Source organism: Pogoniulus pusillus, chromosome 16 (assembly GCF_015220805.1).
Source record: "Pogoniulus pusillus isolate bPogPus1 chromosome 16, bPogPus1.pri, whole genome shotgun sequence".
Lineage (NCBI taxonomy): Eukaryota > Metazoa > Chordata > Aves > Piciformes > Lybiidae > Pogoniulus > Pogoniulus pusillus.
Genome location: NC_087279.1, coordinates 16,927,669 through 17,212,609, shown reverse-complemented (window position 1 = coordinate 17,212,609; position 284,941 = coordinate 16,927,669). Strand labels below are relative to the sequence as shown.

At 45.5% G+C, this 284,941-nt stretch overlaps 6 protein-coding genes and 1 long non-coding RNA gene across 12 annotated transcripts; 5 read left to right on the top strand and 2 right to left on the bottom strand.

Annotated features, from left to right (window-relative positions):
• The first annotated feature begins 7,226 nt into the window (after positions 1-7,226).
• Positions 7,227-40,561, top strand: PODXL2 (podocalyxin like 2). Its single transcript, XM_064156808.1, has 8 exons — positions 7,227-7,365; positions 17,423-17,716; positions 26,756-27,648; positions 28,684-28,758; positions 32,380-32,536; positions 33,999-34,060; positions 35,724-35,903; positions 36,247-40,561. Exons 1-8 carry the CDS (start codon positions 7,311-7,313, stop codon positions 36,454-36,456), a joined length of 1,926 nt encoding a protein of 641 aa, XP_064012878.1. The 5' UTR covers positions 7,227-7,310; the 3' UTR covers positions 36,457-40,561.
• A 677-nt stretch (positions 40,562-41,238) lies between these two features.
• ABTB1 (ankyrin repeat and BTB domain containing 1) lies at positions 41,239-70,988 on the top strand. Its single transcript, XM_064156809.1, has 12 exons — positions 41,239-41,415; positions 43,078-43,140; positions 44,285-44,340; positions 45,312-45,456; positions 47,288-47,447; positions 48,377-48,422; positions 49,403-49,519; positions 56,438-56,553; positions 62,976-63,074; positions 63,627-63,794; positions 66,526-66,726; positions 68,448-70,988. Exons 1-12 carry the CDS (start codon positions 41,360-41,362, stop codon positions 68,652-68,654), a joined length of 1,434 nt encoding a protein of 477 aa, XP_064012879.1. The 5' UTR covers positions 41,239-41,359; the 3' UTR covers positions 68,655-70,988.
• A 5,722-nt stretch (positions 70,989-76,710) lies between these two features.
• On the bottom strand, positions 76,711-144,317 carry MGLL (monoglyceride lipase). Of its 4 annotated transcripts, none has more exons than XM_064156805.1 (8): positions 144,011-144,317; positions 142,755-142,893; positions 120,132-120,238; positions 94,588-94,724; positions 93,015-93,125; positions 88,243-88,332; positions 81,652-81,867; positions 76,711-80,480 (listed from the first exon to the last, which is right to left on the bottom strand). In XM_064156805.1, exons 2-8 carry the CDS (start codon positions 142,877-142,879, stop codon positions 80,355-80,357), a joined length of 912 nt encoding a protein of 303 aa, XP_064012875.1. In that variant the 5' UTR covers positions 142,880-142,893; positions 144,011-144,317; the 3' UTR covers positions 76,711-80,354. The 4 variants fall into 4 exon arrangements, with proteins under 4 accessions (XP_064012875.1, XP_064012874.1, XP_064012876.1 ...); XM_064156804.1 differs by lacking the exon at positions 144,011-144,317 and adding an exon at positions 143,486-143,943; XM_064156806.1 differs by lacking the exon at positions 144,011-144,317 and adding an exon at positions 143,183-143,376.
• Positions 144,318-150,269: 5,952 nt separating this feature from the next.
• Positions 150,270-213,285, top strand: KBTBD12 (kelch repeat and BTB domain containing 12). Its single transcript, XM_064156803.1, has 6 exons — positions 150,270-150,358; positions 172,081-173,215; positions 174,135-174,405; positions 178,388-178,538; positions 193,636-193,833; positions 208,751-213,285. Exons 2-6 carry the CDS (start codon positions 172,146-172,148, stop codon positions 208,918-208,920), a joined length of 1,860 nt encoding a protein of 619 aa, XP_064012873.1. The 5' UTR covers positions 150,270-150,358; positions 172,081-172,145; the 3' UTR covers positions 208,921-213,285.
• Positions 213,286-229,985: 16,700 nt separating this feature from the next.
• On the top strand, positions 229,986-241,976 carry SEC61A1 (SEC61 translocon subunit alpha 1). Of its 2 annotated transcripts, none has more exons than XM_064156800.1 (12): positions 229,986-230,028; positions 231,454-231,521; positions 232,014-232,079; positions 232,170-232,248; positions 233,263-233,394; positions 234,154-234,263; positions 234,469-234,622; positions 235,698-235,858; positions 236,605-236,802; positions 237,119-237,310; positions 238,752-238,828; positions 239,643-241,976. In XM_064156800.1, the coding sequence occupies exons 1-12, from the start codon at positions 230,022-230,024 to the stop codon at positions 239,827-239,829; spliced, it is 1,431 nt and encodes a 476-aa protein (XP_064012870.1). In that variant the 5' UTR covers positions 229,986-230,021; the 3' UTR covers positions 239,830-241,976. The 2 variants fall into 2 exon arrangements, with proteins under 2 accessions (XP_064012870.1, XP_064012872.1); XM_064156802.1 differs by lacking the exon at positions 229,986-230,028 and adding an exon at positions 230,659-230,705.
• A 3,240-nt stretch (positions 241,977-245,216) lies between these two features.
• On the top strand, positions 245,217-284,323 carry LOC135182562 (uncharacterized). 2 transcript variants are annotated; one of them, XR_010305244.1, is made up of 4 exons: positions 245,217-245,386; positions 276,383-276,511; positions 278,720-278,917; positions 284,140-284,323. It is a non-coding gene; the product is annotated as an uncharacterized LOC135182562 (long non-coding RNA). The 2 variants fall into 2 exon arrangements; XR_010305245.1 differs by lacking the exons at positions 278,720-278,917; positions 284,140-284,323 and adding an exon at positions 278,236-278,641.
• Positions 263,897-280,690, bottom strand: RUVBL1 (RuvB like AAA ATPase 1). The gene is made up of 11 exons (XM_064156799.1): positions 280,471-280,690; positions 279,699-279,785; positions 278,996-279,128; positions 274,915-275,066; positions 273,594-273,683; positions 272,616-272,765; positions 271,492-271,555; positions 270,133-270,331; positions 268,058-268,160; positions 265,134-265,225; positions 263,897-264,815 (listed from the first exon to the last, which is right to left on the bottom strand). Exons 1-11 carry the CDS (start codon positions 280,609-280,611, stop codon positions 264,656-264,658), a joined length of 1,371 nt encoding a protein of 456 aa, XP_064012869.1. The 5' UTR covers positions 280,612-280,690; the 3' UTR covers positions 263,897-264,655.
• Positions 284,324-284,941: the final 618 nt, after the last annotated feature.

Here is a 284,941-nt window from a genome sequence, read left to right as displayed (position 1 = left end):
AAGTTTCTTCTCTAGGTTATCTAGTGCTCGTGGAGACCTGAAAGGAACTGTCCTTTGTGAAAGATGCAATGAACTTCAGTCTCATGTGGAAACAAATGTAGCAATGCCACTAGTCCCTTGGAGCCAGTGCACGGCTCTCCTTAGAGCCAGCAGACACCACCTGTCTTCAGTCCAGGCTGCTCCCTCTGCTCTGAAGATATCCATGCCCCAGCTTTAGCCAGCTCTTGGAGAGCCAGCACTTTCTGTGAAGATAGCATTAGGCTTTTCAGCCTAGCAAGGAAAGGTATCAACCACTTCAAGGTTATTCTCAGTGAAGATCCTTTGCTCTGGTTCCCCTCCCATTTCTCAAGTCACTCTGCAAGCAGAGACACTTGCATTGTCAGGGTCCTGAGGGTAGCAATAGGCCTTATTTGCCCCAGCTAGGCTCTCCTGAGGTCTTCACCCACACCCATGGCCCAGGTGCTCTACTTAAGTTCAGCCTAGGCCTTTCAGTGCTTGCCTCAGCTGTGAGGTGTGGATATTAGTTTCTGGGTCACTGTGTCTGGTCACAGTCCCTATAGCTTTGGGCTGTGATCTGTGGATTATTGTCTCATCCTGACCTTGGTCTTCTACTGCTTTGGTGCTGCAAAGTGATCACTAGGTGATGTTTGACCATGGCTGCCATCAGTAGACCTTGATTCTAACTTCCTGGTTTGATGTTGGACTAGCTTCATCACCATGAGCTTCTCTGAGCAAATGGGCTTCAAGCTGAATCTGGCTGCCACCTCTGAGCTGCTTTGTTCCTTTGCCTTGGGTTCTGGGAAGGCCCTGTCCTGCTAGCTGTTGGATTACAGCTGTTGTGTGCTCCTCAAACCAGGGTTTGGCAGCTACTTATTTGGCTTAAGTCACACCTCTAAAATAGGCAGAGCTAAGACCAAATCTCCTGCACCTTGCCACCAACCTCTTGCTTCTGCTTGGCTTTAGCCTGCTTATGCTGCAGCCTCAGTACAAAGCTTCAGAAGGTCTGAGGTTTGCCTATCCTCATGACATCTCACTTTGCTGCACTTCTGAAGATTTTCTCATCCCTTCCAGGAGGGCACTTGGTCTCTGCTTAGGATCTGAGCTGATGAGCTCAACACAGAGATAGGAGAGTTCTCCAAGCCCTGCTGAACAGAAGACCATCTTAAATGATATGAATAATCCATGAGAGCTGTAGTCCTTCCTCTTTCCTGGCCAGGAGCTTGACAGTCTCCCCTCAGGCAAATGGGAGGCTGTGAACATCCCTTTAGATGCTAGCTCCAACTAAACAATGTGTCTGGGCTGCTGTTCCTCTGGAGTGAGGAGCCCTGGCCTCTGGGCTGCGAGGAAACCTGCGTGGTCTTTCAGCCTGAGAGCTGTCTGCTTCCTTGCTATGGGTGGCTCTGTTAGAGGTTATTCTGGCTCCTTAATCAAATTCAACATAGCTTTGTTTTTCTCTGCCCTCTAAGAGTCCACTGAGGCTTGCTGTCAGAGCCTCCTGCAAAGGAATGGCATGGCTACTAATGCAGCAATCAACTCCACTTTAGTGAGGAGAGAAATGTAAATCTTCTGGGAAGGGAGGCAGCAGGGTCATGTGAAAACTGGAAAAGTAAAGCGTGACTAGTGCTTGCTCCTGCACTGCACCTGACAGCAGGGGCTGGGAAACAGGCAGGGCTGGCAACAGCACTGTGCCCCAGGTAGGCTGCGTGCCCTCCCCTAAAGTGAGCAAGGTGATGCAGAAATGAAGAAAGGCTCAAAGTGACACAGGAAATCTTAGTCCCGGGCTCTAAAATAGAGCAGATTCCATTCCCTTCTGATTACAGAGAATGCATGAATTGCTTTAGGTCACTCCTCTAAAGTGTTTATTATATGTCTTCCCCAGCAGGACTTCGGATGAGAGGAGAAACAGCACTTTGCCCTGAGAATGGCTGCATGCCTGGGCTATGCAGAAGTTGAGTGGGTACTCAGCCCTGCTTGGTACAGTCAAAATGTTACATCGTGTCCCAGCATTGTAAAGGCTAATTCAGCAAATGAGCTTATATAAAGCTTGTCGGAAGCTCTGAAGTAAATTCACATATGCTGAGACATGAGAGAGGTAAAATCTTTCCTTGTGTCTAAGGAGGAGCTGGGCAAGGGAATTCTCAAGCTTTCATCTTAACCAGCAATAGAACAAGGGGACACAGTCTCAGGTTGTGCCAGGGAAAGTATAGGCTGGATGTTAGGAGGAAGTTCTTCACAGAGAGAGTGATTGGCATTGGAATGGGTTGCCCAGGGAGGTGGTGGAGGCACCATCCCTGGAGGTGTTCAAGAAAAGCCTGGATGAGGCACTTAGTGCCATGGTCTAGTTGACTGGCTAGGGCTGGGGGATGGGTTGGACTGGATGATCTTGGAGGTCTCTTCCAACCTGGTTGATTCTATGATTCTATGTCAGAAGGCGGCATAGCTTCACAGAAGATGGAGTTAAATTGCATGGTGTGCCACTGGCCTGCTGTGTCACCCAATCTGTCCCAAAGAGCCAACCCTCCAGGTAATGGGACAGAGCCTGAGAGCAGCCTTTTCCCTCTGATCTAACAATGAGCAGAGATCACCTTCTGTTGCCTGAACAGTTGTCAGCGTGCAAAGGAAGAAGGGTTCCAGTGACATCTTGCATTTTCTAGCACTGCAAAAAACTGAGCATCTGACTGCCTGTTCGTTTTGATTATTGTTTACTTTCTGCTCTGCTGAGCAAGGGCAATAGATCAGCTTCACCTTTGTAGGCAAGTTCAGTTTTGCTGTCTTTAGATGAATAAAACCCCTCACCAGCATATTTCAGGTTAATGCATTCCTTCTTTTCTTTTTTTAACTGGAGTTTCAAAATAATTTACATTTCTGTTGAGATTAGACATTGTGGTTATTTTTAATTAAGTCCTAGGCACCAAATTCTTTCCCTTAGCTATCACCTCATTCCTCTACCTCAGTAGTATTTGTTTGCAAGTATCTTGGAACAAAATGTGGCCCTTAAATTGAAATCAGAAAGCTGGCTGAATTTCCTGAAGGCAAAAGCTGTTACAGTACCTTACAGGGGAAGCCAGCAGGAGGATTTTCAGCATGGCCAGCCTAAAATGCACGATCAGTTTCTGATTCTGCCTAACGGAGCTAACTGTGAAATGGAACAATTCTGGGGAAGAACAGGAGCGCACAGATAATAGTAATACCCAGAACATTTTCTGAGCAGCTTTGAAGCAGCTAGAAAAAAGCATTTAGTGCAGTTGTAAAGCCCCTCTTACCAGTGCTCTGAGCATCAGTGGAGAGTATACACCAGGTAGGGAAGCTGGAGGAGATTGAATGAGAAATGCCAAGCCTTTGACTATAAAGCTGTCAATACCAGAGGTGGGAGCCAAGCCAGCCATACCTATTCCAAGGAGCATAAAATGAAGAGACAAGGGCAGTGCTAGGTTGGAGTTCATGCTGTTTCTAAAGAGAACTGGTGTTACCCATCTCTGCTGGCTATTTTCTGCTCCACTGGCAGCCCCGACCTGCCTGATCCGTGTTACCACTACTTTTACTTAATCGCCTCACCTAAATGTAGCTTCTCCTTTCATATCCCTTACTTTGTTACTCAGTCTTAGGTTGATGCTTAACGTCAAAATAAATACAGGGAGCACCACAAGCCTCACAGAAAGTGTGCTTACTGCCATGGCCACATGGTTTCCTTCCCTCTGATTCAAGACTGTGTAATACACGACAGTGTTTTTGTGCTTTCTTTGATGTGATTAGGCTGCTTCAGACACTGGATTCGGTTTCTAAGATTTTTGGGAGCTGGATGTGGCAGGGTCAGGAGATCTGAAAGGCTTTTAGTTACCCACTTATAGTAAGCCACCTGCATGCTAAGACAGCCAAATTACCAGCAACAAAGTGAAAAATGACAAGAGCATTCATTAAATGCCATGCTTGGACTAGAATCTGAGCGCACTGAAGTGTTTTTATCTCATCTAATGGGTAAGCGACAGCTCAGTAGTTCCTGCTGCATTTCCTGCTCAGTGGGGGCTGGGGGCTGCATTGATTCTGGGATAAAAAGGACTTTCAAAGCACTGGAAGGATGTGGTTCAAAAGAAGCCAAAAGCGAGTACTTTGGTTCAAGCCTGCCTTGCTGCTTTGGGTGCAGCCAGTCTGTTACCTGCCCTTGTCGTGCTCAGGGTAGCTGCTGCATGGGAAAGAAAGAGCTGGCAAAACCAGGCAGGCAGTTGCACAAAGGAGTGACGTATGCCAGCGCTGGGTTGGAAGGAGCTGTAGAGGCCAGTATTGATAACAGTGGGTACCCTCAGCTGGCTCTTTGGGCCACCAGAAGGTTCAGTGGGCTTTGGCACATGACACCTTTCTTTAATCATTGAAAACCATCAGGTTCGTGTCAGGAAAAAATCATCACTGATAGGTTTTTTTTGTTTTCTGGAGATTCAGTCTTCAACCAACAACCAGATTAAATTCATACAGAAACAAAAACTCAAACAAAACCCCTCCACCCTGGAATGTTTTTTAATGAACACTTATTTGAGGAGTAAGAGTGAATCTAAAATCCTGATCACCTTCAGAGCTACATCCTGTCATCTCAGCAGCGTGCCCTAATGGGAGACTTAGAGCACCGAGCACACAGTGCAAGCATTGCAAGCATGAAGACACTTGGTAAGGCCATGACAGTGTGGCTGTTGCCTCACTCAGAGCTCATGATGCTGGATTTCAGCACCTCCTGCCCTCCTAGAGTTGTGTGACAAGAGAGAACTGTTTTGGAAAACAAAGTAAAAAGCTCCTACCCACTGCCTTTTGAGGAAGCTCGGAGACGTGAGCTGAATGCCTGATGGGAAGGGACTGACATGTTTCGGGGTCCTTTGGCTTGGAGTCATGCCATTATTTCAGCCTTGTGATGCTTGAGGCCTGCCCCCAGGTCCCTTGGGTATTTGGCTGAGGCAGGACCAGGAGTTTCACAGCTCTTTGGATGTGGCACCTGCTGGAGGCCTGCAAGAGCTGGATAAGCTGAGGTGCAGGGAGCTGGCAGGGATCCCCTCTCAACTGCTGTGTTATTACAGGACCTGTTGAGCCTTTTTTCTTGGGCATCTGTCTGACAAAGACCTTGTTCAAATAATTTACTGTAACATTGTGCCCTGAGGTCACTAAAAATGTGTTTAATTTGAAATTGAATGTAATTGGAGCAGGTGGCCTTGCTGCTGTAATAATGATTTTCAACATGATATTCAGTATGTTTCTGTGCCTTGCTACCCACTCCAGCAGGAACCACTCCTAGACAAACTCAGGAGCTGCCATGCTAGAAAATCTGGGGGGGGGGGGGGGGGGGGGGGGGGAGGGGGTGTTTGTTGGGTTTTTTTGTTTGTTTTCATAGATGCAGCAGCTTTCACAGAAGCACAAAGGAAAGAGCATCAGTTGAGTTAGTATCACTGCGCATCTCAGATATCCTGGTGACTACTGAATGGTTTCCCCAGCAAGTCTTGGAGCTGCTGCCTCCAACAGGCACCAATACAGTCCCAGTTTCAGGTAATGCAAGACTGCAACCCTCCAAACTCTAAGCTGCAGCAAGTTTGTGGGACTTGTTTGAGGTGCCAGGAGAAACAGTGCTCTGTCCTTAGGAGTTGTGCACTCTTGGATGAGCTGTGCCACCAAGTGGAGGAGTTACAAGAGGAAATGAGCAGACTGCACAGCATCAGAGAAGATGAAAGAGAACAGGCAGGATCTTCTCTGAGACAAAACAACGTGAAGACCTCTCAACCATGGATGAAGCAGAGAAGCAGGAAGTGTCCGTCCCTAATAGTAAGGTAAGATCATGGTGCACACCAGATGAAATGTGAGCCAGACATGTCTTTGCCACAAAGGTGGCCAGTGGTATCCTAGGCTGCATGTGGAGGGCTGCTGCCAGCAGACTAAGGGAGGTGATCCTGCCCCTGAGCTCAGTGCTGGTCAGGCCACACTTGAAGTATTGTGTTTAATGCCAGGCTCCCCAGTAAATAGGAGACGTGGGTATATCAGAGGGCCACAAAGATGACTGAAGGACTGAAGGATCTCACATACAAGGAAAGCCTGAGAGAGCTGGGGTGTTTTTTCAGCCTGAAGAAGACTTGGGGGATCTTATGGGCACATATGAATACACGGAGGGAGAGTGCAAAGAAGATGGAGCCAGGCTCATCTGGTGCGCAGCAACAGGACCAGAGGCAATGGTCACAGGCTGAAAGTTATGGGCGCAAGTTGCAGCACAAGAGGCTCCGCTTCAACACAAGTCACAGAGCACTGGCACAGGCTCCCCAGGGAGGTTGTGGGGTCTCCTTCTCTGGAGCTTTTCAAGGCTTGTCTGGATGTGTTCCTCTGTGATCTGTGTCAGATAGGATTGTCCTCTGGCAGGGGGGTTGGACTCGATGATCTCTTTGGGTTCTTTCCAGCCCCTGACATCCTCTGATCCTATGAAACACAGGAGGTTTCCTCTGAACATCTGGAAACACTTTTGTGCTCTGAGAGTAACAGAGCACCGGCACAGGTTGCCCAGAGAGGTTGTGGAATCTCTGTCCTTGCAGATGCTCAAAAGCCCTCTGGTCATGGCTCTGGGCAACTGACTACATATAAACTGCTGGAGTAGGGAGGTTGAACCAGATGACTTTGAGAGGTGAGGAAATGAAGTTCCCCTGGGAGAGAATTTGTTCCGGGCAGTATTCCATACAGTATTCCAGGCAGATACAGTGGTCCTGTGTGCCATAGGCAGGTGAAGAAAGCTCAGAGGATAGATGCTAACACTCTGGCCTGGTCGCCATTCCTGCCAGGGCCTCGAAGACACAGAGCTGCCTTCCCTCCCTGGCTTTTACCCCTGTCCCTATCTAACCCTGCGGAGGGGGGCGCGCCGGAGGCGTTCGGCTGTGTCGCCTTCCCGCCGCGGGGGCTGATCACCCACCGCCGGCGCATGCAGCCGCGCCGCCGGCACTCGTTGTGCGAGCGCGGGGCCCTGCAGCCGCGGGCGGCCGGGCCGGGCAGTGCCGGGCCAGGGGCGGCGGCGGCTCGCCCCCCAGAAACTAGGTGTAATTACCGACTGCGCCCCGCCTCTGCTCCGGCCGGTCCGCCTGCACACCCGGCGGGCAGTTAAGAGACACCCCCCCTCTAACCCGTCGCTTCCCCCGCCCCTGGAGCGGCGGGCAGCAGCGGCGGGAGGAGGCGGCGCCGGGCGCCGGGATGCAGTGCGGGGCCGGGCGGCGGGCGGGCGCGGCGGCGAGGGGCAGAGCCCGGCGGGCGGCGGGGCGGCCCCGCTCCCCGTGAAGAGGCGGCGCGGCAGGACAGCGGCCGCCGCCATGCAGCCGTTGCACCGGGCCCCAGCGTTCCTGCTGCTGCTGCTTCTGGCCGCCGGTGAGTGGAGGCTTGGTAGCGCGGGGGTCGCCACCATCCCGGTGGGCTGGAGCGGGACGACCTCTGGAAGCCCCAGTGGCGGTGCTTGGCAGTGCTGGGTAGCGGATGAGTGTCGGTCCCCTCCTTGGGTACCGGAGCGCCACGAGCGTAGGGACCCTCGGCACGGGGTGGGTTTGCGCCCCAGGCCCGGGGAACTGCACTTGCCGTGGGTGCGGTGCGCTGACATACATGAACCTCTGTGGGAGACCGGTCTCCATCACTCCCCGCCTTTAAAGTAGTGGTGGGTACCGAGGCTGTGTCGGGTCCCCGTCCCCCACCCCGAATCTCTCTCCGTGGCACTGCCCTTCCTCTGGGCTTTGGAGCCCTCTGGAGTCGATGACTGCTGCCCTAGGACCTTTGAGGGTTGGCGGGGAACCGCCGAGCTCCTGGCACATGGGTTTTACCCCACGGGAATGGGGGCTCACCCGGGGTGCTGAGAGCCGGTACAGGCAGCGCTGTCTCCGCGGGGAGCCCGCACCCCGTGGGCAGCACCGTCGGGGCTGGCGGTGCGGGGGAGGATGGACGGGGCGCGCTGCCCCAGAGCCGCCTTCTCCTGTATCGATGGCTTCGTCTGGCGTCGTGGCGACTCTTGCTAACTACCGCGAAACTGGCACAAAGAAAGGGCGAACCACAAATTGCTCCGCGTTTCCCCAAGAGCCTCCTCTTGAATTTTGGAAGAGAGGTAGGGTGCCAGGGAAAGGCAGTTAAGTGCAAGAATAATTATGCTTGGAATAGTTATGAATGCTGTGCTTCTATTTTTAAATAGTCTGGGGAAATTTACCAACAAAGGGATGCCCCCAAAGACTGCGAGGCTGAGGTTGTCCTCTGCCTCCCTACCCCCATGCCTTTTCTACAGAAATCTGGTTAGTGTGGAACAGGAGTTTTCAACGGGGACATTTAAAGAGTGGGGGAGTCTTTGTCTTGAGTCATTCTGGCAGGGAGGGAAGGGCTGATCTCCCAACCAGTCGTTGTCTTCCAGCACAACTGAGCTGTAAACCAGTGACATCCAGCCCCTGGCACATCTCTTATTATCCCCGTTTCCCAAAAACGTTCACGGGGAAGTGTGTCATCTACGGAGCTGTTCTGTTCAGGAGCTGTATGTACCGTGCCTCACCCCTGTTGTTTGGGACTCCCTAAGGAGAAGGGATAAAGCCTTTTAGGTTTGCAAACAATAGTGAGTTTAAAAAGCAAAATGGATCAGAAAACCTGTTGGGGTTTTGTGCCAATACTCACTGGCACAGAAGCATTAAGCTTTTCCAGGGCTGAGCAGGGAGCCAGTTTTGTGGCTTTCTCCAGGCACATTGTGCACATTAGGGAAAACCTCAGGCACAGTAGGTAAGGGTCCTTTAGCTGGATCTCAGGAAGAGACCCGTGTACCCAAATTCAGCCAGAGGGCAAGGTGCATGGATGGGCAACTGTAGTATTCTGCTGACAAAGGTTGGCCCCATCCCTTGAAAGCTGCATTTGCTCTGCAGAGACAGACTTTGTTTTAAAACCTGGCATGCAAAAGGACCACAGCCAATGCTGCTGTGCTGAGGAGAGGTTGTGTTTCTTGTTCTGCTGAGACTGCTGGAAACTTTCTAGCGTTGCTGTCCAACCGGTGATGGTATGGGTGACTTGGGTCCTGGGCTTTCCTTGTGATCCTCTGCCGTCCTAGCAGGGAGAAGTGTAGGTGTGGGAGACAAGTGGCAGGTCTGAAAGACAGCTCAGTTCCTAATCTAGTGAAATTGGTAATCCTGGTGGGTTGTGGTATCTCTGGAGAGGCTGGACTCAGCTGGGGGGCATCTCTGGACACCTGGACTCCTACCTAGATGGGAGGTTGGAAGTGGAGATGTAGACTGCTGGGAATTTGTAAATCAAGTCCTGTTTTGGTTGGTAGCTTTGCTCAGCAATTTAGGATCTGTTCATTCAGCATGCTCTGGCCTTGGTCCTCTATTACTGCAGGATGGGAATAGTTAAACCTGAGAGACTGAATGCTTCCCAGGATCAGAAGCCTCTGCAGTCCTGCAGGATAGGCTGAAAGGGGACATGTGTCTCATCAAACTGCTGGGCAGCACAGATCTGCTGACAGAGCGTGGAAATGTCTCTCCAGGCTCCAGGGTATCTGAGCCCCTTTGCTTTTGCAAGTAGGAAAATGACGTGGTTAAAAGCAGGAGGAGAAGGAAGGGAATTTGTCTCTTCCCTCTTGTTTTATCCCCAGGTGCTTGTCTGCATGTGGGCTATTTGAGGATTACGTTTTTTTTTCCCTTCTGCCTGCTTAGAAGGTTCTTTGTTAGCATTGTGTGAACGAGCCCGAGATGAGTGCGTGTAAATCAGGATGGATGAAAATTCCCTGTAGACAGTTTTTCCTTGGCCTCTTCAGTGCCATAAAGAAATGTTCGTTTAATTATAGGCATCAGAGGTAGAAATAACTACATTAAGCCCTCAAGGGGAAGCTGCCAGCGATGAGCTGTAGATCAGAGAGCACGAAAGTTTTTCTACTCGATCGGTGTGGGAAGAAGCTCCAGCGTTTTGTGGGTACCTGAGTGAGTAGCAGCAGCAGGAGCAGCCCTGCTGCAGGGCCAGGGGAAGGGGGGCTGTGGGGAAGGTGCATCGCAGCCCTTAGCTGGCAGTCGGGTGAGCTTGCTTCCCGTCCTCGCTGGCTATTGAAACACGTAATCCCAAAAGAATGAAGAGAGGCTGTTTGTCAGCCGCACGGGCGCAGCCCGCACAGAGGCAGAGCACACACGTGTGCTGGTTTGTTCAGAGGGCAAGGGATGCTGGCAAGGAAGATGTGTCTTGCCGGGGCTCGGGTCAGCACCCTGCTGTCCCTCTGCCTAGTTAAGCCCCAGTGTGATTACCAAGGTTTGGATATACATTCTTATTTGGGGGATAGTTTTGTGCTGTTGGGAAGGCAGCTTTGCTGCCCTTCCTCTGTTTGACAACCCCAGCATCTTGGCTGTTGCTATCCTGCCTGATTATGTTGTGAAGATAGTTGGGACCCATTCATGTGTCTTGGGACCACTATACCTTTGCATGAGCTTTTTTTGTCAAGGATGCATAAAGTTGTTTGAAGACTGGAGCCTCTTGGGGCTGCTGCATGTGTGGCAGTGTGGTCATCACTGCTTTGCTACAAGGGCTAGAGCAGAGTGTGACCATTTTGTGTTCAGTGTTGTGCCCAGTCAGTTTTAAAAACTTTTTGGGGTGTAAAAGACTTCTATTACATTTTGATGGGTAACCATGCCAAACCTCCTGCGTCTGTGCTAGTGCTTGCTCTGTCCAGGCAGGGAGGCTTTTGAAGATGAAGCAGCCACAAGCCTTTATTTGTTGGGCTGGAAATAAAACTGTGCACTGTGGAGTATGTGGTCCAGGTGTGACACACTGAGAAAATGAAGCACAGGCCTGGAAAGGTGAATTTTAGCAGGCAGATGAAATGCTTTAGGCCTGTGAGAGGACGGAGGAATCGGTAGACTCTGTTTCTAGCCTTAGATCAGTGGCTTTCATCCTGTGGTCTGTTAACCCCTGGGTGTCTGTAAGCTGCTTTGAGGAGGCCTATGAAAGGTAACTGAGCTAAATACATTCACTTCTGCTGTACACTGCTGTCTACCCTGTGCCATTTCCTCAGAGACTATGTCTCCACTCACCACCTTCCCCCCCACCCCAAGCTGGGAACTGGGAGAGCATGCATTGCAGCAGCAGAGGAGGGAGGTGTGAAGGCTATGAGACGATCTGGGGAAGGAGCAAAGGCAAACAGTCTGGGAGGCTGAAACCAAGCAAGATTGTAACTCCTGGCATGAATGGCTGAGCAAAGTGGGAAGGATAAATAGACCTGTTTGAGTTGTCTTGGCCTGCTTGCATAGTCTTCTGTGGAGATGGGTGGTGATGCTTAGAGCAGTCCTGATATTACTGATCGTAGGGACAGGAGAACTGACTCTTCTCAGTGCTGGGCTGAGGAGGTTAGGTACACGTGCTGACAAAGGGCACATCTGCAATTATCTGCTAAAGCAGGCACACCTTCTGGCAGTTTCTTGTGGATATATCTGGGTCTGCATGCTGTACATGTTCTCTGCTGAAATGTCAAGAGAGCAAACGTTGGCAGTCCTTCGCAAGGTAGCTCCCACTCAGTACATGCAGTCGTGCACAGGCTGTAGCCTAGTGTTTGAGCTCTCTGATGATGGTAGCTGTAAAGACCTGTACAAGCTGAAAGATATTGGCATAGCTACCGTGTGCTGTAGCATCTCCCTCTGAAGAGCTGTCCCACTGCAAGGGCTTCTTCGGTTGTGCTTTGTTCCTTTCGTTGGTGCAGGTTAGTTAGCGTATGTGCTTGCCACAGACTCAGCTGCTTTTCCTATCCCTGTAAAATATACTAGGGTGAGGGGAAGGTGAGTGGCTTTAGAAGGGTGCTCAGCAAGGGACATGGTTGCTGACAGTACCAAAGGAGGATGGCAGTCTGATCTTGTTTCCTGAAGCCCTAAATGGAAATCGCCTCAGAGGTTAGGGACCTTGCTGGATTTGTAAGTGGTCTGGTGCAGTGTGAGAGAGCAGCAATAAGGCCACGTAGGAGTGCGAACTGGACTGGAAGAAGGTTTCTTAGGTGGAATGTTGCAGCAAAGATATGGTCCATAACTAAATTAACACCAAAAGTATGCTATCTGGATAACGTGGTCAGCACAGACTGCAGGTGAGCATGGGGGAATCAGCATGGACACCCCTCAGGGAACAACATTTTCTTCTCTTCCTCTACTCTCTGTAGTTACGATCTTTTTTTGTTATTTAAATTGCTCTGTGTTTTGTTATGTTCTGGAAGTGTTTGTGAGGTTGGCTGTTCTGCCCTGGGGCCTCTATCCTCTCTGCCCTTGGGCCTTGCTCCCTAGCTTTTCCAGGCATGGTGGTCTGGGGGAGGGAATATCCCTGGCAGATGCTTCCCTCATCTGGTCATTGTGTTTCTGTCCTAACTGATTATCAGCAAATGACCCATTCGTGACCTAGCTCTGCTAGGAAATAACATTGGTGAGTTACTTCTGTGTTTGGGGTGGGCTTGAAAGGAAGGTCAACTGTAGCAGGGCCAGATGGACATTGTTGTGGCTGCTGCATTGGCAGCACTGGGATTCTCTGACCTCCTTCCCTGGTACCAATTGTGTAACTGCATTTGAATGGTGCTGCACAGCCTCTGCTAGCTGGTTGTGAGACAGGTAAGTCATAGCATGTGCTCCAGGCAAATGCTCTTCAGTAGGCTGATCCTGCCTCTGTGGTGCAGTGGAGTAGCCACAGCACCCAGGAAGGACCTGTTGCATAAACCAAAGGGCACGCTAGCCTAGGTCAAGCTGATGTAACAACATCTTATGGGGTGCTTGTGTGTTTCCTTGGAGAGAAAGTTGATATTTGCTTGTTAATTAAAAAACAAGAAAGTGCTAAAAGGCTGTTTGACACAGTCAGAGCCAGATTCCATTTCATGTCCCCAAATCCCTCCTCTCATTTTAGCTGGATACAGAAATGGCTTATTTTCTCTTTCCCTTCTAGCTCTGTTCATTGCATCAGTTGGGAGCTTTTAAACAGCTGCCCTGTTCCATGGAGAGGTGGATTGCCTTGTGGGATAAAGTGTTTCTTGGTGGACTAATGCAGAAAATACTTTAAACAATGCTAGAAGAGCCCCAGATATGTAAAACTGCTTATTCACAGCACTTTGGAAGAGAGAGATGGCAGATGTTATTTCCTTAGATTTGGTTGGGTTTTTTTTCTGCTGTTGAGTGACACTCCCCCATCTGCCTTGTCTTATGCTGTTGCATCGAATCCTTTGCTGAACTGAACAGAGGAAGCTTTACCACTTTGACTTAGAACCGTTTTCCGAGGGGCCAGTGGCTTCAGCAACTAGCAAGTTCATTTCATCTGTGTGTCCTCCTGGCTGGCTCTCTTCCAATGGCCTTGGAAAGGTAACACTGCAGTATTATTCCCTGTCGTCGTGATCAGCCCATTCTGCTCCTTTCAGAGGTGAAGCATCTTTTGCGAGGTCAGCGTTGCCTCCACGTGTCACGTTTGTGGATGCTAGCAGCTGGAGAGCTTGCAGCCAGCATGGGAGCTCCCGTGCTTTTTTCGGTTCTCTCTCTCTGTCTTTGTTCCCTATTCCCTCTCCACCTACCTCTCCCACTTTCTTTCCTTTCTCACCCCTTCTCAGTCTGATCTGGGGAGGGGTTTTGCTCCATTTCCCCGAAGGCTGGCAGCCCTCTTTAGCATGCAGAGCCTCATCTCCTCCAGGTTACGCAGAGGTGCCGCAAAAATAGAAATGAGAGACAAACACCCCATTGAAGCAGCTGGCGAGCCCTGGCTCCCTTCCCTGCTCCCTCCCATCGACAGTCACAGGGCTTTATTCGTTTGGGTTTCTTTTTTCCTATTGCTTCATCTGCCTTTTAGAATACAGAATTGGGAGATTGATGGCTAATAGAAGTCATCCAATCCCCATTGCCTATCCTAGGAGGAAAATGGCTAGCCACTGATGTCTTCAGCATTGAATTTCCTCTCTCAGCTGTACTCCCCTGCCTCCCAGCTCAGCTCGTGCTTTGATTCTTTCTTTGCCTTGGCGCTGACAGCTGCGTTGGGCTCCTTTATGAGATGCTTGCAAGAAAGGGGGAAGGTGGCAAATCTTGGGTCTGCTTTTTGGCACCCCAAGCCACTGAGTTTTTGTTGCTGGTGCAAAAGATACAGCGTGGTGTCAGGATGCTGTCTGGAGAGGTATTGATTTGTATACTGGTGCCTGGTGTTAGCACAGAGGGCTCCCCCAGGCCATTCTCTGCATCCCATGCCTGTGGGTCAGGCCTCAAGGTGTTGTTTATGCCAGATCCACCCCAGGAGAAACCTGGCCTGCTCAGGCTATGTCTGTTAATGACTCATTCTTAGGGGTGAGGTGATGGAGTTTATCTTGGGCTGATGAGAGCAGAGCATCCCAGTAAACCAGATAATGCAGCTTAGGGGATTTTAACTGAGTAAACACTTCAGAGTTAAATGAGGGTAAACAAACTCCCAGGATATGAGCTTCCTGCATGGATGGGATTAGCTCTCCAGGTGCCCAGGTTCACCTGCTGCAAGATGTCAGTTATAGAGGAGGAGTGATGGGCTGTGGCTGAGGAGCCCAAATGGGCTGCAGCTGATGGAAACAGAGGCTTGAGCCAGTGTTTGGAGCTGGTGCAAAATTAAGCTTTTGAGGCTTTGCTTGGCTCACTGGGAGACCTGGAATGTGTATTGTGGCACTGCTGGAGAGCAAAGGTTCGTCACCAACCACATCTCTGCTAATAAGAGTCAGGAGAAACTGAGGCTTTGGGGTGGATAAAGAGCTGGTGGCAGATGATTGCAGTTTCAGCTACACCAAATTTTCCATGTGACCATGGACCTGACGTGGCCTCTCCCCATCTGTCTGCTCCCCCTTTTCAGGATAGGTTTGAGAATAATGTTCCTGTTCTCCCCCTTGCTGGTCTCTGTCATGTTTGCTTAAGCAGTAAGCTACTCAAGTCAAGTGCTCTCTCCGCTGGCTGTGCAGGGCTCAGCAGTGCTCTCCATAAGCAATGCAGGTTTCTTGTCAGCCTGGGCCAGTCTAGGCACCATCATGCTGGAACCTGGTGATCACCAGTAAGTGGACATGGAGGCTGGCCTGGCTGGGTCTCTCCAGATTCGTGCTTGTGCACTAGAGACTTGTGTCCAGCTGTGGATGTAGTGTGTACAGCTCCCAGAGAGAGAGCCCAGGGACACCCAGAGTGGCTCTGGTTGGCTCCATGATGCTGCAGTAGCCTCTTTACCCTTTGATACTCTGCCTCTCTCATAGTTCCCTTTTTGGTACTGCACAGGCCTCAGCCGAATTTTCATGGGATCAATAGAACAAAGTAAATGAGATTGAGAAATGCTGGCCCAAGTGTATATGGGAAAGAATAACCAATATTGAATTTTGCTCAGCTCAGAGAACAGTGGAGAAAGGTGGAGAAGGCCAGAGCAGGCAGAAGGCTTGAGCGTTTCTGGCTTCCAGTGCTCCCAGGACAGGTTTTGCAACCAGCCTGCCAGGGTGAGCAGCAGCTCCCCAACTTTATAGCTAACAAGCCCCTGTTCAGTGAAAGCACCGAGGCCCACCCACCTGCCATTGCTCTGTAGCTCATCTTAGCACTTGCCCTGATTTGAATTTGTCCTTCTGGGATGTGGAGTCCTAGGACACAGTGGTGGGAACGAACCTTGGGAGGTTTCCTAGCCTGTGCCCTTGCCTGAAGGCAGTTCAGCTCTGCTCAAACAATTTCGGGCCATGTGTATCCATCTCTGTGTGCAGCATCCAGGTGATGCCTCGGCAGCGCTTTGTAAAATCTCTCCATGCTTCAGGACTGTGCAAGCATTTTCACATCTGCATTCCAGTGGTATCTCAGAGCTGCTTCTTACACAGAAGCGGATGGCTTCCTATCTTGTATCAGAAATGCTCTGTGCTAGTTCTCAAGGTCGTGATTTACCACCTTTTACTATTTCTTTTGATAATACTTGTAATTTCAATACTCAAGATTACCTAGCTGTACCTACAGTCTTTGTCCAGTGAGAGTGTCTCCTTGCTTTGTGTCCCTGGGTAATTTCATTAGCATATTCCTAATTTTTGTTCCAAGGTCACTCAGGAAAATGTTAAAGAACAGCAGATCCAAGGACAGACCTTGAGGAATTCCACTAATAGCCTCCCTCTAATACAAGCTTCTGTCGTTTTTCTTACAGCCAGTGCCTTGCAGTTTTCCTGCCAGCTGCTTTACTCTCTTGCCCCTTCTGTAATTCTGCTTGAGACACTGTATCATGTTCTACTGAAGTCCAATTGGATTAGATCTGCTGCATTTTGGTGTCCAGAAAATCGGTTATCAAAGGAAAAATACCTAAGTAGTCTCCATTTTAGCTTATTCAATTAGTTCAGTTCAGTGACTAGTTCATTAAGAACTCAGAAACTGAGTATGGGCTGAGAAAGCAGCAAAACTTGTCCTTTTTTTATCCAATCTATGAATAAAAATCAGCTGTGAGAGGATGAGATCTATTTTTTTTTCCATGTGCTGCAGAACAGAGGGCTAGGAAGCAATTGGTTCAGTTCACTCAAATTAGTTACTTTGCTTGCTTGACAAAACTATTTTAAATGTAAAACATGTTGTGGTAATCTCATTTTCCCCCTTATGTCTCCGTATTTATCATGGCATTTATTGGTTGAATAAAGCTAAGTTCCAGGTGCTGTTTCCTTGCATTTTGATTGAAGTTCAATATGCATGTGAATGTACCTTGACACAAATCACAATTAAAGTCTCATCTAGGAATCAAGAAGTGTCAGTCAAACCTTCTAATAGATAAAATGGAAATTACAAGGGTGCAGTTGTTGAAAGGGAAGTGTAAAATGCAGCCTGCCTCCCTGCTTAGCATTAGGTAGGTGTTTGGTGTTGGTGCCTTTTAATTCTTACCTGTGACAATCTGCCCCAGCTTAAGAAAAGAGAGCATATGAATGCAAAATGAAGTTAAAAAAACCCCTTCAGAATAGATTTCCAGTGTACTGTTTTAAAACATGATTAATATTGGCATGGTAAATGATTTTGGCTTAAATCAGTCCCCCCTGTGTATAATATAGCTACAGATCAGGAGCACGGGGTGATAGCCTGATAGGAAACTGGCATGGACTTCACAGAGCCAGAAGTTCGTGGCTTAAATTCTTTTCTCCAGGATGGGCCATTAACAAGGCACCTTGTTCTTTCAAAGAGGCAAAGAAAACCCCATGGAGGGAGTGAGTCATCACTGCCCTGTTGGAGAGAAGTGCCCCAGGCTGGGTGGCTGCTTGGCATCAACAGCTCCTGGATGTGGATGCTCCTTTGCATAGCTGTGGATATTTTCTAAAATGCCTTGCTTGACCTCAGCAGCTGAGAGCACAGCCCACCTGAGGGGCAGGTCATCCCGAAGGCAGGTGTAAGCATCAGATTAATTTGGTGGGAGCAGGCAAGAGGGAGAAGACAAGCCCAGTGGGTGTCAGCCCTATCTCTGATACGGGTTTACTGTCGTTATACAGGGACCTTGTGGCTCTGCCTTGCCTCTTCGGAGGAACCAACCACTGATGGCCTCACGTCAACTTCCCTTCTGGAGTTTGCCATGATGCCCCACCTGGAGGCCATGAATTCCCACGAGCAGACCAGCCCAGAAGCTGCGGAGCCAGATCTTGCCCCTGTCTCTCTGCACGCTGCCCCGGGATCGGGCTTTGCTAGCGAGGAGAATGAGGAGTCCAAGATCTTACAGCCCCCACAGTACTTCTGGGAAGATGGGGGAGAGCTCAATGACTCCAGCCTGGACTTGGGACCAGCAACAGGTAGGTTATTTTTACCCCGTTCTTCCTCTCCACTCTGCAGAGACTCTGGGGAGGTTGAAGGATGCAGGGATCTTGCCTCCTGCTTTGACACAACTCTTGCTAAAGAGGGCCTGAGATTAAACGTCAGCTCTATTTTCTCACCTCAGTGCCTGATGTGTCCCCAGTGAACCCTGAGCAAGCACAGGCTTTAGAAACCAAGTTACAGCTGAGCCTTTATTCCTGAGCTGCTATGAGCTGGGAAAAGTATTGCTTCCACCTAGTTTCCCATTGCCTTATGCCCTTCTTTCTCTCCCCTTCCCCCTTCTTTGCTCTCTTCCCTCTCCCTCCTTTCTATTTCTGTCAGTTGCGCACAACCTGAAGATCTCAAGACCCTGGCTCGGATCAAGACCAGCTTGGGCATTGAGTTAGAGCTGGTTTCTCTTGGCCAAATTTTGTATGTGACTTCAGTGGGGATTTGTCCTGAGAGAAGACAGCAGGTTTTCTCTCTTGGGCAGCTGTCCTGCTGCTCACCCTGCCCTGCCTACTTCCTGGGGAGTCGAGGCCAAAAGGAGTTTTGTTAAATTTGAGCTTGCTTTCCTCTGTGGAGTGCTTTTTGAGACTACTGATTGGTTTCTACTCTAGCCCCTCACTGGCTTTGAGATGCTCTCAGGGAGAGGGGTGGGAGGAAGGAGGAGTGTTGCAGGGTTTCCAGTAGCTTAGGAGATTATTTCACATGCTCCTGCTCTTAAGTGTTATGTGGGACATGTATTAGCGTTACCCAGGAGCCACATTTCAGCCTGATCCCTCCACCCTTATCCGGTATCGTCTCCTCCCTCCCAGTAGGTCTGGCTGAGGTCTGCAGTTAGAAAGCACAGATCTTGGTTTATCTTCACTGATGTTTCTGTGACCTCAAGGACCTGTGCTGGCACAGGTCTGAGGGCTGCCACAGTGCTGCAGCTCAGGCTGCCCACTGGAGCACAGTGCATGCTCTGCAGGGCAAGGGCCATCCCATCCTAGGTTGCCAAAGCCCTTTGCTCGATAATGCTGCCGCTAAGCTCATCTGGCCATGCCCTTGCTGTCTGTGGCTCCTGTGCCCCCCTGGAGCACTTGCAGACCTGGCTGTGGGGAGGCTGGTGCGGGTGGTGCATCTTCTGCTAGAGCATCCCTGGGACATGCTCTGGCTTAGCCGCTCTCACGCACTGGCAGCGCACTCAGCGGCGCTTTTATTTGTGTGCCAGCAGGCACCTGCATGTGCTCGCAGATCTGGACGTGACTTGGAGAACAGCATGTGCTTGTGCATTGAGAGCAGGATGCGCCGGGTACCGAACCCAGCCTCGCCTCCTGCATGTGCCTCGCCCCATTTGTATGCAGAACACGCTCCTCTCTCCTTCCGTTCTTGCCTGCAGTGCTTTCCTCCGTGAACAGATGTGCTCTTTCAGTTGTCCTTTACACATACCCTACCCTGTCCACTGCCCAGCTAACCACTTCGGTGCTTCCCAAGCACTCTTTTTTTTCCCCCTGGCCAGTGCTGTGTCCAGAGCTCATGCCTCGGTGGCATTTCAGAACCTTGGTTAATAGAACAGTTTGAATTATTCAAGAGCTGGGAGCCCATTTCTACTTAAAAATTAATTAGAAGCCTGCTGTGTGTCGTTTTACAATAAAGGATGTTGTAATAGCATCCCTAAATTGGACAGCCTTCTCCTGTCGTGCAAAGCCTGCGCGTGAGATGCGCACAGCCAACGGATCTTGCATGTCCTACGTGTGACAGGTGCTGTGTGGTACCTCGTGGAGCTGTGTGATGACATCTGTTCCAATGTGTAAATCCATTAAACAGATTCAAACAGCTGCTGTTTGAAAAAAAAAGATGTTTGTGGTATAAGTTTTCCTTATGTGGAATTTCTGTCTGAATGACAGTTAAGTGTGGCCCAACGTAGTTGGTAGCTCTCTCCCAGGCATGGATTTGAGCCTCTGTATCAATCAGGGCATAAACCAGGATTTATGTTACTGGACAGAGAAAAGTCCCTGCTATAAAAAGAGACCTGTTCTGGCTTCTGTGTTTGGTGTAAAGATACTGAGTCTGGAATTGGTGGTCTTCTTGCAGAAAGGCCAGGTCTTCCAGGCTGTGTTAGTCCATCTTTCCTTTCTTTTTGTGCTATTTTGTCCCTTTGAGGTCTGTATAGGGAGTCTCCTCTGCCTTCATGTGTCTTTGAGGCTGCAAGAGATTAAAAAGTAATAACAATCTGCAGCTGCTGCTCTCCTTTTAATTGCACTTGAACACCCTTTAAAAATATTTCTGGAAAACATGTGGCATCTAGGGCCACCTGTTAGTCTTGCCAGAAAGTGACAGCTATCTCCCTCTGGCAGAGCACAGCTCAGCACAGGGCTCTGGTTCTCCTGAGCTACGTGGTTTTGATGATTTTGTGCTACAGAACAGTCTAAATTGACATCAGTGAGTGTCAGCCTGTGGAAGGACCCTGAGCTTTGTCTCATTCTGTTGGGTGTGCACAGAAGTGCAGGCTTGCATGTGTGCTAACATGTGTGCAGCTGCTACCCGGCAGAGCCGCATCTGGGAGGTGTGGATTAGTTGTGGTGGGAATGTGGACGCCATGCCCTTAGGAAAGAAGCAGCATGTGACTCGTAGCCAAGAGGCAAGTCAGTGGAGCTGTGAACCTGTTACTTTTGCATCCTACAGTCTTCAGGCTTCCAGGGAACCCAGAAGCTTCTCAAGTTGTAGTTTGTGTTTGGCTGCTTTGTTTCCCCTTTGGTATTAAATTGGCCTGAGCCACAGACCAACCCTGAAGATAGACCTGCCCTGCAGAGACTAGGATCTGGGATCTGGCCTTGTCCTCCTTTTCCTTCTTCCTAGCTTCCCCATCTTGTTCTGCTGGGAGGCTTCCAATTCCTACTGACAGGTTGGATTTCCTAGGCAATGGGTGCAACATCTCTTCTGGGATTAGGGCTTGAAGAGGTGATCGTTAGGGCTGCAGATCCCTTTGAGTCTCCAGGTTTTAGTGGGCTATGTGGTGGTGTATGCATCCTGGAATGCTCTCTAGTTTGCATCTCTCAGTGTTCTCCTTTGGCTCCATCACAACACCATACCCCATGGGTTCCCCATGCAGTAAAGGCTCTGGGTTGAGACAGCCTAATCATTAACTGCTGTGAAGAGAGGGCTCCTGAAAACCGGTGCAAGACTTGTGAACATCTGCCGAAGGCACTTAAGTCTCTCTCCTTTGCCCATAGACTGAGCCTCCAAGGACTGGAGTGCATTATCACATCCTCTGGTGTGATGATGGGCTGACAGGAAGCTTGCTTTTTACAGCCAGAATCTGCTCTTTTTGGCTCCAAGGTTTGAAGGCCAAGGTATGACTGTGCTAGGAGCTATCCAATCTAGTCTTGTTGGATGGTGATTCCCTAGGATGACATGTGGCTCTTGGAGGGGGGCGGGGAGGTGGAAATTGTAATCTTTTAATTGTTCATAGTAATTAGCAGAAGGGATTCACAGGAGAGTCAGGATGAGGGATAGCAGGACAGACATTTTTATTTGAATACACCTCTTCTAAGTTTTTTTGACCAGCTGATGGAATAAAATATATTTCATCCCAAAATATTCTCTGATAGTGAGATTCACTTCCTTCCATAATGAATCACTTGCCTCTGGCCAGAGAGATCCCAGTCTCTCTCAGCCTTGCTGAAATCTGCTTCTTCATCCAGACTGGTGGCAAATCTGCAGTTCTTAATACCATCTTCAACCCAGGCATTAATGAAATGAAGCACCTGGTAAAGACTGTCTGCATAAGAAGCTTAGTGCTGAGCAGCCCCCTGCCTGAGCTCAGCTCCTGGGATGCCTTTTGTTTATGCCCTGGTTTAGTGCACGCTGACACACTGGTGAACTGTCTCAGGACAAGCCATCTCGACCAAGACGTGGCTGGCAAAGGCTGACCTGTGACAAAGAGGATTTCTCTGAGCAGAACGTTATTTTGGTGCAGCTATCCCTGACCCACTGGGTTTGGGTGAGGGTGGCTTATTCTGGCCTTTTTGCAGTTCATGCATGGAGCAGTTTGGAGCAGCTGTAGCGTGTGGTGCCCAGTCTCTACCTGACGCACGCAAATGCCACACATAGTAAGACCTAACCACATTACTACCCTGGACCTTTCTTTTAACTGTGATCTCTTTTGTCTGTGTGGACCTGTCTTGGAGTCATAGACAGTAACTTCTAGCTCTTCTGGAAGATTAGGATATTAGCCCCAACTGGCTCAGTTCCAGCCCCAGTAATTGCATTTTGCCTCTTTCAAATCCCCCTGCAGTTTTAATCAGATGATGCATGCCTTTTTTTGCAGTAAGCCTCACTGCTCTATGCTGCAAAATGGTGAGAACATGTCACCTCAGTCCTGGCTGCTTTTTAAGCAGTGGGTAGAGTGCACCTTGCATTTCCCAAAGTTGGCAGGTGCTTTAGTATGAATGCTGCTGTCAGGATGCATTGTTATGGTGGGGGCCTGATGTTCTCCTCTTTATATTACAGTGCCTTCTAGCTATCAGTAATTCAATCACTAGTTAACATGATCTTCCAATTTAATCCAATAAAGACCTTATGGTCAGGTTATGTGTACTAAAAACAATGAGAGTCACCCTTTTCCTGAGCTGTCACAGTTGCTTTAAACAGCTAACAGTGGCAAATAGAGGGTAGGGAGCCTTACAGGGGAGTAACCGAGACCAGCGCTTCTGAATGAAGCAGCAGCAGAAATGTAATGAATTAAATGTCTGGCTGGTGAACCGTGCCTTGGCATAGTGCCAGCTCTTGGCCCAGCTGGTGTCAGGGAAGTTTTGGTATTGATTTCAGGGGAAGCAGAGCATCGCCTAAATGGCGACTCTTGCAGAGCTTTGGAGCTCATGTTCACCTCTCCCAGAGCAAATCATCTCCCCAGGCAATGGAAATGAATCTGTGCAGCTCAGACCTAGGTCTGCTGGGAGATGCAAGGGGCAATCCTTGGAGTCACAGGAGGGCTGTGCAAGATAGTTTATTTAGAAAATAGTGCCCTGAGGGTCTTTGCAAGAGAGCTTAGAAGGGAAAAACTGAGGGCAGGGTGGTGGGAGGTGAAGACAACCGAATGCTGCAGTGTGAGTAATACCACTACTGATGGAAAGCATTAAGGGATGTAGCTAAGGATGTGGTGGCAAAGAGGTGAGGTGGAGGTGTGGAATTTCATATCGGTGAGCCAGACTCCCAAGAGGATCGTGTGGCTGATGTCAGAGATTACAGAATGTGGAGCTGTGACTGCCTGCTGTGCTCATCTGGTCCATCCCTGCTAGACTGTTTCACCAAAGATGCTGGGACAGCTCTGTGGCTTCAGCAGGTGGTTCTCTTGAGCTGTCCCACTCTGATCAAGCTGGCTTCATTGTGGCTTAACTGTTTGCTTGAGGGTGGAAGGAGTACTTGGCACACACCACCTCTGTGTGTCTTTAAGTTCTTCTTGTACTCCAGCCTACTGCTGATCTTGGTGGAAGACAAAGAGCAGACTCTTATAGGGAAGGAGCTGATGGTGTGTATGGTTACCACCTCCTCCTCCCTTCTCAGACACTCTTCAGCAGTGCAATGCTTCCTTACTGAAATTGTTTCTCAGCTCATCTAATCTGCTGAGTCTGGCATTGCAGCCACCTGCATGATACCTGCCTCTAACAGAACACTCTGCCCTATGTCTGCAGCAGGAGCACACATCACCTCTGGCTGGCTGGCTCCGGTGTTCCATGGTGGCTTGTTTTCTCTCTGCAAAACCTGGTGGGATTGGGACCGAATAGCACTGGTGTCAGTGTATGGGGAGGTCTTCCATGCACCCAGAGCACAAGAGGTGAATGTTAAGGATCTGCAGAAGTTAGAGGATAGCCAGGTGGGACAGTGGGTTGTGAGGTCTAGAAAACCACTTGCTGAGGCAAGTTGCTAACTGAATGTTAGGAGGACCTGCTAAAAATGTGAGATGGCCTTTGAGTTCCTTTAGGGCTGGGAGGAAGGGAAATTGAATCAGATGCTGAGATAACATTCCAAATAGGGAAGCTCTTACCTCTGCATTGCACAGATGAGAGACAGAAACCAGCTTGTCTGGAAAGAAGCTTTGAAAGATGCTGAGACAAACGTAAGTGACTAAGATCATACCAGGGAGATGCACAGGGTGCAAAAATTCCTTCAAATTGTGGAAGAGGAATGTAAAGTAGAAGAAATGATGAATGCCCTAAAGAGACCAGATCTTGAGAAGTGGACAGACACTCCTGGTAGTGAGACAGTAGGAGGTGAATCCAGACAGGAATTAAGTGTCTAGTTGGAATGTCTGGAAGGAAGGATTGACTCACCATCCGTGAACCTCTGAACCTGGAAAATGATTGAACTCCTTTGGGAGCTGGGTTGTATGAAGAGCTGCTTGTTTTAAGGAACACAAACCAGCACAACTCTGACCAAGATGCCTCGAGTTTCACTGTTCCTGCATGCATCTGAGTAACAAGCCTCACAATGTTTGTGGAGAGTCTTATAAACCAGATGGGAGATGAATGCTCCCAGCTTAGCATGCAGAATAGTGAAGGTCTGGTGGCAGGTGGGGATGTTAACTCATTTAGTAGTGAGTGTGAGGATTCCTGTGTCTGCTTCTACCATGTTGATTTGTTGGCCCAGTTTCAGTCTTTGGCTGCCTTGTAAGACAGAAGCTTGCTGGAAGAGAACAGGACAGGTACTCCCGGAGCTTCCATTGCCTGGGACACATAGCAGAGGCAGCAGTCTATGTCCTTAGATCTTGGTGGAAAAGCAGCATGGCTGCACCCCCATGCACGTTAGCTAATCTGTCCAAGTGTGTTACTTGAGAGGTGAGCTGACAGGCCAGGAGCATTTCTTGTTCCTGTGGGACAAACCTTGTGCATTTTTTCCCCCTATTTTTTCTGCTGTGCCCATCTGTTCTCTTCCATGTGGGAAGAGGGGCAGGGAAGAGAAGGGATGCAGAGGAGTTGAGAGTAGCTGTTGAGTGTCTTTAGGCAAAGGAGATAGCAGATTGGATCACTGAACCTTGAAAATACACCTTACAGGGCTTTGTTTTAAGGGTTGAAACCTCGCTTTTCACCCACAGTGTTTCTGGGCAGGCAAGGTTCCTGCAAAGATTAGTGGGTTTGGTGCGAACCCTGAGTTTCCCTGCATCAGGAGGAGCAACAGTGCCCCAGAGATACACTAAACCTTCCACCATCTGTCTGAAGAGGGAGGGTCCCGACCTAGTGTCCTCAATCCCGTGGTCTGTTCCTGCTGTTGACTACTGTCTGTCCAGCAAGGCAGTGATGGCGTCTGCAGACTCTGGGATGTGTAGCCTTTAGGAAGACCAGTGCCAGGCAGTGGAGGGGATATGGATTTTGTTTGTCTGTGCTACTGCTGGTTGGCCTTTCCAGCCTCGTTGGCCACTGAGGGAGCATCACCAGGTAGGCTGTTGGGTTGCAAAAATCTTTCAATCCTGAGAATCTTTGGGTAGAGTCTTAGTCAGGATGGGTGCTCTCTGTTGAAATGCAGTGGCAAAGCAGATGTTGCTGTTGCCTGCAGTGGTCAGTAGACCTCGGAGGCTTTTTTGCAGCCAGAACTAAGAGACAGATGTGTCACAAACCCGAAGGTTGGTAGCTGGATCATATTCATCTTTGGGCAGCATCTGGAAGGAGCTGCTGACAGTATGAAGGGAGTAAGCTCTGAGTTAAAGGAAATCACTTGCCAGCTGAACAGGAGCATCTTTGCACCTCCTGCCCTGAGTTAAGGGACCAGCACAGTTCTCTGATCAGGAGGGATAGGGAGGAGAGCATGGGCAGTCCTCCTTGCTAGAGAGTATCCAAGGCAATGGATGTGTTCACTGTCATGGCTGTCTGCCTGGGAGGTCACACCCACTCTGACAGCAGCAAGCAATGGACTGGAGTCAGGGACACTGTGCAGATCTCCTCTATAAGGCATCCAGACAGCTGCTGTCCACTGCGCTCAGTGGAGCATCCTCTGTGGCAGGCAGGAGAAGAAATGGCAGCCTTGGGGGTTTCAGGCAGTCACTTCATAACAATAACTACAGACGGGTGCTCGTTTCTGGCTGCAGAGGGATCATCTTCCTTCCCTTTCTCAGTCAGAACACGTGCTGTGCTCATCTGGGGGAGAAAGCCAGTTAATTGGGATGCTGACTCCTGAAACGGAGCTCCTCGCCTGCTGGATTTACACCTACCACACTGAGCTTAACGTATCTGATCTTACAGCTACCCTCCTTAGCCTGGCCTCCTAGCTCCTTGCTGGGCTTCCAGAAGAAATGACTTCCTGCTCTGACTTTGCATCTGTAAGGTGCATCTTTTCCTTCAGGATCTAGATTTGTCTAGCAACATGGTATGCAGTTGTGGTCAGAGTCACACAACAGCCAGGAGCTGAAGTTGGAGGTAGAGGCTCCTGTTTCTGGCTTCTGTTTCCCTGCAGCAAAACTATTCCTTAATGACATAGGAGTCTTAAAATGCATATGTTTGTGAGATGACTTCTGCTGAGAAGTGCTGTACAAACCTAAGTTCTCCATTTCAAAGATGCCAGGGTTGATTCATGTTTTGGTGCTACTGCTGGAGTGTGTAGGATTTAGTTTGCTGTGCTTTTGTTTCTCTTCCCTAGTATTTTCTGTTTAGCTTGTGGCTGATTGCTGCTAAGCACTCCTTATCTTTCTGAATTCCATCTGAAACAAATCTCTGGGTCTCTACTTGATTCCTAACTCTCACAACATCACCACAGAGACACACAGTGTCAAAGTGGTTTATTATTGTTGATTCTATGAAAATGCCTCAGGGCAGAAAGGAGTGGAGAAAATCTAACGTGTGAGTTCTCTCTAGGGAGAGTGACTTTAGTGGGATGGGATGGAGGGAAAAAGCAGAGGTTGCACTGTAGGATTGCTCTTTTTGGTGGCAGGGTACCAGTTCTTAGAGGATGTCTGCCTTTTGATTGCATCTGTGGCTAGACAAATGCAATGGGGTTAGTTCTCTGCCTTTTGGAGTTTGTGGTTGCTTGGGTTGTGACATGAAGTCTTTTGGATCTCTTTTTAGATTACAGCTTTCCTGCTGTGTCTCAGAAGGCCCTGCTGAAAGGGAATGGGACACAAGTGAAAGACACCTGGGAAACAGCCACAGCCCAGCCACCAGCAGAATTTGTTGAACCTGACTTGCACACACCTTTCTCCAGCACACTGGAGGAGGAGGAGGGGCTGCTCCCTATAGACCACTCAAGAGGAGGAGCAGAAAACTTCCAGACCTCTGGGCCAGAGATTGCATCTTCTGAACCAGCGGACCAAGAGGACTCCTTCTCCCTTCTGTTTTCCACAGCCTCTGCCAGGCCAGGTTTTGTGACCGAGGCAGCCACAGGAGGGCAAGAAGAGGACTCTGTTCCTCCAGGCTTAGACCTTGGGAGTAGCATGGGTCCAGGTCTTCTGCCTTCGTCCTCTGTTTTTTCTTCTACTGTTGCTGCAAGGTCTCCCAGTGTTTCGGAAGAACCTTTTGAGGTGACAGCTGGGGACACGTGGGCTGTTGAGGGAGCAGATTCGGAGCCAACTGTGACTACAACAAGAACAGAGCTTGCAGAACCCACAGTGGAGACTGGTGAGGAAGAGCATTCAGCCAGAGAGGAGGTCTCAGAGGCCACGGTGGGGTGGGAGATGCTGGAGCCCACATCGCTAAGTGAAATGGAGCAGACAGTAGAAATGCCTGTGGGGACACCCTCTTCTGGAGGCAGCTCCCCAGACACCCAGATTCTTTCTGGGAGTGAGCAGCACACCACCTCTGCATCTCCATGGGACAGGGCTGATGATTCTGCACTGGATCCCATTTGGAATGACACGGAGTCAGCCACTGAGACTGTGGCAGCAGAGAGGAGCTTCTCGCCACAGGCTGGGGGTGCCCGCATGGCTGTGCTACCGACAGAGCTGCCCTGGGACTCAGCACAGGTAGCACTGGGAGCAGGGACTGTGGGGGAGGTTTCAGTGATGATATTTGGGCACTTCTATCCCCTTAACCTCACCTAAATCCCAAAGTCGTACTGGAAATAGCTTTTTTTGTTCACCCAGCCAAAACTGAATTTTGGGGAGAGCATTTCACAGTGCTTCTTAATGGAATCCATCATCCTTGGTGAAAGTCCTGCCCCCTCACATCTTCTCCAGTGAACTTCTGTACAGAATCCTGCTTCTAATAAACACCTGCCCTCTGGGGCATGCACAGCAGCAAAAGCTCCTTGTTACCTCAGCCTGCATTATTGGAAATGTCAGGACAAAAACGGCCCCAAGGATTTCTGGAAAGGGAGTGAGAAGAAAGTGCTATTTTTGTTGCTGCCTGCAGAGACCAGATGCAGAGCAGGTGGAGTGGGGTACAGCAATCTCCGTGAGGATGTTGGTCTAGGAGAGCCTGTGGGAGAGGAGGTGTGAGGTGAACTGCAGTTCCCGAATCCAGCAAACTGGCATCTAGTTAAGGGAAGATAGGTAGCAGGAACTGCCTGGTGAGAAAGAAGCATTCCCTGATACTAATTTTGCTTTCTACTCCATGGTGCTTCAGCCTCAGCAAGTGCTTTAATCCCTCTGTGCATCCAATTTCTGCCTGCAAAAGTGCTGCCCTGCCTCACCAGTTTAAGAGCCACAGAGGCTCCTCATTAGCTTTTGTGTTAAGTGCTGATCGTGTACAGAACAAGCCTGCAAGGCTAGAGAGCTTTCCACTGAGTGCCTGAGTCATCCTGGAGTCTAGGGAGAGGTGAAAGGTAAGCTGGACTGTGGCAGACTGGCACAGTAACCTTGTCCCTGCTTCATGTGCTAGCACTGAAGTGGGTGATTCCTCCTTAGTATGGAGAGTTAGAGGACAGTTACATCCTTTGAGAAGTCTTCTCAGGGGTATGGCACAGCCCCTTGCTCCTGTCCCTTGTGTCCCCTGTGCTTTCAGCAGGAGAGCTACATTCATGGCCTGAACTCAGCTGTCTTTTTGTTCTTTCTCTTCAGGTAATCTGCAAAGACTGGAGCAACCTTGCGGGGAAAAACTACATCATCCTGAATATGTCAGATAACATCGACTGCGTAAGTCTGCCCACAGAGATCTGAGGGCATGGGGGAATAGTGCTTAGAGAAGTGGAGGCAGGCATAGCTCTTGCTGTCTGCTACAAAACGTGTTAAAAGCACTACATCTCGACTTCTTCATCGAGGCTGTGGGGAGGATGGGAGGAGGACAGAAATACTCTTTCTCTCCAAAAGGAAAAGAGAGTGGGTGGAGAGAGATCATTTGCTGCAAGTCTAGCACATGCCAGTGCCATACTGGAGTTTGGCTGACTTCTGGCTGCCGGTCTGTGCCAGTCGGTACCTGGATTGTCAGACATGAGAGCTTTTAACACTGCACCTCTTACTGCAGGAAACGTGGCAAGACTGAAGTGTGATTCTCCTCTGCTCTCTCCCTTTTCCTCCTCTCCTTCCAGGTTATAGATGGCTCAGAGGAATAGGAACTCCCCATTTGCAGTGCAAATGGTTCATCGTCAAGCAGCTGTCACTAAATCTTCCTTAAGTGCCTGTTCTCCCAACCCTGTTACTTTGTGTGTTATCTGGATCTGTTAACCAGCCATGCTCTGCTAATCCAGTGCCTGTCTATCCATCCCTATAAAGCTGCAGTTAATTCATGAGCCCGGAGCCCCTGGTGGATCCCTGGTAGAAGGGCTCATTCCCTTCTGCTAAGCCTTTTATCAGGCACTTTAAAACCAGTTGCGAAAGGCCTGGGGTCAAGGTGCCTTTCATAATTCTAAGAAATGGTTATGAGCTTGACAGCCCAAGACCAAAATGTTTCATCAGGGAAGTGTGTTCTGGCCTCATGTGTCTGCACTCCTGCTTTCTGCGACTCCTGCTCTGGGCAGAGCTAGCTGATTTGTTACTGCGGAGTAGCTCTGGGGCACTGATCTCTTTCCACTACTGGTGGGTTGTTGGATCAGATTTTTTGTGGGTTTCTTATTAAGGCAAACCTTTTGTGGACAGGGAAAAGAGGAGAGTTCCCATACACAGTAAGGCCTGTTGATTGCTTAAAGGACAGAAGAAAAGTCAGTCTCTTTCCTCCTGAATGAGGCAAACCAGTTTGCTCTTTGGAGGGTTTTAAGGCTTTCTGCTGACCCTTTTCCTCCATATCCAGTTCTCCATTGCTCCCATCTCTGTGGAGCTTTAATGCTGGCTTATTTTGTAGCACGTAATAGCTTGCTTCCTGTGGTCACCTGCACTTGTGTTGTTTAAACCACGGGGAGGGAGAGAACTGAAAGGCAGATGTGCAGCTGTCTCTTGAACAAATGGTGTCTTCACTGCTGAATACTCATTTCTGCCTCGCTGAGAGAAGACAGGGCCCTGGGATAGGCAGGACTGAACTGTTTTTCTACTTCATTTCATGTTTCAAAGCATATTTCCTAGTGAATGATTTGTGCTGCCCTCCCCCTTATTCAAAGGGACACTTGTCAACATACATATTTAACGTGCACATCGCTTCATTGCCTGCTTCCCCTTACCACTTTGCATGACTGAAGCTGGAATAAAGCTCTTCTCCTTTCCACTGATGTTAATGCAGTTTGTTTCTCACTCATGGTAATTTGTTCACTTTGGGCAATTCACTGACCCTCTGCCTGCCCCTTTTGTTTTCTGGTTGCTGTATCTGAGCCCTGTGGTGTTTGGATTTCCAGGGTTGCAAGGGTGAACCTGCATTGCAGTTGCTGTAGTTGAAATTAATGTGAGTGAGGATTCCTCATTATTTCCTATGTTCCAAAGCCCTGATCTCCTGTAGCACCAAGCTCTGCTAAGAAGCTGAGGGACAAGAAGGATGCTTAGCTCCTTCCAGAGAGTGACATCGGAGCTTTAATATTCCTCATAGTGCCAGGGGTTTACCTGCTGGAGAAATGATGTCTGTGTTGCTGGGTTAAGCTGGCAGCCCATTTATCTTTCTGATGGAGTCAGGGCAAGGGAGTCACTTCAGCCTCTCTCTGGGCACATCTCCCACTCAGTATACCTGGGAATTCTGCCCAAGTGACGACTGCAGGGTCTGACCCAACAGTGCTACCGAGAGGTGGCCTTCACCTCGGCGTATGTGTGTTCAGGCTCTTTCACAGCTCTCTTCTCCACTACAGAGAATTTATCACTGCTCTGCAACCTCTGTTTCCCCCCATCACTGGAGACATCTCACCTCTCTCTCTCTCTCTCTCTCTCCTCCTCCTGCTCTTCTCTTAGCTGCTCCCCCTTCCTCTACATCCCCCAAAGCAGAGCCCCAGGGCTATGAGCTGGATGGCAGCTGAGCAGCATGGCACTGCATCCTCACACTGCTCCTCATGTCTCCTCGTGCCCAAACCCGTGCCCTGATGAGACAAGGCACTGGCAGGCCCTTGTGATTCAGGCCCCAGTCATCGGTGTCTTTTCCAATTAGGCCATTTTCAGCACAGGCCTGTGCTTGCCCTGAGCGCTTCAAATTGCCATGGCAACAAGAACTCTCCATTTTATTAATCATCTGTGTGGCCTTCAGGTTGGCATGGCAACCAGAGATAAGAATAGAAACACAAGAGTGAGAAAGCAGCAGAGGAGCCCGACAAGGGATGGCTGGAGCATGTCATGCTGAGCAGCACCTGCTGACCCAGCGCTGGCTGCAGGGAAGAGCCTGGCTGCTTCCTTCTTGCTTTACCTGATAGTGTCACTCCAGGATCCTTGTGTGCTGGGGTAACTGGACTTATCATAGAATCAACCAGGTTGGAAGAGACCTCCAAGATCATCCAGTCCAACCTAGCACCCAGCCCTGTCCAATCAACTAGACCATGGCACTAAGTGCCTCATCCAGGCTTTGCTTGAACACTTCCAGGGATGGTGACTCCACCACCTCCCTGGGCAGCCCATTCCAATGCCAGTCACTCTCTCTGTGAAGAACTTCCTCCTAACATCCAGCCTAGACCTGCCCCAGCACAACTTGAGACTGTGTCCCCTTGTTCTGTTGCTGCTTGCCTGGCAGAAGAGCCCAACCCCACCTGGCTACAGCCTCCCTTCAGGTAGTTGTAGACAGCAATGAAGTCACCTCTGAGCCTCTTCTCCAGGCTAAACAACCCCAGCTCCCTCAGCCCCTCCTTACAGGGCTGTGTTCCAGGCCTCTCATCAGCTTTGTCACCCTTCTCTGGACATATTCCAGTAACCTCCACGTCTCTCTTGGATTGAGGAGCCCAGAACTGGGCACAGTACTCAGGGTGTGACCTGACCAGTGCTGAGTACAGGGGCACAATAACCTCCCTTGTCCTGCTGGCCACACTGTTCCTGATGCAGGCCAGGATGCCATTGGCTCTCCTGGCCACCTGGGCACGCTGCTGGCTCATCTTCAGCTACTATCTACCAGTACCCTCAGGTCCCTTTCTGCCTGTCTACTCTCCAGCCACTCTTTCCCCAGCCTGTAGTGCTGCTTGGGGTTAGTGTGGCTTGGCATGGTGTGGGGCATATGGCAGCAGCAGGAGCCCAGATGAAGTGTTGGTGTGTTAGAAGTATGTGGGTCCAGCCTGGGGCACTGGGGATGTGTAGAGGAATGTTGCACCAGGTTTGTCATTGCTGGATTTTAGACGTGTCTGGTTCAGGGGTTGCAGCTTTGCCATCTGGGCAGGTCTACACCTACTCTGCTCCTACCATGCACTCACCAAGGTCCCTTTCCTGTGGCAGGAGGAGTTTCGTCTGGAGAGGGGTCCCCAGCTGCTGGCACTGGTGGAGGATGCTTTCTCCAGGCAGGCGGATGGGCTGCAGGACCGCTGGCTGATCTCTCTGAGCAAACCCAATGAGAATGACAAGCACTTGCTAATGACACTGGCAGGGGAACAGGGTAAGTGCTGGGAGAAGGAGCCTCACTGTCATAAGGGGGGGGTTTACCTAAGGAGTACTCTCCAGCTCATTTCAATCCCACTAGTTCCCAGTGTTGACTAGACCTGAGAACTTGGGAGGGGGACTGAGGACGTAAGACTCTTCTCTCCGCACCCACTTCCTGGCTTGTCCCCTGTCACTTGCACAAAGCTCTGTCTTAGGTGCTTTGCCTTCTGCTTTGCTCTCTCCCTTCACTCAAGCATCCACTGGCTTTCTCACAATGCTTATGCTCTCCTCCATGGACAGGCCACTGCAGTGGCAGGACAACCTGCTCCTGCTTCGCTTCGTAACAATTCTGAAGTCTTGTCTAAGCTGGGCCAGTCCTGACAGTGCCTCCACTGCATCCCCAAAGAAAAGCTGACAGTGGAAGGTGGGCTGGAACATTTTAACATCTTTTTAATCCCCTTCTGGTGATTTTCCTGTACTGCTTTTGGTGCCTGCTTAGTCATGGAGGTCTCATCAGTATCCTGAAGTGGCCCATAATGATAGGAAAATGAAGCAAATGCTTAAGTGGTGTTTGCTATATTGATGCCTTAAGTCATTGCCTCTCTTCCAAGCCCTTGAGCTGGGCCATGTGCCAATGAAAAGGCTTTGGTGACCATTTAGTCTTCCAAACTAAAACCATCATGCACAGGGACATCCAGGAGAAGGAAAAAGATCTGAACTCCAGCAGCACAGTCAGGCTCAGAGAGTTTTGAAAGCTCAGGACCAGAAGTATTTTCTGCTCTGAAGAACTGTGCTTACTTTTAATTACTCTTACTTTTAATTACTCTTTTTGCTGCTGTGAAAGTGAAGGGAGAAATGGACCTCAGCCTCTAAATGCTCTCTTGACTACTCCTGCTCTCCTGTCTGGGAGAGCATCCTGGGAGCTGTTAGTGAAGGAGAGCTCCAGGAGGAGGTGGCTCAGTGTGGACTGGTGGCTCCTTGGCTGAAACTGTCAGTGCTGGGAATGGAGCTGCTGTGCCAGGCACACCACCTTGCGAGGCTGCTCTGCAGAGCAACGCACACCTGCTAATGGTTGTGATAGGTGAGCATGAAGCTCTGTGGGAACATCTTGAGTGCTGCAGCTCACAGTCATGTTGTGCTGAATGAGGAGGCTGGATCAGGCAGCATAGGTACCTGGCTCTGAATTTTTGTACATTGCTGCTTGCTACCAGAGTAGACACAGATCTTGAAGCTGAGAGAAGGGCACCTAGGGGCCTCTGGTATCCGTTTGTCCCTGGATTTCCCCCCCACTTTAACAACACTTAGAGGAACCCCTAGTTTTGGTCCTTGCATTCTTTCAGCCTCCTAACATAAAGTACCAACAAGCAAAAATTCCATTTCTTTGCATCCATTCTGTTGGGGATTTCACAGGGCTGAGTACATCTGACTGAGCTAACCTGAGCTGAGAGCTGCACTGATCTCTCTCTTCTTCTTTGCAGGCATCATCCCTACAAATGATGTACTCATGGCACTAGGGGATGTTAAGAGGAGCTTAGCTGAGGTAAGAGCCTGTCTGCCTTCATCCATTTGTTAAGACTAGCTACGCAATTAAAATAAGCATCTTGAAAACTGGGACCAGATCTTGGTCAACCTGAGTGCTGAACCCTCAGCAACAAACAGATGAGTCAGACATTTGGCAAACTCCCTTCTCTTCACTCTGGTAGTTGCCAGACCATCAAATGTCTGCTCCCATTAAGAGTGTAAGTGTGGGTTATTCCTTCTCTGTTTTTCTTGCTTGGTTGTGAAGCTGCTCTTTGCACATTCATTGCGCTGAGATCCTTGATCCCTTCCCTTCTGCAGTACTGACTGCAGCGATGTGGGTGCAGCAGAGACCCAGATTTTGCCTGGCTCACCCTACAGCTCATTTGTGTAAACTGACTGCTCTCAGTAGCTCAGGCTTTGCTGAAGGAGGTAGGAGAGATGCCTGTGCTAGATGGGACATGTTCACACATCAACTTCCTGCAATCCCAGGGTCTGGTTTTCATTCCTTTAGACAACTGCCTGCACAAGGGCAGACAGAAGTCCACAGGCGAGATGCCAGACTCCTCTGCCAGCTGCCCTCACTTGTTCTCTTCTAACCCTGGGCAGCTTGGAAGAGGATAGAGACGAGGAGAAATTAGTGCCAGGATCATGACTTTGCCCCTTGAGCCTACAGGATATGTAGGCATAGAGGCCTGATTCTGCTTGATTTTTTTGTTACACTGACAGAGTAACTCTGCCTTGCCAGCTGTCTGCTGTCAGGTTTTTCTCTGACCTAACAACAAAGTGGTGCAGTTAGACAAAGCAAATTAAGTTCTCAGTGCTGTATTGATTGGCTTACACCAGGGAAAGTGCGAAAAGCTAACCCTGTAGAAACCGTGTGACTGACATGTCAGCAGCTAGAACTGTCCAGAAAAAAGGATTTGTGTTGCTGAAAGGTTTGACTTTGCAACCATGACCCTGTGTTAAGGTGCACCCTATCAGAGCAGCCCTGCCACATGCTTCTGACTGTCCAGCTCTATCAACAATGAAACACTGCTCATTCAACTGACCTTGTGCTAGCATGAGATTGGAAGGAGGAGGAAGGATATTCTCTTACACCCATCATACATACTACTGAATTGATACATAACCTGTTTGGAACTTGCAAAGTCACTGGGACTGATGTTAGGCTTTGTTTGCTAACAACCACAAGCAGACCATTTCTAGGGCAGTTATTCCTAAACTTTTTGGATCAGCAGGTAGCTGTCCACTTTCAAGACCTTGGAAAGACCAATTTTCCTTTTTAGGACCAGAGCTTTAATGCAGACCTAATTATCATGGTTAAATTCTCTGTCAAACAGTCGCCTCAGCACCCATCAGCAGCCCATATTTTGTCTTGGGAACTCTTAATCTTGGGCAGTTTCTCCCATGAAAGCCTCCTTGTCTTGCACATAGGTGTGATCTTGGTGCTTGTGAGCAAGAAAAGATTGTGCCTACTGTCATTTGGTGCCATGTCAGCTTCCATGGAAGATGATGTAATAGTTATGTGCCATCTAGTCTGGTGTCCATCCTGACTCCTTAAAGCCTGGCTTTTAGTTCCTCCACCCACAGCAATGGTCCTGTGCTTGGACCCTGGAAAGTCTGAATGAGATCCCACCTGACTGCAGGCCAGGGGATTCAGTGTATCCCATTCCTCCTTCCAGATTGGCATCCAGAACTACTCAACCACCACAAGCTGCCAGTCACACCCCAACCAGACACGCAGTGATTACGGGAAGCTCTTTGTGGTACTGGTGATCATCGGCTCCATCTGTGCCATCATCATTGTACTGGGGCTCATCTACAACTGCTGGCAGAGACGCCTGCCCAAGATGAAGAACATGGTGAGCACTGGACAGGTGGAGAATGCGGCTGTAGCCTTAGCCCTTGGGATGGAAGGGAAATTGGAATGTTAAGAGGGAGGTGGTTTTCCCCTGTCCACTTACTGGACATAGCTGGCTACACTGCTGCAGCAGTGTTCAGGTGTAAGAGAGATGCAAACCTGTCTGCTGCTTTGCACACAACAGCTCATATCCACTGCGAGCACCGGGGCTAGGAATAAATGTGTCTTTTCCTGCTGACCCTGCAGAGTCCTCGATGACCCTCACAGACTGGCCTGATTGTGCTTCTCAGCAACATCAAAACCTGTCCTCCTTTCTCTCTATTTGTTTCTCTTGTCCTTTGCAGTCGCATGGTGAGGAGCTGCGCTTTGTTGAGAACGGCTGCCATGACAACCCCACCTTGGATGTGGCCAGTGACAGCCAGTCAGAAATGCAGGAGAAGAAGCCAAGCGTGAACGGTGGAAACACTATCAATGGTCCTGACAGCTGGGATGTTCTGATCAATAAGCAGGCGAGCGAGGATGTGGATGTGTTTGAGGAAGACACACATCTTTAGAAAAGAAAGGAGGGAACCACCCCCTTAAATACACTTTCTCTCCTGTCTTGACTGTTGGACCATGGGATCAGGTGGCTTCTCAGGTCAAGTCTTTGGGCAAGCTTTCCCAATAGAAGTCCTGAGTCTGCATCTGAGGTTTGGAGCCAGGATGATCACTGAACAGAAGGAAGCAGGGAGGGTTGGGTTTGTAGGTCTCTGTGTGTGTGTTCCTATCAGTAGCACCGATGCTTTCATTACCTTTAAATGCACTTAACTGTAGCTCTCTGGTAGTGGCTGGGCTTGAGAAGCAAGGCAGTGAGGCTAAGTCTGCCACCAAGAATCCAGCTTTAGGGAGTAAATTCACTTTGGGAGTCCAGCTGGAGTTGTGGCAGCCAGAATCCTGGCTGTGAGATCACATTCAGTCCCTGCAGGTGCGGTAAAAACTGCATTCTTGATAGAGAGGCATCAAGATTCAGTTTATGTCCTGGACAGCGTTTGCATTCCACATGTGAAAAGAGGTTTTCTAGTGCTCTAGCATTCAGCTGTTCGTTAGATGGGCTGATGTTTACATTTTGGGAAAACATCCCTCTCTAATCCTATTTTCCTCCTCCCACCACAAACAGTCCCACTGTTTTTCAGCTCCACAGCTCCAAACTGTTTGCAAAGTTTTGAGCACTTTACCCTTGCTTGACTGACTGCAGACAATTCAGTGCCATAGTGCAGCATCTTAGCTAGGAGTTTGCTTTAGGTTGGAGAGTTGCTTAGAGACATTTATGTGCCTCTCTCATGCAACAGCCTGTGAAATCGGCAGTGAAGTATCTCTGGTCTCAATCTCAAGTTTTAGACTGGCAAGCCTCCCCACTTCTATTTTTCCAGGCTAGTTTGGTTTCAGTTGGTCTTCCTGAGGTAAGTGTAAAGACTCTTTAAGCAGGGAGAAAAGTGAAAGCTTGGAAAATTTTCTAGTCCCATTGCTTCCTTTTCAGCATCCTGCCCTAAGGAGAGGAAGTGTTTAATGTCCACAGATGTAAATCAGGGTAACATCTTTAAAATCACGGCATTTTAGCAAGTGTGTAAAAGGCAGTCAGATGAGATGAGAATCAGATCTAAGAGCTCCCCAATGAATGTTTCTTCGGGCATGCCTCAGGCAATTTGGAAGCTCCAGCTCCCTGAAGACATGTGATAAAAGGCACGTGAATATGCATAATTTTTCTCTGAGCCCTGCCTAAACCAAGATTCAGAACTACTGTCAAGCCTGAAATCCCAGAACATTTGTTTCTTGTCACCAAGGGGTTGAGGGACTTGGTTGGCTTGGAGGCAACAGTACTCCTCCGTTATGGTGATCTGCATGCTTGCTTACTGCAAGATGCAGCTTCACATTTGGTCTTGAAGTGAACCTTTGTACAGAAAGACCCCAGATATGCAGTCTGATGCTGAGCCTGTAAATCTATCCCTGTATGTATAGAAATTTTTAGCATGTTCACCCCTGATGTGAGTGCCTGAAATCAAGGTACAAGAGTCTAGTGTTTCATTTTGCATAGCGTTTTGCGTACAAACTGAACCACGGATCGCCTCGATCTAGGACCACATTGCTATCGGTCTATTAAGGATTCCAGAAAGGAGATAGCCTTTGGTTTCCTATCCAGATTCCAGTTTTCAGTGTTTTTATTCTGCTTCCATACCTTTCCTTGTGTTACATAGGAGGCAGTGATCATCAGCACCTTTTGTATCTTGTTGGTAGGGTTGCAGAGGTGCTCAGCGGAGTTCCTCCTTCTTCCCCAGCAGTTGATAATGGGGGACAGTCCATGTACTTTGCCAGCCCCACGTGGCTCTTCTCTGGCTACCCCTCACTGATGGCTCCTGCTGAGTTTGATGGGTCTGTGTGAAACTGCACAAATTAGGTGGCTGTGGTGATGGCACTCTGGGGCTCACAGGATGAAATGCAAGTTGTTGTGACAGTATGGTGAGTAAATTAAAGCACGAAGGTAACAGTTAAGTTTGTATAGCACTTAGCACAATGAGGCTTGGCATGGCTGTGGCCGTCAGGCAGTTTCACCATAGAAATACTTCCAAGTCAAATAATCCTCATTAGGTTTTTAATGCCCAGTGGCTATTAACCATAATGCCGCCCATGAGATGGGAATTTGTTTACCCACAAAACAGTTCCTTGGTGTACATGATTGCAGGGAGCTGCTTTGCTGCCCTGTGTTCTCTTCACTACTAATACAGAGAAACAAGGTGCTGATAAAGTAGTGCTTCTGGCTAGGCTCAGCTCCTCTTGATCTTGTGTTAAGCGTTAAAGAAACCAAGGGGGCTACGTGGGCTTAGTAGTAAGCTGGCAAGTTCTCCTGATTTGCTCTTCTGGCTTCTTATGGCCTGAAGGTTTTCCACAGACTGTAGAGCTTTTTTGTGCCTGGAGCATCCAGGTGAGCTTGAGAGTGTCTAAGAGTGGCTGTACGGAGGCCGAGAACAATTTTCTGCTGTCTCTGGCAGGATGCACCTGTCTGTGTGATCAAAGTTTAGCTCCATAAATCTACTGGTTAATAGCATTTCACTTTAGTCTGGTGATACTTTTTATACCTTTACCATTTGTTTTACTCTGTATCAGTTTTTTGCACTAGGCTGATCTTGTTAAGTCGATTGCACTGTTGTCCCTCTCCCACCAGCCTTGCAGAGACAGGCCATTTCTGGGCACCTGTGGGCTGGGGAGCCCTGTAAAGAGGCTGTTGATAGACCACTTAACTCTGCTGTTCATTGCTTGGGTTTCCAGCTCTGCACAGGGAGGACTTAAAGAGGAAGAAGAACTTTGTCTTAGCGTTTGTAACAAGAAGCTTTTCTATCACCTTACTGTAGTTAAACTTATTTTTAACAAAAACTGTCAAAGTTGGACTACTTGGAGTGGTGTGCCCAGTGGCAGAGCAGATGAAGGAGGGAAACTGATCCCTGGAAAACTCTTTTCCACCTACTGGAACTTCACTGTAGTCTCATCTGCCAAACGTTTGATCTCGCTGACATCTGGTGGCTGCGGGGAGCTGGAGAGGAAAAATGATGCAAAGCTGAGGACTTTCCCCCCTTCTTAGCACTGAGTATTCATTTCCTGCGACTTGCCTAGGACGGTCACCTGCTGTATCCACGAGGGTCTGCTGGACTTGCCTGTGAGCAGAGGAGCTTGCACCAGGCACGTAAGAGATGATTTGTGTGAGTACATCCCGTTTGCAAAGCGATGAGATTGGACATTCCCTGGAGTCACCGGTCTAGAGGTCCTGGGTAGCAATACAGGGTCGCAGCTCCATCTCCTCACTTTCTCCTCCACTTGCCCCCTCTCCTCCCAAGAAGCACAGCAGGAAAACAGAGGCTCTGCCTTGAAATGGAGATTCTTCAGAGAGAGCATGAGGTGCTGGTGTAAGGAGTTCTGTGCCTAGGGGAACACCTGCAATGTCATCAGCTGGATAAACAGATGGAGTGGCTCTCCATCTCTGTGCAGCAGTGTGGTCTGGCATGGCCAAGCTGCAATTTACTCCAAGATGTCTAGAACAGTGTCTATGATGTGGAGTCTAACATGTACTAGGACTTTGCATGCTGCAGACTGCCTCATGGTATGTAGGGTGTAAAGAAACTAAGTGACCTGGAAACTGTGGTGTGGAGTATAATGCAAGTTGAGAATACAGTTCAAGATACCACTTTAAGGATTGCCCCAGGCAAAGGATGCCGTGAGATGGAGGTAGCAACTGTATGGATTATTGCAGTGTGACCTTAGGGCATTGCAGCAGGATCCCACTGCAGCCACTGCTCTCGGCAGCTCATCTGTTCCCATCCACCTTTGCAGCCCTGCAGGAACACCTCTCTCCTTCACTGGCGGTTTGGGGCAGGTTGAACAATCAACAACCAACTTAATCTGTGCTGGTTTGAGAGAGCCTCGTGGGCTTGCTGTGGCTGACAGCCAAGCTCCTAGCCGTCCATCTCAATACCTTTGTTCCTGCTGGACCTAGACTGCCTGCAAGACCTGGCCACTGCTCGGGCTTGCTGTGGGAGAACACTTAGAAACACTTGCGTCTGGCCCTGGAAGCAACAGGGTTGTGGTTTTGTTTTCTTTGCAATAAAATGCACCTCCTGGGTGTCTGAACACTGACCTGAGTGGAGGAGTCCTTTACATGACTGCATCTGCCTGAGTTCACGTCTGTGGGTGTGTGGATGAGTTTTTGGCCAGGGTCCCTCTGCTGGGAGGCAAGGCCGTGAGTCTCCCTCTCATGTTCCCCTAGCACCCTGACTCTCCCATCAGAGGTTGCTGCTGAAGCTGAGTCGAGGCAGGGGCCCGGGGGAACTGAATTCTCTCGTGGGGTGATAGTCTCGGCCCTGTGCAGGGCTTACAGGACCAGCCCAGGACCTCTGTTCTCTGCTAGGGCAGGTTACCACAAGCCTTTGTTCCGGAGTAGAGCCCCTGCATGCTTGCGCACCCTGCGCCACGTCTGTCCCAGAGCGGATGCCCGCAGCCACCTTGCCGCCTGTCCCACCTCTGCTCCAGTGCTGGGCTCCCTGCAGCTGCACGTGTCCAGAGTCACTCCATGTGCTCCAGGCGCCCTCTTCCACTCCCGTTTCGGACCAGGACAATATCAGGTGTGTCCCTCCTCTTTTTTACCCCTCTCGAGTGTCTCCCGGAGCCGCAGCATCCCCAGTCCCACTCGTGTCCCAGCTCCAGCCCCGCTCCGCTCAGCTCTCCCTCCAGCTCCAGGCGGAGTTCCTCCAGTCCACAGGGGGGCGCTGCGCTGGGCAACGGGGCTGCTCCTGTGCCGCTGCCCCGCCCGCCGCCCTGTTTACATCCGCCGGCGCTTCCGTCCCGCCGGCGGTGCTCCTGCCCCTCCGGCCCGCTGCGGCTGCTCCTCGCTGTCCGTGTCAATGCGCCGCCGCCGCGCAGCGGCCTGCCCCGGCCATGGACACCAGCGACCTGTTCACCAGCTGCAAGAAGGGGGATGTCAGCCGCGTGCGGTGAGCCGAGCGGGGGCCGAGCTGGCGGGGGGCGGGGAGCGGAGCGCAGCGCTGCGGTGTCCCCACGCACTGAGCCCTTGCTTTTAACAGTGTTAGTCCCTCGAGGGGAAGCTGGGCTGGGCCTGTCCGGGCCAGCTTGGGTCACCGTGCTGCATTCTAGTGTTGGGGCCGCCCTGGCGCCGGGACGCGCCACGGCTCGTGTTTACCAGCAGCCCGGCCCGGCCCTCCCCTTCCCTGGCCGCGGAAACTGCGGCTCTGGCTGCCCTGGGCAGCCGCCGAGCCAGGAGACACCTGCCGTGCGGAAAGGAGAGCCTGTGGCTTTATAAACGAACGCGCTCTGCTCCTCCCCAAGGGTTTGGGGGTTTTGCAGGAGTCTTGTCTCTGCAGCAGCGTCTTTGACACCGGCGGCTGCGTTTGCGTCGGTAGGAAGCTTAGAGCTCTGGGAAGCCCTCGTCAGGGGTCGCGCAGGACACCCTGGGCTGCAGGCTGTGGTAGTAGCTCCGAACACCTCCAGGCTGCTAAACTTTAAGCCAAGTCTCCTTGCTCACGCTGAAGCAGTGTGGCTTAGCCGCAGTGACTGCAGGTCAGGAGTCAGGTGGGCTGCGTGTCTGCAGGAAGGTGACTCTTCACCTTTTGGTCCTACTCGATTCTTCCATCTCCCAGGGTGTAGATTTTGTGTTTCAAAGTGCCTGCTAAGGAGGGACAAATAGGCACACAGGTGAGATCTGGAGAGCGCTGTTATCTGTTTCGTACTCAGATTAATTCATTACAAGTAGCAAATTGCAACTTTACTGTAGTAGGAGGAGTTCTGCAGGTGGTCTTACAGAGGTTTGAGATGACTGGCAGAGAAGTGATCAGTCTGAGAATGCTGTCAAAGTAGAGGGGACAAACCAGGCTGAGTAGAAAGGAGGTGAGCTGTTTGGGACTTTGCATGAGGTCAAAAGGACCTAAAGTGTGGCACAGGAAGTATGGAGGGAGTGAAAGGAGAGGTTGATGAGAAAAAAAGTCCTAGTCTTGAGAATCTTTATGGAGGCTGAGAGGGACTTCTGGAGAGATGGTTGTGCAGTAGCTGGAGACAGGCTGGATATAACAAGAGCCAGGCTATGTAGCAGATTTGTGTGCAAGGCAAAGTCTGTCTTCTGTAGGTCCTAAAGCAGGAGGAGTGTTGCCAACAGTTGATACAGCATGAATATGCAGGACAAAGAAGTAGCAAGAGTTACAGGACAGCCTGATGTTGTTGTTTGTGGCTGACACAGTCACAGGCAGGATAAGCATCCAGCTTTAGACTTGTGAGCTTGACCACTTATTTGTAAGCATCCAGTCTGTGAGCACTGCTGGAGAACGCAAAGGTACTGCTTAAGTGCTCAGGCTTCTTTTGTGATTGCTACCGCGTTAGGGGTCAGCAGCAGCAGGTGGGGTTGATTCTCTTCTTTTACCACTAAAGATTGAAAGGAGCTGCCAAGCCATGCTGCGGAATGCCATTCTTTAGGCTGAGGATTTGGCTGATGCCCCTCCAGCCATAGCTGGCACCTCTCCAAGTGCAAAAACTCCTGTCATACCTTTGGAAGTTACTGTACAAACTCCAAGTTCCCTCTTCTGTGAGAGGAGAATGTTACTGAGTAGCTGCATGAAGTTACAACTTTGCTCTCCCTTTTCTTCCAGATACCTTCTTGAGCAGCGAGATGTGGAAATTAATGTCCGTGATAAGTGGGACAGTACACCTCTGTGAGTCCTGCTGCCTACGGTGCTGGGTGGGAGGGGAGGGCCTTCAGAGCTCTTCTGCTCTCTCCGCCTCAACAGCTAGAAACACTGCTACAAAATGTCTCAAGTTCTGCTTTTTTGGAGATTTGACTGCATATTTCTACTTCTCTGGTTTGTGGGTGCTGTGCTACGTGTGTCTTTGTTTCCTATCTGACTGATGCTTGCTGAAGTAGTGCTCAGAAGGGTGGCTAATTTTATGACCAGAGTACATGGATTAAGTGGTCTGTTCTTGGTTTGATTAGTTTTTTTCCTGCTCAAAGTGTATGTCATTCTAGCATCTCTTTTCAGATGAAGGCTTGGCTGGGTGAAATACAAAGTGAATGCTTGATCACAGTCTCTCTGGCGAGGCTGTAAAAGTATAGTAGGTAGTGGGGAATTTCTCTGGTGAGGCTGTAAAAGTGTAGTACATAGTGAGGAATCCCATGCTGGTGCTGAGGAGGGTGGTGTGACCTTTTTTGCCTCCCCAGGTACTAATTCCAAAGTTAATTCCTCATAGACTTCTGCAGTATATTCAGAGTATGGAATAACTTTCCAAAGTACACGTAGGCTTAACATTTGCTTCCTGAAATTCACATGTAGGGTTCTCCAAGTTTGTGGGGCAATTTGAGGTCCTTGTGAAAGAGAGTCATGAAAGATTGTGAAGAATAAAACAAAGCTCATTGCAAGTAGGACTTTGAGGGGTGGATTTGCTGTACATCAGTGTGGGTGCAGTTCCCTTGTTACAGTGTGCAGTACTCACAGCAGAAGGAGCAAAGAATGTTTTTGAGAATGCAGTGGAATTGCTGAGTGCACATGAAACAAACTCCATTAAAATGAGGATAGATTTGGCAGCCGGTGAGGCAACAGAAGATGCTGAACTGAGACTGGGACCTTGAGATCTCCTTGTGGGACAGCAGGGCTGAGAAATGCTGGGCACAGATCCTGCTTAGTCCTTTGCTGGGGTTAGGCTTCTATGCTATTCAGTAGCAATTCCTCACTCCTTTGAGGAGTCATCCTCTAAGCTTATCAGGGATGGCTCGATGCTGAGGTCTTCATGCTGTGATGTGACCAAACACTGAGCTTTGCTTCATACTGTATCTCTGAATTTTATTTATCTTCTTATTGTCAGGTATTATGCTTGCCTCTGTGGACATGAGGAGCTTGTGCGTTATCTTCTAGCCAACGGTGAGTGAAAACCTCTTGAGTGCTATGTCTTTCTCCATACTGGTCCATAGGGATTGTATATCCTTCTAGCCATCCCTTGTGGAAACTTCTGTTACAATCAACCATCTGATCAGTGATCTTAGGCTGCAGTGGATATACTTTCATGGTTCTTTTTCCTACCATTTGCTGCTTGAATTTGCTGTAGAGAATCTCTCTGCGATGACTCAGGGCAGCATGACTTTCTGGAATCACAGCTGATGTTCTCTGAGGGCGCATTGCTGTGGAGGCTATGCTGCTCTAAGAACTGTACTTCATCTCAAGAGCTGTCTGTTTAAAACGTTCTTGTATTCTTCTGATAGCCTTGCTTTCTAACCAGGACTTACAGGTGAAATGCAAGGGCTATTACTCGGGACAAACTCTCCAGACAAAGTATCTGGCCAGTTGGTTCCTCACACCTAAACTCCCTCAGGTAGTTGTGATGTTTGTCTCCTGGCAGAGGAATTGGAGTGCAGTTGGATCTCAAAAGGCCTGTCTCGTTTGCTGCATTCAAAGCATCTTAATCAGCTGCTTCATTCTAAAATAGCAAAATGCAAATACCCTCCAGCTTTCTAGCAGAGTCTCTAACCTAGAGAAGTACCTCATGCCTTGTGCAAAGCAGAAATGCTTTTTTGAGGAAGAGCTGTTAAAAGTCCAGTAAATGGTCTCAGTCTTTGTACAATGAGATTCCTCTTCCCAGAACACTGCTGGAGCCACGCTGAGAGGCATATCACCAGAATCAGTGTGAATGAGTTGTGACTTGTTCAGAGAGGGATTTTGCTGTGGGAGAACAGCTTTAGGTTATGCACATATAAGTGGAGTTTAGTTTTTGCAACTGTAAGGGATCACAGGGAAGTGCTGCCAGCCAGAAGTCAGCCTCATTTAGCAACCATCTGAGGACACTTGAGAAAGATGTAACTCTGCCTTGCTGCCATGTACCTGTGATCATTTTGCAGGAGCAAAATGTGAGGCAAACACTTTTGATGGGGAACGTTGTTTGTATGGAGCTTTGAGTGATGCCATCCGACGTCTGCTGAAGGAGTACAAACAGATCACAGCACAGTGCATGAAGAGAGATTACTACGATGTCTTCCTGCAGCGGTAAGCTGATGAGACAGCTCCATGTGCAGTGCATTCTGTCATCCTTCTTTCTTAGCTGTTAACCTGGATATCCAAGCTCTCTGTTAAGGCCAGATTTGAAAGGCAACTGCTGAGTACCCTGTCTTATTCCTGGGCGTGTAGAGCTTCCTCTAAGGGATGTTCTTCACGCCTTAAGGGAGAACTTCCAGGTGTGTATGCATTTAAAGTACAGCTTCCAGTGACCTAGGTACGGACTACAGAGCCAAGAGAAAGGTGATCATTGCAATGCAGAAGCATTGGACTGCTATTCTTGATTGCCAAAACTAGATCATGAAAACCACATGAGTAATTTAGGATAATTTGTCAACTGAAATTGAATTTCAGACCTAGAGTGCTGTAGCCCACAAGCTGAGGTTTCCAATAAATAGAGTTGAGGTTTCCCGCAGTGATAATAGCTATCTCATTTCTGAGACAGAGCACCTTAAGAAGTCTCAAACTGACTCACAGAGACAGTGCTCAGTTCTCTATATTTTTGTTGAATAAAACCTGTTAATTTAAAGATATTTCTGAAAGTTGCCTGTCAAACCTTGTAGTCTTAACCTAGAGCTTAACATGCTCCAAGAGCAGAGGAATCTTTTCTTCTTACTATTTCTCTAGTGTTAAGTACATAGGCTTGATTTTGTTTTGTGTTATTTTTATCTTCCTATTGGTTTGATTTAAACAAAGCCAGTAAGGTTTCAGCATCTGTACCTTCTAAGTTGGAGAGCAAGTAAGCCCTGGAAAGATCTGACAATCTTACCATTACTACAGAGTCCTAATTTCTGAAGGTGTGGGGAAAGAGGGGAGAAAGAAAATTAATTTATCTGAGTAAAATCAGATTCTGCCTTTCAGGGAGGTAAAATTTTGCCAAGTAGTTTATTGCTCCCTCATTGAGTTTGTGGCTCAGACGATGCAGGATTTGAGTGGACATGAAAAATATCCTCTAAGAGCAACATTAAAAGGCAAAAAAATAAACACCTCACTGCTGCTATTTTGTTTTGGGCAAGACACTAGTATGAAGGAGATCAAGATCAGAATTCAAGACCCTGCTCTGACATTTTCTCCTTGTGTGGCCCCATACTCTTCTACATACCAGTCCAGCTCTCCAGAAGGAATATGATGTCTGCTGTCTGCCCGATTTGACCTCCTGGGGGTGTTTGTAAGGTTATGTAAGGGCTGATAGGCATTAGGAAACACTGGTGACGGTTCCCATAAACTCTAGAAGTAGCAATCCTATTTTTTTTCCCTTTTAAAGAATGAGGGTATGGGCATGTAATCATAAACAAATCTCTGATGTGGTAATTGCCTCCATTTCCTGCCTGTAACATCCTTCCTCCTCCTGAGAGTGGGTGACATCAAGTCCTCTTGTATTTGCTGCGTGGTGAAAGTGTGCATGCTGACAGCGTCCAGAAAGCAGGAAAGCTGCACCTACGCAGTGGAGTAATTCTCTTTGGAAGTGTATACTTCTGTAGGGCTTCTTGTCATCTGACAATTGAAAACCTTTGGAGAGGTGTCTGGGGCCACTAATTTCTCTTTACAATCTATTCCCTGAGTTCAACGGTTTGCCTGAGGCCAGAGGGTTTCATTCTCTATCCTCCCTTATACACTAATGGAACTCTGAGTCATTGGAGGCAGTAAGGAATCCCAGTCTTGTGAAGTAGCAAGCCCCACTGCTGGCTGCCTAACAGGGGGAGGGAGAGACTGCAACGTTCAGAGGTATTTGTTCACTTAGACCTAAGTGCAGGTTTACTAGCTTTACTGCCTTCTGTCCTTCCTCATTGTGCTGACTTCCTCCCCTCTTTGCTCCTTACAGATTGCTGGAGCAGGGCTACCAAAGCGACATGGTTTTCATCGTTCACGGCAAGTCCTTCTGTGCCCACCGCTGCATTCTCAGTGCTCGCAGCGCCTACTTTGCAGAAATGTTTGAGACCAAATGGAAGGGGAAGAACATGATAGTCTTGAAACATCCACTGGTGAGCAAGGCTGTGCTTCCAGCTCTCTCCTTTTTTTTTTCCTCTTTGTGACCAAAGCAGGCAGGAAGGACAGTCTGAGGGTTAGCTTCCACAGTGAATGGCTCTTGAAGCTCAGAATGACCATAATCAAGGAGAGTGGCTCATAGAGGCACTTTATGCTGTAAAATAGCAACTTACTAAGATAGCAAAAGGCTGTAGACTGTGTACTTTTCCCCTTTGTTCCCTTGTCGTGGGCTCCAACATGTTTTAATTAATTGCAGCAGTAGGTAGCTGTTACCATCTGCCAGCTGCGTCATGACTCCTCTATGGAATGAGTTGAGTCCATCTAATTCCTGGTGGACAGGTGGTCTGTAGTGAAGACATCACCTCCATAATTGGCTCTAATTGAGTCCCTTTTGTAGCTTTTGCATGAAGAACTAAATAGGCCATAAGTGCATTCCATCCTGCAATCACCATGCTCTGGCATATGTTCCTATAGCTTGTCTGTGGCTGTGCAAAACCTCTCATGACAAACATAACTTCCATTTTCTCAGGACTTTGCTTAATGTCTCTCCTTTTTCTTTGTACAAGAATGTGTCTTTCCTCTCAAATTGTGAAGAGCTGGGAAAGTTTACAACCAGTGTAAGACTGGGTTTTACAGAGCCTGTATTACAACTGTGTCTTCGGAGCTACTTCCCTCCATTAGTCAGCTCCTGCCTCCCCAGGCACAAGGATTAGTATCAGCTGGTATATGTAGAAGCTGTGTAAGCCAGGTGGAGTGGAAGGCTTAGTTACATGAGGGACAAGGAAAAAAAGTGTGCAGTGTGTGAGTTACCATTTAAGTGGTTGTTTTTTTTTTTGATTTGTTTAGGGTCATGTTTCTATCCAAGCAAGTTTCATGCTTAAGTTCCTGGTAATTCTATAGGTAACATTCTCATGTTTTATTTTAGATTAATCCAGCAGCCTTTGGCTCTCTTCTTCAGTATCTATACACAGGTGAGTGACTTAGTGTCTGCTGTACGTATACATGGTTGGGGTTCAGCTGTCTGTGTTTCTGCCGTGTCACTGTTTGAGTGGCACATGCTTGCAGACAGCCAAGTTTGGGTGCATGAGCTGCCAACACATCCTCTGTGCTGACAGGAGGGGAGAATGTGAGCAATCCCCAGCTCTTCCGAGTTGTTTGTACCTTTTACCAGTTGTTGTCCTGCCAATAACTACACAGTCAATTATATATTAAAAAAATATCTTGTTTGGTTGGATGGCTGTGGAGAATGTTTTTAGCTTAAGGAAGGAAAATCTGTCATCTGGGGTAACAATCACCTAAAATGGTGAAAAGCCAGGTGCCTATGTACCACACTTTCAGTCTGTCAGACCTGAGCAGTGTGTGCTTGGAAGCTTAACTAATTTCTATTTTTTTTTTCTGAAGAGAAGTTGATCCCAAAGCTTCTATGAAAATGCCAAATGCTGTAGAGTAGGCATGCGAAGTGCTGAACTCTTTCAGGCCAGGAGGTGGCGCCAGATCTTCAAGGTTGTCCTTGTCAGGCCAGCGTTCCTAGACACGTTCTTTGCCACGCTTTCAGTAGTGCTTAAAGATTCTGGGATGACAGTTTGTCAGCCTAAAGTCTTTCCTTACCCAGAGCCAGATAGCCAGCCATGACAGTCATGCGTAACGCTGTCGTGCTGCTATTCTTTTGTTCTGAGGGAATTACACATCTGTTGTATAAGCCTGTTTGGTTGTTGGCATCTTGAATGGAGTTAATGGGGAAGACACTAGAAAGTGGGAACGTGAATTCGATGTCAAATTGAGATTCAGTGAAGCAGTGGGTAGGTCTTAGCTTCTTGGACTGCATTGTAACTGGATGCTGAGAAGTGAGGCAATATGTCTGTGCCATGAGGTCTTCAGTCCTTAATTTTTGCCATTAGAACACCTGTGGGTGGTAAGGGTTAAAGTACCTGGCTGCATTTCTTCTCTGCAGGTCGTCTTGATATCGATGTAGAATATGTACATGATTGCAAGAGGTTAGCCAAGCAGTGTCGGCTGCAGGACCTCATAGATGATTTGGAGACCAAATGTAAAAAAGTGTATGAATTTGGTGAGTATTTTGTTTGCTGGTGAGTATTTTGTTTGCTGTTTGCTGTGCCTGTGTGCCCTTTCAGGAGGGAGAGGGAAATGTGGTGGTAGATGTTTCATGCTGCACTTGGGACTTAGAGAAAACGCTGTGGAATTCCCATGTCTGTGTGATAGTTTTTAGCCATGGGCTCTCTGCAGGGCAGCTCTGGTGGTATCTGACACATAGATGGTTATCATTTCTGTTGAATGTTTTTATTACAGTAGAGCAACTGTGGCAGCAGGACTTTGCTGTGGTTGCCAAACATTCCATGGAGCACTGGGATATACTGGGAAGTGCCTTTCAGCAGGGAGCTTGTTTAAATGCCTGAGGGAGATAAAATATGTACAATGAAGCATCCTTTTTTGCATTTATCTACCCCCTAACCAAATTCACTCACAATGGATGCAGGGAGATTGTTGGTTTTAAAAGCAGGCTATTTCTGAAAGGATGTGTGTTTTTGTGACAGATGTATGTGCCAAACCTTCAGTGACACAATCTTCTTTTTAAGGGTTTTTGGTTATCCAATCATGACATCAGCTTATTGTACAAAACCCAGCAGCTGGAGTTTATCATTCACCTCCTTAGTTCAAGCTGAAGGGCACATAAAGAATAATTAAAACATCACAAGTAGGAAGAATAATTAAAACATCACAAGCAGGACAAGGCAATGTTAGTCATTAAGTTAAAAATCACCTGGTAGCAAAACCCTCAGGCTGAAAAACATCTGATTCTCATTTCATGCTCTGTGTTAACTCCTTTGCTTCAGTCAAGTTAATTCTAGTTTGAGAAGAGAATCTATTCTGTAAGTTTTAAGTCAATAGCATCTTCCTTGATCTAAGAGGTAAAGGTGTAGTTATTCAACCTTTCCCTTTGGAATTATGAGTTCTGATTTTTCATCCTTCTGAACCTGCAGGGCTTAGCAGGTAAGAGACAATGCTTCTGGCTCAAGAAATTCCTCATGTGCAAATCACATGGAAGAAATAATGTCATGGAGCATATTACCATGAGTATGCTTCCCCTTAGGCATGCCCACTTGTTTGGTGGTCATGGACTATAAGACTACCATGATACAACTGCTGTAGGTTGGGGTGCAAGTGCTTATGGAAAGTGTTTTACCTCAGCCATGTAAACATGCATCTGAAGAGAATATTGATGTATTTCTTGCCACAAGTAGTGTAAAGTATCAGTTTGTGTATTAAATAAGTGGTGAAAAAGGGGAGTGGTGGCAAATAGCATGGACAGAAGTTAAAAACCACTCAGACAATCAGGTAACAAAATTACCTTCTGGCACCTTTTGATTTCAGAGTAATCCTGTGATACTGGAGATCATTTACTGATTTGAACCTTTAGGTTTTTTTCTTTATGTTTTATTCACAGGGTCTAGCAGAGACCCTGGGGGGAACCATTCTGCCTTAAATACATCAGGTTAAAATCTCACATTAGTTTGTGGGGAGAGAATAGGCTGAGCAGCTTGATAGCTGTCTGAAGTCATTGTACAGTATGTCACTGGCAACTTAATGTGGTTAAATTTGAGAACTTGTGGTGGGTTAGGATCTCCTCCCCCACCTCCCCACTATTGAAATTTACCAGACCAGCTCAGATGCCTTGGAAGTAAGATGAAGCTATATTTACAGCAAAGCTATATTTACAAGCATATATACACAATATATTTACAAGTAGCTACAATTACATACAAATTAGAAATAATACAGAAATCCAAACTCCCTTCTGAACCAAGAAACTACCCAGAAGGGGCTCAAAGCCTCTTTCTCTCCCTCTTCCTTCCCGGACAGACAAACAAAACAACCAGCCAAGCTTACGCTGCCTTCTGTTAGCCAAGGTCAGTGGAAGATATTAGAGCAGAGTGAAGGTGATGTGAAAGGGAGAAGCATCCCAGAGCAAAGTGGGACAAACTGTTTACATTTTGGGGTTTTATCCCTTTTAGCAAGCCAATGAGTGACACAGACTTCATCAGTACTTTTCTTTTTACAACCAATGATCTAATTTCTCTCATGAGAATATTCCAATTACAGGCTGCCCAGAGAGGTTGTGGAGTCTCCTTCTCTGGAGACTTTCAACACCTACCTGGATGAATTCCTGTGCAAACTACCCTAGGGGATCCTGCCTTGGCAGGGAGATTGGACTTGATCTCTGGAAGTCTCTTCCAACCTCTAAAGTTCTGTCATTCTGTGAGTTAGCCTCAAACCAGCACAGAACTGCAAAAAAGCTGACTACTTCTTGAGGTTTAAAAATAGATGGTGAAGCAACGTGTCAGGTTGGTTGGGAGTTTCAGAAACAAGCTCTCCTTGGAGCTTATAAGGGAAACTTCCTGGGAGGCACCAGACAAATCATTCAATTTCTGTATTCTTTGAAGAGAAGGGTTGTTCTTGAAGGCCTCAGAAAGACCTTGTCTATGGGTGGTGTAGAGCACTAATGCAAATACTGGGTTTGATATTTATTTATGTCAGGTTGGATTTCAATGAATAGACAGGACTGCTGATAGATCTGTTAAAAGTTTGTTTCTCATATCAGATCCCATGTGGAAACCAGGAAAACTTCACTCCCCAGAAAGTAATACATACCAGAATAACAGAAGTTTAAAATTGAGAAAGAATTTAGATTGCATCATGCCTGGCACTTGAAAAGAGCATTACTGTTTCTTCTAGTATGTTAAGAATCTCTGCTTGTTCAAACACTTTCTGTGGAGTAGACATCTGATTCAGGTCTGCGGAGCAGGGTCATGTCTTGCATCTGTGTTCTAATGTTGAACTGCACCTAACAAAACAACATAAACTCAGGCTTGTGCAGCTCCAGAGGGTCACAGGATCACAGGATATTGGGGCTTGGAAAGGACCCAAAGAGATCATCGAGTCCAACTGCCCTGCCAGAGTAGGACCACACAATCTAGCACAGATTACAGAGGAACACATCCAGACAGGCCTTGAAGGAGACCCCACAACCTCTCTGGGGAACCTGTTCCAGTGCTCTGTGACCCTTACAGTAAAGAAGTTCCCCTTGTGTTGAAATGGAACATCCTGTGCTGCAACTTACACCCATTGCTCCTTGTCCTATCCCAGGGAGCAAGTGAGCAGAGCCTGTCCCCATGCTCCTGACCCCCAGCCCGCAGATGTTTATAAACATTTATTGAATCTCCTCTCAGTCTTCTCTTTTCCAGACTAAAAAGCCTCAGGTCCCTCAGCCTGTCCTCATAAGCCATGCCCTACAGTCCCCTAATCATCCTCGGAGCCCTCCGTTTGACTCTCTCCAGCAGATCCCTGTCCCTCTTAAACTGGGGAGTCCAAAACTGAAGGCATTATTCAAGATGAGGTCTCACCAGGGCAGAATAGAGGGGAAGGAGAACCTCCCTTGATCTGCTGGACACACTCTTCTTAATACAAATAATGACAGTCTCTGCTATCTCATTATCTAGAGTTAAGCAGCATTTCAGAAGCACTTAGTATCTTGGCATACACAGACAGTAGTTTTGGAAAACCCTCAAGAAGATGACCCACTGCCTTCTCTTGCACCTGAGATAGAATCATTGTCAGTGCTTGTGTATTTTCCCCCTCCTTTGTGTTTTTTGTGGCTGTAAGAGCAAAACAACTGTTGCAGTGTTTGGAAGAGCTCAGGCAGAGGTGGTTCAGATTAAGCCATCATGCTTCCTTTAGAAGGGGAAGTATTTGAAAGTAAATACTCTGCAGTTAGTCCTGCAAGATTTAGAGCAAAAAGGCTGAGAGGGAGGTTTATGATGCTTGTCTTTATATTGGTGACAGTGGATGTACAGAATGTGTGGTTATAGCTGCTTGTGGCTTTGGGAAGGGGATGTGTAAGGCAAATGTCCAAGCGTGGCATAGTTTTGGAAAGGTTTGGGAGTTTGAAGGGCTTTTGTCTGGTGCCTTGGCTCAGTTGAAACAAAAGACTACAATGAAATACTGAGCAGGAAAACAAAAGCAGCTGATGGATTGGTAGGTGGCATTCAGTGCTATGCAGCTGGGCTAAACTGGGAAGACAAAATCCTCCATTCTCAGCTGTGGTGAGGTTTTTCCCTTCCAGCTCCTTGCATTGTTTATGTTACTCCTTCAGAAAACCTTCCTTCCTACCTCTTGCAAGAAAGCAGTGGCCAAAAGCCTGTAGCCAAAAGCTTACTCCTGTTCTGTCACTTTGATTTTTGTTTCTGTCAGGAGAGAGCTGCTTGTGATAGCAAATGCTGTTCTCTTGGATTTGAGAGGTAGTGTCTGAGATATCTTGTGATGGATTCACTTCTCAGACAAATGTTGCTGGGCAAGTGTGCAAGTGCTTCATAGATCCCAAGAGAAGAACTCTTCCATTTGACTACTGCTTAAAACTTTCTAGGTCCATTAGTGCTTGCAGAGCCTGACTTGGTTGCTGTTAAATAGGCATTACACAAATACAAATGATTCTCTCTGCCATGAAGAATTTCTAATTGCACACTGAGAAATTTCCTTCTCTCACACTGATTTGTAAGTGGCAGGGTTTTTTGACAAAATGCATTCGTTCTTGTTTGTGCTAGTGCCAGGTGTCCTCTGGGCTTATTTACCCTTATCATCTGTGTGAAGGTAGCATTTAATTCTAATGGAGTAGCCTTTCTTCTTGCTGGTGTAACTCTGTGTGTGGCAGTGATGGTACCTGGCTGTCTTGTATTGGTAGATCACAGGAAGTTAGGGACCCAAAGAGATCATTGAGTCCAACTCCCCTGCCAGAGTAGGACCATGCAATCTAGCTCAGGTCACAGAGCAATGTATCCAGACAGGCCTTGAAAGTCTCCAGAGAAGGAGACTCCACAACCTCTCTGGGGAACCTGTTCCAGTGCTCTGTGACCCTTAGAGTAAAGAAGTTTCCCCATGTGTCCTGTGCTGCAGCTTACATCCATTGCTCCTCATCCTGTCACAGGGAGCAAATGAGATGAGCCTGCCTCCCCCGCTCCTGACACCCCTGATTATCTTTCCCTTTCCAGGATCTTTCTGAGGTATTCAGCCTATTTGAGGTACAGTGGTGACATTTCTGGAGGGTGCACAGTACTGTGGAGGAGGGGGTGGAGAACTTGTTTTGTGGCACATCGTGGTCTTGTTTCGCCCACGACTCGGTGGAGTCATCTGATGAAGCTCGTGTAATGCCGTGTAAAATGTCAGCAAAGATGAGGTCTCAAGGTGGTGTGATTCACCTGAGAGGGGTTTTCATGTGGTGAATCAGCCTGTCAGAAATTCTTCTGAATCCCTCAGCTTGGGGCCACAGAACTCTTTTGTCCTTGAGAGTTAACTGTTTCTCTCCAGCTCCCAACAGCATGGCAAGCCTTCCTTACCACGACTTGGCTTTTTCCAGTGGTGCCTCACCTTTTCTCTGTGTACTTCCCTGTATGCCAGGGACTCTTGAATGTCTTACGTGCTCCAGTTCTCATCCCGGGGCATGCAGAGCTGAAAACAAACCTGAGTTAGTGAACTGTGGCCAGCAGGTCAAGGGAGCCGATTCTCCCCCTCTATTCTGCTCTGGCAAGACCCCACCTGGAGTACTGCATCCAGTTCTGGAGCCCCTATTACAAGAGGGATGTGGACTTGCTGGAGCGTATCCGGAGAAGGGCCTTGAGGATGCTCAGAGGGCTGGAGCAGCTCTGCTATGAGAACAGACTGAAAGAGTTGGGGCTGTTCAGCTGGGAGAAGAGGAGCCTCCCAGGTGACCTTCTTGTGGCCTTCCAGTATCTGAAGGGGGCCTGCAAAAAAGCTGGGGAGGGACTTTTCAGGCTCTCAGGGAGTGACAGGACTAGGGGGAATGAAGCAGAGCTGGAGGTGAGGAGATTCAGACTGATGGTGAGGAGGAAGTTCTTTAACATGAGAATAGTGAGACCCTGGAGTGGGTTGCCCAGGGAGGTGGTTGAGGCACCATGCCTAGAGGTGTTTAAGGCCAGGCTGGATGAGGCTGTGGCCAGCCTGATCTAGGGTAGGGTATCCCTGCCCATGGCAGGGGGGTTGGAACTGGCTGATCCTTGTGGTCCCTTCCAACCCTGACTGATTCTATGAAATCTATAAAGTGTAGGAGCGAGGTGGCTAGAAGAGGAGAGGCTGTGCCAGCAGCAGTGTTGTAACACATCAGCTGGGCCTATTTTGGGCTGCCACTCACCTGAAGTTAGAGGATTTGGCCTTTATTAGGCTCTTAGGGCAAGACACAAAGGTTTGAAAAGGGCAAATGAGGTTGCCATTTCTGTATGGTTTATTTGTTCTCTTTGATGGTAGTGAAGCTTATTTAGTGTTTGTGTAGAATATAGTCCAGATGTTCTGGGGGTATGTGTGCTTTGGAGAGCTGCAGGTAGAAAGTAGAGAACAGGCTCTTGCTACCTAAACTAGAATAGATGCCTTTGTTCCCTGGAGTGAAGTTAGGATGGTAAAGCTGAAAGGAGACCCATGAGAGCAGATGACAGAGCAGAGAGGCATGAAAGCAGCTTTATTTCACCTCGATATTCCCTGGTATGGACTTCACCTTAAGTGACACTGTCAATGGTAGGGGTGGTAGGCTGGGGGAGGCATCATATAAATGACTTCTACAGGCATCAAGGGCAGCCTGGTTAATGGTCCTCAACTGTAATTGATGACATGGATTGCAGAGAGCAAGCTGGCTTGAATATGGCTGTGACAACTTCTTTGCCACAGCTGATATTCCAGTACAAGGAACTAAGTGGGGATTTCAGGAGAGACAGCAGTATCCTCATCCCCTTCCAGCCCTGCTCCTCAGCTGTGCTGGGGGTGCTGTGTGGATGTTTAGATGGAACCATGGTGTGTGCTTGGCAGTAAAAGCTCAACAGCAGTAATTCTGGCTTTTCTCTTTTCTCCAAATGGGAACGCTTGTAGAGGAATTCAGGCATCTCTGCTCTTTTGTTTTTGCTTCTTCCAGTCTCTTCCAAGCCAGGGACCTGTGTGAAAGTGCTGACGATTGAGCCCTCGGGTAACTGCCGGCTGCAGGAGGATTTGGCTCTGCTAGCAGACTGCGCCCTGCCGGCCGAACTGCGGGTAGGGAGCTTCATACAACTTCTGGTCTCGGTGGGGCTGGGATGTGTGTTCCCATGTGTTCAGTCTCATTCTCTCCATTTGAGTTAGTGCTTGGTGGGTGCTCCAAATGCTGAAAGCCTTTTATTGCTTGAAAGTGCCATAAAGTTGTTTAATAAGGCTCTCAGTGCTGGTCCTTCCCTCTGGATTTTTCTTCCAGTGAGGATCTTGGTAAACAAAACTCTTGCCTTGTGGTTGGTAGGGATTTCCCCACTGACTACAATGGAACAAGAGCTGACCCCTGGCTGTTTTCCCTTCTCTCTGCCATCCTGCTTAAGTATCAGAAATGTTTTATTGGCAGGCATTGGTGCCCAAAGGGACATGTAGATGAAGATGGCTTGCTGAACTTGTTTGCTAGGAGCTGACACCCTGCAGTAGCGAGGTGCTTTCAAACCCTGAAAATATTTCCAGCAGAAATGTGAGTCTCTCTGAAGCTAATTTAACTTGACTGATAACAGATTTGCTTTTCATAACTACGTCTTACTCTGTGGGCTCTTAGAAACAGCCCACAGGCTACAGGTGGTTGACTGCTATGTTAAAATACCATCAATATTATTACTTAAGTCTCTGCTCTCAGTTACAGGAGATCAGGATAAATATTTATGGACTTTTCTGCCTGCATCTCTTGTTTTGTGTGGTATCAGCAGATTCACTTTGCTCTTGTCTGTCTTTTTCTTCCTTTATTGGTCGTACCAACCACTGAATTTAATAACATGAACTCTATTTCCATGGCTGCTGTGCCTAGAGATTGTATGGCTGACTGATGTAGTAAAGCTTACTGCCATTTATCTTTTTGTCCTGTGTCAAACAGACCTGCCTGGTGCAGAGTGTGTGTGTGTGTTTATAGCATGGATAAGGCTTTTTACCTGTACTGTGTCAGCATGGTTTATGCTGCCTTTTGGCAGATACATTTCTGAGTACTGAGCACTTTATAGAGTTTTTTCTCCATCAAATTCCCATCTACCAGTGCAGAAATCTTTCTTACATTACCTGCCTCCCCCAGATAACTCTGCATTTATTTGTGGCTTTCAGTGTACTTTTCTGTATGTTTCCAGGCTTTAGAGGGAGAGGTTGCTGTAAGTAAGCTTCAGATTTAGCTCCCCAAGAAGGAAAAAAATAAGGATTGTGGATCCCAAAACCATAGAATGGTTTAAGTTGGAAGGGGCCTCAAAGCTCATCCAGTTCCAACCCCTTGCCATAGGCAGGGATACCTCCCACTAGAACAGGTTGCTCAAAGCCTCATCCAACCTGGCCTTGAACACCTCCAGGGAGGGAGCAGCCACAACCTCCCTGGGCAACCTGTGCCAGTGTTTCACCACCCTCACTGGGAAGAATTTCCTCCTAACATCTAGTTTAAATCTCCCCTCTGCCAGTTTAAACCCATTAGTCCCTGTCCTGTCATTACAAGACCTTGTCAATAGTCCCTCCCCAGCCTTACTGTAGGTCCCCTTCAGATACTGGAAGGCCACTAAAAGGTCTTTTCAAAGCCTTCTTGTAAGGCTGAAAAGCCCCAACTCCTGTAGCCTGTCCTCACAGCAGAGCTGCTCCAGCCTCCTCTGGACTGGCTCCAGCAGTTCCTTGTCCTTCTTGTGTTGGGGGCTCCAGAGCTGTACACAGTACTCCAGGAGGTGTCTCAGGAGAGCAGAGTAAAGGGGCAAAATCCCCTCAAAACTGAAATTTACACACATTTTAAATCACTTCACAAATAAAAAGAATACTTTCTCTTTGATTCCTTGTTCCTAGACTTGGATGGCATGCTCCTGTCAGGTTAAGCTTTTCTTCACAAGATTTGGAACCACTTTGCTTTTAATTCTTTCATGCAGAATAGGAGCTGGAAACCTGGAATAATTTAATCATCTGACAGCACTGTGAATGCCTCTGTGAGCTGTGATTCTTCTCACTGAGCTCATAGATGAGGACCAAGGCAGTTACAATAGTATTAGACTAGTTATGCTTGTGAAAGTGAGGAGGGCATGGACACACACCTCTTCACTACAGAGCTTCTATGCCATGCACGAATGTGGGCACCTTGGTTTAGCCTAATCTAAAAGATTGCTGAATTTATCTCTGGGGGGCTTTGTTTTTTTTTACTTAATTTACAAAGAATATATGAAGGAAGCTCTTTATCTTATTGTCATTTATATCTCATCCTAATGTTTACAAATAGTTACATTCTTTGTTTTGGGACAGAGGAATTGCACATCCTTGTTCTTGCGCAATGTGGTGCCATACAAGGAACAGTATATAAGCTGTGTGACCTAAAATGTCAGAAACAACTGAGCAGTCATGTACAAACATCCATATTCTCAAGAGAAACATAGATTGATGTGACTTGTTTTTCAGCCTGTGCAAAACAAAATAGATATTTGGCTTCTGAACTAAAGGCAGCATTCACAGAATTCAGCAAGAGGCATTCTGAGCTGCTGCGTATCATGTCATGGCATATTGCATCAAGTGGGCATGCACACAGCTTTCTGTTTCACTATAAACAAGTCATTTGCATGTAGTGTCTTTAATCCTGATCTAGGGTAGGGTGTCCCTGCCTATGGCAGGGGGGTTGGAACTGCATGATCCTTGTGGTCCCTTCCAACTCTGACTGATTCTATGAGTCTGTGCTTCAATGATGCAGAAAACTCTATGCATCCCAGTTCCATCATTCAGAAGTAGGTTTTATGATTAAATAACATTTGATATCCAATTGTAATTCTTTTTTTTTTGAGAGTGAGAACTATGTATCCTTTGAGCTCTTAAACATGTTTATAATCTTCTTGTCTTGTTTCACATCCTTGTTTATGCTTGAAAGTCCTTTTCTCTCTTAGTGTTTGGCTTTAGAAGTATGATTGTTGTATCTGTTTTGTTTTAAACTAGTCATGACCAGAGTTTTAAACAAGTCATGACCATGACAGCTGCTCCTTTGATTTGTTGCAGTAGAGTTTAGCAGTGACAGATTTAAGGAAAATACCATCACAACTGTCAGGAACCATGTGGCTTTCCCTGCCTAGCTCTTCATTTCATGTCTGCCAGGTGAACTCTGAGTTAGAGACTGTAGGGCTGCCAGTACATGGGGCCACAGGCACATCGTTTCCTTGTAAATCTTATTTTCCAAGCCAAAATTAAATCAGACTTAAAGAGATCAGAATTTGCTGTGAAATAAATACTTTGCTCTCCACCTGTATTGGCATTTGGTGTGGCTGCAAAAAAAGAGGCCATGTGTCACTTCTGAGGTAAAGCTAAATCTTGTAATACATAGAAAGAGCAGTTTGAAACATGTAGATAGATTCATAGAATCAATCAGGGTTGGAAGGGGCCACAAAGATCAGCCAGTTCCAACCCCCCTGCCATGGGCAGGGACATCCTACCCTAGATCAAGCTGGCCACAGCCTCAGCCAGCCTGGCCTTAAACACCTCTAGGCATGGTGCCTTAACCACCTCCCTGGGCTACCCACTCCAGGCTCTCACCACTCTCATGTTGAAGAACTTCCTCCTCACCACCAATCTGAATTTCCCCACCTCCAGCTTTGCTCCATTCGCCCTGGTCCTGTCACTCCCTGATATCCCAAAAAGTCCCTCCCCAGCTTTTTTATAGGCCCCCTTCAGATACTGGAAGGCCACAAGAAGGTCACCTGGGAGGCTCCTCTTCTCCCATCTGAACAGCCCCAACTCTTTCAGTCTGTCCTCATAGCAGAGCTGCTGCAGCCCTCTGCTCATCCTCAAGGCCCTTCTCTAGACACACTCCAGCAAGTCCACATCCCTCTTGTAATAGCGGCTCCAGAACTGGATGCAGTGAGATTCCTTTTGTCTGCCTCTGCGCTGGTGTAGTGCGGCTGTCCATGGCAGTCATCCCTGGGCTTTGCTTTGCCCACTTGGCAGAGAGAGGTTAATGGAACAATTTCCAGCATGTTCCCATGGATTTTTTTGTGGGTTGGTTTTGTTTTGTTTTGTTTTTTTAATCCAATCCACTTATATCTGTTTATGGGCTGGTAATCTTCTCTTGGATCACTAACCCTTTTATGTTGTGTTGTAATTTATTTGCAGTTTTCTTGTTGAGATTCTCTGGCCAAGGTACAAATTGCTGCTGGTGATTTCTTTTGCATGTTTTTGCCTCCAGCAACAGTTCTGTGTAAGGGCTAATTCAAATTTGTAGCACCAAGGAATTAATCCTCCACGTATGATGGCTGGGAGATCCTGTCAACTTTCAGGAATCTTGCTGCTATAATGATGTTGAGAACATTTCTGTATGGTGAAGGAGTTTATTTGGAATGTGTTTGCAGCCTGTAGGGTGAAATGTTTTGTGTTTCCTGTGCAGCATACTTAACTTTGGCCTGCGCAGAGATATTCTAAGGAGGTTGCCTGAATAGGGTGGTGGGAGGAATAAGTCAGTTTTGTGCAAGGAGACTCTGAAAGAGAGATTAAAATCCTGAAGAATGACAAGGGAGGAGTGTAGAAGTAGTAGTCTCAAAAAGGTCTCAAAGAGAAAATTCTGTATAGCCACTTCAATGCTGAATAGGAGAGACAAAGACATGAACCTGCTTTTGTAGCAGGGTTGTAAATGACCTTGTAAACCTGAGCATTAGAGGTGGGGGCAGGCAAAGCTAGAAGCAGGAAATTGAGGCCAGAGGAGTTTGTAATGCAGGAGCCCATCTCTGAGACAAAATTCCATGTCCTTTCCAGAGGGATGGCTTGCTTTTAAAAATGAACTTATGCCTCAATTACAGTTCCTGTGCTACAATGAAAGACATCTTAAGAAAACATGGTTCTAAATTTGTCTTACCTATAATGTGCCTGCAAAGTTGTAGCTTTTGAAGTCACATGAGAATTTGTAGGAGAGGACACAGAAGCTGTGGGCATAGAGTGGGGATAGCAGCAATGCAAACAGAGCAGGTAGTTGTATCGTGGCTACTCGTGTTTGTAATGTGATGCCACAGAGAGTATGGCTGCAGGCAGCCAGACCACAGCTCGTTTGTTGCCTTGAAACGTAAGACATAGATAACAGCAAAATAGCAGCCTGAGGAACCCACAAATAGGACAGTCTGATCTCGTACTCAGTGCTGGAGGTGCCTTTTGTGCTACACCTGTATTAAAAGCAGGCAGTAAGTTAGGTGGGGACTGTAGCTTGAATAGCTGCGTCTCTTCTCACAGAGGAGTTCCCCGGTGGAGGGGCAGCGTTACTGCAACAGTTTGGGCTTACTGCTCCGTGATTAAGAATGAGAAACTGCCAAGTGCTGCTGCGGACAGTCATAGAGCTTGGCAAGTGGGTCCAGACTGCCGTGTTTAGTGGTGGCATGACCTTTTGCCAGCCTGGTGCCTTGCCACATCCTGGGACCTGTTTAGTGAGAGAAACCTCACTACACACAAACCAAGCTTGGCTGAGAGTACCAATGTAGGGTGTTGCAGGTTGTGTCTTTGTTCAGTTTGGGAGGGAGAAGTCCTCTGGCTCCTCGGTAAAGCTGCAAGCCAGTTGCTTTCAGTCAGGATGGAAGCAGACTTGTTAGCTAGTCTGTAGTGAGCGAACCAATCTTTGTGGTCCCACCAAGATTTTCCTAGATGCAACTTGGGATGTGGCTTTCCTGGAGGAGAGACACCAGTAATCAACTCCTCAGTCCAGGCTATGTTTGGAAAGCATAAATGGGGGAAATGTGTTCCCAGAGATTGCCTTGGTTACATTACTGTGAGTATAAACCTCCTCTTAGGATTGAATTACCCTGTATATAGGGTAAGGTGAAAGTAAAACTATCTGGAAATGTCACTTTAAAATAACACTAAGAAAATAAGTGATTATTTGTGTGTGCTGTCTTTTGTTGGGCTGTAGGACTGGAAGGAAGTATGTTGGTATTAAAATAATTGACTAGAGTGTTAATACTGCAGCAGCTCTCTTTGGCTACAAACAAATCAGAAATTTAAAATGTGCTTCAGAAATACTGGCTTATTCAAGTGAGGGAATAATTGTAGCCAAATAGATACATACCCCAGTTTGAAATTATGTAATCTATGTTACTGCATCTCCCTGTACATCTCCACACAAAAGGGCTAGTCCTAAGCTCTAGTGTGCTTATGATACCTGCTACATGCAGTAAACTTTGCCTCCACTTGGTTATCTGTCTTTTTTGGAGGCACAGAAATACTTTGCAGAGGCATATGGAGAGTCAGGGAGTTTACATGGATAAGGAGGGCCCCCATAGCTAGGAAATATCACCATCAGGAGTGCAAGGACTTAAGTTCCTCACTCTGGCATCTGTGTCTAGAGCATCTCTGGTACTCCACACTGTACTCAGTTCCGGAACAGATGGATGGTTGCTTCTGGGAAGACCAAGAAGTCCAATCTTGGGACCCTGAGAGTATTTAAAGCATGGATGTTACAAGCAGTGTTTCCTGGTTTCTCTTTTTAGGTTGGTTTTGGGGAGCTGCCATTTGACAGCACTGACAACTTTGACAGTTGTCCTGATGTGTGTTTCCGGGTGGCGGATTACAACTTTTTGTGCCATAAGGTACGTGCTTGTGCTGTGCTTCGTTCTTCTCCCTTTTTCCTCTGGGTCTAGTCTGCTTGTCTCACCCACTCATCCAGTGTTAGATATGTTCTGCAGAAGCAGCATTGCCTCATCAGCTGAAAGCCAAAAGTCTTATTACAGCTGGCAACTATATTTCAAACATTTAACAAAACAGGAAACCCTTCCTTTCTTGCAGAGGTGAGGAGATAAATTAATGTATCCAGCCACAGCATTCACAGCTGCAAAATATCCTACTGCTGGCTTGTGATTTTATTAACTAGAGAAGGGAGTGTTTGATTTGCAAGTAAACAGCAGTTTTTGGAGAAGCAACTTCAGCTTAAACTCTTGCCCTATGGCTGTGCTACTTTTGAATTTCTTGAGTTCACAAAATGTTGTTTTGGTTTTAAGGGCAGCCATGGATAGAAGTATAAGGTAGGGAAATATGTCAGGATGCACCTTCAAAATAAAGGGAAGATCAGAGTTAGAGGACTTCCAGAAGAGTTTGGTGCAGTGAGAAAGATGCTAGTGTTTTGGCCTTTCTTCCCTCTCCAGGCATTTTTCTGTGGTCGCAGTGATTATTTCAAAGCCCTTCTTGAAGACCATTTCAGTGAGAGCGAGGAGCTGCAGACGCAGCCCAGCATCCCTGTGGTGACTCTCCACAACATCTCGGAAGACATCTTCATCCGGGTCCTCTACTACATCTACAGTGATGACACAGAGGTGAGGCCAGCCATGGAGCCTTTCCTCCTGACCAAGTTCATTCTGCAGGTGTTCACAGGGCTGCTTTCCTACAGCATCTGGAGTGCGAGTCTGTGTATGTGACTTCTTAAATCCCACTGCTCTTCTCTGCTACCTCACTTCTATGTCGGCAACCCACATACTGGGATTTGCTCTTAGCCAGGCAGGGATCTAGTTCAAGTGCATGGCATTTGAGAAGCAATTCCCCAGTCTTTCATCCCATAATAAAAAACTGGAAATCAGATTGCATGTTGTACCTTGGCGTGATGAATGCAGGGCTTCCTAGAGTTCCCTCTTGGGCTCCATGGGAGGCTAAGGTGAGCAGCCGCCAGTAGATGGCAGATTGAGCACGTTTGGAGATTTGGAAAGGTTGAGGGATTGTGCTTGTTTGCTCTTGGCATCGTAGCCCACTTTTCCTTTTTTAGCAAGTCATTATTTCCACTGTTCTTTATTGCTGGGGTAGGCAAAGGTTGCACTGGGAGACCAATGCCTTGCTGTGCTCGGTATCACAAGCAGTAACAAAATGGCTCTAATCCACCTAGTTTTCAGCCTAATGGAAGGTGCAGCAACTCTTGGCATTAAAGGAGCTTTGTTTTTGTGGCAACTGCTTTCAGCAGATCTAGCTGCAAGATGCCAGAACGTGTTTTGGCATTAGGGCAGTGATCAGAGATGCTGCTGCACCTGCCAGTGTCACTTCTCCCAAGCAATATTCATGCTCTGGGTTAGGTGCCACATACAGAGAGCACACAGCTGTGACCTTGTTTCTGCTGATCTGTTCACCTCTGGGTAGCAGCAGGGAACGTGTGGTAGGGAGAGATGTATTTAGCAGGCAGCAAGGGCAGTGTTGCCATTGGTATGCCAGAGAGCAGATGTTTCACTTGTCTGCACTCTTCCATCAGCCACGTGTTGAAAGGGTGGGCAGGGAGGGAAAGGAGCACGTTAGGGTTTTGAGAAACCTCCTGACCTTGTGACTGCACTGCAGTGTGACTGTTTCCCTGCACCTCTCCTCTCTGCCTGCCCTCCTCATGCTGATGCTCAGGAAGGATGTTTCTCAGACACCAAGGGGTACCTCAGCTGCGTTATGTTGACTTGGAGCAGCTGGACAGATCAGCAGCAACATGTAGGATTTGAAAGGATCTTGCTCATGAATGGTGCCATTGCAGCAACTTGCTTGGATTTCAGACTGAGCAGCCAAGATGTGAGCTCTTGCAGAGGGAGTTCATCTCTCATGAGGAACTACCAGGAAAAATAGTCAGGAAAACAGGGACATAGCTCTAGTTCCACGCTTTAACATGGAGTATTCTCCTTGCCCTTGTGAGGTTCCTGGAGCTTATGAAAGGACAAAGCAGTACTTGATTAATAACCCCAAGAGCTTTGTTACACCACTGTGGCACTACAGCACTCATGGTGTGTCTCTAGTACATCTTGCATCCTTCTGCACAGCTGTTGCAGCGTGTTATACAGCTGAGACTTTTACTGTGAGTAATCTCTCCAAACATCAGTCTGGACAGCTGCAGTGGAAGAAATAATCAGCCTTTTGCAGTTGTCAGAGTAAGCAACTGCATGTGTGGATGTGGACAGCAGTGGGTTTGCTACTGACTGATTATTGGGGCAGTGAAGTACTTTGCACCAAGAGTTACAGTTCTTTAGTCTACATCAGTGTGGCTGGATCTCTAAATGCAAGAGATCTTGCCTCCTCCACAGCCAGAGTGTGCTGCATCCTGTAGATTCTCTGCTGAATTGGATGTGGGTAACTGCTCTTTGCACCTCACAGTAGCAGGAACAGAACTGTGCAGAGAGAGGCTCTGGCTCCAGGTTAGTGACGCAGATGGCTGACTAAAATAGGACTTGCCCAGCTAAGGGGAAAAGACTGAGTATAGCTGGAGGTGGTGTCTCCAACATTATCTACAGCATTTTATCCTCCTGTCGCTTGCAAGGAACAAAAGTATCCAAGATGGAAATGAGAGGATGATTCTCTAGCTCAAGACCCTGAAAATGGTAAAGGCCATTCACAACGGTGTGAACTTGAGCTTCTGGTGCATGAATTTAGTTCACTTTGAATGCTTGTTAAAACTTCAGTAGTGTTTGATGTTCAGTCTGTTCTTTACCTACTTGGGTCTCACCTGCAGTTTATTTGGAGTGCATTTTTCTGTCTTTGGATGTATCCCTGTGCTAGGGAAGTTGTGCTGGTTGAGTTGTTAGAGGCAGGTTGAAGAAGGAATTTGGGAGAATCTTGCACATTTTTCACAAGATGTGAGTCAAGCAGTACAACTTGAGAGGAAAAGTCTTGCTGAGGACAAGGTGCTCTGTTCTGCCAGCCTGCTCTCTGTCTCCTTGAAGTGCCTCTGGTGAAAGCTACCTCCTTCCACTGCAACGCTGAACGTTCCTTAGCAGCTACCTCTCAGGTGTGCTTCAGTGTTTCAGCATCACTTTGTGCTTAGCTAGAAAGGTTAGCTGCAGCATGGCAATCTTCTTGCGTTGTGCTGAGCAAGCTGCCTCTGCAGTAGCTTAAACTCCTCTGCAGTAACTGAGTGAGGAAGACCTATCCCTGAAAGATGGAGCTCCTGAGTCTCCATAGTACTGTTTACACTTGGCTGTTAACGGATAAAACAACTCTTTAATCTCTGCTAAAAACACACGAAAAGAAGGCAGTTTGCCAGGGACAGGTGAAATGGGTAGGGCTGGACACTAATTCTCCTTCTTCCATTACCAGCTGTCCCCAGAGAATGCCTATGACGTACTGTGTGTGGCAGACATGTACCTGCTGCCCGGGCTGAAGCGCCTTTGTGGCAGGACCTTGGCTCAGATCCTTGATGAGGACAACATTGTCAGCATCTGGAGGATTGCAAAGCTGTTCCAGCTGACCCGTTTGGAGGACCAGTGCACGGAATACATGGCAAAGATCATTGAGAAGGTAGCAGAAACACCCCTCACGTGTGCCCATAAATCTAACTGCACAGTGAGCCATGGATACAACAGATATAATGGTCAGACTTTTGTCTGTTATAAATGGTTGCCTTCTGTGGTTCAGTGAGCTTTCTCAAAATGGGCAGTGGTTAAATAACTCAGTGACATGCTGAGTTAGGACAGAGGATGAGGAGTGTGGCAGTACCTGATACCAATGAAATAAGCCAGATGCTGGTGATTGTCAGCACGGCCTTGTGGGCTGAAAAACGTAGCCCAGAAGTGCCATGGGTAGGTGACTTTCACCAGCCTTTCAGCCACCGTGTCCAAAGCAGCAACTGTGTTGCCTGCATCCACCAGGTGCAGCCTCGAAAACCCAGTGGGGTATGCAAGGGAGTTCTTCCTGACATGATGCTACAGGAGAAATCACTGTGATCTTTAATCTCCTCCGGGATGACAGACCTAACAGTAGGGTTTCCCAGGGGAAATTTGGCTGTTTAACAGCCAGAAGTAGTGAATTTGACACTGAAGTTTTCTTTATAGGGCTCATTTTAAGTGCTGTCCTGGGTGATAATAGCTTAAAGTTTCAGGACTCTTGGAGAAAGCTGCCATGCAAAAGGATGATGTGTTTTTATCCTGGGGCTTGTGCAGTTCACGTGGCAATGTAACATTTTCACCTGCACTTTAAAAGGTCTGAAATTTCTTCTTGACATGTGAAAATAGTGAAGGAAATTATTCTGGGGCTGTTATTTTGCTCAGTGTATATAGGGGGATGATGGAGATAACAGCAGGCACCCAGATTCTGGCTTCTGAAAAGGGGGGATTGGTTTGAAAGTTGATGAATATCCCAGGTAGTAATCAGGTAAGGTAAGCCTTTACTTGCATGTTCCCCTTGTGGTGTTCTAGACTGAGAGTCCTCAGACCCAGCACTGGCAGTCCTAAGGTTGCCTTCCTGAGAGTGTTGGTACAAATGGAGCCACCCCAGCTGTTCAAACGTCAGCAGCTGCCAGCATCTCGTGGAGATGCACTGATGATGGCAACAGGGAGAGATTTTGGCAGTGTGTGTAGCACAGAGCAAAGCTCAGCAGCCTGCCACGCTCAAGCACAGTTTAGCAGTATAGACAGAAGCTGTCTCTCACCCTTTCACACACCACATGTTCCTGGGGAATTTGCTGCAAAATCATTGATGGGTGACCTGATTCTGTCAGGTTGGGCACAGAACAGAGCAGCTGCCTTGCTGCAGTCTGCTGGTCGACTGGTGGTGGTGGGGCTCAGAGCTGTGATGGAGGTGGAGTCATCTGTGGCTCCTGGTTGTGAACTGGGCACAAGCACCTGCTGGCTGTCTTGCCTGTTGCAAGACATTTTCCAACAGTGTCTGGCAGGATCTCTTGGTTCCTGCTTGGAGGCTTTTCTGGAGGCAGTGCTGTGTGTATCTGTGTGCCCCAATACTAGAGCTATGGATAGTGGGTATTGCAGGGCACTGTTTGAGGTGCAGATTGCTTGCTATTCTGACCATTTATTGGTGTGTTGCTGCCTCACTTGGATGAACGGCAAGATGCATCTTCAAGCAGTGTCTGTAAGAGACATAGGAAGATTTGGGTCTCCATGTACCCTTAATGTTGCCTTTTCTGCCATAGGATCCCTCAACAGTGGTTGAGCCTATTGTCCCAACCTTTCACATCCCTTTACCTGTCTTACCTTCCTAATGGTTCTCTTGTGCATCCCATCCAGCTGGTGGAGTTGGAGGAGTTTGTGGCTGCTGTGAAGGAGAACGCAGACGCTGTGGAGGAACGGCAGGAGACTGACTCCATTCCTCTGGTGGATGACATCCGCTTCCACATCACCAGCAACGTGCAGACTTACAGTGCCATCGAGGAAGCCAATCAGAAACTTGAAGCTCTGGAAAACCTCTTGGCCAGTATAGGGCTTGAGTGCTGATGCGTGCAAACCCTGCCTGTCCTATGCAGCCTGCGTAGCCCCCCTGGTTTGGCTTGGAGTGCAAGAACTTCTGAGTCTCTGAGTGTCTCTCTTCCCCTTCTTTGTCTTCTTTCCCATCCACTTTCAGGCATGGTGTATTTTTAATTTATTTGTCTAGACATTTGCATGTCTGGTTTGCATTTGGTTTTATTTCTCCTTTTGGAAGCAGCTTCCAAAGCTGAATCTGAATCAGTAGCTGCTCCTTTGCATAATGCAACGTGGATAGGAGACTGGTAGCTGTTGGGGGTGGTAAGAGGTAGACATGCTACTGCCTGGTATTAGTTTTGTTGCCCAACATCATGCTTCTGAAACTAGCTTGTGCCAGGATGTTTGTTTAATTGCCACCAGCAGGGGAAGAAAACGACATTAATTTCTCAACTATATTGGAGAGGAGGTGGCCTTTCTTTCACTGTCAGGATTAGAAGATGGGCAGTGCTTCCCAAATAGGGACATAGGAACCATACTTGGCTATGTGACATAGGGGTACTTGGCTGCGTGGAAGGCACTCTTTGCTGTTCTAGTGCTTAGATGAAAAAAATAAGTGATTCCCAGATCTTCCCTAGCTTTTCTTTGCTCAGATTTTAAAAGCTTTGCTTTCTGAACAAACATCTTTGGCGATGCAGTAGAAACTAGAATCTTTCTGTTCATAGAAAGCAGTGGCTTTCAGTGAAGTAAAAGAAAAAGTACCACTCCTTTTTCTCCTAGCCAGGGAATGAAATACTTTCTTCTTGGAAACAGCACTTCTCCCTTTCTTTTTGTCTATTGTGGTAGAGTAAAACTGACTCAGATAAGAGGGGTCACAGGAAAATTTTCTTTTTAGAAGGAAAAAGGGCCTTTTGGGTCTCTTGCAGGGCAGCTGTCCCACTCATCAACCTTCTGATTTTGCTCAGCCTTGAGCCTCGTAGCGTCATTGTTCTCCAGGAAATTCACTGTTTGTACTATCACATGTTTTTGAATGTGTGTTCTGCAGTAGGTCCCGTTATCTGCTGTTGTATCCCTAGACTCCTAATGAGGGTAATGATGTTTTCTCCTTGGCACTAAGCAGCAGCTGATAACCCTGCATAAAGCTTGCCTTGCTAAACAGGCTGTCCTCGGAGCTATTCACCTCTGCAGTGGAACGAGACCCTCGGGTCTCCAAGGTGTAGACCAGGCACTCTCTGTCATGCTGTGAGCTGGGAGGCACAAGAGGCATTGTGTGAATCACTTAGGAGATCTTGCACTGGCAGTGGGCTGGGTATTGTCATTTTGGTCACGTTGAGGCCAGAACTGACATAATCCATGTCCGGTGTGCTCTTACTGCTCGAGATGTGAACTGCAGCAAAATGCCTCCAACGGCCTGGTGCACTGGGTATACGTACACTGGGCTGGAGCAGAGGGAAGGTGGGAAGCCAAAGCAGTGGTTAACGTATGTATCACATAGAAGAGATACCAGTGCTTCCCTGGCTTGCAAGCGTGGGATCGGCGCAGGAGCAGTTCCAGGGTGCCTGGCGCAGGAGCACTCCCTGCGCGGAGCAGCGGCGGGAGGGCACGGCCGCGCCATGGGGTCGGCTGCGGCCGCAGGCGGCGCCAAGCGGGGGCGCGGGGCAGGCGGCGCGGGGCGCAGCGCGGGCAGGGAGCGGCGCAGCAGCCCCTGGTGCCCCCGCGCTGCGCGCAGTGCCGTGTGCACACCTGCCCCTCAGTGGCGCAGCTTGAGGCGGGCGGGAGCGGGAACGGCATCCCCAGGCCGTGTGCGAGTGCTTTTCTCGGCGGCACCTCACCTGCTAGAGCAAAGGGGCAGTGGGCAAAGCAGGAGCAAGGCAGAGAAGGAGCTGCAGTGCTGGGAAGTGTTTTTCGTGTGGCTGCCCTTGAGAAATTCCGTTTCGGTGTCCTCACGTGTGGAGCAGCCGAGGCTGCGGTTATGTACGTGGAAGGAAAGGTCACTGCAGCCTTTTGGGCTCAATGGATGTGACCAGTGTCAGATTGTCCAGCTCCTTGGGTTCCTTTAACCACCACCTCTTGACAAAATAGGGCTATCCAAAAGCATGCATAAGCTGATGGTCAGCATGCAGGCAAGCTCTCCAGATTGAAACTTAGGTTTGAAATCACTTTGTTCTTGCTGCAAATCGTTTTATTGCAAAATAAAGAAGAGTTTGATTTTTCCTCTGTTGCCAGTGTCCTTTTTGTGTTCTGTTGCCCCTGTCCTCTTTCAGTACTACTTGCTGAATTGAGAAGACTGTAAAATTTCCCAGAACAACATTTATTTAAGAAGAACTGTGTAAGCATGTATGCAGCAATAAAATAGTCTATTTCACTAGATCTGTTCTTGCTGTGGCCTCTTTGTTACCAGCTGACATCAGTGTGGCTTTATTCCTGAAAGGACTCTTTCAGCTGAATTGTGCTGCACCTGGGCCAGGGGCTGGCTGGGCACCACCTAGTTTCCAGGCAGCGAATGCTCTGCGCTCTTGCCAGAGCACAGGTGTAAACCATCAACTTGTTTTCACCGACTGCTGTCTCCCGGGATTATTTCAGCAGTAGCAGCAGCACTGTGGCACAGGCTTGGTCAGTTGGTGGTGTGTCAGGGAGGTGATCTTGAAGAATTTGCTCTGGACGACCTCTCAGGTAAGTTGTTTTTTGTGCCTCTGGTACTGCTGTCTCTGTGGCTGGAGATTTCTGAGCCTGTGTGCTTAACCACTCTGACTTGTTCGGTGTACTCACAGAGCCTCTGAAGCACCTTGAGTCTGCTGAAATGCTTCTGCAGTCCTTCCTTTCTGTGGTCATAGCTGGCTTTCCTTCTGTTGCTTTGTATCCTGGCTAGGTGCAACAGTTTTAAGTGGCAATAACTTCCCTAAATGCCAGTCACACCCTGAATGAGCATCCAGGGGCATGCAAGTTTTTTTGGGCCCAGGGAGGTGGTGGAGGCACCGTCCCTGGGGGTCTTCAAGAAAAGCCTGGATGAGGCACTTAGTGCCATGGTCTAGTTGATTGGCTAGGGCTGGGTGCTAGGTTGGACTGGATGATCTTGGAGGTCTCTTCCAACCTGTTTGATTCTATGATACTAGTGGCATCTGAGTGGCTAATGCTGTTGGAGGGAGGGCCTGGGCTCAGGAAGGTTCAAGCACTATCAGGGTGTTGGGACGAGCAGTGCTTACAAGGAATATTGCTGCGCTGTGACAGTCTGGAGGAAATGGTGAACCTAAGATGTTTGAGCTGTTAATGTTGGAGCAGTCATGGTCAGTCTGTGGATAACACCTCCCCATGTAACGTCTCACAGCTGGTGTGAGCTGGCAGACCTTCTGCTCAGGGTGACACTGAGTTTTTCTCTCTTGTTAGGGTAGTATCATGAAGCCAGTCACAGCCTGGGGAGCTGGATTGTGTCTGCCTGTGCTCAGCTCCCAGGGCTGAACATACCTAGAGTTGCTGATGGGAAACAAAGGCTTGGTTCTCTGCTCAGAGGGAGCAGGTGTGCTGGCAGAACAGGTTTTCACTGTGCCTTCAAAGGCAAAAGAGATTTGGCGTAGCAAGTGCATGAAGAGAGGCTACACTGCAAAGCGGTTGTTGGAGTTGGGCCTGTTTTCACATTAAAGGTGCTGGCTCTGCTGCAGTTGCTGCGTGCCTTGAACAAGTGCTGAGAGAAGGGCAGAGAACTCCTTTTGTAGGGCTGCAAACGGTTCCTGGGGCTTTGGGTTGGTTATTGGCAATAACCTAAAGAAGGGCTGCAGGGAGGCTGGCTGTTGAGCGATGGCAGCCACACTGGGTGCAGCTATGGATGTGCAGGGCCTTGAGGCCAAGGGCAAGCTTTGAACTGTGTGTGGTCAGGATGTGGGGGAGGGGGCAAGCGTGCACATGCCCCTTCCTAGCTGTGGTTAACTTTGTAAGCTTGCAAGTTCAGGGAACGGTTTGAGGAACGTTTCAGGAAACTAAAGAAGGCCTTGGAAGTGCATCAGTACCATGCCAAGAGCTAGCTCTGCTCCCCAGGGTCTGGCTGCTCAGTTCCCAAAATAAGCCCTGAGAAATGACTGTGAGAGCTTTCCTCTCCCTCCTCTCGTTAGCAGCAGAGCAAGAGTGAGGGGAAAGAGAACAGGATTGGAAGGTGCGATCTGCATCCTCCTGACTGTGGCTCTCTGCCAGTGGATCTGCTCTGCTCTCTGCTCTGCTTGGTGGCATGCAAAACACAAGACCATTGCTTTGCCGTGGTGGCTTAGGAAAGAGGGAGGTGAAGGGACTGCTCTGATGTGGCCAGCTGGGTTGGTTCTTGGGCTCGGGGTAGGGTGGGGTTGGACTTTGTAAAGAAATGCAAAACACCTTGATGTAGCTTTCCTGTGGAGGAAGCTGATGTGCTCTGTGTTGTACTGGGATGCCGTTCAAACCCCAGCAGGGATACGTGCCTCCCCCTTTATTCTTTTATTGCTTCTTCACAAGCCAGGGCCATCCCAGTACTGTTCGTACAGGGCTGTGACAGTGATAAACTGTTCAGGCAAGGCTGTACTGAGACCTCCTCTGAAGGGAAAGCAACTGTTAGCTACTGCTCCTTGAGATGTGCTTAGGCTGATCCTTCATATCAAGGCTAAGATGACATTATATCTCTCCCTTCTGCTCAGAAGGTTTTATTCTAACACATACTTGCCAAAGCATAGCAGAACCACCAATATTTCTATGCATTTTATTAAGCTTGCTTCCATAATGGGAGCCAGCAATCTGCTCTTGAGAACTTCCAACCCCTCCTCCTTCCTGAAGCTAAAACCAAACCAGGAGTTTTAAACCAAGTTTTTTGGTGTCAAGTTCAGCCTCTTTCCAAAGACTCGTTGAGGAGCTGAAAATGCTTCAAGTAAAACGTCCAGGGAGCTGCATCTGCTGTGCTGCTTCTCCAGCCTGAGTGCTGCTTGAAAGCCGTGCAAGGTGCTGTCCCTAGTCACGCTGCTCCTGAGGTGGCTGCTCCTTCCTTTCCAAGGGCCAGCGCAGATGGTATTTCTTGTTTGCTGATTCCAGTCGTGTGCAGCTGAACAGTCTAACAGGTCTGAAAGTACACAAGGGGACAGTGCTGCTCTTGTTCTGAGGCTGCAGTGCTTGCAGCGCTGGCTGCGATAAGGGGTGGATCAGTCTTGTGTGTGAAGTTCAGCTTTCCAGTGCCCCCGGGCTGGGTTTTGGTGCTGAGCAGCCACAGCTGAGCATGAGAGGACTTAATGTTAAAAGTGCACAGGGTGAGAGTCCTGAAAGCTTAGTCCCTTGGGGCTTTCAGTGTGACAAACACAAGGGCTGCCCTGTACTGTGGGCAGGCAGCTTGTAGCTGTCCCTGCAGCACAAAACTGACCTGGCTGTCCAGCGTGAGGGAAAATGTGGGCTTTTATTGCTCTGAAATGGGGACCCAGAGTTGTTTGTTTCTAGCATGTAGATGTCTCCTGCTCCAGGATTCACCACGTTGGTCTGACAAAAGCTTTGCTGGTGTTGCCATTGCAAGGTTTTCCATCTAAGTAAAGGCATGACTTGCATACAAGAGCTACTGGCCTTGGGAAGGCAGCAAGCCTTGATTTGCCTGGAGCTCTACCTTTGTGGCAGGGTTTACTGTGACCCGGGCAGGGCCTCGCTTGGCGTTGTTCATGGACCCTTCCTGAATGATGCAGGGACAGGGCCACTTGTCCTTTGCCTGCGAACTGTCACTGTGTCCCCTCAGCTGTTCTCATCTCTGTGTGTTTTCTTACAAGACAAACATTTTCCATGCTGGACATCTTGCCCTGCCTTCAGCTGCCCCCTAGGCCAGCCAGCTTTCTCTGCCAAGTTTCCTCTGGTTAGTTATCAGTGCATATCTTGCGATCCACCTAAACTCTTAACTGATCTCTTAGGAATTGTTTTTCATCTGAACTCCTGGAATGTTTCCATACACTGAAGAGTTTCCTCCGGAGGGAAGGAGAATTAATCCTGTGTCCCTCCCTCCTGAGGAGTGGTGACCGCAGAAAGGATGGTTGTTTGGTTTGCTCCCGTTGGGAGGTGTGGGCTCTGCAGTGTTTACTCACAGAGGGGGCTGTTTGGTTTAAAAGCACAGCTATTTGGAGAGCAGCAAGAAAGTTCAGTGGTGGCTCCACATCAGCAGCTTCCCCATCATAGAGAAAGAGAGCATCACAGATCGATAAGCTGGAAGAGCATTGCCCTGCTTGTGTGTGCAGAGGAGACTCATGCTCGTATGTGGAGAGAAGAGTGAGCAGCTGCTCAAAGCTCCCCCCCTTTTGAGAGCCTGCCTTGAGCAGGAGCAGCAGTGGCAGGCAGGCAGGCTGCTGGCACAGCGTGGGTAGCAGTGTGGTCTCTGATGGTAAAATAGCACCTGGACGACCCCATCAGCTCCATTCCCTCTGGTGGAGATCTGCCCAAGGCTAGGCAGGGATAATAGCAGCTGGTGAAGTCCCCACTTGCCCTCCCCAGCAGCTCTGGTATGAACTGCAGCCCCTCTTCTCCCTTTTCTGGTGGGCTGTAGATGCCCTACTGGAGCCATTGCTAGCAGCACATGAAGCTGAAATGCTGCCTCTTTGTATGCTGAGCAGATCTGAAGTAAAATTCCCCCTTGCTGACTGCAGCTACACTACTCTTCCCTGTTGCCTAAGCCTGAGTGTGCTGTCCCAGGGGTCTGACAGAGGCATGGTCCCTGCAGCAACGTGATGAACAGTGACACCTCTCGTCCTGTCTCCCAGTGGTGTCTGTCCCTCCCCTCAGCCTTGTGCAGAACTCTCGTCTTCCTCCTGGGCTTGATCCCTGTCCCATCACTGTGTTGTTCACCCTCTGCCTGCTCTCAAAGCTGCAAGGGGCTGAATGAGGCACTAAAATATCATGAGAAAGATCCAGGCAGTTGCTGGCAGTAATGTACATCCTTTTACCCCTGATGCTCCTTCCTACCATGATGTGCCTGCTGCCTCAGCCAAAAGGCCTGTCTCTGCTCTCTGTATTGATGTGCATCAAAGTCCTTGGCTCCTGACCTGGTAAGATGAGGTGTGAGCAGACCTGCAGCCCGCATGGGGACACAGAAAGCTTGTATTGTTCTCTTGATTTAGTGACTCAAGAGGTTGAAATGAGTTACTGAAGGTTGCAGCTTGGGCACATAATCCAGCTTGTCCCTTGCCACAGCAGCTGTCACCTGTTTGGGAGTGCAAATGAGTGGCTGAGGAGCCCTCAAAACACAACAACTTGTCCTGAAGCCCACACAAGGATGCAGGTGTGAGGGAACCCTGTGGCTGGGCTGTCCCCCAGCCCTGCTCTCTGGGTGGGTGGAATGTTCCTGTAGCACAGGGCACCACGACAGCATCAGCCTTGTGTCTGGGTGAACTGGGGGTTCTTACAGCACCTGGGCACTGCCTGGGACCTGAGAGAGCAGCAAAAGCTACTCCCCAGACTCCTCTGTAGTTGCAGCTGGAGGCAAAAAGTAGGACTTAAATGGCTGCTGCTCCTAGCCTTGGTGCAGATGCTTCCTGTTTGGGTGGAGTACAGTTTAGCACCAACTCAATACTTGAATGGACTCATAAAAGTGTGGGAACCAGGTTTCAAAGTAGGCTGAGACTGCTGATTGCCCCAGGCTCCTCCACCAGCTCAGGACTGCTGTTTTGTCACTTGGGGCAGAGAATTTAGTGTTTTTCTAAAGCAGGCACGTTGGCTGCAATGTCCAATAAAGCAAACTCTGGCTCTGGGGAGGACCAAGCCAGCTTTCCTTGGGATTGCCCAGAGAGCCCTGCTGGGTCACGATGGTGTAAAGACATCTCGCACCTCGCACCTGCAGTGCCTCCAGCTCATCGTTTATTGTGCTGCTGTGGGCTACAGCGAATAGTGGTGTGAGGCTGTGGGATTCAGGGCTCTTTGAAAAGCTGTCCTTGAAGCAGAACGGGAATCTCAGGCCTCTGTGAGACTAGGCTGTTCTCAGGCTCCTGGTCTGCAGTGCTTGGGGAGCAGGTGCTGGCTGCAGCCCCCTCCTCCAGAAGCTGAATGGCAATTTAATCTCTCTCTGCCTTTCCTCTCGCCCTCCAGAGGAATGGCAGTCACCAATGATGCCCTCAGACACGCTCTGTTCAGAAAACATAACTTTATTATTAGTTGCAATATCCATTGCATTCCTTTAAGAATCCTAAACCTGTTTATGTTTGTTTTTTTTCTCCCACTGAAAATACATGTGTATGTATATATGCTTTTATATATGTATTTATATATATATAAATGTATTTTATTGAACTGGAACACAACAGAACAAGAGAGACAAGCTCAGAAATTACTTGGAAAAGTAAATGTGATCTCCATGGGCTTGTGCTGGCAGTGCACTAAGGTGAGCGGTGTAAAAAGAACAGGCTAACTTAGAAACTCTGATGGGTTAGGCAGTGGGGAGAGGGCCTGTCAGTGCTACAGGTGATGATCTGTACAGTAGTTACACATTGCTATTGCTCAGTCATGAGGGCCACCTGTTCTCAGAGGCAGAGCAGTCTCTGGCGTGGCTCTGCACAGCAACATTCGTAAGGCTGGCTGTGCTCTCTGCGAAGGGGATCTGCCAGCTGAAAATAGTTTAATTACATTTCCCTTGGCAGCAGCTCTGCTCTTTGCTAATCTGGTCAGGGAAGGAAGAATTCCTCTGGGGCACGGTGAAACCTAACTGGGTCAATATAAAGTAGCTTACAGGCAGAGTAAAGTATCAACAACAGCAGTGAGCGCTGAAGTGTGCAGCCTGACCCACGGCTGCCACAAACTGGTGCCTCAACGGACCCAGGCTGGTTTGCCCCTGGCCCCCTCCCACTGCACTCATGCACCCTTGCTGCTCCCTCTCTGCTATTCAGCCTGCCTGGAGGGGGTGTGCTGCCAGGGGCAGACAGCCTTCCAGGCTTTTTGGGGGAGAGTTTCCCTGTGTTAATGGCCTCAGAAGATGGTAACTCTTCAAAAAACTGGCTGAGTGTGGCAGTGAACCATGCTGTGCCCACACTTGGGGCTTATTTGGCTTTTGTGTTGCTCTTCATCTCTCAACTGTTTGCTAGCCTGAGTTTCAAACGTGGCTTCCCCAGGCCATGTGCCATGGCTGAGCTTAGCTAGACAGAGGAGCAAGTCTTCCCTAGACCACTGTAATTGGTTTCCTCTTATTTCTGCAGAGCTGCAGATGTTTCTTGAAAGGACACATTTTAGCAAAGGCACTGATCATAGACTTTCCTCTGCCTGAAGCCAGGTTGGAGGGAGCAGACGGGCTCTGACCTTCCTGATGCAGGGTCACTTCCCTCCACCCCCACAAAGTGCTTGTCAATTTGGGAAGGGATTTAAAGAATGTGGGTATTGATTTACTCCTCCTGACTTCCTCGGGAAAAGTGCTTTCAAAATCCCATCCTTAAGTCATCATCTTGCTACTACCCCAACAACGTCTGTCACCACTGGATCACACCTACTTGATTCTCCTTCCAGCTGAAGAAGCAGGTGAGATTTATCACTGCTCTAGTGTTTCACTTTTTGCTGTCTTTCCCTAGCAGCATCTGGCAAGGAGGGATTTTGTGAAGGGAAAAGAAATTGCAACAAGCCAGGCTGCTGGGATACGTAGAGCAGATGACCTGCGCATTGCCTCCTTCCCAGAGCAAGTGTCACCAGAGGTTTAGCAGGGGTTAGTGAGAACAGCTGATTGCACTGGAATACTATCTGAATCAAAAGCTGGCATTGCTGGGAGAACTACAGCTCATTCCTCTCTTTAAAGGCAAGAAAATACAAGTGTAAAAGTGGCTGGATCAACCTGGGTAACTTTCCAAGGACAAAACCTGCATCCACATACCTTTCATCCACTCCTGCTGCTGGAACTAAATAAGACCAAGTCCTAGTTCTCACTGTTATTGCAGAGGGGCTCCTTTCCTGAATCTGGCCAGGACTGGTTTCAAAGGGAGGAGAGGTGGATGGTTCCTTGTGACTGCTGCAGGAGGGATCCAGCCCTGGGCATGGTGGCTCAAGTCCCAGCAATGGTTTCTTGCTGGCAGGCAAGGCAAAAAGGGGCTGGTTTCTCACTGGGGAAGATGTCCCATTCTCCCATTACACAATGCTTGCAGGTATTTTCTTCTTGCAAAATTGGAGGGAGAAGCACAGGTTAAACTGCAGTGGCCAGTGCTGAGTGTATTCTTAGAGCCACTACCCTGCACAAACTGACCCAGAGAGCCATGCTGTGCTCATCAGACAGCTTTTAGTGTGGCACTATGGTACCTCTGCCTCATAACCACCTGTAAAAAGTCTCTCTTTTCACCTTGCTTCTATCAGAGATCCAGGCAGCTCTAGAATTTGGCTTGTCTGCACCACTGGACCAGCTCACAAGCTCCCCTGTGGCAGCTTGTACACCAGTGTCCCGGATGCCCCCCAGTGCAGCAAAGCAGACATTGGATGGATGATTGCACACTATACTCTGTGTTTGGCTCCCCCTGTTATCTAAAGGGGTGAGCTCAGCCCCTCTGCTTAGCCCCAGATTTGGCAGTGCTGACTTGGAGGAGACTGGGATGAGCTTGGACAGGATCTCTGTTCACACTGTGGGTCTCCTGTTAAACTGGTGGACCATAAGGACACCCACTGCTAATCCCCACCCACCAGATGCTCTGCACTTCTCTCTAGCGTTATTTTCAGGACATTTTCCAACTGATGAAGGAAAACAACAGATTATGACTGCAAAGTTACGTTCAGAGGACTGGATTCAGGCAGAAAAACATTATTCCTTGCCAAGAGAAGGAACTATCAACCCCTTCTTTAGACTCTCCTCCCATTTTTTTTTTCTCCAACTTCCAGCCACCTTTATATACATCATATATTATATTACTATATTCTCTTATAACTTTGACTTTGCATTTTCAGTTTCAGTAGCACAAGTGATTAATTCAAAAAAGAAACAAAAAATGAAAAAGAAAGGGAAAAAAAAAAGGGAAGGAAAAAAAGCAGCCCCTAGGAATATTTACAGAGTAGCTCATTTTGCAGAGGAGATGAGGTTTGGCATGGGGAAAAGCATGGTTTTTGAATGTGCTAAGTGGGTTTGATTCCACATTCTTCCTTTCCCTTCTGGGATTTGCTCTGATGATGAAAATGAAAGAGCTGTTCAGCATGCTTTCTTTGAGTGCAACCTCGCAGAGGACATGCAGAGCAGCAGGGGAGGCTGTCTTGATGCTCTCCCTTGGCCTGGCCTGCATATCAAGACAGTATCCAAAGGGGTCTGACCTTGGAAACCAGCCCTTCACCTTCAGGGAGGTGTCAGCTCCATCTTTAGCTTCTTCTCATTACCCAGCACCTTTGTTACTGCTCTCCTCTCAAGGACCAGAGCTTTTAAGGTACTGGCTGGTGGGGACAGGAAAGGTACTGTATGCCCCTGGAATCAAAACCATCAAGTGGAAGATACTGACTTCTTTACCATACTAAAAATTATTGCAGTATAAATGCACCCCTGTCACCCCAGCGAAAGCAGAGAAGGGGAAGCGGTGAGGGAAGGGTGGTGGGTGAGGGGCGTTTCAGTAAAGTCACCCGACCTAGAAAGCTGTCAATTAGGGCAACGGTGATTTACATCAGCAAACAATGCCCCACCCTGCGCCTCTCCCCCCCACCCTGCCTTAGGCTATGCCTGATAAAATATCCCAAGAGTCCCCCCACATTGCATCTTTTTCAGAGCAACTTCTATTAAGAAAAGCATCTGTTCCCATGAAACCCCAGGGAAAGCTGCAAAACCAATTGCTCTTAAATATGGCTGGATTCCTCAGCTGCTGAGACCTTCTGGCCAATCCACGTTAGTATTTCTGTGAAGACAGAGGTAGAGACCTCGGGCAGCTCTTTGTGCAGGGCATGATAGGCTTCCTCATACACCTGCAACCAGGGAGAGAGTGGAGATTAGCACAGGAAAAAATATCCACATGAGCAAAACAGCCTTCAGTCCCCTCTTGGCAACACCCACGGGTCCAACACTTCCTGCCCACACCTTGTCAGGTTTTTATCCTAGATGTGGCAGGTTATGAAATCAGAGAGATGCCACTGGTGATGCTGGCCCTCTGTGAGCAGGATGGCTTTGGCATCTACAACCTGACACCCTACTGCAAGGCAGTGCGTGTTCCAGCCCCATTCACCACTTGTATATCCCACTAAGGAGGAAATGCTGATCATGCCCTTGGAGTTTAGAGGACAATTGGAGATGCTCCTGCCATGCCTTGGTTTACTCCCTTTTATGCCCAGACTACCCAGTTATTTTTCCAACGACAAAAGCTTTCCCTTGGTTTCCCTGTCTCTCTTTCAGGCTCACTCATGTGCTAACAATTGGTTAATCAGCTGTGGCTCTCTTCAAATAAGCAGATGTGAAGTGGCTTTTGTTGTGCAGTGCTTTGGAAAGGCCCCGGGTACCTTTAGGCACTGGGGCATGGGGTAAGGTTGGTGCTTACACCGTTAGCATTGTTTAGAAAAGATTCTGGGGTCAGCATTTCACTGCTTATGAGTCTCACTCCTACACCAGGCTGCTTCATGTCCAAGACGCCCTCTATGTACACAGCCACTGCTGGGTCAGATCACAGAATCAACCAGGTTGGAAGAGACCTCTAAGCTCATCCAGTCCAACCTAGCACCCAGCCCTGTCCAATCAACCAGACCATGGCACTAAGTGCCTCATCAAGGCTTTGCTTCAACACCTCCAGGGACGGTGACTCCACCACCTCCCTGGGCAGCCCATTCCAATGCCAATCACTCTCTCTGTGAAGAACTTCCTCCTAACATCCAGCCTAGACCTTCCCCGGCACAACTTGAGACTGTGTCCCCTTGTTCTGTTGTGGGTTGCCTGACCTCACCCACCACCCCCTTGCCCACAGCCTGGTTGTGGCTGCTGAAAGGCCCAGGGAGGGCTGCACTTGGACTGCCTCCTGGTGACAAAAGGCCTGTAACCTGTGCTGTCTCAACAGTTCTCTGGAGCTCAGCAGGCTCCCTGCCCCTCACAGTCACTCATGGTTCTGTCAGTGCTTGGGGTGAGCATATCCTAACAATTTAGCAAGATGACCTTGAGCGTTTTGTCCTGGCTCTTCACTGTGTCCATCAGTAAATGGGACCCTCTGATGTCACAGAGCTTGTCAGAAGAGCCATGTAGCACCAGGATGGGCAAAGTCAACTTAGGCAGAGCTCGCTCAATTCTGGCAATGGCATTCATCAGCTGGATGACGAAGGACACCTTCATGCCGCCATGGTAGACCAAGGGATCAGATGTATAAGACTCCATCTGGCAGGGAGAAAGAAGTCATTTAAGGTCAGCAATATTTCATGCAGAAAAGACAAAGCAGATCAGCCTGGCAGTGAGGAGTCTCTTCCCTTGGCATGTGCTGTCATTTCCTACTGTATCAGAGCATCCTGCCATCAGAGTCAGGGTCAAGGTTTGTAGTGTGGTTACCCAGAGCTGCTCACACAACCTGGCTTGCTCCTTGCTGTGTGTTTCTATTTTACAGCACTAGAAAACACTCAAGCCAAAGCTCTTTCTGCAGGCAGACAGACAGTGCTGGACAAAGGCTGTCCTGTGGGAGCACCTGCCTACATTTTTTCCCCTCTGCCATGTCCTTCTGTCGCTCAAATATGACATCTCCTCTGCACAGGATTCTTAACACTGTATTACTTCTATGATGTTGTTCTCCAGTTCCTTATCCCTTCTGATGAGGGCTCAGTTGTTTTTCTCTTCCACCTTTCCTTTCTGGAGTGAAGACCTACACCTACAGACAACTGACACATGTGACTGCAAAGCACTCATCATAGAACCACAGAATGGTTTAGGTTGGAAGAGACCTTAAAGATCATCCAGTTCCAACCTCCCTGCCATAGGCAGGGACACCTCCCACTACAACAGGTCACTCAAGGCCTCATCCAACCTGGCCTTGAACACCTCCAGGGAGGGAGCATCCACAACATCTCTGGGCAACCTGTGCCAGTGTCTCACCACTGTCACTGTAAAGAACCCTTTCCTAACGTCTAGTTTGAATCTCCCCTCTGCCAGTTTAAACCCATTACCTCTTGTCTTATCGTTACAAGACCTTGTCAATAGTCCCTCCTCAGCCTTCCTGTAGGTCTCCTTCAGATACTGGAAGGCTACCATAAGGTCTCCTCAAAGCATTCTCCAGGCTGAAGAGCCCCAACTCTTGTAGCCTGTCCTCATAGCAGAGCTGCTGCAGCCCTCTGAGCATCTTCATTGCCTCCTCTAGACTCACTCTACAGTTCCATGTCCTTCTTGTGTTGGGGGCTCCAGACCTGCACATAGTGGGGTCTGAGGAGAGCAGAGCCAAGGGGCAGAATCCCCTCTCTTGCCCTGCTGCCCACACTGCTATTGCTGCAGGCCCAGCACAGGGTTGCTGTCTGGGCTGCACTCACACTGCAGGCTCTTGTGGAGCTTTTCATCAGGACCCCCCGCTCCTTTTTTTCAGGGCTGCTCTCAGCCATTTGCTACCCATATTGTATCTGTGCTTGGGTTTGTGCTGACCCAGGTGCAGGACCTTACAGTTGGCCTTGAATGTCATGAGATTGGCCTGGGCCCCCCTCTGCAGCCTGTCCAGGTCCCTCTAGCAAGTCAACTGTGCCCCACAGCTTGGTGTCATCTGCAAACTTGCTGAGGCTGCACTCAACTCCTCTGTCCATACCACTGACAAAGATGTTAAATGGCACTGGTGCCAGCACTGACCCCTGAGGGACACTGCTTGTCACTGGTCTCCAGGTGGACATTGTGCCCTTGATCACCACTCTCTGCATGCCACCATCCAGCCAGTTCCTTATCCAGCAACTGGTTCACCCATCAAGTCTGTGTTTGTCCAGTTTGGTGACCAGGATGTCATGTGGGACAGTCAAACACCTCACTCAGGTCCAGGTAGATGATGTCAGTTGCCCTTCCTTTGCCCTTCCCTTGCCCCTTATGCTGCAGGGTCCTCTCTGTGTACAAAGTGTGCACAGATGAGGCAGCAGATAATGGTATTAAGTGGCAGGCAAAAGAAAAAAAGTCAACAACTTGTTCTCCTAGCCTGTAAGAGGATGAGGATTTAGAAGAGCTGGTGCAGAAAGTTGCTAGGAATGAGTAGTTGCTGCAGCAGGCCAATCTACAGTAAATATTTGTATACTGTACATGGAGACGGCCCACACAGCCACTGCCATCTCACTATGTGCCAGAATGCTTTGATTATGGGTTGGGCTCTGGCACAGCCTCCAGTTTCTCCCATCCCTGGCAGATGTTTGTAGAAATGATGGTTATTAATAGGTTAGCTGAAAACAGTCTCCTCATCTCGCAGGCAGTGGAGTCTGTTCAATTTCTCCCTCGTTTTGCTGAAACTAGAGGCACTCATGGTGCAAATGCCTGACCCTGAGGGGGCCATGGCTGGAGGTGACCCTCAAGGCCACAGCAGGGACATGTAGCTAGGTGTAGGTACAGAAAGGCACTGTAGCAGGACAGAGTGGTTTGCCTGGTCCCCATCGAGAAGCCAGAAAGGCCTTGAGGTGGATTCTGCATTCATCTACCTGTGAGATGAAATTATCAAAGTGGCAGAAGGACAATACAAGGTGGAGATTTCCTGGCTGGGGGACATTAATTTCCCTCTTTTCATCTCAAGTGCACTGGAACAAAGCACTGGAAATGGAATTGGCAATGAGGTATGAGGATGCTCACAAGTCTTCCCCATCACAGTATTACTTCCACTCCCCACCATTTCCTGCTACTTGAACTCATGGTTCCTATCCCCGAGTGCAAGGGGAAGGAGTGGGTGGGGAATTTGGGACTATTGGCAGCTGGCATCCTTCAGTCTCAGCCCACCATTCTGAGGATGGTCACGGGAGTGACAGTTGTAGTACCACTCTAATTTGTGCTGGAGTTGGACCAAAGAAATTCAAATTGTGGCAGCACTTGTCTAGGGACCCTTGGATGCAGCAGATGTTTCTGGTATTTGATTAAGGCCATCACTGGGTTTTGGCCTCTGTGCAAGATCATGGCTGCTCTGAAGTGAAGGTAGTTTTTGGCAGGGAGACAAAGATCAAGGTCTCTCATCACAGCTCATAATACTAGGATCTTATGCACAGTATGTCCCTTTCAAAGAAGCAAGTGCCCATGCACGCTGGGGCTTTGGAAAGCACTGTTTGCAGGAGGTCACTGAGACTGTGATTAAGGTAAACGGATCCAGTTTAAGACAGGCTGAACATTTTCTGCTCCTGCTAAAGGCCTGAGGAAACAGAGGGACTGAAGGACATGTGGTCCTCTTAGCTCCCAGTGTCCAAATTGGTCTGTGTCCTCAAACTTCTACATGGCTCAGCCTGTCTGTCTGCCATACCTTCCCTGCTCTGCAAAGTGCTTCTGTCTGCCATACCTTCCCTGCTCTGCAAAGTGCTTCAGAAGAGTGAGAAGCATCCTCTGGTGAATGTCCTCACAGGAAAAGTTTGCCTTTGACTTCCAGAACACCAGCCACCCAGTGTGGTGGTGTTAGCTCTCCCATTGACAGCTGGGTGTACACTGACATTTTCAGCCTAACATGTTGACTTTTCATCAGTATTTTAAGCAAAATTACTGTGTTGCTCTGGCTACTTAGCAACTGGCTCCAGCCTAATTTGAGAGTTGTCTGGATTTATATCCCAGCACTGCACTAATGCAACACAGCTTTAAGATGGGTTTCTTTTTTTTTATTATTTGAAGGCAACTAGTGAGAAACTTTGCAGAGGGAGAATGAGGAGAGGTGGTTGGATGGATTGGCAGAAGTTCCATTTCCATGGAGTAAAACAGCACTGATGAATTCATGTGAGCCAGGTCCCTCCCCAGCCCCATCCGTGCTAAGAGAATGACCTGATGGGTTTCTTTCTTTCTCTTGTTCTTTTCTGAAAGAGCAGGGAGTTTTAAGCTACTGAGCACCCAGGAAATATTTGTGTGTAGGTGATGGAAAGGGAGAAAAATAATAACTCAATCCCAACCCTGAATGACCAAGACTCCAGGGAGAGGATGCTCTTCCCAGTCAATCAACAGGAATCCTCAGGGTTAATGTTCAGTGCATGGGGTGAGGGCAAATCAGGAGCTTTCTGGAGTAAGAGGGGGAAATAGGGAATGGGCTTTATATTCTGGAAGTGATGAACTGCAGTTCCTGCAAGCTCAGAGCTCCTGTTGGCACACTGAGCTCTGAGACAGTGGGGGCAAATGAGGGAGGGTGACACTGGGAGAGCCTGCAACTGCTTCCAGCCACGGGCCAGCAAAGGCTCTGCTGAGTCACTCACAACCGTTTTTCCTCTCTATGTACTTCTAACACAGAAGCAGTCATCAGGGCTCCCGCTGCACTACATTCCCTTGCTTAAAGATCTGCATCTTCCCTTTGAGTTTTGCAGAGCAATGGATTATTTATAAGGTAGCTGATCCTATGTGGACTCTGCAGGAACAAGACTCAAGTCAGGGGACTATTCCACTGAAATCAACAGCAGCTAACAAAGATTAATGGGGTAAAGAGGTGCCATGTGACGTTATTCCTCCTTGGAATAACAGAACTGGGTTTTTAAGGTTGCTGCTTGCTCTCTTTTGTGTCACATTCACTTGACACAGCAAATGGATCAAGCAAACACTTCCATGCCATCCTGTGTTTCAGTCCCTATACCCTGAGGACAGCCTGCTGGGAACACAAACTAGTCAGGAAATTCTTGGATGATGTCCCAAAAATATTTCTAGAGAACAGAAAGTTGGTCTGGCAGGAGACTGTGTTGAACAGATAAATAATGGATCTTTCCAGCACATTGCCTGCTTTGAAGCTGTGCATCCTGAGTCCAGGAGGAGGATGCAGCGCGTGTTACAGGCAGCCAGAGGACTGAGATGCTGTGTTGTCTTCAGTAAGTGCCTGAAGCCTCAAATCTTGGTGTTTGAAGAAGATCAGGAAAGTACTTTACATCACAATCCATAGCTGGCTATGCCTATGGAAGCAGACCTATCGTTTTTATCCCCTGCAAAAGGTTTTCCCTTGTTCCACGGAAAGGGAAGGAGCAGAGGAGAAGCAACACTCAGAGGAAGCTCTTGAGACTTGGAGCATTATAGAGCACAGGGAGCAGGAGCAAATATTTAGGTAGAAAGACAACATGGTAGCTTTTATTGTAAGGTCTGACTTCTAACACCACCCCAACATGGAAATGCTTTCAGTGCTGTGCCCCAAATTAAGGGAGCTTCCTGACACCTCTCTAAATACCTCTTGTGAAGCTACCTAGGGGAGCGCTGCCAACTTCCAGCAGAAGATCCAGCTGTTGGGGGTGTATTTAAAACTGCTACCATTAGGGATCAGCTGAGGCACTGAGTTCAAGTGCTACAGAACAAATCAGTGCAGAAACATGCAAAGAACCACATGTCCCAGCCAGGTAGGGAGTAACACTCGAATTCCTCTCCTCCTCCAGAGCACTGATTACTTTTATCCTCTCAAGACAAATGCAGATGTGAAAGCTTTCCTTTGTGTGATTTTAAGGAACTGGTTGCCTAATTTAAACCTTTTCTCTGAATTATGTGCAACAAGTTATGGCAGATGAATGTAATTAAGAACGGGTTCCTACAGCCTGACTGGGATCAGCCTTCTTCCCAAGGATGTATTTTGTGCAGCCTCAGATGGTACTTAAGAACAAATGTCATATGGTGCATAAGTGGATGTACATCAACTCACTCTTGACAATTTCCTAGGACCTACTCTGTCTTCCTTGAATCCTTAGCTCCTTGAATCTTTTCACCTTCAGCCCAGTGAAATGATAAAACACTCTGTTCACATATAAGTGAACTGAAAAGTCCTTTGACCAAAAAACTCTGTTTGTTAGATCCAAGACACAATTCTGAACACCTTGAGGCTATACTGGAAGACTGCTTTCCAGTTTACTGATCAATGAATCAAAGAGGGGGGACATGCCAAGGCTGAATGCATTGAACTCAGACAGCCATTGACATCACTTTTGCTCCTGATCCTTTCAGGTTCAGTTTTAATGCCAGCCAACCATCCTCTCCAGAGGAAGGCAAGTTACTAACTTCTGCTTAAGACACAAACCATTGCATGAACAGCAGGAAAAACTGAATCATCTGTCAGTGAGATGCGAGCTGATGTGAGAGCATGGGAACAACTGACCACTACACCACAAAGCTCTTCTGCTTTTGAGACACTGTTTTCCATCATTCAAGTTCATTTCTGAAATGCACCAAGTTCTGGGTCCAGCCAAAGCACCTTCACTCACTCACAGTTTGTGTTTTTGCTCCTCTTGCTCCTTCCACAGCAGACAGAAGAACATTTGTTATGTGTTGTTGCAGCAGTTGTAATGACAGCTGGTTTTGCCAGTGATGGCATGAATAGGCTGCAACTTATGACTAGGAGTGGGTATGAATGGCTGAAGAGCCCCAAGCTATGGTGACACCACAAAACTACACCCTGGGATGGTTCTATCCAGAGTGGCTGCAGCTGCAAGGTGCAATAAAGGGAAGGACAGCTGATTCCCCAAAGCTTTCTGCCAAGTGCAGTCAGTTCCTCTGACTTTCAAGATGTTTCACCTTTTCACACCAGTGTAGATCTTCCCCTCATGATTAAGCAAAACACTTGTGCTGTTTCTAAAGAGAAATGGCAGTGTGAGGACAAGACATTAAGCTTCTCACCTCCTTCTTGTTCCGGGAAATTGCATTTGGATCTATTGACCCCAGTGACAGGTTTGGGAGAACAAAGTTGAGCACTTTCGCTGCAAAAATCTGTGGGAGAGGAAAGCAAGCAGATAAAGACCTGGTTAGAGCAAGGCAGACAACACAGAGGGCCAAATCCTGAGGTGATGGGAATCATCATGGAAGTTAAATAGTTGAGATGTGTTAGCAGAGATTGGAGAAAGACCTGTCCTGTACTTGGACTATTTCTCTTAAAGTGTTTAAGCTGCTCCATCAGGGAATGGGTGTGCTAGTCTGAAACGCCATCAGCTGTCCATCCACAGGAAACATCACCACGTTGTTGTGCATTGCCTTTGTCCCATTCTCAATTTCTAAAAAGGCCTCAGTTAAGCACTTTGATAGGAAAAAAGCCATCTCCACCCTTGAAAGGGCTGGGGTTTGTGTGCTCTGCAACCCTTTCCTTGCTGCCACAGCTCTGATTCCAGGCTGCAGCATACACGCGATGCTCAGTGCAGTCTGCAGTAGTTGCCTAGGCTGCACTCTTTTTGAGAAGCATATTCTCCAGGGAACCTGTAAATAAACAACAACAAATTGTGCATGCATTGGCAAAGGAATCCATTGCTCACTTGTCTCCTGGGAACAAAACACAAGAGCATTCAGCAGCCCAGGCTTGAAACCGCTGGCAGAAGAAAGGGTAACATCTTCCAATCGAATTGCACGTTGATACCAGGGTTGGACTCTCATCACTGATAACCATCTTTAAGTGACCACCACTTCCGTCAGAAAACACACAACGAGTGCTTGTTGGTTTCTTTTATGGCCCTTTCCTGTTCTCAGCTAGCACCTGCAGGTAGGCTGTCACCTATGTTCTCTGTTTCTGCTGATGCGTAATCACTTCTGAAATGCTCCCTGGCATCTCAGATCACAGATGATACATGACAGAGTAATTGCAATATTAGCAGAATGATGCAAGGTTGAAGGCAAAGTCACCCAGGAGTGAAAAGCAGTGAAGAATCACAGCACATCTGGGGAGACATGCACCTTGGGATGGATGTGAATAGGAAGAAGTGCCACTTTCTACCAGTATGTTAAGTCCTTAACTGACTGTGACTATGACACTGCATCAGCAAAATCAATTTCTACTGAGATCTCCAGAGTTAGACAATAGAACAAAATATCCACACCAAGGCAAGCATGACCTTATGATGCAAACCAGCAGGAATGGGCTTTTCTTTGGTTGAACTCAAGGCAGTGATGATTTGAGGAATGTACCCTCACCAACCCTAGGCAAGGTTATAGACTTTGCACTGACAACACTGTAACAGTTTTACCTTTCTCTGGCCACCTATGATGACCCAGATACATGCCAAGCAACTTCAGACACCTAGCTGGGGAATTCAGCTTAGAAGAAGTGGAATTGTCCTAGGGTTTCTTTACAGAGTATAGGGAGTGAAAAACTCCAAGTAAAGGTCTGGAAATGTTTGTCTCCAAAAATTCTCTCTCCAAATCTATTTGGAGCACTGGGCACAAGGTTGCTATTTGGCATTAAGGCCACAGATATTTAAAGCCAGGATGATACGTAAGAGAGTGAAAGATGGCATGTTTTTTGGAGATGGGTGCTTTGCTTACTTTTAAATTCAGCTGAAGAGGGAAGGCAGTTGACATACTCTTAAATTCCAGAAGCAGTGAGTTTGATGGGGATTCTGCTTTGTGTCTGCCAGGTAGCTGTGTAAATATTTATATTCCCAAGGGTCTGCTATAGAGATTTTGCAGAAGGAGCATAAATTTCATCCTTCATCTCCTATGAGCAACAATGCACCAGCCTAAAGATGTGCTGAAGGCAAGGAAGGTGTGGCAAGGTAAGGAGGAGCACATCTATGTTCCTTCTCAAGCTCTTCCTTGTTGGAGACAGGCTAGACAGGCTTTTGCCAGAGTCAGTATGGCCATTTTTCTACTCCAACGATGTGTACCCAGCACCACAGCCCCAGAGCCTACTGAGGACCTTGTCTCTCTGACACACTTTGGAAATGTTCTTGAAGTTTTTGCACGGATCTGGAGTTTTGCCAAACCAAGTCACGAGCTGGTTGCTAAACTGCCACAGAGATGGAGCTGGCTTCTGAGCACAGCTGTGGCAGAATGCACCCTCCTGGCTTGGAGGTATCAGTTAAATAATTGCTGGTGTTCAGCTGTGCAAGAGAAGCACCAAGCCTTGTACATAGGTATGTCAGGTGTACTCACATGCATATATATAGTCCTTGTGTGCATAAACACTCTCATTTATGCACAGACAGAACTAAACTTGGTCTGTAGGGAAAGCTGACTGCTTATCCCTAGGGAATATTTCCCTAAGGGATTGTTCTGCCCACCTGATTTCAAAGCATTCAGCAGCAGAAATGCAGTGGAAGATACTTTATTACCCTCACTCTGCTCCTTGCCAGTGTATATGACTCCTGTCTCTTTGCATCCTTTGAAATGTTAAATACTCAGAGCTGAATTTTGTTCAGATTAACTGAGAAGGAGACCAGGAAGGCAATAAGATCCCTCCCTCTCCACTAGATTTGCAACTAGATGCATCTATTAGGACACAGGATTTATAGGACATTGATGAAATTGTTTCTGCAAAGACTAGAATTTGATTTTCCTGCATGTAGCCTGCAAATGTGTTGTGTTTCTGCTGCTCCCAGGGCTAGCTAGCCAGTGAGAGAAGGTATTTCCAGGACAGACTGAAGGACACAGTGTGTAATCTGCCCCTCTGTTGCTGTTGCCTTGATCCCTGGTTTGTTTAGGCCGAGGTAAATTCTTGCTCAGCTGGAAACTTCCCCAGCAAAGGGATGAATGCAGTGGTCCTTGGGAAGTGGCCCAGGGCTGAGAAATCTACCAGTTCCAAGGGAAAACCAAAGCCTTTGTGCCTCAGAGGCACAAATGCCAATGAAAGGTCTTTGGTTCTCAGAGAGGAGAAAAAGCACACAGGCGTTTTCAGCTCAGCTTTATGGAAAATCATGTCTTATGCAGCAACAGTCTGCCTCTTTTCACTCCTTTCTCTTGCAAGCACCTTTCCAGCTCCAGGACTGATTTAATGTAAATCTGACAGAGCAGAGATACTTTAGGAATACTTATTTTTATCGGGTTTAAAATGCAACAGTAGATTTGAAAGAGTAGGAAACTCACTGTATTACTGCAGGTGAGAGAGTCTCTAGGAAAAAGACTGTATAAACACCTCCAAAATACTTCAGTTGGAGACTGGAATTCCCTACACTGAGGTGAAGCAACAACCTGGTGTAGATCTGCAAGAAAGCAGCCCACAGTAATGCTAGTTCCCACAGAACTGGTAAGCCCTTATTTCAGAGTAGGTTTAGCATCTAGCAAAAGCTCTAGAAGAAGGACAGCCTTTCCTTACTTTCCTTGACTCAACTAGAAACACAGGCTAACAGTGTCTCTCAGATTCAGACCTCCTATCATTCCTTTTTAATATTCATTCTTTTCCCCTTTTCAAAGTAAGAAAACATAAGGACACTGCTGCTCATGGGACCCTTATGCTGAGTCAGTTGTAGCCTCCCCTGTGAAGAGTCAACTAAAACACATCTTGGTGCTCTGACTCCTATTTAAATAAGTTTTCCCAGACTGGATGACTTCAGGATTCTCTCCCCCTCTGAAAAGTAGGTGGAACTGCAAGGAGGCACATAGAGGGAATATACTGACCAGCATCCAAGTGGTGCAGATCCCTGGGGCTTTCCATTTTAAAGCTAGAGGTGGTAACATGTTTCCTTCAGAGGAAGAGTGAGGTCATTAAAAAGCACCCTTTGGTGCTTTGTGAAGTCAGTAGATGGCTCTGGCTACAGCAGAAGGTGCAACAGGATTATACTGAAAGCTGAGGCAATCTGTTTCCTTTCTCTCAGAAGAAATAACAGCAGGAGAAATAGCTTAGAAGTAGATTAAAACAAGAAGCTGGCTCTAGGAGAAGAGTCTAGAGAGAAAGGTTAAAAGAACAAGACTGGTGGGAAAGTGATGGTCTGTTCTTCCTGCTAGCTAACTGATCCCTTCCTTTGCTTACAGCTTCTTTTAGGGTCGTTGGTTGTTCTTTTAAAAATCCAGCTAGGAGTGGGGAGCTGAGGTTCAGTTGCTTTGCAGAACCTCCCAGAGGAAGGGCAAACAGGGCAGTGCAAATCTGGATCAGAAACAGTTCTGGAAGGGAGGTGTGAACGGGGGTGGGGTAAAGCTTAGATGCACACCAAAGGAGATGGTCTAGACAAGAATCAACTATAGTACCAAGCCAAATGGGATGCTGCTGGGATGGTGATGCTTTAGCTGGAAGCCTCCTGGATTCCTGGAACTCAAGAACCTTAGTTTTATTTAGAAATTGGTTGTTCCCCAAACACCAAAAATAGTCCTGCCCTGACTTAGGCAGCAGCCAGTGTTGCAACTATACCAGACTCTGTATGAGTCAGGAAGAAAACTGTAGAAGAGGAAGGGGAAGGACAGCACAGTGTGGGCTGCCATGGGGTGTGGTGAAGAAGGCTTGGTCTGCTACCACCTCGTGAGACAGCATCACTGTCTGACTCTCATTTAAATAAGTTTTCCTGGAAGAGTTCAAGGTTCATTTCCCCTCTGAAAGTTAGGTGGGACTGTGGGGAAGGCACTTAGAGCAGAAGTATTGACTGGCATCCGGGTAGCACTGATCTCAGTAGGGGTTTGCATTTTAAGGCTAGAGGTCTTCATGCATTTCCTTCAGCAGAAGAGTGAGGTAACTAGGTACAAAGCAAGTTTGCTCTTACCTTGATGGGAGTGGCGACTTCTGGGCTGGCTACCACTAAAGGAGAGATTAACAGCATGCCTGAAAACTCACTGGGTCTCTCACTAGCTGTCAGAATGGAGATGGCTCCCCCCTGCAATGCAAAATAACAGCCCACAGCTTAATACAGGCGTCAACATCTTGTTTCTACAGTAATCCTGGGTTTGTGTCCTAACAAGCAAATTATTTCTGACTCAGTGAAAATGCAGTGTGGGCAGTGAGGAAGGCTGGAGGGGCAGGGGCACTAGAAGTACCTGGTGTTTGTGAGGGAGAAGAGACCTGGTTTCTATTTTCTAGGTAGAAGACCTCACATCACACTTAAGTCTCCACTCGATGTCTGTCAGGTCCCTAGGATGCCTTGTGCCTTCCTCAGTTTAACAGGCGAAGAAGAAAATGTCTGAAGTGGTAGTCCAGATGGGACTTGAAACATAAGTTGAGGCTCTATCAGTGTGACAAACTGGTGCTGCCTCAGGAAGATGCTGTGCAGCCAGGCTTGCTTTGTGCTTGCGGCACTGTAACCTGGGCAGCAGCAATGCTGCCATCTGGCATGCGAAAATCTTCGCCAGTTACTGGAAGTTAAATATTCTCCTCTCCAGGGTCCCCAGCCCCTGCAGCCCTGCAGTGCTGTCCTTGGGGCCTGACAGCAAACATCCAGCCCATGGTTTAGAGCTGAATGCCAGCCAGGCTGAGCCCTTCTGCTCAGAGGCTGGACAGGGGCTGAGGGTGTGAGGGGTTGGGGACAGAAAGGATCTGGCTGGCTCTCTCAGGAAAGTTTGCAGAGGATTAGTTGCCAAGGGAAATATTTGGTGACCTTCCACACTGCTGGACAACCATGAGCTTGTTAAATGGAGTATGAGTGAGAAGCATCTCAAAGACCTCACTGGGAAATTAGCTCCTTGTTACACAGCTTTGGAGCCCAGCAAGCACTTCAGAGCATGCCATGCCTTCTTATGCAGGAACACTTGTTTATTTGAGCATGGGCTGAATCCCAAAGTGCTCATTCATTTTTCTCTGCTCCAGGAAGGCAGGGAGAGCAGATCAATGACATCAGGGAGAATATTGCAAGCTTGAATAAAGGGATTTGGCCCGTGCTGTCAGAATCAGGCTTCAGATCTGTTCCCCAAATCAGTGCCTTTGTTTTTTGCAGCCCTAATCCCTAGTACATTTTCCAGCTAGGTTGTTTAACAGAATGAGAGGCTACAGGGCAATTCCCTGCTTCACCCTGCAGCCTCTCACAAAGCTCTGGGAGATTTAACCTCTTGGTTACTGGCTAAAACAAACGGAGAAGCCCGATGCTGCAGGGACTTGCCGTGCACCCAGTGTGAATGAATGGTCCCACTGTTGCAAATGGCACTAATTAGGGCTGTGATCCAGGTAGAAAGGATAAAGGCTGACTGTACTCAGGCCAGCTCTGGTGGGGTAAGGCATGCTGCAGATCAGTGAATGGAGCAGAAGGGAGGGTTGCTGTAGCTTTGTTTTTCCTGCTGTGGGCTGAGTACCACCTGCCATGGCATGTGTCCCGGGTGCTGCCAGGAGGGGTAGGGGATGGTGCTTACCATGGAGTGCCCCAGAATGAGAATGGGCAGCTCAGGGTGTTCTTTCTTCATGAGATCAATGTGCTGCAAGCTGTCCCTGATGAAGATGTGGAAATCTGAGACAACCATACGGTCACCCTCGCTCTGCCCATGGCCAACTGTAGGGGAAAAGCAGAGCATGCAGCTAAGTCATTCGAAACAGTGGTTGCAATCAAGAAAGAATTTAACAGAAACTTGCCTGCTGGACTGTTACTGTCCTAACTTGACTGTCTCCTGCAGTCATCTCTCAACAGAAAGAGTACTGCAAAAATACAGAGGAAGCTGCACAGAGCCATACTGTTTGTGATGTGGTTTTAAAAAATAAATCCTATACTCTGTGTTTCTACCTGCTCTTCTGAACCAAAGAGCACTGATCTAAGAGCTTAGATCATCTTCAGCTTTAGGGTGAGCAGAGCAGAGCAGAGCAGAGGGGCTGACTTGCCTTGCTGTAGAGATGACAGCTCACTGCATTCTGGGCAATAGGTTTTTGCCCCAGAGATCATCACACTGGGGTCTGATGGCAAAAGCTCAGGGATCATTGCACTGAGGCTTGATGGCTCACTGTAGAGCAGTAACTGCTGTGTGAGGTCTTGGCAAGAAACAGAAGTTCTGAAGAGTAGATGTGGTGGCTATAAACAAAATGGGCCATGCACACAGCCTTTTCCAGTGCCTGAGTGTGCCTGAGCTTTGTGGAGTCCTGCCTTTTCTCACTGATACCTTGGAGCACTAGGTGGGCTGGAACTCTCCTCTGCTATGAGATGAAGCAGTCTCAGCAGAGGAGGCCAAGTGCTAGTGGGTGGGACAGCCTGCAGTGGGAAAGTATCTGGTGGCCTGCTCCTCCTCAAGTGTTAATGCAAACTGTACTGCACATGGACACTGTAGCTCATTCTGTATTTGGAAATGATTTTGTCTGATCAAAGGGAAGGGAAAGGCTAAAATGGGAGATGGTGAGTTGCTATGGGAACAGCGGCATCCCTGGCAGAGGTGGAGCAAACATCACCACAAGCGGAATCTCAGGCAATTTGCGCTTGAAAAGACTTGAAAGTAATACCTCTGAGGGAAGCACTCTGCACGTTTACCTGACTACACATACATGTTGTTACCTACCACAAAGAGGATTCTTCCTTAAAAACAGTCTCCTTGCAGTTTCTGTGCCATGCAGGTTGTTAGGAAAATTGTGAAGAGAAAAACACATCCCATCCTTGTGGGATAGGCAGAGAGAGTCTCAAACAGCATCTCCCTCCTGCTATGTGTCTCAGTAAGCCTTCTCCAGTGGGCACTTAGGCATACTTGATGGCACAAAGGGGCAATAGCTTGTCTTAGGATGTGACAATTGTTTACATGCTGTATGGTACCCTCCCAGTGATCATCAAAGAAGGGCATTGCCTGCCCAGCCCAAAGATCTGCTGGCAATAGTCATACCAGAAGAAATCAATATGTTTAAACTTATTTTTCTTGTAAGCCATCCAAAAAAATCACCTTGCAAATTAGACAGAGCTGATAATAAAAAGCTGGACTACATCTAAGGAAAACTGAGCCCCAGACTTGTTCTTCTTTTGCCCTGCCAGCTGCTCTCTAGAGCTGAGCGTCTCTGCAGTGGACACTGCCATACTGTCAGCCAGACAAACCCAGAGGTGTCATGCTGGTCATCTATAGGTAACATATTACTGGTTCTGCTCTCATGCACACGTTTGAGTTCTTGCCAAAATATGACATAGCAAGCATCTGTCCTGGATCAGTGACCAGAAACAAACTGAAGAGCCAATTAAAACATAGGTTGAAATAATCCACAGAAGTGAAGCCGTGTGTGTGGCCAGTGGATCTACCAACATTAAACTGATCTTTGTTACAGATGGAAAGCAAATTTTCCCCAACTTTTGGACATGGCCAGTTCACTCACTTTGTGGATCTCAAATGAACTAGCTCCCTGTTATCTGAACTTCAAATCTAGAAGGTTAATAGGAGTTTAATCTGCCTGAGAGAGGCACATTTTCTCTTAGCAGAGCTCTGCACTTCCACCTCTTTTTTCTCTTGCCCTTGCTTCTACTACTTCCTTCTCTGCAGTGCCTGTGTAAGACAGCTGAGCAAGCAGAAACAGCAAACCCTGTAGCCCAGGTCTGGGCTATGACTCCCGTTGTGGAGCTGTGAAGCTTTGCTCTGTTTTTGGATGAGGTAGAAGCAGGTCTGGAAAGCTTTTTTTTGGTTCTCAGCATCGAGAAAATCCCCTGGTTCTACCACATAACAATGATACTGCTCATAACAAGTAGAATTACAATTGTGGAAGCCAAGAAATACCTGTGAGATAGCTGCGACAAGCCACACATTGGATTTCTGCAGGGTTTGGGCCCTTTTTATTACTAAGTTAATGAACCCACCTTTTGACCCTAATTTTAACTACTGAACTGCTGTTCCCCACTCAGATAGCACCGAGCAATGCTTGTGGAGCAGTTTGGGTAAAGGAAGGACACAAAATTCTTGGTTTGATACTATCCCTGCCCCTAGCACAAGCCCAGTCAGATGGCATTGCTGGGTTGTGTTCTTTTATTTTGCCACTCTTTCCTCTTCCAAGAAACTAAACTTAACCAGAGAATGACTTTACTGCAGGTTTGAATTTCCCATCTCTTCTATCAGATGAAAGGCATGCACCAGTCAAGAATATTGACATGCTTTTCTCTGATCTTCTGCTTTTAGAGCTGCAGAGAATGAAAGGTCATGTTCAGCCTTCATGTAAAGCTATTTGCCTTGGGTTTTGCTGGGAAGGAATCTGACATAATGGTTCCACAGTGTCAGTGGAATGATGGTGGGTGCAAGAGGAGAACTGGACTAACCAGAGGCTACTCCACACCAAAGTGACACAACACTCAGGGGAGGTGACAGGGAAGTGTCACAAGAATCATGGCTTCACGAGTTCCTCATCACAACACTTGCCTGGGGCCCCTGGTTTCAACAAAGCCATGTGAGGTTGTAACCATGAGATGCTCATCTGTAAAGAGCTCTGACTGCCAGTGCATGCCCATGTGACACACTTGGCTTTCAAGAACTGTCAGACAGGTTTCATATCTATTTGGCTTCATATCCAGCTTCTGTGGGTCACTGCTAGTACTGTCCATGTGCAGTGCCTCGGTGATTGACCATTTCAGGTTGTATGTACCGAGGTAACTGTGGGCAAGCCTTTAAAAACAAGAATCCAAACCACAGCTTCTCAAATTGCAAATCTAGAATTAGGAGGTCTAAGCCTTCATTTCCAACCAAATCCACAACTGGAATAATAACATACCTTGCTCAAACAAGGTCTGAATAAAGGCTGCAATGATCTGGCCCAATAAGTAACTGCTATTAAGTTCTACCCTCTGTGTTTTCTGCATGAGCTTGCTCAGGCTGCAGCTCTGCCACCGCAGAGACAAGGACAGTAACTGATGATCAGTGGATTCTGTCAGAAAGGATGATTTCACCTATGATTATAGACCCTTCAAAGCTACACACCTCTCTGGATGGAAGAATACCGACTGGCTGCACAGGAAGACAAGGCTGAAAGTTCACCCATGGAATATTTGAGGTGCTGAACTCCGGGAAGTGCTTTGTCATGCACAATGTATTCTGTGGCCCTGCAAATGCATACTTCTGCCCATATTCTCCTGTGCTGTGGGACTTGCTTTTGAAAGCCACTCCAGAACAGCCAGGCTCCAGCTGACATTGCCTCACATGCCTCAAAAAAATGTTACACTCTGGTGAGATTGGAGATATGCTTAAAAATGTCAACAAAAAGCACAGTGCAACTCGACACTCCCTTCCTTTCAGTAAAGGCCAGCTGGAAACTGCCCGAAGCAATGAACACTCCAGCTTTGGGCTTGCTGGGTAGAGGCATTCAGATGAGTGGAGTTGTGCTGGGTCTCCAGCACTATGAGCTTTTGATGGGGCTGTGGGGCCACATCACAGCTGAAGTAATCCATCCTGAGATCCACTAAGACCACTAAGAGCATTAAGCAAAGAGGAGAACCTGGCAGTACCTGCCTCCCCAACACGCTATGGCACATCAGCACCCACCCTTCTGAGGCCCTGAAGGGATGGCTCTGCCTGGCAGCACACCCTGGCCACCCTTGGCTATTTGCACAGTTCTTGTTCTAAGCACCAACTTGTGCATCAGCCAACTTGTATGTGTATCATCAGCCACACAAGCCCACAGACATCATGCTGGTCATTTATACATATTTCTTCCTCTTTCCCAGTGCCAAAACCTCCTGACAAAGCCATGACCTGACCCTGCACGTTCAGGTGTGGACTGAATCACTCCTCAGAGCTTCAGCAGGAACGTTTTGCTATGGAAGATGAAGTGACAGGGGAAGTGCAGGGTCAAGTGTTGACTTCAGCTATGCTGCTGTAGATTTACTGATTCAAGTGCTGTTCCTTAAAGCATACAGTCATGGGAGAGCAGAAATTATGGGCTATGTTCTTTTATTTCAGCCTTTGCTTCCTACTTATTATGGAAAAGCCATAAAGCAAAGAGAAAGGACATGAAGAATCTGCCTAGGGAGCTGTAATTCTCCAGGCAGAATCTGCATCTTGACTTTACATGTATTTTGATGTTTCCAACTTCAGGGGAAAAGGGATGGTTTGGATCCATTTCTATTGTAGTGAGAACACCATCACAGGCATCTCTGGGGGGAAATGCTCTCCCTAGATAACTGGTGGTGGAAATAACAAGGAATAATGTAGGGCTTGACTGCTGCCTCAGGATACATCGCACTGTGTGTTTGTTTTCCTCTCCAGATATGTATCTTCAGGATTTTCAAGTGGGAAAAACAAGAACACAGAGAGTTATGAGAAAATCTGGCACTCCAGGCTTAGTGCTCCCTAACACAATGGCCCTAAGACAGGAGTGCCAAGAGTTTTCAGTAGTTAAAGGTGAGAACTGCCACCACTGTGATGTCAATGATTCACCAGCCACAGCCAAGCGACCGCTTCTGTATTGCAGAGTCCCACATTGAAAAGGCTTTTCTTAATCACATCAGAGGGGACAGTTGGCAAGGCTCCATGCTGTAGTACCTGATAGAAATAAGCTGGAGCATGGGTACAATTCACTTCCCAGAGGAAGTGTTGAAAGCCACAGAAGGTGGTTACTATTTCGGCACTGGCTCTGCAGGAGCAGCAGGCAGGGGCAGCACATTACAGTGAAGGCAGTAGGGTGAAAAGGAAGGATTCTGGTTAGATCTCACAACCAAGCTCAGGCTGAAGATCCTCTTCTTTCACTGTCTCTGGAATCTGACAAGTCTATTTGAAGCAAATGCCTAAATGCCTTTTGGAAAAGGAGGTATTTACATTAGTATTATGTGCTTAATAGCTTTTCCAAAGATTGATTCTACTCCTAATGGCCTCTGCCTCAGCCTTGTGCCCCAAATTAGAGAGGAGATGGGCTCCTCAGTGGTGTTGGGCACCGCAGCACGCAGGAAGGTGAGCCCACCTCACCAGGTGGTGATGCTGCTGGAGAGAGAGATGACAACAGTATGTTCTCCTTGCTGCTAAACTGTCTTAGAGAAAAAAAAATACAATTAGAAGATTTCCTGATGCTTCCACTCTGTGGCCCACATGGAAAAGCAATGCTGGGTCTTGAGCCAGGAGAAGATGTCAGCGACAGAAATTTGATGGCTCTTCTGGTGTGAAAGGTGCAAATGTGCCTACCTAATCCCTTTCCTGTGATCTCCCTGAGCTTGTGACAGCTTGCTCAGGTGGGGACCTCTCTGTGGTGGCCCACAACCCTGCAAACCCACTGCTCTGGGAAGGGACCAATTCAGTAGCTTATTTTAATATCCAAACTCCACAGACTGGGTGACAGCAGCCTTTGCCCGCCTCTGCTTTCTTCTCTGTGGTATACAAAATGCATTCAGACTTGGAGGTGAAACTTAGAAAGCAGAAGACAAAGCAGATGCAGTTTTCAGAAGTGTTTCAATTTTGGAAGTCAGTGCAGCAGTTGTCACAAGGCATTACAGCTGATGCTTGGACTTAAATATCCTGAAACTCCTCTGAGCAAGGACTGGGATTTTTTTGCACTTGTATAGCACCCAGCACCACAGCACTTCATCACAGACCTTTGTCCAAGGTACTGCAAGATCTCAAGATAATAATTAACTCTAATGCCAAACTGTAAGGCAGCAGAGTTTTGCAGAGGAGGATGTGGAAGAACGCACAGAGATGGAGAATGTGGGTGAGACAATACACAAGACGACACTAATCGCGGGTTTACGTAGCAAATGGTGTGTGAAGCCTTGATTTTCTGCTTGGGTGTTTTTTAAGGTTTAATAGAAGAAAAAAAAATAATGAACTACTAAACACTTCAAATTGTCATAACAGCTCAGTATTGAAAAAACTACACTGGTTTTGTAATGAATCAAGCACACATCCTTTTCATCAAGTGAGCAAAGCTCATTAATTAAACATACCGGATTTCAAAGCTCTCAGTGTTTAATTATTTGTTTAACAGGCAGTACATCCAATGCACCATTCAGACACACAAACAACTCAAACAACAGGAAGGAGCTTCCAAGCAGTACAATCAACATCTGGAAAAGTCAACAGCCTGTGCACGTACTGTCAGGGATATGTACAGCAAATGTTCCACTGACTGAACAAACACAGGCAGGAACCACCTCCAAGTTCATCTTGCAGATTCCTACTCAACCAAGTGGCTTGCTTGCCCTGCAGACAGACTGGTCACAGCAAGGGACCCTCTTCTGGTTTCATTTCCCCCATCTCTTTTCATTACCCAGCCAAATCAAGTCAGATGGATGGAGGGCATTCGATGCCGTCCATACGTAGGCACTCTTCATGCAGCCTGCAGCTGGAGAGCAAAGGCAGGACCTTTAGCTAGGAGAACCAGGATACACTGTTCTAGGATTTGCCATGCTACCTTGACTCTGATTAAATTGTCACCTAGGTCAGCTGCTGTGCTGCAGTGTATTGTGTAGCTAAACCTCGGTGGTGAGCTTTTCAGCACCCATTTGACTGAGCCTTAGCTGTGCACCATCTCCATCATCCTCTCTGACAGGTGATTTCCACAAGAAGCAAAAGCAGTGCTTAGGCTAGAGAGCAGCTGTGGAGTGCTCCAGCTAAGCCCATGAGGTGCTGGAACGTGTCCAGAGAAGGGTGACGAAGCTGGTGAGGGGCCTGGAACACAAACTCTATGAGGAGAGGCTGAGGGAGCTGGGGTTGTTCAGTCTGGAGAAGAAGAGGCTCAGGGGGGACCTCACTGCTGGCTACAACTACCTGAAGGGAGGTTGTAGCCAGGTGGGATTGGTCACTTCTGCCAGGCAAGCAGCAACAGAACAAGGGGACACAGTCTCAAGATGTGCCAGGGGAGGTCTAGGCTGGATGTTAGGAGGAAGTTGTTGCCAGAGAGAGTGACTGGCATTGGAATGGGCTGCCCAGGGAGGTGGTGGAGTCACCGTCCCTGGAGGTGTTGAAGCAAAGCCTTGATGAGGCACTTAGTGCCATGGTCTGGTTGACTGGATAGGACTGGGTGATAGACTGGACTGGATGATCTTGGAGGTCTCTTCCAACCTGGTTGATTCTATGATTCTATAATCTGAACCACCAGAGAACACGACTGTGGTACATGGTGCACAGTAAATTCACTGTGCAGTACTGACAAGCTTATAGTCTAAGGCTTTTGCAGGAGGAGTTCCACATCAGATGGGAACTAACAGAAGACAGTTTCCTCTCAGCACTGCTTCCATCTTTCTGCTCCTTGATGATCTGAAATATAGCTCAACACATGCTTGTGCCTAGCAACTTGTGACATATCTTCTCTGTTAGTATCCCTTCTTCCACACCACTTGTACAGACACGGTGAGCACACTGGGTTTTCCATGTCAACAGGTGCATGATAAAGCTATTAGGTACAGTATCCAACAGAAGTATCTCTCCACCTTTGGTGTTTTAGGTATGGAGCATGTAACTAAGAACTGCAGAGGGGTTCTGCATCTCTCTTATCAAAAAGGAGCCTTGTCCTGAGTGCACAAGTCATCAGCTTCCCTCTTCCCTCCTAAGGTTAGGAAAATAATGTTTCTTTCAGCATTTGCTGCTTAGTTTTTATAAACTTGCCTCACACAAAGAGTGCAGCAAACTGAAAGCCTTCTCCTCCCACATCAGAGACACATTTGCAGAGCTTAGATATTTTTAGAACAGTGCACACAGAGAGTTATATTGTTTGTTGTCTTGGTTAGTTAAAAAAAAAATAAAAAAAAGAAACAGGCCATTTTCTATACTAAAATTATTTGTGTCTTGTTGCTGGGGAGCAGAGAACATCTTGCTGAAGCCATTGCAAATATTTTCTGTACTCCAGAGACGACAAACAAAGTGACCTGGTACATATCAGAGCAGTCGCTAATTCTGTCCGACAAGGAAAAACTGTTTCTGTCCATGTTAAGAGCCAATTCATCCCTAACAGATACAAGCATGGTTCTTTTGGCTTTAGAAGACTTGCCCATTTCTTATGCTGTTGCTGAATTTGGCTCTGAATTGCAGTTCCTTAAAAGTCTTCCTGGAACATCATGTTGCTCACGAAAACATGCTGGAAAAAAAAAAACCCATCTGAGTGTTTGTGTTGCAAAATAATGGGCTGCATTTACAAACAACAGGCACTGTGGCCAGACTAGAAATGGGAGTGTCTCCTGGGATGTCATATAATGAAAAGGGGGCAAGACAGCACAGAAACCTGCACGTACCATAGGCACTTCCCACGCCACCTGGAGCAGGGTAACTTTGTCATTCCTGTCATGAAATCATCAGAACAAGGGGACACAGCCTGAAGTTGTGCCAGGGGAGGTATAGGCTGGATGTTACAGGAAGTCCTTCACAGAGAGAGTGATTTGCCACTGGAATGGGCTGCCCAGGGAGGTGGTGGAGTTGCTGTCCCGGGAGGTGTTCAAGAAAAGCCTGGATGAGGCACTTAGTGCCATGGTTTAGTTGACTGGACAGGATAGGGTGCTAGGTTGGACTGGATGATCCTGGAGGTCTCTTCCAACCTGGCTGATTGTATGATTCTATGAAAATCAGGACACTGCTGTGGCATGGCTAGTAAATGCTAAGGCTGATGAAAGAGGAACATGGAGCACAATTCCTTTTCCACAAAGCACATACACAAGAGTATTCCCCATCCCCTTCAGTAATGCCACCTCCCAAGCCAGCCCTCAAGAATATGAAAGCTAAATACAGCCAAAAGGAATGTCCTTCTCTAACCAGGCTGCTGGGGTCAATGATATGAACACGCTGCAGGAAGCCAGCATGGATGGTTGAGCAGATGTTGAGTTCCTCTGCAAGAGTGTCTCTTTTGGTGATGGCTGAACCAATTCCTGTCTAATTTCTTTTGCCATGGGATGAAGATTTAAGATAAGTAACCAGTGAAGTACAACTTACAGTGCTTCTAAGGAGTCTTAGTCTTTATTTAAGGCCCTGTAACATTTTTAGCTGTTATTCTTTCAGTCTTGCACTGAGATTTTGCCCTTTTATGAGGAGCAAATAATTTCCTGAAGTATCATTGAGATGACTTGACTTAGAATCTGAGTTGCTCTTCAAAGGTTTATTCTAGTGCGACATAGAACCCAGTATCAGAGCAGAAAAAAATTGCATGGATTTGCTGGAGTTAATCCAGGGTCACACTAGCTCGACCTACATGCTGCTGATCTTTTAAGAACAGAGATAGGCCTCTTTTCTGGTGTCCACATATGACTTAAGATAGCAGCCAAGGAAAATCTCTCTATTATTTTAAAACATGGGTATATAATTTTCTCCTCTTGTTTTAGGACCAGAAAATGCCAAACCAGGGTACAAACTTCACGTTTTTCCCAAACAAAACCAAGGCTAAATGTCCACTTGCATGAACTTTCTGCTTCAAGCCCCAGCTTTAAACCAGCTGGGACATCAATTCAAAATGCCAGAGCTTTCAGTGAAAAAGGCAGCACTGGAGTGGAACTGCACACTCCCCTTTGCCTTCCCTGCCCATTTATTCCGAAGCATGTCTGGCATGTGGGCCAGTTCTCCAACACGCACACGCTATTAAGTCCTAAATGACAGCTTGTTTAACTAGAAAACATTTCCCTTTTTTTCCTTAACAAAGGCCATTCATTTCTTGCTCTTCTATTTGCTTAAAGATGGTTTCATTTGCCCTGCCTAAGAGTTTGCACAACCCTCCCAATTGTTCCTTTCCAAATAGCGCTGCAAGTTAATGACCCACCTCTTGATCTCTGAGCAGGAAGCCTTGCCTGGCACACTGCAGCAGCATCCAGTAAGCTGCTTACATTGCAAAGTCCATACATGTGCCTTGAATATTCTTATGCTTGAGTAAACAATTGAAGGAATTCATCTGAGAGAAGACAGTCCTAATTCCTCCCTGCTAGCAGCAGATTAGGCATCAAGAAGAAGATGAAAGCTGCATCATGTAAGAACTCCCTCCATGCTGTTGGCGAATGTCTTGGGGGACAGGCACAACTTCCTTTCAAGCTGTCTTCAAAATGTTCCCCTCCATGCAGACCACCCACTGGGAACCCACATCATTATCAACAACAACAACATCCAAAAGGACCTATTTTTCACCCGAGTTATTTAACATGTTAAAACAAACACAAGTTCTCTTCTAGAGCAAGGGCTCCCAGAGGGTTCTGTTTAGTCTGTGAGATTCTTGGCGTCAGAGTACAGCATTCCTCTACTCCAAAGCAGTCTTGGCTGAGAGGTTTGGGTTATGCATTTTTTTTTTTCAGCAATTGGCAAATGAAGGACGTTTCTAAAAGGCAGGAATCATATTCTAAGACCTCAGCAAGGTGTTTTACCAATTAATCTGCCAAAAGGTCATTAGCAAAGCAGAGCTTCCGAATCTCTGCATTTGGGGTCGGTTCTCCCCATGGGCTGCACTTCCAGTTCTCAATCGACCTCTCCAAAGGGAACTTTCCCACAGAGTTAAAGAGATTTTTGCTTTTTGCTTCTCTCCTTCCCATAGCCACATGGCAGTGTCACTCTCATTAAACTGGTTTTGTTTCCATTCATGACAAGGCATGAAAGAAATGCCTCTCTTGCAGAGCTGGTGGTTTTTGATTCCCACTTAGCACAAGCTCAGTGGGTGAGCAGCAGGTGGATTGTTTGAACTAAGGGTAGGGCTTTTTCATTTGTTTTTTTTTGAACAGGGTACATCCATACAGAGGTCATCCAAACCCTGCCCGACCTGACTGGAAGCAACACATGTAAGAAAAAAACCTTCTTGTTAAGCAGGTCTGGCAGGCAGAATTCCTGAGTGGGACAACCCTGCCCAGTGTGCCAGAACAAAGTCCCATGGCTGCCAGTTGGCTCAGGGCTGGGCGCATGGGAAGAGTCATGGGGAAAGTAGCAGGAAATAGCTCTACTAAACTTGTCTTGCAGCAAATCTCTTGTCCTTTCTTGGTAGAGATTGATTACATTGTTATTGTTTCAGATGCTTTTTAGCACTTGATAACCCTTTTCTTTACAATTCTCCTCCCTGCAGCTCTGAAACCCTCACTAGATACCCATTTACCAAACAAGGCAGTATCAGACATGCAGGTTATTGCTTTCTGCACTCTCTTACTCATTTCAAACCAGGGCTGGTTGACAGCAGACAATGAATACTGTCAGGTCTGCACCTCAGTAAACAATGCAGAGGTACAAGCACTGAGCTGCTGAAGGTTACTGACCTGTATCCTGCTGTTGAGCTGTAACAGCAAGCCCACTCAGCAATCACTCAGTGAGGGCATATCTGGAGCTCAGAGAACACTCTTCAAAATCTGTATTCATGGAGGTGTTGTATAGAAGGTTGGAGGTGATGATCTTACAGGTCTTTTCCAACCCTAATGACTCTATGACTCTGTGATTCTGCAAGTGCAAGGTTAATGAAAAGGCAGAGGACTGTCATCAAAAAAGTGGGTTATATCAGGCAGCCTCAGTTCAGAGAAGCCCCCAAGCTCCTCTCCCTTCCCCCAGCCATCCGCCTAGCCGAGCCTGAACTTGGCACCACTACGGCTCACGCTGCCCTCTCCTTACCGTCAGACAAAGCGCCAGGGTCTCCCAGCAGGCTTTGTCTTTGATACATTCAGACCCAGAAAACAAGTGCAGTGTGGAGAACGCCAATTTTAAGTGATCTGGGCTGACAGCATTAGTCTTTGTGCCATCCACAATTCAGCACTTGTGGAAATTTATTTTTGAAGCTAAATACAGATTCTCAAATTGGAGAGTACTGCCAGGCCCTGAATAAATCCCAGCATTAGAGATGCTGTGGGTGTAACAGCTTTCCCCATGAACTGAATCTGCAGACAGTATTTTCAGAGAAATGAACTCCCAAGTGCCACAGGACAGGCTCTGTGGCATCAGTTTCAACGCCCTAGGAACCGGCTGGAGGGCCGAGCCCAGAGAGTGGTGGTGAATGGTGCCACATCCAGCTGGCGGCTGTCACTAGTGGTGTCCCTCAGGGACCAGTGCTGGGCCCCATCCTCTTTAACATCTTCATAGATGATCTGGATGAGGGCATGGAGTCAGTCATCAGCAAGTTTGCAGATGACACTAAGCTGGGGGCAGATGTGACTGGGTTGGAGGGCAGAAGGGCTCTGCAGCGGGACCTTGACCACCTGGAGAGATGGGCAGAGTCCAATGGGATGGGGTTCAATAGCTCCAAGTGCAGGGTGCTGCACTTTGGCCACAGCAACCCCATGCAGAGATACAGGCTGGGGTCGGAGTGGCTGGAGAGCAGCCAGACAGAGAGGGATCTGGGGGTGCTGATTGATACCCGCCTGAACATGAGCCAGCAGTGTGCCCAGGTGGCCAAGAGAGCCAGTGGCATCCTGGCCTGCATCAGGAATGGTGTGGCCAGCAGGAGCAGGGAGGTCATTCTGCCCCTGTACTCTGCACTGGTTAGACCACACCTTGAGTACTGTGTTCAGTTTTGGGCCCCCCAGTTTAGGAGGGACATTGAGATGCTTGAGCGTGTCCAGAGAAGGGCAATGAGGCTGGGGAGAGGCCTTGAGCACAGCCCTACGAGGAGAGGCTGAGGGAGCTGGGATTGGTTAGCCTGGAGAAGAGGAGGCTCAGGGGTGATCTTATTGCTGTCTACAACTACCTGAAGGGTGGTTGTGGCCAGGAGGAGGTTGCTCTCTTCTCTCAGGTGGTCAGCACCAGAACAAGAGGACACAGCCTCAAGCTACACCAGGGGAGATTTAGGCTGGAGGTGAGGAGAAAGTTCTTCACTGAGAGAGTCATTGGACACTGGAATGGGCTGCCCGGGGAGGTGGTGGAGTCGCCGTCCCTGGAGCTGTTCAAGGCAGGACTGGACGTGGCACTTGGTGCCATGGTCTAGCCTTGAGCTCTGTGGTAAAGGGTTGGACTTGATGATCTGTGAGGTCTCTTCCAACCTTGGTGATACTGTGAAATCTGCCCTCATGCTTAACACAGGTTGCAGCTTTTTGTGGGGCAATACCAGTGGAGGGTGGAGTAAAGCACTACCTTAACTGGTACAGAACACCTTTTCTGCACTGTTTACGAAGGAGACAAGTTTCCAGATACAATCCTGAATACAAATTCAGTCAAAGGACGTGTAACTACCAAACTAGTCAATCAGCTTGCAATTATCTGACATACAACTGTTATTTTGTATCTGCATACAATTGTTAGTTTTCTATCCACAACCCCATTCCTTAGCAGTTTGGAAAGCAAATGCTTGGAAAGCATTAAGAGGTAAGAAAACATCACACAGTTGCACTTGAACCTTTCTTATTTTTCTGCCTCATCCCTTTAAATACTGGTGAGATACTTGTTCTGAACTGCTCTCTTCATTGTCTGAAACTGCCTCCTACCCTGTGAGAAGCCATTTACAAAGGTTTGCATTCTTGGAGCTCAGGGCTTTTCTTCTGCAAGCCTGAGTTGGTATCATGCTTGGACTTTGCCACGAGTAACCTGCGACAGCGAGGTGTTTTTCCTGAGATCCACAACAAGCCTGGGGCAAAGCCAAGCTGGGAGTTTCCAAGCACCTTTCTTGCATAGTCTACTACTGCAGTACACAGTGAGCCATATCTTGACCTAAAGCATACAGGATCAGTTGTATGACTACCTGCAAGAGATATCTATGGCCACTAAAACTGCTGTTCTGCTGAAACCTAACAGGCTGTAGGCCAGACCTAAAGCTATGTGAAATTCAGGGAAGTTTTCAGATTACTGAGGAAATGAACTTTTCTATTTCAGGTCACTAAAACTGGGCCACAGCTGGCACAGACCAAGATATGCTGTTACCTGAGGACTGGCTGTTGCTTAAGAAAATGGGTGGAGGAGTTCTCATTGGATGTCTTAGAGCATTATGAAACTGAAACACCTCTGCTGCAACTGGCTCCCAAAATACGTGGAAGACTTCATGGTGGGATACACACACACCTTCAGGTAGGACTTCTTCCAGATGGCATTAGGTTGTGTAATGTCTTTTGCAATGTCTTTTTTGTTATTATAAAGAAGGAAGATACTCAAGGCTGAAAGGAATGTTACTGTGATGCTGGGAAATATAATCTGGATTCGAGAATGAACTAGAGGCTAAACAGATGTTCTGCTTTACTTTACTAATGGGCTCAGAAGAGGATCATGCTGCCAGAATCACCAACCATATTCCCCATAGTTCCATGTGCACCCCTTTCTGAGCAAAATTAATCTTTTCTTATCTAAAATAGCAGTCCAAGACATGTTAGCTTCTTATTAAAACAGGAAAAGCAACCTTAAAGCCCATGTGTCAAATCCTGCCCCCCTGGAGTTAGTGACATTTAGCTAATGCTTTCAGAGGGTGCATGCCTGTATGCTGTGTGCACAGATACACAGTTCAAGTAACTAAGAAAAAAACCCCACCAAAGTAAGAATCAGATTATAGACATGATTTTAAACCAAAGGCATTCTGAAATTAAAGAGAAGCTGCAGTGCTGAGCTAGGCACATACACTGGCACCATCCCCGAGGGGGCATGCAAGAGGTAAAAAGCTGAGGGTGTCCAGGACATGCTGGATCAGCCAGATGCCTCCAAGAGGAAAGGAGAGGCAGAACCAGGAAACAATCAAGGGCCCTGTGCTATGTAAGTGAGAGACATCAGTGAATGCTGACCTCTGCCAGGCTCTGCAGACAATGCGTGAAAATGAAAGAAAGATGCTCTTAACTAACATGTTGTGGGTACCTAACACGTTGTGGGTAAGTACTAGAAGGAGAAAAAAAAAGCATCAGCACTGAAATGTGTAGCCCTAAAGTGGGCAGAAATACACAGAGACAAAACCGGAGAAGCTTCTGAGAGTCAAAGGAGTGAGAGCCTGGAAGAGCCTGCACAGCTCAAAGGGTGTTTGCTAGCCACCAAACTGGGCTTTGACCATCTGTGACAGAGTGATGTCCTCTGCAGGAACAAAACCCTAGATAACCCAGGGAGTGTCTTCCTGCCTGTGCTGCTAATAAGAGCATGCTTTCATAAACAAATACATGTCCTGTTTCATATTCAAAATGGATGTCAACAGAAGGAATGTGATTAACTGAAAGCACCATCAGTATAACCAAACACGTTTCTCTGCAACACTCAGGCAGATTAAAGAGGGAAGGATCTAAACACATGCATCAAGAAAAGAATGGATTTTCCCTTTGCTCCTTGTCCATTTTGCTTTTGAGGCTTGTTGCTGCACTATTCAACCTCTTGTTTGCAGTTGCTGCTAGAGAAAATCTGGGGGAGTTAAAAATGTCTCCACATCTCCCGTAACAAGAAAGATGTCTGTTAGTTTTAGGACTTGTAAAACAGTCCCTTGAAAGGGGTTATGGTCTGTAACAAACAGAGCTGCCCCCAGGAAGAGCAACAGGGCTAGTTACTTATGGAGGAAATCCACCAGTGTGAACCAGACATACCAGCTCTGTAACACCACTTTGTGTGTGAGCAATCAAACAACAAACATCAGAACTACAAAGTATAAAATGCAGCACATAGAATGTTTCTGCCTCACATTTGGCAGAATGGCCCCAGCCCTCAACCTGGTCTGTGAGTGTGGGCCATGAAAGAACTGAGAAGCTGTGGAAAACTCACGCCTCACCCAAGAGGAGCCTGTGGTTGGCCTTAGCCCTGTGTCAGCTCACAGCATTTTACACTGTGCTAACAGACACAGGGCAGCTGGTTTGCCTGGGGCAGGCTCAGGGAAGTCATTGACGACAACTTTGGGTGAACAACTGAATGAGATTGCCACAGTTTTGATCAGACCACGTGCATACACATAGCTTACGTGAGTCTTTGTTTGATGAGATGATTTTTAAAGTCCCTCCTAAGCCAAACCATTCTATGATGCTGTGATTCTGACTTCAGAGCAGTACTTAAGACACAAGGAAAGCCTGGGAAAATTTTGCTTGCTTTAGTGAATAATTTCCGCTGATACCAAAGCTGTTTGGTTCAACAAAAGCCATTTTATTCAGTACTTTCCCAAGTGCATTAAAAAATTGAGACAAAATGGCATGTTTAGGCTATCTGTTGACTGGTTATACATTTTACTTCTTTCTGCAAAGCTGCCTGTCCTTTGCCTTTGTTTGGTGCAAACAAGGTCTCTTTGCATACTGCATCCCTTAACAAGGGTGTTTCTCCAGGTTACTGTTGAACTTGACACTAACCTGATTTGGACTCTGCTCCTTTCAACCTCGTTGTCTATCTAAAAAGGTATTGAAGGAAGTGAGGACTATGTTTTAACCCAACAGGAGTTACAGGCATAAAATGTATTCTCTTCTGAGAAGGTGTTCAGCGACTTGGAACAGTCATTTGTAACTCAACAGGATGACAAACTCCACATCTGTATGAAGATACATTCACAGCTGAGGAATCATCAGTAATTAGCTTCCAAAATGACCTCCTCCAAATGAGAGACACATCTGACAAATCAGAAACTGGCAGTCACATTAATGAAATGCTGTTGCTATGGGGAAGTTGTCACTGTAAAGGTGAAAATAAACATGCTTCCTTCTCCTCACTGTGCAAGGACCAAAAGCACCTCCCTGAAGAAGAGGCTGTTATGAACTGTAGATGCCACTGAAGTCTGCTTTTCAGAGGGTCATTTCTTCACCTGTTTCAAAACCTTTTGTGCTGTAATTTTGGAAGCAACATCCCAAATGCTAGCAGCTAGGACGCTCTTTAACTCATCAACTATAATTGAAGCTGGAAGGCACATGCAGAGATTATCTAGTCCAAGCCCCTGCTCAACGTGTTTCCTATTCACTCAGGTTGCTCAGGACGTTGCCAAGTTGAGCTTTATGTATCTCCAAGCCTAGAGATTTCCCCACCTTCCTGGGTTCTGATCCAGCACTTGACTGCCTTCATGGTAAAGACATTGTTACATGTAGGTAACTGAGATTTCTCATGCTGACTTGTGCCAGTTCTCTCTCACCACTGTGCACCTTCAAGAAGAGTCTGGCTCTGCTGTCTCCACATCCTCCCAAAGGGGAACTGTAGACAGCAGTAAGATTCCCTTTTAGCCTTCTCAGGCTAAACTAACTCAGTTTTATCAGCCTCTCCTTGTACATTTTATTCTTCAGTGCCCTAATTGTTTTGACAGCTCTCCTCTGGCCTTGGTCCAGTATGTCAATGTTTTCATTTTACTGGGGAGCAAATTGGACCTGGCACTTCAGATGTGGTCTCAGAAACGCTGAATGGAAGGAATAATCACTTGTCTTGGCTTGCTAGCTGTGATCTTTCCAGTACAGCTCAGTATGTGGTGACCTTCTTCACCACAAGGTCACACTGTTGACCCATGTCCAGCTGATCTGCGAAGATCCCCAGGTTCCTTTCCACAAAGTTACTTTCTATTCATTCAGTGCCCAACCTTTAATGCTGAATGGGGTTATTCCACCTCAGATGCAGAGCTTCCCAAGTGCTTTTGTGGAAACTTCATGAGGTCCCTGCCAGTCTGTTTTTCAGCCTGTCAGGGTGCCTATGAATAGCAGCCTGCCAGCGTACGCTCGCTTTCCACAATGTGGTACTCCTGAAAACCAGCTGCAAGTGCTCCCCAGCACCATCATCCACACCACTAATACCACTAATGAAAAAGCTCCACTGATTGCAGACACAACATCTATTTAGCTTTTTTTTTTCCTTTCTCATGTTCCCTGAGGTGAAAATCCTTACTGACGTGAACTCGTGTCCTGCAATGGAAGTTGGTAAAGGGAAATGACTCCCTAGAACAAAGTTTGAAGTCTCTCCAGTAGTCCCAGGTAACAGATGTAGGCAGCAACATGAAATGATCTGTTCTCTCAGCCTTAGGTCTTTAACAAGCATCTGATCCATGTCCCTCTACCCTCAACCATCTTGCATGCAGACATACGCCTACAGCTAGCAGAGCTGGTTATGGGAGAGCGAGCAAGCTGTTGACAGCATTACACCAGGTTGTCATCCCTCCTTCCCTGGCAGGAAATGCAGTAACGACTTACATGCCTGAACCTGTTTTCTGACCTGGTGACAGAGTTACCTTGGATTTACCTGAACAGCTGTGAAAGCAGAATTTAACTCTTGAGGTGGGAACTAATTTGTATTATGTAAAAACTGTGTCTAGCTGACAATTGCACTGATGTTTGGGACAACAGAAACAAACCAACAGGTTGTAAAACCAAAATGAGCTTAGTTCAGTCAAGGCTATTTCCTCTCCAGTTTTTCTTATTCACCAAAGTAAATTCTTTGAACAAATAAAAGATGTCTTATTACTGATTATCAGGACCACTCAGCCAATATTCCTACTACTTAGTCCCACCCAAGTGGGACTCCACACAAGCTGAATGGCTCACTCCTCTTTAGTAGAGAGGATGACCTACAAGTCATGGAAAGGAAGCCAAAAGAACTCAACTCTCATGGGAAGAGGAAGCCTTTTAAGTTTCCTGAATGAATGACAAGTCTTTCCTCTGTCACACAGCCTGTTTGTTAACAGTTCACACTGACAGGTTGAGGAGCACATCTGGAAAGTGGCCAGTGCTGACAATTCCATGCTAAAAGTTGTGCTCAAAAGGGAGCACTCTGTTCCTTCTACCACTGAGTCCCCTCTCACTGGGGCCCGTTGTTTCAGCCTCATGCCTCCTTCTGTGAAGGCCAACAGCAAGGCTTTGTTCAAGAAGCAGCTGCTGAGAGGATGTACTATCTCATGGAATGACCCACTGACATTTCTCCCTCTGCTCATTAGTAAGCAGTGAATAATCAAGAGAACTAGGGCAGATAGCACAGCCTATTTCTTTTGAAGTAAAAAGCCAGCTCCTTACATCCCTGTGTGCCCCAAAAGGGATTCCCTCATAAAGTGGGTTTGCAGCAAAGCCAGGGGATCTTGCTTTGCACCACCTTCTTATCATATGATGGAGCAAGGAAAGAGAACAGCTCATGACAAAAGGTGGATTGGGCAAGGCTGGAGTAAAAGGTGTCCCAGCTTCGCTTCACTCAAGAGCTCAACTCAGCTCAGCCAGGACATGAGCCAAAGATCCTGTTCAACCGGATCATATATTGGTGTTTGTTCAATCATTGGTTGTCATGGGGTGGATCTACAGCACTCAAGAGACAGTTGAGTGGTTGGAAGGAGCAGAGCAATTGAGGGAACTGAGAAAACCTTAACCATTCTTCTTCAGTCCTTACTGCAGTCCAACACTATCATCTAATGATGTCCACATACAGGAGCCACGATGAAGGAGCATCTGCACTGCCTCTTCCTCTATCCAAACAACGTCTGCATCCAGCTCTGAGTTACAGCACAGAACATATCTGCCTGTCATGTCACTGATTACACCACAATTAAATCTGACTTTAAAAACAAAGAAATTGGACCATTAAACAAATCGATGGCTTTGACCAGCCCAGGTTTGGTTTGGCTTGTTAATATAGCACACAATAGGTGATGCTGTGTGTCCATTTTCAGGTGTTCTTGCTTTGATGTGTCTGCTAAAGGTGTTCCAATCCTCACAATTTCCATCCCTCCTTGTCTAAAAGATAGGAGCAGGGCCATGTTTTCCTCACTTTTACATCAGCATAGATCCAGTACTACTCTTGCAAAGTCCATGAAACAAATAAAGCCTCATCCCCTGAGTACAGTGGAGTGGAAACATCTCTGAGTACCTCCTGCTCCTCTCCTAACCTAAACGCTTTAAGCAGAGCACTGCTCTGCAGTGTATGTGTGCACTGCCAGATACATCAGCTGCAGGCAGTCTCCCTGTCTCTATTTTTAGTTTGCCGTGGTCTAGCTGCTTCCTGGCTCAATAGTGTTGTTTCATCTGCCATCACAAGACAACATAAAAGCCGCACTTGCATTTCCAAGTCCCAGTTTGTGGCTTCTTCTGGAGTGTGAGACTCTGTGGGTATTTTCTTTCATGATTCAGCTAGTGTTTTCTTGCTGCTGTGTAGCTGCTCTCCTCAGATGGCAACAACGGTTACTGCCCTGAAAGATGTCATGTGTTGTGCACAAAGATCAGGGACTGCATGATCCCAGTGTGAATGAAGGGTGAGAGCTAAAGTGACAGAATCACTGCTGGGAGGACTGTGCCAGAGCAAGACTGGGCTGCAGAGGTCTGTAATGAGCTTCTCAGAAATAACACTAATAGTGTGCAGATCTCCACTTAATAAAGCCCATCTCAAAGGACTGACAATTTCTGAAACAATTACAGGCACACTTTCAGCTTCCTTCTGTTGTAAGAGGTGTATCCAGATCACTTTTTCCTACACAAGCTGTGGCCCCTCTTGGAGGCACTGTCTCGTGATTACCAACTGAGCCCAACTCCGTGCAGCCATCTGGAGAAATCCAGATAAAATACACTATCAGTTGAAAGAGTGTGTCCAGACATTTGTCCAGTACACGGAGAAAGCTGCAGCTTAGCCACAAGAATTATTTTGCCTATAATTTCAAACTGAAGGACCTGTTTTCCTTAGTGAGCTGTCACTGCTGCTCTCAGTTTCAGTGCTACAAGACCATTCAACAGTCTGCAAGAGCCAGAGGTGAGAAGTGACTGGTTTCACTTTGGTGGGAGCTCGGTGGTGATGGGCAGGCTGGTCTCCCAGTTTGCCTTGAGCAGCTTTTTGCTCTTCAAGTTCACAATTCACATCTGTGCTGGGAGAAGTGCATGCTGTAGCCTCACTTTACATGAGGATCTCCACAGCCAAAATAGAGTTAGAAAAGGGTGGCAGAAGTAAGTTTACTCATTAGCTAGTTGTTTTCTATGAGGACCTTGCTCAGGTTCTTACTTGCTGCTTCAGGAATTACATGGTGTACTGCAGTATCTGAACTCTCACCCTGCAATTACGCACTGTGGTTTCACCTCCTGCGTGCCCTGCACATGCTAAGCATTCCTCACTACTGCCCTAGAAAGCAGATAAGCCTGACTGCTACCTTCCTGCCTTCAACATCTGGAGAAGGGAAAGCTAGGGAGAGCTAGGCTGGCTTGGGATTGTACCAAATATGGAGTCAAAAAAGGGATAAAATGGCACTGGCAGTGCCAAAGAGCTGCCTCCTCTGGGATCCCCTTGCTGCGGGGAAGCCATAGCAGATGCTTACAAGGTAGAACATGAGAGATGGGATGGACTAGTATGACTGTCTGGTAAATCCCTTCAGTTCCTGCTTCTGCCCACATGCTGTGCAGCAGACATCACAGCCTGCTTTTGACATCACAGCCATGTTTACGACTCAATCTTCCCCTGGGTTAAAAGAGGAAAACAGATGAATTCCAGACAGGGCTCATGGGTCCATATGATACTTAACATGGATCAAGGGTCAAAGACTCGTTTAAGTGATCCCTTACTTTCCCATTGTTTTTACTCTGCCACGAGCTTTCAATCTAGCAGTTTTCAGAGCAATATGCACAAAGATTTATGTCCATACACTTGTGTCATGGTGGGGCAGATCAATCTCCCCTTAGCAGCGCTCTCTCTGCTCCAAATAAATTGTCATAAGAGACTGAAAGACTGACAAGTCGAGATAATTTGAAGAACAAAAGGGCTATTTTCCTCATAAGGAACGTACTTGCAAAGTTTAATCTGAAGCTCTGACAAACTTCCCTCTTCTAACAAATCATCAGTGGCAAATGGCTCCTGCAGTGGTCCTCACCTGACAAATACAAATGGGCTAGGAATCTTCAGACTGGAACCATTAGTAAAGCTACTAAGAGTTCCTGACTCTTGAAGAGTGAGTGTTTATGCAGAGGAAATACACTTCCCCTTGGAGAACAACTTGCATCACTTCTGAAAAAGGCCCAGGGAGGATGCACAGCTGCTGCTGTATTCTCTTTCCTAGTCAAGCAGAGCATCTATCTGAGGATGAGCACATCAGTAGCAGTCCAGGAGCTCAGAGCATGGCTACAAGGATGGGCCGGGTAGTGCAACTTAGCATGGAAGCAAATCCCGGTACTGTGTGAGGTTCTGCCTGCTGGGGGAGGGGGGCCTGAATGAGAGCAGGATCCATGGAGAGAACAGTCCTTCTGCATTCCTGCAAATGCTGTGTCCATACCCCTGGCTATTTCCAGTAGTGCACACAGAAGACTTTATTTCCTGGTGATGTTCAGGTGTCAGAAGCCCTTCTCTGGGGAAAAAAAAACAGAAAAAGAAGTAGAAATGCCCACAACCTGTTGTAATCCCTGTCAAAGAACTGCAAACAACAAGTGCCATTCCTTCTTATGTCCGTGCAGAAAAGCAGCATGAACTTCTTCTGCTATGGTGAGGTAGAGTCAGTCAGAGGAGCAGAAAGATAACAGACTGCTGTGGGTACATGGGCCCAGCCCCAGTCTTGCTACCAGTCACCAAGGACCAACTGTGCCTCTCTGCCAGCGAACCAGCTCTGAGTATCGCCTGCCAAGGCTTTCCTGACTCCATCCCTGGAGATCACCCTGATGCCTGCCTGATGGCATTATCAGGGATGCTCTCCAGGAACACTCCCTCATGCTGGTGTGCATGAGCTGTTACTTCTTACTTGCAGTGCTACCCTAATTGTTGCTCTTATTAATGCTGACATACTTCTTAGTCATTTCTTCCTTCCCAGTCTGGCCATGTTTAGTCCTTTTTAACCTTTCTGTGTAGACCAATCCATCCCAGTGCTGTGTATAAATAAAAGCCTTCTGTTCTCATCCACAAAATGGTCTTTTAACAGTTGCAAGAACAACATGGCAATCATTAGGAAGAAAAACAAACCAAAACAAAACCAGCTAATATTTACACATTTAAAAATCTCTGCTCCAGCTATTTTCCACTTTATTTGGGGGAAAATAAGTGCTTTGTTAAATAGAGATAACAGTGAGAAATTTAATGGTGAGCACAACCAGCAGTAGGTGTCTGAGAGGAACCTGCTAACCCATCAGAAATGCTCACCACACACAACATAGCAGCAGGGTTCAAAAAGAAAGCTGAACTTCAGCTAGAAACATCTAAGGAATATGAATAAGCTGTTAGAGCTGCGACCTTTCCCTCTGCTTTGATCTGATGTTACACATAACTTGAGAGTGGGAAATTCAACAGCTGCAAAAAGGGTCACAGCCACAGGTCTCCATATACCAGGACAGATAGAGTGTTTATTGCACCTGGAGAGAGAAGGACATTGGAGGGGCTGTCCTCAAGCAAATCTAAAGGCTAGGAACTGCTGCCAGCTTAGGACTAAGTACTTCACCTCCATCATCTTCATGCAAGACATTGCCACTAAGAAGCACCAGCAAGTGCAAGTGCAAAAGAGGGCCAATGCCACTACTGTTAGAAGTTTAAGGAGAGAAGTGAATGGCTTTGTGTGGCTCTGGAGTCTTGGAAACGCTTTTATAACTGCTGTGAGTTGCCATGGTCTTTTGAAGGTGAAACTGTGGCTGTTCTGGGCTCTGGCCACGTAATGCAACCACAGAGAACAAGAACTCAGCAAATGAGATGTTATAGGAAGAGATGAGGATAGCTGGAACATCATGTGCTTCACCAACTGAAAACACTTGGTAGGAGAAAACAAAGCCACATTCTCCTTTATTCTCATTTCCCTTGGCTCTCAGCTTTACGGGTCCCTAAAAATACTGCATAACTAAAGGGCTGCAATCTGCCTGTGTCTGTCTGAAGAATTACAGCATCATACCAGTTTGATGACTCTCCCACGGGTATTCCTTCAAAGAGGGCTTTCCTAAACTGATTGCCAATAACCTGGTATGTTTCTCTGTTTTTTTCTGTCATCAGAATGTCGCTGTAATAAAATACTAGTAACATAGAGAAGAAATTGAGATGTCATTTCAATATACCTAAAGCTTGCAGAAATGCACAGCAAGGTCATCCAAACAGCCTTATCTCTGGCTTCATGAAGGTGCAAGCCAAGTAAATACAGAAATCATGGGGAATGGTTACCTGCCTATGAAAAACATCATGTAAGAGACCATAGAACAAAATGCTGTATTACGAAGAAACATCATCTTACTCTTTCATGGAACTGATCTTAACCAAAGCTATTTAATAACATTAGATGTAAGGGAGGGTTAAGAAGGTCTTCTGCAATTAAAATTTTCACCACCACCATGAAAAGCTTCCGTGAAGTCCATCACTCTTGGGTTTACTATAAAACACCCCAAAGAGTAATTGTGTGAATCCTGACGTATTAGAAGAACTGAGCCAGCCACACCTTTTACAGGGCAATTCAAAGACACAAAGTTGGGTGAATACTGATGCTCTGTGAAGTGCTGAAGCCTTGCATAACAGGAAGCTGTGGTGCAGAGCAGCCCTTGGCAAGATTTAGAACCAACATGTGAGCTGCTACAGACTTTGCAGTATACATGGAAATAGCTTTTTCCTCTTTTGACTGAAAGGTAGACACAGTATGAACCAGTCAAGTCACGCATACTACAGCCCCAGGAACTTCCCATCTCATTTGAGGAATCACGCTAGCCACGCTGTGGAACTGCATTAATAATCTCATGGATAATGCACACGTATTGGGAATTTTATCTATGGGAATACCAGAACCAGAACAAATGTCCAAATCAGGAAATCTATGTCAAGCTTGTAAGACTAAGAGCCACATAAGAGATGGGGAGTAGAAAGCAATTATTTTGCTAACACAACTGAAGGTGAGGTGTGTGCTTTGCTGTCCCTGCTGGACAGTGAAGATGTGTCCAAAGAAAGGCCTGTGATGTCTCCATGCCTCTCTACGTCCCAAGGCAAGAGTACAGCTGTCTAATTGTATCAGCATATGAAAGCTACGCCATCATGTCAGCCTCTCTTCTGGGATCATTTAGGTTATCGACCATGAATCCATCCCAAATGGTTCCTAGTTCCAGGAGTCAGGTGAAAGAGAATCCCTTACAGAGTGGTTAAAACAGCACTATCAGTAATGTCAAGGCTGAGAAATACTCAAGGTAAACAGGGACATCTCTTTACAGATTCAATATGCAGATCTTCCCAAAGCAACAGATGATCCCTTTCTCATTTATACCGAGATGCAGATGTTTTACTGACTCTCTTCTAAACGCTCAGTAGCTTTAATGGTATGTACTTCAATAAAGTCCTGAGCTGCTGTAAATCAAGTACTGTTTCAGGCTACTCACCATGGTCATGGGCAAAAACAAACAAGTTAAGTTCTGTCAGCCTCTGGGCCAAGTCATCATAGCGGCCGCAGTGTTCCCCAGCACCATGAGCGATAAACACGAGGGCCCTAAATGGAGCATTAAGGTATAAATCATTAACTTGGCAATCAACCCACACAGGCTTCAGAGCTGTAAGCAAACCCAGTATATTCAATTAACAACAGCATCAGCAAATACAAGACAAGTACATAACACCTGAGATGGAATTCAACAGAGGGGAAATGGTGGCCTACCATTGACCTCGTCCGCTGCAAGCTGTAGATGCACATGGACATCAGCATCAACCTTGACTTGGATAACTCTTGTTCTGGGGTGTCTACACTGTTCCTACAGTGTGTTACTACTGATTCCTTTTGGGATTTTGGTGTTTCAAATACAAGTATTGTCCTTAACTTATACCTTGCAACGTCATCTGATGCTGTAGAGCATTCTGAAAGCTGTTTTGGCTAAATAACAGGTCTTAAACAGAGTCTAGAACTTTGTCTGGAGTTTGGAATTTTATCTTTGGAATCCAGTTCTGGTAATTTTACCATTCCAGTTTCTGCCCCCAAACAGCTGGTTCACTTTGGTGGTGCATGCCTCTTACATAGCCAGTGTACCACTACAGACAGGGATCATAAAACCCCCAGTCTAACAGACACTCATTTGTGAGAGACACACAAATACTTGTCTTTGCAGATTCCACATTTACCAGTGACGTTTTACTGTTACTAGAGTGGCATCAAGTGAAAGTGACTGAAGTTGAATGAGCCTTCCCAGTGTTTTCACTGGGCAGAGTTTGTATGGAGTCAAGGCTTGAGCCACAGCAGAAGTAGCAATGAAATTACAGAAGTTTTGCTGCACTCGACAGGTGACTATTTTAAAAAGCAGACCTCAGCAACACAAACATAACTTGTTCATTTAAAAATACCATCTGTCACTGCAACATCCACAGCCACAAAACAGCCTGAAGGCCACCAGTTAGACATTTCCAGTACAGACATAGTAAAGGAACTGGCAACATAAAAGTAATGACAGCAGCAGCTTACAGCTAGTGAATTCTTCAACTTTATTTTGATGGAGGTTTTGAATACCTTTTCTGACACTGCATTCAACATAACAAACTGGTTTGAGCTTACTACATTTAAACTTAAAAAAAGATGCTGGATGGTGTAGAAATTCCTGCTCTAGCTCTTTTATTAGGACCTGCTTCAAAGTACTTGCTTATGCCAGACAACCTGAAAAGGCATCCATCAAAACCAGAAGGGTTTTACAGAGCACACTGCACGCACAAAGCGGCAATGCTAAGATGCTCTGCTATCTGTCTAACGCTAATTAGGAAGGGTGAGGTTAGGTCATGTAGTATATTTAACTTGCTGTGCCCTCCAAATGTTCTTTAGCATCACTGAAGGTTTCGAAACAGTCAGCATGGAGCAGTCATCTCTTCCTCTGTCATCTTCCCCAGTCAATAGATTTGTCAAGTTATCAATGCACTTGCCAGACTGCCTAATTTTCAGACTGCAGGGTCTATTATTATTATAGCTCCAAATACTGATGACATTGCTTCTTCCACAGCATAGAATATTAACTGTCTGCAACAGAGGCAGCGTGACTTTAAGTGTCCCACCTCTCCCAGGTGCAGTCAGCCCAACAGAAACACTGTGGCCACTGTCACAGCTATTACTCCATACATGCCTGTGAAAATTGGAGGCACAATCCAACTGCTTCTGCCCTCACTTACACTCCACAAGGTCCCTTCCAGCCCCTGACATTCTATGATTCTATGATTCTTTGATTCACTGATCTGGCATCTCAGCCCGAGTCATCCTTGTCCTGGGTCACCAAAAGAGACGTCACAAGTTCCCATGTTGGGGCTTGCAGATCTGCCAAGCATTCAGAAATGCAGGAGAGAGGTGGGTGGTGAATCAAACCCAGGCTGTAACCCGCAGGCTCTGAACTCTGCGGCTCAGCTGCGGTACTGCACGCACAGGACACCAGTGCAGAAACCAAGGAAGTGGGAGAGAAAAATCCCTGTGTACCTATCACCTTGATATCCAACAGACCCAGCCAGGCTAAGCCTGTCTGCTGGATACCTCCTATTACCTGGCTCTTGACAGCTCCCCTGCTCAGTGTCTTACTTAAGCCCTCACTTACGCTTTAGAGGATCTGTATTTTTTTCTGCTGAGTAGGCACAGAGACTAAAGTGAAACCACCCTGACTGCATACAGCCCTTATTTTCACAGGGAAATATTGTTTGAGTGTATGCACTGAAATGCATCAAGTGAATCCTAATGAATCCTAATGGAAGCTGGCAAAGAGATCTCTGCCAGGAAACTTGTGCTGCTATTCATTCCCCTAATAGCAAAGCCTTAAGTTTGCTTCCATTCACACTGATGCAGCACCACGACTTTGCCTGACGCTGTCCTGCCAGATGCTCAGACCCCTCATCTTCTGTGAAACCAGTGAGAAAAGAAACCCCCTCAATGCTTCAGAGAGGCAAGGTGTCCCTGCAACCTCTCCTCTCATCTAGCACAACAGCTGCCAGACATTGCAGAACTGAGCCTTTAGTCACCACAGGGAAGAGACCTGGGTTATTATTTGTTTGCAAAACACTGACTAAAATTCCTGAGAACTGCTTGTGCCTTAAGCACCCTAATGGCAGTAACTGCCGAGAAGGCTTTACAAAGTTCTGTCCTATCAATGGTCATAACCATGGAGCAAAATTCCCAAACTGTTATTCCAAACCAGAACGAGCTCATTTCGTTGTTCAGTAAAGCGTGAGTGGCTTTACCGACTGAAAACTAGGTCATGTACACACAGCTCTTTAGCTCCAGCCTTAGGGTCTGAACGCAGGGGCCACACATGAAATGCAACAGCCTGAAAAACTGAAATTAGTACGAGTTTCATCTGAGCAAGGATTGAAGGATTTGACTCTTTCACCTAATCCCTCACTTTCCATTGCAAAACAAGTTTAGGTCTGGCAAACAATACCTGAAGGTAGTATAACAAAAAGATGGTTCAACATATTTTCACTAGCAAGCTGGCATGAAAATGGGAGTCATTTGATTGACTGACAGCACTGCTTTACCATGTTCTTTACCATCAATGACACTGATAAGAGCACAGAGTCTGCTCAGCAAGTTTGCTGATGACACCAAGCTGGGAGGCTTGGCTGATACAGGTGAAGGCTGCATGGCCATCCAGAGAGAGTTGGACAGACTGAGAGCTGGGCACAGAGGAACCAGATGAAGTTCAACAAGGACAAGTGCAGAGTCCTGCACCTGGGAAGGAATAGTAAACTGCACCAGGACAGGTGATATACTGGAGAGCAGCCTGAGAGTACTGGTGGATAACAAGTTATACATGGAGCAGCTATGTGCCCTTGTGGCCAAGAAGGCCAGTGGGATCCTGGGGTGTATTAGGAAGAGTGTGTCCAGCAGATCAAGGGAGCTTCTCCTTCCCCTCTACTCTGATCTGATTAGACCTCATCTTGAATGCTGCATCCAGTTTTGGGCTCCCCAGTTTAAGAGGGACACGGATCTGCTGGAGAGGGTCCAGCGGAGAACTACAAGGATGATGAGGACGACTGGAGGGCATGGCTTATGAGGAGAGGCTGAGGGACCTGGGGCTGCTTAGTCTGGAGAAGAGAAGACTGAGAGGGGATTTAAATGTTTATAAGTATCTGAGGGCTGGTTAGGAGTGGGGAGACAGGCTCTGCTCACTTGCTCCTTGTGATAGGACAAGGCGCAATGGGTGTAAACTGCAGCATAAGTTCTACCTCAACACAAGGGGGAACTTCTTTACTGTAAAGGTCACAGAGCACTGGAACAGGCTCCCCAGAGAGGTTGTGGAGTCTTCTTCTCTGGAGACCTTCAAGGCCTGACTAGATGTGTTCCTCTGTGATCTGAGCCAGATTGTGTGGTCCTGCTCTGGCAGGGCAGTTGGACTCAATGATCTCCTTGGGTCCCTTCCAACCCCTAATATCCTGTGATCTGTACTCCTTTTTTCCCCAACACCCCTGCTCTAGAATTGCAGCTTGCTCTTTCCTACCACAAAATAACACAGTATCAGAGATTACTTTCAGCAAATTTGCTTAAAAGTAATACAGAAACCCTGCAGGCTTTCAGATTTTGCAGGGCTGCAGTGCCCCTGTGCATGACCTCAATGCAAACACAGTTTGAACAAGGTTTGAATATTGGCCACATATCAAATCTATCCTGAGGAGAAATTTCTTCACCTTCAGCTCTTGTGACTGATTGGTGAAACCCTTGGAAGCTTGCACACCTCAGGTAGAAGACATCATGCACAAGCTGCAAAGTTTGCTGGTGGACACTGACCTGTACCTGAATGCATGCTAACTCTGGTCTCTAATGGCAGGCATGGAAGCTTGATGTGTAGGGTGGTTCGTCTGGCTTGGCTGGTGGAACTGTAATTGCTGAGTATCTTGAAATAGCATTCCTTTGGCATTTGCTCAAGAAAGCACCTAATCACACAACAGCATGGTTTCCCCACACTCAGCAGGTGTGTCCCAACATGAGGCTAAGGTGTGAGCCGAACATGAGTAAACATCCTCTTGCTTGTTCTCACCTAACTAGTGCAACTATAATGATGGTTATTAAAGGAAATCAGTCTACTGACTGCTGTTTGCAAAAGCAACAGACAGTTTTCACAGATCTCTGCCCTTCACATAGCCTTCACCAACTCCAACTCTCTCCCCACTGGTGGTTTCTGCCTCCTAGTACTGTGCAGCTGGCAAGCAGATGCAGGTCCTTATCACACCAAGAGGGCAGGACAATATTTGTCTTCATTGCTCAAATCAACTACTGGCTGTGTTTACTTGTCTCCCATTAGGGGAGGTGATGACATACACCACTGACCAGTTCCCATTCCCACATCCCCACTGTGCTGGTCATCCAGGAGTGGCACTGGGTGCTCCTTGTGTTGCAGCTGCAGCTTGCTAAGTAGATGATAGACAGCAGGTGACACACAGAGATGCCACACGTGCAGCTGGTACAAAGCACCTGCAAACACCCTTTCCTCAATCAGGGAGGCTGAAGTGGTAGAGGCTGCAGGAGAACAACTGTAGGGAAAATGAATTGCAGCACCAGACTTATGCCAGTGTGCAAGAGTTCTCTTAAACCTGGGCTCTGTCACCAGATTTATGCCAGTGAGCAAGAGTTCTCTTAAACATGTGATGTCACCAGAAGAAACACCTTGAAACAACACTCAGAAAGCTGGTGGGCTATGAAATCTGGCAGGCCAGAAACACAACTTAGGACTTGCATCCTGTTCAATGTAAGGCCCATATTCTTGCTTTCTTTTCAACAAAATCATGCTGAAACTGAACTAGATGAGGAAGGTTGTGAGCAGGATATGGGGTTTTTAGTATCTTGTGTCCTTTGGGAACAGAGCCACTTCTGTGGGACCCTGTGCATGCTCTTTTATTGATAGAATATAACCTAAAACACTGAGAGTAAACCAAAGAACTGAAGACAAGCTTCCTATGACTACATATATGAAAAATGCAATCCTTTCCACCCCATTTGAAAGCATCTCTCTTCAGAGCTATATTTAATACTTGTTTAACCTCAGGAAAATTTCTTCAATGCATGAAAGTTGGTAAGGCTTACAAAGAACAAGATGAAAGTTAAAAAGGGTTTACAAATGCTGTCTTGAATAAGGACTGATTTAATCACACACAGAAGCGATTTCCTGAATCAGTCCCCTGCAACTTAGTCTAATACTGTGTTATTCTATGTGAGGCAACTGTGCTTTTCATTTGTTATTATGTACTCTGTTACCAGAACCAGATCAGCTCTAACACAGAACATCTGACCTGAGCAGTTTTGAATATTTGACTTTAAATTCCTAAAGTATTTTTTTTTTTAATGGACAGGAAAGCTCTGAGTTAAGTAAGTTGCCAGGAAAAAAAAAAGCCTGGCTTACTAAAATTAAGCACTACATTTTGTTGTGCTGTTTGAGCTCATTTCTTAGTTCCTTTATCCAGCTGGCATCGGCCCGAGCCTTAGAACCACAGTGAACAATCAACCTCTATTTATCAAAAACATTTCACTGGAGACATTCTTTGACAAGCAACTGGACAGCTTCTCACAGACCTCTTTAATGTGTTAAAAATGTAACCTCACATATGTGTGTTTTGCTTCCAAAGTATATTATAATGGAAAATCAGTTAAAGGTTTGCATTATCCTTTTAGCTGGCCCAGTGCAACTGGCTGATCACAAAGATCACATAAGAAGATTGTACATTAAACAGCTTGTAACTTTGCTGAGCTTCAACTGCCATTCCAATTTGCTACCCTTGGTACTTGGTTAAAGATTACCTTAAAGAAATAATTTAATTCCAGCTAATAATTTCCAAGGACACAAAATGAAGAACATTCTTTTTTTGTTCACTGTTGGTGACCTTTTCTCTGGAGGGTTCTTGAGCCTTTTCTCTGGAGGGTTCTTGAGTGTAAGACCTGAGGTTTGGAAGAAGGATCTCTGCTCTTCCAGTCAGCTTTTGCACCTCCTTCTCTTTTTCTAGCCCTGATGTGATTTGTGTTCTCGAGCACTCCTGAAAAAGCCTGGGTCATGAGCACAGATTACAAATAGTTCTGGTGATTTCTCTCATGTAGTGCATGCTCAGAGCCAAGAGGTCATTCTGGTGACTCCAGTTAGACAGGAGTATTTATGGCAGAGGCAGGTGCGTCCCTTCACGCTGCCCTTCTGTCTCTAGGAAACACATAGGGCTATGCCCCTCTGAAGGTGCCAGAAGCAATGACTGTGCTCCCAGTCCCAAGCCATGTTTCAAGGGCATGTTACACCCAAGAGCTTTGCTTGCACTCTTTTTGGTTTGTTTTCAGAAATGCACTTCTAGCCTCTATTCTACTGGCCCACAGCTTTGCCATGTAGGCCCATATCTGGGTAGCCTCCTCTTTTGTCACCTGTCATTGAAACCAAACAATATGATGTGAAACTAGCAATTCTACAGCCATTTCTCCCAACCCAGGAGGAAAAAAGCAAGTCAGACTGACAGTAGCCTGAAGTTCAGTCTCAATGGACCTTTTCTTGATAGCACAGACCATGCAGCATCAGCAGAGATATCTCACATAGCTCCAGATCTGTGTGGATCAGCCTTTCCGGATAGGCTGAAGCAACCAGTAGCTCAGGAATGTAGTTTAACCTGTGAGACAGCTCTGTCAAGGGACCACACACGATGCTCACCCTACAACATTTCCACTGGATTCTGCATGTTGGTGTTTGATGTGCTTTGTTCTAGCCTAGTGGAATCAGTAGCTCCATTCCTGTTCAGTTCCTAAACTGGTAAATGCCTCTTTAGCAAACTCCACTTCTTACTTTCTTTACCCAGTTTTTCAAGCTTGGAAGTTCTCACGCAAGCCTGTCCAAAGGGACTGCCTTTAGTTTAAGCATCATCCTACTGTCTAATATTGTACAGACTTCAGGCTCAGCCTTAAAACCTGTACTTCCATAAGCAATTCCCTGGAAACATGTCTGCAAGCATGGTCTCATCACACATCTCAAAATCACAACTCCTCATCAATATAGCATTAAGAAGACATTTCAGAACTGCCATGATGTGCCGGCAGAGCAGCACGGGTTAAGTTATTCAGCAGCACCAAAAGTGCAGACACCATAAATCAACAGGGCAGGGACAGAACTGGGTTGTACAGATATATTCCAGAACAAAAGGTTCAACAGGATCTGGCTAGAGCCAGGACAAAACAATGTGGAGAAACAGTTTGTGCTGATTTATTGCAGCTCTTCGAAAAGCAAGCCCTCACTGAGAATAACTCATCAGTGGTCTAATATAGGGAAAGGAGATGAAGGAAACTTCAGGTGGGGGTGGGAGGGAAGGTATTATTGTAACCATGCAACTGCATAGCTCTGGATACAAATCTCTGCAAAGTTCCCATCTGAGACCAGCTGCATTTTGTTTCAGGGAAGCTTTGATGTAGTATTTTAGGGGATACAAGGCTGAGATCAGAGGTGAAATGCGTGGTGTGTTGCTTAAAATGCATGGGCCAGATCTTCCCACCCTATTGTTGGATAACACTGAGGATGAAGGATTCTACAGTTACATGGACAGCCTCGGGGAGACACTCCTCCACTTTGATATCAGAGATGGGATTTTCCCTGGCAGAACTGACTGCCAGACCTGTTGCTCTGAATTTGCAAGGCAGACAAGCACTCGAGAGACAGGGGCAGTTCAGGATTTGGAGCTGTGCTTCCCTCTTACTGCTGCCCTTCTGCAGAGCACAGGAATCCTTGAAGGAAGAATTATGGCTTCTTTTTTCAAAGAGGCAAGTTGTAGACATTGCCACACACACAGAGAGGACTGAAGAAGGGCTGACTGCCCCCAGACTTGGCTGGCAGTAAAGCTGGAATGAGACATCCTGGTTCTACGCTTGGCTTTGCTTCATCCCTTCCTCAGTACAAGGGTGACAAGAGAGATAAAATGAAGACTTTATCTCCTAAGGCAAGCTACAAACATGAACAAACAAAGCAGTCAGTGTCTTTCTAAGAAAATGGTGCAAGGCAGTATTGAAGTAGAAAACACCAGCTGCAAAATTCAAGGTGATCTGAAATCACATCCAAAATTTTCAATTAGCTTTAAGGTGTTGAGGAAGAAATCAAGGCAACAAAAGAGCTTCTGGCATATATCCTATGTCCCCTTGGATAAGATATTTCTTGTTCATTGTATTAAAAATTAACTCTCACTTGGAAGCAAAGCCACTGCTGATGGAAGATGGCTTCAGGACCACGACTCTCCACGGAGAGCCAACAAATCAGGGGTAAGAGCAAGACCAGTTTTTTGCAGACCTCCTCCTCCTCTTTCATGGACTTGCACTGAACCTCTAATGATTTCCAAAGGGACAAAAATTACCAGTTAGCCAGTCATGTCGCAGCTTCCTCTTGAAATCTAAATGCAGGCACTGCGTGCTGAGCCAAAGCCTTGGGAAAAGAAAGGCTTGTGTAATTAGACAGACTGTCCTTTCACAGCACCAGAAAGTGGCAATTAAAGGGACAGAAGCTTTCTTCTGCACAGTCACTATCGCTTAAACTCAGCACTACTCACTAGCGCAGGGCTAAACCTGCTCACTGAACAAAGGAGGTGTTCTTATGCAGAATTATGTTCCTGTTTCAAAACCAGTTCCTTCTTACCAAGTTCACCCAGCCTCAGCATACTCAGAACACTGCTACCTGTTCCAGTGACAAGTCATTATTGCTGCTACAAGCTCACAGCCTGACAAACCCAACTCAACCCTAGAAGACTAAGCAGGCTTCCTAGAAAGGAGCTAGGTGTGCTTGTTAAGGGATCAGCTCGAGCCACACGTGAATGCTCCCTCCATGGCACCTTAGCCACATTTTGATCATTTCAGTTCACCTTTCTGCACAGCAGAGAAGATGGAATTGGACAGCAGTATCTCTGTATCGGGGTGACAAGTTCTAGTTTAGGTTTCAGATGGTGGAAATTAGTTAGGAAAGACATCCCTCTGGTTAGGTTCATACAAGTACTTGGTGACTTTTCAGTCCTTAGTAACATCCTTACTTGCTCAGTTACTTTGAAATGTTTGCTTAGAAGTGTTTGTAGTTTGAGACAAATCAAAGTGGTGCAGAGGACACTACAGCTGAACATTAAGCAGTGTTTCTTGAAAGTTGCCTCAGACAGGCCTGCAGATTTTTTCTGACTCTTCCTAAGGTGATTTTCACATAGGAGCAGGACATCACTGGTGGTCTGAATGTGGGCTCACCAGAGGTTCTTCACGCTCAGTCTCCCCACAAAACCAGTGTTTTTTCAACATGGGATTGGCCCATATTAGATTCCAGCCATGGCTATGATCACCTCCTGTCTCAAGCTGTTATGTCAGGGAGTGGATGGTACAGACAACTCATGACAGGCAACACTGAAGAAGTTATCAGAGGAAGTATTTGGCTCATCACCCTAGCAGCTGTGCAGGGAAGAAGCTGAAAAGCACACAACTGGCATAAGGGCTGAGAGCATTTCCGAGCCCTTCCTTGCAACAAAAACTGCACATCCGAAGTACACGCATCAGGCATTTTGGGCTTACATGGGCAAGTCTTCAGTAGATTGGAAGAGAGCTGTGAATAAGCACAAAGCAAGAAAGGGGATGACTCTTTACCTGTTCTATGAACTCAAGATTGTAGGAGATTGTTACTTTTTAATAAAGCACTGACTGTCCAATTCCCAACTGTATGGCAATGGTTTAAAGCAAACCATAAAACTTCAATTCCCTGAAATACTTAGAGCTGATACTGGGGTTTGTAACCAGGCAATTCCACATGTAATATGGAACTCATGATTACTTCCTGCAAAGAGTCAATTACTTGTCCTCACTTTTACCTTTCTGATCCAATTTTGTCTGTGCTCTTCTGTGTTGGCAGAGACCTTAATTGGTTATCTTTAACAAACTCATAAAAAGTTACCAGAGGTAACACGAGTCTCCAAACAGCCAATCTTCTTTTTCTGCCTCATCTTCCAAAAGCCAGGATGGAATTGACCCATAAACTTTGAGACAGAAAATCAAGGATTGATTTCTTAATTGTAAAGCACTTAGGTATATTTGAGAATACTTTGAGATTAAGCACATTAATTTCCAATGAATAATCCTATCTCAACGCATCCCAGAGCTGCATTTCAGCCCTGCCCAGCTATGACAGGAATCTTTGCACTGAGAGGCTTTACACACTCTGTCAAAATCAATACCAGCAGCTACTCCTCTGGGAAATCAGTAATGTCACAAGCAAAGTGCTTGCCAAGGCTTTGAGCATGGTCTAATTAATTCACTATTTCATGTTTGCTGTAGACCTGAGGTAGGAAAGTTGCATGTAAGCAGTAAAATATGAGCCACAGAATCATAGAATCAACCACGTTGGAAGAGACCTCCAGGATCATCCAGTCCAACCTAGCACCCAGCCCTATCCAGTCAACCAGACCATGGCACTAAGTGCCTCATCCAGGCTTTGCTTCAACACCTCCAGGGATGGTGACTCCACCCTCTCCCTGGGCAGCCCATTCCAATGCCAATCACTCTCTCTGGCAACAACTGCCTCCTAACATCCAGCCTAGACCTTCCCTGGCACAACTTGAGATTCTGTCCCCTTGTTGCTGGTTGCCTGGCAGAAGAGACCACCTCCCACCTGGCTACAACCTCCCTTCAGGTAGTTGTACACAGCAATGAGGTCTGCCCTGAGCCTCCTCTCCTGCAGGCTGCACACCCCCAGCTCCCTCAGCCTCTCCTCATAGGGTTTGTGTTCCAGGCCTTTCACCAGCTGCATTGCCCTTCTCTGGACATATTCCAGCATCTCAACATCTCTCTTGAATTGAGGGGCCCAGAAATGGACACAGTACAGGAGGAGTTCTAAGACAGTGATCACTGTGATTTAAAGGCTGAAATGTTTATTCTAGGTTTGTAGCAAAGTAAATTTGACCTGTGGCTGAGGCTGCAGTGGTTTACCTACAGATCACTTAAAAGCTAACAAACGGATAGAGACTTCAGCCTACGTTTGCCAAATCCAGGGCTGTGCTATTTCCTGGCCCCACTGAGCTAATCTAGATGTCCAAAGACTTAAAGCTAAGGCAGATTTGCTTCCTAAAACGTTCTTTCATTTCTAACACCAAGGCAGACTTACCTATTGCAGCAGGAACTACTTGCCATGAGTTTTCAACACTGTCTTGTTGATTTGCTCTCAAAAAGGGTTAGATGCAATAGCTTTAAACTCCAAAAGGTGAAAGGGGACCTGACCAATCAGGGGTGCAACTACTATTAAAAAAGGATGAGTGGTAACAATAAAACAAGACTATTCTGTTATATAAATCCTTGGCTGCTATCAATGTAGGTACAGGCAAAGAAAGCTGAAGGCATGTGGGATGCCTTTTCTGCAGAAAAGCTTAAAATAGAAAAGGAAATCAATACTCATTTACTGTATCTGGCAGTCACTGAACCAAAACATACATGTACACCTACAGCAGAGCAGAAATAACAACATTTATTTAAACCACAAGCTGTTATTCTGCTGCAGGAACGCTGTGTTTTATGTGGAGTGCTCACCAGGAACTGAGAAGCACCACATATTTCTGACCACCTTTAAAAAGCCTCAGCAATAGCAAGAGCAAATACTTTCAATACCACAGTTATTAACCCTGCCACTGCCAGGCTGGCTCCAACCCCTCTGACTCCCATCAAAGACTCAGAGCTGATGTCCAACCTAGCAGCTGGGAAGATGTTTTGCCTTTCCTTCTGAGCTCATCTTCTGCCAACTTACAAGGCACCATTTGTTGGATCACATGTGAGGTGTGCATCTGCCACAGCCTGCAACGGGAACGAGAAGAGCTTCATTTGGTGTACTGCACCAGCACAATGCCAGGGCTGTTCATGGCATCAGAGTCACAGAGCTCCCAGATATGGGCTGAACCACTGCATGTGCCATGTGCAACACGGGGAGGAAGGGAGACCTCAGCTCTGCAGTTGTGAGATAGGGATGGGGCTCAGGAGCACTGAAGCACCCAAGCTTGTGCACCGAGAGCTGGCAGTTTTTGGGGCAGCAGAGGTTTGCAAGCTGCCTGCAGAGCTGTGGGATGACTTGAACAGGAGCATGGCTGAAAATATCCTGGGCTTAGCAAAATGTCAAGAAGTTTTGATGTTACAGTTAGCAGTGCTGAGGGATCTGACCTTCTCTGCCAAAGCAACAGAAGAACATGCACAGCAGGAAGGAAACCTTTGATGGTCAGAACCCTTAAATGATGCTTCAAAAGACAGACACATACAAGTATACAAGAACGAGGTAATGTTTCCACCAACTACACTAAACTAGGAGGGGTTAGATGAGGGAGTAGTGTTTAACACATCAGCAGTCCCCAAACACTGGAAGGAAAATTAAACATAAACAAAGAGAATCCGCTGATTGATTTTTTTTCCCCATCCCTCAGCTCTGAGAAATGTGACCAGTAAATAAACAGCACAAATAATAACAACAGCTGGCTCTGTACAACACTCCTCATTCACAACCCCCCAAAAGCTGCACAGAGTGCAACCAGGCTTGCTGCAGTCACATACACAGCGAGGAATGGGACCTGGAGAGGTCCTCTGATCCATTATCCTGTTCCAAGCAATGCTCAACCCTTCCCCACGCTGTCACATAAACTGAAACGTGAGAGGCAAAAACCCTTGCCCATGGCAACACAGTCTGCCAGATGCAAAGATGGACGCACAGTGCGAGGCAAAACTTGACCCTTACAGCAAACAACAGGAGTTTAATAGCACAGCCAAAACCACACCGTGGGTTCCCTGAGCTCCAACCCTGTGCTATATACCCGGGGCCACAGTGAAGCTGGGAAGAAAGTAAATCGTTAGAAAGCTTCCTGTTGTGGGCAGTTAGTAACTTCAGAGAGATGATCTGCCTGTTTTGAGGACAATCTGGGTTGAGATGCTTGGCTCTCCTTACTAAAATCACTTGTGGAAGGCCAGAGAATGACTGGAGGGTGATCATCTGAACATCCTTTTAATAAAATGAAGTCCTGAATGCTGCTCAGAGTACAGGTTTTAATAATACAAATATTGTAGGCTAACTCTCACCAAAAAAAATGGAGAAATGAGGAAAAAGCTCAACCACTAAGTCAGCTAGATGTCATCTCCACGGCAATTTCATTACTTACTGCTTTTCCCATCACTTCTCCTGTCTTTAGCGCTGCAAATTAAGCCAAGGTGGATTTCTGGCATTTGACAGTTGAATTTGAAACCTGACTGAGATACTTGAAAAGCAATGGTTATTGAAAAATTATACAAATAAGCTCATCTTGCCAGCTGCTGAATGAGCTGACTTGCTGGCACCCACAGCATACCAAACCAACCTCTGGGGCTGAAAAAAAAAACAAAAGCCAAAGGTCTAAGTTTGATTCCCTCACTCTTCCAGTACCAGGCAAGAAAGAAAACACAGAGAACAGGACATCTTTTATCATAGGTCAGGCTGAAAAAGATCAGTAATCTTCCTAGAGCAGCTTGTACGTTTCCTCCCTACCTTACACATACTGGAGCAAATGGTTACTACACTGTTACCACTGAATGTTTGGGTTTAGCCCAGCTGTCAGCATTTTGTTTCATTTCCCCCCATCCTCCTTTCCTTTAACAGATTGCTGCTCAGACAACTTGCTCGTAGCTGAATGGCACCAAACAACTAATGCATCACTTAATAGACGTTTTCAAAACCTCTCTTTGAATATCCAGCACTCCTCAACCACCAAAACTTCAAGGGATGACTTACTTTTGCTGGCAACTTTCATCTAGGGTTCCAGACCAAACTTGTATCACTTGTCTGGATGACTGCACCCAATTTTAAATGAGGAACCAACAGCACAGAGAAATGATGAGTCTCAATCTGTAAATCACTGCTCATTGTGTCAGTGCCTACTGACTGTCTTGATCATGTGTTTTGCCCATTCTCTGCTTCTCACTGACTTCTTTGTTCTGCTTTCTGACACTAAACTGTCTAGGTCTAGCAAGTTGCCTTTGCCATCACTTAGTATGAAAGGATTCAAAGGCTCCCATGATCCAGTGAGCATAGGCCAAGCAAAACTGAAGATAGCTCCTGGCTGGAAAGCATATGTCTGACATGCAGAAGGTGAACCTCTTCCACTCCAGTGAAAGTACTCATCAAGTTCAGTGTTAGTCAATGTCTCGGGACACTGAAAACAGCTACATGGCTGCTACTGCAGTAATAATTAATCTCTTTGGACACAAACATATTGTAACTTAGGAGAAACAAACACATCCCCAAAAAGAGCACACTCCATGTTTCATCCCCTCTCCAGCCTCTTGCTGATGAGGACAGCCCATAGGAATGTGCTTGGAGGAAGGCAAATCTGACCTGAGCACTCTGGCCACCAGCACTTCTTCCACAGGACATTCCTTGCTTGTCCCCGAGGCCACACCTTGGTACCACTGTCTGTAGAGCAAGTCTGGTCAGCTTTGAGACACCTTCCTGATGCCTCAACCCTGTGACTCTCCCAGGGCTGGCTGCCTTAGAAGATGTTTACAGCTGGGACTAATCCAAGGCTGGGATTTGGGATTGTTCTACCAGTATTTCTCTTCCAGTAAACAAAAGTGAAATCTTACTGCTCTGTAAGAGGAAACCCCAGGAGGGCTACAGTTTTAGTGATATTGAAAAGCTTCATTTACCCTGGTGCTGCTAATCCTTCCTATAGGATATTAAACCATACTGATTGAGCGTTAGTACGTCTGCACTGGTACAGTACAGAGCAGAGCACAGTTAAGGATGTATCTGGGATGAGATGAAGTGACATGCCTAAGCAAATCTTAAGGAATCTCATGGGCAAGATGCAATACTATCTCCTTGGAGGCTCAGGAGAATCAGCCATTTGCTATCAAGCATGTGTCACATCTCTTGGATAAGGGACAACAGAAGGTTTAAAACACTGATGGCTTCCATTCAAGTGGAAGTACATTAGGACAATGGCATGCCTGAACCCAGGAAGGCAGCTCAGCCAAATGTGTCTGCAGGGACAGCTCTTAGAACAATACAATTTCCCTAGAAGAACAAAGAGATCAGATGTTAGCCCTGCCTCTGAAAAGCACAAAGCTACAGCATCTTCAGGGGAACTTGCAAAGCCAACTCCTCTGCAACAGGAATCTAGAAAACAATAAGATTCTAGCCAGCACCACTCTACTGGCCAACTCTTACTCTACTGACCATGCTGGACAGCACCATTTCCAAGAGTTCAGCAGCTGCACTGAGAACCAGCACAGATTTTCCTCCCCTTGCTGCTGTTTAAGGAAAATGTTACTGCTTTGAGATTCACAACAAGGAACTTCCGAAGTCACCCTGCTCACACACACCAGTGTTACGAAGTTGCAGGCTTTGTGCTCAGAAGCTGATCCCAACAGGGCACTAAGTGGGACAGATTAATTACAGTTGTTGTTCCCTCTGTTGTTTGCCTATTCTGTGGAATAAAAGGTAGATTTGCTGCTGTTGAACACTCCTGTGGAGAATGAAAAAAAGCAAAAAAGGCAAATAGCACACTGGGGTACACCCAGAAGGAGTGTGGTCAGTAGGTCAGGAGAAGTTCTTCTCTCCCTCTACTCTGCCTTGGTGAGGCTGCATCTGGAATACTGTGTCCAGTTCTGGTTCTGCACCTCTCAGTTCAAAAAGGACCTATGGGAACTGCTTGAAAGAGTCCACAGCAGAACCACAAAGATGATTCAGGGAGTGGAACACCTCGCCCTGAGGAAAGGATGAGGGAGCTGGGTCTCTTCAGCTTAGAGGAGACTGAGTGGTAAACCCATAAATGATTATAAATACACAAAAAACAAACGTCAGGAGGATGGACCAGGCTCTTCTCAGTAATGTCCAATGATAGGGTAAGGGGCAGTGACTGCAAGCTGGATCACAGGAGGTTCCAGGTAAACATAAGGATAACCATCCTGACTGTGAGGGTGACACAGCACTAAACAGGCTGCCCAGAGAAGTTGTGGAGTCTCCTCTGGAGATATTCAAAATACACCAAAATACACTCCTGCGTGACCTGCTCCGAGGGGTTGAACTAGATGATCTTTCAAGGTCTCTTCCAACTCCTAACATGCTGTGATTCTGTGGAAAAGCCTACTGGAAGCACATACAGCAAGAGCCAAAGCTGCCCTCTTGTCTGTTGGAGCCCCTCTTACGTGAACCTGGTTTGCAAACGTGCCCATGTGCTGGAAACGGGTGAGAAATAAAAGGATGCCCTCTCCCTGTGAAGAAGTTCATAGGATCGTAGATCATAGGATGTTAGGGGCTGGAAAGGACCCAAGGAGATCATCGAGTCCAACCCCCCTGACAGAGCAGGACAATCCTATCTAAAACAGATCACACAGGAACACATCCAGACCAGAGAAGCATTCTCCACAACCTCCCTTGGAAGCCTGTTCCAGTGCTCTGTGACCCATACAGTAAAGAAGTTCACCTTATGCTTGCTGGCTGTCACCAGCAGACTGACTGCTTGGATAGGGCCCTCCTGGGTTCTCCTGTCTGCTTTATTCTTCCCTTGGTAGCAGTGTGGAGATAGTTATTGCCACTTGAATTTGTGGGAGAAGAATTCTTTGCAAGAGCCAATCTCTCCATCCTTGAAACAGTTTTTACACAAATACATCCACACATAAATAGCTTTTACTGTCATTCATGCAGCCATAGGTGTGCTGGATGGAAGAGACTGAGGAGGGGAGGCTGAAGGAGCTGGGGGTGTGCATCCTGGAGAAGAGGAAGATCAGGGCAGACCTCATTGCTCTCTACAGCTACCTGAAGGGAGGCTGTAGTCAGATGGGGTTGGTCTGTTCTGCCAGGCAACTCAGGACAAGAGGCCAGTCACATGGAGCAAAGAGAACACAGGCATGGCTGATGAACGAGAGAAAGGCTTTAGAAACCCAGGCACTAGAGTACAGCAGGGGAAGCCTGGCCTGTTGGTTTGGCAGCATTTTTGGTTACTTCGCCTTTGCGCCACGTGCGATGTGCTCGGACACTTGAATTCAGCCTGCGACAAACGGTGCCAGCACAGCTGCCTTTGCACCACACCTGTCTGGCCACTGTGCATCAGTTCAAAGTCATCCTCATTAGTACAAGCAAAGCAGTTCTTCAGGATCCAAATTAGACAAGGAATTAGAAATCCCTGTAAATACTTCTAGAGACTAACACCACACAGTATAATTAAGGACTTGATTTCCTCTGCCTTGACTTCGCTCTGGCTTATTTATTTATTTATTCGTTTTGGAAGGGTCTGAAAGCCAAATTCAGCTTTGTCATCTGCTCATGCTGGGAGCTGTGCTGTTCTTCTGGAAATGCCGTGGAAATGGCTGGTAATGAGGTGCCAAAATCAGCAAGCAATATCCCCAACTTAAGGGCCAGTTCAAATAAAAAGGCCATTTGTATTTCTGCACCACAGGCACTTCTGCAAAGCCCTTGGGGAAGACAGAAATATATTTTCTCCTTATTGGTTTGGCCTTTCACTGCTAACAAGTCAGAATGAATGACAGGCATTTTAAAAGGGTAAAGCAAATTTTTAAAGTAAATAGAAAAGCAGGTGGGTTTTGTTTCTTTAATTTGGGAGTTCTAATTTCATGTCAAGTGTCGAACTGAAAGACCTCTCCTATGAGGACAGACTGAAAGAGATGGGGCTGTTCAGTGTGGAGAAGAGAAGGCTCCCAGGTGACCTTCTTGTGGCCTTCCAGAATCTGAAGGGAGCCTATAAAAAAGCTGGGGAAGGACTTTTCAGGATGTCAGGGAGTGACAGAACTGGGGGAATGAAGTGAAGCTGGAGATGGGGAGATTCAGACTGGACATGAGGAGGAAGTTGTTGAGCATGAGAGTGGTGAGAGCCTGGAATGGGTTGCCCAGGGAGGTGGTTGAGGCCTCGTCCTTGGAGGTGTTTAAGGTCAGGCTGGATGAGGCTGTGGCCAGCCTGCTCTAGGGTAGGGTGTCCCTGCCCATGGCAGGGGAGTTGGAACTAAATGATCCTTGTGGTCCCTTCCAACCCCAACTGATTCTACGATTCTGTAACTCCTACAAATTAAATGTTTACTTAGACAATTGCAACTCTCTTCCCTTGCACCATGGTCTAACATCTAACATTGAGCGAATCTGTTTTAGTGTACCTTAACAACTGACCAGGAGCACATCCGTGGCCCACACATGTCACAGCTTCAGGCAGCCTCTTTAGGCTGACCACTTCAGTTGCTGGCAATCACCTAAGTGCACCTCGACAACAGTATGTGTAGAGACACAGAAGCATCATGCTAGTCAGACAGATAATGATTTCTGTTTGATAGATGAGGAAGCTCAGATACCAGACTGGCTGGAAACACATTTTCAAAAGCATCCTCTAACAACAGGTCTCTCAAGCTTCAAGTGTGTAACCTCGAGTGGATGATCTACACAGGGAGGGAGCTGAGCATCACTTTCTCAATCTGAAGTCAGTGGTGGCTGCAGGCTATTATCACCCTTGAAAAAAATACTCTGGGTCAATAAATCTCACAAGTTTTGTTTGTGGTCAAGCAGAGGGGATGAAAGTGCCCCAAACAAGCTGGCTGTGCTTATTTAGGCAGTGTCAGGAACAGCTGAAGCATCCAGAAAAGACTAAGGGGATACAGAACAGAGGAAAAGAAAGCAGCCTCTGAACTTCTCCAGGCCCTTTAGGGGCCTCAAAGGAAATGTCTTGACTTCTCCTCCCAACTTTCCTTCCCCTTCCTCATCCCACCTCTATTCTTAGCAGCTTTGTCTGAAAGCTGGGAACAGAGCATGGTTTCTTAATGCCTCACCTCCTATTACCTCATATTTTGACTCAGACCGCCCAGGGTGGTGGCAGAGGTTTTAACCTTGCATGGAACCATTGTTTTTGTTTACACAAGGATTGCTTTCCCATTAAGTAGGATTTCCTTGGCTACTGGGACATGCTATAGGCATGAGATCAACCTGTTTTGGTACCAATGATTTACTTCTCCAAACAACATTACATGGTCCTGAAAATCCCTGCCTTTCCCTGACCTCAAGTTTTGCACTCACTAGTGAGCACTCAGTGCCAAAGAGCTACCTGTTTTTATGCTCTGTAAACCCTGCTGTTGGCAGGATACCTGAAAACAACACCAAACCATGATGCTTCTTCCTCCCTGCTGCATTCAACGAGACCACTTAATTACATCTTAAGATGAAACTGGATCAACAAGTTGGGCAGCTTGCAGGGCTGCTGGCTGGGAAGTCCCACCTGCACTGCTGTCAGCAGACAGGGACAGAAGACAAGAGCTCTGCTGTTGAGAGTGATTTCCCATCCAATGAACAAGTGGAAAACTCTGTGCTCTCCTTCCTTAGTCTCATTACTACCTACTCGATCTACCCCATCTAATCATTATGACATCTGAGTGCCTTTGTATGTCAGCTTCCTGTGAAGTAATCACCTAAATCCCCCTTCAAAACAAAGCGGACCCTGCTGAGGAACTCACAATAGGTGCCTTTCACTCCCAGGACAACCTTGGCCTCGGTGGCACTTACAACAAAGCTTCCATATGTGCACCAGCATGGGCTGATCAGGCAAATCAACACCACACAGGATCAGAGCCTGGGTATTTGTGAGGCTGAAGCAAAGCAGCCTCACAAAATTTCCCCATCTTCCTGACAAATCTTTTTTTTTTTAAAGTATTCTACAGCACATTCGTTTGTCACAGCTTTTGTCCACCTTCGGGGGTCTGAGGCAATGAAAGAGAAGCACCAGCTCTGAGTCCACTCTCTGGACTGCCACAGCATTGTTTGCTCTTCAACCCCAGGCTAGGGCTACTTTTTATTTTCCCCTTTGGCAGATATCCCGTTTTTTCCCCTCCCTGAGGGAGGGATCAAGGGTGATAAGTTCTGTTCTAATAGCAGACAAGTCAATGATAACCTTTGGGCATCTGCAGTAAAGAGGTATTTCTATAGCCCTAGCTGGGATTAGATGCATAATGGATCAATGAAGGATCCGACCACTTGACAGTTATAGTGCCATTCATTAGCGCTAAGATTTGAACCTGAATCAACAATTGAGCTGGAAGATTTAAAGAATCGCCTTCAGTAGTTGAAATAGAATGAATTGTAACAGGCCTGTAAAAGTCCCCTGAGGTGTCTCTTTCTCTCCCTATACATACATAGAGAGATCACTTCTGCTGAACATTTAAAATTAGATGAAAGTTGCTGAGCTTCTACATACAGGGCAGAAAAAGCTGAGCTACTTCTGAAAAAAAGAGGAGGGGAGGGGGAAATGTATTTTTGGTTTGCCTATCAAAGCACTTCAAGAGCATTCTCAACTGTGGGATCCAGGCACTAAGTTGTTATGCTGTCACTTACCATCTCTCTCATACATAACAATGCAAAGGGAGCTAATAATAAACAGTACGCCCCCACGCCCCCTGCTTATACACAAACACGCAAACACGCACGCATGCACTTAGGAACCGCTTGTAAACGAGCAGCACTGATCACATCCACCTTTCTTTGTCACAAAACTAGGGCAAGCTCACTCTCAGCCAACTGCTTGGCACAGAGAGCCCTAAAAAGCCCCAAAATATTAACTCCCCAGAGGACTCAGACACCAAGTTTTGACTCCCAGCTCTTCATCATCCTTTTCTTTCCTGGATCAAAGATCTATCTACTCACATCTACATTGCTGAGAAATTAAACACACAAAGAAAGGGATTCCATAACTGGGTGAAGAACTTTGTGGACAGTTAATGATTAAGTAGCATAATAACACAAGACAATCTGGTTTCACAGAAGAAACTTGTTTTGATAGGACTTTTTGGTTTTTTGGTAGAGGAAATCTTCAGGTTGGTGCAAAAACTGTACAGCATCAGTGCCAACCCCCCCTTGTTTCTGAAAGGCAGTGAGTAGAAGTAAATAATTTACATGTTTTGTGGACCAGGAGATTTTAAACCACAGCCCACACCTAACAGCCCAACTAGTGCAATGGAGCTATAGTGGGGTGGCTGCACTGCCCTCACCTCTGTGGACAGTATATTTTGGGTTTGCCATTGCCCCTTAGCTTGGAAGGAACAAAACACAAAGTCAACTAACTGGGACTTGTATTCATCTCTCAGCTCAGCTGCAGGCTGATTTGGACACAGGATGATGTCTAACCTGTTGGGTGGTCAAGGAAAAAGTTTAACTCCCTACTACAACTTGAACAACTTTTTTCCTGTGCCTGTGTTTTAACCATATAAAATCAACATAGTTTTTCCAGTTGTCTTGCAGAAAAAGAAAACAATAAAGCAATGTCCTGATGTGCATGAAGTAGCTAAATATATAATTAGTGGTTGCATAAATACATGCCAAGATACTGGGAGGAAGAAAGATCATTAACTATGGGAGGAACAGAGACAGCTTTCTACAGCAGATCACAATCAGCACACGATCAGCAGAGAAAGCTACTGCAGTAAAGGCATTGCTTGAATTATGACAAAAGCATTAGAGAAATGTCTCTATCTGGTTCCTTGTCTGTGCTTATTACTGAGGTCAGTTTTGAAATCATAGAAGAGTTCCCTAGATCATGCACTAACTATAAATAATTAAACGCCCCCCCCCCAAGAGTTAAAAAGCAGTGCAGTCAAGCCATACTCTGCCCATTGCCTTGAGATTTCAGCAACTACTGTTGAAACTGAAATCAGAAGCTGACAACTAGAAAGAGCAGACATCCCTAAACATGTATCCTGTCCCTCCCTGACTGCCTGTGCTGCCAGCAGTTTGAAGACAGTTGTTTGTTGTCGATAGGCATCAGCCACCTGCATGTGCCACTCGGCAGCAACACTGGACTGTCAAGCAAGCCAGCTGTGCATGAAATGACAGTAACTCCGTATTTTACATCTGCAAAGCTCGCTTGAGTGAGTAAAAGCTAGGAGAATACAGACTTTACAGCAGGGGCTCTCTCAGATGAGAGAAATCTTAGTGGCTCTGTAAAGCTCCGTGCACACAACCCTGTAATGTCAGTCAGGCTATAAATAACAATCACGCAAACAGAGTCTTATTTACTGACAGCAGAAAAGTAATTTGCTTGAACGTGCTCACCTGGGAGTTGCTGCTGGTTTCCAATACCTGCAGAAGAGATGCTGCCCATCAGCATTGATGATATGGGGCAGGTCCTTGTATGGGATGTTTTGAGGACTCCGCTTTGGCGAACTTTCCTCTGGCATTCTGGAAGAATGACCTGCAAGGTATTGGAAGAAACAAGACATACCTTAAAACAGGTGAAAGCAAGATACAGGCTGCTCGGCTTGGTAGCGACGGACATTCATTAAAGTCAGTCAGTAAGGCAAGCAACGCTAATGGAAGTCTCCTTCCAAAGCCCCAGCCAAAACCAAAAGATCAAAAATATTTCCTGCTTGAGAACAGAAACATAGAATTTTATGTTCAGAAAAGGCTCACATTTTGGGGAAGGGCATTGGGGGGGGGGGGGGGGGGGGGGGAAGAAGGGAAGATCAATCTAACACCTGTACTTCATTATAGCTTTCTCGCCTTTACTTCTCCCATCTGTGTTTATTTTGCATCATTTTGTGAAACGGCTCTTAAAGAGAATATTTTAGCTGCAATCAAGTGCAGACTGTGCAGCAACTGCTACAGATATGAAAACACAGCTGCAGAAAAGATTTATCTCCGCCTTAACATCTCCGAAGAACAGTGGAGGATAACGCAGCAGCGGTATGTAGCACCGTATCATCAAGCTCCTCTCTGACATCTCCGGCAGAAAGGTGGCGGCGGCAGCGAGGAACGAAACATTTCCAGGAGAATTTGCCACAAACCTGTTTTCATCCTGTGCCAGGGTTTGCATTCTAGTGAGGAGCCGGAATCGCAAGTCACACGGCAGCAGGCAAGGCTTTTCGCATCGCGCTGCAGAGCGGCGTTCACGCCCCGCCAGCCGCGCAGCCCCCACAGTCCCCGGTGGGTGCCCAGCGGGTCCCTCCCGAGCGGCTCCGGAGCGGCGGGCGGGCTGCGCGGGGCTGGCCGCAGCTCCTCTTCCCGGCGCGCTCGCCCTTTGAGAAAGTCGCTTGGGTAATTCACCACTTCTTGTTCATTTCACCACTTTTTTTTTTTCCCCTTTCCCCTTCTCAAACAAATTGCGTGTGTGGGCTGAAGTGGCGGCGGTGGGAGGGGAGGTTGGGAAGGGTGGGGGAGAGGGAGGGCTGACGAGTGGGAAAGCTGCAGTCCACTTTACAGAAGCTGCTGCACACACATCAAAGGCACCTTGAACACATGCAGCTGGAGCAGCTCAGAAAGTTCCTGCCGCTGCAGGTTGTTTGCAACTTTCCTTCCTTCCTACCACTTACTGTTCGGAGCCCACGCCGAGGGGGGGGAGGCGAGGGAGGGGGAGACCTTTTTCTCAAGGCGATCCCCGCTGCGAAGCCATCTCGCGTGTAAGCGCCACTGCCCCGGCCCCTCGCTGCCAGGCGAGAAGCGGGAGGAAGGGGAGGAGAAGAGATCCAAGCACCGACGCTATCCCGGGTCGCCAGCTCCGCACACGCATCCTCCCGCGGCGGCGAGGTGGGCAGCCGCCCCGCTTTCCCCCGCCGAGCCCAGGCCAGGCGGCCCTGCACGGTGCACACCGGCTGCTCCCGGCGGCAGCTGCGGCAGGCTGGCGGGTGGGCGGGCGGGGACGCGCCCGGGACGCAGCCGCTGCTGCCCCCCCCGGCTGGGCTGGGCGCCGACCGAGCGAGGAGCGGTGTCCGCCCGGAGGGGGGAGCGGCAGGCAGGGAGGAGAGCCCGGGGGCGCCGCGGAGCCACCTGAGCCACGGGGTAGGGGGAGAAGCCTCCTTCCCATCCCCATGGTGGTGCGGGGCTACCCGGTCTCCGGTGGGTCCTCACCGGCAGAGCCTCCGGCTACCTCCCCGCGGGCTTCGCACGGCAGCGAGAGCCGGGAGCGGCGCTGGGGCCACAACCCGGGCAGGCACACAGAGCCCGGACACCGCACTCCTGCCGTGGGAGCGGCCGCACTGTGGCCACCAGCGTGCTGGAGTGGTGCGAGTGACAGCCCTGGTGGCTTCTCTGCCCCATATTCAGAGAGGGGAGCGCTGCTTTCCCGGTCCAAACCGCGCTTCGTGGCCCCGAATCCAAACTAAAGCGTTTGTTTTTGCACGTTTGGCTCTTCAGACTTGAGAGCCATGCCAGAAAGATTGAGTCCTTCAGAGAAGCACCCGAGCCCCTCTGCCCCCTTCGTTCAGGGCAGTGGCAATTTATGAGCACAGTACGTGATTGATACACACATGATCTATAGTGCACCCAGTTGCCATAGAGTATAAGCAGCACACACATCGCACCTTTGTAACTTGACATCCCTTTGATGCTTTTTGATACTTGGTTATCAACATTGCCACAGCCAGGCTCCCCAAAATGGCCAAGTGGCAATAGCTCCCCAGCCTGATCCCGACACTGATTATTGCCACTTAATGCTGGTAAATGCTTTGCATTTATTGAACACTTCAAAACTGTTTCTGTGAAGGGCACATATCCAGGCTTTTTACATTTCATTTAGGATGATCCAAACTTCAGTTTTTACATGCATGGCTATGTGGAAGTCTCATGCCTTTCTAAGAAGAGGCAGCTGTTATCACTGCTTTTTAAGGGCAGTCAAGGAGTCCAAACCTAGGACCCTAGGCTGAGGAAAGGGAAGAGATATGTGCTAACAATAAGAAGAATAAATGCAAACCCTCAGAGATGATGCATATAAAAACAGAAAGGAGGTGAGCCCCAGATTTGTTCCTCTTCCTCTTTATGTTAAATGCCTCAGGGGGGGTTTAGTTATCAGTGGCAAAACCAAAATCACATAATCCTGCAACTGCAATTGTTTGGGGGGGTAAAAAAAACCAACAAACCCAACATCAAACAGAACATCAAACCAAACCAACAACAAACTCAGCATTTATGGTTGTTATAAAGCATAAAATGAGTGAGATTTAGGCCAGATGGGTCTCACCCAGAGCCCTGGGAGCTGTGCTTGGATGTGTACAGTTGGCTAGGCCAGTTCCTGTCCAAGCATGGATTGGTGGAATTAAAGAGCTGTCACAAGCCAGCTCCAGAGCTGAAGAAACAAGGGTATATATATTTATTTAAATGATACTGATCAGATAATAACTGAATTAAGAAGAGAAGAAAGAAGGAATTAAGCCTCTTCCTCTGCTCACAGTTTATTTGCCAGGAGCACTTGACTGCTTCCCTACAGCCATCCATGTAACCTGATGCCAGGAACAGGCTCCTCTCCCACTGGCACTGTCCAAGTTCCCAGGGCCACAGGGGGCTGGGGGAGACACAACAGAAACACCTCTTTCTAAAATTCAGGATAAAAATAGCATCTCAAAGAAATTTACCTTCCTTGGGACATGAGGGTGAGATCCTGTCTTTGAGAATCTGCCTGGTCAGTCCAGATGTATGATTCCCTTGATGGCCTATTAACCTCCATGGAGATAATGCTGGAGGCAGCAGGGCTGTCCAAACTCCTCTCTCTGCCAGGCCCAGGTTCTCAGCATTGCCTGGCAGCAGAGGATCAACTGACCTCTCTTTTGCTTAGCCCCAGCTTCCCTGAGACCCCAGAGATCTGAGGATGTTTCTCCTCACGCATAGCACAGCCTCCATCATCTCTTGATAACACCATAAAAACAAATGAGAAGCACTATTAACTCGTTACCTTATTATACTATGGAGTTTAAACTGTGCATGAAAAGCCACCTGAGGAAACTGGTCTGGGTCTGAAGAATTCACTTAGCTGATACCCAAACAAGATACAGGGCTTTAGCAGAGAAATTACTGCTCACTAGCTCCCTGTGAGGAATCAAAGGGAGGTCTGAGTGTGCAGTATTTATGAGACTGTAACATCTTCTCTTGTCTCAGTGGAATGAAATAGGGTTTAGAAATGGAGTCTAAGCTAAATCAACTTCTTAATAAAAAATAGAAATACACTTGGTGAATCTTTACACTAACTCAGTGATTGCTTAAGCCTTGTAGGGAAGGAGATGGTTTATTAAAGGCTGAGCCCTGCTTAGTTTAAGCATCTCCACTGACTCCCAAGATACTTGAAGGAGTGTAGAAAAAAAAAGGATCATGCCCTCAGATAAGGCAAACTTTAGGAAAAGAATCAATTGCCAGGATGACAGAGAAAACAGACATAATGAAAACTTGTCACAGCAAGGGGAGAGAGAATGGGCTAGAGAGAAAGAAGAGAGCAGGATGGATGGAAGGCAGCATAGCAGGCTGGCATGTAGTCCTGAGGGTGGAGTAAGGGCATGAGAGAGGATTTTCTTGCCTGACAACATGAGTTTTTAATGGATCACATGCAAAGGTGTATAGACTGTATGAGATCCTTCTGCTCTGGGTGACAGTGCTCTTAGATTGCTAAGGTATATTTGTGATTGAGAAGTGGATTTCATGGCATGTGGGTGCTAAACCATTTGGCATTCTGCTCATCAGGATCACAAAGAGAAGGAAGAAAACCATAGAAGAGGAAGTCACAATAACAAATTATCTGAGAAGTATGAGGTTAGGGAAGAATCTACTCCAACAGACAAATGCTGGAAGTTACAGTAGTCAGGGAGCAGCTGGAGAGAGCAATAGACAGTGCAAGCAAGAAAACACATGGGAAACAATGGGAGATGAAGCATGAAGAAGAAGAATTAAAATCACATGAAAAGCAAAGAAGCCAACACTGCTAAAGCTGTCAGTTCAGCAGCATCATCTTTTGGATTTGCCCCTCTCTTTGATTTGAAGAATTTATTTATCCCTAGACAGACCTTAATCATTCATCTTTACTAATTTGTATAATCTGCTTTTGCATGCCTGTTGGTATTCCTGAATGAGACAGGGCTAGGATAAACTGCTTTCATTTTCCTGTAAAATACCTATTTTAATGTCTTGCAGCCAAAAAAAAAAACAAACTTGATGTCAGGCAAACCAGATTGAGGAAGAAGATGTTAAAGGACAATATTTGATTGATCAGACTAAGCTTAAAAGTATCAGAAGAAATAGTAACTCTCTTGGCATTGGTCTGCAGTTCTGCAGTCTCATGTACCTTCTTCACAAATCAGTGCTGAGTGAAATGGAGAAAGGTCAAAGGGGTAGTGCAGGGATATCTGAGTATCACAGAAACTGTTTGCAGGCTTCTGCTCACTTGTTGCCTATCAGTAATTTCACTTTCCATAATTGGTGGAAACAGAATTATTAGATTAGGCTTCAAGCGGCTTAATACCCCTAAATGCAAAGTACAGTCAAGCAATGTTTACCATGTAAATGAAAAGAATTAGTGGTAAAAATAGTCCTGGATCACTTGTTGGGGTTTGTTTTTTTTTTTTGTAGGTAATAAAAATTCTGCAAATCCTGCTGTCATTAGAAGTCACTTACAAAGCTGTGACTGCAAACAGTAGCTGTACGAGTGAAGCAATTAGTATCTTGCCTGTGCTCCTTATTTGACAGGACCAAAAAATACACACTTAAAAATGCACTCTTTGAATAAAGGTTTCAAGTCCTATCAAGTGTTGTGCAGAAAACGACCCATCCAGCTGCTAATTTGAGAGCTGGTTGGGTTTAATTACAGGAGCAATACACATTTTGTTCGGTGGTCCATTTGTGGCGTGTTGGTTTGGTTTGGTTTGGTTGAGGTTTTTTTTTTTAACTAAAAAAATGACTAGAGCAGTGATACCTGATTCTGGCACATTCTCAGTATGAAATATATAGAAGGCATCCTCCAAAGGCAGGAAATTCAAAAGGAAAGGATTGCCATATTTAGTGTTCAAATTGTAAACCGAGCCTATAGCTGCTGATTTGGCACCTTCCTTTCACTGAGCTATTGCTGAAGTTTCTCAGCACTGTCATGAGTTTTGAGATGCTGAAAAAAAGCTTAAATTTCCTCTAGAGTTTGTGTATCTGCTGCTCTGTATGCTCGTTTCCCCCTCTTTGAAAACCTTCCCTGTATTACAAGAATTAATTTAATACAGCATGTGCTGTGCAAAACTTGAATTCCTCTTGTTAACATTTGACATCTCTTCCTTAAAACAAAAACCTGATGAACAGGTTTGAATGAAAGAGGATGACACAGTTGCCTCTCAACATACATACATTGTTCTGGGTGCTAGGTTGGACTGGATGATCTTGGAGGTCTCTTCCAATCTGGTTGATTCTATGATTCTATGAAATGCTGCCCTACAGTTTTGTTTGTTGTGGGGAAGTTGGTAAGTGTTATTCTATCAAACCTCTTCTTGCTTTAGAGGAGCTCAGCCTTGGGAATGAGTATGGTTTTTATTAAAGTCTGGAGTTGTGTAACCTTAGCAGTGTCCTAGCAAGGCAGCAGATCTGGAACAGCTGCTGTAGAGGTTTTCTCAGGTGCACAAGCCCCCCTGGTTTATAGAAATGGCAGTTCAGTATTGCAGGTCTTGCACTAGAGGGCACAGCCACAACTCTGTTGTGTGCTGGGAACGTGGGTCCGTGTCAACCCCACCAAACATCCCTTCCTCCTGAATTATCTTTGGTTTAAAAGAATTTTCCCCTTTATGAGAAGGTTTTCTTTAAACATTCATCCCTTTTTATCTCTGTGGCCCAGTATTGGTTTCTAAATAAAAGTTTCTTGTGCTGATATATAATTAGTCAAAATTTCCCTCTGGAGTCACTCCCATCACAGGAATAAGCTCGAGTGATTTGTGCCTTGGACAAGCACACTGCTGCAGTACTCGAAGGGAAATCCTGACCTTGTCTTTGTGAGGACAGGCAGATGAACCAGTCTGTTACAGGATGGCATTTCCTGTTTTACTGTGATGTGGCTGTGTGTAGCTCTATTAGTGCTGATAAAATCTTGGTCACTGTCATAGAAATGGCAGAAAATGTAACTAAAAGATGTCTTAAAGGAAAAGGTTCTAAGCTTTGAGTTTTAATATGCATCAAAATAGAGGTAAGACAGCATTCTGAATTTTCTCCAAGTGGAATGCTGGCCTCCATTTTGAGAGGTACCTGACCATTCCCTTTCTCATTTCAGTCACTTTGCAAACCCAGCAGCATTGTATCAGGACCACATATTACAGCCAAAAGATGCAGCCGTGGTTAGAGGGGTGCTTTATTTTGGTAGCCAAACTGGAAGCACTGACTGGAGAAGAGTTATTATTGTGCTGCCTGGGTTTCTTGCTGCTTTTCAATTGACAAAGCATCATTTATCATGCTTTGCATTCCAATTTTTCTTTGCATGTTTTCCAGCTCATCATAACATAATTATGTTTCTGCTTCTTCCAGCCAGGGGCTGATACTTTCTTTTACTAAGACAACAGCTGCACTGCACAACCTTGATGAATCCCCATAAGAGTAAAATGTGTCTGTGGTGCTCGTTTCTGCCTTGGCAACCCAAATGTTCAAGCTCTTTTTTATGATAAATGTTGTTCTAAAATGCACTCAACCCTGATGCTTTCATAGCATTTCTCAATGTGAGGGTTTATATTGTAATTTAGACTTGAAATATTAAACATCCTGGCAGGTTTGTAATTCTAATGGCTTCTTCTGTAACATTTCTTTTTGTAGGGTTTGTGTGTTCGTAAGCACCGAGGTGGAATTATAGAGGGCCATAGTTACTGATGTGCAATTGATCTCATTTGTGGTCTGGAGGTCTGCTTTATGCCCCTAAAAGGCTTCTTAAGAGACCTTTCGTGGTACAGGTGAGTCATTTCCTTACTTGGCCTTGGATGGTCCAGCCACACTGCAACATAAAGGTAATGTTACCAACCCCATCTATTGTGTGTTAACTGCTGGGAAAATACCACAACATACATGCAGTATATTATTGTTATTTACTGAGTCATTTTATTTCACTCTAATTTAGTAATCTGAACCTGAGGTTTCATAAAATCATTCATAAAAGACCTTAAGGATCACTGAGTCCACCCATTCCCTACCTTTACCAAGTCTGGTGCTACACCATGACCCTTAGAATCATGGAATCAACCAGGTTGGAAGACACCTCCAAGATCATCCAGGCCAACCTAGCACCCAGACCTATCCAGTCAACTAGACCATGGCACTAAGTGCCTCATCCAGTCTTAGCACCACATCTTTGTGTCTTTTCAACACCTCCAGGGATGGGAATACAGCCACCTCACTGGAGTGTCTGTTCCAGTGTTTGATAACCCTTTCAGTGAAGAAGTTTCTTTAAATATCCAGCCTAAACTTCCTCTGGTGAAATGAGGCCATTTCTTCTTGTCCTGTCACTTGTTACTAGGGAGAAGAAACTAACCCACACCTTGCTGCAACCTCATCTCAGGGAGTTATAGAATGATAAGTTCTCCCCTCAGCCTCCTTTTCTCTGTGCAAAACAATTCCAGTTCAAAGCACACTGGAAAGGAAAGGCAGACATTTTCTTTTACAAGGGGGAGATCAGGGCAGAGAAAGTTTGGCTCAATGCTGGAGGCAAGCTGAGAGCAGAATCCATTCTAGTGCTACTGGTTTTGTTTATCCAATTATACCATTACTAAGTCCCATCTCGTCCTGAAATCTATCCATCAGGGCACTGTGAGCAACCAAAGCAGTAACTCTTCCAGTCATTAAAGTTTGCCTGGATTTGCAAGTATAGGGAATGTCATGGTCTGGACACCCCCACAGCCTGGATAACCACATTCTTCACTGCAAGATTTTGCTTCCTGTGCTAATATCCTGGGTGTCATTAGTGCTGCCTCCATCATTTGAAGACTAGGTGTACTTAGATATAAAAATAACAATAACTCTGTAAATGGAGGCAAAGACTTTCAGCTCCTTTGATCAGTCCTGTGTGTGCTGTGTACGGTGTTCAAAGGGTACTTGCAGCACAGGAGGTTCTGCCTCAACACAAGGGGGAACTTCTTTACTGTAAGGGTCACAAAGCACTGGAACAGGCTCCTCAGAGAGGTTGTGGAGTCTCCTTCTCTGGAGACTTTCAAAGCCTGTCTGGATGTGTTCCTCTGTGACATGAGCTAGATTGTGTGGTCCTGCTCTGGTGGGGGGGCTGGACTCAATGAACTCCTTGGGTCCCTTCCAGCCCCTGACATCCTGTGATCCTGTGATACTTTGGGATGTGTGAGGATGAGGGTGTACATAGTAACATTTTAGTTCTGCCCTCCACATTGGTTACTGATGCAGTTGCCTGAAAAGCCCTTAGCTGTTGATGGAAACTGCACCTGTACTTCATCTTCTATCCATGAATGGTGAGTGTAATTCTGCTGTTCCTAGAGAAGGTAGCAGGCTTACTGGTTTGGCTATACAATGAACTTGTGAATAGAGCTTGCCTTGTGCTGTTTCTTCTCTATAACCCCATGGCAAATTCTGGCAGATTCTGCTGAGATATACTGTAGATCTTTTTTCCCTGGCTTTCATTTGGCTTCTTTACACAAGTGCAGCACAAGACATGCATTTTCCTTCTGATTCATGTACAGTAATTACTTCCTAACATCTGCCTAAGAGATTCTGTAAGAAAAGTAACTCTGCAAATATTAAGAAGAAAAAAAAACCCAATGTATGAAATCTTTGAAATCTCTATTGCTGGGGTTTGTTATCCACAGCTGACTGGATTAATTCCCAGCCAGGAAGCTGGTTCAGCAAAACAGCTGCATTGGTTATTTAACTGGAGGACTGATTCTGCTCTCAGTCACACTGGTGTAAATCAGGAGTAGTACCAGAGAAAATGAAGACTATCCCTAAGTGCAAAATATATGCTGAAGAAAAGGTAAACATGATGGTATGGAGTAACAAGAGAGTTCTAGAAGGTACTCTGCCATCCTGACTGAGGTCTTAGGTAGGATCTTTATGTCTTACAGACACTTTATGCCATATACACTGCTCACTCCATGAAGCATTCTCCTGTGTAGAGACAGTAGTAGTGGCAAGAGACAAACAAAATTAAGGCCCAGTTGTGTTCAGTGTTGCACCCTAACACCATGAACTCACACAAGATATACTCTGTACTAAGCACCACATTTGTTACTGTTTGCACTTGTTTTGTAGTTGTTTCCTTTCAGTTAAGTTTTGCAGTACCTGCTGTGATTTACTTTATACTTTCTAGTGCAGGGAAATACACTCACTGGTTTTCCTCCCAGGCATGTAATAATTAACCCACTTTGAGAAGGGGGATGTCAAATGAGGAGCTTTGCAGAGTCTTGAGAATAAGTCTTATGAAGAGCATCTGAAGCAGCTGGGGCTGTTTAGTGTGAAAGAGAGGAGGCTGAGAGGAGACCTCATGGCTGTCTACAGCTACCTGAAGGAGACTGTGGAGGAGTTGGTGCTGGTCTCAGAGGTAATAAGTGATAGAACAAGAGGCAATGGCCTCAAGCTGTGACTGGGTAGGTTTAGACTGGACATTAGGATTTTTTTTTTTCCCATCAAGAGTGGTCAGGCATTGGAATGGGCTGCCCAGAGAGGTGGTTGAGTCACCATCCCTGGATGCGTTTGAAAGTCGTTCGGATGCGGTGCTTGGGGGTATGGTTAGGGTGAACCTTGTAGAGCAGAGTTATCAGTTGGACTTGGTGATCCTGAGGGTCTTTGCCAGCCTGAATGTTTCTGTAATTCTGTGAAAAGGGGGACAAAGCATCTACAGACAAAGTATTTCCTATATCTCAGGACAGCAAAAGATTGTTGCTAGTTCCTTATGTGCTGTAGAGATGGACATCTCCAATCCTCAAGGCTTTTGACAACCTTTGTATTTGATCATGTTGTAAATTAGCAGCATCTGCTGTTAATAACATCAAAAGCTACAGTATCTGAGAGTTCAGTCCCCCAGTCCTCATCCTGTTTCCTCCAACACAAGGTATCTATTATATCTTGGCTACAGTCTTTGATTCTCATGAAGCAAAGGTACCTGTGGTTTTGTTTGTGCTTTGGAATCATGAGCATCTGCAGTTACTGTGGGCTGGGAATGTCAGTTTGGATTCCTATTACAGACCTGTCAATGGGGCTTCCTGAACACCTGCACATAGGAACCTTCCAGTTTGCAGTATTGTGCTTTGATGCCAGCATGTGTTTATTATTTTAACTCGATGACTTTCTGTAGTACATTACTGAATCTTCTCTGGAGTTACAGTAAGTTTTAAAATGGAATTCTAACGTTTGGAGATGCTACACTTTCAGGCACAATAGGAAACAGTCAGCTCTTGAATGTAGGTATCTGCATGTAACTCCATCATTCCCAGACCTTGGAAAGTTTTGAGGAAGAGGACAGCAGAGGGAAGACTGCAACATTCATCACCTGAGCCACAGAGCACAAAGCATGTGCTGTGAAATGGGTATGAGACATGCTGAGCAATGTGTGTGTCCTGAGACCCGTGCCACCTGCAGGGGTGGGAATGCAGCAGCATCTGCACTTCAGTTTGAAACATGGACAAACTCCTAGGCTTTGATATTGTGCAGCTTAGTCTGAAACAAGTCAGAGGTGCAACTAATCCAGCAAAGTCTGCCTGAGTCCAAAACTTCCCTCTGCAGTCCAGTTCAGACATGGACCCCAGACTGCACCTCGGCAGCATAGCTCTCTGCCATGGCCCATCTGCCTCCACCTCTGCCCCATTTCGAGTCTCTTCAGCAATATGTTCTGCAACAGACAAAGATTTCTGGTGCAAGTTCAGTCATATGAGAAAGATCCCCTTCTGCTGCTTTGAAATATGTGAATGTGAACCATTCAATCAGCACAACACCCTTTGGCTGTTCATATCCATCTGATGATCCAATATATCTTTAATTGTTGATCTGAGGTGATTTCCACCCACAGCCCCACCACTAGACAATACCTAACAGTATTGTAAGAGCCATTGGGATTAAGCCAGAGAATTTGGCAGGGAGATACAGAACGTTTGGGCTTTTGACACTTAGGAACATATGGAAAGAGGTTTGGAGGATTGCCACATGGGCTGTAATTTGGAAGATGCTACATTCCTTCATCCTTTTTTTGGTGACAGAAGTAGAAGAAATTTGACTTTTTTGGAGGATCCTAACTCCTGTTCATTTTCTATGAGATACTGCTGCTCTATAGAATAAACCACTTTGCTCTGCTGCAAGGTTTAATTGTAATCAGCTGCATGTTTATGGGCAACTGTAAGTGGGCAATTAGAAAGGTGGCAGTACTGCAGCTCTTTCCACATTTTTACTGTGAGATGACTCACAGATGAACACACAAAACTACTGTCTGGTGAATTAGATCATGGGGGAAAAGACCTGGCCTGGTTCCTGGCCTGAGGTAGGATGTGCACCATTTACTGAGGTCTTTCAGGATAGGGCCTTGCCAGGTGATTCATTCTTGCTTCTGCTGTGACTGTGGTGTCACCTTGACACCTGTGGAAGGAGAGGCAATTCAGGCTGGCTGGTTGCCTCTGGTACATACTTTCATCGTGTGGCTTTGAGCTCCAGCACTATGTTGGAAATACCAATCACATTTGGGGCAGCAGGGCATGAGAGAGAGGAGCCACCTCCAGCTTGATGTTCAAGACTGGGCATGTACAAACCAGTATTATCTTCATAGAATCATAGAATCAGTCAGGGTTGGAAGGGACCACAAGGGTCATCTAGTTCCAACCCCCCTGCCATGGGCAGGAACACTCTACCCTGGATCAGGCTGGCCAGAGCCTCATCCAGCCTGGCCTTAAACATCTCCAGGGATGGGGCCTCAACCACCTCCCTGGGCAACCCATTCCAGGCTTTCACCACTCTCATGGTGAAGAACTTCCTCCTCACGTCCAGTCTTCATACCGCTTTAGGGACAGATGTCTCATGCCCACAATGGGAGAAATTTGTGTTTCTCAGAATGATTCCCTCTGTCAGAAAAGCAATGCATGGTTTGCATCCTATTTGATAACTCATTCACCGTAGCTGCTGCATAAGAAAGGGGTTTTTAATGCATCTTTTGTGGTAGTGTGGTAGTGCCAAGTTGAGGGACGGCAGCAAATGCAGGATTTATTGGAATACACAAACACAGAGACCCTTCTTAATTTGCACAATTGGCACATGGGCTCTGCAGCTTACTGAATATTAATTAGTCTCTTTGGCTGGTAGGAAAACGATGAGGGATGAAGACCAAAGAGAGTGACAGGAGCTTGTACTGAGCGACAGATAAAACCACAGCAACCAGAATTACAGTCTTCTTTGGTGCCCTGAATTGTAAATCACCCAAGTTGGCCAAGACTGCATCTGAACAGCAGCATGTAGGCAATTTGGGGCTTTTCCCTCAATTCCTGTCCCTAATAGCTTAGTTCAGGGCAGGCTGCAGCTCAAATCTCACCTGCAGTCTCAGGAATAAGAGTGATGGGTTAAAGGTGTATGCCAGCCCTGCCTTCATCAGGGAGATGGAAACCAGCCTGAGTATGCATTCACTTCTGGGAAATGGGAAGCGCTCTCAGGCATTGTGTTTTGGTCATAGCCTGAGTGTTCTGCCCACAAATTCATGGTGACCTTTTATCTTGCATTTTCATGTGGCTGTTCCAACACATGCAGACAAATAAGGACTATACAGGGCAAGCTTCTGTTATTTCTTTGCATGCCAAGGGCTGGTAAGGTATCTCTTAAGGCTAAGAAGATGACATCCAGGAAGAAGCATTGAGCACAGAGAAATTGGTGACCAGAGTGATGGAAAGAGCACCTCCTCCAAAGACTGGCAATAGTAGCTCTTGAGGACTGACCAGATAAATCAGGAGAGTGAAAAAGATAGGCAAATAATCTGAATGGAATTGATGTTAGAATGAAACTTCTGCCTTTCTGGATAAAACCTGAAAAACACTAGGTGAAATATGAGCATTTCTTTTTTTTTCTTAGCCTTGTATCCTGTGGCTGCAGCAATTCTGATCAAGCTAAGATCTGATTCAGACTTAAAAAATGTGCTTCTCCTCACAGAGCATACCCTGAGAAACACAATACGAAGTGTTAGAGTTATTTCTGCTTTCTGTGGCCATGGTAGCCCCAAGTTCTGCTATTCAGAGCATGCATTTCCCTTACTGAGTTTCAAGTGTGGTGTCCATTTAGAAATCTTTTTGACTCTAACACATTTGTGTTAATAATTTTCTTAGATTAAAAAGTACTGAAACATTCAGAACAACTTTTCATCATAGAATCAGAGAATCAACCAGGTTGGAAGAGACCTTCAAGATCATCCAGTCCAACCTAGCACCCAGCCCTTTCCTGACAACTAGGCCATGGCACTAAGTGCCTCATCCAGTCTTTTCTTGAACACCTCCAGGGATGGCAACTCCACCACCTCCCTGGGCAGCCCATTCCAATGCAAATCACTCTCTCTGGCATCAACTTCTTCCTAACATCCAGCTTATACCTCCCCTGGCACAACTTGATACTGTGTCCCCTTGTTCTATTGCTGGTTGCCTGGGAGAAGAGACCAACCCCTACCTGGCTACAACCTCCCTTCAGATAGTTGTAGTCAGCAGTGAGGTCCCCCCTGAGCCTCCTGTTCTCCAGGCTAAACACCCCCAGCTTCCTCAGTGTCTCCTGATAGGAGAGGTTTCCACATAGATTTCCGCAGACCCCATCCAGTTAAATGCTTCTTTGCATCTCCATTCCCATCTCTACTGATCTAAAAGGAGAAAAAAAAAATAGCCTTCCTATCAGCCCGTTCCTTCTGTCTGATTAACTGGCAGCTTCCTTTGTGCTATTATAGTTTCACTTCCAGGGGGAAAAAAAAACAAACTGATGGATGCTGAGCTCCTGGGTTGTGGCACTGCTGCAAAACCCCTCAGGTTTCCGTTAATACCAAAGGGCTGGCAGCACCTCCTTAATCAGGCTGCCTGTTCATTAGAAATCAGCAGATATTTTGCCTAAAAGCATCTGGCAGTGCAGTGTAATTCAGTAATAACTGCTTCTCAGGGGGCCAGGAGGGAAACCCCAGCAGAAAGGCTGTAGGTACAGATCGAAGCCCTGGTGAGCAGTTGACTTTGGGGGCTTTCGTTTGCCCTTTTTCCCCCCTTTAAGATCTCCTGAATTCAATGGAGGCTCTTTCATTTCCAAGACAGGAAGACCTACAAATTAAGCAACATCTAGCTCCTAATGTGTGAAACTGCAATTTGCATACATCATGGCAGCTGCTGAGTGGGTCCTTATTACCTCCGCTGGAGTGTTAATTTAGCCGCAACTTTCTCATTTAGTCAAATGAAGAAGCCGCGGGTGGCTGGCATGCCGCATTATCTGCCAGGCAGCCTGGGAGCCAGGTCGGCAGGGCCAGAGAGAGATTTCAATTCAGAGGGCAGGCAGGGGTGCTGCCCCCTGGACTCATGGTCACAGGCAAGCTCACAACTGCCCGGGCTCTGCTCTAAAGGTCAACGCTTACCCTAAGGGGGGGGGGGGGAAATGAAATCAATGTTGTATTTGGACTGACATAAGAGAATAGGTAATAGGATTAAACTGGAAATCTCTGTTTCTGTTTTTTCTCTCGCTCTCTGTATCCAAACTGGCACTGTACATACAGATATGATAACCCAAATATCATTAGTGGCCCTAACATAACACAAATAGAATAATCTCCATGTGCAGAACACCTGCTGTCATCTGGTCTTAACCCACCGTCCGAGCCTGAATGCGCTCCAGCTCGCTGCCCAAGCAGGAGAGTGCCAAAGCAACCCATGGGAAGCGCCGGGAGGAGGGAGCAGCTGTGCCAGGGAGCCTTGCCCGCACTACCACCACTGTGGGCAGCCTGGAGGCGATTTCACACAGCTGGCTGATGCCAGGTGGACGAATGGGCATCCCAGAACTACTCCTTTGTGGGAAACAAAGCCAATGTGAGGTACTAGTTCCCACATCAGATCCTGCCTCTCTCTCCAGGAGAAGAGACTGAGGAGCCCTGGGGAACTGCTGAGCTAGGAGGAGTGAAGAGCAGTAGCCACACTGGGAGTCGCCCATAGACACTGAGGCAAGTGTGAGGCTGTGCTTTCCCTCGTTACAGTCTTGTGCCAACGTTTAGTGACACGTCTGTGTAAAACTCTGTCTGTTTCAGCAGAGAGTGAGCCAGCACAACTGCAGAACCACAGCAACAGAGATGGAAGACATGCGTTTAGGTCAGCACATAGAATACAATATTTCAGTGGTATCAGAGAAAAACCACATCCTGATATCACCCAGGGTAAACTGAGCTGATGCAAGTCTCTTCTAAAGTTGAGCTGCAACTGTCTGTGGCTTGTGGATCTGCTTATTGCAGACTGTGATGAGGCTTCACCTATGGGGAATTGTCATACACCTGCTCATCAGAACAGGTTTTCTGCTTTCAGATAAACTGGGGGTGCTGGTCAGTAGCCTGCTGAATGTGAGCCAACAGCATCCTGGCTTGTATCAGAAACTGGACCAGGGAAGTCATCATTCTCCTGCACTCAGCACTGGTGAGGCCACACCTCAAATACTCAGTTCTGGGTCCTTGACCTGGTTTTGTGGGACAGAATCCTAGACCAGTGATTGTCTGCAGCCTGTTAGCAGTTTGGGGTCAGCTGGAGCAGCTGAGGTGAATTGGCTCTTAGGTGCATCTCAGACCATAAACATCATACTCAGTATGAAGGAGGAAGTTTGGGTCTGTTTCTCATTTTCTTCTTCTTCCTTCTTACCATCTCTGCAGGAGTTTAGTTGCCATTCTGTGCTTGAGGACTGCTTTCCTGTTTATCAGGATGCTTACTGGGCTGACTATAACTTTGTATGCTTTATGTTAGAATTGCTTTGGTTTAGCTGTTTCATTTCAGTCCTGGGGCATCCTCTCCTTTCCCCAAGCCCCTTTATCTGCAGGGGAGGGATCATCAGTAGATAGAACAATTGCTATAGCTTAGCCCTGGATATGAGCTGAATATAGACAGTCCCTCATTACAAGAAAGAGATTGAGGTGTTGGAGGGTGTCCAAAGAAGAGCAACAAAGAAGGTGGAAGCTCTAGAGCACAAGTCTTACAAGGAGCAGCTAAGGGAACTGGAGGTGAAGAGCCTGGAAAAAAGGAGGCACTGGGGAGACCTTGTTACTCTTCACAACTCCCTGAAAGCAGTTTGTAGCAAGGTGAGTTTTGGTCTTTTCTCTTGAGTAACAAGTGATAGGAGGGAAGGTTTAGATTAGGCATTAGGAGAAATACCAGGGAAGGTTTAGATTAGGCATTAGGAGAAATTTGATTCACTGAAAGGGTTGTTAAGCATTGGAACAGGCTGTCTAGGGACATGGTGGAGTCACTGTCTCTGGAGGTGTTTAAAATGTGTAGCTGTTGTGCTTGGTGACGCAGTTCAGCGATGACTTGGCAGTGCCAGGTTAACAGTTGGTCTTGATAATCTTAAAGGTCTTTTCCAAACTAATCACTTCTATGATTTTAAGTGTTGTGTAGCTCTTCCCAAAGCCTACTTTCAGAAAAAAAAGACACTTTTGGAAACTGGTCAGACTTTTTCCTAAGAAGAGAGTGTTGCTAGCAGCTGAGATTGAGAAGGGAATATTTCTCCTCACCCAACACCAGAATGTACATTACAAACTGCTGCCACACAGAAATGGTTCTGAGACATTAAATTCAACACACTTCAGGAAGTGATATATATTCACATGACATGTGTCTCTTCTGTCTCCCACGCCTACTTCTTATCATTGTTTTAAAATAAACCATGTTATAAGATCACCCATGGGCTGTGCTACCACAGATACTCTTCCCTTTGCCATCAACTTCAGCAAGTTCAGCAAAAACTTTCGTCTTCGCCCACTTCTCAGCCATTCATTTTTATCATCAAAATTACCATGACAACAGGTAATGATATCAGGGTGAAAAGACTGTGACTTAATTACAAGAGGAAGGTGAAAGCAGGAAAGCAGAAAGCTTTGAAGTCTGGCAGCAATATCAGGGGCCTGATTCACCGTCGTTACTCCGTTTCTGTAATTACAAAGCTGCCCGCTGGTTGCCTTGCTGCTAGGTAGGGTGTCCCAGTTCATCAGGGCACATGCAAGGGAAATAGTTATCATTTCATGAATTACAAAAAGGAATTTGCCTTAAAAGCATTAGCTAGTGGTTTTTTGTCAAACAGAGTTGTCACAGAAATCATACAGTGGTGTAGGTTGGAAGGGACCTCAACGATCAGCCAGTTCCAACCCCCTGCCATAGGCAGGGACACCTCCCACTAGAACAGGTTGCTCAAGGTCTTTCCTACCTTACCTGCCTCCCCCAGATAACTCTGCATTTATTTGTGGCTTTCACTATACTTTTCTGTATGTTTGCAGGCTTTAGAGAGAGAGAGGTTGCTATAAGTAAGCTTCAGGTTTACCTCCCCAAAAATTAAAGAAAGGATTGTGGATCCCAAAACCATAGAATAGTTTTGGTTGGAAGGGACCTCAAAGCTCATCCAGTTCCAACCCCTCACCATAGCCAGGGACACCTCTCACTAGAACAGGTTGCTCAAGGCTTCATCCTCAACCTGGCTTTGAGCACCTCCAGGGAGAGAGCACCCACAACATCCCTGGGCAACCTGTGCCAGTGTTTCACCACCCTCACTGTAAAGAACCCTTTCCTAACATCTAGTTTAAATCTCCCCTCTGCCAGTTTTAACCCCTTACTCCTTGTCCTATCATTACAAGCCCTTGTCAATAGTCCCTCCCCAGCCTTCCTGTAGGCCCCCTTCAGATACTGGAAGGCCACTAAAAGGTCTTCTCAAAGCCTTCTTGTCTCCAGGTTGAAGTGCCACGGTTCTTGTAGCCTGTCCTCATAGCAGAGGTGCTCCAGCCCTCTAAGCATAGAATCATAGAATGGTTTAGATTGGAAGTGACCTCAAAGATCATCCAGTTCCAACCTCCTGCAATAGGCAGGGACACCTCCCTCTAGAACAGGTCACCTCCTCTGGACTTGCTCCAAATGATCTGAACCAATGCACCCACAAAGGTAACTTTATTCTGGTGGAGGAGTGGTTTCATGTAAATGAAAATCATTACATGAAGGCCCCATGTTAGCCATCACCATACTATTAATTGTTCCACGTAACACAAAAACCCCAAGGCAATTCAGGGGTTGTGGTCTGTTATTTTATCACAGCAGTGGCATTTCATTAGTTCACTGCTCTGCTGTTCTGTCTTGGCTTCTGTGGATGTTTTTATTTCTAAGGTAAAGCTGAACTTTTAGTAAGAATGATCTGGGAGTTTAGACAATACCTATTTTGGTGTATTTTGTTGCATTTGATGCTAAGTAAATTTAGTTGTTGGTTTTTTTTCCCCTAGCTTCGTTCACAAATGATAGGAAATGTGCTTTAAAAAAATGGTACATCTTAATCTTCTCACTAAAACCAAACTGCTATGAAAAGCTGAGCATTCCTGAGCGTTCCCTCTATGGCTTTTATGAAAACTCTGTAATAAAACCATCAGACTAAGACTCTAGATAAGGAAATACATTTCATTTTCAATTTTCTCAGAAGCTATTACGATCAATCAACCAATTAGTACAGCGAATAAATAAATCAATGCCTTTTTAAAAGGGGCATTCTGAATACTCCTTAATGTCTTTCTCAACTCAAAGTATAGGCTTCAGCATCAATCAATTTTATAACCCTAAGTTTTGCTTAATCTTTTTTTCCATCTCTGCTTAAACATATGGAGATACAAATAGTGTATCGTGGCCTTTTTTAGTGCACTTTCATTTACAGAGTAGATCTGCAGCTGATGTAAATCAGTGCAGCCCCACTCTTCTGGACCAATTTAGTGGTTCTGTTTCTGATTTACATCGACACAAACAAGAAGATAGACCTTATGCTTGCTTAAAATACACAGATAACACCTATATTCTGTCAGGAAACCTTATTTTATGCACAGCTTCAAATGTTGGCAGTCTAGCAAGGGCAGGAGAAACAGTCTGTGGAGATTCCTGTAGAGGTAGTGGCCTTGGTTTGGAGAGAGACTTGAGTAGGGTCAACTAACAACAGCATCCCCTTTGGTTTGGTATCAAGACCCCAGTGGTAGTTAGGAGTCATCTTCATTGCCTGTGCTGAAACGGTTCAAACCATCCAGAAAACTGACACAGAGACATGCCCATGCCAAGGTCTGTGGGGCACATGTAATTCTTTAGGTGGGCCACCAACACAAGTGGTGGCTGTGCCATCCCACAGAGGAGCCTGCTGCTTTTTATTGGTGAGTCTGGCAGGTGCAGGCCAGGAGCATGTGGGCAGGGGGAAGGAGAGCAGCACCAGTGCCACTCAGTTGTGTCCTAATGTGCCCCTGTGCATGACATTAAAGCAACTCTTTGCCCCAGCCAGGAGCACAGTATGGGTTATTTATAGTGCTGGCGTTTCACTGCTCACCAGAAGCCCTGTGCTGCTGTATGAGATTTCTGTTTCCCTCTCCCACACACTCTCACAGACACCCACCACGCCTGGCATTGAAAAGGTACATTTAATTTCTTTCCTCACTTAGAACAGGAGAGAGCAAGGATTTTGGTGCTGAAACAGATGGGCAAGGTGCTAGGGCCAGGACGCTTCGGGTTGGTGTGTGCATGGGAAATTTGTGGGTAAGGAAATGTGAATCTAAGTTTTGGGGCACCTGGAGAGAGGGACTACAGGTGGTGATGGAGGGTCAGCTGCAAGGGAGATATATAGGGAGGAGACTGTAGGACAAAATGTTGGTGACAAACCTGAAGCCTTTTCATTTCCTTACTTCACCCACTGTCCAGTTCATAAAGGATGAGAATGCCCTAACAGTACCAAACTGAGGGCTGCTAGCAGCTATCTGGGGTTTGCCAGCAGCGTGGAAACAGGATCAGCCTGTGAGTTCAGCAATTCTGGTGTCTGAAGTCTCTGTGTAGTGAGAGCTTGGCATGCTCCACAAGCTTGCAAGCATCTAGACTTGCTTCCAGTAAGGAAGCTCAAAGAAATTCTAGCTTCTGCCATCAAGGTATCTGTACGTGTCTGGACTGATCGTTGCCATCATCAAGAGGAAGAATATTTTTCATATGAGAGTTCAGCAGGGATTGCAGATTTAGTAGGTGTCAAATACAGTGTGAGTGCAGGGGCCATTTTGGAGGTGTTTGCTGTAGTGTTGCCATGGTTTGCTATGGATTTGCTTTCGTAGGGACGTGTCCTGATATTTGCTTGGTAATGACTGAAATCAAAACTGGAGAAGTGTATGGGAAAGACTAGGTTAGAGCAGTAATTAATGGAATGCTGACATCAACTACTAAGGGTTTATGACTTGCAATTAATTTTCACTCACTGCTGAGCGACAGGGGTGTTAAAGCTTCTACATACTAGCATTTGCTCACCAAACAGATACATGCTTCTGAGTTTGATGTCAATAGTATCAATTAGAGCTCACAGTCTTTTCTGCTGTGAAAATACAAACAGAATCTAGTTTGCACCAAGCCATTGAGTTTCTTTTAACTGTCATACAGTCCACTTTACACTGTACAACATGATTGTTCCAGAAAGTCTTTCCTATACTTGCCAGCATGCTTAGAGAAATGCAAAAAGTCTCTAAGACCTTTACTAGGCTGCTTCAAGAGCTACTGAAATACATCTTAGAAATACATTCTCCTTCTGCTGGCATCTGCCATTAGATATGTAAAAATTTGTGCCTCTTCTGTGGGTGAACACTTTGCCATTTCAATTAGGTTTTGATATCTAAGAAAAATGATCTGCACATGTGAACTGTAAAAGGAATGGGCTCTGCCTGTATATATTTAGCTTCTATTCTTCTCAGGCAATTACTGCACACAATTGGCTCAGGCTGGGATTTGTTTATAGGCATTTGTTTGTGAACAGAGCGAGCCACATCCATTTCCTACTTAAATCCTGGGATTCTTTTGACTGACTTCACTGAGCTTTGAATTGGAATAAGATTAAGGTCAGGTGAAGGCATATTTGAAAAGATGGCCCACAGGGTATTTCATTTTCAGCTGCTTTGATTTTTTTTTTCATTTCCCTGAATCTATAACAGTTTAAAGAAAAGAAAAGGAAGGAAAAAAAGAGAAAGCAAGCTTGGTATTTGCTGAGATAGGATCAATATTAATCCAATCCCACATCTAGGCCTCTGTCTTGGCAGTAAACGGAGCTCAAACTGTCAAATCTTTCCAGAATCAGAAACTACCCAAAGGCTTTGAAAACTGATCAAAGCATCTTCAGGTCTCCAATGGTCAATCGTGCTCCCAGACACAGTTCCAGAAGCTGTGCCGACCGCTTAAAATCTCACTCTTAGATGTTAACCTTCTCCTGGCCCGAGGAGCCCTGTTAAGTCTAATTTTATTTTTACTTCAAGAGCAAAGAAATGAGAAAGAAAACAAAATAGCTGCTGCAGAAAGGACAGGCTGTGTCTGGAGCTGTCTGAGTGCAGCTGTCTGAGTGGAGCAGACTGCAGTCTCTGCTGGTGGTGGGACGCTTAGAGCAGCAGGAACGCAGTGATACTCATGGGGAACCCAACTCTGCCACAACTGTCTACGTCTCTAGGAGCAGCTTGTGTGACAGCAGCCTGTCTTTCTGCACCAACTGCCTCCTTTTGCACCACTTGCAGAGTGTAACTGGCTAAGAAAGCCCCCATGAACATGCCTAGCAGCACATGTCCCTGCAGGAGCTGGTCCATGCTTGGGTGTCATGAGACCTCAGACTGCCTGGACTCAGGCTCTTCGGTATCAGGTGGCATGTGAAAATAAACAGGGAGCTACAGGGACCGAGGGAGAAAAATAGTCACAGTGTCTATTGGAATTACATTTCATGGTGGGCACAAGTAGGACTCGGACTATTATCTTAATTTTAGGCTTGCCTTTGAAAATCTGAAGGTCCTAAATCTCTAAATAACTAGGAACTGCCAGAGTACAGAAGACTTCAGAAAATATGCCCCAGTAGTTATGGTGACACTGGAGACTCATCCTGACACTAAATGGCTAATTGTCACAGGGAATGGTTTATTACAGGCACTTACCTCTGTGCCCTCCACAGAACATACACACATAAATTACACAGAATCACAGAGTGTTAGGGGCTGGAAGGGACCTCAAATGATCACCTAGTCCAACCTCTCTGCCAGAACAGGATCACCTAGAGTAGATCACACAGGGATGCATCCAGGTAGGTTTTGAATGTCTCCAGTGAAAGAGACTCCACAACCTCTCTGGGCAGTTCCAGTGCTCTGTCACTGGAACAGTGAAAAACTTCCTAAAAAGAGCTGGATGTTCTCCTTTGTAATGCTTTTCCACAGGTTTCTGTATTTATCTGGGCAAAACAGATTAAACTGATTCTAAGAAATCATACTTAAGCAAAAAAAAAAAAAAAAGTGTTCCCTGAAACTGAGTGACCTTTTCAGCACAGACCTCTGACCACAGACTAGAAATGCTTCTTAGTTTGACCACCAATAACTATCTGAATTTGCTTTTTTCAACCAGTTGAGCATTTAACTTATGCTGATTTAGTTAGTTGGTTTCACCATAATTTGTTCCTGCTGATACCATGCAGGACCATATAAGTAATTCCACTCAGGAACAAATATTTAATACTTTCTCTACTATCCCTAAGAAAAGGAAGAAAATGAGTCTGCCACCATTTGTTCTAGATAAAGAGAGGCTGTAGTAAGAAGATGAAGAAAATGAGACTGCCACCATTTGTTCTAGATAAAGAGAGGCTGTGGTAAGAAGATGAAGAAAATGAGACTGCCACCATTTGTTCTAGATAAAGAGAGGCTGTAGTAAGAAGATGAAGAAAATGAGACTGCCACCATTTGTTCTAGATAAAGAGAGGCTGTAGTAAGAAAGTGAGACTGCCACAATTTGTTCTAGATAAAGAGAGGCTGTAGGTGCTTTTAGCAGCTTCTTAACCCTCTACATTCTTATAATTTAATCCTGTAATAATTTCTTCCAGCATCTTTCCAGGCATCAGACTTAAGAGACTAGTTCCTATTATCCTATGGATATAGGAACATCTCTAATCCCCTGGAAGCTTCCTTTCTGTCTATCTTTTTCTTCTGACATCTTTTTCCTTCTATCAAGATTAGCATTATTATTTGCCCTTCTCAGGCACTGCAGGATCTTTAGCACGATTGAAAATCTTGGTCTTTAAATGCCAGCACAGCCTTCATAATTAAACCTCGAGATTATAACATTATTATCTTCTGGGTACTGATTTCTGCCCGGCTGTGGCTGTCAGCCAAATGTCATAATGCATACAATTAACAGATTTGCTTCTCAGCTTACTGATAACAAAGGAAGCACAAATAATTCATAGGCAGAGGCACTGGCTCTTTGATGTAACTGAACTCTGATCCTTTCAGCACCTGAAGGGAGGCAGGCTGAAGGCAGGGCAGCCTCATTAAGGCAGGAGAAGAAAACATAAAACCAAGCGGAGGAGGAAGAGGAGGATGCAGGAGGTGCCCCCTGCGCCGCAGCCCACTGCCCCATGCTGGGTGCTGTGACCTCTTCTGGGTCAGGTCTCACTGCTCCCACCCTCCCACCACGGCACAGGAAAGAGGAGATTCCTTGGGACTGGGGCAGGGAAAGACAAGCTAAACCTATGTCCCAGAAAAAAAATACAGACAAAATAATGTGTCTGATTTTTTTTTTGGTTGTTTTCCCAGAGGTTAGGGGAAATTCCTGATCAGATCCTTCCATCTGGTTTGCACTGGGGCAGTTCAAAGAGGCTGCAGTGTAACTGAGAATTGAGGACAGCATTTATTTATAGTTTGATAACCTCATAAAAGCTGTAGAGCTGAGCTCACAGCAGCGCACTTATTTATGTTTCAGACTGCTCCTGCAGCACCCTACTGCCTTGCAAAACGTATGCAGTAGCTCCTGCATGGAATTATAAACGACTCTTCATAAGGTCCATGACACAAAGGCAAGGGGAAAAAAAAGTGAAATTAGAATAACAAAACAGCTGACTGAAAAATTAAAGTAGCAGCCAGAATCGGAGGGAAATGAACAGCCTGGCTCTGAAATAAAGTAACATCAAATGAAGATTTGCACCTGAATCCATTTTTTACAATAGAAGTAAAAAGAAAAAAAATCCAGAAACTCTGAGTAAGGCAATGAAATAACTTATTTCAGCTCCTGGTGACATTACAAAGAATTCCAGCCTTGCACTGGAGGTTTTATAATGACAAGCCAGCCTCTGGCACAATCTCAGTAGTGTCTCACTGCAAATTATATTTGTATCACATTTATCCTTTCTTTTTAATACCCATGTTCCATCCTTTTTTTTTTTTTCTACCTGTAACCCAGAGGGGAAGGCAAAGCAGCACCATTTCATTATTACCCTTTAATAGTCTTCCCAGTGATATAAAGGAGAATATTAATATCCTTCCAATGACCTCACCTAAACGCTGCTAAAAGCCAGGAGGGGAGCAACAAGTTGAGAGCTAATGCACGGGGGTGAATTCCTGACATTAATGAAAGGATTTCACCCCTGGGTTTTAATCCTGTTTTCTTTTAGTTTCAGTCTCCTCAGCTGTAAGATGGAGAAAGTAGACCTGCACACAAGTCAGCAGCATGGTTTCATTGAGTACAATCAGGAGCTTGGTGTGCTGTCAGACAAAGCTTATTCTTACAGGAGAAGTCAAATATTGGCTTCTTGAAAGTCTAAGGTGGTAACCAAGCACTGCCTATAACTCTGGCTGGCAAAGCAGCATTGTTCTGCAGAGCTCAGTGAGGTGGGTGAAGAGCAGGTTGGATGGTTTCAGGGGATCCTGCCTGTGAGGTGGAGACTCCTAGAACAATTCAGCCCAAGTATGAAATGATCTTTGCAGATAGACCAGCTCCAGATGAGGAAAGGGCACAGCTTCTACCACTCACAGGCTGTATGTAGCACTGCTGCTGCTCCTGTAAAGGATGCCCAGCCCCAAGCCACCATCTTTGTAGGCAGCAGAGAAGACCACTCCACACTGGGTGCAGGTGCCCTTCATCATCTGAACAGTGGGTGCAGAACTTTTCCACGAGACAATTCATGCCTAAGTAATACGTAAGTGGCACAAACTACCCTGAGCTGTAAGATTCCTATTGTTGACATCTTAATGATGAGAGGAGGAAGCAGCTGTGAGTGTGTGCCAGATATCATAATCACTGCCAAACAAACCGATAAAGTCAGCCAGTCTGCTGAACAGTGTAATCAAAGCCAAAGTGTTGTTCTTAAGAAAGCTCAATTAACAGTGAAAGAAATCTTCGAGGTGACCAGCAAAGGAAGTGAAAGCATAACGCGGTTCCACACACTGCTTTTTCCTGATCTGTAGAAAAGTCTGGTAGAGATGATGGTAATGCTTAATCATCTCACTTGTTCTTCACATTAAAAATGCATACTCTGTCCATTATGGAAAAGCAGAGGATGTGTGAGGCTCTGACATGACAAAAGAGAAAGGAGAGAAATCGATCGTTTTGAAGGAAAAGCCTTGGTTAGTCAGATTTCTAAACAGGATTGGGGTCCTGTGGGTAGTTATTAACACTTTCATCCAGCTGGGGAATGAAAAACATGGATAAAGACACTACAGCTCATCTGTTTTAAGAGATACGTGCTCATAATATGTAATCTTTGAGGTATGGTGTGGTTCCTTTGGCAAAAGACAGTGAAGATCGAATATTGCAAGGTGATAAAACAGCATGAAGGGAAAGGAATAAACTGGGCATCTAATTACCATGTGGCATTAACCCCCACATTTCTCACAAAAGGTTTCTCCTGACTGTAAAGACTGTTCCAGTCCGTGCAGGATTAAGATCTAGGTGTTCACTTCAATGAAGCCAGTTAGCCTGGAGAAGAAGAGGCTCAGGGGTGACCTCATTGCTGTCTACAACTACCTGGAGGGAGGCTGTAGCCAGGTGGGGATTGGTCTCTTCTCCCAGGCAACCAGCAACAGAAAAAGGGGACACAGTCTTAAGTTGTTCCAGGGGAGGTCTAGGCTGGATGTTAGGAGGAAGTTCTTCACAGAGAGAGTGATTGGCATTGGAATGGGCTGCCCAGGGAGGTGGTGGAGTCACTGTCCCTGGAGGTGTTCAAGCAAAGCCTGGATGAGGCACTTAGTGCCATGGTCTGGCTGATTGGATAGGGCTGGGTGCTAGGTTGAACTGGATGATCTTAGAGGTCTCTTCCAACCTGCTTGATTCTATGATTCTAAAAAATAGTTTCCTGGATTTTGGAGATTTGCTTGATTTCTTGTAGTGAACTTACTGCCTTTGATTGATGTTAAAGAGTATTACAAGAGGAGGTCAGAGCTTAGGCCACATTCAGACTGTGAAATTGTTGTTTTTTTTTTTTTGTTTTTTTGTTTTTTTTTTTTTGTCTTCCAAATCAAGTTTTAAAACCTGGTAATAACCCAGATTAACTTATCAAATATTTTGCTTCTAGTTCCGGATTTGGGATATGGAAAGAATTAGTCAAATCAAAGAAATGCTAGACTTGAAGGATTTTAATTCAGCAATCAAAGTGAGGTACCTATGTAATCTGCTAACATACATCAATGACTACTTCCAGAGAATAACTGAACAGCTACGAGTGTAGATTGATGATAAAGCTCAAAGAATCCCTTTCACCTGGGAAATACCTTTTCTTTTTGTTTAAAAAAAAAAAAGAAAAAGAAGAAAATCCATCTACCCAGATCTGTAAAGAAACCTGGACTGTTTATCAAAATACCTTTAGGTGAATTTCAAGGAATTTGATAGACTCATTTTTTAGATATTTATTATTTATATATATATATTATTTTTATATGTATATATATATGTATATATTTCTTTATCAAATGAAACTAAGACTACTCTGTGCTTTCAGGATCTGAGAAAACCAGTTCAATCTGCCATACAAGAAACTGATCCTGCAAATATTTAAGCTGGAGAGCAGTGTTACTCACTTGGATGGTCTCATTATGCAATTCAAAGCGTGTTTACAAGGTGTTTCAAGCATGCTTATAGCAGAGCTTTAGGGCTTCTCTGTGTATTGGTGATTCATGGCGTGAGTCCTTAATGCATTTCCACAACAGAACTGTCTCAGCACTTCATTAGAAACAAAAGCTGTGTTAAGGACTGGCATCCCATGAGTGATGGGTAAACATCATTCTCTTCTTTATGGCTCTACTTCTGTACCTCACATTTCTGCAGCTTGCTGATCTGAAACCCTGAGAGATTCAGTAAAGACCTCCCCCATAACCCAGAAATCATAGAATCAACCAGGTTGGAAGAGACCTCCAAGATCATCCAGTCCAACCTAGCACCCAGCCCTAGCCAATCAACTAGACCATGGCACTAAGTGCCTCATCCAGGCTTTACTTGAACACCTCCAGGGACGGTGACTCCACCACCTCCCTGGGCAGCCCATTCCAATGCCAATCACTCTCTCTGCCAACAACTTCCTCCTAACATCCAGCTTATACGAACCCCTCGGCACGACTTGAGACTGTGTCCCTTTGTTCTGTTGCTGGTAAAATGGGACTGTGAAGTTCCTCCCAAATTCTGTGTAAGTAAAACTGGAGGGAGTATGTCAATAATTACAATTTAATTGAAAATCCCATTTGTGGTTACAGTAAGTGGAACCAAAACTGTGGATCCTGCTGAGAAGTGAGATGACAGCTTGAAGATGGCTTCTCTTTATTTATCCTCCATTTATCCCAAAGCAAACCAGTAGCAGCTCTGTAAAAACTAGTGACCTACTCTTTGGTATGCTAAAGAACCTGGCCAGTTAGACCAAGTTGCTTCCTGCCAGTTTGCCACCATACTTCATGGGTGGAAACTGTCTCTGACCACAAGTCTTGACTCTCAGCTTGAAGCTACTGGGAAGGTAGGGTGGGATGAGGCAGACACCAATCCATTGACAAGAGAAGTGAGACAGCAGCTTCCTAACTGCTCTGTGCTCTGCTCAGGGCTTCTGAATCAAAACTTCAGCAAATGGGTAGCCAAGTCTGTAAGTTGCCACTGGATTGGGCTGTGCCCATGTCTTTGTTTCCCATCCATTTGGAGAGGTGTAGATCACCCTGAAAACTAAAGAGAGAAGCAGGGCTGATGTTTTTCCTCCTTTTTTTTTTTTTTTTCCTGTCTTGTAAAACCTTTTTTCTGAAGTCTCTGCTCAGGCATAACTCCCAGTTTGAGAGGAGCTGTGAACACAAGCAAGGCTCCACTGTGGTGGTCTAACCTAAGGGGCTGTTGAAAGCATGAGGTACTTTCAGTGTCTAAGCAAGGACTAACAAGGTGCTCCCTGAAGGAGCAAGACAATACAATCTAGCACAGATCACAGACAGGCCTTGAAAGTCTCCAGAGAAGGGGACCCCACAACCTCTCTGGGGAGCCTATTCCAGTGCTCTGTGACCCTTACAGTAAAGTTCCCCCTTGAGTATAAATTTAAAGTTTTTATCTCTGAGATATCTTGAGTCTGAGACCTCACCATAGTTTTGCATACTTCCCCTCCATTGTTGATTTATATCACACTCTATAGAATGAGTAGCTTTAGATATTGACAGCAATAGTAATTTCCCCAATAATTTGTTCTTATGTTACACTTCTACCTCTAGAAACATTCCTGATGAAGACCTTGAATTCTAAAGAGATTTAAACCTGAAAAGTTTGGAGATAAACTATGGATCATAAAGCTGAGGAGAAAAGAAGGCAGCGCCATAGCCTGGCTTTATTGGAACAAGTGAAGAGAATGAAAGAATCAGCAGAGATAATTGATGTTGTCCTAGTTGCAGAAGGTGAGAAATTTCCCTGCCATAAGGTGGTGCTGGCAGCCTTCAGTCCCTATTTCAGAGCCATGTTTACCTGTGGCTTGGTTGAGTGCACACAAAGAGAAGTGGTGCTGTATGACATCTCCGCAGAGAGTGTGTCTGTAATACTCAATTACATGTACAGTGCAGACCTGCACCTCACTAATCAGAATGTGCAGACTGTTGCCCTTTCTGCATATTTCATGCAGATGGAAGATGTTTGCAGGATGTGTCAGAAGTACATGATGGACCATATGGATGCCTCCAACTGTGTGGGCATCTACTACTTTGCAAACCACATCGGGGCAGAAGATTTATGTGATCAAGCAAGGAAATACTTATATCAGCATTTTGCTGAAGTGAGCTTACAAGAAGAAATATTAGAGATTGAATTCCAGCAGCTGTTGACTCTCATAAAATCAGACGATCTGAATATTTCCAGGGAGGAGAGCATTCTGGACCTTGTCATCAGGTGGGTCAAGCACAGCAGAAAGTCACGCGCAGAGCACCTTATTGAGCTCCTGAAGCAAGTGAGACTGGTACTTGTGAGCCCTTCTTTCCTTGTGGAAGCCCGGAAGAGGAACACAATGATCCTGTGCAGCTCAGAATGCAACGATATGTTTGAGGAAGCACTAAAAACCATTGAACTCTCCAAGCCCCCTTCTCTCAGCCTGCGATATGGCATGGAGACTACCGACCTCTTACTCTGCATCGGCAACAATTCTCTGGGCATAAGGTCAAGGCACGGCAGCTACGCGGATGCCAGCTTCTGCTACGCCCCCGCGACGCGGAAAACTTACTTCATTTCCTCTCCAAAGTATGGAGAGGGTTTAGGATGTGTCTGTGCTGGTGTTGTCACCGAGAAAAATGATATTATTGTGGCAGGTGAGGCAAGTGCCACCAAAATGTCTAGACAAAAGACCAGGAACATCGAAATTTATAGGTGTGTACCTTCTGTCAGAACACCCCTAATGATTAAAGAAAGTTAAGTCTGAATAATCTTGCTGGGGACCAAAAAAGAAAGAAAAAGAGAGACCATTAGACAAAGAATTCTTTACTTGAAAGCTTTCCCCAAAGGTTTTGATTAATCATTTTGTCCCAGTTTATCTTCCTAGCAGTGAAACATATACACGCTACCAAATCTTGATGCCTCCTGAGAGGAGGATTTACTCTAGTGGTGTTTCTGCCTATATGAGCTTAATTAGATCCTACACAATGTACATGGATTTTATATTCTCTGTGTTTTCCTGAGATGCTCTTTTCTTGGTCATTAGCAGGGGAAAATGAGTCAAACCCAAGGAGGTCCAGTAAGACAGAGAAAGCACACTTCATTGTTCATGTTGATGATAATGCCTCAGAAATTATAGGCTAATGATTGATAGTTTTAAACTCTCTTTTTTTTCCCCTCATGCCTTTTCCAGATTCACCCACTTTAAAGAAAACCAGACATTTGCTCCATTAAAGATAAAATTAACACTTGGCAATGGCATTTTCGACTGCAGATATCTAAATGTAAATCCATGCTGAGGCAGATGAAGTGGCCTTATTTTCAGTGGTGTTGAGGTCTCATTTTTTCCTCTAACTTTGGTGGAAAGTGTGAGCAGCACATGCAGAAATAAGGGAGATCTTGAAGCCTTTATTAAGGCCAGATATCTTTGAAAGGAAGCCTGGGACTCCTCATGCTAAAACCGCCTGATCTTAAAAACATTGGACTCCACTTCATAGCTCCTCTGTGAAGGAGAAAGCTGCTCTTGTAATGCTGTTGTCCAAATAAGCATTGATGATGAAGGGGCTAACATTTCAAACCAAGGCAATGGGACCTCAGTGAACCAGGGCATATGTGACTTTGGGTTTTCCTACAGGTACCACCAGCAAGGAAATCAGTTTTGGCACAGCCTGTGCACTGCTGAGTTCCGCGAGCTCTATGCGCTGGGCACCGTCCGTGATGATCTCTATGTAATAGGAGGGCAAATGAAAGTGAAAAATCAGTATCTGGTCACAAACTGTGTGGAGAAGTATTCCATGGAGCAAGGCACCTGGAGAAGCACAGCACCTCTTCCACTGCCCTTAGCCTGCCATGTGGTGGTGACGGTGAAGAACAAGCTCTACGTGCTGGGTGGCTGGACACCGCAGGTTAAGAAACGTGCTTGTTAATGTCTGTTTGTTCACTAACAGAGCTCTGCTTGGTTTATGTAATCTGTCATTCTGTGGCTCTTCTTGCATAGGGAAAGCACATCAGTGACAGCAGAAGAATAAATTGTTGGCAATCCTCAGATTAAACATCACAGGATCACAGGATGTTAGGGGCTGGAAGGAACCCAAGGAGATCATCGAGTCCAACCTCCCTGCCAGAGCAGGACAATCCTATCTAACACAGATCACAGAGGAACACATCCAGACAGGCCTTGGAAGTCTCCAGAGAAGGACACTCCACAACCTCTCTGGGAAGCCTATTCCAGTGCTCTGTGACCCTTTCAGTAAAGAAGTTCCCCCTTGTGTTGAGGTGGAACTTCTTTTGCTGCAATGTACACCCGTTGGGAGCAAGTGAGCAGAGCCTGTCCATCCCCCCCTGGCCAGCCTTTAGATACTTATGAACATTTATCAAATCCCCTCTAAGTCTTCTATTCTCCAGACTAAAAAGCCCCAGGTCCCTCAGCCTCTCCTCATAAGCCATGCCCTGCAGTCGTCCTCATCATCCTCGTAGCCCTCCGCTGGACCCTCTCCAGCAGATCCCTGTCCCTCTTAAACTGGGGAGCCCAAAACTGAACCCAGTATTCAAGACGAGGTCTCCTCAGGGCAGAGTAGAGGGGGAGGAGAAGCTCCCTTGATCTGCTGGACACACTCTTCCTAATACACCCCAGGATCCCACTGGCCTTCTTGGCCACAAGGAGGCCAACATCTTTTGTAGGAGCCTGTAACAGGGTGAGGAGGAATCATAGCCACCTGACGCCACCCTGACTGTAAATGCCAACTGCAGGAAGGGCAGCTATTTCAGAGACACCTCTGCACAGGGAGCACAACCTCTAAAAGCATCTCCTGTGCCAAGGTAGCTTCCATTTTTAGTAGCTACTGAGTTAAACAACTTATTTTTGCCAAGAAAATAGTTGAAATAAGTAGGATGATACTAAGTACAGACTTGGCATTCCTTTGTCAGGGCAGGCTGTGGAAAATTGATTAACTTCAGCCTTTTTCTATGTATCAGACTCTTTCTAGGTGTCAGTAAATCATAGTATTTAACTGAACCTTTAACTGAGCCCTGTCTTCAAAAAGCATGTACACAGGTAAATTTCAGGGGCAAGTCTATATCTGAAATGTAGAATTCACTTCAGTGGCTTAGGAAACTAATTTCTTAGCTAAGCAAAAGCCATGTATTTGGTTTATTATTATTATTATTATTATTATTATTATTATTATTATGTTTTAAATGAAAAGTCAAAGCATTCTCTGGAAAACAGATTCCTTCAGTTGGTCCATTATTTATTTCAGTTGCATTGCTTGGCCATGTAAAGCCTTAACAGGAATTTCCAGCAAGGTCACATTAGTTACCACATTCAGTAGGACAGAGAATATACAGAACTATGCTACAAGGAAGAAGGATCTCAGGAAGAGTGTCTGCTCCCTCCATTTTTTCCCAGTGTGAAAGATCTTTTTAAAGAGCATAGCCCATTGTTACTTACTGCTCATTGCAGTCTAAGCGTGAGCATTAACTTGACAATGAAATAGAGCATCGGTAATCCTTATTGGTGACAGCAGTGTGTTCAGACTGTCATCACATCTCCTTGGCTGGTGTTCTCTGGAAGCAAACCACTCTTTAAAGTATTTAAAAGTGAGATGCATTCAGCAAACGAGATTTTCACCTCTCTAGGTATTTTGAGTTCCCAAAGGAGGCAGCAGAAATCTCAGAGAGGATTTCTGGTGCTGAAACAAGTGAGCAAGGATACCTTGCTGTTTAGAGAGGTAAAATAGGAAAACACTTAATGTAGAAGCAATCTGTCTGTTAAAAAGCCTGACTTGAAAGATAGATCACAAAGATAGATGTTGAAGTCAGACAACCAGTGTTGTGTTTCTTAATAGTTCTCTAGAGCTGATTGTAAGGGGGGAATGGCTTAGAAGTACAAGGCAGGAATATTGAGCTAAGAATGTTTTTTAAAGGAATAGAGGTACCTTAAACACCTGAAGCAGGTACCTTCCAGAAACTGACCAGTGCTGTCACTAACAATACATGGGAGTCTGACATTTTATATGTACAGTCTTGAGATAAGCAGATTAAGAGGAACTGCCTAAACCCCAAAGCTTTGTAAGATTAGGGCTTACCTGAACAGATCAGAACAAAATAGCTAAAGCTCTCAAAAACCTCAGCTCTGAGACCATCACTGAGGAGTGTGTTACCAGAATTATCCAGCACATCTCCCACACTCACCTGTCAGATGTGTTAATTGTATGTGTGGGGCTACCACAGCTGCACTCTGAAAGCAAATGACTTTGTCATGCCAGGAGTTGTCCCTGTGCTCAAGTAGCACTGAATGTTCTGTCAATCCCGAACAAATACTAATGATGCAGCATTGATAGAGTACCCTAAATGCATGTGGCCATTACAGGACAGAGATAAATACATGTTCCCTGCCCACTCAGGCTTTGCAATTGAAACAAGACAAGACAAAGTCAAGCCAGGACATAAAATGACAGCTTAGGAGGGCAAGGGTTTGACTCCCAGAAGCATTGCTCCAGCTCAGTATTGGCTTAGCTTCACTGATGCCAGTGGAGTTAAAGACCTAGGTGACTCCAGCCTTGGTAACTTGGGACTCTTAAAATGGAATAAAACATTTGATGAGGCTGAGGGAAAGATTTCAGACTCTTGAGACAGAGGGGAAGGCTGCTGGATATTGTTTCCTGCATGGAAATAGCACAGGTTGCTCTCTGAGGTAAAGGTTACCACCCAAATGAGGTAGGATGTGAATTTACAGCATGTCACGTGGGGTCTGCTCCTAAGTACATGCTTAGCCTGTGTTAAAAATGCAAAGCTTACTCCTCTTTCAGTGAATAAATTCATGTTCCATGCTAACCACAGAGGAAGCGACCCATGGCGCTTACAGGGAGTCACCAAGGGAGTATATTTTTTATTCCTAGTTTGCCTCCTGCTATCTGAAAAATAACAATCAAAGTGAGAACATGCATAACACTATCACAGATAAATAAAGCAGTTCTTGCTCTGTCTTTGTGAAACTTTTCACCCCAAAATATTTCAGGATCCTTCCTGCACAGACTACTCTTTACAGTCAAGGGTGTCATTTGCCATTGGAATGGGCTGCCCAGGGAGGTGGTGGAGTCACCGTCCCTGGAAGTGTTCAAGAAAAGCCTGGATGAGGCACTTAGTACCATGGTCTAGTTGACTGGATGGGGCTGGGTGCTAGGTTGGACTGGATGATCTTGGAGGTCTCTTCCAACCTGGTTGATTCTATGATTCTATGATACTCAGAAAACATAATCTGAATTGCCTGCATTATACAGAGAAAGGGGGGAGGAGGAAGATTGGAGAGACCAAGAGGTGTGTGAGTGTGTATAACAAGAGTATTATGGCAGCAAAGGTATAGCAGAGGATTAGGAATTCATTAGGAAAGCTCTTGAGGGAGAAGTTACAGGAGTTGAACGTTAGTCTGGTTAGGCTAAATGTGCAAATCACTTGAAAATAAGATATGTTTATATGTGGGCTTGAGACTCATGGTACAGTCTGAGAAACAGTGGGAATAGTTTTCAACCTTTAGCCAGAAGAAATAGTGTCAGAGATTGTTTTTCCCTCTGTAATTGTGAAGACTTTACAGTAGTCTAGTGAAAGACTTAGGTTCTGACAATGCCAGGCCCATGAACTGATTGTAATTACTCAGATCCTCAGCTTTATTGCTGCAGAATATAAATGCCCTCTTATTTATCTGCCTCCTAGACCGCACTCCTAGGCACAAGTCTGTTAAACTCTAGTGAGAATGAATCACTTTGCAGCCTATAATTGATGTGTTTGTGTTATTTATCTGCTCGGTTGTCTGGGGTGATTAATTGCAGGCAGGCATGTGCGGAGGGCTCCAAATGTTGTATTATTATATGGCTGTCATATTTCATGCAGATGGATCTGCCTGATGATGAGCCGGATCGATTAAGTAACAGAACGTTTCGGTACGACCCAGGCCAAGACAAATGGACAGAAGGAGCACCAATGAGGTACTCCAAATACCGCTTCAGCACTGCCGTAGTCAACAGCGAGATTTATGTCTTGGGTAAGAGGAAACAGATTTTTAACAGATAGCACCATGACTTCTTCCTCTTTCCAGCAATTTGCTTCTGTGAAGGGAAATCTCTCACCCATTGCTGTGTACTGTAGGACAAAGTATGTTGGACTAAATGGACAGGATTTTTTTCATCAAGTTATGTTTTTCCCCACATAATCTCTTCCTTCCTTATATAATGTAGATTAAATGAAGCAAATGGTGGGTTAATGTAACAAAGATACTTGACTTTCAAATCTGGTTTTCTTTGGAGTATCACTGTGTGCTATAAACAAGAAGGGATTTTAAAAGGTAGGCAAAGAAACCTTATTAGCACCATTCCAGAGGTGAGCAGCGCAAAGCTAAGGAACATACCCAGCATTGTAAAGGGATGGTGTAGGAAAAAGAGAAGTTAGATCTCCCAGTCAAAACATTATTTGTGGATTCTGATCAAATTCAGTGAATCATTCTCTTCCCCTCACCTTCACACAGTCTCAAGTTGTGCCGGGGAAAGTATAGGCTGGATGTTAGGAGGAAGTTCTTCACAGAGAGAGTGATTTGCCATTGGAATGGGCTGCCCAGGGAGGTGGTGGAGGCACCGTCCCTGGAAGTCTTCAAGAAAAGCCTGGATGAGGCAGTTAGTGCCATAGTCTAGTTGGACTGGATGATCTTGGAGGTCTCTTCCAACCTGGTTGATTCTATGATTCTATGACACAGTCTAATTTTTCCAAATCCTAGAAGTTTTGTCATTTTTTTATTGTATCCTTTCAATTAGGTTTTTTTGTTTTTTTGTTTGTTTGTTTCAAAACAGTTTTTTGACCAAAAGTTTTAATGGTTGTCTGAAAGACTTCAGTAGTCTCCTATCCCAAAATCCTTTGTCCACAAATGATCCTCATCCATATCCCCAGTTCTGCAGTTTGTCCCTACCGTGACTCTTCACAAAGACCATCCCCCATGGCCCCATCTCAATCTCTGTCCAGGCCAACAGAAAGAACATCACTTGTCTCTGAACGCTAGCAAACACCTCAGAAAGTGGCAAGCAAGAGATGTTTCTGAAGCAAAAGGTTTCTTTTAGTTTCTGTGGAGGAAATTATGATCTATGGCAGGGAAAAGCTCATGGAGAAGAAAAGCATTGCGAGCTCTGGGAACAATATGGGGGAAGAGCTGAAGAGGACATCTTGGAAGGGCAATAGGAGCTAGAAAGGTATCTATGTGATAAAGAGAAGGATTATACATAGGAGTCTGGTTGGAAAGTTCTCAAAGAAGTGGGGGAAAAGGTTCATACAGTCAATTAATCCAATACTCTCATGGCCCTGTGGGTAGCAGTCAAATCAGAACCTCAGGACCTTTCAGTTCCTCTGCTTCAAACTGCTCCTGTGAACACTGTAAATATGATCTTATCAACTTAATACATCTCCTGTACAAAGAGTGTTCTGGTTTTATCTTATATTTTGTTATGTACCATGGATAAAGGGGAGTTTGTTCCTGGCATGTAATAGAGAAAGCATTTTGCAGGGGGTGTAGCTAAGAATGGTGTCTTTGGAGTAGAAGAGGAAAATGGCTTTAAGCTGCATTTGTCTTCTTCTAGAGAATCTTCTTTCTCTTAACTGGCTTGAGATGAGCCTACAGGCACAACCAGGAAAAAAGGTGGAAGAAGCCAGTATGGCAAAGAGAGTTTTGCAAACAGAAAATCATTTCATTGTTGTCATAGGTTAGTGATAGAGAACATCAGTACACTGTTAAATAATGAGAGTGTTGGCTGCCCAGGTTCAAAGGTGCTTTGAAAATGTGGAAACTCCATCCTTTGTAAAGGTTAAATATATGCAATCATTTAAACTTGCACTGATGCTGTAATGGGGCAGCAGAAGCAGCTGCAATAGTTGGGAAGAGAAAGGCTCTATCCATGTGTTTCAGTAAGAAGTGTTCTGAGATCAAGACCATGAATGCTGTGATGACACAAGAGTCAGGGAGGGAAGAGAAAGGGCTTGCCTTGAGATGCATATGATAAAACAAACTGTCAGTCTTCCTCACAGCAAGTCTGACACTGAGACAAGCAAAAGGTGTGGCCAGTAAGGAAAACTGCATCCATTTTCTTCCCTCAATTTCTCACCAAGAAAGAAATGTGTCTGAGTGATTACAGTAGTGAAATGTACAAGTTGAACACAAAGCACGGCATGAAATCTGCAAAGCACCTGTTTAAGTGGCACTGAGGAAAGTTCATGGTTTCACAGACCTAAACAAACATTATTCTGGCATTAAAAAACAAACCAAAGGTATCATTTTATTATGTAGAGCCACCAGTGCTGCACTGTTCAGGAAGCTGAGCACTGATTTGGTTTCTTACACACTAGCCAGTGCGTGTAAGAATATTTTTTTTTGTGAGAAGATCTTTGCTAACAATTGGATCCATGCATGAGTCAGAACAGCCTCTTGTTCTGTCTCCATCACTTTGCTGGTGCACACATCATCCTATAGACAGTCCTTGTTCAGCCAGTCCTAAGGAAACCAAATGCACTTGAATCCTGAGATAAACAATTAGCTGAAGTGGACCCTTCACTCTTGCCACTAAGTGCAACTAAATGGGCTTAAAGGCAGCATTTGTTCTCAGTTGTGACAGGGTAAATCAGAGGTAATGTCACTGTAATGAACAAACTAGCTTGTGATTTATACCAAAGGTCAACCAAGATCATATGCTGCTCGGGAGCAGATTTGGGATAAAGGTTGTGCTGTGTTCCCTGGTGTGTTCCTGAGCCTGCCTCTGCTCTGATGCTCCATCTGCTCCAGGTGTAACTGCAGCAAGTGCATGAATGAGTGACTATCAGATACCATGAGTATCTGTTGCAGGGCAGATATTTTGACCTAGGTCTGGACTGTTTTCCCAAACTTCCAATTGTCTGTTTTCCCAAACCTTGTGATGGTTTAACATCCATAAATCTGTAAAGTCTGATCGAATCTGGCATGCAGGTGCAGAAGCTGTGAGGCACAGATGAAATAACGTGACCAGAGATGCAGAACACAGATGTAGTGAAGGTAATTGCATAAGTCTTGTTTCCTTGGGAAATCAAATAATATTAGTAGTAATTTCTTAATTGAAAGACAAAACCTGACACTCAGCCAAAAATGATTCATTAACAATGTGCTAGTTTGAGGCTAGCTGGAATATTTTCATAAGATAAATTAGATTACAGGCTGTGAAAAGGAAACAGTGGTGATGGCTACTGCACTCATAGGCTTGCTGAGATGGATAAAAACAGGAACACAAAACATAGGTAACACAGTGGGTCTCTGCTGCAGATGGTGCCTGTACTTTTCTCCCTCTCCTGCTTCTGTGTAACTAATCCTTCTGCTTTCTAACCCCCGTGGACGATCCTCCAAACTCACCTTGCGTGTAAGGCAAACTCTGGGATAAGGTAGAGGGGTGGAAGAGTGGTTGGGAGCCCCTCCTGAGGACTCTGGTTTCTGGGAGGGCTGTTGTGTTTCTGTATTACTTTTAACTTGTATATAACTGTATATATTTGTGTATATCTGCTTGCATATTGTGCTAAGCTGTAAATACAGCTTCATTTCCTTAACTTCCAGCTTGGCTGAGTCTAGTCTGGGTGATTTCATAGGAGTGTGGAGTGTGGGTAACACCCAAACCATCACAAACAATTTCTGCCTTTAAATGTGCTGATTCAAATCCACCTTTAACAACATGGGTGGAAAGAAAGATTTATCTGTTAAGATGGAGAGATAACTTGGTTGGTAAGTGTTAACTTAACAGTTATGGTCTGAAAATTTGGTGGAGGAGATGAAAACATTTTCCAAGTCCTCTTAAAATGATGAAGTAATTTCCAAATGAATTCTGTTTGGAAAGATTGACACAGCCACTGGTATTGGTATCTTATGCTGCTGATAACACACATGGCCACATCTCCAGCTGTGAAGTCACACTTGCCAACTGTCATTAAAACCTCACAGAGAAAAGCTACGTTTCACAGTTTATTCCTGGTGACAAGTTCTTGTTACCTTGTGAGTTCTCAGGCTGTGAGATGGGTACAGTTTTCCTTTGGAAACAATTGTGATAGTAACCCCAGCCAGGAAACAGGCAAAGCATGCCACTGAAAGGAAGACACTGAAAGCCTTCTTAATCTGGCTGATGTTGTACTTGACCATGCAGATGGCATTCAGGAGGTAATAGGAATGAAAGGAATGGAGGTTGATGCCAATAGACTAAAGAATAGCAACTGTCATGAGGATGGTAAAAACACTGCAGATGTTCAAAGCTCTGGATCCCTCAGACATCACCCTGTTTTACAAGGAATATGGAACACTGTGGGAGTCCAGAAAGATGCTGCCAAGACTGATTTGTGCAAAAAGACACATTTTGAAGAGTATCAGAGTATAGGTTGCCCTCATGTTGTGATATCTGAAACATCTATGCTCAGGCGTAATGACCAAGCTTGTGTGTTACAGATGAGAGAGAGACTTTGTGGAGTCTCTGCCCTTGCCATTTTCACCCCTCCTCACTCCAAATGGGGTCTCCCCACAGTGAAGTGTGTGTGCACAAAACCTGAACATCTAAAAGGATCCAAAGAAGCCTCAGTCAGAGGACACACAGGGAAGGGGCAATTCAGGAACATGCTCAATGGCATTCCTTGGATTCCCACAACCACCACCTGCTTTTCATACCATACTTATTCCCTGTGTGATGCACTATCTCCACGGGCTTCCTGCAGTCTACACTTCTCTGAGAAGATCCACTGGTGCAGAGGAAGGAGGAGGAAGGCAAGGTGGAAGCAGGTAAAGGCAAGATACCTTCTGTATGCTTTGAGGACCAAGCCCTGCTTCCCAGAAATAAACACGATATGAAGAAATACATATCTCTGGCTGGATACATAAAGGAGTGCTGCAGAGGGGTGAGAGCTCTTTCAAGCATTTCTTGAAGCCAAAATCCTTAAGTAAGTTTGTCAGATTTTTCAGGCACCACCTCTGTCTCCCTGTGGTGCTCATACAGGTGTCAGCAAGTTCAGGAACAGGCAGGACTCTAGAGCACTAATGAAAAATCACAGCAGGGAAAGCTGATCCTCTCTACTATCTCTGACATGCAAACAAAATTGCTATCGTAAATACAAAGCAAAAGGCATAGAGTTCCAGCTATGAATATGATACAGATATAGAAGTCTAATTCTTGCTCTCATCCATGTAGGTGTAAATCTGTGGTGAGCAGTCTGTTGATCTCAGTTGTGTTGTGTCAGACTCGTTCTATTCTAACCCAGATCACAATGTGATGCTTAACCTTTGAAGTGTTAATTTCTGAGAGGTCCTCCTGGCACAGAACAGAGCAGGGAGTCACTGTCCAAAACCTCTTTCCAGCCTAATTGCCAGCTCCAGCGTGTAAAACCCTAATGACTTCTATGGAATTATTCTAGAGTTACACTGATGAAAGGGAAATGAGAAATAGATTAGAGTTTTGGGTCTGAGTAATAGCATTGTTCAGGAACCTGCATCGTGGTCTTAATCAGCAATCCTGCCATCTAATTGTCTGTTTGTTGTGTAATGTTCCTAGAGAATCTCAGGCTATTTATACAGTGTACATAATCCTCACAAGTAAATGAACAGCATTTCCTAAGGCTCCAAATCCTTTCTCCTATTCATCCCATTTGACTGGTCCTAGCTCTTTCTCTCCATATTTTCCCAGGAACATAACTATATTGGTTGGAAAGCCCAAGAAAGAGCAGCATTGTGTTCTTAATGACAGAGGCAATTGAGACACTTCTGGAAGAAAACCAGAGGGGAGGGCCTTATTTAAGGTCATGCATTTTAATCTCTTGCTTTAAAAAATATCCTTTCCAGCTAAGTCTCTGCAAACTCATTACAGCCAAGGGGAAAATTTATCCAAATGAATCCATCCAGTTGAATGCCATATTCATTAGCTTATGGTAAAACACAGTTAGTGTCCATGAAACACAGGTAAAAAACATCATATCACCATGACAGCTTTTGTGTTATACAACTCCTGCTTTACAAGTAAGAATGCACAGAAGGACTTACATGAGAAATCCTATTAGGGGAGATTTAGGAATCAAAGAATTTTTGTGTACCCTCCTTAGCCTGGCATCCTACCTCTTGCAGCTTGTGTTTTGTTTTTCTTTCACTTGAATTTTTGCTGAGACCTTCTTTTAAAAGTTAAATGAGGTGCAATGAAATACTGAGTGGAGTCACTGTCCCTGGAGGTGTTCAAGCAAAGCCTGCATGAGGCACTTAGTGCCATGGTCTGGTTGACTGGATAGGGCTGGGTGATAGGTTGGACTGGGTGAGCTTGGGGGTCTCTTCCAATTTGGTTGATTCTGTGATTCTATGATCCTGAAATACTTACCTGAATATGTACTTTGGGGTCTCTCTGGAAGGGAAATCTTGTGTAGGAGGGGCTGGAAGGAGACATTGTAGCTTTCATGGCTGTTAGCTGTGTATTTGAATAACACCTTCTTCTAAAATAAACATGTCTATTTATAAACATACTTTGGACTTCTGACAAGTAGCAGGTTGTGGGCAGAGAGACTGTGCTCTGTTATACCTGTGCAACAGCCTCCAGGGTGCTTGTGTGCAGGGAGGAACAAAAAAGGTAGAAATTTGGTCTGATAAATGGAGTCAGAAATGCTCCCTACTCCATGGTTATGAAGGGAAATGAGAACAAGGCATTAAAGGAAAAAAGAAGGAGATGAAACTGAAGTGCCAACTGTGTTTAGGAAGTCAATCACTTACGTTTTCAGCCCTGCCTCTAATTAATCTGTTACCCTCAAGTCTTGGAATAGAATAAAATAGAATGGAATACAGTAGAATAGACTCAACCAGGTTGGAAGAGACCTCCAGGATCATCAAGTCCAACCTACCACCCAGCCCTAGCCAATCAACTAGACCATGGCACTAAGTGCCTCATCCAGATTTTTCTTGAACACCTCCAGGGACGGTGCCTCCACCACATCCCTGGGCAGCCCATTCCAATGCCAATCACTCTCTCTGCCAACAACTTCCTCCTAACATCCAGCCTAGACCTCCCCTGGCACAACTTGAGACTGTGTCCCCTTGTTCTGTTGCTGGGTGCCTGGAAGAGGAGACCAACCCCACCTGGCTACAGCCTCCCTTCAGGCAGTTGCAGACAGCAATGAGGTCTGTCCTGAGCCTCCTCTTCTCCAGGCTGCACACCCCCAGCTCCCACAGCCTCTCCTCACAGGGCTGTGCTCCAGGCCCCTCACCAGCTTCGTCGCCATTCTCTGGACATGTTCCAGTACCTCAATGTCTCTCTTGAACTGAGGGGCCCAGAACTGGACACAGTACTCAAGGTGTGGCCCTGACCAGTGTTGTACAAGCAAGTTGCATTGCCTCATCTGTGTTAATAAAGAATGGCAATGCTTCTCAGTTTCACCTAGGGGGAATGTGTTATGAAGGGGACTAGCTGAAATCTGAGTTTGGGGTCAAATGCAGTGAGGCCAATTTAAAAGTTATTAAATAATTTATTAATATGCACAAAATAATTCCCCTAAACTTATCTACAGCTCTCCACACCAGTTCTTGGATGCGGGAGCAGAGCTATGTCACAGAAGGTCTGTGCACAATGGCATTTTGAAAGGTTTCAGAAAGTGACTCTGCTAGAGTCCGGCGGCTTCATTCGCCGCTTGTATCACAGTATCACAGTATCATCAGGGTTGGAAGAGACCTCACAGATCATCAAGTCCAACCCTTTACCACAGGGCTCAAGGCTAGACCATGGCACCAAGTGCCACGTCCAATCCTGCCTTGAACAGCTCCAGGGACGGTGACTCCACCACCTCCCCGGGCAGCCCATTCCAGTGTCCAATGACTCTCTCAGTGAAGAACTTTCTCCTCACCTCCAGCCTAAATTTCCCCTGGCACAGCCTGAGGCTGTGTCCTCTCGTTCTGGTGCTGGCCACCTGAGAGAAGAGAGCAACCTCCCCCTGGCCACAACCACCCCTCAGGTAGTTGTAGACAGCTGTAGTTGTGAGGCTGATTAAAATCCTTTAGCAACCTGAACAAAGAATGGAGAATACTCACTAGTCCCAATGTCTGTGGCCCAACACATAGGCAGGAAAATATCCAACAGAAGTGCTGTGGCGAATTCCATGTGGGCTGCAAAGTGGCATCAGCTGCGGGCTGAGGCGGCTGAGGCGGCTGAGGCAGCTTGAGGCGGCTTGAGGCAGCTTGAGGCGGCTGAGGTGACAGGCGGGCGAGCGGCAGGTGAGCGGGGAACGAACCAACACGCAAGCCCTGTGTTCACCTGCTCACCCCCTTTTACAGGATAATGGCCGAGGCTGATGGTCTCGTTGGCCACACAACCACTCAATCACCTCTGGCAATCACCCAAATAGACCCAAAAATGGCAGAGCCCACAGGCTGTTCTCTTCCAAAAATGGGGGCGCATTCGCCTTGCACGCCACAGGGGCGCGGGCCCCATGGAACCCCTCTCTGGCAACCGGATCAAACCAGACCGGGCTGCCTGGGTTTCTCTGTCCTGTTTTCCCGCCTCTGGCTGCAATGCAGACCGGCAGGTAAATAAGACAGGACATGCTTAAGCCCATTTTATGCCCTTTAGGACTATTCGCCACAGAACGGAGCAAAGCTGGAGATGGGTAGGTTCAGGCTGGATGTGAGGAGGAAGTTGTTGAGCATGAGAGTGGTGAAAGCCTGGAATGGGTTGCCCAGGGAGGTGGTAGAGGCCTCGTCCCTGGAGGTGTTTAAGGCCAGGTTGGATGAGGCTGTGGCCAGTCTGATCTAGGGTAGGGTGTCCAGCCCATGGCAGGGAGGCTGGAACTAGGTGATCCTTGTGGTCCCTTCCAACCCTGACTGATTCTATGATCTTTGGAAGTGCCTGCCAGGGCTAGCTTTATTGCTCTATTTTGGGTTTTTTGGTCCAAGAAAGCAGCTATGCAGCCCTGCCTTGCAGAGAGAGAGAGAGCAACCTCAGTGCTGAGACTATCAGCTTGAGTGCTGTTAAAGAGTAATAATATTAGGAAGAAGTTCTTCACAGAGAGAGTGATTTCCCATTGGAATGGGCTGCCCAGGGAGGTGGTGGAGGCACCGTCCCCGGGGGTCTTCAAGAAAAGCCTGGATGAGGCACTTAGTGCCATGGTCTAGTTGATTGGATAGGGCTGTGTGCTAGGTTGGACTGGATGATCTTGGAGGTCTCTTCCAACCTGGTTGATTCTATGAAAGGGAAACGGTACAGGAGAGATTAGCACTGGTAAAGCCACTGTGCCTTCCAGAGATCAATTTCATAGTGACTTATTTTACCAGAGACAAAACTTAGAATTCATCTGCTTGTTGGTAACTATACCTTTTTTTTTTCCCCAGATTGCTTTGATAAAAATTCAAAGAGGCCCCAATAAGAACACAGGTTGCTCAGTATTGTGATCAGAGGACTTCATTGTATGATAAAGTGTTAGTGCCTTGAAGGCGTTAATAGGTCTTGATGATCCTGAGCAGCATCACCTGGGACTCCCACCCACACCCTCTGCCCATAGGCTGAGGAGCACCATTTAAGCACAGGCCCAGGAGCAGCAGCCTTGAGAACTGCTGGTAGGATCCTCTGCAGTTGCCTGCTTCTGGTTCTTCTGCGCTGTGCCCTGTTGGTAAGCTGATACCCTAAGTCCACTTCCCCTTGGAAGCAGCTATGCTCTTGTTGCTCCCTGATACATTGCCTTGGCTGAGAGACGCTAGCTCATGTCTAATTTCAGCTGTTTCTTAGTGGGGCAACCAAATTAAAAGGTATGAAGCTTGACATTCAGGTGTCACCATCACCTGCTTCTTTCAGTGGAGTGCCTGAGCTGTTTTCAGTCCTATCTGGACCATCAACCACTTTGTAAGTGTCATTTTGGTCAGCCATCCTCTCTGTGTAGTGAGCAATACAAACTTGGTCTGGGGGTATCCTGGGAGGGGTGGGGAATTGCCCATCCTGGACTTAGCTGCATAAGAGCTTGGTGTAGATAAGACTTGAAAGTGCAATTACTCAGCACCATTGCCTGCATTCAAAACCTATCTGGATGTGTATCAGTGGCACAGGTATGTGTAGATAGGAATGCTGCCTATCCCTTGAAACTCATCCAAGTGAGTCTCGCTGCTCTAGACATATGTAGATTTACCTAAGGCACTTAATTCCCCTGCACCCACTGAACTAATGATTGCCAGTGACTCTTGACCACTTCACAGCCATTGCAGGCGTTTGCCTTTCGAGTGCTGGAAGGGTGCTCTGTTATGAGCACTGATATGATTGAAATGGCATTCAGTCTTTCCAAATGAGCATGGGGTAACGGGGAGGCAGCAGCAATATGTTTTGCCTTCAGCCAGCTCTGAGCAGCATGTGAGTGCAGCAGGGCAGAGAACCCTCCCTCATTGAAATTCTGAACTCATGCTAATTGCATCACCTACCCTGCTTTGCCTTCTTGCATCAAAGGCTTGTCTTTTCTATCCTGATTACTTAATAAAGATCCTTGCATTCTATTTATATATTTATTTTACTAATGGAGCTTCATGCTAAATTTAAAGTCCATTAGAACCACTGCTTACAGAGTGCCCTTGAAAGTATATTTGATTGCAGAATCATCCAAGCGTGATACGGAAAGCTCTCAAGCATTAATGGGTTTGGGAACACAAAGGTGCCTCTGCTGGCTTTGTTTTAGTCCTTCAGTGGCATATGAAATATCTCCTAGGAAAGGCATGTCATGTAAAATGCTTAAGGTGTTAGAAGTGTGCATTTGTAAGGGGTAGGGACTGGGAGTGAGGCTGAGTTCTGGGATTAAATCCTCTCATGTGATGAATGTGAAAATGACAGAAATGCTCAAAATTGCCAGTGAGAGCTCCATCTCTTTCAGCACAAAGGATGAGTAATTGGATTTTATGCAGAGATCTAAGCCAGGTAGTCCTGAATTCACTTGCTCTGCGCGTGAGGTTGTAGCCAAGTGGGGGTTTGGTCTCTTCTCTCAGGCAACCAGCAACAGAACAAGGGGACAGAGTCTTGAGTCGTGCCAGAGGCAGTATAGGCTGGATGTTAGGAGGCAGTTGTTGCCAGAGAGAGTGATTGGCATTGGAATGGGCTGCCCAGGGAGGTGGTGGAGTCGCTGTGCCTGGAGGTGTGTTGAAGCAAAGCCTGGATGAGGCACTTAGTGCCATGGTCTAGTTTATTGGCTAGGGCTAAGTGATAGGTTGGAGTGGATGACCTGGTTGATCATCTGACCTGGTTGATTCTATGATGAGATAGACAAATGTAGCTCAGCAAAGGATTCTCTACAGCACCTATTCTAGACTGTGGGCAAGGACATAGCAGTTGCTGCTCATTGCACACCTGCTGGGAGTCCCAGGAGGGTCCCACCGTAGCTCATATTTGAGTGATCCCATCTGTAATTCTGAGTGATTTAAGTAAAATTGCAAGCACAGAACCATGCACTCCTGGAGGGTCACTTGGCCCAAGAGTCTCCCTGAAATGACCCAAATCCTTCTGCCCTCTTCGCTGCACTCTGCCTTAGCTTCTTAGAGGTCACCCTCATTTTTGTAGTCTCCCCTGTAGGAGCAGAGCATGAATTCAGTTGTTCAGCTGCTCTGCCCAGAGAATGTGAAATAAAGACAGTCTTCACAGTCTTAACTGTGATTCTCTAAGTCTCCACTTGTAATCCTGATGGTCTCATAAATCTAGCTGAGGAAGGCAGTGGGACAAGATAATCTGGAGTCAGGCATGACAAAGCACAACACAGCCTGAGTTACCTGACACGGCAAGTTCCTTTTTTTCTGTCAATTTGAAGCTTTGCATGATAAATACATTGTAGGTGAAGTATAATGTGGTAAATGTGAGATGCTTCCACTCTGTTGCAGATGTAAATTGACTTAAATTTGAGAATTTTGATTTTTTTTTTTTTTTTGTTTTGTTTTGTTTTGTTTGTTTAAATGGATTTGTACATTCAGTTCTTTGGGAACAGGTTTGAGACACCAGACTCTTGTCTCCCAGGAATGTTTCTCAGCTACTGCATCTGGGGAGCAGTAAAGCAGTGCTGGTAGAGTCTAATATCCTTTGTTAGAAATATTCCAGTGTTAGCATTGCTTTAGAAGAGGAGATTGCAAATCTTGATTTCTTGTTTCTCAGAATACTACTTAGCTAAGCTTGAAAATGAAACTTTATTCCCCTCTGATTTTTCTTTCTTAACTTCTGTTTGCTGAGAACTTAGCTTTGCACTTGTTGTAAATTGAACGTGAAATTGGATTTAGCTGAAAGGGCTGTGCAGATTGTAAATAAAATGGAGATCTTTTGTGCCCTCAGGACTCTCTCTGATAATGGCAGAATTAGAAGTGATTAAATTTCAGTTGCTTGAGCTATTCAATGAAGGTTTCATAAATGCTTGGAAATACGTGATAGCTCTGAACCTTTTGAAAAGATGCTCCAACAGGTCACAAAAATGCTTGTCTAGTAGCTGTCCAGGAAGAACCTTTGGTGGTGCAGTTCCTGGGTTGGCAGCTGAATGCCTTCACTTACTGGTTATGGTTGTGATGTTTTTGTGCTGACTGCTGTATCGCTTCTTGTACCTGGTCGTTTCCGCTCTTTCTGACATTACCATGTCCCAGTGTTGCTCGATTTAGAAAATTACAATTGAAATGCACTAAGAAATGAAAAGCAATTGTACTTCTAGAGGAATTCTGAGGCATTTTGTCCATTTCCTCCTCCCTGAAACATTGAGGCAATCAGCTAAGCTATTGTTTGGCTCTGACGTGCTGCATGCATTCCCTAACTGGTACCATTCATTGCTCTGAACAAGATGCTCTTTCATTCGCCATGTTAAGACGTATGGGTGAATACATATTCTTCAGTGGTGTGCAGTAACACCTGGGCTAACTTTAAACAAAGCTAGCTTGACAACCAGCAGCAGTCTGTCTTTGGCACCATAAAGCATAAGCATCTTTCAAACAGATCAGATTCGTCTGTGAGTAGCTTTAATGTTATTAGTCCTCAGTTAAAACTGCTTTGACTCTCTCTTTCTACATTACACTGCTTTCTGTAGACTGCACATACCCAGGCAGCAAATTGTCTCTGGGATTCTGCCAAAAGATGATAAAGAATCAGAAAGACTATGTGAAAAGTCATCAATGAAATAGCCTTATCAGTCGAGAAAACTACAAACCAAACCTGATTAGCTCTTAAAAAGGTTTCTTAATAAGTTTAGAAGGATGGTGTTCTGTCCCTGGAGTGGAACCTTCCTCATAAGCCAGCAAAGAGCAGTGGATAATACTGCCTAGGAGAGGGCAATACTCCTGGCATAAAGAACACCACAGTGAGTACATGTTTGAATTCTGGGATTAGTTTTTTTGTTTACATAGAGCCTTAAGGAATAGCTCAGGAGACTCATGAGAGCGGCTCAGTGTGGTGATGCATACAACTCCCATCTTGGCATGGAAATGATCAGCAGAGTTCTGTGACCACCATCACTCTCTCCTTCAGCTCTCTTAGGTGAATCAAGCTTCAGGGGAAGAGCCCATCAGAGCAAATGCCCCTTAGCTGGGGTTGTTATAGGTAATAAAGGCATTTGTATGGTAGCCTTGTGAAACATAATGCTAACTGCTAGGACCTTGCTGTTAAGGTATTAGGGCAAGTAAAGATACACTGGGCATGGGAAAGGAGCTAAAAAACAAACCCAGGAAAGGTTTTCAAATTCAAACATTGAACCAAATCAAATGCTGCTAAATTCAGCTGGAGGAAACTTCCTGCTGGTGACAGGACTAGGAATTTGCTTCTAATTTTGCTGCTCTGATGCAGGGATAACTCATCTTTAACTGATTAAAATACAAATCAGGAGCACAGTGGTAGCCAATTTGGAACATTGTGGTCCCCACTGACGTGTAGTTGCCTCTTAAATACCTTTGGAGAAGGCACCAAAAAATAATACAGCCCATAGTTAAGAGGTAGATGGAAACCCACGTGCAAGCAAAGCTTTGAGAGCTGGGGGCTCGTTTCTCTGACAGAGAGGCTCAGCAGCACGAGGGGCAATGTATTTTAGCAGCAGCTGCGGCAGCCTTGCGCAGGTGACACTTGCAGTCCTTTCCCTTTGCATATGCAAAAGCATAATTACACGCCTACAATGCACTTTGGGTTTTCACAACTGAGCAGTCCTACACGTGTATCTGGAAAGCCAGCCTTCATGTGGAAACCGCTTGCTTATTGCAGTCACTTGGTATTTAAAAGTGGTGACATACACACGCACAAAAGGAGCCCTTCAGCACGCCATTAGTGCTCGTTACGGGGTATTGTGTCCACTGGCACAGATGGAAAACCTTGGGGGGGATGGTGGGGGGGTGGTGTATGTCAGCATATTAATTCTTGAGAACCAAAGGCTGTGGATTCAAAATCTTTGTTTTCATCGCTGGCAAGGGTTTGGAAAGGCAACATTTACACTGCAGTTTCAGTGGACAGTGTTTCCAGCATCCATGGAGATCTCAGGTGTGTCTGCAGCCTGTTGCAATGTGTCCCAGCAAACAGCATGTATCTGTTTTGATCGTACTGGCACTAAGCATCCTAACTAAGCCCTTAGCAGCAGGGCCTGTCACAAACAACTCTGGCACTCCTGCACGTTGAACAGGTGTTTCTCCAAGTTGATTTCCTTTAAGAAATGTCTGTCACCTTTTTCTGTTGTTGAAGACAGCTAACTAACACATCCACAAGTCTGTTGGTTAACCTAAGAGTCAAATCCACTCACAGCAATTGGAAAATAGTTTTTGATCTGTTGTAACCTAATGATAAAGCAATTTGTCCCTCACAGAGGAAAAAGTAGTTATGACAGTTTCTACTACATAGGCAGAAAACAAGAGACATTACCTTTGCTTTTTGAAGGCATGCTACTTGTCCTTCTTTTGATAGAATAAGAGTTCAGAGAGGATCTTGCTTGGATGTCTGTAGAGAATGTCCAGTAAGTTCTGCGTTGAATTTGCTTTCTAATAAACTTCTGGAGCTGCAAAAGGCAAAAAGAAGAAAAAAAGAGAGGAGATGAGAACATGCAGGAGAAAAAAAATGCTGCAGCTAGCAGTGTGTTTTTCAGCACAACCTGGGACTGCCATGCTTCACCTTACCTATCTCTTGCAGGAGGTATTGGATGCCTCGGTCAAGACAGAGGACAGACACGGAAATGTCTTGATGCAGTGGAGATCTATAACCCTGATGGAGATTTTTGGAGGGATGGACCTGCTATGCCTTCTCCCCTCCTCTCTTTACGAACAAACTGCAGCAGTGCAGGCTCCGTGGACGGGAAACTGTACCTCTGTGGAGGATTTCGTGGAGCAGGTACTAAAATGAGTTTAATACTGTTGAAATAACTTCTACTTTACACAGGCTGACCTGATGGCTGCCCAACCCCATCAGGTGGCACTGGCATGCCCTGTAACCACAGAGATGATTCTGCCCTTTGGACTATTGACTCCTAATGTCAATATGAATTGCATCCTGTTTGCCCTTTTGCTTTTCTTCCTTAACAAAGCATGAAAATTTCAGGATGTTTCCAATCTGTGATAAACTTGTATAAGTCACAATTTCAGCAGAATTATTCTGGGTTTACATCTAGAGCTACAGAGACTGGGAGCATAGTACACTACTATGGACATGAAAGAAAGAACTTGGACATATTTATTGAAGATTAAGGCACTACCCATCTGTCCTCAGCCAAGCTATCTGGTGCTGCCTATTTACTTACATGCTTTTCATAATCAGTGTTTGAAAACTTTGTGCTTAGTGAGTAGTCTGGGTAGGGAACTGCAATACAGAAGGACTGAAATTCCCTATCTGGTGACATTAAATAGTCCTAGCCCCACGGCTACCTTTCTTCTTTTAGTCCATCTTCCACCTGTGCATAGCTCCATATAAATCACCACTACTGCTAACCTTATTTTTTCAACATAAATGCCAAAGGTCTCAAAACATGCACACTTAAACTCTTTTGCTACATACAGCTGCTACTCCAATTTCCTTTCTAGGAGAATGCAGTAATATAGATGCATTCTCCCACCACTAATGAATGTCCTCTGAGGCTTGCTGTTGCCCAGGAATGGCCACACGGTGTCACCAGGTGATGTAATGATATTTATTTTTCTCACCTCAACTTACTCAAACAATTCCTCTCATAGAATCAACCAGGTTGGAAGAGACCTCCAAGATCATCCAGTCCAACCTAGCACCCAGCTCTAGCCAGTCAACTAGACCATGGCACTAAGTGCCTCATCCAGGCTTTTCTTGAGCACTTCCAGGGACAGTGACTCCACCTCCCTGGGCAGCCCATTCCAATGCCAATCACTCTCTCTGCCAACAACTTCCTCCTAACATCCAGCCTAGACCTCCCCTGGCACAACTTGAGACTGTCCTCTTGTTCTGTTGCTGGTTGCCTGGGAGAAGAGACCAACCCCACCTGGCTACAGCCTCCCTTCAGGTAATTGTAGACAGCAATGAGGTCACCCCTGAGCCTCCTCTTCTCCAGGCTAAACAACCCCAGCTACTTCAGCCTGACTTTTACTTGTTGCCTTGCTCTGTTCCCAGGCAACCAGCAACAGAACAAGGGGACACAGTCTCAAGTTGTGCCAGGGGAGGTCTAGGCTGGATGTTAGGATGAAGTTCTTCACAGAGAGAGTGATTGGCGTTGGAATGGGCTGCCCAGGAAGGTGGTGGAGTCACCATCCCTGGAGGTGTTCAAGAAAAGCCTGGATGAGGCACTTAGTGCCATGGTCTGCTTGACTGGATAGGGCTGGATGATCTTGAAGGTCTCTTCCAAACTGGTTGATTCTATGTAAAGCAAACTAAAGCTGCTGTTATTTTACAATGATGTTTTTCATCAGCTGGCTCATAACTCACCTTTACTCCCTGCTTTTACTGCTGTTTGAGGAAGCTGCTTCCTGAAAACAGTTGCATGGCAGCTCTCTAGCAGGCAGGCTCTTGTGTTATCTCTGCTGGAAGTTCCATGACCTTGCAGCAGTTCTGATGATGACACATCACTCTTTCCATAGCTAATGTTGTGCCATCAAATTTGTCTTTTTCTCAGCAATGTTATGGAAAATCCTAAAGTTAGTGGGGACAAATATCAAAAGGATGATGATTTACAATAGCAAATGAAGCCATTTCATTCAAGGTGACTAACATGTTGGTATGAGACTTTCTGAATAAGCTGACTTCAGTGCCATAGAAACACCTTGTACAATACCACCATGTTCTGTCACTGAGTCATGTATAAAGAGTGGTAGTTCTGGGAGAAATTGAAAGTACCCCTTGTGGATTTGAAGACTGCCATCTTTTGTATGTTTGCATAATGCCAGCTCAATGGGGTCCTGATTCCTGACTGTATTATTGCAGCCTAGGTAATTATGCGTAGAACTCCCCTGCAGTAAAAGCATTATTTAGATTGGAAAACAACAAGTCAAAGTTAGAAAATGCCAGTTTTGCAGTTACCTGTGCAACCTGAATTCTCACCCCCTGTCTGTGCTTTTTTATGCTCTGAAGCAATTATCTGTGATTGTGTCGTTAGATGTTGTTCTGATGTCTATTAACAAGGGAGCCAAAATAAGGTCCTGTCAACTGTGCATCAGATGTAGCCACATATTTGAGAAGTTGAGAGGAAGCTGTGCCTTAGAGGCAGCCTTCTTAATGTGACTTAGAAGTTATGAAAGAAAAAGGGTTTTCTATGTTTTCATAACTTCTACCTACCATCAGCAAGAAAAAGAAGGGTGGAGTCCATATGCCGAACTGAAAGAGGCACGCAGCCTGGCCTCTCTCCCTTGCCCCATCATCTCTGCATGCTGGAAAGAGCTCTTGCCTGTTCTGCTCTCTTTGGGGGCGAAGAGAGGAGCGAGAGAGGGTTATTACTGTCATATTGGAACTTGGAGAGGGTGGCTCGACTCTGCTCTTTCACAATTACAGCTGCTCAGCAGCTTCACAATATTCACAGAACAGTATGTGCTGCTGATGCTGCTTTAGTAGCAGATAGAGTTATTTTAGAATGTGCTTGTTTGGTTTTAGTCTTTTAGGCTTCTTGGCATGTCACTTCGGTTTTTGTGAGGGATGCAACCAAGAGAGGATATTCCAATTTTACAGAACATTATAATTTAGTTTCCACTGAGTGGGGTTTTTGGAACAAGCTGAAGGCACAGCTGTAGTCTCTGAGTTTTTTGCCTGCTGAACACTAAAGGGCTGCTGTGAACATTCAAGAATGAATGCTTCTCAAAAACGCACAAAAATAAGCCAAAATCACTGCTGCAATGGAAAGCCTTAGCCAATGTCTATAAGGGGCTGCAAACAAGTTCCTCCATACTATAGATCTGTCCCCAACTCCCCAGCCTCAGCTTGCCTTCACATTTGCTTAGAACTTAGTCTTGATCCAGTAGCATGAAAGCTGACCTACTAAGGACATCGTTGCACCTTCATTTTACTCATATGTACCATGCTTTGTACTTCTCTCTGCACAAGTATTGACCTAAATGGATAATTAGACACTGGAGATGCTGTACATAAACAAAGTTCAGAAGTAGCTGTCAGCTGCTCAAAGGGCCTTAAATTTGGATGAAGAATGCTGCTCAGCTACCATCTTTTTTGAATCCCATGTGACATAATTGAATCCCAGGGTCATAAGAAGCAAAATTGCAGCTACTTAGAGTCTTTAGATGGAAGTCAGCTTGACCAACTGAGAGCAGCAATGGAGAGCACAGCCTCTCTAAAAGATGAGTGGACTCAAAAATATATTGAAGCTTGATCAGGAGACAACTTCCTCTGAAGTCTGCAGTGAATGCTGCCCAGTGTTCAGCTGTGTCGGTAAGCAGCTTGTAAGACTTCCCTTGCTGAGACATCCTCAAGTTAGAAGCTTGGTCGAGGCCGTGAAGGAGGAAAGGAGATAGATTCAGCTGAAGTTTAGACACTTATCTGGAGTGTCTGCACTAAGACATTAGCTGACCTCAGGGTATCTGCAGCATACGGAGGAGCACAGCCACTTCCCCGGGGTGATGCAGGTGCTTAGTGCTTTATACCTGCTTTGAAAGACTGGAAGGCAATTAAGAACACTGAGGGCTTCTCCTGTCTCTTAATGGTCTGTGTTTTGATCAGGATGTGGGAGATTCTAACGACTTACCTGAGGCAAACACATCGGGAGCTTGATATCTATGGTTAGGTGGTACAAACCTGAGACCTCTGTGTTGTACCTCTAATAGACAATTGAATGTTCTCACAATCATCATAAGTGCCCTGAAGAAATAACTTGTGCTTGGTTTGGATTAGTTTCTGCTTCTGTCTGACACTTGGCTCCAGCAGCCTAATGTTGTGAATGCTTTCGTTTGTCAGCAGCATTCCAGCACTCATCAAGACACTCAGAAATGTTCACAGTGGTTGAGTTTGTCCATCAGTTGGTAGCTTTGCACGGAGTGAGAACATCAACTCAGAAGGACTCAGTGCATAGTACTCAAGCACCTTCTTATTAACTGATGAAACACACTGCTGTGTTTACTGCACTAAATATGGATTTTAAACCAGCTTTTGTCGTCTGACTGTACAACGTTCCTCTTGACGAGTTTTAAGTAGAAGTAAAGCCTTTAAGTAGAAGTAAAGCCTGACAGCCGCGCAGGCTGACAGCTATTAACCTGAGCATGTGTGCGGCAGGAGCACCTCATTAGTGTGCCTCACCCACCAGGGTGGTGAGCAGTCCTTCAGGTATGCAGCATTAAAGGCTTATGAAGTGGCAGCTGGACTGCCATCCCTTTCTTTTTAACTGCTTCTGAGTAGCATGAATATATTTTCCTGGTGAAAATAATGAAAGCAAGCATGGCAGTTTGCTGGGGATGTGGCATCTGCTGTCACTGTCAGCTTGCAGAGGTACATGTTTACTGACTTGGCATTGCAGCTGCAAAAATACAGATCCTGTGGTCTGGTTCAGGGGGCTTGAAGATTGTGGCTCTGGTTTCAGGTTATAGACACTGGTCCAACTGAATTAAATACAAATTCAGAGTTGATTTTCTTTCTTTCAATTTGATGCATCCTGACCTGTATCAGTGACAGTGTGGCCAGCAGGACCAAAAAAGTGATTGTCTCCCTGTACCTACCATTGCTGAGGCTGCACCTCGAATATTGTGTTGTTTTGAGCCCCTCACTACAAGAAGGACATTGAGTTGCTGGAGCAAGTCCAGAGAAAGGCAACAAAACTGGTGAAAGGTGTAAAGCACAGGTCTTATGAGGAGTGACTAAGGCAATTGGTGCTTACCCTGGAGAAAAAGAGGCTGAGAAGAGGCCTTGTAACTTTACAATTCCCTGAAAGGTGGTTGTGGAGAAGTGGGAGTTGTTTTTTTTCCCCCAGGTAATAGGTGCTAGGACAAGAGGAAATAGCCTTAAGTTGTGCCAGTAAATGTTTAAATTGGAAACAACATCTTCACCTAAAATGTTTTTCAAGCATTGGAACAGGCTGCCCAGGGAAGTAGTGGAATCTCCACCCCTGGAGGTATTAAAAGATGTGTAAATGTGGCACTTAGGGATACGGCTTAGTAGTAGACTTGGCATTGCTGGGTTAATGGTTGGACTCGATGATCATAAAAGCCTTTTCCAACATAAAAGGTTCTGTGATTCTATGCTTTTAATTAGGATGCCATCTTCTCTGTAAACCCATGTGACATCAGCCGATGTGGAAAGGAAAGGGACAGCATGCAGGTAATAAAATGTTTAACAGGTCTGCTATTAGCAGTGTGCATCACTTAAAATGTCTTATGATTTCACCAGCTAATGGCACTTGGTGTGGAACTGCCTTTCTCTGAACTGTTTTGCCATCTCTCTCCAGCAGTGGTTTCTAGCAGAGATGATAAATGTACTGCTTCCCTGCTACTCTGGAATGAGTTTAGCATCATGTGTGGGACTAGAGCTGCTCGATCCAGTCCTGTTATTTACTCTCTAATATCAAGTAGAAATGAAATTTGCACTGAAGTGGTGAAGTTGGCATGGAGAGTCTCAAGTCAGTGTTTGCAGCTGTTTTCCAAGATAGGTGATAGTGACACTGAGCCCTAGCTCATACTAGCTGTGAAGATCTGATTCTAACCCCCCCAAAAAAATATATATACTTACCCTAGGCTAATTTTCTGCCTCCTCTTCCTCATTTACATAAATTCCAATCTCTCCACTGGAATAAAAGAGGTGCTGCTTGCGGCAGTGCAGAACTGTGTAGCAATTACTGTATTCCAGCTGAGCTAATGAGTTTGTATCTCCACACCATCCTCTCCTGACAGTGGACTAGCTTAATAGTTATTTATTTTGACTAATCTCCCATAAAGGCTGTTCCCCTAGGCTCCTCCATTATGTGATTTAGATGGAGAATCATTCTAGTGCTTATTTTTTATTATAGTGGTTATGGAACATTACTGGAATCAAATTAAATTTAGACATATTAAGGAGTCTGGCACAGTAAATACTGCACTTGTGAAGTTTGGGGGTTGAGGGAGTGGAAGAAAACCTGTTTCTTCAGCACCTTCCCATGTTCCCAGCTAAATAAAGCAGAGGGGCAAACTCCGGGCTGCCTATCTGCAGCACTGTTTGTTTCCCTGTGCTAGCATTTACTGGGCAGCGATGAATAATTAAAGTTCTCCTGCCCACAGTCGCTACCGTTTGAATAAATATCCCCACCAACGGGAGGGGTTCAGGGTCCCTGCGCTTCGCTCGGCACAAACCGCTGCGTGGCCAACCGCTGTGCTGCGCCTCGGGCACTGCCACATCTCTTCAACCCGTCTGACAAGTCCACCCCGAAAAAAATGCTGCTCCACCTTTCACCTAATTCTCCCCCAGCGCTAGCGTGAGCTGCCAAACTGCTGCCGGGAACCAGCAAGCAGGAGAGACCTCCCCAGCTTGCTGCCTTCCCGGGGAGGGCTGCCCAGTTAGCTCCTTCTCATTAGCGGGAAACTCGGCGCCGTAGATAAGGCCAGCACAGGTCAGGGGAGTTGCTAGGGAGCAGCACCTGCCCACTGCAGAGCTAAATTCCACCCAGTATCTGACAGCAGGGTATTAGCAATTCAGTCCTGCTTCTTACTAAGACTCGCTTATAGCTTACAAAGGGTTAATGAATGATTAATAGATATTTAAATGCATTTTAATTAGTCGCAGAAGAGGTCAATAGGTTGTGTAGAAACATGGCTTGTAGCCATGTAAGGCATCTTCTATTGTGTTCATAACTGCCTATCATGAGTACAGTCTAAACATGCTTTATGCCCTCTATTAATAATGTATTAGCCCCTTGTAAGGCATTTAGAAACAGTATCTCAGGATGGCCTGAGACTAAGTGCTTAGCCCTGATTTGCAGTTTTAACTCGTCTGAATGGTGCGTTGGCTCCAAGAGCACTGATCCTGCTGTCACTTGCATCACAAGGAGGACTTGTAAGATGGTCTGAAAAAGGCCTTGCCTATGAGCAACAGACAAAATCTGGAAAGCTTTGAAAAGCTGACATTGCTGGACCAGTCCCAAGAACAAGAGTTGAAGGAACTGCATTAGAAATTCCCTCCTCTAGATCATCCCATTCTTTGGAGATATATATACCCTTAACATTTTAAGAGATATGTTTGTGAGTGAATGGGCAGATCATGAAACCACAGTTCCGAAGTTATACAGCAGAGGAAGAGGAGAGAGGTTCCTGTCTACAAAAGTGAATATCTTACCTTGTTCCACGCAGGTGCTCTGAAAACAGTAAGCTGCCACAGTTGTAAATTCAAGCCCCAACCTGCCTCCCAGCTTTCTCTGTGTCTAGTGGGATGTGCTGGCTTGACACTTAACATCGCGAAGGCTGGCCAGCATGTTAAACAGCCAAGCCAACTTCCCTCTCCTGTGTATTCTCTGCCTACTTCTGCCCACAGGCACAGATGATGGATGCTCTTGACCCCACAAGGGATGTTTACTGTGTTATGCTAGTAAGGCTGGTAGAGTTAGGGGCAGCTCACATATGCAGATGGGATTGAAGGCCACAGACTCGATGAACTTACTCATTTTCCTACTGCAAATGAGGAGCCAGGACATCTGGTGATAATGATCTAAATGCACTTTTATCCCTTTGCAACACAAACACGAATTCCCAAGTCGCCTAACTCCACATCATGTAATTATGAAAGCAGCTATTAGTGGTGAGGAAGATAAGCAGCAGAGGCTAGTCCCATACGTTTAAAAATATTCTCTAGTATAGATAATGGCATGCAAAACCAGGTACAAACCAGCAACAGAGCCTGAACTGCTTCAAGGCAGCTCTGGGGTGGCTGTTGTGTGACTGGAACTGGGGAAGCCAGTGAAAGAAACAGCTGAATAAACATTTGGGATGCCGTTGGGGATCTGGCAAGCACGTTGTGATGTTCAAGTGCTTCCTTCCACAGAAGGAGTAGACTGATAAAACAGTAAACTTCTTTGTGTCAGAAGAGAGCACCTTGGGAAACTCTGAATGGGCAAGGAAAAGGTGCTGTGACAATCCGAGAACCAACATCATCAGGAGCTCAGGCAAGTAGCCTGGTTTAAGGAGGTCCCAGGACACAGAGCTCATGGGGAGGACAGCTGTGACACTGACACTACCCCCACCAGATAATGCAGTTCTGTGCTGAGGTTCTTGGCTCTGCTCTGAAGAATCTTCCTTTAGTACTGCTGGCTACATCACAGCGTGTCAGACTTGTTGTGCTGCAGCCAGCAGGTGGGTGAGCTTGGCCCAAACAGCTCTGGGTATCTCTGCCCTGCACTGATGCAGAGGCATCATGACTCTTGGCTTGGCAACTGCTCTCGCTGTCTCCATAACTCTGTTTCCTCATTCATAAGATGGAGTCAAATATAGCAGCCTATGTCAATGGGCTCCTGGAAAAAAACAAAATAATATTGGCTACATTTCAGCAAACTTACCACAGATTTAACTCCAGTGAACTAAAATTCAGCCTGAAGTTTCTTTTAGCTCAATGCTCCGGAGACTAAACAGTCTATAGTAGAGTGAATTTATTTGTGTTGGCTCACAAACGTAATAGCTGCATGGTTAATAGTCCTGGGTGACCTATAGATTTTCTACCTGTTAAGCATATTGCTTAATTCTTCTGCATCTGCCTCCCTCCCTTTAACCCTCCCAACCCAAAACCTAATCATTGTATCGGAATGTTCGGTTCCATATAGGAGAGAAAGCAAGGTCAAAAAAAGACCAAAAGTGGCAATATGTGCTGTATTCACATGGAAAGTTGTTGCTGCTCCCAACCAAATCACAAATGGAATGCAACTTTAAAAAAAAAAAAGGGAGAGGGAAAGAAAAAGCAGATGAAATATTTATGTTGCCTGCAGTCATACTGGGGGTCTTTCTAGGAATGAGCTGTCCTGATTTATGGTCGGTCCTAATTCAAATGACATGAGAAAACTTCCAGAATAAAATGAAGCTTTGCCCTATTTGGGGCATGAATCATATTTGAAAATAAACATTTTTGAAGAGAAACCATACTTGTGTGTGTGGAGGGCAAGCAATTACTGGAAAAAAAAATTAGTTATTTCTGTTGGGGTTAAAGAAAAATGTCACATGGAAACTTCTGGGAATATGTTTTGTTTATGGACCAGAATGTAAAAGAGAATTTAAAGCTTAATTTTACTTTCATCCCACTATATTTGCATATATGAAATATGAATTTAGCATTTATAATTGAACATTTTCAGGTATAATTCATTTATTTCACTAGGGAAAAAAAATGAGTTTGTAGGTTCGGTGTTAGCCTTTAGTCTGCACTTGTACATCAAAAAGGCAGAACTGTACCAAAAGAGCTTTGACTTCCTTCTAACATGCCACAATTTCTCGTGGGGATAAATTTATGCTGGAATTAATGTTCCCTGTGCTAGTTTAGACTTTTCCTTTCCTGAATAAGAATAAATCATACAGCTACAAACACTGTTTTACTGCTTGGGAAGAATCTCCATTAGAGTTAGGTTTGTACTATGTGAATCATTTTTTATTATGAAGTGGTTTAATTCCTACTCAGAAAAACTTTGTGTGGAGTAAGTTTCTTGAAGCTTCTCACAGTTAAACAAGAATGGGCAGAAAAATACTCCCTCATTCTGTAAAGGTGGAAAAAAAGGCAGGGGGAAGCAATTGGAAAGGAGTGAAATCCTTTTGTTAGGTAAGGTGCTTGTCTGGGAAGTGATGCAGCATAATGTTATGTATGACAAGGAGTTCTGTGGGGTGGCTGTTGAAGCAGGCAATCTGTGTGACACAGCCATTTTCCTCTTGCAGATGCCACATTATTCTCTTGCACATAAAACTGGCTGCAAAGATACTGCCTTAAAAAAAAACAAGTAAGGTGAGACAATGAGGCAAAAACTGGAATTATTTGCACCTTCATGCTTGGAAGTGTTTGTTGGAATTGAAGCCAATTGAAGCCAAAACCTGACATTGGGAAAACATTACCTTTTCTATTGTCCTAAATGTGGTGGTTTGGGTGTTACCCCACACACACTTTGGAAAATGACCCAGGCTAGACTCAGCCAGTTGGAAATTGGATGAAGCTTTATACTTGCAGCTTAGCACAATATCCAAGCAGATATTTATAGTATGTACAGCTATATACAGAAACACAGCAGCCCTCCCAGAAACCTGAGTCCCCAGGAGGCGCTCCCAACCACCCTTCTACCTTCTTCCCACCCCTCTACCTTACCCTCGACTTGGCCTTATGCTCAAGGTAGTTTGGAGGGTTGGGCAGGGGGATTAGGAAGCAGATAAGCCAGGCAGGTTAGAGAGAAGTGCAGCCCAAGAAGCCCAAAGAGAGACAGAGAGCAGCTCCCTTATCTATATTTGTGTTCTTGTTCTTATCCATCTCAGCAAGCCTATGAGTGAAGTAGCCATCACCATTGTTTCCTTTTCACAGCCTATCATCTAATTCTTCTCACCAGAATATCCCAGCTAGGCTCAAACTAGCACACCAAATAAGCCTTTTCTTTTTTCATTATTTTTCCCCTTAACAATTGAGGTGTTTCAACTCATTTCTCTTTTAAAAAGGAAGGAGGGGGATGTAATTTATTTTTTTTCTGAAGTGTGACTGTATTTTGAGCAGTGCTTTTCCTCACATGAACTTTCTTATCCAAAGGGTGCTGCTTCCTTTCACATTAAACAAGATAAGACTAAAGGAGTGATTGCTTCCTTTATTCCAACAACATACCCTTTTTATCTCCCAGGGGTTAAGAGTTAACTAATACTCCATGTGCTGGAAAGCAGAATTTGTAGAGTGGAACAAAACCAGTTAGAACATCCTACAGAAAAGGAAAACAGGGACACTAAAGGTTGTAAGTCACCTAGGTCAGGAAAAAACACAGCAAGGCTTCTGAGGAAGAGTCTTTGATGTTTTAATTATGATATCTTTTTTCTGCAGTGTTGCAATCACCCACAGAATGTCTCCATTCTAGTGTTAGTTGTTGGGTTTTTTTTCTTTCCTCAGATTGTCTCATTTTCATCAGCCTTCATGCCAAAGAACATTCAGGCTTAATTTATTGCATAAGGGAGATGATCTAATAATAAATACAGGGACTGGAGCCACTTGTGTCACAGCTTAGGTCTGTTTGTGTCTCCAGATTTGCCTCTTAGGAAAAAAGATGTTCACTCATGTAGGAATGAGCTTTGTGCTGGTTATCTGTTTGCAGTTTGTCAGTTATGCCTTCTCTCTTCAAATGAAACTGGGTCTTGTAGTACTTCTCTGTCTTCTCTCTTTGATGGGTGCAGCTTTCCTGTATGGTATTATCATTCCCTTTTCATATCCAGGTTCAATAACCAAACCACTGTGGCCTGTTTCACTTTCTGAGAACAGTAGGTAAGGACAGGACAAGGACTGTTCAGGTGAGGCTGAAATCTTACCCAAATTTTGCACAAGCAAGCTCCTAAAGAGCCATTGAAGTCCAGTGGGCCAACAAAAATTATGCCACAATTAATTGTGCTGCAACTGAGAGGAAAGTAAGTATGGGCTCAGAAACACTGCACTGCGCTCCATTATCAGGTGAGAGAGGGAGAAGGGATGAGGAATGGTTGGTGAGTGGCTTCTTTAGGTGAAGATGGCAAAAACATCCAGAAATACCCACAACTGCTATGCATGTGCAGTACCTGTAGTAAACAGAAATGTCCTGAATCAGCTCAGCAAGGAAACCAGTCCTGAGAGGAGAAGAATTCTTGTTTGCATCTGTCCTCCCAGTGTCCTGAAGCTACTTTACTCTGCTCTCATCAGACCACTCCTGGAGCACTATGTGCAGCTCTGGAGCCCCCAACACGAGGGACATGGAGCTGTTGGAGCGAGTCCAGAGTCCATGAAGGTGATCAGAGGGCTGGAGCAACTCTGCCATGAGGACAGGCTATAAGATTTGGGCCTCTTCAGCCTGGAGAAGAGAAGGCTCCAGGAAGACCTTGGAGTGGCCTTCCAGTATATGAAGTGAGCTACAGGAAGGCTGGGGAGGGACTATTGATAAGGTCTTGTAATGACAGAATGAGGAGTAATGGGTTTGAACTGGCAGAGGGGAGATTTAAACTAGAGGTTAGGAAGAAGTTCTTTGCAGTGAGGATGGTGAGACACTGGCACAGGTTGCCCAGGGAGGCTGTGGCTGCTCCCCCCCTGGAGGTGTTTGAGGCCAGATTGGATGAGGTCTTGAGCGACCTATTCTAGTGGGAAGTGTCCCTGTGTGTGGCAGGGGGCTGGAACTGGATGGTCTTTGAGGTCCCTTCCAACCTAGACCATTCTAAGATTCTACTTGCAGAGAAGCCCTATAGGTACTCAAAATCTGATGACTTTACATCACAACAACATCATCATCAATTTTGCATGGAACCTAAACATTGCTGTCCTCTGGAGGAATATGTGGTCTGTGCTTCCAGCATGAGAAACAACCTCTGCCTCTGGATGTTCTTCTGTACTTCACTCTTTTCTCCTTCAGTCCTTTGCTGCTGGTTCCACAGAATGGTAGTGTCCAAACAATGAGATGCAGTTGAAAGAGGTGAAAATTATGTTAGATGTGGTGGTGGTTGTTTGTATTTTTTGGGTTTTGTTTTTCATGAAGCTTTCTAGAGAGAACACCTAGTCTGGACCCTGTGAAGTTTTAGCCTGTCACCAGTCTTTTAAGACTTGATAAGAGAGTGTTGAGTATTCAGTGTTTCTTGCTGTGATGGTTCTTATCATGGTACCTGTGAAGTGTCTGTGCTTGTAAATCTCCAGCATCTCTCTTCTAATACATCACAGGCAAGCTTACAGCTAAGCACTTGCATGTCTTCAGCTCAAAGAAAAGTTTAGACTAAGGTTATGTGCTATCAGATAACAACTTGAAGATGAAAAAGTGAGCAGAAGTGAAGGACACTTTTGTAGTTTTAGGAGAGACCTTTGCTGGGAGGTTCAGGATTTCTGTTAGCAAAGAAAGGTTTTGTGTTAAGCAGTTTAAGGTTTTGTGTTAACAGTTAAGCACTGTTGGATGACAACTGTGGTTCTGTGCTGCATAGTGACTCTCGTTTTTTTTGTTAGTCTCAGTAAAAAGCTTCTTGTCTTGAGACTGGCTGTGATTTAAAGCCATTCTTCTCACTGCCCATGAGAAACTTCTCAGCACTCAGAACATCTAAAGTACATTTAAAGCCCTGGAGGTTTCTTTCTGTCTTTATGTTTCCCCAAATCACAGGATGGCCAGACTTTGCCATGGTGTTGGAGTGCTGCCAGGAGCCAGAGCTGTATTTCAGTCAGAGCAAGGAAAAAGCTAACATCCTGAGTGTAGGCATGTTCCTTGACAATAGGCAACACTCTGACTCTAAAAGGTAAGTGCTGGACACTTGATTGCAGGATGAAATGCCACCTGCATGCTCCTACCAAGATGGAGCACTTCATGTAGTCTACCTGGACTTCAGCAAGGCCTTTGACACCATCTCCAATGACAAGCCCCTGGCAAAGCTGGCAGCTTGTGGCTTGGACAGATTCACTCTGATATGGGTCAAGAAGTGGCTGGAGGGCCAGGCCCAGAGAGTAGTGGTGAATGCTGCCACATCTAGTTGGCAGCTGGCACTAGTGGTGTGCCCTAAGGATCAGTGCTGGGCCCAGTCCTGATCAACATCTTTATTGATGATCTGGACCAGGGGATTGAGTCCAGCATCAGTAAGTTTGCAGATGACACCAAGCTAGGAGCATGTATGGATCTGTTGGAGGGTAGGAGAGCTCTGCAGAGGGACCTTGCCAGGCTGGATGGGTGGGCAGAGGCCAATGGGATTAGATTGAACAAGGCTAAGTGCAAGGTTCTGCACTTTGGCCACAACAACACCAAGCAGAGCTACAGGCTGGGGACAGAGTGGCTGAGAGCAGCCAGGAAGAGAGGAGCCTGGGGGTACTGATAGATAGTAGCTGAAGATGAGCCAGCAGTGTGGCCAGGAGAGCCAATGGCATCCTGGCCTAGATCAGGAACAGTGTGGCCAGCAGGATAAGGGAGGTTATTCTGTCCCCTGTACTCAGCACTGGTCAGGCCACATCTTGAGTACTGCATCCAGTTCTGGGCCTCTCAATTCAAGAGAGATGTTGAGGTACTGGAACATATCCAGAGAAGGGCAACAAAGCTGGTGAGGGGCCTGGAACACAGCCCTGTGAGGAGAAGCTCAGGGAGCTGGGATTGTTTAGTGTGGAGAAGAGGAGTCTCAGGGGTGACCTCATTGCTGTCTACGACTACCTGAAGGGAGATTGTAGCCAGGTGGGGTTGGTCTCTTCTCCCAGGCAACCAGCAACAGAACAAGGGGACACAGTCTCAAGTTGTGCTAGGAGAGGTCTAGGCTGGATGTTAGGAGGAGGTTGTTGCCAGAGAGAGTGATTGGCATTGGAATGGGCTGCCCAGGGAGGTGGTGGAGTAACTGTCCCTGGAGGTGTTCAAGAAAAGACTGGCTGAGGCACTTAGTGCCATGGTCTAGTTGATTGGCTAGGGCTGGATGGTAGGTTAGACTGGATGATCTTGGAGGTCTTCTTTCAACGTGTTTGATTCTATGATTCTGTGTGTTGTCCTTGCAGCTGTACCCGGAGCCCAGAGCATGAAGACTGAATACATTGTGCAGATCTCTGTGTGCACAATTTCATTTGCTCTATGTTGACACCTTGCCTGCTCTCTAAATGGCATAGCTGTTAGTGCCACAGAAATAACCTTTCCATTGCCACCTTACAGAAGGATCATAATGACCTCTTTGATCCTGTTTGACTCCTAATGTCTGCTGTTGTTGCTTCTGTTTTCCAGCACGTCATGAAGTCATCACTAAAGAGATCCTCGAGCTGGATACGTGGGAGAACCAGTGGAACGTGGTGGCTGTCAACGTCCTCATGCATGACAGCTATGATGTTTGCCTTGTTGCTAGGCTGAACCCACGGGATCTCATCCCTCCTCCCCCTGATTTAGTGGACCAATAGAAGTTCAATGACTTTCAGTGCTTCCAGATTCTGCAGAAACTGAAGAGTTTGGAAAGACAAGTGCTGGACTGGCTCTAGATGACAGATGAGTCCTTCAGAGAGGAGCCAGCAACATGTGCTTAAGGGCAGGATTGCATGTGAGCTGTGCTTCTCAGATGATGCTTCATTTGCTAGTACTGGTACTCTGGACTTCCCTGATGGAAAACTGAGATTTCCCAGCCCTCTTCATCTTCCACCTGGCTGTGCAAGACCCAATGTTGGGTGCAGTCTGAGCTTCTGGGACCCTTTGTCTCACAGGCACAGCAACAGGACAGGACTATTTTCACAGCAAAGCATGACACATTAAGGAAAGTTCTAGCCAGGAAATTCTTTTTGCTGTTCATCCTACCTGGTTCTACTAAGCTCCTGGGGAGGCTAAGAAATAGTAAGTCAGATGACAAAAAACAGTCCAGCTGTGCCAATGGATGAGACTGTACTGGACTGATGCAGGAGCAGAGGGAAAACAGAGAAAAGCCTCTGTTTTACACAACAACACAAAAATTAGCCAAGGTTCATTAGACAAGGACAGCAGCTACTATAAACATGATCTAATCCACAGACAGGACAGTCAGGAGATCTTTTATTTTTGCCAACAGAACTGAACCTATGCTAGTAGGAAACTGTTTTTTTTTTTTTGCAACAAGTCATAAGCAAGTCTTCCACAGGGTTTGTAGGCAGTCTGTACCAAAGACAAGAAGCATCCTAAAATTTGATATAGACCCTACCTGTTACAAGGTCTGGTGTGATAGAATCTTAAAGCTCACTTAGAAAACTCTCTTCCTTTAAGAGATGGAGAAGGCAATGTAAACAAAAAAGTAATAAATGAGATGAGTATTATCTGCATATCAGTTCTGTAGCCACAGGGAAAGAATAGATGTGCTCAGCAATAAATGGTTATGTAACAGTAGCTGCTTTTATAGATGTAGCTTTAATGAAGCAGCACGAGGCAAATTCTCTAACAGCAGACCTGGTTATGACCACAGGGAAGAGGAAAAACTCAGTGTTAGTCTTTCTAAGGTCCAAAGACAGTAGGTCACAGAGAAAATGTTACCAGTACCACTATGGCATTTGAATTACCAACACTTATTCACCTGTTCTGTGGTGCCTGCCTTATAGTGTATCTGTCTGCCCCTGCCTAGGCAGAATGGATAAGAGAACTGGAAACCTCCCTTGTGCTTGCTGGCCAAAGTTGCAAACAGTAGTGTGCTGCAATGCAGAGTGAATGGCAGGGGCAAACACTAAGAGTAAGCTGTGGTATAGTACAAGAATGATAACTGTCAGCAAGAAGTTGCTTTTGATGGCTGCAAAAGCAGCTACAAAACTGGAAGGAAATGACTGGTAAAGAAACAGGGGAATATATCAGGTAATTCATCTCTAGCTACTCTCAGGATTTGCACTTCAGAGCATCTCCATGTACTCTTTCAATTGCATTTTAGGCTGCAAAAATGCCAGCTGGTTTGTTTGGGGATTTTTTTTTTTTTTTTGCCTGCTGTGTTAATGGCAGAGAGAGATGGAGAGGATGACCCAAAAGCCCCTTCCCAGTTCTGACTTTTGTGATTCATGAACTATTCCCTAAAATATCCACTGGGAGTATTAAGCTGTCACATAAACAATTTGCAGGAAGGTCACTACAGTTCACCTGGTAAGTACAGCAGGACACTGAAAACTGCTCAGACAAAAAGGAGTTGGGGAGGGGGAAACTAAAGAAAACATATAGGAAAAGACTGAATCTCTGAGCCTCATACAGCTCATCTCTTGTCTCCCTTTGTGCTTCCCAAGGAGAATGAGTGCCACAGCATAAGCATGTACTCTTCTGTTTGTATCACAGCATTGTGAGGGCTGGAAGGGACCTCAAGGATCATCTAGTTCCAACTCCCCTGCCATAGGCAGAGACACCTCGCACTAGATCAGGTTGCTCAGACTCCCATCCATCCTGATCTTAAAGACCTCAAGGGATGGGGGCTTCTACCACCTCCCTGGGCAACATGTTCCAGTGTCTCACTACCCTCATGGTGAAGAACTTCTTCCTAACATCCAGTCTGAATCTACCCATTTCTGTATCATGCAGTCACTCTCTTCTGTTGTTCATATGCAGTTCATCATCTATCTAGAACAGAGTTGTGACAAGGATGGACTTCAGTAGTAAAGATCACCAACCACTCTGGTTTCTAAATGCAGCTGTAGCTATGAGATCAAAGAAGCCAACTTCTTTTTTGTTAATTGTGTTTTAAAACAAAATCAGTAGAAAGTTCTTCCAATTAACTGCCCAATACTGCAGACTCTGCTTTTAATGTTCTCTTTTACTAAAAGAGTAAAGATAGTTCTCTTCTAATTTCTTTATAGAGCTCTCAAAGCAGCTGGAAACCATGCTCTTGAGCATCAGTTAAGTGTCTCCTTGTGAAACTCCAAACTCTACTGATTCTGCTTCTTTCACCTCTTTTTGTTTCAAGGAAAAAAATGTTTCAAAGATCTTCTTTATTTTCTCTTCCTTCAGTCTCTGCTCTGTGGTCTATTCCTGACAGTTCAAATCCTCATGTGGTTTAAAGCCTGAGTTAATCTACTGCATTTCACTCTCTGAAAGGCAGTCCACTTGGAGTATTTCAAGGGGAAAAGGGACACTTTTCCAAGCTTTTATTAGTTGTATTTGAGTATATATATGGAACATAGCTGAGGCTCCTCTATTAAACCGTTGTTCCAGTAGTAAGTTGGCTATTTCTTTCCCACATTGTATGTTTTGCTTTTTAGACTGTTATTTAGTGAGCTGAATGGAAGGAAAGTATGTACTCAGAGATAGTCTGTCTTTATAATCAAGGAGAATCATTGTTTCGTATGCTGCCTTTGCAATCAGCCAGTCTGAGCTGGAGCAGGCCATATGCAGGCTTCCCTTCAAGTGCCACTAGCAAGTGACCTGCTCTTGTGTGCGCTGAGCATTGCATTTTCTGATGCCTCCAGTGACTGCAAGGACTCTGTGTCTTCCAGTTGCAGTCAAAGTCCACGTGTCCAGCACTATATATCAAGCAGGGAATTGTTTTCTGCTGGATTAAGTATCTAGAATGTAGGCATTAACTTCTTAACTTTGTGTGAGCCCTGTGTAGGTCATGGCTTGCCCTTGGGGCGACTACAATTTCTAAACCAATGCTTGGAAATGGGAACTTGACTGAGGAAGGAAGAAAGAAAGAAAAGCAGAAAGAACACTTATTGAGAGGTATAGATCTCAGCCAATTTTTTTTCTGAGAGTATATGAATACTGCACATATGATATGTCCTTGGGTAGACTCACATTGCTGGGAAAGTCCTTAAGAGGATTAACTTCTACTACAAATCCTGATGAAAATAATAATAATTAAAAAAAAAAAAAAGAAATTACAGAATCTGCCTTCTCCAAGCTTGTGAGTTTTACTGAAATAACAGTTTACTTCAGCCCCTTTCTGTTTGAGCAGCAGTTAGCTGAGTGTTTAATCAAGGCTGTCTTGACATCATCCATAATTCTGCAAAGCAAACAAAGCAGTGCTGGCAAGCTCCCGACGCTCTAAGTGAATGGGGGGAATTGAAGCAAAGGCACACACTTCAGTTTCACTTGGAAATCTGAAGCACATCTACTGCTTGCCAAGTATGAAGAGAAAACATTGGAGAGGTAGCTGGTCACGTGGCACACAGGGAGTTAAAAAGTAAGTGGAAAGCTATAAAAAGCTAATTGAAGCTCTCCATTTTTATCCCCAGCTCAGGTTGTGTGTTGAAATTGTCCATGGATAATTGATTTCATAAGGATTTGTGCAGATCTTATCTCTGTTTTCATACATGGGCTCAGAGGAACTGCCCAAAGACGTGAGCCATCTGACTACCCACCCTCACATACTGCTGCTGTGGCTGCCTGTGGCTCAGTCCCTGCCTATGCCAGACAAACACAACCTGCATTTTGCATGTGTGCAACACTGAGATTTCTGGGACAGCTTCTGTATTGTGTTCCAGCTGCATTGTGCCACTCAAAAAGCCTTGATTTGCCAAGAGAAAATTGCCTTGGTTCCCACAGAGCTGTCAGCTTCTCTACCAGCACTCACAGATATACTTCAGGTAAGAGGCTGAGAGAGTATCAGAACTGAGACACTGGCAACAGCGATGAGAGGTGTTCCCAGAACGTTAGAGCACGCAACAGAGGCAAGGTGTGATGAAACCATCCTTCCCATCTTGTCACAAGGAGAGTTCAGATGTAAACCACTTTTTCATTTGTATTTGCTTTTCCCTTCTAGTTGAAGTGTGTAAAGAGCTACTTGATCACCTGAAAGGCAAAGAAAACATGTGCTAGAGTAATTAAAGTACATCAACAGAGATCTGTATTGTTTTTTCTGCTGGTCTGGAAGACAACTGGCATTCTTTCAGTAAGCTGTGTCCCCCAGTGATTGCTGTCTTAGCCACAGCAATGGTCTCTTTCACAGGCTGCTCTCCTGGTGGATTAGGTAGCTCCTCTGCAAACCTGTTCCATGAATCTCAGTGCTTTGAATCACCAGGTCAGCATTTCAGTTACTCTTTTGCAAATTTCTGTGGCTCTCCCTACCGCGTTTCAAGTGGACTCTAGCTTCAGCTTTAAAGAAAAGCTATTTCACCCCCTGTTGTGCTCAGCTGGAACTAGGATGTTTGCAATTTGCCATCGTTTGACATGTAGAGGTTGAAAGCAAAGGAAAATATTGGGAAATGGCTAAAATGTACATAGAATATTCCTGAAAGTGCACTTTGCTTCTTTTCTTGGCAGATGTCCCCCCGTGCTTTCTGCCCTGCCTGGGTGCCTGATGGAATGATTTGCTAATAACCTGTGATTGCAGCCATGGTGAAGGCCACGCTGAGGCTACATGTTTGTGCTGCCAGAGCAGAAAGAACCAGTGTGATGCAGAGCATGGCAGCTCCTGACAGGCTGCCTGCCCTGCCACGAGAAATTGCCTTCAAAGGAAAAGGCATTTGTGTACCCCAGGATGTGTACTCCTGTGTGGTTTATATACATATGTATAACATTAATGTTAGAAGTTCTTTACAGTATAGCTTATCAAACCACTTAATAAGAAAAAATACTGGTCTTTGAACACAAGGAACAATTCCAGGCTTCAAGTCAAGAAGAACCTCAAATTCCTTGTGGAACTAAGGAAAAATTGGGCAAATCTTTTAGACCTTGCCTGGTCTCCTTCATTCCCCCCCCTTTTTTTTTTGTTGGCTGAAGTGCTTCCCTCAGAAGCACCCTTGAAAGCTTTGTGTGAATTTGTTCTGTTTTTCTCACCCCTAACTTGTCTGAGCACTTTAAACTTCTCCTTTTTCCCTTCAGTTCCCTAGAAGATGGGGACAGCACTCAGGGTGTTGCCCATGCTACAGAATTTTCAGAAGCCTATTGCTCCAGCAACAAATCAGTTTAGAGGGACAGAAGGGAGACCATACCAGCTCCCTGGATTTGAGGACACTCATCTTTGAGCAGCCAAATTCTGTGGTTCAGCCTCACTGCAAAGAGAAGCTGCCTACTCTGCAGTGTTGCTGCTCTCTGGCTATGACGAAGGCTGGAAGGCAGGTGACCTGCAGTCTACTTAGTCTTACTGCTGCCTCGCTGCGTGGTGCTGGTAAGTTTGACACTAAATGCCTTGCCTACTGTGCATGCCCTAGCTGTAATGATTGCAGGCACAAGCCATTAGCATGATTTCTCATTCCTGAACACTATTTGCTTCAAAAACTGTCTGAAGCACAGAGGGAGGTGTCTTCGTTATTGTATTACAGCTCATGTCTTAAAGCCAGATTTTGCCTTGCAGTTTCAGTAAGGCCAGGTTTCACTAGAGAACTTGGTCTCTAATTTATCAGGTTTTAATACTGGTATTTCTCCTCCACTTAGTAATTTTCTAGTCATTTTCTGTAAAAGTGCAAGCGACTTCATCAGCTCTCCTATGAAATGTATTATCCAAACTGGCCTCCCGAGTCCACTGGCTTTTCAATGTCAGGGTCAAAGTACAGCCACTGAAGTGCCAGTCAGCAGCACTACTTTATTTTCTCATTCAGCAGCTTCATAGTAGAGGAAATGTATTTCATCCATATATAAAGTAATGTGAGAGGAAACCGCTTCCCACATATACAAATCCCTGACTCACTCCTTTCAAATGCAGCTGAAACAACTGCAGAATCCTGACATCAAAAGATGATACCCATTCAACAGGCTTTTCCAGGGTTTCCAGTATGAGGAAGAGGATCACAGGGAGATGTCCTTTAACTAGAGCAGAGACTGGAAATCTGAACTTCTGGGGTTTGTTCCTGGTTCAGTCACAGATTCACAGATTGCACCAGGTTGGAAGGGACCCTCAAAGGTCATCTTGCCCAACCCCGTGCAGAGAGCAGGGACAGCTCCAACTAGATCAGGAAGTCTGATCTGGTTGGAGGTGTCTGATCTTAAATGTCTCCAGGGCCTCAACTATATCCCTGGGCAGCTTGTTCCAGTATTTTGCCACTCCCATTGTGAAGATCATCTTCTTTATGTCTTAACCTAAATCTACCCTGGTCCAGTTTAAAAGCATTGCTCCTCACCCCATCACTGTAAGTCCTTCTGAACAGTCCTACCCAGGCTTCCTGTAGGTCCCCTTCAGATATTGAAATGTAGTTCTAGTCACTCATTTACTCCTCTACAGCATCTGATGTGTGTGCCTAGGTTCACCCATGTGAAGTAGTTACAATAATACATCACTACTCATTTTGTGGGTCTGCTTTGCTATGCTTTTATGTTGTAAATGTTGTTTTTATGTTGTTATGCTTTCCTATGTTTTATGTCTGTAATGTTGTGTTGAGATCCAGAGATCAAAAAGTTACCCAATGGTAGAATAATAATGGTATTATTTCACTGCTGTAATCTCCCTGATTCTTGCTAAGACTTTTGTCCATAGCATTCAGAAATAGAGCCTTCCTGGGAAAGAAAAGATTGCATGTTTGTAACTAACAGGGGTATTTTGTTTACTCCTTCATAGAAAAGCAACAAAAGGTTTCTAATTGTGTAGTGCACTAGGTAGAAGAAGAAATGTGAGGATTATTGTACGTGCAATAGCTAGTCACAGCTCTACACAGGCAGCACTCATCTCAGCAAATTGAGAGGTCACTAATTGAGGCTAAATTTAAACAGCAGTAATTAGAAGAATGAGTGAAGTGTATTTTTCCTCAAAGCAGATTTGATTTAATAAATTACGTTGCTTAGATAGCCACAGTTGCTATGAAGCAAAAAAGAGAAAGTGCTTTATGGAAGTATAGTAGATTTACTGGGTAACTGAGACCTGAATTTAGATGATCTAGCACAGCTTTGATGTGAAAGCTTCAACTCTTTGGGGATTCCCCGTAATGAAATCTGTGCTACATTTAACCAGCACTGTAGGTCAAAGGCACTGTAGGAATCACCTACAGACTACATGTAAGACAGTTTTAGGCTACTGCTAAAGTGTAAACAACGTGGCATCTGCTTGCTGACTTATTGAATTGCTATTAGGGATTGTGTTGCCTTCCTCATGAGTGTGCATGAGTAAATAGTCTTAATTGAATTGACAAGTAGTTTTAATATTCACTGGCAGATAATCTGTAATACATAAGGTCTGAGATCCTTAAGGTGGGGGCCCCAGAACTGGACACACTTCTCTAAGTGGGGCCTCAAGAGAGCAGAGCAAAGTGTCAGAAACACCTCCCACTTCTCTCGATGTGGCCAAGGATGTGATTTGCCTGCTGGGCTGCAAGTGCATATTATTGGCTCATATTCAGTTTTTCATCTGCCAACACCCCTGAGTCCTTTTAAGGCAGGGCTGCTCTCAGACCACACAATGCCCAGCCTGTATTTAAGCATGGGGTTGCCCAACCCATGTGTTGCCCCTTGCACTTGGCCTTGTTGAACTTCATGAGGTTAGCACTGGCTGACCTCTTAAGCCTCTCTTCTGTCAGATGGGGCACACCTGCACTTAGCTTTGCTATCAACATAAACCTACAGTCATACTGCAGTTGTGAGATGTGATTTTTAAGCTGAACAGATGTACCCAAGCCAGATCTAATGATTAGCAATGAAGATTCAATAGTACAGGCATTAGCTGCCCTAGCAATTCAGTGTGATCTCTAACTGGCCCATGCTGAAGCCCAAGCTGTTAGGTGCTGACTGCTCTCATCAATTATCATTCTTGGCTAAGGTATTCACTCACATTGCAGACAGAACTGCCAAACAAGTATGAAAAAGCCTAAACCTGTAGCTGAGCTGCAGAACCTGAAAAAGCCTTTTGCAGCTATTTCACTTCACAGTCCATGTTGCCTCAAAGCTGCAGAAGTGCCTATACTGGCACAACACAAAGAGACATAGAGACAGCAACAATGGGTGTGTGGTATGGCAGCTGCTTGTGCCAGCACTGCCACTTGAAAATTCATTCATCGAACTGTGCCTTTAATGCACCAGCGTTTACCTTGGCTCTGAAGCTAGCCCACGGTCAAGCCTGCTCTTTGGAGTGCTTCAAGGCGACAAACAGTCAAAGACTACACAAAGACTGATAATTGCTGCAAAGCCTTGCCATGACTCATGCATTAATAGCTCACTGCTTGATGGCTTCACATGCTCTTGTGCAAAGATGCCAAATAGCATATGAACAGAATCATGGGATAAGACATTCTCCCTCTTTCCAGTTTTTACAGCTGATAAAACCTTCTTAAAGCTTTTCAGCAAACACTTTCCACAGTGCATCAAGAATTCAGTCCTCCCCAGCATTACAGCATGGAGCAGTCATCTGATGCATGAAGTAACAGTTGTCTTGCCAGGAAATTTGCTGTACTAATGCTGCTGTCCTAAGGTGCTTGGTCTTTAATCCGATTTCTTTGTTCCTTATTTCAGGCAAACCACTGTAACAGAAATGTTCAGTAAAGGCTGCTAAGCCACTTGGCATGTCTATAAACCCTCAGTGTGTTAACTATTCTCTTGCTCTCCTCAGCTGGCCAGGGTCCTGCTTGCTTGCATTTACAGAAGACTTTAGTGTGCTTGTACTACTATGATATTGCACTGATCAGCATGTAGGTAGGCTTTTATTTCTCTAGCAGAGCTAGGTAAACATTGGTAAAGACTTACACAGGTTAGCTTTACAAGGAAAGGAAATCTTTACAAGCAAAAATTCCAAGTGAAGCTGTAGCTTGCTTTTTTTGGAACCATCTGTGCACTGTGTGCTTAATCATATTTCTGTTGTTATTGGATTGACTGGATACACTTTATAAAGTGTATGAGGGGATCCACTCAGAGGATATGAGCCAGCAGGGGGTTTGGCCAATGACTGTAATAGGAGCAAGATGAAACCAGGCCAGTCATCCTGTTAGCTTTTACAAAAGCCTTCTCTCTGACCAAGTGATAAATAGTAATCAAAAGTTGATTAAAAAGAAATGATGTGTTGTAATTTACATCTAGTTTGGATTTAAGCTGAGGTTTTTAGAAGGAAAGAAAGTTATTCAGAAAATTCATTGTATACACAACCTGAACACAAACCTGAAATTAGGCAGCTGCTGCAAATCGTTCTTCTTCACTGAAAAATGTGAGCGGATAGAGGGAGGAGGAACCAGCCACAGGGAACAACAGTATAGAAGCGTTAACATAAACCCCACTGCTGAACTATCCACAAAGACTGCCTGCTCTGGAGAGCAGCCAGGAAGAAAGGGATCTGGGGGTACTGGTAGATAGTAGCTGAAGATGAGTCAGAAGTGTGCCCAGGCGGCCAAGAGAGCCAACAGCATCCTGGCCTGTATCGGGAACAGTGGGGCCAGGATGATGGAGATTATTCTGGTCCTGTACTCAGCACTGGTCAGGCCACACCTTGAGTACTGTGTCCAGTTCTGGGCTCCTCAATTCAAGAGAGATGTTGAGGTGCTGGAAGGTGTCCAGAGAAGGGCAGCAAAGCTGGTGAGGGGCCTGCAACACAAACCCTGTGAGAAGAGGCTGAGGGAGCTGGGGGTGTGCAGCCTGGAGAAGAGGAGGCTCAGGACAGACCTCATTGCTGTCTACAACTACCTGAAGGGAGGCTGTAGCCAGGTGGGGTTGGTATCTTCTGCCAGACAACCAGCAATAGAACAAGAGGACACAGTCTCAAGTTATGCCAGGGGAGGTCTAGGCTGGATGTTAGGAGAAAGTTGTTGGCAGAGTGATTGGCATTGGAATGGGCTGCCCAGGGAGGTGGTGGAGTCACCGTCTCTGGAGGTGTTCAAGAAAAGCCTGGATGAGGCACTTAGTGCCATGGTCTGGTTGACTGGGTAGGGCTGTGTGCTAGGTTGGCCTGGATGATCTTGGAGGTCTCTTTCAACCTGCTTGATTCTACAAAATTAGAGGAGGTTTTTGAGGGACATTTAGTAAAATATCTACACCAAATTTCATGGCAGTTGAGACCAAACCAGAGTCAAAGAACAGTGGGGATACAGCTGCCTGGGGACTGTCCACAGTCAGACTGCAGAAGTGTTGGTCACTGGGTTAATGACACAGTGAAACCCTTTTGTAGTAAGGAAAAAGAAAATCCATTAGAAAAACCTACAGAGACATCTAGCTCTATCATCCAACATCTGCAGGTGTCTGCCATGCAGTGGTATATTATGGAGATAGGCAAGCATGATTAAAAAAGTGTTATAATAACCTTTAAAAATGAGAGACTAGAAATAAAATGCTGGGTTTACTTGCCAAGTGTTTCTCATGCAAGTGTCCCTGGGAGATGTTTTATAATAAAATCTGAGTGAAATACAATAAAAATTGAATCAAAGCTCATTCACTGTATAGCAAACAGGAATGGCTCAGGTTTCAGCTTTGGTATTAAAGCCAGGAGGAGAATTTACTTTATTAATTTATGCTGCTGCTCAGAACTTTAAAAAAGAAAAGAAAAAGTCAGCAGCTTAAAAGGTAATTGACAAAGAGTTTGGAGTTCAAAGCTGATGAGGCTGCATCTGGAACACTGTGTCCAGGTCTGGGCCCCCCAGTGCAACAGGAAGATAGAAGTGCTTGAGAGAGTTCAGCGCAGAGCCACAAAGATGACTAAGGGAATGAAACATCTCTCTTACAAGAAGAGCCTGAGGGAGCTGGGGCTCTTTAGCTTGGAGAAGAGGAGACTGTGGGGTGACTTCATTAATGTTTGGAAATATGTGAAAGGTGAGTGCCAGGAGGCTGGAGCCAGGCTCTGCTTGGTGATGCCCTATGACAGGACAAGGGCCAGTGGGTGGGAGTTGAGGCAGAAGAAGTTTCATGTAAATATGAGGAGGAATTTTTTTCACTGTGAGGGTGACAGAACACTGGAACAGGCTGCCCAGGTGGGTTGTGGAGTCTCCCTCTCTGGAGATACTCAAAACCCACCTAGACACGTTCCTGTGTGATCTGGTATAGGTGATTCTGCTCTGACAGGGAGCTTGGACTGCATGAGCTTTCGAGGACCCTTCCAGACCCCAACATTCTGTGATTCGAGGGTTCAAAAGTGAAAGACTCAAATATAATTATTCAGCAAATTACAAATAGCCACAAAATAAACAGATTTGAGTTCTCTTCCAGGATTAAAAGCATAATTTTACATGTACAGCATTTCCTTTTCAAGTATGGATCTCACAATCCCTGCATGCAAAGTTGTTAACACATGACATGTTTCATTTGCATGAACAAGTTCTGCAATTACAGGCACAGCTCTGCCCCCCTCTTTGTGTGCACCACAACGGCACACGTTCACCTCCAAATGAAGAGTGTAACTCTAGGTCACTGTGGGCATGAGGTCATTCAAATTCAACATCCAAACACTGATTAGAAAAACAAGAGCCTGTTCAGCTGCGGGTTCAATGTCCATGCTGTTAGGGTTTGACTCCTGTCAGAACCTTCCAGCTGGACTAAGAGCATCCAGCATCACTGAAGACTGGATGACTTGAAAACCAGATGCCTGCCTCTTACTGGTACTTTTCCATTCCCAAATATAGGTCCAATATGGTTTTAGCATGAAAGGCATTTTTGCTCGTGCCTCATAAAATTCAAGATTAAATTAATGCTCTGTGCCAAAAGCTGTCTCTGCAAAGGTGTAAAGGCTCTCTTAGGCAGTTAATAGCTCTGATTTCTAGTCCTGGCCAACTTCCACGTGATGACTGTTACAATTAAGTTGGCAGATTTTTATGTAAATGAGTCCATTATCAGGACTACAGGTATCTGGTTACTAGGCTTATAGGTACTTAAGGGAAATGGGTATCAATATTTCCAAGACAAGCACTATTTTTCCCTTAGTGTTCCTTAGTGTTTCCTTACTTGTTTGGTTGTTTTTTTCCTCTCTGAACCATGTCTCCAGTTTGATGATTGAAGAACAGATTCTATAGGCAAAAGCTAGTTCTTAATCCCTAGAAATATGAATATGATTGGGTTATTTAGCACTATTAGAAGTTTTTTTACAGACTCCAGTTAAATAAGGCACAGTAAAACAAGTAGGGCATGAAAAAAAAAACCCACCAGATTTGGAGGCAGGGGTGGGTACAGAAAAAAATATGCTGGAGACTTCAAAGACCTTTAAAAAGGTAGGGGAAGGACACATGGGAAGCACTGAGACATTACAAAGAGACTTTATGTATTAACTGCAGACCTTTCAGTCCTCCTGAAATACTCACCTGTTGGTTTACCATAAACTGATACAATTTGTGGGCTGTCAGCTGAGAACCAGCCGTTATCAATCTAGTCTGGAGTTCCGTGGCCAGCAGTGGCTAACACTTATCCCCTGGGGAAGGATGTAAAGCCTCTTCATTCTTTTGGCATCTGTTTAAACTGCCCATATTGCATGTGCTGACAGTGGCAAGGATCTGCCTGGTCTTGCTTGCTGATCTGCATAATTGTGCCATAATTTGTCACAATTTGTTCCCCTGGTGGCACATATCAGCAAACAGAAAGTAGCTTTAGTACTGAGCTTCTTCTGAACCAGTAGCACTGCTATCACAGCAAACCTATGTGTTAGCTTTCACTTCTTATTGAAATATTGAGGTGTCAGTGGAAGATACAGGATGAAATGCTGGTCCTATTGAAGCCTTGCTGTTCCTTCACAAGATCAGGGTTTAGCTCTTCATATTACACAAGTGCATGTCATAGAGAAGGTCTGTCTTATCAGAGCCAGAATCAAGATCCCAGTTACTGAGAAAGCAATGCTGTAATACTGCCAGCTAAGAGCATGGCTGATTAAAGTTACAGTATTCTAAAGTATTTTAGGTACCTTATTAAGCATTGCCTTAAACACATGGAATAAAGTGAAGTTCTAGGAGTGCCTGACTGAACAAATTGGAGAAGTAAGGGTATGAGTCATAACAGGAGTTCAAGATTCAAAACATTTCATGCAAAGCAGTACAAAGACATTCAGTTTAACCTCTCATGTCCTGATAATGATGCTGGAAATACTTCTGCGCACTGCAATATTGGACTTATGCCTGGTGGAGAAGCTAAGCTTACTTCTTTTGATGTATCTAGGGCAATTCTATTTAATCAGCAGTTTGGGTATCTCATTTTAGATATCTAAATTGGAATTTTTTTTTCCAAATACCCACAGATAAAAACACCTGTGATCTTCAGGATAGGATAACATTTTGCATTTCTTACCCATCTGATCTTAAGAGAGATTAATTTCATGCCTTATAGGAGCCACAGGTTTCATCTTTTAGAATACACTGCTTCAATTAGGAGTCAGCTAGGCTAAAAGGAATTTTCATTTTTAAAGCCCCTTTCTATTATGGAGTCAGAGGATATGATGGGCTAGGAAAAAGAAGGGGGGGAAAAGTATAATTCACTCATCTTTTTATGTCAGTGAGACAGAAAGGCCTTTTCACACAGCATCTCCCATTGCCATGTATCTCTCATGGCCCTGTAATTAAAATGAAGTTCGAATCTATGTAAGAAATTGTTATTCCACGGTTCTCCAACTAGAAACTTGGCTTTCAGCATCTCCCCACTGCAGAAGATTCTTGTCTGCTTTTTAGCAGACTGCTTCAGATTTCTCAGATGAGCTGGGGCATAATCTCCCAAGTACAGACTAGACCAGTGCTGGGGTTTGAGTAGAATTGAGTAGAACTGAGCAGTCTGAAAAATAAGGAGAACAGGCAGGCTAATGCTAAGGTCACTCTGATAAGAAGCACAGCTGCAGGGAAGCGGTGTTGGGAAGGCTAGCAGAGAAGCTGAGAAAGTTAGCTGCTATCTGTAGCTGAGCTGTGCGAGGGGACCTTGAAGGGGGGCAGGCTGATCAGCCCTGGGAACAACTGAATGTTGCTGTTAGCAGAGCCTGTCAACAGTACACACACCTGTACTGAATCCACTATATGAGCATCACTCTTAGCTTCAATAAATGGACTGACCTTCTGTGTATTGTATTGGTATAAGCTTGTGCCTTTCCGGTCTCCTGCATGGACTTTGAGAAACCCAGCAGACCAGGAACTTGTAGCTCTCTTGATTTGCTTGTTTGAAACTAGCTAGAATGTTTTGGTGAGAAGAAATAGATAACAGTGCTGATGTCTACTTCACTCATAGGTTTGCTGAGAAGTATAAGAACAAGAATCCAAACATAGATAAGTTACTTCTTCTTCTGATGGGGAGCTCAGAGCTGCACTTTTTCTCTCTAGCCTCTCTGCCACCTCTGATTAATCCACTTCACTTCCTAACACCCTGGCCAAACCTCCATTCTTCCTTGGGACTAGGGTAAGGTTGAAAGGGGTGGGAGAAGGTGGAAGGGTGGTTGGGAGCCCTTCCTGGGGACTCAGGTTTCTGGGAGGGCTGCTGTGTTTCTGTATTACCGTTTACCTTGTATATTTCTGTATATAACTGTATATATAGTAAATATCTGCTTCTATATTGAGCTAAGCTGTAAATATAAGCTTCATGCAAATTTCCATAGCTGGCTGAGTCTAGTCTGGGTGATTTCCAAAGTGTGTGTGAGGTGGGTAACACCCAAACCATCACAGTTGAAATCAATGAAGTTTGGCTGTTGGCCTTTAAGAAGCTTGCAGTTAAGTCTCTTCCAGGTTAGCAGCATAGAAAATAATTTGGTTTAGAAATGTTGTCTCCTCAGGGTTCCATGAAGGTCAACCATATGCTCTTGCTCAACTGCTATTCAGACTATGAGCTTCTTATGACCTGAATTGTTTCACATATGCTACTGCCTCTAGAGCCCACCTACCTGGCTAGATAAATCTGTAAGGACATCTGACAAAGAACTTGTCAAGCAGCCTGAGAGACAGCATGGGGGTGGCAAGCAAAGAGGAGGTAAAACATGTCACAGTTTTGGTCGCTCCCTGGAACTCTGTCAGAGAATTGGAACTACAGCTGCTACATCTGAGCACGACTGCATGCAGGTCCCCACAGGCGTTTCTTTTCAAGCAGCCATGCTGAAGGGATCACAGAACAGTAGGGCTCGGAAGGGACCTCTGGAGACCATCAAGTTCAATCCCCCTGTTAAAGCAGGTTTGTCTATACCAGGATACATAAGAATGTCTCCAGGCAGCTGTTTCACAACCTCTCTGGGCAGCCTGTTCCAGTGCTCTGCCATCCTGAAAGGAAAGAAGTATTTCCTTATGTTTAGGTGGAACTTCCTGTGTCCTAGTGTGTGCCCATTGCCCCTCATCCTACACTGGGCACCAGGTCTCTTCATAGTGTAGCTGTGCTATGCATAGCAAGAGATCATCATGATCTCCCGAAGAAGGATGTTCTTCAGCATGAGAGTGGTGAGACCCTGGAATGGGTTGCCCAGGGAGGTGGTTGAGGCCCCATTGCTGGAGGTATTTAAGGTCAAGCTGGATGAGGCTCTGGCCAGCCTGATTTAGGGTAGGGTGTCCCTGCCCCTGGCAAGGGAGTTGGAACTGACTGATCCTTGTGGTCCCTTCCAACCCTGACTGATTATATGATTCCTGAAGCACCACAGACCTGAGCACTGTGTGGGGCACTGGGATCTATCTGCAGGAAGCTCCTTGCAGCACTGCAGGCTGTATCTGTATTACACTTAGCATAAGGACTTCTGGTCCTGAACGGGACCGTCGGGCATTGATTCACTATAACAATTAAATAATGATAGTAATAAAACTTCCCCACGCAGCTAGGCACATCTCATGCAAGCTGAGATGGCATCAAAAGTAAAGCAGTTCTTCCACCTTGTGGTTAGACAGATTAATACCGGCAGAGTTTGTGCATCAGAGATCACAGACTGCAGAAGAATACTGCTGCTGAACAGACCCAGCACACAAAGAAAGGGCTGTTGCTGTCACCAGACCTCACTTGCAGACAAATAATGAGTAGCCTTATTTTGCGAGGTGCATGTTTGTGTGTGTGTCTACACTGCCACAAGCGTATAAGTGCAGAGTTATGTAATGCCCTCTGCTGACCCCAGCCCACAGCAGCTATGAGACCTGGTGCTGCAACTGCTGAGTGCCTCCTTTGTCCTCTCACCTTGGGAAAAAAAGATATTTGTTCAATGCAACATGCAAAGCTTTGGCACACTGATAAGAGGTAGTGGTGTGGGAACAGAGTGTGAGCATGTCACAGATGTGGAAGCTGTGGTCTCTCCAGAGATTGTAGCCAGTTTCTGCGAGCAATGCCACTAGAGCTAAAAGGAGACATTGAGAGGCAAGAGAAAAAAATTGTCTGTGCTTTTCTCCCCATTTCTACTCTCCCTGTCTTCTGCTTTTTATCCCTGGCTATTGAAGAGATCAGATAATCTTTATTGTTTGTATCAGAGAATCTCTATTGATTGCATCAGAGTACACTGCAACACCACTGGGTCCAGTACACGTAGTCAGTTGCCACAGAGTGAACCTCAACTTCAAAAGTAGTAACTTTTATTAAGTAGTAACTTAAATGTCAGCTTTGTACCCATGCAGTTGATACACCATTTTGCAGTAAATGCTGTATGAAGCAGTGGAATTCAGAGATTAACAAACTTCTGAGCCAGTGAGCGAATGTGAATGTTTTTAATGATTCTAAACTGCACCATTTCCAAAGCAGGATTAACTTGGTTATATAAGGGGGATTGATTTGGTTCAAAGAAGACTAGCAGAGCGTGAAAAGAAGGAGCTGTTTAAAATCTAGGCCTGCTTCTCAGATATTGCTGTTCCCTAAAGAGCAGTTCATTAATTACATGCTATCCTCCTTCATCATCCCAGTTGTACCAGCCGACACCACTCTAAACCGAGTCTTCTTGCAAGAGGAGGTGCTTCCCACAGTGGAAAAATCAGCCCTAGTGTATCAAATACCCTTTTCTGTCACTCAGTCTGCAAGTGGCTGCCAAAATAGTTCCTCAAGATGAACTGGCAAAGTCAAGGAGTTACCCCAGGCCAACTTTGACCCAGTGTCTCACATGGCTTCACTGTAATAACTCCCCACAAACTGTATCTTCAGTTTCTTTTGCTCTTCTGTTCCACAGAGTGACAATTCATTATACAAAGGAGCTGAACTTGGCTCTTCTCTCTCTTTTATTTTAACTTCAGTTGGCAAGAGAGGATTTTTTTTTTCACTCTAAGGTCCTAGAGGGACAGCTTTCATCAATCATTTTCTCTACCTAGAAATGAAGTTCAGTGGCACATTTCAGCTGTAGCACTGTACCCTCTTCACCCAAAATGTGAAGTCGTTTTCACCCAGCATGTGCAAAACACTAATGACTTTTCAGCTTCCATATCTAAGTAGAGAATTCTGTGTATTATAAGTGTGCTGGGTTTGTTTGTTCATTTTTTTTACAGCAGGAAACCAAATTGTCTTACTGTCTACAATGAATTCTAGAAACAACAGGGCTCCAAGAAGTCTGATTGGTGGGACAGGCAAACAATAAGTTTATTCAATATTTTTACCTATTCTTATGTCATGGAAAAAGGCTACTGTCACAAAAAGCACATGTGATAGTGTCCTACAGAGCCAAGCTTTAAGGATAGACTTATCACTAAGGATAGACTTACCACATTCCCCTTGGAAGGGAAACAGACTTGAGACTCTAGGAGACTGGCACTATTATCTCTCAGAAGAGCAGTTACAATAAGAAGCCTGACAAGCCTCCCCTTAGGCTCTTTCAAAAATGCCCAAGCTTGATTCAGAGAGAACACATTTGAGGACACACTGTTAGTCTTCACGAGTGGAATTCATATTTTCTAACATCAAGTGTCTAAAATAGAGGTTCCTAGTTTGAAGTGGTCACCTTACTTTCCTCTACAATCGAGAGGTTAATACCTCTGGAAAACAGCTCATCTAATCCAAAAGCAGATGGTAAAGTGTTTCTACACTGCCCACAGAGAATCTAGAAAACTGCCTAGAGACCTGACTTCTAAAGGGCTAAAAGCAGATAGAATCATAGAATCAAACAGGTTGGAAGAGACCTCCAAGATCATCCAGGCCAACCCATCACCCAGCCCCATCCAATCAACTAGACCATGGCACTAAGTGCCTCATCCAGACTTTGCTTCAACACCTCTAGGGATGGCAACTCCACCACCTCCCTGGGCAGCCCATTCCAATGCCAATCACTCTCTCTGGCAAGAACTTCCTCCTAACATCCAGCTAGACCCTGGCATAACTTGAGCCTGTGTCCCCTTGTTCTGTCGCTGGTTACCTGGGAGAAGAGACCAACCCCACTTGACTACAACCTCCCTTCAGGCAGTTGTAGACAGTAATGAGCCATTTGGCTAAGGATAAAGCCACATTACACTTTCTAACACTGCAGTGATCTGGCATAGAGATGTTACCAGCATCTCTCACAACAATTCACATTATTTTAATAAATTCAGCAAATTCTGGTGTTTCATTTGCGTGCTTCTTTCATCAGTCCCCTGGACCACCACTGCTATTGTTTCCTTGCTCAGTCTTCTGCAAAAAAAAACCAAAACAAAACACTGATAGTTTTTCCTTCTTTTCCATGAGTAGGCTCTGGTAAACCAGGCACAGTGCTCAAAATGTAAGCCAAAATGATGTTAGCAAATCACCTTTGCAAGACAGCATGTGCACTTGGAAAGCAGTTGCTCTATCTGTAATTAGAAACAAGTGGGTAAACCAAGTTTTGATGTTTTAAAATAAGATGCTCTGGACAAGAGCTGGCTAAAAGATCCTCAGACCCACAAGACAGATGGAAATGTTGAAGATGATCCAAAGAAGTGCCCTGATTTGCACAGGTACAGATTCATAGAATCATAGAATCAACCAGGTTGGAAGAGACCCCCACGTGTAGAATTCAACAGTTCTAAGACGAGATGAATGGTTTTAGGAGCCTGGAGCAAGGCAGATATACTGTCCACCAAGAAAAATGAGAGAAGGAGAGAAAAGAACCAGGAAACTGGGATTAAGACTAGTTTTTCAAAGTGAATCTCAGAAAAGCAGCGCTCAAATAATCAAACAAAGCACACTAAGCGCCTAGAAAACGACAGGAAACAATTCTGGCTCAGGGAGGCTATATGCTGACTGTAATCGCGTGGTATTAATGCCTGTGTTTGCTTTTCTCTTTCCTCTAACCTCTGCTAACTTTTGTTTTCAGATTGGTGGCAACTCCTGCTGTAACGGCCTGGAAAGAGCACAGGACATTGTGCGGCTCTCAGGAAGAAGCACCTGCAGCAACAAGTCACTGTGCGCATATTGCGCCTGTTGGTGCTCCTGAGCGGTACAGCGCTGCGGTGGGTAGTGGCACCACGACGTGCCGGTCCTCTTGGGCACGTGGCACAGTGTTCCACGTTTTTGTCTCCTTTCTTCACCAGTCTTTCCTAGTTCGTTACAAGTCCATCTCAATCTGAGTGATTTAAATCTAGCCTCGGGAGGCAGCGACTGAGCCTCAGGGGTGACCTCATTGCTGTCTACAACTACCTGAAGGGAGGCTGTAGCCAGGTGGGATTGGTCTCTTCTGCCAGGCAACCAGCAACAGAACAAGAGGACACAGTCTCCAGTTGTGCCAGGGGAAGTCTAGGCTGGATGTTAGGAGGAAGTTTTTCACAGAGAGAGTGATTGGCATTGGAATGGGCTGCCCAGGGAGGTGGTGGAGTCACCATCCCTGGAGATGTTGAAGCCAAGCCTGGCTGAGGCACTTAGTTGATTGGACAGGACTGGGTGCTAGATTGGACTGGATGATCTTGGAGGTCTCTTCCAACCTGGTTGATTCTATGATTCTATGACTGGATGACACTGCAGAAGGGGGTACTGGCGTGGGGGCTTACTGCAGAGAAAGGGATAAAACATTGCACCGTAAAAGCACAAAATATTGTTTACTTATGAATTTAGCTGTTCAAGGCAGGATTGGACGTGGCTCAGGGGTGACCTTATTGCTGTCTACAACTACCTGAGGGGTGGTTGTGGCCAGGAGGAGGTTGCTCTCTTCTCTCAGGTGGCCAGCACCAGAACGAGAGGACACAGCCTCAAGCTGCACCAGGGGAGATTTAGGCTCGAGGTGAGGAGAAAGTTCTTCACTGAGAGAGTCATTGGACACTGGAATGGGCTGCCCGGGGAGGTGGTGGAGTCACAGTCCCTGGGGCTGTTCAAGGCAGGACTGGACGTGGCACTTGGTGCCATGGTCTAGCCTTGAGCTCTGTGGTAAAGGGTTGGACTTGATGATCTGTGAGGTCTCTTCCAACCTTGGTGATACTGTGATATCAGTTAAATCTCTCAAGTCAACGTCTCGGTTCTTGGTAGCTAAACCTTGCGTTCTTCCCATTAACCTGTGACCTCAGCGTCTGTTCAAGGTCGCTGATGCCTGCCCTAATGCTCATTGAGATGGCGGCTGGGGGACCGAGACTCCAACTACCAGCAAGCGGCGCGCCACCTCGTCACCTGATTGGCTGCACAGACCGCCGGGGAGCCAATAAGGATCAGGGGCCCTGCGTGCTGTCGGGGGGTGCGGTTCGCTCAGTCCGCAGCGCCTGATGGGAGTTGTAGGCGCTGTGCCGCCGCTGCGGCGGAGGGCGGGGGCGAGGCGGGCGCGGGCGCCTGCGCAGTGGCGGCGGCGCGGGGCGAGTGCGGCGCGTGGCAGGAAGCGGAAGGGGGCGGCCGCGCTCCAGCCCTGACGTGTCCCTCCGAGGCAGCTGCCGCCGCCGCTCGCTGCTCGCTCCCCGCTCCCCGCTCCCGTCCGGCGGCCGCCATGGGCAGTGAGTACAGGGGCGTCTCGGCTGGGCGGCGGGAAAGGAGGGCGGTGGGGATCTCTGCGGGTGCGAGACGGCCAGGCAGCCGCAGCTTAGCCACCGGCTCCCCTTTCACAGACACCTTAGGACAGGCCCTTCTCGGGGGCGGCGCGGCCGCCCCTGCCCCTCTTTAGGGGCCGCCGCTCTGCCCTCGCCTTGAGGCCTCAGCCCCCCCAGTTTGGCGCCGCGGTACTCCCTCCGTGGCCAGCCTCGCTTGGGCTTCCCTTCCTGTGATTTAGAAGCTCTCCATGGGTTTATGTGTTTATTTTCGCATTCTTGAAGATCTATTTCCTGGTTATGGAGATCTTCCTAGGGAAGGGAGATTGCTCTGTGATGCCCTGTGACCGGGCCGCTTGCCTGGCGGGCACTATCGAGTCCTGCCAACCTAGATCCAGTGTGCCTGGTGCGGTGGAGGCGGTTAGAGACGGGGATTCAAGTTTGGAGACTGGTCACGACACTCATCTGCATTGACAGACTGAGTTATAAACAGTGATCTGTAGTGCGGGAGTAATCTGAGTGAATGGAAGTCTTCAGTCTGCTGCCGTGAGGAAGAGCTGGAAAGCATCTTAATTGCTGTATTACTGTGGATGTTGGAGAGAATAACAGTTTGCTTTACACCACAATCCAGTGTAACTTTTCAGGCAGTTAAGTAAATAATTCTCATGGGCTGGTCTTAAAGTGTTATGGAATTGCCACTGAAGTTGCAGCATTCTGCAGAGAAGTGAAAAGCCACCAGGAATATCAGTTCTTCTGCATAGTACACATCTTTGTTCAAATCAGTCCAAAACATATATGCAGTCTTGGATTTGTCTTTGGTTAAGCATTAATGCCATTCAAAATTGGATCACTCTGCTGATAAAACTTGTGAGTGTGCAGATACACCTTTCGTGTACTTACAAAAAGATTAGGATTTTAATCTAAGGATATATCCCTGACTAGTCCCCTAACTAGGAGGTTGCATGAGGATTTCTGTTAACTAACTGGAATTGTTGTCTATGAACAGCGTCTAGGAATTGTGTGGCCCAAAAGTAACCCATGATTTAAAACTATCTTGCTTACTTTTTTTCCCAAGTGTTAGCCTAGAGGAGAAGCTACTATAAAACAAAAGTTCATACTGATAAACTCTTGCAAAACAATGGCAAAGGTGGGCTTTTTCACACTGACAGCTTACTCAGTAAAACAGGAAAACACTGACTTTTTGTTTTCTCTCTGTTCCCAGAACTAGCTGAATCTATGTTTAGAACAGATAAGAATTTAACTTAAAACCCACAGCAACAAACCATTGTCCTAAACTGGGAACTGTTGACATATGTGTATAAATGCAATTTTACTTGAGCTTTAGCCAGTGTTCTTCGTGTGTTCACTTTGTCTTTTAAACTGTTTTCCATACAGTAAAATTTCTTGAAGTAATCAAGCCCTTCTGTGTTATCTTGCCTGAAATCCAAAAGCCGGAGCGGAAGGTGAGTTAATAACATTGTCTTCATAGGCTGGTTAAGTACAGTATTTGCTGGTAGATGCAACCGAGCAGATATGGCTGTGCCACAGCAGTGATTGGTGTGATGTTGAAAGCAGTATATATCATAGTGGGTACTAGTTTAAAATAGCAGTCTGTCAATCTTTGCTTTTCTGTCCTGTGTTTGTTTTTTTCTCACCAGAAGCTTTTTCATATGTAAATCTAAGATGCATTTCTGTGGAAGTACTAGAACTCCTTCCTTTGGTACTGTTTATTTGAATTAAAGTTTCAGTAAAGCTTTGTGATTCTCCTTGGCCTTATATAGTATGAAAAGGATGAACAATGAGTTGTTTTCTTTAGGATGCCCTGTACTTTGTTCTTTCACAGGAAGATGAAGTGTGCTTTAGCAACTATGAAAATTTGCCTGATTGACTGTCTCTTGTTATCTTGACAGCTTTAGCATCTTTGGTTGTTTAGTTTGGTATTTTTTTTCCTTTAGATTCAGTTTAAGGAGAAGGTACTATGGACAGCTATCACACTCTTCATCTTCTTAGTATGCTGCCAGGTATGTTTCTATCTCTGTTTTTTAAGTAACAGCAGAAATATTTGATATCTCTGATTTAACCCTATTTTTCTCTGTTGGTTGTAAATGCAGATTCCCTTGTTTGGTATCATGTCATCAGACTCAGCAGACCCTTTCTACTGGATGAGAGTGATTTTGGCATCAAATAGAGGTATGGTCAGTCTTTCAGGGAGTGTTTTTAGCTCAAATCAAAACACTTTTTAGCTCATTCTTACATTGCACTCTATTTTAATGAAGGCAAAACCAAAGTAGAGAGAGAGGAGTCTGTTTAGATATTATGTGAAATCATAAACCAGTGTGACATTGGGAAAGGCACAGCTTTGTGGACAAAATGGCTTTATAAGTTGGCTGTGCACAATCTGTTCCATGTACAAAAAGCCAAGGAGTAGTTTAGAGGGGAAAGGATTAGGGAAGAAACAGTTCTTCATTACCCACATCGCTGCTGTTGCAATCTTCTGTATGTGTGTCAAGCATATCATACATGTGTTTTGATTTTTCTGTGTGACATCTTTCTTTGAGTCTGTCATGCAGAATATTGACGTGATAGCTTGTATGAATTTCAGTTTCTTGTAGAGGCTTTCCAATGCAGGTATGAATTAAAAGCAGCAACAGTTTCCTGAATTCATTTTGCCATTCTGTATCTTTGGGACTGTCTATTAGTTCATATCATAATGAGATGTGCATGAAAACACGACACGGCTTGATGTGCTCCTGAAAAATGTTTGGGCTTTCTTGTTTAAAATTGCAAGTAATAAAATGACTGATTGTGAGAGACAGAAAGCAGTTTCCTAACTTGTTTCATGCAGAGCAAATCCTGACAGCCAAAGTATTTTTGGTGAACGTAGTTTTTGCAGTACTGAGAAGTGCTGCAGTACTTATCAGACTGGCTTTTAACAAGCTCCCCTTATCATTGAAGCCCTTTACATTTATGAAGCCTTTGAGTTTTATATATTCTCTGTCATGAAGGGTGGAACACAACATTGAATTTCAAAGGTGCTTGGGGATAGTATGCCACATTGCTATCACAAACATTCAGTTTGGAAAAGACCCTCAGGATCCTCAAGTCCAACTGATACAAAGTTCAATATCCACAAGCACCACATCCAAACGACCCTTAAATATATCCAGAGTTGGTGACTTTCATTGTTCTTCCTATGCCTGACAGGTACATTGATGGAGCTGGGCATTTCACCTATTGTCACTTCTGGGCTCATCATGCAGCTCTTGGCAGGTGCTAAGATCATTGAAGTTGGTGACACCCCAAAGGACAGAGCTCTCTTCAATGGAGCACAGAAATGTGAGTAGCAGCTGATACTAAAGGCTGATGGCTTAGAGTATCAAACCCTAAGGATGGAAAATGTGAACTTAGCATGTGATGAGTGCTGGAGCCAGATAGATGGGGTTTTGTCATGCTCTGTGTTCATAGTGTGCTACAGGTTTCTGTATCCCCAGCTTTTTACTGGCTGCTGACTGGCTTGTTACCTGTTAAACTTCAGAAAGTTCTGATGAGGAAAAGTAGCTGTGCAGTTGGAGTTGTTGCTTAATCTTACTTGATAAACTGAGCACTGTGTAGCTGTGGAGCTCCAGCTTTTGAGCTGTGTGGGTCACTATTAACCTAAAGAGGTTAATGTTGATGAAGGTGTTTGTTGGAGTTGATTTTTACCTTGCAGTTTTAAGCATGGTTCTTCTCTCAGCAATATGACCTCTCTGCTAAGGGTATTCTTTAGCTATTTGGTGCTGTTCCATGCTACCTACTGGTCTATTTACTGGAGAAAAGAATCACGTTGCTAAGGTAATATCTTAACACACTTAGAATTTCCAATCTGTGTACCAGTCATAGGTAACCAAACCTGCTTGTTTCTGAAATGTCTATATTTGTATGTTCAGTACCAGACTTCAGACAGCAAACTCAGCTTGCCCTTGAATTTAAACATCCCGTGGCTTATGTATTCCTTCCCAACTTTCTCTACAAAGAAATTATTTTTATTTCTCCAGTTCCCCATTGACATAAATCTCCAGAAAAAATGCATGCTTTTTTTTGTTTTCTATTCTGCAGTGTTTGGAATGATCATTACTATTGGACAGTCTATTGTCTATGTAATGACTGGAATGTATGGAGACCCATCTGAGATGGGTCCTGGGATCTGCTTGCTTATTACAATTCAGGTAATTTCTAGTTCTCTGCTTACACTCCCTGTCTAAGTTAAAAAAATGAGCCTGAGGCACTGCCTGCCCTACATGCAGAACAGAAGATCAAAGTGTGCTTGCCTTCTCATCTATACATAGTCCTTCTTTAACTTTTAATACAAATTATTTTTATAACAAACATTAAAAGCACAGTAGTAATGCTCTGTGTGTTTTTTTACTGTAGCTTTTTGTTGCTGGATTGATAGTTCTGCTCTTGGATGAGCTCCTACAGAAAGGATATGGTCTTGGTTCTGGCATCTCTCTCTTCATTGCTACCAATATCTGTGAGACTATTGTGTGGAAAGCATTCAGCCCCACCACAGTGAACACAGGACGAGGTAATATGCCATGTAGTGAATCTTGTCAAAATAGCTCCTATGCAAGGTGCAAGTGCAAAGACATTTCTATTTAATTTTATAGTATCTCACAAGTTATTTCTTGAACTTGAATTTCTTGTGGTGCCATGATTAAAATTTTGATAGTGGTGTACTGATATTGTATTAACATTACTACCAAACTTACTGACAAATCTCATCTGTTTGTTTCTTCTTGCTTTTCTTACTCTTTACCCCAGAGACCTCTTTCTTCAAACCTATCAGGAGGTGCTCATAGAATCATAGAATGGCTTAGGTTGGAAGGGACCTCAAAGGTCATCCAGTTCAAATCCCCTGCCATAGGCAGGGACACCTCCCTCTAGAACAGGTCGCTCGAGGCCTCATCCAGCCTGGCCTTGAACACGTCCAGGGAGGGAGCATCCCACATCTCTGGGAAACCTGTGTCAGTGTTTCACCACCCTCACTGTAAAGAACTGTTTCGTAACATCTGGTTTGAATCTCCCCTCTTCTAGTTTAAACCCATTATCCCTTGTCCCGCCATTACAAGGCCTTGTAAATAGTCCCTTCCCAGCCTTCTTGTAGCCCCCTTCAGATACTGGGGGGTCTCCTTGAAGCCTTCTTGTCTCCAGGCTGAAGAGCCACAGCTCTTGTAGTCTATCCTCATAGCAGAGGTGCTGCAGCCCTCTGAGCATCTTCATGGTTCTCCTCTGGACTGGCTCCAGCAGTTCTATGTCCTTCTTGTGTTGGGGGCTCCAGAACTACACACAGTACTCCAGGTGGGGTCTGATGAGAACAGAATAAAGGGGCAGAATCACCTTTTGGTCTTGTTTGGTACTGTCTAATAGAAATTTTAAGTAAGGTTACTGCATTTGAGACAACGTTGGATTGTGATTTAGTTTCTAGGCCACTACAGGAGCATTTAAAGAAAATCTTGCAAGTAACATACCTGACATGAGAGATGACATGCTCAAGGTGCAAGAGATTTGGAGAAATCCCACTCTGAACCCTGCCTAAGAGGAGAAAGCACTGAAGTTTGAATATAATTACAGCTCACCTAAATTTTCTTTTCTGTTCCAAGGCATGGAATTTGAGGGAGCCATCATTGCTCTGTTCCATCTTCTGGCTACTCGCACTGACAAAGTCAGAGCTCTTCGTGAGGCCTTTTACCGTCAGAATCTCCCCAACCTTATGAATCTGATTGCCACCATCTTCGTCTTTGCTATTGTCATTTATTTCCAGGTCAGTTGGAACAAAAATAACTGTAAAACTGTTTGTATGGAAACAGAGCTATAATCTGCTTCTTTCTCCAGGAAGCTACGTTTTTATTTTCTGCTATCTTCAAAAGACTCATTTTTGTACCTGAATATCTGAATGTTCATTCAAAACTTGCCTCTCTTAGTCAGTTTCCACATTTAATGTAGCCACACAAAAGACTTGCGGCCTGCTTTTAAGTGTCTGGGGAAAACAAACACAACCACACACACACAAAGGAAGAAAACCCCTCAAAACTCAATCAAAGCACAACACAAAGAACCCAAATAAAAAACCCCAGATGATTGTGTGTATGCAATACTGCCTAACCTCAGTGGTGTTACTTTTTGGTGGAAGATACTTGGAAGTTTGCTAACATTTTTAAGCATGTCTGTGTTGTAGTGCTTGTTTGCAGCAAATTGCTGAGCAATATAAAAAGTTTTAGTATTTGTTTTCCTGGACACTGTCTTCAGTCTTCCTGAAATGTTCCATTTCTTCTGATGTCTTGGCCTTTCATATCTTCTTATGTGTGTGTGTTGAGGTGACCTCCAGGGCTTCCAGGCCCTTTGCAGAAGTGTTTGCACGATTTGCCCTCTGGATAAAGTATGTGTGCTTGCACAGAATGGCAGCAGGATGTTTTCTTGCTGTCGAGGCTTTGCACTTGGAATTTGTAACTTGTGATACAGATTTGTGTCCAGATATAATAGGAGATTTTCTTTTGATAACCTTTCCAGGGCTTTAGAGTGGATCTTCCCATCAAGTCTGCTCGCTACCGTGGCCAGTACAACACCTACCCTATCAAGCTGTTTTACACTTCCAACATTCCCATCATTCTTCAGTCTGCTCTGGTGTCAAACCTGTACGTGATCTCCCAGATGCTTTCTGCTCGTTTCAGTGGCAATTTGCTGGTTAGCCTGCTGGGCACTTGGTCTGTGAGTATTCCTTTTAATCTTGCATACAGCTTTGTGAGAACATCATTACAATGCATAGTTGAAGAGTTGGTCTTCTACAGGTGGTCACATATACGGAAACTCCTAAATAAATAGTTTATTTAAATTAACAGCAGAGTATGAGCCCTGCTGTGAGGACTGTAGATGTTAGGTCTCCATTTACCTTTTACCTTTGGGCTGTGTGTTTTTGCTGTTTCTTGTATGCCATTTATGATTTAAAAAGTTCTTGTGATTAAAAACCCAGGCTTAGCCCTAAGGGCTGAGAAAGTGAGAAAACTAACTTCTTGCTTCCTTCTAGGACACATCATCTGGAGGCCCTGCTCGTGCTTACCCAGTTGGTGGACTTTGTTATTATCTGTCACCTCCAGAGTCCTTTTCTTCAGTGTTAGAAGACCCTGTACATGCAGTTGTTTATATCGTATTTATGCTGGGCTCCTGTGCGTTCTTCTCTAAAACATGGATTGAAGTCTCTGGCTCCTCTGCCAAAGATGTAAGTTTAAAATGGTGAATTATGTAAGCTTATAAGATGAAAACAAATGCAGTAGACTGGCTTTTGTTCTGAAATGGCTGTTAATGCTGGTTATCTTGCTGGCAGTATTTGTTGCTTATATAAACAGGGCAGAATGGGGGTAATTTTTTCCCATTTACTGTTTTTTCTAAAACAACAGCAACAAAGCTCAAATGATTGCTTTTGTTGGCATCAGGAGACTTTGAGCATTGCTGTGTAATGTATGGATGTGGGGACAGGTAAATTGACAAAGAAATATAGAAACTCTTCCAGTCCCAAATGGCAGATGCACCATGTGCAAAGCAGTTGCCAGTTAAAGATGCTGCAGTTAAAGCTTGACTACCCATGCCTGACATAGGGCATTCTTAACTTCTCTTTGATAAGGTTAACTAGGGGGTATTTTTATCCTGAGAGCACTGATAGCAGAGAACATAGTGCAGTGCATTAATATACCCAAGCTTAGTTTCACAAAATCTCCACTTGTTAAAGGGTATTTGATATTCAGCAACTATACCCTTCTGAAATTGGAATTGGAAAACAAGATGGAAAATAGTTGTCATTGTGGTCTGTTTGTATTGTGTGGTTTTGGGTTTGAAATCAAATTTGGCAGCCATATGGAGTGGTTTAATCCATTCTTTAACAAATGAGTAATAATTACATAGTTACTGTAGCACTCTTGTTTTGGACTTGAATCTGGCTGCTTATTGTCAGGCGTTCAGGGAGGCACTCACAGCCATGTATAGCCAAGGTTTTATTTCCCTGTAAACCAGCAGCTTTTAACACTTTAATATACTTCCCTGATATTGAATAAAATTGTGTTAAGTTCATGTAAACCATGTCAGAAGTAAAAATTGATACATAATTTTTATAAGTGTCCATTATATAGTGGAAGAATGGTAACTTAATTGTTTCTTTTCTCAGTACATTGGAATTCAGCAGTAAGCACCTTCAGAAGTTCTCCTGCAGGAGTTTTGGTTCCCTTCAGATATCAGTAGAATGCTTACAGGGCTCTATAGTACAATTGCAAAAACACCATGTAAGGATAATGTTCCAAGAAGGGATTCTTTCTAAGTCATACAGTTTCTAGTACGGCCCCAGTTAGCTAAACTTCATGTGGGAAACTGCAGTGAATACTTTGTAAAGTGGTTTTGCTAAAGTCTGCTGAACTCTAACCAAGAGAAGGTTAGGTAGCAGAGCAGGAATTGAATTATGTGTATGAGAACCTACCCTTTCCAGATTTACCTCTTCTCAATAGCTCCAGAATTACCCAGAAAGCTTTGTGTGGGTAATTTCCACAGTGTGGAAGAGTTAAAATGCTGGATATTTACTGAAACATCTTGCTTCTGGTTTCCCATAGTACCGAGTACTGTTGCCTTGGCAAATGATGCTAAACTTACTTGCACCATTCCTTGCTTCATTACAGGTTGCCAAACAATTGAAAGAACAACAAATGGTAATGCGAGGCCACAGAGAAACTTCAATGGTACATGAACTAAACAGGTGAGCCACAGGTTTCACAGACTATTAATGCAAAGTGTTACGGGGCAACATGCAGGCAGATTTGCTTTGACTTCCATTCTCCTAGAACATACTTTAGTGTTACATGTGTGGGACAAAACATGGCCTCGTTAATAGCAGGTTTGTACAGCAGAGTGTGTTCTTGCCTTACAATTAGACAATGCACTTCAATTTTATCCTGATAGCTAATAGTGACTGTCTGAGTGTACTTGACTACTTCAAAGTGACACACAAGTGTTTTTTCACTGAGATTTTTAATGCTGTTTTCACACAGACCTTGCTCTTAAATCAAGTAGTTACTTAAATCCAGGCATGGATTGGACTCCAGGTTTTCTAAATCTCCTTCATGTTACAGAAATGTTGTTAGGACTTTCGATTTAAATCACCTGCAGATTTCAAAGCTAGGAGCCATAAGCATCTTTGTGCTTGATTGCAGTGTAGACTGTAGTAACTTGTTAGCAGTTTTCACCTCCAGTCAGGTCAAGCTTTTTATTTCCTTATTGTATAGAGCTTCCTGGCACTATTGCATGTTCCTTATCTTGGATTGTAGACGCATGAAAAGAGAGTAGTGTGCCACTGACATTTTTTCCATTCATGTAGTGTCATTTCTTTTTTCTTAATCACCTGCTCAGATGATCTCTGTAGTGTTCTTTCTGTTATGAGATTGCTTTCCTAGGAAAAAAACTGCCTCTGACTTAGATATTTTCCATATAGACACTACTAACTCTAGTACATTTCCTATTAGAGTTTGCTCAGGATATTGACACCTTTCCTGTTCTTACTTCGTGTTTTGCAGGTACATCCCTACAGCTGCTGCATTTGGTGGTCTCTGTATCGGTGCTCTCTCTGTCTTGGCAGACTTTCTTGGGGCAATTGGGTCAGGAACTGGAATTTTGCTCGCTGTCACTATCATTTATCAGTACTTTGAGATCTTTGTAAAGGAACAAAGTGAAGTTGGCAGTATGGGAGCTCTTCTTTTCTAAACCTGGCTTCTCATGGACCCAGGAAAGAGAGGAGGAACATTCTCAAGATACAGCCAGTCAGGTGAAAAGAAGTGACATAAACTTGAGGATAATATCATGCTATTTGAACACATATTTTAATAATGTTTCCAAAGCACGTTCCATTATGTTCAAACTTTTCTAGCATACTGTTTGCATTTTATAAAAGACAGAAAATGTGCAAAAAACTTTTTTTGGAGAAACTCTTTTTTAATTGTGTTAGCTTCCTGAATTGGATTGAGTTCAGTAACTCTTGAAATTTTTTTGAGCCTGTTTCAAATTTAGTATACCTGAAGCCTTTACAGGTTTTAGTAGTTGTTTCATAAATGACTGTTTGGAAGGGTTTGGGGTTTTTTTTGTCACCATTTAACTTGGGTTTGCAGCTCCTTTGCAGTAGTGGTGAGAAGAAAAATCTCTCCCTCTAATGCTCACGTTCCATAACCATGGTTGTAAGCACAAACAGTGTTTAATATGTCCAGGTTTGTGTTTGGGGTGTTTTCCAGTATGGCAGATTTGGAAGGCAGTTGTTTCTTTTTCCTAACTGATGTCTTCAATATCAGATGTTTTGTCTTGTAATTGCTGTGCTAGACCTTGTCAGATGTTGAATATTGGCTCGAGACTGTTGTCAAGTTTCTGTATAAGATAGGAGTGTGTGCTTTCCCACCACCCCTCCTTCATAAGCAGAACACTCAGGTCAGTCACGATTCTGCCAGAGTCTGTGCCTAAATGTTGCAACTTTGAAACTTGGTCATACAGGCAGCTTTGTAAAACCTTTTAATTAGTTTTCATTGTCATTAGCAGTAGTACTTCTTTTCAGATAGCATCAGAACTAGAAGTGGGTGTTATGGCTGCTTAGATGCAGGTCTGCTTGTGCTCTTTGCAAAGTTTCACTGATAATAAATTCTGGGCTTGTAGCAATTGGGAGGTTATCAGATTACTCATATCTACTGAATTTTGGGTCTCATTACCACAAAGGACTCTGAAGAGTCTGTGTTACTTGTCTGTTTCTGCAGATCTTGATGAGACCCCTGTCAGATAATTCTTAGTTGCTTATGTAAAAGACTTTTCCATCCTATAATCTCATTTACTTGAGTACTTTTTCAGAAGGTATTAGGACTTTTTTTGAAGATGACACCTTCAAACTGTAAAAGGTACAGTAAAAGGCTTTAAGGGACCAGAATACAACTTCATTTTCCAATTTTAGTGTAGATTGTCAGAACTGCTCAGGTGCCTAGGACCAAATGCAAATACCTGTGTATGAGTCTTGTAAATATGCTTTTCCTTGGTCAGTATTGAACAAGGTGGAAACCCAACTGAGGAGTTAGAATGCTGGAGTGTTTCCCTGTGCTGCATCAACAAACCTTCACTTCTGTGTGTTGGGCTGACAGTGTGTGAATTACTGTTTCTGCTTGGAGTGGTGAGACTCTGTTACATACCCAAGGAGCACAGATTCCATCCCGAAGCCCATGTTGATGCACCGAGCTCAAAGGCCAAATGCATGAGAAAGCTGCAAGTTTGGAATGAGATGTACCTCTCAATAAAAGTGAAATTCCAGGGATGAGGTTCACAATTGGAAAAAGAACGAAATTATTGGGATATAGTACCTGTGAAATGCTCACTACCAGCCCTTTGCTATTACTTCACACTACGTTTGATAATTTTTCTGTCTGTCCTAAAGTACTAGTATGCCACAGCACAGTTTGGATGTGAAATAAGAGAGTTTAAAAGTGACTTTCAAAGGAGAGGGGAAGGAGCATGGTTATGGTGGTTCTGCTTTGGGGATTTTTTTACTGTTGTTTATCTGGGAATTCCAACACACATTTTGTTTTGACATGAAAAGGACTCCACTTTTGGGCACACAGCTCTGGCTGGGCTGGAGCTGTACTTGTATTTCTGGTCATATCATCTCTTTGAACTGGGTGCAGCTTAGACCGTTAGCTGTTCTGTGTCTAAGCAGCACTTGTTCTGTGCATCTGTATTTTTGTTGTCTAGTGGTGAAATCTTTGTCTATTTTCAAGCAGCTATGTCCTCGAAGCAGGACCTGCTGATCTTACAGTGGATGTTCACAAAAAGAAGTAATGCCTAAACAATCTGCTTTATAACAAAATAAAGAACATCTTTGGAGCTAATGCCTGCATTTTGGTGTTTTGAATGTTGATGCCACTCTTAACACTTGTAGAATGACTTTGGGGGCCTATGAGACTGAAAGCAATCCCTTTCTAAACAGCTGTGTAGAGTCTGCCTGGAAAATTGCTCCACGGTCTTCTCTCAAGAGTAGGTTGCCAAAATAACAGAACCTTAACATACCTCTGGCCTTTCCTGTTCTAGAAAAGCTGTAAATCCAAAGGTACTGCCCAAGTCAGTGGTGGGAGAGTGAGGTAATGGTGCACCTGTTTAACAAAGATTTTATTTCCATATGGAGTGGTGCCCATCTTCTAGAATTATAATAGTAACAGAATCCTAACTGAAAAGGACTAACACACAAACCTGTGATCTTCCCAATATTGTTTTGCCCCCCTGAGTTTTTAAACTTAACTTGAACTAAGGAAAAAAAAATCTCCTAAATAGACATATACTAGTACTTAAAGGGGAATTAGAGTGCTGAGTGGAAGAAGTTGCATGATTTTGATTATGTATTAGAACACCAGCTCAGCTTCTCCCTGGGAAGCTTGCATTAGTATCTGTGGTTGCTGTCATCATACATCTGATCCCAGATGTCATTGAAGTCACTGCAGATGTGATGAGTTACCCGCAAGGCAGGTGGGTGAAATTCCAACGCCAAGGCAATGTCTGACATCTACTTTCTGTTAGTAGTATTTTAAGTGCAAGATTCACTTCTTGCACTGTGGGATTTCATGTGAAAACTTGGGACATAGCACTTAGGTGCTGGGTGTTGGATTTTTGTCCCTGTCAGCATTACTCAGGAAGCCTTAACAATCTGGTTTATTCCAGTTCACTTATTCCTAGGCCCTACCCCACAGAATTCTGAGATGCCAAACACAGGCACTTTTAGAACATAGTGTTTAGATTTTTTGGTTTTCAAAGTCCTGTTGGCTGCAAGTATAAAGGTTGTTGCTTTACTTTGTGAAATGTTTCATGGCTGTGCTCCCTCGATGTCTTCTGGGGATAGCCCTGGCCCTGCAAACAGGCTGTCAGCTTGCAAAATGGATTTCTCAGCCAGTTTTTGGCAGAGGGGAGGCTTAGTGCCCTAGTAACTGCTTTTCCTAATTGTTCCCTCTTGGAGCAAGGAAGAACAAGCTTTAGGTGGCTTTCAGTTTTATCACAGCTTTGGGGAGTTCGGGGCAGGGTTCTGGAAGCCGTTTGCTTCCTCGCGTCCTGTGCCACAGCTGATGGGTCCTCAATCAGCCCCTGCTCCTGAAACCCCTTCTCGACGCATTGCTGTGCACTGAATGCACACCGACTCTGTCCCGCAGCCAGTGCCTGACCTGTCATGCGACAGCCACAGGCCATTATCACCAGCGAAGAAGGGACAAGGGGTGCAGGAGAAGGAGCCCAGTGACATTTCGGAAGCTTTCTTTGGCGCGGTGCGCGGCTCAGCAGCCTGCCGCATCCCTTTCCCCTGCTGCTCCCTCTGCCAGCTTTCTGACATGAGCCCCCAGCCTGTCCCAGCTTCCTGACTGAAAAGGTCAGGGTTTGAACTGCGGCCAGCGGCGCTGCTGGCAGCCTCCCAGGGGAGCCGTGCAGGTGTTCAAACAATGCCCGCTTGTCTAGGGGGGGCGGCTCTGGCCGGCGGGCTCCGCAGACCCTCCCCGCACGACAGGCGCTGGCACTCGGAGGGGAGCACTTGCCCGCCTGGTGGCAATATTACACCGCGCTGCGAGGCTGCGGTCCGGGCCGCTGGGATGCCCTTAAGTATGTCCCGCCCGACCGCGCTGCTGCCTGCCGTGCCGTGTAACGACTTGGAGCGGGCTACACCAATATTCGTTTGTACTTCCTCGAATGAGGGCAAGAATTGGGTTTGTTTAAAGCTGAAACGCTGCAAATGATTATCTCCTCGGCGAGTTTCTGCTGTTAGAAGAGGGTATCTATTTTCCAAGTAAGCTGGGTGTCAAGGAGCAGCTGCCGCTATGGCCACCTCGTCTGCTAAATACACGATCTAAGCCTAGACTGAGACAGCCTGTGGGATCGGAAAGGAGACGAAGAAAGAAGCATTTTAAAGCAAAATCAATATTCTAAGCTGAGGAGGAAATTGATCAGCTAGACTGCAAGCTGATGGGTTATAATGCTCTACTGGAGGGAGCTGCTAAAATTGGATCTCTCCTGTGGGCCAGGTTCTAGCAATCCGCTGGCTGTTGCTAATGTGACAGTAGCCAAGCTGGCAGCACTTGGCAGAAAGGAGGTACCCTGGCAATCGGCACCTCCCTTGACAGTTGTATCTAGGGGGTAAGAGACTGAATGAGCACAGACACGATACACTTTGTCATCGCCGAGTGGGCTGTCAAGGTCAGAGATGGAACGTGTGCTCTGAGACGTTCCTTGCTGGAGAACAAGGCTGGGCCAGTCAATGTTCCAGCAACATGAATGCCTGGGAGTTTAAAACAGAGGGAAGAAAGAAAACCCAGAACAGTTAGGATATAGATTTTTTTTTTAAAGCTGATCTGGACATATTTTTGTTTGGTTTGCAGAAAATTTGCTACGTGACATATAAAACCCCCCAGGTTCCCCTTCTTCTGTATGATAATTTAAGTAGATGGTTCCAAAAATTGTGTGAGCAGTGTGGGGAAGTATTAGCTATCTGAAATCTGAGCTGAGTGCTATCTACTATCGGGGAAATTTAGGCTGGAGGTGAGGAGAAAGTTCTTCACTGAGAGAGTCATTGGACACTGGAATGGGCTGCCCGGGGAGGTGGTGGAGTCGCCGTCCCTGGAGCTGTTCAAGGCAGGATTGGACGTGGCACTTGGTGCCATGGTCTAGCCTTGAGCTCTGTGGTAAAGGGTTGGACTTGATGATCTATGAGGTCTCTTCCAACCTTGGTGATACTGTAACACTTCAATCTTCAGCATGTCTTTAGCCATTTCACATGTTCTGACAGCTCTGATGTGTCTCTCCTGTTTAGCTGGGGTTCAAAGCTTTACAACAGAAAAAGGCAGCTCTAGGCATAAACAAGCAGGAGACAGTAAGCAGAACGTTTTGCATAATTAACTTCATGATATAAGGTGTGAGTGTTATTTTAGTTTTAAATGGCTTTATCCTTTGGTAAAGCAAGAGCTAGGAAGTGTTGCTGCTGCTGGATTCCCAACAGCTGCAGAACTACACCTAATGCATCATTCAGAGCAAGGGTTCACCGTGACCACAGGTGTAGTCATTTAAACAATGATTTGGGGTTGCAGAGCTCAGCTGCAGTGAGTAACTTGTGAATGTATGGAGAGAAGCCATAGCTCTGTGGAGGAGCCAGGAAGAAGTAATGCAAGAGCCAAGGCAGCAGGGAGCTGTACCCTCGTGAAGCCAGGATATGGTGGCATGATGTGCCTAAGAATGCTCATGAGTTCCAGGATTTGATGACTGCTGACAACAAACTGTGAGTGCATTGTGCTGATGGGGATAGTGGTTAAAACTGCTGGGAGGTAGCTACCTACTGGATCTCCCCAGTGAGAGAAAGCTTAGAATGCCTGTGTACCATAGAAACTGATCTTCTGTTCAACCTTGATATGCCAGCCTAACCTGGGGTTCCCTTTCCACTCTGCAAAGTTTCCCTCAGATTCTGCGGATGTAGAAGCTTGTATCATAGGGAAGTTTGCTTCTTAAAAGTGCTTAGAAGAGGAATTCATCTCAGATGCTTCAGGATGGAGCTTGAACTGGTGATTTCTAAGGAGAGCATAGTCCTGCTTTGATTAACTCTTGAAAAGATGAGAGACTTAGAGACTGGAGCTATAGCTTCTTTAGGCAGGAAGAAAAGAGATGCCTCTTATGTTGATGTCTCCTGTTTCTCAAGCAGTATGGGCAAGTGGAGCAAAGGCAAGACAATTTTCTGCAGTTGGGGTGCATTGCTATCACTTCTATTTAGCTTTAAACACTCATGCCCTCCCCTGTTTGTAGTGGATACCTGAAGCTTGTATGAACATTTAAACAGGAATGGTGATGGGGTATCTCATGTCTGGAAAGAGAAGAGCCCTAGCTGTAGAGCAAATAAACCAGAGGGGTTTTTCTTTTCATGAAGTAGGTTCCTAGCTGTTAGGCTGCAGGTGCTGCTTGTTTCACATGAGAGCACCTGTTCTGGTGGGTGCTGACTGTAATTGCAGTATGAGAGACTTTTTTTTTTCCTCTGAAGGTTGTGCACTCTGTTTTTTACTACAAACAAACAAAAAATCCCCACAATTAAATGCTATAGTGCAGGAGAGGATTTGTCTCCACTCCTCCTAACAGCTGTTTGTTGCAAGAGCCCTGGCACAAACAGAGTGTTTGTGTCATTCCATCTCTGTATCTTCCACTGGTGTTGCACCAGGAAGGAATGTTATCCCTGTAGAAATTGAAATGTGGATCTAAATTGCACATGTGTATGCTTATAAAGTATCTTTGCAATGTAACTAGGAGCAGCTAATTGAGGAGGAAGTACACTTCATTCTGTCCTTAATCCCCAAATCAGCGTGTCAGCAGCGAGTTTCTGCCTGCAGGAAAAAGAGGGTCAGAGAAGCAAGTAGTCCACATGCCAACATGGTCATGTTTTCTTTGGGTCCTGCAGAATTGCTGAGAGATCAAAGTGGTGATGTTACTCCTTGTGTAATATCTCTGCTTATCCAGAGAGTATTTCCTTTATGCATCGTCTGCTAAGCGATGGTCAGAGCTCTGAGTGCCTGCAATTCATCAAGTTCGTAACACTTAGGTTCACTATAAGAGAAGACAAAGCTGTTTATGTGAGGTTTTGGTTGTTAAAAAACATTGCTACAAAATGAACACAAATCAGAGGTGCTATGCCCTGGCTCTGGGTGGTGTTATTGAAGAAATAATGAAATTGTCTAAAGGCTGTTACATTGCTGCAGCCTGGAGAGCTTTGTGTGAGTGTAAGGGAGTAGAAGCACCCTCTAGAAATTGAGTGAAGGGATTGATATTTATCCTGGACTCCAGCCCACAACTTGAAAGAGCTGAGTGAAAGCCTTCATCCTACTTTCTTGCATTCCACAGGTGGGTTTGTGGTGGGAGGTTCTTGCATGAAGCAGGTATTGTCCACGTCCAAGCTTTAGTCACTCTGTGGAAGCGATCTTAGGCTATCCACACCTCATGTTTCCCTCTGACAGTGTGCTGCAGCAAAGGTAAATACATTGAGAAGCACTCTGTGTCTCTCACAGTGGGCAGTAGAGGAGGAAGGACAGGACAGAAGACAATTTGCTCTCATGGTTGTAGTTTACCAGGACATCCTTGATGTGACTTGAGACATAGCTGACATCCTCCTAAGTGCCTCATCCAGGCTTTGCTTGAACACCTCCAGGGACGGTGACTCCTGGGCAGCCCATTCCAATGCCAATCACTCTCTCTGGGAAGAACTTCCTCCTGACATCCAGCCTAGACCTCCCCTGGCACAACTTGAGACTGTGTCCCCTTGTTCTGTTGCTGGTTGCCTGGCAGAAGAGATCAACTCCACCTGGCTACAGCCTCCCTTCAGGTAGTTGTAGAAAGCAATGAGATCAGCCCTGAGCCTCCTCTTCTCCAGGCTGCACACCCCCAGCTCCCTCAGCCTCTCCTCATAGGATTTGTGCTCCAGGCCCCTCACCAGCTTTGTCGCCCTCCTGTGGACACCTTCCAGTACTGCAACATCTCTCTTGAATTGAGCCCAGAACTGGACACAGCACTCAAGGTGTGGCCTGACCAGTGCTGAGTACAGGGGAAGAATAACCTCCCTTGTCCTACTGGCCACACTGCTCCTGATCCAGGCCAGGATGCCATTGGCTCTCTTGGCCACCTGAGCACACTGCTGGCTTATGTTCACCTCCTATCTACCAGCACCCCTGGGTCCCTTTCTTCCTGGCTGCTCTCCAGCCACTCTGTCCCCAGATTGTGTTCAGTTCTGTTCTGTTGCAGAGCTGCTATGTTACCTGATGGTAACACTGTGGTTGGGTATTGCTTACCTCCCTCCAGCTACCTGTTAGATTTCATCTTTTGTGTATTGGGATTCCTTAAATGCCCCGAAGCATTGTCATTGGGAAAGACAGAAGAGCAGTGGAGTCTATAATGAATCACTTCAATGGATTTTGCACCTCCTTCTGCTCAGTGTTTGTTACTAATAACACTCCTTAAGCTACCTGCTGACTTGGATGGTGGATAGCATGCTGCTGGCCTGTGGGTTTTCTGTGTAATCTGTCTCAAAAAATGCATTGAGAAGGTTCAATCAGATCAAAGCTGCCTGTGCTAAGCACAATCCTGAAGTGCATACAGGAGGCTAAGCTAGAGCATGCAGCAAACCAGGCTATGTAGATACTTTAGCTGTGAGACTTCAAAAAATCATCTCTTCTCCCTGCCCACTGACATTCAGCCACAAGGGTGGTGCTTCCCTGCACATGCAGGTTACTCCAAATTCATAGAATCAACCAGGTTGGAAGAGACCTCTAAGATCATCCACTCCAACCTAGCACCCAGCCCTGTCCAGTCAACCAGACACTGTGACTAAGTGCCTCATCCAGGCTTTTCTTGAACACCTCCAAGGATGGTGACTCCACCACCTCCCTGGGCAGCCCATTCCAATGCCAATCACTCTCTCTGGGAAGAACTTCCTCCTGACATCCAGCCTATACCTCCCCCAGCACAACTTGAGTCTGTGTCCCCTTGTTCTGTTGCTGGTTGTCTGGGAGAAGAGATTGACCCCCACCTGGCTGCAACCTCCCTTCAGGTAGTTGTAGACAGCACTGAGGTCCCCCCTGAGCCTCCTCTTCTCCAGGTTAAACAACCCCAGCTCCCTCAGCCTCTCCTCATAGGGCTTCTGTCATCTGGAAAGACTCTGCTTTCTTCCTTTACCCAGCTGAGCTATTATTGCAGCAATAAAGTGCAGATGTGATGGGGTGGCTCTGCCTTTCTCTTGTAAGTGCTCTGGCAGGAACCTGGTATTTTTCTTGCCAAATACTTCTGTAAGTGGTAGGAAGACCCATGGGGTTTCAGGAGCAGGATAAATGCCTAGAAAGTTGGGCAGGGGAGGTGAGAGATGGCGCTTCTTTACCATATGTCAGAGCTTTGTGCTCACACAGATGTTTGCTGGAAGCCATGAGAGCCTAATGCCTTCAACTTCCAAGTCAGATGGGGCACAGGAGCTTTCTGAGCTTATCCAGCATCACCTTTTAAAGCATGTGAGATGAGCATCAGACAATTTGTTTTCATCATGTGACAATAGCAAGAGTGCTTGGCTTCATGGAAAACAATTCCTGGATGTACATTCAACATTTTCTCACTTCCTCCAGCATATGTGTTCTGTGGGTCTTCAGCAGCCATGCAGTGACTGCCTGCCTCCAGTCCCAGCCTGGGTTGGGTGGGATTGTGGCTCTGGGGGAGAGAGAGGGGCTGATGTTTCTGGAAAGAAGCGATGATCTGTGTCTATACTCCTGGCAAGATCTTGCCTTTTAGATTGGACAAAGCAAATTTATCCTCTGAAAAAATCTATCCAGAAGGACAGGCCCTTTTAGGAATACATAGTTATCAGTCTCTCTAATCTTAGGTGCCTATCACTTGTATCCAAGTTGTGCAATACAGATGTCCAGAGAGGCCGGAGCCATTCAATAAAGCTGCTGCTGTGGTTCTTTACGTTAATACTGAGCTTGAGCACATCGCTCCTGCGGGCAGTGGTCTGGAAAACTACTACATGCAGCTCTTGGCCTCAAAGAGCATTGGGGATAACAAAAGAAGGAACAGGCTGAAGCCAGCCTGGGAGTCTTGACAGTCACAGCTTGGAACACGGGGGAGGCATTTTTCTGGTCTTTGAGCTCTGTGGCAGCAGTTGGCCTCTTAGTTCCCAGTATTTACTGACATATATTTTTGATAGTTGCAGCTCTTATTGTCTGTGATAAAGGGCTGGACAAAAGGTCCATTGATCAGGAGGTTCTTGCTATCCATCTTTGTCAGTGTCTCCAGACCGTGAGTTAGTGGTTGCAGTGGCACTGCAAAGCTGCCCTGCTGCATCAGGCTGGCACGAGTTGCGCTTGCTGGGAGGAAAGAGGACTGTGATTCTCTGATAGCAGCGAGTGTGCACTTGCAGATCTTTTTTCCTTCCTCACCACGTGAAGAGGCAAACTGTTGTGTGGATACAGTGTCACTGGTGTGTGACAGACTTGCTCAATGCCAAATTCCAAGCCAGTGGTGAACTTGGTGTAATTTAGCAAGGAGCAGTCTGCCAGGACTGAATGCATGTGACGTTGAAACCCCGTGTGGGAGATTGTCCAAGACAAAGATCATGAACTTCATAATATTTATTTTCTTTCTGAAAAGAAAGCAGCTAAAGAGTGGAGAGAATCTTAATTCTGGGGGAAAACAAACAAACAAACTGAGTTTGCTAAAAAAAGTGAAATATCTCCCAGAGTTGCTGCTTGAGCTAAACATTGTCTGCTTCCCAGTGCTGAGAAATGGTGTTTGGTACAACTATATAGCCAAAGGAACCTAGGCATATATATGAAATGCTTTTATTTAATGTCATACTCAAAACAGAGGCCACATTAGAGGTTAAACTGCATCACATGCAAGGACAGAGAAGTTGAATACTTTTATTTCTCAAATGGAAAGGAATAAGGTACAGACAATAAAAAGTGTCAATACTGTCAATGTGTGTGCAGAAAAGAAGGTTGTATCTTGTGGCTCTGGAGTGGAACTTAAATTCAGACATCATAATGCAGATACATGAGAAACTTCTGTTGTAAGGAACTAGCTGGAGGATGTGAGATTTCACTAGAGCTTCTTTATAATGCAGTTAAGAGTGCAGTATTAAGGACTGACAGTAAAATTGGACAGCAATAATTGGGATTTATAGTTACCTATAGTATTTACTCAAAATCACAGGATCAGAGGATGCCAGTGTTAGGAAGAGACAGAGAGAGTGATTTGCCATTGGAATGGGCTGCCCAGGGAGGCAGTGGAGTCACTGTCCTTGGAGGTGTTCAAGCCAAGCCTAGATGAGGCACTTAGTGCCATGGTCTAGTTGATTGGATAGAGCTGGGTGCTAGGTCAGACTGGATGATCTTGGAAGTCTCTTCCAAGCTGGTTGATTATATGATTCTATGACCCAAAGAGATCATCGAGTCCAGCCCCCCTGCCAGAACAAGACCACACAATCTAGCACAGATCACAGAGGAACACATCCAGACAGGCCTTGAAAGTCTCCAGAGAAGGAGACTCCACAACCTCTCTGAGGAGCCTGTTCCAGTGCTCTGTGACCCTTACAGTAAAGAAGTTCCTTCCCCCTTGTGTTGAGGTGGAACCTGCTGTGCTGCATCCTACACCCATTGCTTATTCATTTTCTAGGAAGCTTTTTTGAGTAATGGAATGCAGAAGAAACATTTTCACCTCAAAAATTAACATGCCTAAAAGGATGTGATCATGTTTGCCTGAGTTGTTTTTTTGTCACCGTGTTGTTTTTTGTATGTGTAAATTGCATCTTTGTTTCTGACACCTTCCATGCCGCGTTCTGCCGTTGGGGAAGATGGGTTTGCGGGTCATCTGGCTGGACTCAGGGATGCAGCCCCGCACGTAGTGGTGCAAAAAGTCCCCCTGCAGTGGACCCAGGAAGCTGTCGAAGCTGGGGGTGAGTGGCGCCCACTGAGCATGGGCAGGCAGGGGTCACCAGTGCCAAGGCAGAGCTCCCAAGCTGAGCGCCAAGAGGAGCTCCCGCCTGGCTGCGGCCCCCGTGCCTGGTCACGGGTGGGACTGGAGTAGGAACGGAGCCTCTGCCTCCTGCTGACCTTTGTAGGCTCTGGACGTGCCCGCCTGAGCTGCTCTCGCCAGCCAGTCTGCCAAGTGTGGGAGTCATTAACTTCACCCCGATGGAAAACTGTTTCGTGCTCCTGATCCAAAGCGAGCCCGCCATGGCTTGCTCCGCAGGACGAACGCACACAGTGGTAGCCCTGCCCGCTGCCACTCTCCAACCCTGCGGCTCCGTCCTGCCGCCTGCGCGCTGCCCGCCGCGCCGCTCCGCTCCGCTCTGCCGTCTCTCATTTGCGGGGCCGGGCGTGGGCCCCGCCGGCGGCTCTCGCCGAGGCGCCCTCATCGGTGCTGCGTGCGGCGGCAGGACCGAGGAGCACGCTGACAGTGAGGACGCTGTACCCGGGTTCCCGCACCCTGGCTGGGGACCGGAGCCTGCCTCCCGGTGGCGAGAGCCCCGCGTCCCAGCTACCTGTCGGTCTGGCAGCCGCATGACGTGCGCCCGGTGCCGCGGACGCGCAGATGAGGCTCTGGCGGGAGCGAATTGTGACAGCTTTTGGCCAGTAGGATAATTGAGGGGCACAAAGCTGTTAGAGCAAATAATACGATAAAAGGGGGTGCAGAATCTGAGGTCCCCTGTGAACGCTGGTTTGGACAGCCTGTGGCCGTGGAGGTCTCTGTAATACACCCTGAATAGATGATCTAATCCATAACGTGAAGTAAAGCCTCTGCCTGGGGTTGTGGTGGGTTTGCTTCTATACTCAATAATCTTTTGTTTTAATTCTTTCTTTTCTTTCACTGGCATCAGCTTCCTGGGAAAAGTGTTGCCAGGGAGCCTGCTGCATCCTCTCAGGGGCCCTGTCCTTTCTTTGCCTTCTCCGTCTTGCCTTTCTCCTTTTGCTCTGTCTCTTTCCCCTTTCTTTTCTCTTGTAACGTGTAACCTTCTTTCCCTCTTCTTCTTTTCTTCTCGAGTTCTCTGGGATTGTGCTTGCTGTACAGAGGGTTTTTCATTCCTCCTTTCCATCTGTGCTCTCTTGCCTTTTGTTAGGGTCTTTCCACCTTTTCCTTTTCCCTCCCCATTCTTCAGATTTTCTTTCTTCCTCACACTTTCTTCTGCTCTGGGGAAGTCTCTCTTCCACTCTCTGACCTGCTTTCCATCTTCCCTTGCAACATCTGCTTCTTGGTTGTCAGTCTTTTTCTTTCAGTTCCTTCTGCCATCTCCTTAACCCCTCAGTGCTGTATCTCTGAAGTGAGATGGTCCAGCTCAAGAAACAGCAAGCTGCAAACGGATCTGCTGTGTTGCTCCATTGTAGACTTCTTCTGCTTGGGTTTTTCCTTGCCAGCAGCAGAGCACCAGGCTCTCTGCTCAATGGCTCAGACACCCACCTGCTGCGCAGGTGTAGTGATCCCTTGTGGAGTCATTAGCAGAGGCTAGAGAGGTTGGGTGTCAGTTGGTGGGACAAATATCCACTTGCACAACCACATGCAGCCAGTGCAATCATGAAGAACAGAGCTGGGACACATGGGCTATTCCCCCTTTATTAATTTAAAGCCATCGTCCACCCAAGGCGTAAGATAAGGGTTTGGCTTCTGTTATCCTGTGAGATACTGGGTGATAAGATTCCAGGTATGAATTGGAGGATTTAGATGATACTCAAACAAGTCCATGTGGGTGATTTTTCAGTAGGCAACAGAAGTAAATTGAAGTACTGTGGCCAGGCCAGAGGTGCTGCCCAGTATTATACACAGTGTGGTACCTGGTGCTGAGAAGGGGTTTGACAACTTGGTAGGCTCCAAATGGCCAAGCATGATGTGTTGGTCTTCACAACACTCCTATGAATGAACTCAAGTTATATGTGAGGTCATTGGAAATTGCATCTACCTTGCCAGCTTTTTCCTTGCACTGGCAGAGATAAGATGGTATCAGCTGATTAGCTTGACCTTCCAGTTGTGATGCTGAGCCCTGCCCAGGCTGGTGTGGTGAAAGCAGGGATATGGATTTATTTCTTTAGGCTGCCTGTGCCTCCCTCTTGTCATCTGAATGCACCTTATCAGCCAATAAACGTTGGGATTAATCAGCTTGGATGGGAAACTTAGCACAGATGCTGAGATGCTGCAGTGAGTGATATAGCTGAGAGCAGTCTTCGTTCTTGTTGGAAGTGGACAGCAGTAAGGATTCTGTGCTGTGAGAGATGCTGTGGTCACTTGGGATCCAACATCATAGTGCTTGAAGCCTCACACATCCTGGTAGTATTTGTTGTAGGGTTCAGCCCAAGGAAACACTGTTGCTGGTTGTTCAAGCCCTGTCTTGTTGGTTCATGAGTATTTCCCACTTTAGCTTTTGGGCTCCATATTTTTCCAGACTTTTCCAGAGTGTGCAGTGTTGCTCTGCTCCGCTGGACAGCTGTGTTTCACCCCAGAGACAGCTGCCTCTCAGTGGCAGATGAAGAGGAGTATTTTGAGCACTACTGGGCTGGGCCACCATAAAATAATCCTTTTATCCAAAGTGAGCATTGTAAAGAGTGCTGTAATTCTTTTTATTCTTTTTTTTTTCCCCTGGCCTTTTTTTCCCCCCTTTCTTCCCCCCCCCATAGGAATATTTCTGCCTTTCTCCCTCCCCCTTTCTTCATTGTTATTTCATTTAAAAATCTCTCTTTCCAGAGTTTTTATTCCAGCCCCACTGCCTGTGATCCCGGTGGGGTGAGGGGAGGAGAGCTGAGTGACAGGCTAATAACCTGCTCCGTCTCTCGCTCCAAGCCCAGTGGCAGGTGTCCCAGGGCCCCTATTGAATGCCACCATCCAAAAAAAAAAAAAAAAAAAAGAATTATCAACAATCTTCCTTCAACAATGATTTATTATTGCCATAATTTGCCTTGGTACAATGAGCTGCAGAGCATATTTCTGCACCGGGCTGACAGGGATTTGATGGCTCCAGGTTCCTATTTTATTTAGTCTTGAGCCTAATATGATTTGGTTACTCTCGCCCCCTCCTTCCCATTGCTCTCCTCCCTCCTCACCCAACCTTTTCTCATTTTGTTTTGTTTTCTACGAGTGTGTGTTTCGCATAACCCTGGGCCGGCTGACAGCGCTTGTAAAAACCAGAAGTCGATCTTGCAGTGGCTTTTCACCATTAATCAAGCTGCCTGGAATTGGAAAGTAACACTGACAGGCTTTTATCTTGGAGAGAAGGAGGATGGCAGATGTATTTTATGGTGGATGAGCCTTCACGGCTTCTATTAGACTGGGGCTTCAGTGGTACAAGGTGGTGGTTTGGGGGAGGAGGGGAGCGAGGGGGAGGAGAAGCTGGGGAGCAGCCTATAGATAAATAGATCCGTCAGTCAGGCGATGTGGAGGTCTCCAGGCGGCCAGCCATTGTAGGTGACAGAAAAGGCAATCAAAGACAAAACAAATCAAAAGGTACATCTTATCAGCAGCAGGCCAGCTGGACTTCCACCGCACTCGGAGGCCCCGCCGAGGGCAGGAGAAATTAATCGTGCTGTCGAGGCCAGAGAAATTGTCGCCGCTGAAGGTCCAAGTTCAGGCGAGTGGAGGTGGCCAACATTAAAGGAGAGGGAGAGCGGGGGGTGGGAGGAGAGGAGCGAGGAAGCGAGTGCTGCCGTCCCGCCACCTCTCTCCCTCCCTCTCTCCCCCAGCCTCTGTGGGCTCCTGACAAGTGCATTCATCGTGCGATGATAGCTCGGCACCTATGATTGGTACCTTTAATAATATAGCCCTCGCTCAGCTGTCACCCTGAAAGAACAATTTTTCCTCCTGCTTTCCTCGATGCAAAGATACATCTGTAATGAGAAGGGTGACAGAAAGTGGGAGCGTGGGGAGCCAAGGAAAGTTTGGAAGAACATTAATCAAAAAGTGAAGCTGGAGGTGATGCTGGCTGCTCAACGTGCCCATGCCTCCACAGGGAGCCAGCATTGGGGTTTGGTGCTCCTGTCATGTTCTGTGGCCCACAGTGCTTCAGGGTGCCCTCAACATAGGGAGAGGAATGCTTTACCCACCCTTGGAAAGTAGCAACTTTGAAAGACAACATCTTCTTGCATAGCAGAGGTAGTCATGGCAGGAGAGGCCAGGGGGTAGCCACTTGTGCAGAGAGTCCTTGGTGTAAAACAGCCCAACTCCTTTTTGTGCAATGCATTTACATTAGAGTAAAGTGAAAAAGGGATAGAGGTCTCTCTTTGGTCCTCAGCTTGGAGAAAGAAGCATGTGGTTTCAAGTCCTGTGAACCTCCTTGCAGTGGAGACTCACTTGCATCCTAGTCTGGATAATCAGAACTCCATCCTTTCCATCCGTCCACACTCAATCCCCATTCCACTCCTTAGAAACAAGGTGCAAAACCTGCCCTATTTCCCTAAAGGAGACGGTTTGCATTCCAGAGCATGATGCCCTAATCTCTTGGCTGTGGTGTGTATGGCCTCTGGCTCCTGTTACAATTACAGCCCCATCTGTGTGGAAGATGCTTGTGTGTTAGTCCAAGCCCCAAAGCCTTCAGTTATGGACTGAGTTGCAATATTCTGCTGCCTGCATCTTCATCAGCACCCAGCCCTGCACCACTGCACCCAGGGCCACCGCAGGAGGTGTATGAGGGCTCCTGCAGCAGCTGCCCAGCACTTTACATACCCATGAAGTTGTCTTTCCATCAGCCTCTCCGAGCGATCATGCCTGTTTGAGATTAGCTGGGGAAGTTTGGGGTGATAGATTCTGCCCCTGGTGTAAAAAAGATGGTGGCAGCCTGTGCTGGCAGGCTGGGGAGAGCAGCAGGCACATACATCTGCAGGAGGCATGGAAAGGGCTCGTGTTTGTTGTATTTAAGAAACATGTCTATTTTAATGTAAAGGATCAGCAGCAGTGTCCTCGAACATGGTTATCTGCTGTGGTTTTTAGCAACTTTCCAGGCCGCCTGGCTCGGCTCTGTTGTCAGCCCCTCCCTGGGACAAAGCCCTTGGGCTTGAATTCTTCAGCATTAGTGTTTGGCAGTCAACTCTCTCATTCTTTATATTCATTCTCTTGTACCTACAACAGATTTGCTAATCTGCATCTGTTTTTGTTTTTATCCTAATAAAAGTGGGGCTTATGTGTAGACCTGGATCAAACAGGTTTGTCTGTAAAAGCTAAGGGTGCCTGTCTCTGCGGCCTGTCATCTCAAATCCTGAAGGATCAGAAGGAAAGCAGGGAGGGTTAGGCAGTGTCTCCAAAAGAAGTGGTTTGTTCGATATGGTTTTCCAAACCTGGTCGGTGATTACTTTCTGCCTTCTCCATGAGAGCAAATAACTTCTGCAGACAGTAGCTGGTGAGTGTGTGCACCATATGGCTGGGATAAATGTTGGCAATAAGCAGCAGTGAAGACAGTCCTCAAGGAATAGTTCCCTCATCCATAGAGAAAAGTTGAGCCCAGAAAAGATAAGCACAGCTCAGGCAGGGAGGCAGCCTTCTGGTCTCCATACAGACCTCCTTAGCAAGAGTACCTGGAAAAGCAAGTGGGTCCTGGGCAGCTGACTTGGGCTGCTCACTTAGGAGCTTCAGAGCCATATGCCTGAAGGATGATCCCTTCACATGTCCTCTGCAAAGGTGGTATGGGTGCAGTTTGCTGGTGCTAGAAGGAGAAAGTAATGCTCTCATCTGGTAATTTTTTCTGCAGTTTGTGGGCTGGTGTCTCTGTGGCTTGGGGCTGTAAGAACAGGGACCTCTGTGACTTGAATGCGTGAGATTGTTTTGCAAGGTAAACAATCAAATTTGGAGCTTAACTGAGGCCCTGAAGTGCCTTGGGAAAATGTGAACCCAATCTCCATGTCCCCAAATTCCTGCTATTCCCATCAGCCCCAAGGTGGGAGCAGCTATATGTCTGAGGCTTGGGTTTTGCAGAGGGTACTGTATGTTCTTACTCCCAAAGTGCCTGCTATGACTCGCTGGAGAGTAAATCAGGAATAGAATTGGGTCTTGAAGGCAACTCCTGAACTAATTTCATTCATTGCCTCTGCAGTGGAAGTATGTGCTGTCATGTGTGACACAAGCTTGGTTCAGGCTTTCAGAGCTTATCACAAGTAATCATCTCTACCACTAGAGTTACTACATCTACAGGGGCTTCTGAGTGGAGAGATGCAAAACTGGCCAACAAACCTCCACCAGATGATTGCATCCAAATGAGCAGGAGCCTGAGAAGCAAGTCCTTCTCCAGTGCTAACAGTTATCATGCTGATACTGCTCTCTAGATTCAGCTTTTTGGGGCTGACTACACATCTACAACTACCTGAGGGGTGGTTGTAGCCAGGAGGAGGTTGCTCTCTTCTCTCAGGTGGCCAGCACCAGAACGAGAGGACACAGCCTCAGGCTGCGCCAGGGGAGATTTAGGCTGGAGGTGAGGAGAAAGTTCTTCCCTGAGAGAGTCATTGGACACTGGAATGGGCTGCCTGGGGAGGTGGTGGAGTCGCCGTCCCTGGAGCTGTTCAAGGCAGGATTGGACGTGGCACTTGGTGCCATGGTCTGGCCTTGAGCTCTGTGGTAAAGGGTTGGACTTGATGATCTGTGAGGTCTCTTCCAACCCTGATGATACTGTGATACAAGCAGCGTCTAGAAGTAAAGGCACTGATAGGTTTTTATTTCAGCTGCCTTTGGCAACCCTTGTGGCTTGCACCTTCCCATGGATGATAGAATCTGTGCAGGGCTGTGCACCATGGGCCATGGTGAGCAGGCATGAACATCTCGGGTTGTGCCACTTCTTGCTTTCTGTTGCAGGCTCAGGAATGTGAGCTTGCTTTCTTTGGGAGAGAAAGTGTCAACTGCAGATGCTGAGTGGCAGATGTGAGCACGCTTCCTTGTTGCCCCTGCACTCACTCATTCCTATGCCTGATTTCTGATATGAAATGTGCTCAAGTCTCCTCTCTTCCTCCTTGTTTGCCTGGTTTTACACCAGAAAATTATCAGAAGCTCTGCTGGCATTTGTGGGACTGTCAGCCAGTGGAGAGGAGCAGTGGCAGAGCTTGGGGTGCTGGTGCTGGTTTGGAAATGAGGACTGGGACCACAGCAGAACCATGTAGGTGGCAAATTCATGAGGTCAAATGACCAGCATTAGGTCCTCTCTTCTATACAAATCCATAATGGGCACCCCACAATAAGCCCGAGGTGAAAGTTGTTTACAGTGTTTGTAATAAATTGGTTCTTAATTTTTATTGTTCAGAGAGGGGATGGGGGAAGGGAAAAGCTCTGCTCTTTTCCTGGCCTCTTTGCTTTATCAGGATCTCCCCACTACATAAATTCTGCTGTTGTAACCTTGCCTACTCCCAGCTCTTTGCCTGGCATTAAGGATTCATTTGGATGTGCACAATTTAAATAGGTAGGTTGATGCACAAACTCCAATGCTAGTAAGCAGCAGAGGAGATACAGATGGTGAACTCAGAACCTAAAGTGTATTTACACTCAGCTCCCAGAACTGACACAGAGCTGGGTACTTGCATTTGTTCCTTTTAAAGGTATCAAAGCATTCTGCAGGGAAAGCTTTCCTGTGCTTCTGGGCATTCTGAGGCTGGGTGAGATCAGTGGAGTTTAAAATACACTCGTGACTCCTGCTAGTGATGACTCTTGATTACTGGAGTATCCTCTGCCAAAATAAAGAAAAAGCATTATCATCTTAACCTCTTTGGAGTGTTGATGTATCTCACTCCAAAGTGTGGGTGCAGGCAGCAGCACAGAGGAAGGGCTCCCCAGTGAGCATTTTGCTGGTTCTGTTGTGGTGCTGAAGATGTGAAATCTGAAACTGGATGTGGATGTAACTAGCATGTCCTCTGGCCATCCTGTGTCCCTAAAGCGAGGTTACACCCTTGTCTCATGCCTCCTGCTCTTCAGTATAGCCCATGAGTGCTGTGCACGCTCTGGTGCTGTTCTTTGTGGGTAGCCCAGGTTCAAGCAGTAAAGGCCAATGCCAGAGGGCAGTTGCAATGCTTTTCCATTGAGGGCACAAGGACCAGCTTCTGAGATGGCAAGCTTTCAGGATGTGGGTGATCTTGTGTTTTCTGGACCTCAGTGGTCTCTCAGCTGGATCTGTTTTCAGAGCATCTCACTTTCTTCCCACAGAGGTTAGCTGCATTTTAGATGCTTTTGGCCACATGAGACTAAGGACGTGGCAATTTCTAACCTCAGTTACGTAGGAAGAGTTGGTATCAACTTCCAGCTGGTACCACACCGTGGCATCAGCACAGGAGGCACGTACACTGGATTTATGTGTACCCACTGTCTCGGAGCAGGTTCTGAGCGCAGCACTGCTCCATGTCAAAAGGAAATCACAGCTTGTAATATTCAACTGGTTACTAGAACCCCCACCCACCCCCGGTTTAATATTAGAACTATTTTTCACACTGAAACCGAAATAGTACAAAATATGGGCTTGCTGTAATTGTTGTTAGATTATGTGTCACCCTGATAAGATGTAACAAATATTTTCCTACACAGCAGGGCCCGTTTGCCTGCGAGTAATGGATGGAGAAACTTCTCATAGTGTGCAGGCAATCGGTCGTAAAAACTTCGCCTAGAAGATTAATGCACTAAGTGCAACCTCTGTGGAAAACAGGGAGAAGAGAATTAAAACAATACTTTGTTCTTTCAAGTTGAATATTAATAACCAAACTTATTTGGTGGGAATGTTCCTTGCTGCATGTGCCTTCCCACTTTGAGAGCCAGCTTTGGGTCGAGTAAGTGTTCCTGGTTCTTTTGGTAAGGATCTTTCACCAGTAGCTGTTGTGCATGGTGCAGTGTGGTTCTTTCAACAGAGCTATTTTTATTGCTCATATGAAAGACTATTTTCATGGGCAGAGCTTTGACACCAATAAGTCTGCTGGACGTCACTTAATAGGCTAGATAAACATTTGCTCACCATTTAGAGTAGAAGGATTTTCCCTTTCTATCACAGCTTTACGTCTTTCATAGACATTTAGTGGCCGTTACAGAGACGGCACCCTCAGGAGGGAGCTCTCCAGTACCGGTGCATGGCCAGAAACAAGGCAGGGGTTCATTTGCTGCTGGGCAAACATCAGCGTGCAGAATGGCAAAGTATGGCCCTTCTTGTCCTGAGTTGATTTGCACTGCAGCAGAACCAAGGGTTTAGGAGGAGCAGGTAACATTCCCTCTGAGTGTGCCCCACACTTAAGCCTGCTGTTACCCATTGAAAGGAGTTGTGCTCCTTCCTGGGGATTGTTTTCTCTGCTGCAGAGCAGTGGCTGCAGCTAACGTGGCAGGCATAAGGATGTTCTTACATGGTGGCAACATGATTGTTAAATACTCTTTTTTAATTGGTCATTGCCTGGGGAAAAGGCTGATTTAGACCAGCCAGTGCTGCTTTCTCCCCATGTGTGCTTTGAGCCAGCAGTGTGCCCAGGTGGCCAAGAGAGCCAGTGGCATCCTGGCCTGCATCAGGAATGGTGTGGTCAGCAGGAGCAGGGAGGTCATTCTGCCCCTGTACTCTGCACTGGTTAGACCACACCTTGAGTACTGTGTTCAGTTCTGGGCCCCCCTGTTTAGGAGGGACATTGAGATGCTTGAGTGTGTCCAGAGAAGGGCGACGAGGCTGGTGAGAGGCCTTGAGCACAGCCCTACGAGGAGAGGCTGAGGGAGCTGGGATTGTTTAGCCTGGAGAAGAGGAGGCTCAGAGGTGACCTTATTGCTGTCTTCAACTACCTGAGGGGTGGTTGTGGCCAGGAGGAGGTTGCTCTCTTCTCTCAGGTGGCCAGCACCTGAACAAGAGGACACAGCCTCAGGCTGCACCAGGGGAAATTTAGACTGGAGGTGAGGAGAAAGTTCTTCACTGAGAGAGTCATTGGACACTGGAATGGGCTGCCCGGGGAGGTGGTGGAGTCGCCATCCCTGGGGCAGTTCAAGGCAAGGTTGGACGTGGCACTTGGTGCCATGGTCTAGCCTTGAGCATTGTGGTAAAGGGTTGGACTTGATGATCTGTGAGGTCTCTTCCAACCTTGGTGATACTGTGAGATCTTGTTTTCTTCCTAAAGCACACTTCTGCACTTGCAGTCAGTCTCAGGTGACAGGTAGCATCAATCACAAAGTCAGCTATGAAGCTAGGGGCGGATTGAACTGCTCATGTTCAGTGTGGGGCACACAGGTCACTTCTCCCTCAGCTTTTGCTTGGTCTCTGAGGTCTGGCAGGCTATCCAGCTTTAGAGGATTGCTTGCTTTACTACTTGTGAGAACAGACCTTTCTTCTGTTTTACACAGCTTCAACTTTCAGAAAGTTTTGTAAGCAAAGAAATAATCAGCTTGCCAAAGAAGAAATCAAACTTTCTAACCTCTCCTACCCATGGTCTTAAGGTTCTTTTCAGTATTCCAGGAGGCACCACCCTTCATTGCCCTAGTAGGTCTTGTGCTGCTGTGTGGAGAGAGCCAAATTTATCAGCTTAAAAGCCAACTGCATCAAATGATGACTGGGACTTTGAACAGCTCTAACATTCAGAATTATTCAGGGTTTATTCAAACTTTTACCTGAATTGATCAGTTAGATGAAAACTCAAAGAGGAACAGTGCTTATATTCTCAGGTAACTAACTACATTCATCGTTGGCAAGGAGGACTTTCAAACTGCGACAGAAAAGAGAGGTTCAATTCTGACCATGCAGCAGCTTCATCTGTTGGGTCTTTCCATTGTGCCATAGCACTAAACCAGAACATGCCAGCCTGCCACAGTAAAACCAGATTTCAAAAGTGCTGTGAAAATTAGTCTGGTGGTGTCATTGCAATCTCTATACGTTTGGAGTCAGTAAGAAAGGACTTTTGGGTCTGAAAGGACTGCTTCTTGGCAAAAAATATTCACAGATAAAAAAAAAAAACCAAGAAGCATTCATTAAATATCTCCATCAGTGCTGTTTAGTTGCAGATGTAGAGAAAGGAACAGACTATTTGATGTACAGAAGCTAGTAAGAGTTGGTTGACAACTGAATTTTACTTGGAAGAATGGGGCAAGTTTTTACATGACTGAGATAGTAGGAAGTGATCAAAATGTTGTTAAATGCAGTCTCTGCTGTCCAGGCCACATTTTCTGGAGTTGAAAAATCATGAGCGATTTCCACAAGCAGCATTTCACTGCAAGGAAGAGACAAGCCTCTGGAGCATATGAGGTGAGAACAGGGGCTTTTAGCAGCTGGATTCCTTCCTCAAAAAGACTATGACTGAGCTTTCATGTTAGTTTTAGAAGCCAGAATTCTATGATTTAACAAGGAAGCTTTGTTGCATTTGATACATAGAAATTACACCATGTCAATGTACTTCATTTAAACATGCAAGCTGTGGCTCTGTGATCATTTAGCAACATGAAGAAGAGAGGTGCTTTTTACCTTTGAAATAAGAAAAACCCAATTGCTCCAGTCTGCCTAATGTAATGCCCACTGACATTCTCCTAGTGTGAGGAACCAAGAACTTCCCCAGGGATTCATGAACTTAGTAGCTGTTGGGTACATGCCAGTCAGAAAGCTTCTCATTCAGGAATGTGGCTTAAAAGTATTTAAAACTGGACTCCTATGGCATGTTGTTATTTCTTCCCTTCCCACCTTAGTCCAAGAACCATGCTTAATTAACTGTACAAAGAGTGTTTTAAATCACTAAAGTTTCTAATGTGGAGTATGAAGTTACTTCCTAAGCATGAACATTTTTTCCTAGTTCATCCATTTACAGGCTTACATAGATGTGTGTTGCAGTGGGGGTTGATCTCTTCTCCCAGACAACCAGCAATAGAACAAGGGGACACAGTCTCAAGTTGTGCTGGGCAAAGTATAGGCTGGATGTTATGAGGAAGTTCTTCCCAGAGAGAGTGATTTGCCATTGGAATGGGCTGCCCAGGGAGGTGGCGGAGTCACCGTCCCTGGAGCTGTTGAAGCAAAGCCTGGATGAGGAACTTAGTGCCATGGCCTGGTTGATCGGATAGGGCTGGGTGCGAGGTTGGACTGGATGATGTTGGAGGTCTCTTCCAACTTAGTTGATTCTATGATTCTATTAATCTTCAAATCATTTAATGTCATTGCTGTGAAGCAATCAAGTATCCATGCTTTACAAAATAAAGAAGCAGACTTTGTGAACAAGAGACTAAGACTAAATTCTTGCAAAGTCTGGGCAGAGCAGGACTGCACTTTTAGTTTGTAAATTTTCACTGATCCCAGGTGATAAAGGAAGTAGGGACAGAATATAGAATAAAAAAAATAGCTAACCATGGTGGAAAACAACTTTTATTTAATTACCTTTAAGGAAACCCAAAGAAAGGTTAAATTACTCTGAAAGAAAGGCTTTAAACAGGGACAACATAATTACCATTATGTACTTCTGCATTCTCCATCAAGGTCTTCAAGAAACAAAACCCAAAACCTACAGCAAAGTAAACACTTAACAAAGGTCCCATTACTATTTCTTTCCTTTGCTGTAATCTATTTTTGTGTTGCAGATCCTTTTTATTCATATCTGTCTTTTTTAATTCCAACTTATTTTGACTGCTTCTTTAGGCAGGTTAGCACTGAGGGCAAACAGATGCAAGCTCCCACTATTCTTGAAATATTTTATTATAAAGCACTTCAGACAAACTTTATTTAAAAAAAAAAAAGTTCTCATCCATAGAAGGAAACTATTTTAAAACAGCATTCATAAAGAAAATAGACTGTTCTTAAGCACTGACTTCAGTTAGACCTCTTCTGTAATGCAATCTAAAGACAAAATTGATGGGTCAAGAGCTCTTCAATTCATATGCACTCATAAAAGGAAGACTAAGATGGTACACAGACATCATGGAGCATCTTATTGTTGATAATGAAACAGGAACGCTTGATAGTTAATTTGGGCCTGACAAAACAGTCAAGCACTTAAATATATTTCAGTCCCAAAAGAGACAAACCCTTAACTATTTCTCACTTGATAATTAAGCCAGCCGTGGGTAAGGATTAGCATCACTTCAAAGCATCTAACTTGGTATTGGATTTTCATTTCATGTACTTCTCCTGTTGATCAGCCAAGATTTTAGCTGAGGATTTGGCATCATAGAAAAGTTCATTTATTTCTTCAATATGCTCTTTCTCAATGCTGTCTTTCCCATTAATCTTGGCAAGCAGGTTAGCTGGGGTCAGTAACTGCACAGCATACCTGTGATCAAACACAGAATGACAAGTAATTACAATTCAGGCATTCCCAGTGAATGGAATAAATGCAGGGGTGGGAGATCCGTTAGGCAGCACATGGCTCAATCAGCAGTATGCAAAACCTGCAAGACTGTCCAGCTTGTACATTCCTTAAAAGAGGAAAGAGGATTACCACTATTTTTTTTTTTTTAATATTAGCACTGCTTTTAATAGGCAACAATTTTGTGTGGAAGAAGTTTGTCTCGCTTCCGAAAGTGGCTCGTCCTACAACCTGTTTAGACCCAGCCATATCAAAGAGAAAAGCCAACTGCACACAACTTACCTTAAGGTTGTCTTGGTACCAATTTCCCCTAAATGGTTTAGAGCTTCTTCACTAATGTTAATTCCTTCTGTCTGGGCACGAAGTTTTATAATCTGTTGAGATGAACGAGCTCAGTGAGATACCAGGCCAAGCAATCAGCACAACTTAGTATCTCTCAAGTCTGCCAGCTTAGAGATGTGATATACTTAAACAGTGAGATGGTGTGGAGAATTAACCTAGTGTAACCTACCACTGAACTAGAATTTGTAGTATCCTAAGTCTTTGAATAGACAAATACAATGTTGAAAAACTAATTATGACAAAAGACAAGTCAAGTAACACATCTGGATTACTACATACTCATTCTGCATGGTTACCAAAGTGTATCTACTAAAAAAGGAGCAGAATGAGAACTTACATAAGAAAAACAGAGTAAGTATGGAGGAAGTGAGAGCTGGAGGCTTTTGGACAGCTATACTAGTTAATTACTGAATTTTGTAGTCTACTGTTGCTACTACACAGCAGAGCCCTCCAACAGCCCTGTAGAAAGCTATGCCCTTTCCTTAGCAGCTCACAACACACTTTTTATTCAATTGACAAGAAGATAGTAAAATAAATCAAAAGTTACTTTCTGCGATTCACCTATTCCTGCAAATAGAAAAAAAGAAACCCCACTAAAATCACTAAGAAGAATCTAATCTTTCAAGAACAGTCTGAGGCTTGCACCAGTTTGAAGATCTTTACAAAGTTGGGAAGCAAGATATCACCAATAAGCCTGAGCATATAAAGCTGTAACAGAAGTGGCACAAGTCTCTCGGTAGTCCGTATTACCAGCTGAGTGATAAGGGGCAGACTGGATAATGATGTTGTGTTGTAGTGCTGAGATAACTCTGGAACTGCAAGCCTCATATAATACAGGTATTTTTCACTTTGGCAGCTTTGTAAACAAGATATCAAGAAGCACTCGTTTAAATTAAAGCCATAAAAATGCGCTAGAGGAGTCAGGGTAGGGACCAGAGTTAGAGAGCGGCTTGAGATGGCAGGAACCTGGGCTAAGATATTAATATTGAACACTGCAATTTGCAGCAGTGCTTCTCCATTTCAGATTGAAGAGTGTCTTTTTCTCTCTTTTAGATTACCCAAACATCACCTCCTCTTCATTCAAACACTAGTCCTTTATTCTTCCCCTGCTAGAAAAAAAGCATCTTGAATGCCACATCTTCAACAACACTTTTATAATAACTTTTTATCTAGCAGCTTGGTGCTTAATGAAGGACTGAGGTCTGAGCCATTAACCCAGTGAATACATATAAGCAAGCTGCTATGAAATGGGAAAATAAGGATTTATCAAGTAAAAATACAGGGAACAAAATGTCCCAGTTATAACCTCTAATATTTAACAGCAGGTACATATGATTAAAAGTTTGATTACAATAATACCTGACTGGAATATGCATAAAAGTGATTTTTCTCCCTGTTCTGATTTTAAAGGGCCCCCAACTTTATTTAGCTGGAAATCAAAGTGTAACAATTCCTTCTCTTCCCCTGAAAGAAGTAATTTAAAAGCCTTAATTTAAGGGCAGATGAGATTATGTCACTATGGGATCATGATTTATTGGACAATGTCTGGATTCTATTTTTAGCTTTAAGAAATGCTACTGTAAACACTTCCGTTCCCTTAGCCCTGGGAAGAGTAGAAATCACACAGCACTTACCCAGCTCTTCTGAAAATCAACAGTTCAGAAACAAGCTGTTTAGCAGTGTATTACCTGCACTATAATACAGCACACCAGGCAGGTATTATATACAGCGACCTTAACAAAACATAACTTGTGAGTACATACTCCTACCACCCTAACTACACAAAATTCACATACAGCACAGGGGAAGTCCAGAGAGTCTTTAAAGTCTCCAGAATGAGTCAAAAATACACTTTATTCATACAAAACATAATCGTATTATGAAATCGCTGGGCCGCCTGTACTGTAATCTATACCACAACGCTTTAAAGTGTCCTTTAAGGCACCAAAAATTATCCTGAGAATGGCTCACAACAGCCATATGTGAAAAGCTCCTCAAGAAAGGCAGCTTAGCCTCTAGGTTTATACTCGATAAATGCCTCGGCTTCACCTTGGCACTTATCCAGCAGGAGGAGACCATTATCTCCTGACAACGCTCTCCTTCATTGACACTATCTCTTAAATAATACAAAGAATTGACATGATAAACCTTAATGTCTTCTGCATTGTGTCACTTCACAGCATTGAGATGCTAATGAGGGAGATCTTTGACACGGTGCATCATAATGGCACCCAAACATTATAATCGATATACAATACCTTGTGATGGCCCCACAGGAAAAGTTCCAGGCCTTCAGGAACATATCTCTGCAACACTTAGTGTGCTTGCATTTCCAGACTTGACTAGGAGCATGAATATCCTCCCAGTTCAAGGAGACAGGCCCAGTAGGTTAAAACTGTAGTACATTGCAGGAAGTTACATTCCTCAATCTCTCTCTTACAGACAGGAACAGCTCGATGTCTGGGGCCTAATAATTTATCTCATACCACCTGAAAAAGCATTACCTGCTGGAATCTGCAAGCTTTAAGCAAAGCACATCTGTGCAAGAGATAAGGTCAGCTACCAACCATGCTATTTCATGCAAGCAAGATGTCACTTTCAGCTCCAGATATGCTTACCAGTAGAACTCATCATAGGGTGGAAATCAAAGGAATTGCATGCACAGTTTTAACCATTTTCCTATAAACAGTCACTAAAACAGCACGCATTTAGGAAGTAGTAAGCTTTCTAGCACAAAACCTGGTGACCACAAAGTGTCAAACAGCTCTATATAGAGCTCTAGAATATGTACAGACATAGCAGTAGTCCTGGTAGATTAGAACTCCAGAGACTCTTTCGAATTTCTCTTAATATGCTGTGCCTACCTGCTTCATTTCTTGGGGTGTGTACAGCATGGTTCGGATAATCATCACTCTGTCCAGCAGGTCCAGTGGTATTCCATGAGGAGACACTATATCCTCTGTTCCTCTAAAGGAGAGACCAGAGAGATCAGATACAATTCTGAGTCCAGCACGCTGATTTTACCAAAATCAGTTCTAAGGGACTATACATCTACTAGTTTATGCTTCCTGTGTCTTTCTAGAGAGATACAATCCTCCGACAGACACAAAACATTCTAGTCTGAAGGTCATACTGGTCAGCCTAGGGGAAACAAATACTGTTTCTGGAGCTCTTAAACACACCACTCAAAAATACTTAAGAGGTGGTGCTTTCCATCATGTTCCCCTGCATTGTATCTTACAATGCAGTCTTATCTAGTGCTTCAAAGTATCCTCTAGCAAGGAACAAATAATTCTTACTAAGTTGTTTAGCAGTATCAGTAGGAATTATATACACTGTCACCTATTTGGAGAACATCTCCTCTTGCTGAGTAAGTCTTTAGTCTGCTCAATCCTTCCCCCAGTCCTTGCAGTGATTACTGCAGTCATTACATTCCATGCTTGCAATCCAGCAAACTGAGAAGTGAAGATCTCTGCCCAAAGTACAGAGCAGGATTTAGACCCACAACCATTTTATTTGTTTGATATACAACACCCAACAGCAAAGGCTGCAGGCACACCTACTCTTGGTTTTCCACCACAATTTGCTGTTTAGTACAAAGTGAAAGATACCCAGATTTAATGAAATCTATAGGGATTGCAGGTAAAACAGTTAAGTGCTGGTAGAGAACTACATTTCTAAGTTCAGTGCTAGTATTCAGTCACCGTGGCTGTGGCCATTGAGATGCCCTGCAAACATCTGCTATAGTCTTGAGTTGACAGTATACTCTCTGATTTCTTCTCTTATGAGGTTACAGAATCAACTGTAATGTACAATTTGTTTTCCCCCAAGCCTTTTAAAAGTCATCAGCAGGCAAATCAGAGCAGCACTAATTACTTGAGATGGCAATATACAGTTATAAACTTGCTTTTAAGGGCTTAATTTAGCCATATTGGAAACAATTATTCTATGGAAATCTTTTCTTCTTAAACAACTTTCTTTTTGGTAACAAGATCTGCAGTGAATGCACGCTGGTGGATCTATTTGCTCTACTTCAACAAGACAGCTTTTTTATGCCTTTGCAAAGACAGCATTGCAATCTCCACCTTAAGGTGATAAGCCCTTCAAAATTGTTTAACTTCTAAGCGACGAAAGCAGAGAAATATTAATACCAGATGAGGCACTAAGAGGGAAAGGAATGGCTGGTTACACAGCTGAAGTAAATCAACTGAGAGAGTAGCACTCATTGCTAATGACAGCTTGTTTAGACATAATTAAACCTAAACCACAAATTAGCAGTAGAACTTAAGGAAGTATCTGAAACAGGAGAGCACTTCTACTGAACATGCAAAGAATGTATCGTGTGGGTGCAAAATATTGAAGTGGAGACACGAACTGCTGTGGAGGTGAAAAACAAATTGAATGGTAAGACCAAAGAATGACAAAAAGCCAGACCAGCATAGCAGTAAATAATGAAGGGTAGGGAGAAGCTAAACCATGATATGCTTTAGCAGTAAAAACAGGAAGTATTAAGTCTGATGCAATGGGGATAGCAAATAGCAAAATGAGACAAAGCAGTAAACTATGATACTAGAAGTTTGTAACTCTGGTGCTTCCAAGGTGTCTAATGTGGAAGAAACAGATGTGTTGAGGTATCCAATGAATAAGGCATCACAGATCATCCAGGAAATGAGACAATTCAGTTGGTAGAGAAAGAAGGATGAGTCAGTGGAAGTAAAAGGAAGAATTTCATTTGGCCTCAACTCAGCCTGATATTAAATGCCTGTCCCATCTCAAAGCTCACAACCAGCTCTTGAGCACTGATACAGCTTACAACCTAGGGACTATCACAGGTGCTATACTGGGGATAAAAGCCTTCCATGTTTCTACCTGTTTTTATGGTTAATTACAAGGTTTATGGACCAATACAAACTGAAAAATTCAACTTTAGACATCATACCTGATAATACAATTCCCTCGATTGGAAGCAAAGATGACAATGGGGGAAATGGAAGATTCCAGAGCACGGTGCAGGTATGTGAAACATTCAATGTCCAGCATGTGAACTTCATCTACAAAGAGTACACCTGGGACTAACTCTGCGATGCCTTGATCGATGTATTTATTTACCACTTTATTTATCTCTCCTCGAAGTTTGTCTGAGAACAAAAAGAGACTGATAATTGTTCTGCTAGAGAACTACAGGTCTGTATGAAAGACTAAAAGCAAGCAAAATTCCCTTTGAATTTTTCGTGGTTTGGTATTTTACCACCACAGGGGAAAAAGCTTTGTGATACTGAAATTCGGTGGCATCTGCTACTGTACTGGGGAGACATCTGTGCAACAAAATACAGCTAAACTTCTAGTACTTCACTGGGGTAGTCTGTGTCCCCTCACATGGCTTAAGAAAAAGTCTGATTTTTGTGTGTTTAGGAAGTTTGGCAGAGGAGAGGAAGTAGTCAGTCAAACTTTAGTTTAAAATGTGAAACTTGAGAGTATCCAAGCATGGCTGAAAAGAGCACCACTGAAAGAACAAAATACTGCTACTGCATTTCAGCAAGAAATGTGTGTAACAACAACAAAAAAACAGGGCTACATAAAATTTCTGTGAAAATATGGGTCTCAAAGCTAGTCAAGATGTTACATCAGTAAATCTGACATTAGAGTAAGAAAGTGACCTCTGTTGCAGACAATGTACTTCAAAAGACTGCCATTCAAGTTAGGTATTGAAACAGACTTAGATATAAATTTGGATAGTCACTAACTGGAACATCATTGCTTTCAAAGCAAAAGGGAGAATAAATCTTTCTGTAGATAGGAACAGCAGCAGTGCACTTACAACAGGTGTCTACTGAAGAGATGCCTAAACCAAGCCAAGGGTCTTTAGAAGCCATTTTACTACCCCACAGCTATTCAGTATGGTTGCTTCACACAGGCACACAACCTAACAACGTTTTTTTGTTCTTTTGTTGCTGTTACTCAGTTTGGCTCTTTGTCACAAGTTTGAAGCTCCTGCTCTTTGGCAGGAGTGTTTTGGGAAGGGGGATGGCACTAAGCATTCTGAACACTTTCTCCCCAGGAAGACAGGCACAGAGGACAGTTTATATTTTATCGTTCTGTGTATGAACCATTAACATGTTGTATCATTTGCAGCCATTATAATCCTAGCAACTCTCTCACTGCTTTTTGAAGTATGAATATTTATGATTAAGTGTTGTGTAGGCATTTGCTGAGAGATGGTGCATGAATAAACCAGGTTTTAATAATTTTTTAACTTGCAAACATATAGGTTATATCAGTTTAAAACCAGGATTCATACCAGTAATCTCAGTTTTCTTAGGCTTCATCAATTGTCCCATCATAGAAAGGATGTCTTGCCCACCCTAGGAGAAGAAAGTGGTTCTATGAGGTCTCAGAGCAAACACATACTATGAGAATTTTATAAAACAGTAACTGGTAAGTTGTTTCTTGAAGTTAGCTTGGTAATTTATGTAAACAGTATCTGATAGTCTTGTCAAAAGTTAGGTCACTTCAGCAGTATTCTAAACAGTTCTTTAGCTACCTCCTCATCCTTTCTCTAGCTTCATTCATTTGGAGAACATGAAAACTCAACCAGATTAATCCTTTTCTAAAATACTGTCACAGAGAAGCTCATAAGGACTAAAATTCTCAAGGAATGCAGACATGAATTTCCTGCATGCACAGTAGATGCTTGGCCTGTAAACACAGGAGCAATTACGCTGGGTTTTGAGGGCTCTGAACACCTTGAGTTTTGTCATATATGTTATTTTGTTGGAAAAAGGATGCTTATTTTGAAATAGTGTAGATAAAGGGCTTATATCTGACTGTAGGGATGCCAGTCTTTCCACAATAATACTGTATGGTTAGTGGCTTTTGCTCATGACATAGATGGAATACTCTCAATAATTAGGTTCATGTTAAGATGCAGCAAGGAGTAATTCTCCAGTTATCAATTCTTTGCTGCAGTATGTTCAGAGCTTTACCAGAAGTCACAAAGAAATTTGACAAGAGACTATGAAACACTTCTGAAGGAATCAGGAACACCAACAGAATCCACAGTGGTCAAAAGTACTTAGTGACCTTTCATCACAAGTGCTTGCAGTTTCCACTTCATGGCCTCAAAACCACAGACAGAGAACAAATTAATCTGTATTCACAACTTTCAACCAAAGAAACAATGCAGATCTGGCTGCTGCTACCTTGTATTTGTAGGCAACTTTCCTCCTGGAGAGAAAGTAGTAATGTCTTTCCCTGGTGAAAACAAACAGCCTAGACAGTAGCAGGTACTGCTTTTTCCACAGGGAAATTTTTAAGGGCGATTTAAGACAGCTCCAATTTCTACATCTTCTTCATTATTCTAGTAAGTATCACATATATGTCAAATAATTTTTCAGTTAAGACTTCATCTGTGGAGTTGAATACCTGAGGTCGAGCATTGGCTACATCCAAGTCATGCAGGGTGACATCCTGAATGATTTCCTTTTTCTTGTGCACATCACCCTTTGGCAAGGGAACATACTCTTCAGCTTCAAGGTCAAATTCTGTGGCATAGATGTCACACCTGCCTTGCCTCTGAGGAAAGGCAAAGAAGAGAAACCCAGGTATAGAATTAGTTTCAGTGCCAAAACCTTGACTGACATGAACTTGATAAAGATAAAGGGCTTTAGTTCACTATTCCAGTCCTGACAAGCTTCAGCTGACAATTCAGACATCCCACACCCTGCTACTGATCAAAGCTCAAAAACTGTTGAAAAACACCTGATACTTTCAGTAGCACGAATATTCCACTCCTCTTTCTCCTTCTTTTAACTGTATGCAATTCTTGCTAAAGGACAAATCCAGCAGATTAACTAGAGATTGGGAGAACTGTTCAAGACTCCTTTGTAGGTGGGTGATTTATTATATGATACAAAAATATTATGCTCATCCATTAAACAGCAAGTACTGCTGTACACTGCTTTCTAAATCAGATATGAAAAGAATGCTAACTAATGCAGTATTCCCTTCTACATGTATATATCTTGTGGAGAAAATACCAGAGCGATAAAAGAAAGATTAAATACACTGCAGATGTCAGCCTGAAAATGACTAAAGTTGCTTGGGTTTTTTCCCCCCTTCCCCTTAAAGATGTCTTGATTTTACAGAAAAGAAAACTCATCCAGACAGCATCAGTGATAGCTTCCTTGCCAGATGACCTTAATTGTGAACCAGATGACCAGGTTCTTTCGGTGCAAGGGAGAATTTTCTTTCCAGATAAGGAAAACACTAGGCTCCTTTTACAACTTCCATGTAACCATTTCATGTCAGTTAAGGTTAATAAATCAGAGCCTTATGACAAAGGCAGAGAAAGGTCTGCAAGAATACATACACCTGCATAGAAGTGGAGAACTTTTCTTTTACCTTGACGGCTCCACTGTTTGCTTCAATATAAATAACGTCACCAGTTTCCACTCGCTCCTTCTGCAAACTTTCAAATATGCTTGGGTCCAACTGCAGACAAGCAAATATCACAGTTGGTCAAATTCCATATTGTCATGGTAATCAAGGAAAAGAAATTTATCTTAAAGCTCACTTCCAACAGATAAAATTACACTGCAACTCCCCCCAGCACCTCTAGGATTTTATAAAGCTATGTTTTGAATAGCAACAGAGAACAAATCTGAAAAAAAGATGCAGAGCTTACCTTCTTCCAAAACAAAATCTGCTGTCTGAAGGAAGCGATGCTTAAGTGTTACAAACATACATCACAAAACATGCGTAACATGACCATGTATTTATGCCTGGGAGGCAGAACTTCTCTTGCCTTCTAGCAAAACTTTTTTAAGAAAGCTCTGGCTGTAGCACAGAATTATGCCTCTTGGTTTCTGGAGTCTTTATCCTCTGTGGAAACGAGTGAGGGAGTGTGGATATAGAGCACGTTAGAAGCTTTTGCTTCTCTCAGTACGTGTTTATTCTGTTTTGCTCTGCACTCTCTCATTTTCAGAGTGAATGAATGCAAGATGATACTTAACAATAGAGACAGCTTTCAGTTCTCTTGTGCTCTGACAGGGAAACTGAACAACATGGACAAGAAAATAAAGGGAAAGTGGGTCTGAGCTGGCAGCATACCAGCTCAACTTCCAGTTCTCTATCAAATATTCACTAGAGCATAGTGACAGAATGAGACAGAAAAGAACAATTTATACTGAAGAAGGTAAGATTTTCCCTAACCATCTTCAGAACTTTGGTAAAAAAAAAACAGGAAAACACAAACCAAACAAGATCTTTCTTATACATTTGTTATCACAGACATAAATTTATAGCCACAGTCTGACCAGGCATATCCCAGACTGAGAACAGAGTTTAGGTTCTAAACTTGGCCTGTTTTTCTGTGCTAGTGCAGCAAAACTGCATCATAACCTCTTCCTGCTTAAACGTGCTGCTTTTTGAAGACACAGATGTGTGTGCTACCAAGGAGAAAAGCAACAAGAGGCTGCCCTGAACAAAGGATTTATCCTCTATTTCAACTAGACTTTAGTCTTGTCTCCTAGATATTCCATACAGAGCAGATACACACACTCAGGCATAGAATAAAGTGATGTAAGAAAAGGAACATCCTCTTGGGATCCCCACTCTACTGAAGTGGGTATCAAGAGCTTGATCTGAAAATAACAAGTGCTAAAAATAGAATAATACAGATGTAAAACACTTACGGAAGTATTTGAGGCTCTACCATACATACCTTCAACTGTTTGGTTCCCTTTGCAGTTTTAAGTCCTATAATTACATGGCTGATTGTTTTGCCATACCCTCCCATAGGATTTTCGGTCTCACATGGAGTTAGTTCAGTAACTTCTCCTTCATAAACCTCTTTGGTCTCTTTAATCCTCAACCCTGCAAGAAATTTTTTTAGAATAGTTTTAGTGCACAAATCAAAGTCTGCAGTATAACTATCAACAGAACAATGTATTATTAGGCTGCATTACATTTAATATTAAGTTTTTACTTTCAAAAGCAGAAAGATCAATTACTGTTCTCTGCTGCAGTATTAAGTCGTAATATTCACCCTGCGTCACCCTGGCAAGAGTTCAGTCCAAGTTCTGACCTACAGTGCACTTTATTAAAATGCAAGAAATTGTTTTTTTTCCATCTGTTCTTATTAGTCTTTGAAGCAAAGGTCAGTATCCTCTCTCTTCTACCTCCCCCAAAGCAGGGATCTGCTTGACTTGTTCCCCTATGCTCAAGGCAGAGAAACAGTTCATCTTCTGAAACTGACGATCGGTGACACTAATATAACTGTGAGTTCTAGACAATTTTTATACTATTACAAAAGCCCTGCAAAGACAAAGACAAGAGAAAAAAACATTAAAGAAATGCCAAATTTTACCAATTGAATTAAAAAACAACGAAAATTGACAATTGTGTTAGAACCTCATAAAATTAACAAAGCGCTCATGTATCATTCAAAATAATCTTCAAGTTTATAGCAAAAGGTGAGCTAGGCAAAACTTCACAGAATCCACTAGAATGCAAACTTAAAACTAGTTCAAAATAGCTGACAATGACATCCTTTGCTGGTTTTCAGACAGTTAAATAATCATCATAGTATCTGGGTATCTTCAATTCTAGTCACAACTGTCGCAATTAACTAAGTTACTTTAAACTGAGGAATAATACAGAGCTGAAGACTGTTATGGTTAGACTGTTCAAAAAAAAAAACCCCACAAACCCATAACCAAACCAAGCACTATCATCACCACCACCACTACAATTATGCAGACGTTTGAACTACATAAAAGTTCAAAGAACCCACATCTGAAGAGACTCTATAAAGTATTTTATGAGACACACATGCCATACCAAAAATAATGAATGGGCTGTAACAAGATATAAGGAAGTCATCCTGCCCATCCCGCAGCTATTAGGACTTTCATAAAACTTTCCTTGTTCCATAACTTTTCATTTTGCTTTGAAATAGATCAGACACTTCACCAATAATCTTGAGTTGCTGATAGAGGAATATAAAGAACTGACAAGCGTGAGTCTGTCTCCCTCTACTGGACCTGAATTAAGGCCAGGATTTGAAATGTGTGAAATGTTATTTGTGGACAACATGGTAATTTTTTGGTTGCTTTCCCTTATGCAGCACTACCTAAAATGTTTTCTATAAAAGTTAATTTCAGTAATTTTTTTAACATGCTTTTTTTTAGGGATGCCAAAACATCAGACAAAAAACCTAATGAACCCTTAAGTTACAGACAAGGCTGCATCACATGGGCTGTGTGTGCAAGCTATGTGAAGCGATATGTGAACTACTGGTATCAAGCAGACATCCACAGGTAGGTTGGTTTGTTTGTTTTTGTTTTGTTTCTAAACTTTCAGCAGGAACTCTCTTCTGCTCTCAACTGGAAGCCTATTTGTGTTTGGTGTATATTCGGTATGCTGCTAATTTGTATCTTCCATTTCATCTGAGAAGAATCCAATTCACATGCTCGACAAAGCAAACCAAAGCTGAGTCAGTGAGGACAATCTAGAGATTTGCTTCAAATACATGTGTCTGATCTCATGTGCTCATATAGACCTGTCTATAAAAAATACTTACAAATGGACACAGTATGAAAAAAGGTGATCAACACTTTGAACTTGCTGCTGCTTATCCTTTGTTTTGAAATGAATCTGCACATATCAGATTACAAACTTCATTCTCAACAGAGCTCTTCAACTTAAACAGAGGGGCGTCTCCTACTTGCAAATCAGAGGTATGAGACTCTGGCAGCAGTTGTGGGCTGTTTCATGTACAGGTTCAATAGCACTATATGGACTTACATAGTGCTTGTTTGATTTACTGGCAGTTACAGTTTGGAGACATAGGGAACAGATATGCTATTTAAGCGGCTATTCCAGTAGTTATTTTTTACCGCAACTGAGCTCTAACATTAGCTACTGTCATCATCCTTGCCAGCTGCTAATAAGATCTACACAGGATTAATGTCTCTCAGCTGAAGGTTTTTTAACCCATACAACAATTCAGTCTTCTAATTTCCCACTCTGTCTTTTTATGTTTCTTAGGTATTACAAACTCTCTACTATAACCCAAGCAGTATTTGACTATAAGACTATGACATGTCTGTTTCCAAGACTCCTAACAATAAAAATTCTGTAAACTGAGTCATCCCAGTTTCCTTACACAGTGATGGGTCCAAAGCAGTCAGCCAAAAAAAGAAGAAACCACCAGTAAAAAAATAATGTTAACATCCCTGCCATATATAGAAATTGAAGTAGCTAAACCGTCTGAAATAAAAATGCAGAATACAAGCAATAGATGTGTACAAAACCTGCTAATAAGAAATCATGCACCAGCCCAAAACACTCTCCTAACCAAACAAACCAAAAACCTAAATAAGTATTTTAAGTAGTGGTTAATCTGTGAAGTGAAGCTTCTCTTGCACACAATCACAGCTGACACTGCACTGTGCAAACAAAATAACTGTTGCTGGTTGATTCCTCCCCCTCCCCCCCAAAACACACCCTTGTATGTTATTTATTGGGTAGGGAAGCTAAAACATAACTGAATTTTCAACATGATTGCAAAATGTTCCATTGTAAGAAAAAGTAATTATTAGTCCTTTAAAATATTTCTGAGATGACTCTTTTTTTCCACACTGATACTCAATAAAGCTTGTTATGAAAATGTGACACGGTGTTCAACAGAAAGGAATAAAAGAACTTCCATCTTTCATTAACACCAGTATTTGTTTAGAAGTGTCTCTGTATTCACATTCAGAGAATGCAGGGAACTAACAATGTACCTGGCTGTCAAACCTCAGAGTTTAAATACTGCTATCTCTAGAAATGACAACATGGAGGGCATAAGTTTCATCTGTAGGTTCAGGTTACCCCATCTCTGACAGGGAACTTCATCACATCAAGGAAGTATTACAGACTACTCAGTCTCTGGCTTCCCTCCCCCAAGCTCTGCCAGAATCATGGTAACAAGAAGACCAGAGGCTACTGAGAGCTGCTTTCTTATAGGAGTCATCATAATACTTTTGTTTCATTGCAGAGCTGAGAGACTTCTTCATCTTGCTGCCACCAAATAATTAGATGAAGTCCAAGGGGAAACATGGTACAGAAACCACGAAAATTAACTAATATGTTCAGTACTAGAATCAGGCCACACTTAGCCAATCCTCATACAAAGAAGGGCCACTTCTGACTGCATTTATCAGCTGTCAGCAGCAATTTTATGTAAGAGATTTTTAGATACTTATTGAGGTTATGCTGCAAACTCAACCAATTAACATCAAGCTTGTAAAAGCACTTTAGAATTGAGGAAGACATTAAGGTGAAGTATGCATTTTGTTGGCAAGGAATTTTCTTTGTGATTGCTGGAATACTGTCAGGCTCAGACTGCCATTTGGGAGTCCCTGATTAAGGTTGTTTGCTTAGTAGGGTGAAATCACTGAAATAAAATCACATTCTTCTGTCTACAAGTATTTCTACTAGTGTAAGGAACTAAAAAGAATTTCTCTTTCTGTTTTATTCAGAGACACAGGCAAAACCTGGAGATGAACATCTGGGAAAGTAGAATAAATCCGAACACAACAAATAAATTCTGATTGCATGGATCCTTGGGTGCCTTCAGAAAAATATTACATTTTCCATGTGGAAAAGATTTACTAACTTAGGATCAGCACTACAAAATCCCACAACATAAAATATTCTGCGAATCACCATGATCACTGGTAAGTTTTTCCTTTTTTGATGACTTGAGAAAAGTAAGTATCATGCAAATACTTAACTTTTGTTTTCCTGAAACTTACCAATTGCACGTCGGAAGTTTTCCATTAGAACTTCTGTTTTCTTAATCTCAGTAGAATAGACCTCACTGCCAACCATCGGACAAAAAGGAACTTTACTTCCCAGTTCCTGAGCAATAGCTAAAGCCAAAGCAGTCTTCAAAACAACAAAAAGAAAACCCCACATATTAATTTTTATGAGAAATAACGAAGAAATCTTTTTCCACAAAGCTGATTTTCCTCAACTGTAATATGACTTTGCAAAAGTGAACTATCAATATCAAGACTATTTTGATGTATTCCTCACATGTGCGAACCTTCCCCTGTCCCAGTAAGTTAAGACACATACAAAGTGACTTTTACCAAAAGCTTATAAAACACCTCCAAGAATCTATATTTGACATCTGATACAAATGCAAGAAGACTTAAATAAAGCAAAAGGTATTTAGACTTTCAATACAAAATTAGTTTCTATGATTCTCCTTCAGAGATCATACTAGTGATGTGTTTGGTAACCTACACAAAAAATGCCTGAATACACCACTGAAAGCTGCCAATGGTGATAACATGGCAAAACTAAAAATGTAAAGCAGGAAACCATGTCAACTCATCGATGAAGAAAATTCCTCTAGATGAAAACAGTGTAACCACTACCTTAAAATGCTTCTAAAACCAAATTAAAATATTAGGAAATACTTTATTTGATATCAAAGAAGAAAGATAGTACCTTGCCCGTTCCAGGAGGTCCAGCTAACAGCACAGCTCTGCCAGCCATTTTCTTGCTCTTGATTAGTTCCACTATAACCCCACAAGCCTGTAAGTTAAATATTTACACTGTTAATAAGTATTACTATATTTTTTCCACAATATTACTAAAGTATTCAGAAATAGACGGTGTTGTGAGCTCACCAAAAATACTTCACGCACACAAAAAGGGAGACAAGATCATAAACATCTACTTCCCTACAATTTCACGACACTGGCATTTAAAAAAATAATTCACAGACAGTTTGAATTTTGCTAAGAGCACAGATCTTACCCCTTCCTGGAGCTGCAGTCATACAGAAACGTTAAAACATAACACAGGAAATGAATCTTTGACTTCTAGAATGACAAATCTGCTCAAGAACCCACCAGGCCAGAGAGAAACGGAAGCTTCAATCCTCTCTTGCACAAAATCTCTTTTGATACCCCAACTTCTATGCCTAAACCTGGGGAGACTAGGGTGTCAGCCAGCTTTGCCGCCAGCTAACGTAAAGACTAGCGCTGTAAAGACTAGCTTTCACTACCCCCATCGCTTCTCACACAGCGGAACACGCGGAGGAGCGCTGGCAGACTAACTTCACCCACTAACGGGACTTGTAAGAACGGGACTTAGAAAACATCCAGTATAGCCCAGATCTGTTTCCCAGGGCTCCTCAGACTCCCACATCAAATGGGGTGGAGGCTGCAGAGCCCCAGCGAAGCCTCGGCGTGGCCCTGCCACCCCTCTCGCTCACCTCCCGCGCGTTCTCCTGCCCCACGAGCCCGGCCGCCGCTGGCTTGGCGGCGCCGCTCTCATCCAGCCCCAGCCCCTTGACATGGCTGTGGGCGGCAATGCGCTGCGTCTTCGAGGTGCTCTTCACCTCCTCGATCTTCATGGCAGGGCAGGACCAGCCCCAAACCCCCGCACTCGCCACACGCGGCCCGCGCGTTACCAAGGCTCCCGGCGCGCGGCCGCCTCCGCCCGCCCCTCGCTGCCATTGGCCCTCGCGGCGGCGCTCTCGATAGCTATTGGACAGGGCGCATGGCTGTCACAGGGAGGATGTGCAGGCTTTTTAGGCTCCGTCAACCCGCTTCCGTGTGCGCTGCCTCTAGAGGGCTCGGCTGGGTGCGAGCACTGCGGAGGAGTGGGTCCGAGAGGAAGGAGTCTTTAGGGCCCGGGGGCGGCAGCGGAGAGGAAGAGCAGTTCGTTCTTGCTCAGCAGATTTCCTGTCTCGTTCTCCACTGAATCTGGCTTGGAGTTGGAGCCTGTGCTTCTTCCCGTTTCCGGGGCAGAGGCAGCCCTGTTACCTGCTGCTCGGGTTAGTGGTGGATGCCTCTCTCCGTGTCCTGGATGTTAGAGCCGCGCACGGCTGGTTACAGCATGCCGGCAACTTTGAGTAATGCTTTCCGAAAGCTTGCGCTGAGTTTAGCTTGTGAAAGTAAGCTGAGACTTTCCAAAGGGGTGTCCTAAACCTTTGTCAAGAAAATAACAGAGAAAAAAAAAGGTAAAGGCTGTACTGTCCGCTTGAAGTTGCCGACTGAACTTCTAGCTTTGAGAGCAACTGCAAAACAACCCCATTCTGTGTAAACAGAGCCTTTATCACAGTATCACAGTATCACAGTATCACCAAGGTTGGAAGAGACCTCACAGATCATCAAGTCCAACCCTTTACCACAGAGCTCAAGGCTAGACCATGGCACCAAGTGCCACGTCCAATCCTGCCTTGAACAGCTCCAGGGACGGCGACTCCACCACCTCCCCGGGCAGCCCATTCCAGTGTCCAATGACTCTCTCAGGGAAGAACTTTCTCCTCACCTCCAGCCTAAATTTCCCCTGGTGCAGGTTGAGGCTGTGTCCTCTCGTTCTGGTGCTGGCCACCTGAGAGAAGAGAGCAACCTCCCCCTGGCCACAACCACCCCTCAGGTAGTTGTAGACAGCAATAAGGTCACCCCTGAGCCTCCTCTTCTCCAGGCTAACCAATCCCAGCTCCCTCAGCCTCTCCTCGTAGGGCTGTGCTCAAGGCCTCTCCCCAGCCTCGTCGCCCTTCTCTGGACACGCTCAAGCATCTCAATGTCCCTCCTAAACTGGGGGGCCCAGAACTGAACACAGTACTCAAGGTGTGGTCTAACCAGTGCAGAGTACAGGGGCAGAATGACCTCCCTGCTCCTGCTGACCACACTATTCCTGATGCAATCCGAGGCTTCAATGTAGTTCTTCCTGAGCTCTGACCCACTGAAATGAGGAGAAGTACTCCTTCTCATCACAGTTTCTCGGCTGTACAGATGTGGATTTTGTTCCCTCAGGCCTGTGGCACTATAGGCACTGGGCTCTCTCTCTCCAAAAGAGAGGGGACTGCCTTCCTACAGACATGCAGTGCTGTCTGTGTTTCAGTGTGAAGTTACAGCTGAGTCCACAGTGTGCATGGCCAATGGATCCATCCGGTATCGACGCAGGACTGCTGTCTATGCAAATGCTGTCTTGGCTTTCCCTGGTAGCCAGGGAGAGCTGCAAAAGCAGTCGTGTGGTGGTACAGGAGATCGCATTTTAGCAAGGACGGGCATTATGCCCTGTGCTGGTTTGAGGCTAACTGGAATGCTTTAAGGAGGAAAAAATAGATTATAGGCTGCAAAAAGGAAACAAAGGTGATGTCTACTTCACTCATAGGCTTGCTGAAGTGTATAAAAACAAGAACACAACCGTAGATAAGACAATGTGTGTGTCTCTGTCTCTCAGAGTGTGTCTTTCTGCTTGGATCTGTGTTAACTAATCCTTCTGCTTCTAACCTCCCTTGCTGATCCTCCAAACTCCCCTTGCACGTAAGGCAGGCTCTGGAATAAGGTAGAGGGGTAGAAAGAAGGTGGAAAGGTAGTTGTGAGCCCCTGCTGGGGACTCTGCTTTCTGGGAGGGGTGTTGTGTTTCTGTATTACATTTAGCTTACATATTTCTGTATATAGCTGTATATATTTGTAATATATTCATAGAATCATAGAATCAACCAGGTTGGAAGAGACCTCCAAGATCATCCAGTCCAACCTATCACCCAGATCCACCCAGTCAACTAGACCATGGCACCGAGTGCCTCATCCAGGCTTTGCTTGAACACCTCCAGGGACGGTGCCTCCACCACCTCCCTGGGCAGCCCATTCCAATGGGAAATCACTCTCTCTGTGAAGAGCTTCTTCCTAATATCCAGCCTAGACCTACCCCAGCACAACTTGAGACTGTGTCCCCTTGTTCTATTGCTGGTTGCCTGGGAGAAGAGGCCACCCCACCTAGCTACAATGTCCCTTCAGGTAGTTGTAGGCAGCAATGAGGTCACCCCTGAGCCTCCTCTTCTCCAGGCTAAGTTGTAAATACCTGCTTGTAAATTGTGCTAAGCTGTGAATGTCAAGCTTCATTCTTTAACTTCCAGCTGGCTGAGTCTAGTCTGGGTGATTTCATAAGAGTGTGGGGAGCAGGTAACTCCCAAACCATCACATGCCTCAATCTGCAGGAGCCCAGTGCCCAAATGTGCATGGTTTGGTTTTTTTTGTTTGGGTTTTTTTTTTTTTTGTTTGCTTTCTTTGCTTTTTAAAGAACTGTTTTTTTTGTTATGTCAATTCAGCAAAGAGAAGACTTTGCTATGCATTGCTTTCTTTTTCTGTTAATTGCTCTGTCAGTTTGTATTTACATAATCTAGTTTACAATTGTAATTACAACATAATTGCATACATATGTAGTTCAACACCTTTGTAAAGGTATCCTGTTATTCAGGCTGTTTAGCCAAGGAGTTTTGAATTAAATATGAGCTATCCTTTAAATACTTTTAAAAGTGTATATACTCTTGGACTCTGTGTGTCCTCTCAGGGCCATATTAGTCACAGGATACAAATGCCTAATGGGGTCTGAAATGCAGGCTTTTTTCTCTGTAAAAGAGCAAATATACAACTTTGATTTCTCTAGTGCATTACACTGCCTCTAGTCTTGTGGGTAAGTCTGGTCAGAGTTCAACTTTCTGCCAGTTCTGAAAGAGTAATTAGCAAGTCTTCTTGCTGCTCTGAAGGCAGCGATATTGTTAACGAGAGGTCCAGGGTAGTTATGGCCATTCTTTTAAGAAGGGCTAGCAATGGGTGAAATCTGTTAGCTTACACAGAGATATGTCTCCTTTTTACCTTGTTTGATGTTTCAGGTAGGCCTATGCTTGAGATTATGGCATTTCAAAACTAATATTTGCCTGTTTATTCCTGGTGAAAGTCAATATATGAGAGTGTAAATGGCAGGAACAGTGAATGGTTGTTAATCTTCATTATAGCCTAGAATAAAGATAGAAATATTCCTATGTAAAAATCAGATATGCTACATAAAGTTCTTTAACTTCAGAAATATTAATTCTTTTTCTTTATAAAAATGGGTAACAACAGAAGTGTTAATTGTTTGTCTACAGAAATATCATGTCTCAAAATAGAAGTGGAGTAGAGCCTAGAACTTCAGTCTGCAAGTGACCGTTGCTGTTCAGTAGAGAAAACCTGCTTGCTGTGATGAAGGTACAGTTTTAGTGTCAACCTGCAGAAAATGTTGCAAAAAATATTTGGATCTGAATTTGCAGTAGAAGATGATATTTCAGTGTAATAAAGACCTAGCAAATAATTGTTTGCTTGACAGATGTGAGGCTAGCTTGTCTCTCTTATTTACTCAGGTTAGTTTTACTTAACAAGCTTTACAATTATCCCTAAGTTATGCATGGTTGGGCATAGCTCATTGTATTGATTGTTTTACTCATTCCATATGTTCTTTGAGCATTGTACTGAAATTTCAGTTGAAGAGGGGGAGAAGAGTACACTTGGGTGAGGGAAAATAAACAATAATCCTTTAGACCACACAGGATTAGTTTATTCCCCAGAAAGAGTGAGTACAAATGGAACTACTGGAAATATTAGAACTGAATTTAAATAGCTTAGATTATCTTTAAGAATTGATAGCTGATGGGTAGTGATACATCAGTATGAGGAAATACTGAACCTCAACCATAATATGATTTTTGTGATTTTTAAATAGTTGAGACATGAGAAGAGAAGGGTAAAATGATTTGGGTCATCTTTCTCCTCTGCCCATGCCACCACATGGACCATAAGTAGGCTGTTCAAGCGTTCTGCCCATCTCCTGTTATAGATTCTTTGAGTAGAATTTTGTATTTCACTAGCCAGTTAACCAGAAAAAAAAATACCTGTCACTAACAGTCTGAACTG

Coding starts and splice junctions, on each gene's coding strand:
- PODXL2 (XM_064156808.1), top strand. CDS start 7,311: ATGCAGCCGTTGCACCGGGCCCCAGCGTTCCTGCTGCTGCTGCTTCTG. Junction 28,759..32,379: donor TGTCAGATAACATCGACTGC/GTAAGTCTGCCC, acceptor TTCCTGTGGCAG/GAGGAGTTTCGTCTGGAGAG. Junction 32,537..33,998: donor GACACTGGCAGGGGAACAGG/GTAAGTGCTGGG, acceptor TCTTCTTTGCAG/GCATCATCCCTACAAATGAT.
- ABTB1 (XM_064156809.1), top strand. CDS start 41,360: ATGGACACCAGCGACCTGTTCACCAGCTGCAAGAAGGGGGATGTCAGC. Junction 45,457..47,287: donor TACGATGTCTTCCTGCAGCG/GTAAGCTGATGA, acceptor TGCTCCTTACAG/ATTGCTGGAGCAGGGCTACC. Junction 66,727..68,447: donor TGGCAAAGATCATTGAGAAG/GTAGCAGAAACA, acceptor CATCCCATCCAG/CTGGTGGAGTTGGAGGAGTT.
- MGLL (XM_064156804.1), bottom strand. Junction 120,239..142,754: donor AAACCAGCAGCAACTCCCAG/GTGAGCACGTTC, acceptor TGCTCCATTTAG/GGCCCTCGTGTTTATCGCTC. Junction 80,481..81,651: donor GCCAGGACAAAACGCTCAAG/GTCATCTTGCTA, acceptor CCCTGGTTGCAG/GTGTATGAGGAAGCCTATCA.
- KBTBD12 (XM_064156803.1), top strand. CDS start 172,146: ATGGATCATAAAGCTGAGGAGAAAAGAAGGCAGCGCCATAGCCTGGCT. Junction 178,539..193,635: donor CAGCGAGATTTATGTCTTGG/GTAAGAGGAAAC, acceptor TATCTCTTGCAG/GAGGTATTGGATGCCTCGGT. Junction 193,834..208,750: donor TGGAGGATTTCGTGGAGCAG/GTACTAAAATGA, acceptor TCTGTTTTCCAG/CACGTCATGAAGTCATCACT.
- SEC61A1 (XM_064156800.1), top strand. Junction 231,522..232,013: donor TCCAAAAGCCGGAGCGGAAG/GTGAGTTAATAA, acceptor TTTTTCCTTTAG/ATTCAGTTTAAGGAGAAGGT. Junction 238,829..239,642: donor ATGGTACATGAACTAAACAG/GTGAGCCACAGG, acceptor CGTGTTTTGCAG/GTACATCCCTACAGCTGCTG.
- RUVBL1 (XM_064156799.1), bottom strand. CDS start 280,611: ATGAAGATCGAGGAGGTGAAGAGCACCTCGAAGACGCAGCGCATTGCC. Junction 279,786..280,470: donor GGCAGGAGAACGCGCGGGAG/GTGAGCGAGAGG, acceptor TTTAACTTACAG/GCTTGTGGGGTTATAGTGGA. Junction 264,816..265,133: donor GGTACCAAGACAACCTTAAG/GTAAGTTGTGTG, acceptor GTTTGATCACAG/GTATGCTGTGCAGTTACTGA.